The 288358-nt window shown below is 43.8% G+C and overlaps 1 protein-coding gene across 1 annotated transcript; it reads right to left on the reverse strand.

Annotated features, from left to right (window-relative positions):
• Window positions 1-8047: 8047 nt before the first annotated feature.
• LOC126199137 (uncharacterized) lies at window positions 8048-188954 on the reverse strand. The gene is made up of 6 exons (XM_049935893.1): window positions 188839-188954; window positions 186231-186392; window positions 163066-163372; window positions 41223-41308; window positions 31458-31582; window positions 8048-12850 (listed from the first exon to the last, which is right to left on the reverse strand). Exons 2-6 carry the CDS (start codon window positions 186334-186336, stop codon window positions 12632-12634), a joined length of 843 nt encoding a protein of 280 aa, XP_049791850.1. The 5' UTR covers window positions 186337-186392; window positions 188839-188954; the 3' UTR covers window positions 8048-12631.
• Between the last annotated feature and the right edge of the window lie 99404 nt (window positions 188955-288358).

Below are 288358 nucleotides of genomic sequence, written 5' to 3' on the forward strand. Positions count from 1 at the left end.
CAGCTGGGTTAGTTTTTGCTAATTTGGATGGTCTGTATGTTATGTCAGTAATCAGGTTTGCAAAATATGTAGTGGTTTAGGAAAATGAAAAAGAGCATAGAACTATTTTGTACATTCATGCTGGGAATAACCTTTTTACAAGTGCAGGCACTGCCTTTAGATCTATAATCATCAACACAAATTTATGCATCCCTTAATTAATGGCACAGTTGAGTAGTGAAAAGTGTCATCTGATTTGGAAAAAAAATAGGACAACAAAAATACAGCAGTAAACTGTGGAATCAAGTAAGTATAATGGCCCAATCTGCTTTGGAAAATGCAGGTGCTCTTGAGCTTTAACATTAATTATCCAGTATGTTAATCAGTTTCACAGATATTGGAAGATGTTACTTCAACTTTGCTTCATTGCCAGAAGGCAGAGGTTACCATATTCCCCTCCACTATCATAGGTCCATGCAAAATAGAACTATTCCTTTGGGGAACAGACTTAGGGAGGAGCCCACAGGACATCCCCCTCCCCCCCCACACCAACCCATATTTTCAGAAAGATCATACTGGGTGTACACAGTGTACAATTAGTCATAGTTAACATAGTTACAATGTTAAACATAATTCTATGTAACATCTGTGGACTAACTTTTCAACTACCACTGGTAATAATAGGGACTAAGACACTGAAACTAATGTGCAAGCTACTGTATCTACTCAGTAATCCTTTTGAAATACTGCCAGCCAAGAACTTGTCCTGCCTAAATGCTATCTTGATCACTGCATACTTAATATTGAAAAACAAATAACAGGACAGAATGAGAGCTTTAGTGCAGAATAGTTATTTCAGCATATCGAGTAATACTGCTGTGAGTATCAGCACGATGTCACGATAGTGGAAACTTCGAAATTATGATCGTTGCTTGTGTGGCTTTTGTTTGCCATCAGCTGAGAGTCATCTGCCCACCCAGTCTTCCAGTCCATTATCTAGTAACCCAAAGCCCCAAAAACAAAGGGTAAGTGATGGAACATCTAGGTGTACCAGTTGCCATGTGTATAGTAATGTATTATACAGTGAAGACTGAATAAAGTGTAAAAAATGTTAATAGTTGTGTGGGAGAGAGGGCAAGGAAACCTGTAGACACAGTGGTACCGCATCGTTTTAACCAGTGCAATCTGGAATTCAGATAATTGAATTCTCCAAGGCACCAGTAGTGATTTGGTCTAAGCTGCAAGTGGAAGTGGGCCTTCACGACCTACTGAATAATATGCAGGTCATCCGCAGACTGCTTAGTGCTGGCACAAGCAGCCATCGAACCAACCAAACCAGAAACACTGTGTTCTGACCTTATTGCTACATGGTAGCACAAACTGGCATTCCACACTCATGTATGTGATGGCAGCCTGCTTCCTGTGACAACACAACCAGCTAGAGGGAGTACAAATACTCCTGGCTTAGCCGATAAAGTCATCCTGCATTCAACAAGTGCAGTCTCGTGGCTGTTGTCCATCAAATGACAGGGGAGAGGCCACTCTGTGGCTATCATCACCACCAAGCAACTGCACTGCCTCCCAGCAGAGTGCATGACCTTCAGAGATGACCATCTCCACTGCACCACTACAAAGACTCACGGACTGACATCGTGCTGTGCCTATCAGATGAGGATGTGCACCTCTATTTCCTCCAGCCTGATTAATAATAATAATAAAGAATTTTCATACGTTCCAAATACGAACTACCTTTATGCAGCAATTCTCACTTCCAACAGACTCCTGTCTCCCTTGCCAACCTATCAAGCTCATAACACTTGGGTGGGAGAACATTTACACCATCCTGAATGATGAGAAAAATGGCACCCCACCTTTCTGTAATGGTCGTACTATAATGCGACCACTGCACAGCTGATGTATTTGTCTGCTTCTTGTAAGACTTGATAGTGTCCCCTAAAACAAAAACTGGGATATATAAATAAATTTTAAATTTGACAAAAGCTTACAGTCCCAGCATAACCACTGTTTTAACATTTATCAAGTTTATACAGGTTCTGGGATAAAAAATAAAGAAGTCACCTATCTCAAGTTGTGTTTCCTTAGAATCATCCAGAGACAATACCTTCCCGTAACAACAACATTGACAGTAAACAGTTCAAACAGACAAGAGAACCAGCCCACCCATCCCCATAACCTTAAATAATTTGAAGTATTGTGCAAAATGTATTTTTCAATATAATTTTTTTATACATGTTTGGAAATTTAGTAACTGAAATGAAACTTCCTGGCGGATTAAAACTGGGTGCCCGACCGAGACTCAAACTCGGGACCTTTGCCTTTCGCGGGCAAGTGCTCTACCATCTGAGCTACCGAAGAAAGACTCACGCCCGGTACTCACAGCTTTACTTCTGCCAGTATCTCATCTCCTACCTTCCAAACTTTACAGAAGCTCTCCTGCGAACCTTGCAGAACTAGCACTCCTGAAAGAAAGGATATTGCAGAGACATGGCTTAGCCACAGCCTGGGGGATGTTTCCAGAATGAGATTTCCACTCTGCAGCAGAGTGTGCGCTGATATGAAACTTCCTGGCAGATTAAAACTGGGTGCCCGACCGAGACTCGAACTCGGGACCTTTGCCTTTCGCGGGCAAGCACTTGCCCGCGAAAGGCAAAGGTCCCGAGTTCGAGTCTCGGTCGGGCACCCAGTTTTAATCTGCCAGGAAGTTTCATATCAGCGCACACTCTGCTGCAGAGTGGAAATCTCATTCTAGTAACTGAAATCTCTATTAGTAACAGATATCCAAATGAAGATGTTTGTGTGTGAGAGGTACCCCTCTGACTTGTGGAACAACATGAAATTTGCTATGTGTGATCGTGGCACAAATTATCTTCTTTGTCAACATATTTGTCCCCTCTTAAAAAAGTGTCATCTATGCTTTGTGTATTTCAACTTCCAAAAAACAATAACATGAGCCAAAGCTACAAGCTGAAAAATTTTAAATTGTGTTTTTAAAGCCATAATACTGTTAACTTGTCACAACTGTTTCAAAAACATGAAAAGGTTTTTCACAGACTTAGCAGTGTCTGAAAAACATTTCCATATTAAAATAGTGTGCCGGAGCACAGCTTGAAACTGGAACCCCAACACGTTTTGCATGCAGTATGCTACTAAGTACACTATCCATGCAAGTCTTAGGCACCAACTCAAAGTTTCTATGTGCTTCTTCTTTTCCTCCATATTTTCTGAGCTCTACAGAAGATCTTGCTGTAGTGCTGGTCTATCAGCACTCTTTCCTTCCAGTGGAGTTGAGTCTTGGCCCAGGACACTATTTTAATCTGTCATTGATTGTTAATCACAACATAGACTCTGTTAAGGATAGAGGAATACTGGCCCAGGCACCAAAATTTTTGGTTCCTAATTAATTTACTTTATACTACTGTTAAACTATGGCTTATGCACAACATGAAACAATGTCCACATTTGCGTGCACAGTTGCTGCTTTTAATGTGTTAAAATTACTCCTGATACTTTATGTTGAATTTTTGACACAAATATTACTTGCTCCTCCAGTGAACTGCATCAAGCTCTCATTACTGAAATGAGCTCCAATACTTCAATTTTAAAAGTGTTATATTCAGGTATAAAATAGTATGTCAATACAGACAGAGATTTATGGTAAATACAACTGCTGTGGTGCATATTCACTACTTATCCAATGATAATGTTTCACTGGGACATTTTCCATTCTACTTAAGCAACTGCAATTATCTTACAACAGTGTCCCTCCCATTAGACAAACTGCACTGGCCACAAATACATGATATATTTAACTTCTCCACCAAGGCTATGATTACCTTATGGCATGGCATACTTTGAATATATATCAGGTTCATGTATAGATTTGTTTTATGTGCTTTTATGTTCAATAATCTAATAGAACATGTTTTTGATGCCAGCTGAATTGCAAAAATAGAAAGACTAAATAAAATTTTAAAAAGACTGTAGCTTCACTGGTGAGCTCTGTGCAGTCAGAAGCAATTTTTGGAAATGCTAAAAAAGAAAAGAAAAAACTATCATGCAACACATAAGATATGCTTGTCAAAAAATAATCATCACAGTATGATACAGTGGACTAAGAACGATCTGGAAGAGCACATATTCAACTTCAAAACAAGGAGCAAATTCAAAAACCCAAATGTGCGACTGAATGTATGCGAATAGAAGTAGATGAGCCAAGGATCTATTCTGAAAAATTAACAGTTGGAAATCAGCAATGGAAAAGGAAATGCACTGTTGGAGAAAGAATTTTGTTTGACTTTAACAAAATTATCACCAGGGTGCAAGGCAGTCTCTAAATCATTGTGTTTTTTGTGTCACATTAGATGCTAATGGGGAAATTTATCATTAAAAGGGCTATAGTCAATATGAAGGCATTGACTACCATGAAATATTCAGTCCAGTAGTTCAGTATGTTAGTTAGTATGTTAGTTTTTACCAGTAAAAAGGCTTATGCAGATGGTACGCACGATCAGTTTAATACACCAGAAGCCAATTTTGTCTCAACACCAACTGAAAAATATCTGCAGCTGGAAGAATTTGCAGGTATCTCCGCATTGAGAAATAGTGGATTGTTTGATGTATTTGGCAGTAGCAACACAATCAGACATCAGTCTTCCTGTAAATTATCTATTAATTTCTGGAGAAGTCAAAAGGTAGTCACTGATCATTGGTAAAACGTATTTTAAAATATATGTAAGGGATGTTGTCACTTGGACTTAGGCACAGAGCTTTTCAACTATCCAGAGAGTGTGAAACATTTAGTAACAGTGATTATGCCACTGAAACAACCTCTCATTGTCCCATAACTGGACTTTCTTCAACTACAGCAATGGAACAGTAAGAAGGGGTAATGAGTGTGAAGTCTCTATGTCCCTGTTGATGACTGAAGCTAAGTTTGTAGCTGCCAGTGAAGCTGGAAAAGATGCTGTATGGTTGGCTTGTCTCTTCAGTGAAGTAGCACCGTTCAAAGGTGTAGCAAATCAAATGTAGTCTTAGAAAGATCAGCCAATAAAATATTTGTGGACATTAATCACTGGTTCCTAGCCAATTCTTTGTCACTAAACTTTGAAAAAACACACTACATGCAGTTCAGAACAAGAGTATATGTCTAACATACGATGACAAGAAGATAGAAGAAGTGGACAGTGTTAAATTCTTGGGATTACAGCTTGATAATAAATTCAACTGGGAGGAGCACACCACAGAACTGCTGAAGCGTCTTAACAAATCTCTGTTTGCAATGCGAATTTTGTCAGACATAGGCGATATAAAAATGAAAAAGCTGGCATACTATGCCTACTTTCATTCCATAATGTCATATGGAATTATTTTTTGGGGTAACTCATCAAGCCAAGCTAAAGTTTTCCGGGCACAAAAACGTGCAGTAAACGTGTGGTGTGAACTCAAGAACATCCTGCAGAAGCCTGTTTAGGGAACTAGGGATACTAACTACTGCTTCCCAATATATTTGTTCCTTAATGAAATTTGTCATTAAAATATATCACTTTTTCAAACCAACAGCTCAATTCATGGAATCAATACTAGGAATAAGAATAATCTTCACAAGGATTTAAAGTCACTTAGTCTAGTACAAAAAGGTGTGTATTATTCAGGAACACACATTTTCAATAACTTGCCAGCAGCCATAAAAAGCTTAACAACCAATGAAATTCAGTTTAAGAGAAGCCTAAAGGATTTATTGGTGACCAACTCCTTCTACTCCATTGATGAATTTCTTAGTAAAACCAACTGATTTGTATATAAGTACAACATAACTTCTGCATAATTTCAGTGCAGTAATGTGTTCATTGAAAATTTGTGTGTGTGTGTGTGTGTGTGTGTGTGTGTGTAAGTATAATCTAACTTCTGCACCATTTCAGTGCAGTAATGTGTTCATTGTAAATAAGTATTACAGTAGTTGTATTACATGTTTATTACCTTATAAATAAATAAAAAACTTTTTTTATTTTAAATTCAGTGCATTAGTATTTGTAAAATGACTCTTAGTGTTCATTAAAAAATGACGATCATTCCACTTGGGACCTGTGGAATGGTACATTAGCTTATTTGTTCTAGTTGTAAATATTTGTCATGTATTGTTGTTTTTCTGACATGTTCCACATCCTGGAGGACCTCCTCACTACGGATCAATTGGAATGAAAGTAAATCTAATCTAATCTAATCTAATCCATTATATGAGTGGACACTTACAAGCACAGTGCAGTTGCCAAGGGAATGTGAATATCGCAAATGCTCAAATCATATTGGTGCGCATTTCTGCTGTGTGAAAGACTTAGTTCGAGAAGATAAAGTGCACATTGAACATGTATCAAGTGAATGTCAAGTGGCAGACATTTCTGCAAAGCCATTCATGCATGTAAACACCTGTGTAACACTATTATGAAAAGGAAAGTTGCTACTCACCATATAGCAGAGGTGCTGAGTTGCAGATAGGTAGTCTCAGGCAACTGAAACCACACTGCAAGCAGCAGCACCAGTGCATGATGGGAGTGGTGACTGGGTGGAGGTAATGAGAAGGCTGGGATGGGCAGGAGGAGCAATAGTATGGTAGGGGTGGTGGACAGTGAAGTGCTGCAGGTTAGGCAGAGGGTAGCGGAGAGACGGGGGGGGGGGGGGGGGGGCGAAGTAGCAGCATAGGGGAGAAGTAAAAAGACTGGGTGAGTGAAGACAATGACTAACAAAGGTTGAGGCCAGGAGGGTTACAGGAACATAGGATGTATTGCAGGGAAATTTCCCACCTGCGCAATCCAAAAAAGCTCGTATTGGTTGGAAGGATCTGTATGGCACAGGCTGTGAAGCAGTCATTGAAATGAAGGATATCATGTTAGGCAGCACACTCAGCAACAGGGTGGTGCACTTGTTTCTTGGCCACAGTTTGTTGGTGACCATTCATTCAGACAGACAGCTTGTCGGTTGTCATGCCTACATAGAATGCAGCACAGTGGTTGCAGCTTAGCTTGTAAATCACATGACTGGTTTCACAGGTAGCCTTGCCTTTGATGGGATAGGTGATGTTTGTGACCGGACTGGAGTAGGTAGTGGTGGTGGAGGCTTGTATGGGCCAGGTCTTGCATCTAGGTCTATTACAGGGGTATGAGCCATGACGTAAGGGGTTGGAAGCAGGAGTTGTGTAAGGATGGAGAAGTATATTGTGTATGTTCGGTGAATGGGGAAATACACTGTGTGAGGGTTGGGACATTAGTGTCATTTATCTGGCATGATGTAGGGTAGACATTCTTAATGTCAGTAATCAGAAGTTTTAGAGGCAGTGATAGATAAAGCTTTTATTACTGGTTATTAGTGACAACCTTTTCTTGAAATTGCTAATTCAATAATAATTACAATAAGGGTGTGTGTTAGCTCTTTGTTTTCCGTCGGTGAGAACTTGTTTTACCTTGTTGCTGTTCTCTAAAGTTCCATTGTGTATAAGCTTGTGCATTCCATAAACTTGTCACATCCTAACTAAAGCATGTTAATTCAGCAGTGTGTGTCATGGATCATGAACAATAGGTACATAAACAAAAAGTTGAAAATTGTGTGTTTTCTTTGGACTTTTCTGTCTCCTTTCTTTCTTCCTTCTCTAATGTGTTAGTATCTCCACTCCAAGGCAATCTGCTCTCAATTATCATATGTTTCAGTCTCTAAAACAGCCATGAGAATGAAGGGAAATTACATTAAAATAAATTGTTTATTTTTATTTATGCCCACTCAAGTGAGTTTGAACTGAATGTTGTGGAATTGGGTACAGAATTGCTGTAATTATGTGATTTTGCCTTTATCCTCACAATTTTGAGTAGACAGAAATCTCTAAGATTGCTGTTAAAAGATTTCTACCAGACAATAAAAAATAATATTAATGGCAAACAAAAACATTAGTTCTCGAGTGACCACCATGAAGATGTACTGGCAACATAGCCAGGAGAAGAATTAGTGCTGAAGATATTTCATTACTACTCAGTTTTTTAATGTATAAAATGAAAAACAAATAGTAGTTTAAAATTGTGTAACATTTTTTATTTCCATCTGCAAGCTATGATAATAAATAAATCATAATACAGTCCATAATCATCAGGTTGTTCAGTGACTCCTCTTCATACATTTGTATTATTGTATCTGACTATATATTTACATCAGAACTCAAAGAATAAATGAAATTTGTTGATGTTTACATTCATTTGGGATATAACACTTTTGTAAATGACAGTTTATAATATGTCAACAACAAAAACACAAAAATTCACATTTTTCATTATACAAGTTGTAAAACTTTGTTCCACTAGAATTTTATTCACATAACAGTATCAAAATATAGGGTGTACAAAAAGATTGTATCACAGAGGACAGTTGTCAAGAAGAAGATGTCATCAAAGTATTTTCTGCTCAGTATACGACAAAAATTAATTTTATGCAAACTGAACTGATGGTCATTAACTGTGAAGATATAAACAAAACATGACTAAAATCTGTTTCATGTAAACTGAACTCTGAGTTGTTAACTGTGTTCCGGGCAATATAATATACTGTAAAAAATTTTAAGAAAGGAATTGTTTTTAAATAACCAGACATTTTAAATAAATTCCCTAGACAGTATAGCATAAACATAATTTCTCAATTTTCTCACAGGAATCTTGGCAAACTTACTACCAGACAAAAATCTCTACTGTTTCTCACTTTCTTAATGAAATCATTATAGCATTCTCAAACAGGTTGCAGAAAAACAATAATAGGATCCTCTGTAACTGTCACCAGAATATAGTGGAAATACTGTATTATAGTGAAGCCATGACTCCAAAATCTTTCAAACTGTGACATATGAAACACAATGTAGATATGAATTATGTAGGATATAAGTAACACAAGATTGGTAACAGTTTTCTATAAATAATTTGCAGATTGAAAATACAGACAGATGTATGATTTATCCATGTGCATTTGAAGAAATGAAAAGAGAGGAATGTTTCTGATACAGAATTTTATCTACTATATAATGTACTTTATTACATTGGAAGTATTGATAATGTAATAATGTGAAAGCAGAGCAAGCAATAGTGAATGTAGTTATGGACTGTAGTTCATTCATTTTTTTATGGATACCATGTTATTAAAGATGAATTTCTTTGCTCTTACTTTGTCCATGTAGTTTCAGAATGAATGAGGATGCAGTCTGTGGGCAGCTAGGGATCAGCTGTGGAAACATAACTAGTGCATTACTGCAGGACTTACAACTCATCCCAAAATGCCATATGGCAGTGTCAATAGGTAACTGTATGTCTTCTATGGTGGAATTATATGCTACACAAATATAATCTGTTACAGATTAATTGAAATTTGTACTTGTATAGAGAGTCTTGGAACTGTTATGATATCACTTTTCTATATTAAAATGTGTCAAAGATATTTTACAACAGTAAAAGCAACATAGATTAATTCACTCTTTGCTTGCAGCTATGTACAAGAACTCTGTTTTAGTGAAAGATGATAAAACTCAAAACAAAAGCATTTGGAAAGAAGAAGTAATTTCATTGTGTTTAAGAAGACCAGTAGTCAGACTAAATAAGAGTACATAAACATACTGAAAGCCAATAAACGATCATTTTCCACAATAAACGATCATTTTTCATTATTTAGTTCTGTTCTGAAGTAAAATTAACTGAATTTTATATGTGGCAAAATTGCTGACAAGTGAAAGGGCACTGATAGGCAGTGGCAACTCTATCTATCAGGTTTGCAAACGTGGCCAATTTTGAGTTGTGTACTGCTGCAGCTCTGAATACAAAACATAAATGACAGACCATGTTGCATAGTCATCTACAAGGGATTCAAGGGATTTTTTTTTTTTTTGGGGGGGGGGTTGAAGAGGGAGTGCTTGCCTGGCCCTTCCCCCCCAGAACGAGAATATGAAGTACAGAGTTTTTATTCATTACGAAATCCATCTGTAACATATATTGAGTGTATAACCATTAGCTCCATAGGATATGAAGTTCTTTATGTCATCTATAAAATTTACTTCTTGTGGTATGTCGTCTTTAACTGATCAGCTTGTTTATCACAGAATGGAAGTTTCGGAGGCTGCCTGCCTCCCATCTCCCTCCCTAAAATGTCTGGAGATGATGGTGCTTGAATGACTTCTTTTGTACAACAAAACCAAGAGAGATGGACACATGTTAATTCATCATGGTCCAAACTGATGTGAATGTAAAGCAAAAACTGGCTTTTTCTACTTCTTAATGCAATTTAGTACCAGAAAAAAATTTGACTCATTAGGCATTCAGCTTCAATATAAATAATGTATCTCACTGGAGACCAATCTTTCCTAGGTTCTTTGGGAAGAAGATAGGTGTCTGATGACTGGAACTGCTGCAGTAAAATAACATGAGTAATCTAGTTACCTTTAGCATTACACAAGAAATAGATACAATACGATGTATGCTACCCCATATTTTGTTCCTCTTTCAGTTATTTTTACATTTACTTACATTTACTAAAGGATATTTATACAAATAGGTTATATTACACAAGTATTTTTAAGAGCTCTTGTCTGTAATAGAGTCTTCACTATTATGTTCATATTTACTTTGTACAATAAGATTACATACCATTTTGTATCGCTTTCTTTGGAAAGAGAAAAAGGTATACTGGAAAATGTCCCCATGGTACCTCATATTCCTAATATTTACGTTCAATAGAGTCCTGTGATCTAATATTCATAACAACTATCTTTTTTCTTGGGGGCTTATTTTGTAAGTGATGTGTCATATACTTATAGCTACTCTGCTCCCTCATAATACACAACTATTATGGAAAAATGACTAGCATCTCTTGTTGTTGCTCTCCATGCAAATGAGAACATACAACTTATATCACTTTGTTATATTTCACTTGCTTTAAGTGGCACATTTCAAATAAATAGAGATTTATTTATTGCCATATAAAGATGTGCAACTTTTTCATTTTGAAAAAACAAAGCTATCAAGTTATCCTTCAGAGCATCTGATATGTAACTGGTTGTGGCATAGAACTTTATCAGTTCTAAATATTCCACAACATTAAAGGACCCAACAATCATTTCATATAAAATTAATTAATTCATTCATTTCATTGTTTCTTTAAAATACTTCTTACAGTTTCCACATCACATTCAGTTCTCAGATCTTTTTAATCTGCCACGTGATCTCATTCAACAAGTGTTTCACAATAACTGTTATACAGACTGTCTGGAACAACAACATAACTGAATAAACACAAAAGTAACAGAACAGAGAAGAGCACAAATTATTTGTAATTATTTTAACTTTGATTTTGCTAATACTTAATAGTTTTTACTGGGTGAGTAATTAATATTGTGATAGGTACCTGGATTTTATGGCAGTGTTATGTATACTGTCACAAAGCTGCTAAAATCATTGTTGTACTGCAACAAGTTTCAACAGTTTACATCGTCATCTGTCCAAATAGTTTACATCATCATCTGTTCAAACTAGATGCAGTATAATAACGGTCCTGAAAGATTTGTGTTGGTATAATCCAAGTGTCTTTTATAAAAGCTGTGGAGCATCATTTAAAGAAGATTGTATTCATCTTATGGATGAAATGAAATGAAATGATCGTATGGCATTGTTGGCCGGGAGGCCCCTTGCGGGGAAGTTCGGCCGCCGTATTGCAAGTCCTTTTTAGTTGACGCCACTTCGGCGACTTGCGAGTCAATGATGATGAAATGATGATGAACACACAACACCCAGTCATCACAAGGCAGAGAAAAACCCTGACCCCGCCGGGAATCGAACCCGGGACCCCGTGCGCGGGAAGCGAGTACGCTACCGCAAGACCACGAGCTGCGGACATCTTATGGATGTAGGAATAGAATGACATTTTTTGGAGATTTACTACAACCTGCTTCAAGATGATAAATTATACATCCGTTTTTATCTTTGTGATGAATTTCTGCCTATGTGAGGTATAAATGTTGAGCACAATACTGACAGTGAGTTAATTTTCCAGAAAAAAAAAAATTCCTTTGTCTGGTTTGCAATATGAATGGAATGCTATAACTCTCACACAGAATATATTATGTCTTTTTATATTTAGTTAATATGTATCATAAATGCAACAAAATGTTCGGAATAGTGCATGTGTAAGGTCAAAGTGTTGTTTCATACTTTTGAAGGACCACGAAGGGTATATGTGTGTTCAAAATGCCAAAAGCAAACACAAAGGTGGACTCTGAACTTGTACGACACAAGCCCCAGGTACATCAGACATCACTAGGTACCATCTAGTGGACTTCAGAATTGCCCTCAAATATCAGAGACTACCCACGTTTAGTCTCTCAGCAGCCTGCCTCTCACTGCACGACCACACGAGCGGGGGCAGCTTACATTGCACAGGAACCCCAAGTGCAAGCAAATCAGTTCGTTGATTCATTTTCCTTGGATTTAATTTTCACCTTGTAAATAACACTGGCACTGACACATTTCATCCTGTGATATCTATTTGTAAAACATGTTTGTGAGCAGGCCAAAAAAAAAAAATCACCAAACACCAGTTACACAAGTAAATTTATGAAACTGACATTTCACACAAGTGTCGATAATTCGTGCGGTGACACAGCTGTGCTGAGGTCTAGAGTAGCCACAGGAACACCCGGACTCACACTACCACTTGCTTCACGAGGCAGGCCAGAGGCAACCTTGGAAAGATCCACTGACGGTGTGGGGGACGTCGGCTGGCGAAGCGATGGTTGGTGTTGGTGCTGTTGCTGTTGCGCCAAGGCACGAACTGCATTTGTCTTCTCCTATAAACATGAATAGAAATGAAATGTTACACTAACAGGTGGAATTTTCAAAACAGAATTTTTATTTCTTACATTTCAACTTACAAACGTGCAACTGTGATATTCATATCTTGCTACCTTTTATTTAGACTAGTTTAAAACAATGTTTAAAAAATAAATTGTACAACCCGTTTCAAGTGAAATGGGTAACAATTTTAATTAACATGCATTAAACAGTATTCCAGTCTCTGAATGTGAAAGACTTTTGGGTAAAATCACACTCAAAGTGAATGTTCACTTTGTCTTTGATGGTACTTTTTTTTTTTTTTTCATAATTACATAAATTTGGATCAGTTCATTTGACAGAATTTTATGTGAAAAAATTGTGGCATAAGAGCGTATTATATCTTGTAGGCATCAGGAAAAGTGGGTTTTGAATTATGCCAAAATACTGCTTCTTGCATGAAGAAAATGTTCAACAAACTGACAAAAAACTGAAAGTGACAAGTGAGGAAATGGGTAAAAATCTATGACACTGTGTTGGAAAATGGCTGAGTACAGATTAGAAAGTGACCAGATCTGAGTATACATTTGAAGTAAATGGGTATATGAAACCCTCCATAAATATTTGGGTTTGAGGAAGCTGTTGGCAAGGTAAGTACCATTACCAATCAGAATGATCAAAAGTGCAATCACGTCACTGAGTCATTCAATCACTGTGTCATTCATATGTGACTTTCCACGTCATAAATGAACACACTCAGGCATAAAGAATGACTTAAAATACAATATACAATAACAGTGCACCTTTAATGGCCTGATTCTAATGGTTTATTATAACATCTTTTAATCATTTACACTAAGTGGGATGTGTTACTTATTGAGGGCACCTTACCCCACATCAAGAAAGACTACAAATCAGCGTTTTACATAATTAACAAGTACATCAGCATCTTATAGAATTGTTGCTTTACTAATGCTGTCCACCTTATTTTCACCAGATACTTCATGTTTGGCAAAAATTATGCAAACCTGCGAAGTATTATTGGAAAGTAACAATCATTATTGAATAATCAAGAAATTATTTACAGAAGTAAAGGGTGGATAGACTCCATCTTGGACCCTATGCAGGGAGCCAGAACTTATTTAAATATTACTCTTGCATCTTGTATTGTAGTCGTGTACAGAGTGGCGATAATATCAGTGGCTTGAAACATGTTTATTAATTTGATGTGAAGTGTGAAACTAATTAATAACAGGAAAACTGTTCTTCACAGAATTATCACACTTAATCATGTCTGTCATAATTCTGATTATCTCTTTGTCATTTAGATTACAGTATCACAAAATGATGAAAACACTTTTCAGACTATTTAATCATTCGTGATGTGGTGGATGACAGGAATAGCTGTCCTGATGGAAGATGGTTATGAGTTGAACCCAATATTGCGCTGACATTTTTGTAACCATACTGGTTCCATGTCAACTTCGCTGCCCTGAGTTGTTACTTTACAGTAGGAACTGTAGCAATTTGTATCTCTTACAATTTGTCTCTTTTCATTTATGAGTATGTAGACACACTGAACTCGGTGTTGTCTGCTAGATAAGATTGACAAGTTGCCTGCACAGAGAAAGCTGTCAGCACCAACTGAGACCATCCGATGCCTGCTGAAAAAGCTACTCCCATTAGCCACCATGCAGTGATTCGACAATCAGTAGTTTTATTTTGTTTCCCCTACACATCACATTTTATTTGCAACTAACTTTTATCATTTCCCATAATAACATTAAAGTATAACTCTACTGTCATGTAAATACAGGTGTCCCGTGGTCCTTGAAGGAACCTTTGCAAGGTACACAATTATTTACTTTTGTGACATTTTTGTTGTTTGTGTGCAATAAATACCTTTGACTGCTCGTAACGAGTATCCCATTATATGGCATGGAGAGAAAGTATGTGAAAATCATTGTCAGCCGATTATGACAAGAGATACATCAAATGCAAATGATGCTGATCAGCATAATTGTGTGTTGATTTCATTTCTATTCACTGTCCGTCTGGGCTCTATACAATTATACACTGAGTTTTTATCCAGTAAGTGGGCAAATTCCTGTAAATCATTTTATTAATTCCAATACGATGGATTTATGTGTGTTCAAACTTTCAACTGTTTGCTGTGAACAAAGGTTTTTCAAACATAATAAATGTCTGTGAGACAGTGAGGTACCACGTCAGATTGCATCACTGGAATCACAGTCCTTCAACAACAGTTTGTCATCTTTGGACAGAGATTTTGGCTGTTGACGGTGGGCCCCCAGCAGCATATACATTGCCATGGAAAAGCATGGGGGCACAAGGTACGCTGTTCTCTTGGTTCAAGAGCTCCAAACTGTTTCTTGGTTGAATGGTCAATTATTTTCTCATCACAATAAATGTTGCCTTGCTGAAACATTGTAGAGAAGTAAGTGCAAAGACATAATAGTGAGATGAGATGTATGAATTATTGTCTCAGGTACATGAAATTTGCGGTTTTCTAGATTTCATGTCAATATAAATCCCTCTATTGTCTCAAACTGCTGCAAAAAGTGCTGTCTTTGGACAAGCTGACATACAGATTGAGAAATTACTGCCAACATGCAGATAAAGCTGGCAAAAAACTACAGTAATAACACTCATTGTACTTAATTAAATATTTTAATATGATTCACTTGTTGTAATCAATTCCTATTGCCGTCATTGGATAAGTATGTCTCTTTAAATTTGTAATGTGTTTTCCATTTTTGTAGCACTGGTAAGCTATTCAATGTGCTGTTGAAGGTTACTTGTAATTAATTGAAAATTAGCATTCTGAATAATATGCAACTAGAAAGAGGACTGAATAATGTACTGAGAACTGAAGAGATGGAAGATAACTTATGTTTTGATGTTGTCTTAGTCAATGGGAATAAACTGATGAGCCAAAACTTGATGACCACGGCCCACCAGAGACTGTGTCACGCCTGTTGGCACTGTGGACATGTGGCACAGTAAGGGAATTATAAGAGCGGTGCTGAGGCGAATGGGGAGGCATTCTTGTGATAGCACTAGCCACAAATGGAGAAATCCACTGACAAAGGGCAGATTGTTATGGTCCTGCACCTGGGGACGAACAACTCGGTAATGGCACAGTCGGCTGGCCGTTCGCACGGTACAGTTGCGAGAGTCTACAGGAAGTGGGTGAAGGATGGCAAAACTGTTAGTAGCTGTCAAGTTGCTGGACACCCGTGCCTCATCACTGCATGTGGAGGGCAGAGGCTCGCCCGTCCTGTAAAGCAGATTTTATGACAGTGTAACACTAGTGCAGGCACAAGTGTTTCAGAGGACACTGTTCACCAGGAGCTCCACAGCAGGTGATCGCTACATTTCCCATTTTGACCCAACGACACATCATTATCACCATCATCAGTAATGATTGCACTAGGAGTCATATCATCAAGTTTCAAACGTGGATCAGTGGAAATGTGTCACTAGGTCGGATGAAACACATTTCTTGTAATACCAGGTCAGTGGTTGTATCTGGGTACACCATAATCCGAGCAAATGGCTGCTTGAATAATGCACCTTGTTTTTCACACCAGCCAGTGGGGGAGTCACACGGTTTTCTGTGGGACTTGGGGTAGTAATTGGAGGCACAATGACAGCTGTGGACTGCACAAACATTACTGCGCATCCCTTCACGCTCGATGTTTTCGCTGATGGTGATGCCGTTTTTCAGAAGGATAACTGTCCATGTCACAAAGCAAGAAACATGCTACAGAGCTTTGCAGAGCATGATAGCAAACTCATGTTGATGTTTGACCACCAGATTCAACTGATTTGATTTCCTTTGCACCAAAAGTTTGTGTACATTGACAGGCCACCATTAGTTGCAGTAGTTCAATATCCAAATATTCAACAACTCTGTAATAGTCACCTTCTGCTCCAGTCAACCACTGCTCATAGATATATCAAACATCTGGTTTCACTTCTTCTGTAAAGAATGATAAAAGGTTGAACTTGGTTTTATAACTTAAACACTTTCTATAACGAAAGGTGTGTTACTGTCAGCACTAATATCCTTTTTGTGTGATAATCCGAGGCCCTTATTTTCAGCCTCAGATTCTATTTTAGGGGGTCATTGATTGCTCTCCAGAATAAAGAAGGCCTCAGTGTGAACACTACGGAAGAAAGGAAAGATGAAAAAGAATGGGAAGTTAGTGAAGAAGACCTGAAAACCACAATCAAAGGACTCAGAAACAACAAAGCCCCAGGGGAGTATGGAATAACATCAGAATTAATCAAGGAGGGAGGTGAGAGCTTACAAATAGAGATATATAAACTGATCCAGTTGATATGGGAGAAGGAGACACAGCCAGAAGAATGGAAATTGGCTGTAATATGCCCAATACACAAGAAGGGAAGCAAAATGGAATGTGGTAACTACAGAGGAATCAGCTTGTTGAATGTAATGTATAAGGTACTGTCCATCATTATCCTCAGAAAATTGCAACCATTCATAAAGAACAACATACAAGAGTACCACACTGGCTTTCGACCAAACTGATCGACGACAGATCACATTTTCACACTAAGACAATTGTTTGAAAAACATTGGGAATACGATAAAGATATCTACAGCCTGTGTGTTGATTTTCAATGTGCATATGACAGCATCCGCAGGAATAGCCTATACAATGCAGTGCGGGACTTCAGAATCCCTGAGAAGCTAGTGAAAACGGTGCAAGCTTGCACGGAAGGGTCAAAGGCAGCGGTACGTTTCCGAGGAGCCACATCAGAAACATTCAAGATTGAGACAGGCCTCAGACAAGGGGATGCTCTGTCATGTGTTCTGTTCAATGTCATCTTAGAGAAAGTAATAAAGGAGTGTAGGCAATAGGAGTGGGCCGGAGTAGAGATGGACGGTAACTTCAATTGTCTCACATATGCAGATGACATAGTACTGTTAAGTGAATCAAAGCACGAGTTAAAAGAAATGTAGCAGAAAATGGACAATAATGCATAGAAGGTAGGGCTCAAAGTGAATCGAGACAAAACAGAGTTCATGCAATTAGGAAGAAGACAAGAGCAGGTAGAACTTCTTGAGACAGATGGCAAGAGGTTCAAGAGAGTACACCAGTTCAAATACTTGGGATCTTTGTTTACCACAGACAACATAAAAATGGGCATCAAGGAAAGAATAGCAGTGGGAACAAAATGCACACATTCCCTCAGAGAGATGCTTGGTTCTAAATCGATCTCAGTGGACAGTAAGATGAAAATCTACTACACAGTGATATGCCAAGCAGTAATGTATGGTTCAGAAACATGGAGCATGACTAAGCGAGAAAGGGAAAAACTATTAATATTTGAAAGAAGAGTAATGAGGAAGATATGGGGACCAGTTTTAGATAAGGGAGAATGGAGGAGGAGGAAAAACGAGGAAATCTACCTTCTGATGCAACAACCAACTATCCTACAGAAGATACAGAGCAAAAGAATACAATGGGTGGGCCATGTAGCCAGATGGCAGACAGACAAAGATGGCACTTGCCGGTAAATCAAACACCAAACGCCCCGTCGGACAAGCAAGGCAGAGCTGCATGGACGACCTGGTGAAGGACCTAGCAGCCCTGGGAACTGCAGACACCTGGAGGAACCGGGCACAAAACAGGAAGGAGTGGAGGCAGTTTGTGGAAGCAGTGCGTGGCCTGCAGAGCCTGTGATCGCTGAATATCTATCTATCTTATTACATCATAATAAATGAAAAGCACCAGCTTGCTTTTGTTCTACAATATTACTCTTATTGTAAACCGGTTTTCGGCTTACAAGGCCATCTTCAGACAAATGTTTGAAGATGGCCTTGTAGGCTGAAAACTGGTTTACAATAAAAGTAATATTGTAGAACAAAAGCAAACTGGTGCTTTTCATTTCTTATAATGTTGTTCTACCAAGAACCGATGGAAGATTCTGTTAATATTATTACATCATCTTGGAAAACAGAACAGTGTCCACTAGCTTGTCCTTTATATGGATGTTTTAGAAACTTTGGGATGCCCTACTAACATCCTTTTTGTGTGATAATCCAAGGCCCTTATTTTCACTTTCAGACTGTATTTTATGGGGTAATTGATTGCTCTCCAGAATAAAAGAGGCCTTATTACATAATTTTGGAAAACAGAACAGTGTCCATTAGCTTGTCCTTTATATGGAACTTTTAAAAACTTTAGGGTGCCCTCCCAATGCCTTGTAACATAATATTTTCACTGTCACAGTTTATACCAGATGATGGAACTTTTTTAAGTGTTCCAAAAGTGGCCATGTATGCAATAAAGTATTGTTGATTCACCAGTTGTGGTGTAGTTTCTTTGTTAAGCATAGTGATTATAATGTTTTTGCACATCAGTGTAAGTAGACATTGAAATATCTACTGACTCAAATGATTATGTATACAGGAAATGGAACACAATCTTGAAAAAGGTATAATTGTCTTAAATATCAATAAAAAGTAAATACAAAACAAGAAAGGTGGCCACACTATGATATAGAAAGTCACTCTCTTACAAGGAGTGAATTGAGAATAAAAGTATTGGAATGCAGCACTGCTGATAGGACAACAGGGTTCAAATATTCTGTCAGCTACTTCCATTTTTGTGTTCAGTGTTTACCTGGCCATTGCCAGGTTGGGTCCTTCAAAAATTTATCCAAATCCTTATTCCCTATTTTCATCAGATAAGCTGGTACAGTGTGTGCAGAAATTGCTTAAGTAGCATTTAGTGCTCTCATGATACTCATTTGAAACAACTGACTAAATATTACTTTAATCCCAGATCTGCATCATTTTCCAGTCACAACTGGATGGACTGTGTCAAGATTACGCACACACATATGAGTTTTTTTGTTTTTTATAAGATGTTGAAAGAAAATTGTTCACCATAAGGACATATAACAGATAAAAGAACTTTATTTTTGTTAGTCATTTTGCTCACTGTTGAAAAATTCTCCAATAGAGTAGATTAGACGCTGTTTCAAGTCATATGCAATTTTCCTTTTGAATAATTCTGGTGGCAGACGTTGCACTTCCCGAGGCAGCCTGCTGAACATTTTTGTGAGCAACCATTGGAAAACAACACATACTGGCTGAAAATGGTCATTATTTGTATCCGCGTGAATACAGGCTTGCAATACTCCAATCTTTTGCTTGAAGTGATGATCCTTACAGCATTTTTTTTTTAGCATTAACACGCCCTTGCAACATGAGGAGTGTCCCTGTAACAGCAGGCCACAATTAATGTGGCTGTGAAATAGTGCATAATACAATGATGTAAGGTACTGGTCAGTTAATACAACCATTGGTCTCCCCATTGGGACAGCTTGCAGCACACATAATCTTTTTGCTCATTCATTGATAGTTTGTTGTCAATCATGGAGCCCAGCAGTTTGGCAGCCTCCACATTATCCTGGCATGCAACAATGCTGAGGCTGCATACCAGATGGTGCATTTTTTTCTTCATTCATTTTTATTTTATTTTTCACAAACCACTCTTTGACGTTTTTAAAAAGCACATCTGTTACTTCTAGAACCTGTGCAGCAGTTTTTCCTGTGGCAAAGAGGGTGGTGTCATCAGGAAACCAACATGTGGTTGTTAAGGCCTATGTCGTTGACATGAATAAGAAGCACGAAAGATCCCTAGTGTATGCCAAGCTCCAATTTTTGTTCTTGGGAGATTGCTCCATGGACTGATACTACTTGCCTTCAATTTGCAAGGTAAGATTGAAGAGTTGCCAGAACAACATCTTTCACTTATTAAGCTGCATCTTGTACGAGATGCAGTCAAATGCCTTGCTAAGGTCACAGAGTGTCAGCACCACATTTTCTCTGACCTCAAAACCCTACTTTTCTTTGTAATTAAATCCAATGCTGCTGTAACTGTTGACTTTATGTTGTGTGTCCTGGAAGAGTCTATTGTCTTGAAAGTAACTTAGTGTATGGTATTTCATCACAGATTCCATAACTTTAGCTAAATTTGGGATTGTTGAAATCGGACTAAGAGTGTTTACTTCACATGGCTCACCTTTGTTGTAGACTGGTACAGTCTGTACCAGTTTCGGAAATTCATGCAAGACGCCAAACAGTAAACATTTGTCGATTTATATGGTTGGTGGCTGAGCAAGCTGCAGCATAATTTTCTTTAGGACTGAGCAAGGCATGCCACAGCTATTTGCACTCTCTTAATGCTCATATGAATTCAGTATCTTTACAATGTCCATCGGATGCATTAAAGTCCAGTTTTGAATAGTGCAACAACTGGAATTTTGTATATGAGCTATACAATCTAAGCCCGAGTCTGGAATTCCACTGACAGTATTTTTCACTATCCTAACGAAGTACTGATTGAAGATATCAGGAATATAGAAATTTAAGGCACATTCCAAGATGGCCTACAAGTGAGATCACAAGTATTTTCTTCGTCCGCTAAAATAACTTATTTAAGAGGAAATAGTGTAAATTTTAAATTTTCTTTGTTTTGTATACTTGCTGTAGTGTCCGTTCTTGCCGCACAACTGAGTATTAATGTCGAAGCAGAGCTTGTTCTTGAAAAAACGTAGGGTTATCTGAAGTCCTGATAATCGCGACATAAATAAACACAAAATATTCTATTCAAGTTTTCTGGATAGTGCAACTTTCGCTAAAAAAAAAAAAAAAAGACAGCTGCTAGTTTCATCAGTGTCTATCGTCGCAATAAAAGTGTAATTAAACATTTCTAAATCACATTTAACTAACTCATTTTGTACTGTTTACTAGTTAGATAGATGCGATCTAGACCTAAATGTTTCAAGTTATAAACGTTTAAAAACCTAACCATACACACTTGATATGTAAATTCTCGAAACGCAAAGGTAATTACTAATTCATTCTTCTGTCATTGTACCTCTAAATCAGTACAAAAACAACAACCGCCGCACATAAGACCTTTGTGTCGTTTTTTGTTTACATACATCCAATCTTGCATCCTTGACAAATTTAAAACATTCTTTAAACTTAAATTTAAAACATTCTTTAAACTTAATTATTCTTTCGAAACTGACCATGAGTGAGAAATGTGGGAGCTTTTATAGATTAGTGAGTAGAAGGATTTGTTGCTAGTCTCGTAGGAAATATTTTCACTGGGGGTGGGGGAGGGGGGTGGGGGGTGGAGGGGTGGTTCAGTGGGGAGAATGTTGGGAGAACAGAAGAGGTTCTCTTCTGGAACTGCATCTAAGTTGGGAATAAGAAGCAAGGAAGGAACTCATAGCAGAAAATGTGCTGCACACTTCAACCGAGGCCAAGAAGCCTAGGCGTGTACAAAGTGTTAGGAAGAAGAAAGTGCTGCTGGTAGATAGTAGCTGTGGGTGAGGTGAAGGCCCTCAGTTACAGGAAAGTTTAGGGGCAGTGTACCTGGCCACCAGTATCTCCAAACCAAATGCAGGGCTAAGTCATGTGATAGAGGACTTACGGTGTTTATGTAGGGACTTTATAAAAGTGGGTGATAGCGATGGTGGGTTGGGTGGGAAACAGTTTGGACAAGGATGGGGCATATGACATAGGTGGTGACCTGAACAAGATAGCTTCCCTGACTCACTGCACCAACACACACTTTCTTGAGCTGTTCCAGCATCATAATCAACCACACCATGATGGAGCTGTGAGGCAAATCAGTGTGGGGTTAGGGATGGCTCTGAGGGCAGCCAACTTTGCTCAAGTTTCTCTGGTGCCCGTCGGAACTATCAACAGGTGAGGTTTCACTAGGCATGGCCTACACCTAAACAGGGCTGGGAAGGGAAGATTGGTACAGTTGATGCACACAGGTATAGGAGGTGGATCTCGGGCCACACAGGGCCAAATACCTATTGTCATGGAGTGTGCTCCCTGCCGCCGTTGGATAAGCAGCTGCAGCAGCAAGTCGTATACTCCTAGCTCACTCATTTGTTACATAGTTTAATTCTTAATTTCTTTGCGTGTTTTTGGTACTTGCATTGTTTAATTCATAAATTTCGGGCGTATTATAGTATTTGAGAGTTGTAGCATCGCGTTTTAGTACCTGAATAGTGTAAAATCGCGTAGTCTCCTTCCGCCACCGAGCAGTGTGTCAGCAGTGCGCAAGTAGCAGCATTACTGCATTTACTAGGCAATCTTGTATTTTAATAACCGTTTAAATTTTGTCAATTTGTTTGCGCTCTCTGTAGATTAGTTCAGATGTTCTTTGCACAACAGTTTTTAGCATGGATAGGGACTGCAACTGCTGTGTTCGGATGCAGGCTGAGTTGGCATCCCTTCGCTCCCAGCTTCAGGCAGTGTTGGCTTCGGTCACACAGCTTCAGGCTGTTGCCAATGGGCATCACTGTGCGGGTCCGGATGGGGGTTTGTCGGGGATGGCCAGCTCGTCCCACGCATCCCCCGATCGGACTACGACTGTGGTTGCCCAGGATACTGCCCGCATTGAGGCTGATCCCTCACCTGTGGTAGAGTGGGAGGTCGTCTCAAGGTGTGGCAGGGGGCGAAAGACATTCCGGAGGGCTGAACGGAAGGCCTCTCCAGTTTGTCTGACGAACCGATTTCAGGCTCTGTCTCAGGCTGATACTGATCTTCAGCCTGACATGGCTGCTTCTCCTGTTCCAGAGGTTGCCCCTCAGTCTGCAAGATCTGGGTGGTCGCAGAGGGTGGGCTTACTGGTAGTTGGGAGCTCCAACGTCAGGCGCGTAATGGGGCCCCTTAGGGAAATGGCAGCAAGAGAGGGGAAGAAAACCAATGTGCACTCCGTGTGCATACCGGGGGGAGTCATTCCAGATGTTGAAAGGGTCCTTCCGGATGCCATGACGGGTACAGGGTGAACCCATCTACAGGTGGTCGCTCATGTCGGCACCAATGATGTGTGTCGCTATGGATCGGAGGAAATCCTCTCTGGCTTCCGGCGGCTATCTGATTTGGTGAAGACTGCCAGTCACGCTAGCGGGATGAAAGCAGAGCTCACCATCCGCAGCATCATCGACAGGACTTACTGCGGACCTTTGGTACAGAGCCGAGTGGAGGGTCTGAATCAGAGGCTGAGACGGTTCTGCGACCATGTGGGCTGCAGATTCCTCGACTTGTGCCATAGGGTGGTGGGGTTTCGGGTTCCGCTGGATAGGTCAGGAGTCCACTACACGCAACAAGCGGCTACACAGGTAGCAGGTGTTGTGTGGCGTGGGCTGGGCGCTTTTTTAGGTTAGATGGCCTTGGGCAAGTACAGAAAGGGCAACAGCCTCAATGGGTGCGGGGCAAAGTCAGGACATGCGGTTACCAAGCAGCAATCGGTATTGTAATTGTCAACTGTCGAAGCTGCGTTGGTAAAGTACCGGAACTTCAAGCGCTGATAGAAAGCACCGAAGCTGAAATCGTTATAGGTACAGTAAGCTGGCTGAAGCCAGAGATAAATTCTGCCGAAATTTTTACAAAGGTAGAGACGGTGTTTAGAAACGATACATTGCATGCAACCAGTGGTGGAGTGTTCATTGCTGTTAGTAGTAGTTTATCCTGTAGTGAAGTAGAAGTGGATAGTTCCTGTGAATTATTATGGGTGGAGGTTAAACTCAACAACCGAGCTAGGTTCATAATTGGCTCCTTTTAGCGACCTTCCAACTCAGCAGCATTAGTGGCAGAACAACTGAGAGAAAATTTGGAATACATTTCACATACATTTTCTCAGCATGTTATAGTCTTAGGTGGAGATTTCAATATACCAGATATAGACTGGGACACTCAGATGTTTAGGACGGGTGGTAGGGACAGAGCATCGAGTGACATTATACTGAGTGCACTATCCGAAAATTACCTCGAGCAATTAAACAGAGAACCGACTCGTGGAGATAACATCTTGGAACTACTGATAACAAACAGACCCGAACTTTTCGACTCTGTATGTGCAGAACAGGGAATCAGTGATCATAAGGCTGTTGCAGCATCCCTGAATATGGAAGTTAATAGGAATATAAAAAAAGGGAGGGAGGTTTACCTGTTTAGCAAGAGTAATAGAAGGCAGATTTCAGACTACCTAACAGATCAAAACGAAAATTTCTGTTCCGACACTGACAATGTTGAGTGTTTATGGAAAAAGTTCAAGGCAATCGTAAAATGCGTTTTAGACAGGTACGTGCCGAGTAAAACTGTGAGGGACGGGAAAAACCCACCGTGGTACAACAACAAAGTTAGGAAACTACTGCGAAAGCAAAGAGAGCTTCACTCCAAGTTTAAACGCAGCCAAAACCTCTCAGACAAACAGAAGCTAAATGATGTCAAAGTTAGCGTAAGGAGGGCTATGCGTGAAGCGTTCAGTGAATTCGAAAGTAAAATTCTATGTACCGACTTGACAGAAAATCCTAGGAAGTTCTGGTCTTGCGTTAAATCAGTAAGTGGCTTGAAACAGCATATCCAGACACTCCGGGATGATGATGGCATTGAAACAGAGGATGACACGCGTAAAGCTAAAATACTAAACACCTTTTTCCAAAGCTGTTTCACAGAGGAAGACCGAACTGCAGTTCCTTCTCTAAATCCTCGCACAAACAAAAAAATGGCTGACATCGAAATAAGTGTCCAAGGAATAGAAAAGCAACTGGAATCACTCAACAGAGGAAAGTCCACTGGACCTGACGGGATACCAATTCAATTCTACACAGAGTATGCGAAAGAACTTGCCCCCCTTCTAACAGCCGTGTACCGCAAGTCTCTAGAGGAATGGAGGGTTCCAAATGATTGGAAAAGAGCACAGGTAGTCCCAGTCTTCAAGAAGGGTCGTCGAGCAGATGCGCAAAACTATAGACCTATATCTCTGACGTCGATCTGTTGTAGAATTTTAGAACATGTTTTTAGCTCAAGTATCATGTCGTTTTTGGAAACCCAGAATCTACTATGTAGGAATCAACATGGATTCCGGAAACAGTGATCGTGTGAGACCCAACTAGCTTTATTTGTTCATGAGACCCAGAAAATATTAGATACAGGCTCCCAGGTAGATGCTATTTTTCTTGACTTCCGGAAGGCGTTCGATACAGTTCCGCACTGTTGCCTGATAAACAAAGTAAGAGCCTACGGAATATCAGACCAGCTGTGTGGCTGGATTGAAGAGTTTTTAGCAAACAGAACACAGCATGTTGTTATCAATGGAGAGACGTCTACAGACATTAAAGTAACCTCTGGTGTGCCTAGGGAAGTGTTATGGGACCATTGCTTTTCAAAATATATATAAATGACCTAGTAGATAGTGTCGGAAGTTCCATGCGGCTTTTTGCGGATGATGCTGTAGTATACAGAGAAGTTGCAGCATTAGAAAATTGTAGCGAAATGCAGGAAGATCTGCAGCGGATAGGCACTTGGTGCAGGGAGTGGCAACTGTCCCTTAACATAGACAATTGTAATGTATTGCGAATACATAGAAAGAAGGATCCTTTACTGTATGATTATATGATAGCATAACAAACACTGGTAGCAGTTACTTCTGTAAAATATCTGGGAGTATGCGTGCGGAATGATTTGAAGTGGAATGATCATATAAAATTAATTGTTGGTAAGGCGGGTACCAGGTTGAGATTCATTGGGAGAGTCCTTAGAAAATGTAGTCCATCAACAAAAGAGGTGGCTTACAAAACACTCGTTCGACCTATACTTGAGTATTGCTCATCAGTGTGGGATCCGTACCAGATCGGGTTGATGGAGGAGATAGAGAAGATCCAAAGAAGAGGGGCGCGTTTCGTCACAGGGTTATTTGGTAACCGTGATAGTGTTACGGAGATGTTTAATAAACTCAAATGGCAGACTCTGCAAGAGAGGCGCTCTGCATTGCGGTGTAGCTTGCTCGCCAGGTTTCGAGAGGGTGCATTTCTGGATGAGGTATGGAATATATTGCTTCCCCCTACTTATACCTCCCGGGGAGATCACGAATGTAAAATTAGAGAGATTAGAGCGCGCACGGAGGCTTTCAGACAGTCGTTCTTCCCGCGAACCGTACACGACTGGAACAGGAAAGGGAGGTAATGACAGTGGCACGTAAAGTGCCCTCCGCCACACACCGTTGGGTGGCTTGCGGAGTATAAATGTAGATGTAGATGTAGATGGATAGGAAAAGTAAGTCTTTTTTAGGATAAATCCTGACAATAGGTTCCCCCACCTAAAGAGTATCTCCAGTAGTTTAAAAAATACTGAAACAATCACTCACAAAGACAGATTTTATAACTCCAAATATCACACATACCAGATGTCACAAAGATCAACAAACAATTGGAAAGAGTAAAATGGGGCATTTCACCGACTTAACAATCATCCATTAAAACATCATGCAATCAATAAAAAATAAAATACAACCATTAGAAGTTGAGCTCCAGTCTAGTAGTTTGTGTTACTGAGCACTGCTGCAGAGAGACAGAAATCCAGAATGTAGTGTTATGATCATATGAAAGGGCAAACTCTTACTTCAGAACTGGTTCAAGGGGTGGAAGATTATGCATTTATATCAGAAAAGGAACACAGTTCAAATCAAGACATGACCACAGTAAAGCAAGTGAAGACAAACACTTTCAAATATCAGCTATTAAATTCACAGGGCTTGATATCACCAAGAAATTATTCATTTTATGTGTGTAAAGATCTTCCTGTGATAGTGTGGACACTTCTTTCAATAAATTAATAAAGTTCTAGATAAAGTCCCAAGTACAAAGGTCAACATAATTCTGTGTGGGGACATTAACATCAACACTAATATCATAAATGAATCCAGCAGCACCCTCATAAATATTCTTCAAAGTTTTGGCATGTCATTGGTCAATAGTGCAACAAGGGTTACTACAGTGACTGCATCAGTAATTGACCATGTGGCCACAAATATGGACAGGTAAAAATATGATGTAGCTGTAAAAGATCTCGGACTATCAGACCATTTCTGTCAAATAAGAACAGTAAAACCAGGCATCGAATCATTCCCTAAACTACAAGCCTACAAACAACATCTGTCAGAAATAAAAATAAAAGATTTTTCAAAGGAACTAGCAAAACAATGCTGGGATGAAGTGTATAAGGAAACCAACGTGAATATGAAATTCTCTAAATTCTCCACATTATTTAAATTGAACTTTGAAAAGGCATTTCCAAAAGTATGCATGTCTGTATCAACAACTCACAAAAACAGATGGATAACAGCAGGTATTAAGAAGTCCTCCCAAACACTTAAATACCTCAGTTCTATGAAAAAGAGTCGCAATGATCCAGAATTCTTAAATTTCTGTCATAGATACAAAAAGATCTGTAGGAAGGTGCTGATTGCTGCAAAAAAAAGTCATTTAATGACAAAATAATATATAATTCAGAGAATAAACGCAAAACAGTCTGGGAAGTTATAAAAAAAGGAAATGGGGAGAGTCAAAGAAATGCAGAATAACATACTGCTACGGGAGGGGGATAAGGTAATAAATGATCCACAACACTTAGCAAACTATGTAAATGAGCATTTTTCAAGTATTACAGAGAAGTTACAGCAAAAATTCCCCAAAACAAATATAACACCAGCACATAATGTTGCACTAAATACAATGATGTTACTTCCGACCACAGAGAATGAAGTCAATAAAACTGTTTAAAAAATAAAAAAGTCAGTAGGCTTAGATGAAGTACCAATGTGTGTACTGAAACAATGCATAGAGATTATGCAAGGCCCCTTAACAAATATAATAAATGAATCCTTCACATCAGGGACATTTCCAGAGCAGTTAAAACAGGTAAGAGTTGTGTCTTTGCTTAAGAAAGGTAATACATAAGACAGAAAGTTACTGGCCCATTTCCCTGCTGTCACCATTCTCAAAAATAACAGAAGCAGTAATGAAAGACAGATTAATAAATTACCTGAATAAATACAAACTTTTAAGTGAATCACAGTTTGGTTTCCGAAGTGGCAAAAAATACAGAGCCACCCATAGTAGAACTCACAAAGGTTGTATTTGTTGTTCTTGGCAAAGATTAGTGTGTCGCAGGCATATTTTTGGATCTTTCTAAGGCCTTTGATACAGTGACCACAAGATTCTATTGAATAAATTAGAATCATTAGGAATAAGAGGGATGGCCAATGACTGGTTTTGGTCATATCTAGCAGATAGGGTACAAAGAGTAGAGATAACACATACTTCAAATAGATCTCAGCATTAGGAAAACACTTATCAGAACCAAAATACATTAATATAGGAGTTCCACAATGTAGCATATTAGAACCAATACTATTCCTGATATACATCAATGACTTTTCCAGTAGTGTTACACATGGTGAGAAAATTCTCTTCGCTGATGACAGCAATACTATAGTCACTGAGAAAACAAAAGAACTCCTTGCAGAGAAAGCAAATGAAGCTCGCAGGGAAGTTTATGATTGGTCAATAAGCAATAAAGTGACATTGAACATAAAGAAAACTAATGCCATGAATTTCAGTTTGAAGAGGGAAAATGACAATGTTAAATTAAACGTAGATGGCACCTCTATAGACTGTGTAACAATTGCAAAATTTCTAGGAATGAATATTGATTCTCAATAGAAGTGGTGTGAACACACAAAGGTACTTGCAAACACAATATCATCAGCATGTTATGCCTTTAGAATCCTCTTATCAGTGTGTAACATGCAGTGTCTTTTAGTTACATTCTATTCATATGTACACTCAATTCTTAGCTATGGCATTACTTTTTTGGGGAACAAATACACAAAATATGAACACAATTTTCAAACTCCAGAAAAGAGCCATAAGAATCATAACCAAAACTGGTAGTTAAGCTCATTGTAAAGATGTGTTCAAAACACTGGGTATTTTAACAGCTCCGTGTGAAAAGATTTACCAGTCAGTTGTACACATCAAAAATAACGTTGGTAATTACTGTTCTGTCCATGGCCATGGAACAAGACTCAACTTACATTTGCCAAGAAAAAATAAACATAAAACTCAAAACAGCATTTTTTACCGAGAAATAAAACTGTACAAAAAATTTCCAAAAGAGATAAAAAATTGCAAAAATACACTTATTTAAACAGGCAGATAAAAAGTACCTGTTGTGCAATACATTTTATAGATTGAAGGATTACTTAGATAAAACAGAGTAGGGGTTTGGTAAAATAGTGTTGTACAAATAAATAATAATAATGATTATAAAACATCCAATGTTCCACATAACACCTTCACACTATGTTTTTTGCCTTCTTTCTTCCTTTTCTAAAAAAGCTTGTCCCCAAGCTATGCATTGCACAATACTAACACCTCTTCCTCTTTCTGAGTGCAACATACCACTTATTATAGAGGGATGCTGACTCAGTTTTTCAGGATAGCAAATGAGAAGTTGTGGTACAGAAAATGGCCCAGAGATTACCAGTGTGTGTGTGTGTGTGTGTAGTGACATAGTGAGATATGAGTGAACAGTGTAGCATTACATTATTTAATAATTTATTTGTTAAAAAAGTATTGTATACCAGGAGTAAATCTAATGATTGTCTCCAACTAGAAGTCTGTAAATGTATATGGTTTAACTTATTTTAATTTGGTCTAAACTTGTAATTTCTTTGACATGTCCTATATCCTAGTAAAAAGAGATCTATGGATGAATAAAGCTACTACTACTACTACTACTACTACTACTTAGCTTCACATGCATCACAGCAGAACTTAATTCATTCTTTTGAACAATTTACCAAGTGAACTTTGCTGTTAGTAAGGTTAACACAAACACTGTGAAAGAAGTTCCTACACCACAGTCCACAAATCACACTTACGTCCGTGTGTTTTACAAGCTTGTTACACATTTCACATAACCTGTCACTTCCAGCCTTGTTTCTCATTCTGGTCAGTTCAGTTGTGGAGGAAATCCACCATTTATCATCATGAATACAGGTTATATATTGTCCAGATTGGAGACTGAAAATCTGTTCCCCAAAACAGCTCAATTTAGCTATAAAAAAGCTGTATCATTTTAAACTTTGCTGATCTGAATTTGGTTTCCATCAATTGGCACAGTTTGGTGAATATCTCTCGTTTCACAAGTGATTTAGTCATTTCCAAAACTTGATCCCATGCACATTCTCATCATAAAATGTGAACGAGTCAAACAGTATCAAAATTTGTTTTTCCTTAGGCTGCCAAAGCCTGCACGCGCTATAAGTCGTTTTGCTTTTCCAGTAACTCCATCATGTGGTGATTTACCATGGCTCATCACGAAGAAGTTCCATTCAGCTTTGCTTCCAGAATCATTCTCATGATTACATAAATTTATGAATTTCCTGAATTTTTTGTACTGGTAGATGTATGCACCACAGATTTCACATCGAACCGCAAACTCAGTATTACTGAATGTGTATCACATTTAGAGGGATATTTAATTGCTAGTTTTGTTTCAAATAAACGTTGGAGCCATAAAGAATCAATGTTGCAGCTCTAAGCTTACTGATCTACTGCATGATTGTAGCAGCTGTTCTGTACCCCCACATTACTTCCTATGCTACAAGAAAATGGAGGATTACTTTATGGATATCTTTTGTATTTGAGTCAATCAATGATGAAATACCTTGTAAAACTTACCCTTTGCCACACGAAAACATTGTGAACCATGGCACAACCACAGAACACAATACCAACACCAATAAATACGCTGGTTATTATGGCTGGAGTTGAATGGAATTGGATGAATGTGTACAAGATGATTCCTGGAAAGAGAGAAATTTGCTTAGTAATTAGCATACAGTGAAATAACATTAATTATTGATTATTAATTATGAATTACTGCTGCTAGACTTAAGAATAAAACTGATTGAATATCAATTGGAGCCACCAGCAAATATATATCAAGAATTACAGAGACAAAAATGTGTGTAACTATAGAAGTGCAGATAAAGAAAACATTTTGGTAAAAAAAGAATTCATGTTCCTAGGATATAAGGCCAACTGATCTGTTATTTCAAATATCCAGCCACTCCAACTATGTGGACACAGACTTGAGGAGTGGTCGCAATATTATTTGTGTGGCAGATAATTCTGCTTCTGGCTCCTGCAACTCAAAGGGTTGCAGGACACACATCACATGGGGATGGCTGTTGGCTAACTACAGGAAATAAATACCTGGATGGAAGAGTGCAACAATGATCCTATACATGCTAATTAAATAGATCAACCAAAACATTGAAGTTTCCTTAAAAAAATTTAGTTACAAGAACCATATAAACTGTTATTCAATCTCTGAATTCAGATCTAATTTCAGATTTTCTGCACTAGCCATAGCTTTTAGGTAATAATAGTTTTTGTAAATGTTTATGGCAGCCTGTATATTATACGTATCTGACAAAATGACTCAGTCTTTCAACAAGATTTCTATATGCGAACAGCAAATAATCTGTCAGTATGCAAAGGCATGAAATAAAATCTACAGTAAGAATAAAGAAACATAAAGAATCATATCTAAGACTATTTCTTGTGATAATTTGCCTCAGGAGTGTCACTTTATAAGGACCAGTACTAGATGGACAACATAGTGGTTCTCCATTTGCCTTGATAATGCTTTTTCATTTGAGGAAAGCCCTGGTGGTACTTTTCTCCATGTTTGTCACTAATGGCACCACGATTATCTGGGAAGTAGTCAAAATGATCACTCAAAAAATGTATTTTAATTGACAAATCACATCATATAAGGTGGCATAATCTCAGTAGTTCTCACCAGTATTGCGTCAGTTCTGCACCCTATGGTTGTCTAAAATGGTCTTGAGGACACTTGTGAAAGACATTCATGCCATTCATTTAAAATAACTCAACAAATCAATGTTCATCAGATGTCCTTTATTTAATATGTGGTCCTACAAACATTCCTCCATTTATTTTTGCTCCATTGATTCTTGGAACCTTCTCTCACCAGTATGTCAATCCAAGTGAAGTTTTTTTTCATGGCTTCACAAAGTCTTTACGAGTGCCAATTTAATGTTGTGTGGAAGTAGATACAACAAGAGAAGTATATACTACATTGATCTGTCCAGGCAGTAGTTTGTTCCTAGTAGGCCATTTTTCCATAATTGTGTGTGTGTGTGTTTTTTTTCCCTCTCTCTCTACCGCACTACTCGCATAGAAAGCATCCATGTTTTGTGTTCCGATGTGCATGCCGAAAAGAGTTATAACTACCTTGAGTTTTCCACATACACACTGTTTGTATTTTTCATATTTGGTAAGGATAAGTGTAAGTGTGTTGAGTTGTGGTCTTCAGACCCAAGATTGGTTTGATGCAGCCCTCCATGCTACTCTATCCTGCACAAGCTTCTTCATCTCCGAGTAATTATTGCAACCTAAATCCTTCTGAATCTGCTTAGTGTATTCATCTCTTGGTCTCCCTGAATGATTTTTACCCTCCACACTTCCCTCCAATAGTAAATTGGTGATCCCTTGATGCCTCAGAACATGTCCTACCAACCGATCCCTTCTTGTAGTTAAGTTGTGCCACAAACTCCTCTTCTTCCCAATTCTATTCAGTACCTTCTCATTAGTTATGTCATCTACCCATCTAATCTTCAGTATTCTTCTGCAGCACTACATTTCGAAAGCTTCTATTCTCTTCTTGTGTAAACTATTTATCGTCAATGTTTCACTTCCACACATGGCCACACTCCATACAAATACTTTCAGAAAAGACTTCCTAACACTTAAATCTATACTCTATGTTAACAAATTTCTCTTCTTCAAAAACGCTTTCCTTGCCATTGCCAGTCTCCATTTTACATCCTCTCTGCTTTGACCATCATCAGTTATTTTTCTGCCCAAATAGCAAAAGCCATCTACTACTTTAAGTGTCTCATTTCCTAATCTAATTCTCTAAGCATCGCCTGATTTAATTAGACTACATTCCATTATCCTCATTTTGCTTTTCATCTTATATTCTCCTTTCAAGACACTGTCCATTCCATGCAACTGCTCTTCCGGATCCTTTGCTGTCTCTGACAGAATTACAATGCCATCGGCAAACCTCAAAGTTTTTATTGCTTCCTCCCTGGATTTTAATTCTTAGTCCAAATTTTTCTTTTGTTTCCTTTACTGCTTGCTCAGTATACAGATCGAATAACTTCAGGGATATGCTACAACCCTGTCTCACTCCCTTCCCAACCACTGCTTCCCTTTCATACCCCTTTACTCTTATAACTGCCATATGGTTTCTATAAAAATTGTAAATAACCTTTCGCTCCCTGTATTTTACCCCTGCCACCTTCAGAATTTGAAAGAGAATATTCTAATCAACATTGTCAAAAGCCTTCTCTAAATCTACAGATGCTATAAATGTAGGTTTGCCTTTCCTCAACCTATTTTCTATGAGATGTCGTAGGGTCAGCATTGCCTCGCATTACATTTCTCCTGAATCCAAACTGATCTTCCCCAAGGTCGGCTTCAACCATTTTATCCATTCTTCTGTAAAGGATTCGTGTTAGTATTTTGCACCTGTGACTTATTAAACTGATACTTCAGTAATTTTCACCTGTCGACACCTTCATTCTTTGGGAATTATTTTATTCTTCTTGAAGTGTGATGGTATTATGAGGGTATTTCACCTGGCTGATAGTTCTCACCAGATAGTAGAATTTTGTCAGGGGTGGCTCTCCCGAGGCTATCGGTAGCTCTAATGGAACGTTGTCTACTCCTGAGGTATTGTTTCGACTTAGGTCTTTCAGTGCTCTGTCAAATTCTTCACGCAGTATCATGTCTTCCATTTCATCTTCATCTACGTTCTGAGCTCTTGATATTCATACAGGTGGTTCTGTTTTCTCCAAAGGTCTCTTTAATTTTCCTGTAGGCAGTATCTATATATGCCTCTACATCTTTGGATTTATCCTCTAACCATCCCTGTTTAGCCAGTTTGCACTTCCTGTCAATCTCATTTTTGAGATGTTTGTATTCCTTTCTGCCTACTTCATTTACTACATTTTTATATTTTCTCCTTTCATCAATTAAGTTCAATATCTCTTTCGGTACCCAAGGATTTCTACTAGCCCTCGTCTTTTTACCTACTTGATCCTCTGCTGCCTTCACTATTTCATCTCTCAAAGCTACCCATTCTTCTTCTGCTGTATTTCTTTCCACCACTCTTGTAAATCGTTCCCTAATGCTCTCTCTGAAACTCTCTACAACCTCTGGTTCTTTCAGTTTATCCAGATCCCATCTCCTTAAATTCCCACCTTTTCGCAGTTTCTTCAATTTTAATCTACAGTTCATAACCAATAGATTGTGGTCAGAGTCCACATCTGCCCCTGAAATGTCTTACAATTTAAAACCTGGTTTCTAAATTTCTGTCTTACCATTATATAATCTATCTGAAACCTTCCAGTGTCTCCAGGCCTCTTCCAGGTATACAACCTGCTTTCGTGATTTTTAAACCAAGTGTTAGCTATGATTAAGTTATGCCCTGTACAAAATTCTACCAGGTGGCTTCCTCTTTCATTTCTTACCCCCAATCCATATTCACTTACTACGTTTCCTTCTCTTCCTTTTCCTACTATCGAATTCCAGTCACCCATGACTATCAAATTTTCGTCTCCCTTCACTATCTGAATAATTTATTTTATCTCATCATAAATTTCTTCAATTTATTCGTCATCTGCAGAGCTAGTTGGCATATAAACTTGTACTATTGTGGTAGGCGTGGGCTTATTGTCTATCTTGGCTACAATAATGCCTTCACTACGCTGTTTGTAGTAGCTTACCCACACTGCTACTTTTTATTCATTACTAAACCTACTGCTGCATTACCCCTATTCGATTTTGTATTTATATAACCCTGTATTCACCTGACCAGAAGTCTTGTTCCTCCTGCCACCAAACTTTACTAATTCCCACTATATCTAACTTTAACCTGTCCATTTCCCTTTTTAAATTTTCCAACCTACCTAACCGATTAAGGGATCTGATATTCTACGCTCCGATCCACAGAACGCCAGTTTTCTTTCTCCTGATAACGATGTCCTCCTGAGTTGTTCCCGCCTGGAGATCTGAATGGGGGGACTATTTTACGTCCGGAATGTTTTACCCAAGAGGATGCCATTATCGTTTAACCATACAATATAGCTGCATGCCCTTGGGAAAAAATTACAGCTGTAGTTTCCCCTTGCTTTGAGCCGTTCACAGTAGCAGCACAGCAAGGCTGTTTTGGTTAATGTTACAAGGCCAGATCAGTCAATCATCCAGACTGTTGCTCCTGCAACTACTGAAAAGGCTGCTGCCCCTCTTCAGGAACCACATGTTTGTCTGGCCTCTCAACAGATACCCCACCCTTGTGGTTGCACCTACGGTACGGCTATCTGTATCAGTGAGGCACGCAAGCCTCCCCACCAGTGGCAATTTAAATTTCTCTTTTGTATTCATCAGATTAACTTCATAAGTAATTCGGAAAGAAGAAAACTTGTTCTCATTGTGGAGAATTATTGTTTTCAGACAAACTTTGCTGGAATCTATGAACAAACACAACTCATTTACACAGAAATCATGATGAAGAGTCGGATGATGGACTTAATATCATTATGAAAAACCATGGCACCTTCATTGGAGAAATGTTCAGAAAAAAACAGCACGACTGTCATGATAAAAACTCACTTTTATAAAACAAAGAAGATTCCATCCTTTTAATCACGAAGATAGAAGCTCAGCCTGTTGCGTTGACATATTTAAATCAAGAATAATATCACTGAAATCCCTTCAGACAAAAAGGTGTTGCTCATATGATGCACAGTGGCCTCGAACTGTTGGCTCAGCATTCATATCTCTATCTCTGACTTCTGCAGAGGACACTGGTATTGGCAGTTCTTCACAGTGAGACATAGACTTTATAGCAAATGGTTAATTAGAATATTGTACAATTTTCCTTGTTTTTGAGGGGATGCCATCTATTTCTGTCAGACAAATGTGAGTATTTTGTTTGGTCTGTTAAACTTTGACAAAGCACGGAATATACAGTTCCACACAGTAAATGGAATGACACCATTAATAAATATAGACTTCGATCAGAAATCGGTAGCTAAGGTAGAATATTCAAAATTTCTAGGTTTATGCATTGATGAGGGATTGAACTGGAAAAAACACACTGAAGATCTGCTGTTTCGTTTGAGTTCAGCTATTAGGATCATTGCAAATTTTGGCCATATACATCTCAGTAAATTAGCTTACCACGCCTGTTTTCATTCTCTGCTTTCGTATGGCATCATATTCTGGGGTAACTCATCATTGAGTAAAAGAGTGTTCATTGCACAAAAGCATGTTATCAGAATAATTGCTGGAGCTCATCCAAGATCATCCTGCAGACACTTATTTAAAGCGCTAGGGATCTTCACTATAGTCTCACAATATATATATATTCACTTATGAAATTTGTTATTAACAATCCGAACGAATTCAAAAGTAATAGCAGTGTACATGGCTACAGCACTAGGAGAAAGGATGATCTTCATTACTCAAGGATAAATGTAACTGTGGCTCAGAAGGGGGTAAATTATGCTGCCACAAAAGTCTTTGGTCACTTACTTAATAGCATCAAAAGTCTAACAGATAGCCATATAGCATTTAAAAGGAAATTTAAAGAATTTCTGAATGGTAACTCCTTCTACTCATTTGATGAATTTTTGGATATAGTAAGTGGGTAATTTCCCCATCCCCCACAAAAAAAATTAAATGTCATGTAATATTTTGTGTAATGTAATATCTTGGATTGGCATCTTTTATTAACCTGACACGTTCCACATCATTATGAAGTGTCGTATTCATGATCTATGGAACAAGTACTTATCTAATCTAATCTCTTCGAAATGATGGGAACAGCAAAGATCATGTGACATTACCTTTTTACCCAGCTTGTCAGTAGTGTATAACATGACTAAAAGCATATGAGGTGGGAAAGGGGGGGGGGGGGCGGCAGCAGGATGACAGTTCTTGTCCTGAGCACCAACCTTCCACCTGAAATAAAATTCACAGCAATTCTTAACAAGAAGATTAAGATTCTTCTTTTGCAATTTCAAAGTTAACTCCGTACAGATGTAACATAAAGAATTTGTATCATTTACTCTGATACAAAGCATTTCTTCCTATCAGATGAACACAACCTTCATGTACTTACAATAGCAAGCATTCACTTCCAGCAATTGTCAGAATTCGAAATGCTGAAATGAAAATGCTAACAAATGCAACATGATTCTACATGTTCACGCATGACTCAGTGGCAGTGCTGCCAAACCACCCAATTTCCTGAAGGTTGACTTCTGAACTGAGGGTCATGTGTGGAAATCCCTTGTACATATTTTTATTATTTTGCAACAGTTAAATTAGTGGAATATTTACGTTATGCCACAGAAGAACAACCATTGTGTAGTGTTATCAAGGATGTTAATACATAGAGGGTAGGTCGCCAAGAGAAAATTAAGTCCACAAAACCTGATTTCATTTTTGAATTCAGCACCCACAACTTGAAATCCTATCATTGACACGTGTCCGCTATCACCTCCAGGTGCAATGGTATTCCTTCATTTTTGCTTCAGACTTCTAAAACATACCCAAATATCCCAGAACCTCTTCTTTTCTTGTTTAAAAATTTATTATTTTCTCAGTAGATTAAGTTTTCTCATTCTTAATCCTCTTTCTAGTTTGGACATTGTTGTTTTTGTTGTTGTGGTCTTCAGTTCTGAGACTGGTTTGATGCAGCTCTCCATGCTACTCTATCCTGTGCAAGCTTCTTCATCTCCCAGTACCTACCGCAACCTACATCCTTCTGAATCTGCTTGGTATATTCATCTCTTGGTCTCCCTCTACGATTTTTACCCTCCACGCTGCCCTCCAATACTAAATTGGTGATCCCTTGATGTCATATGTCATTCGCAGATGCATTCATAAAGAATTATGAATTACACTTCTTTGTCTAGTGGCTAGTTTATCACTTTTTTGCACACAAATGTTAACCCCAGCTATTTTTATATCCCCCCCCCCCCCCAAAAAAAAATTTGTGTTCACAATGCCTTTATTTGTGTATCATTTATTTTTTTATTTAATGCTGCTAGTATAAATTCAGAATACAACTCCATGTAATTGTTTTACCTAGGCAGTGTACATATACATGTCCTCAACTCTAATGATTTATTTTTCAATGAAACGCTAAGCCTTTATCATCCTTCCAGCATATGTTGTTTTAATCCACATACACAAGTGCATGCATACACATTTACACACATACATACAGACATACATATGTATGTAATTTGGCAGTTCCTCATATAAATGGGCAGGAGCCCTTGTATCTGTTGATTTTTATTGCCCTTCAAACCATAATGGTAAGCTCTTCAAATGTGAACGTTTTGTAGTTACTTCTGCTTAAGCTTGTATGAAGATAATTTCTATTACTGTCTTCTAAAGGCACAGTACATAAAGTGCTGTTGTGTGGCTCGGGCTATGACTAACATGCCACAAAGATACACTGTAAAAGTTCATGGCAAAAATTAGATACAAGGTGGAATCTAAATTTTCATGACTGGTGCTGCCATCTGGAAAGTATGAGTAGTAGATATTTGCACCACTAGGTGGTGAGAGCTGCGTATCTGATGAGTCAGTGTGCAGAGTGGCATTCAGCTGGGAGGACATGTTGTGTGTCCACAATGATTTCCATAGTACTCTGTGTTTGGTGGTTGGCGATTTTATGATGGATCCGCGAAAAGAACAGTGCATGTGTATCAAATTCTGTGCGAATCTCGGGAAAAGTGATATGGAGACCCTTTCAATCATTCAACAAGTGTTTGGAGGACAGAGACTGAGTCGTACGCATGTGTTTGAGTGGCATGCTCGGTTCAGTGCCGGCTGTACAGACGTCAAAGGTGATGCTCAGACTGGAAGGACTGTTACCCACACAATGCCAGACATTGTTGCCAAACTTCAACAATTGGTTCGTGCGGATCGGCTTCAAACCATTCAAGACCTTGAGGATGAAGTGGGTATTGGTTATGAAACATATCAACGAATGTTGACTGATGAATTGGGCATGCATCGTGTCGCCGCAATGCATGCATCGTGTCGCATGACGCTCTTGCATGGATTAAAAAAATATGTGGAAGTTTGTGATGACCCTATGTGTATGTATTTTCAATATCCCATTAGTACTACCTGATACAGGTCTCATACACTTGAGCAATGTTCTAGGATGGGTCACATGAGTATTTTGTAAGCAATTTACTGTGTAGATAACATTTTCTTAATACCTTACCAGTGAACCAAAGTCTGCCACCTGCTTTACCTATGACTGAGCCTATGTGACCATTTGATTTCATAACCCTTCAAAATGTTACACCTCGCTATTTGTGTGAGTTTGCCAATTCCAGATGTGACATACTCACATCGCAGTCATAGAACATTACTTTTCTCATTTTGTGCAATGTACAATTTTAGATTTGTGAACATTTTAAACAAGTTGTCAAAATTGGCAGCACTTTGAAACCTTATGAACAGTGATGGAATATTTATGAAGTTTTCTCAGACAGTGCTTTATTACAGATAACTGCATCATCTACTAAAAGTTATCACAAAGATGATTAATACACCATGTAATGATAACAGCAAGTGTCACAACATACTTCCCAGGGCATTTATGAAATTACTTCCACATTTGTCAATGACTCTCCATCTCAGATAATGTGCTGCACCTATCCTGCCAAGAATCCTTAATCTAGACACAAATTTACTTCTGTTCAGAAGTGAAGGAAAGCTGCATCCACCCAACTACCTGGATTCTTTCAGGATTGATCCATAACTTTGTGGATATCATGTGAAAAAGTGCAAATTATGTTTGCAGACATTATTTTCAGAATCTAAGCTGATTGCCTACATTTAAAGTAGAGTACACCAGAAGAGATGTTGTGTAGTAGTGGCATATTTTGGCATGAAAGATTATGAAAAGAAATAACAGACAAGAAAAAGATGCTACCACAAGTTATTGGGCTACAATTAAAAAAGAGCAACTCGTCATTATGTAATAAATAGTCATTAATATGATGCTGGGCAGTCCTGAGTGGGGCGTAAATAATGGAAGGTGTAAGGGCAACCACTCACTGTAAAGCTGAGGCACCGAACAGTCATCTGACACATAAACACCACCGAAAATATTGCTGAGCTTAGAGACAAAGTCATCCTTCAGAGTTAACTATTGCAAGACATACACAGATGTACCGAGGCTTAGCTGGGACAGTGTGTATGGTGAAGAAACACATTATCAGAAAGATAAACAATAAGGTGAGTTAAAATGCTTCCATTACAAAAATAGTACGGTCAAGATCAGAAGATATATATAATTGACTCCCTTACCTGTGAGGAAAACAGGAATGGAAATGAAGAATCCGCTTACTGCGCACATTCTTGTTATTGATGATTTTTGCAGGTACTTGTTAGTTCTGGAACAAAAATTACATCTTCTGTTAATAAGAGAAATTAACACGACATAACATACACACCAAGACAAAAAAAGAAATGATGTATCACGAAGGTTTTAAGTAAATTGGCCACAAATTAATATTCATACAGGCATCGACAGAAAATGCAAAACTGCATGTTTCTGCGGCTGACAGACGAATGTGTGATGCTGCAATGCAATTTCACTGCACAGCTGGCAAGAATAGTTAACAGGGGACATCTCAATATCAGGGCACAAAGTCATTATAAATTTTGTTCCATGTACTCAGCTGGACAGCAACTATGCCTCACATACAGTTGTGTGAGCAATATATGCAGATTTGAGAGAGGATCTGTAGTTGGGCTAAAAGGAGTAGTAATCAGCACAATCTGAATAGGAGCGATGCCACTATTCAACCGTGTTGGCAGGAATGGGTGAACCGTGCCGAACACAGCAGTCGACGTAGAATGTGAAGACGGGAATTGTCAGAGAGGCATTCGGAGCCCTGGTCATCGTTATCGTCGATCCGACGTGCAACTGGTGTTTCAGTCACCGCAAGGACCATTAACGGGCAGCTCACAGAGAGGGGGTTGAGCTCACAGCGCCCCTGGCACTGACCACATTGACCTCTGAACACCAACAAGCCCGTTTGCAGTAGTGCCGCCATGTTCGGCCTGGAATCTCACTGACTGGAGTGGAATTATCTTCAGTGATGAGTCCAGCTCCAAAGACCAGCAAAGACGTGTCGTCTCGAGATTCTCCGAGCAGCGGTTGGATACCAACCAGACTGTAGCCCGCCATATGGCCTGACAACCAAGAGTGATTGGTCTGGGGCGCCATCTCATTTCATAGTAAGACCCCTGTGGTTGTCATCCGCGGCACCCTTACAGCATAGTGATGCATCAACGATATTCTACTCCCCGTTTTGTTGCTCTAGATGGCAAGCCATCCTGAGATTACATATCAGCAAAACAATGTCCGCCTGCATATAGTGTGAGTTTCTACTGCGTGGCCTCGTGCCTGTCAAACCCTACCTTGGCAAGCAAAGTCGCCGGATCTCTCCCCAATTGAGAGCGTTTGGAGTGTTACAGACAGGGCTCTTCAACCGGCTCGGGATTTTGACAAAGTAACGCCCCAATTGGGCAGAATTTGGCTCGATTTCCCCCAGGAGGCCATTCAACAACTCGATCACTCAGTGCCAAGCCAAGTAGCTGCTTGAATACCAATGCGGTATTGACTTGGTCAATTTGTGAAGCACTTTCTGTTGAATAAATAATTAATTCTTTCTGATATTGAAATCATTTATCTGTACAAGTATACCACATCTACCGATTTCTGCCCCATTCGGATAACGTTCGTGGTGCATCGTTGCTTTTTTTGTGTTAGAGTGTAAAGTCATCCAATATGTTTACAAAATGGACATACATTTTCGATGTTTCACTAAAACAAAGTTAACGGGAATTATCGCCGAAAGGAAAGAAAAACATAAAAGATAGTTTCTATGTCACCTGCATTACGTGATGTCATGTCTCATGTCTGTGCAGTTAATATTGCACCGTTTACTGTTCTTCATACAATTTTTGAATACATGCCGGGAGCAATGACTGCTAATATATGAGGGTCACTCCAAAAGAAATGCACACTATTTTTGTAAAAATACAGTGTTCATTCTGCATGTGTGAAGGTTTTAGTGTGTAGATACATCCTTCCCGCTTGTTTTCAAACTTAGTTCAACCTGTTCCCGTGAGTGGCGCCGTCACAGCACGTCTTCAAGATGGCTGCTACACTTGACGTTCGTCAGAAGCAACGTGCTGTCATAGAATTCCTGTGCTGTGAAAACGAGACAGTGGGAAACATCCTCAAGAGGTCGAAAAAGGTGTATGGAAATTCTGCTATCGATCGCAGTACAGTTAGTCGGTGGACAAGCAGGTTACGTGATGAAAGCGGGCACGGCAATATTGAGGATTGCCCTCGCAGCAGCAGGCCTGGTACTACACACACTCCAGACAATCTGCAGAGAGTTAACGAATTGGTGACTGCTGACAGATGCATCACAGTGAACGATTTGTCACGCTACGTTGGGATAGGGGAAGGAAGTGTATGCAGAATATTGAAAGTGTTGGCGTTAAAAAAGGTTTGTGCCAGGTGGGTTCCCAGGATGTTGACAGTGGCTCACAAAGGAACAAGAAAAACGATATGCAGCGAACTTTTGGAACAGTACGAGAATGGTGGAGATGAATTTCTTGGAAGAATTGTGACAGGTGATGAAACATGGCTCCATCATTTTTCACCAGAGACGAAGAGGCAATCAGTGGAGTGGCATCATGCAAATTCACCCACGAAAAAAAAAAAAAAAAATTCAAAACCACACCTTCTACTGGAAAAGTTATGGCTATGGTGTTTTTCGATTCTGAAGGACTCTTGCTTGTGGACATCATGCCAAGTGGAACCACCATAAATTCTGATGCATATGTGACGACACTGAAGAAAATTCACGCTCAACTGAGTCGTGTTCAACCACATCGGCAAAAGCAGGATGTTTTGCTGTTGCACGACAATGCACGGCCACTTGTCAGTCAAAAAACCATGGAAGCGATCACAAAACTCGGATGGACAACACTGAAATACCCGCCTTACTGTCCTGACCTGGCTCCATGTGACTATCTTTGGGAAACTGAAAGAGACTCTTTGTGGAACAAGGTTTGCAGACGATGACTCCCTTGTGCACGCTGCCAAACAGTGGTTCCAACAGGTTGGTCCAGAACTTTACCATGCGGGTATTCAGGAGCTGGTTCCAAGATGGCGTAAGGCAATTAAGAAGGATGGAAATTATGTGGAGAAATGAAAATATTGTTCCTAAATGATGTATCTACACACTGTAAAACTTTCAAACATGTAGAATAAAAGATGGATTAAAAAAAAAAAATAGTGTGCATTTCTTTTGGAGTGACCCTCGTATGTTTGCATGAAATCCTACCAGACAGCATCTGAAGAAGTCTAGAGAAACAAATACGTAGCAAATAACGTGACTCATCAGGAATTTGTCTCTTACAAGCCCTTCCTAACGGTGTCTGTCATACAATCTATACAACCCTATGTGTAGTTCAGAATGATGATTTGTGTTTTGTTGAAAATATAATAGATTGCCGATGGGCATCAGGCGGGAAATTAATAATCGCCTTACGTTCAACTACAAAGTAACGACTCCCATAATTTATCAGAAGAACTGGGCTCAGGGATGTAAATTCTGCTTAACTCCAATGTTTGTATCATCAAATCTTGACTTGGTCAATATACAGACAGCAGATAGTAATCTGTATAAAGTTTTATAAATGATTAATTTGAAATTATTAGTAAATCAACAGTACAATTTAACATTTCAACTGTAACAATCGCAATTCCAAAGAACACGTGCGAATGTTATCAAACGATTGGTTTGATAGTCATGATTGTAAAATATTAACAAGAATTATTTTGCAAAAGATCGGAAGTCTGGTAGAAGCTGACCACAGGGAAGATCATTGTAGGTTCCAGAGAAATGTAACACGTAAGGCTGTACTGACACTACCAGTTATCTTGTAAGATGGATTAAATAAAGGCAAACCTACACTTACAGCATTTGTGAGTTCAGAGAACAGGCCTACTTACGACCATGTCGACTGCAACATACCCTTTCGAATTCTGAAGGTAAGCAAGGATGAAACACTGGGAACGAAAGATTATTTACAACTTGTGCAGAAACCAAATTGCAGATAAGTAAAAAGATATGAAAGGGAACTAGCAGCTGAGAAAGGAGTGAGACAAGTTATCTCCCATGCTGTTCAATCCGCAGGTTGAACCAGGGCTTACTTTCGGCTGGCAACGTCCAGGAACCTTTTTTTGAACTAACTGGAACAAGTCGGCTCCGCAGATTTGAAATAGTGCACGTAACTATAATTTGCAGCAGTGAATGTGACAGTGGGCGGCCCAGCGTGATGCGATGGGCAGGGGTGTAAGGCGAGGTGCTGTGTGTGTACAGCATACACAAGATAAGTTGAGCTTAGTTCCGAAGTTGTGATCGGAACGTACCGGTAATCTTCGTGTCGACTGTCTTTTGTTTACGACTGCCAGCAGCCTCAGAGATCTATAGTACAGGGTGATTCAAAAAGAATACCACAACTTTAGGAATTTAAAACTCTGCGACGACAAAAGGCAGAGCTAAGCACTATCTGTCGGCGAATTAAGGGAGCTATAAAGTTTCATTTAGTTCTACATTTGTTCGCTTGAGGCGCTGTTGACTAGGCGCAAGCGTCAGTTGATGCTAAGATGGCGACCGCTCAACAGAAAGCTTTTTGTGTTATTGAGTACGGCAGAAGTGAATCGACGACAGTTGTTCAGCGTGCATTTCGAACGAAGTATGGTGTTAAACCTCCTGATAGGTGGTGTATTAAACGTTGGTATAAAAAGTTTACAGAGAATGGGTGTTTGTGCAAAGGGAAAAGTTCTGGACGGCCGAGAACGAGTGATGAAAATGTAGCACGCATCCAGCAAGCATTTGTTCGCAGCCCAGGAAAATCGACTCGCCGAGCTAGCAGAGAGCTGCAAATTCCACAATCAACTGTATGGAGAGTCCTATGAAAAAGGTTAGTTATGAAACCTGAATGTCAACTACCCGATGCGATGGATCGGCCGCCAGGCAGCCCGTGACAGAGCACTTCATCACTGGCCTCCAAGAAGCCCTGATCTTACCCCCTGCGATTTTTTCTTATGGGGGTATGTTAAGGATATGGTGTTTCGGCCACCTCTCCCAGCCACCATTCATGATTTGAAACGAGAAATAACAACAGTTATCCAAACTGTTACGCCTCATATGCTACAGAGAGTGTGGAACGAGTTGGAGTATCGGGTTGATATTGCTCGTGTGTCTGGAGGGGGCCATATTGAACATCTCTGAACTTGTTTTTGAGTGAAAAAAAAACCTTTTTAAATACTCTTTGTAATGATGTATAACAGAAGGTTATATTATGTTTCTTTCATTAAATACACATTTTTAAAGTTGTGGTATTCTTTTTGAATCACCCTGTATAACCAAGATCTACATTTACAACAATACCTGCAAACCACCGCGAGGTGTGTGACAAAGGGTACGTCCCTTTGTACCAGATATTAGGGTTTCTTTCCGTTCCATTCACATGTGGACTGCGGAAAGAAAGATTGTGTGAATGCCTCTGTACCTGCAGTAATTAATCTAATCTTATCTTTTCAATCTCTATGTGAGCGATACATATGGGACTGTAATATATTCCGAAAATCATCATTTAAAGTCGGTTGTTGAAACTTTGTTAATAAACTTTCTCGGGATAATTTACGTCTGTCGTCAAGAGTCTTCTAGTTCAGTACCATCAGTATCTCTGTGACGCTCTGCCACAGATCAAACAAACGTGTGACCATTTGTGCTCTTTTACGTTCAGTATCTCCTGTTGTCCTATTTGGTACGGGTTCGACACACTTGAGCAATATTCTAGAACCGGTCGCACGAGTGATTTGTAAGTAATCTCCTTTGTAGACTGTTTGCACTTCCCCAGATCCACCAATATACCGAAGTCTACCACGTGCTTTATTCACAACTGGGCCTATGTGACCACTCCATTTCATGTCCCTACAATGTATTACAACCAGGTATTTGTATGAGTTGGCCGACACCAATAGTGACTCATTGATATTATAGTCATACGATACTACGTTTTTACGTTTCCTGAAGTCCATAATTTTACATTTCTGAACATGTAAAGCAGTTGCCAATCTTTGCACCACTTTGAAATCTTGTCAAGATCAGGCTGAATATTTATGCAGCTTCTTTCAAACGGTATTTCATCATATATAACTGCATCATCTGCATAAAAGTCTGAGGTTAGTATTAATATTGTCTTGCAAGGTCATTGATATACAGCGTGAACAGCAACGGTCCCAACACATTCCCCTGGGACACACCTGAAATTACTTCTGCAGCTGACGATCACTCTCCATCCAAGACAACACGCTGCGTCCCCCCTACCAAAAAGTCCTCAATCCAGTCAGAAGTTTCACTTGATACCCCATATGATCGTGCTTTTGAATATAAGCGTAGGTGTGGGACTGAGTCAAATGCTTTTCGGAAATCAAGCAATACTGCATCTACCTGACTGCCTTGATCCAAAGCTTTCGGTATGTCACGCGAGAAAAATGCGAGTAGGGTTTCACATCATCGACGTTCTCGGAATCCATGCTGGATGGCATTAAGGAGGCCATTCTGTTCAAAATACCTCATTATGTTTTATCTCAGAATATGTTCTAAGATTCTATAATAAATCGATGTCAAGGATATAGGACGGTAGTTTTGTGGATCACTTCTACTACTCTTCTTGTAGATGGGTGTGACTTGTACTGTTTCCCGAGAAATGGGCACGGTTTTTTGCTCGAGGGATCTAGGATAGATTATAGTTAGAAGAGGGGCTAACTCAGCCGCCAATTCAGTATAGAATCTGACAGGGATTCCATCGGGCCCTAGAGCTTTGTTAAGTTTTAACTATTTCAGCTGTTTCTCAACACCACTAACGCTAACACTTATTTCATTCATCTTCTCAGTGGTACGAGGATTAAATTGGGGCAATGCTCCTGCGTTTCCCTTTGTACAAGAACATTTGGGAACGCAGTTAAGGATTTCAGCATTTGCTTTGCTACCCTTAGTTTCAGTTCCTGTCTCATTCGCTAGGAACTGGGCGCCAACTTTGGTACCACTATTAACCTTTCCGTTCGTCCAGAATTTCTTTGGGTAAAGTGGGGTAATGTGGAAGATCATTTGACAATATTCTGCTACCATTATCACAGAAGGCGTCATTCATTGCTTTCGTGACAGCCAAACGCGTTTCATTCAGCATGTCTGTATCTGTAGCCCTAGACTTTGTATTATGCAGTACTCTCCGTTTCTTTAGAAGTTTCTTTGCAGTGAATGTATACCATGGGGAAGGTCCCTCCCCTTATGAAGATGGTATCGAGCATAACCAAGGAGCAAAGTGACACTGTCGTGAGAACAGATGGTAGCACCTGTTGTTTATATCAATTATTATGGTTTTATTGTTTTGATTATAAGAAAACTGAATTTCAGAACAGCATTTTGTAAAAAAAAAAAAAAGGATTTCTCATTTTACGTTTTATCACTAGTTTCCAAAAATCTTAACGATGATTTTTATGGCTGGAGATTGTATGGTTGAAGAGGTGTGTTCCTGCAGCAAAAATTTTGGAAATTAAACACTGGGTTGAACAAAAGAGGGGGGGGGGGGGGTGCTAAAAGAATTGTGTTCCGGCAGGGTTGCCAAGTTAGAGGAAATTTTGCTTTAATGGGCAACTGATTTGTGGATTGTTGTCTGCAACAATGTTTTTCTGTTTAATTCAGTGTTTCCATTATAGAATTAGAAACTGTATATGATGTGAAAAATCCTAAACTGTCAACGATGTTGCTGCAGACAATTCTAATGATTTATTTAAGATGGGACTGCAATTTAACCTTCCATCCTCCCACACATCCATTTCAATGGATCATGCACATTACACTATACCAAATAAACATGATGTCATTTATACATACTAACTTGCCATACGAGGAATGCGTTTATATTCGTGATTATCATAAAAAACGAATCGGCCAAAGTTATATTGCTATTGAGAAATAGTATTATTACGCCTTCCCCTACATACATAAATACATACATATATTTATGCATGTTCCATAGATCATGAATACGACGTTTCGTTCAAAAAATGTTCAAATGTGTGTCAAATCTTATGGGACTTAACTGCTAAGGCCATCAGTCCCTAAGCTTACACACTACTTAACCTAAATTACCCTAAGGACAAACACACGCACCCATGCCCGAGGGAGGAGTCGAGCCTCCGCCGGAACCAGCCGCACTGTCAATGACTGCAGCGCCTAAGACCGCTCGGCTAATTCCGCGCGGCCGACGTTTCATAATGATGTGGAACATGTCGCTATAAACATAAGTTTTCTGTGCACAAAACAGTTTTTCTCAAGTTACTACTTTATATTTAAAAATTCATCTATCGTGTTGAAGGAGTTGTCATTCAGGAATTCTTTTAACTTGTTTTAAATGTTGGTTGGCTCTCTGTCACACTTTTAATGCTATTTGGCGAATGACCAAAGATTTTTGTGGCAGCATAATTCAACCCTTTCTGTGCCTAAGTCAGATTTAACCCAGAATAGTGAAATCACCCTTTCTGCTAGTGTTATAGCTATGCACTTCTCTATTATTTTTGAATTGGGATGGGTTATTAATAACAAATTTCGTAAGTGAATATATGTATTGAAAAGCTACTGCGAATATCCCGAGTTTCTTAAATAAATGTCTGCAAACTGATCTTGTGTGGGCTCCAGCTATTATTCTGATTACACGCTTTTGTGCAATGAATACTTTTTCTCTTAATGATGAATTACCCCAAAATATGATGCGATACAAAAGCAGTGAATGAAAATAGACACAGAAGGCTGATTTATTGATATGTTTATGACCAAAATTTGTTATGACCCTAATTGCATAACTAACTGAACCTAAAGATTTCAGCAGATCGTTGATGTGTTTCTTCCAATTCAATTTCTCATCAACGCACACACCCAGAAGTTGTGTATATTCTGTCTTAGCAGCAGACTTCTGTTCATAGTCATTTATCAATGGTGTTATGCCATTCACTGTACAGAATTGTATATACTGCGTTTTCTCAAAATTTAGTGTGAGTCCATTTGCAACGAACCAATTAATAATTTTCTGAAAGATATTATTTAAAATTTCCTCAGCTGATTCTTGTTTGTTAGGCGTGATTGCTGTACTTGTATCATCTGCAAAAAGAACTAGCTTTGCTTATTCATGAATATAAAGTGGCAAGTCATTAACATATATTAAGAACAATAAGGGACCAAAACAACCCTGTGGGACACTGTTCTTGACATTTCCCCAGTTAGAGGACTCTGTTGATTTTTGCAGACTATCTGTACTGTTAATTTCAACCTTCTGCATTCTTCCAGTTAAATATGAATTAAACCATTTGTGCACTGTCACACTCATATCACAAAACTTAAGCTTATCTAGAAGAATTTCATGATTCACACAATCAAAAGTCTTTGAGAGATCACAAAATATTCCAATGAGTGATGTTAGGTTATCCAATGCATTTAATATTTGATCAGTGAAATCATATATATTATTTTCTATTGAAAAGCCTTGCTGAACAACCAATTTGACATTTTGTTAGTACTTCATTTTTACAAATGTGTGATGCTACACTTGAATACATTACTTTTTCGGAATTTTGGATAAAGCTGTTAGAAGTGAGCTTGGGCAGTAGTTGTTAGCATCTGAGCTATTCCCTTTTTTGTGCAATGGTTTAATAATAACATATATCTGTCCATCTGGAAAAATGCCCTGTTTCAGTGAGCTACTACATATGTGGCTGAGAATCGTTATTATCTGTAGGGAACAAGCTTTTAGTACTTTGTTGGAAATGCCATCAATTCCATGTGAGCTTTTACCTTTGAGTGAATTTATTATTTTCCTAATTTCAGTAGGAGAAGTGTGTTGAATTTCACTTTAATCAAATTGGATAGGTATTGGCTCTTCCATATACTGCCTCGCAGTTTCTAATGAATAACTGGATCCTATTTTCTCTACAACACTTAAAAATGATTATAAAATGTTTTCTACTTCTGAGTTCTTGTTAACAAACTTTTCATTGGGTTTGATAGAAATACAGCTTCCTGTGCTCTAGGTTGCCCCATTTCTCTTTCATCTATATTCCAAATTGTTTTAATTTTACAGATGTACTAATCTCAGACATAATACACATACTTCTGGACTTTTAATAACTTTTATTAATACAGTGCAGTAGTTTTTATAATGTTTCACTGCATCTGGATTTACTCCTCTTAATTTCAGTATATCCATTGTGGATGATGAACTGTGACTGTGATTTAAATTGGCGTTTATCTGTTAATAAATATGCAACCAGTTTCTTTTTTTACGATTTATTCATGTTTTCGAGCCACTGCAGGCTCATCTTCAGATGGGGGTGTTAGGAAACATTGTCTAGTGGACCAAGTGTAGCTAGATGCGGTGCTGGTGTGGACTGCACTGCCTTGTGGTATTCACATCAGATTGCTTCTTATAACGTGCATTTGTACGCTATGTACACAAATAAACACAGTATGTAGCTACACTTGATTTTACACTGGCTCACAGGATGTAAAAGTGTCCGTGTCTCGGAAGCACAACTGTGCTACAGTGGTTTGACAAGCATCACAGTGAACTCACGCTGCTGTCTCGGCGACCAAATTTGCCTGATGTAAATCCTATGGAACCCATCTGGGTAGCTATAGGGCGCCATCACCGCGTACGCAAATCAGCGGTACGTTTTTCCCGCGAATTATATGACCTGTATGTATACATCTAATGCTACGTACCTCCACAAATCTACCAACAAACTGTCGGATCGCTGATAAGCAGAATCAATTATGTATTTCGTTCCAAAGAGCTATTAAGCTATTAAGCAGGAGGTCATAATGTTTTGGTTCATCAGTATAGTACCCCTACAATAACAAGGTACAAATTCCGGGACATGAATAACAAAATGTGATAAAAATTTAACCCATGATTTTCTAAATTACTTCTGTTAAAAAAAAGGTTCTGGAGTGAAATAAAGTCATAAACGAGCAGTATGCAACAATTATTACAAGGTATTGTTAATTTTTACAGTATGACAAAGCCAATAATAATTATAATGTCAATGTGTTTTATTATAGCATTGTTACAATCTTTGGAGCTATGAGATAGTACTTATCTTTTGCAATAAATTAATCGTTTTATTATAGCATTACAAAACACGGGAGAATATATCATAAAACACAAGGAGAGTCACTGAATCAAAAAAAGTATTATTTAGCACAGTAATTTGTATATCGGCAGAAACAAATAAAGCTAACAACTTCGAATGCAAATAAATTAATTTCAAAATTTGATGAAATTTTATATATTCAAAATATTTTCAACCAAACTGTTACAACATTTTTGACAAAAATTTGCACACTGGTTTCGAACAGACACAGTATTTATTTTTTTTAATTGGTTCTCGTGTTGCTGATCCTGGAATGTTGTTGGGGTCTTCAGTTTCCGAAGACTGGTTTGATGCAGCTCTCCATGCTACTCTATCCTGTGCACGCCTCATCATCTCCGAATAACTTCTGCAACCTACACCCTTCTGAATCTGCTTATTGTATTCTTATTATACACTGGAGAGCCAAAGAAACTGGTGCACCTGCCTAATGTCGTGTTTGGCCTCCGCGATCACGCAGAAGTGCCGCAGCACGACGTGGCATGGACTCGACTAATGTCTGAAGTAGTGCTGGAGGGAACTGACACCATGAATCCTACAGGGCTGTCCATAAATCCGTAAGTTGCAAGGCATCCCAGATATGCTCAATAATGTTCATCTCTGGCGAGTTGTGTGGTCAGTGGAAGTGTTTAAATTCAGAAGAGTGTTGCTGGAGCCACTCTGTAGCAATTCTGGACGTGTGGGTTGTCGCACTGTCCTCCTGGAATTGCCTAAGTCCGTCAGAATGCACAATGGACATGAATAAATGCAGGTGGCGTGTCACCTGGCAGTCTTATCTAGACGTATCAGGGGTCCTACATCACTCCAACTGCACACGCCCAGCACCATTACAGAGTCTCCACTAGCTTGAACAGTCCCCTGCTTCCATGCAGGGTCCTTGGATTCATGAGGTTGTCTCCATATCCTAACACGTCCATTCGCTCGATACCATTTGAAACGAGACTCGTCCGACCAGGCAACATGTTTCCTGTCATCAACGGTCCAATGTCGGCGTTGACGGGCCCAGGCGAGGCGTAAAGCTTTGTATCGTGCAGTCATCAAGGGTACACGAGTGGGCTTTCGGCTCCGAAATCCCATATCGATGATGTTTCGTTGAATGGTTCGTACGCTGACACTTGTTGATGACCCAGAATTGAAATCTGCAGCAATTTGCGGAAAGGTTGTACATCTGTCACTTTGAACGATCTTCTTCAGTCGTCATTGGTCCCGTTCGTGCAGGATCTTTTTCCGGCCTGAGCGATGTCGGAGATTGGTGTTTTACCGGATTCCTGATATTCACGATACACTCGTGAAATGGTCGAATGGGAAAATTTCCGCTTCATCGCTAGCTCGGAGATGCTGTGCCCCATCGACTATAACACCACGTTCAAACTCACTTAAATCTTGATAAGCTGCCAATGTAGTGGTAGTAACCGATCTTACAACTGCGCCAGACACTTGTTGTCTTATATAGGCGTTGCAGACCGCAGCGCGATATTCTGCCTGTTGAACATATCTCTGTATTTGAATACGCATGCCTATACCAGTTTCTTTGGTGCTTCAGTGCATCTTTCCCCTAGTGAAATATGGTTCTAAATCCATGTATTTGTCCTCTAGCCATTCCTGCTTAGCCATTTTGTACTTCCCATCAGTCTCATTTTTTAGACGTTTGTAATCCCTTTTTTCTGCTTCATTTGCTGCTTTTTGATATTTTCTCCTTTCAGAAGTTAAATTCAGCATCTCTGGTTTTATCTAAGGATTCCTATCAGACCTTGTTTTTTTATCTTTTGATTCTCTGCTGCTTTCATTATTTCATGTCTCAAAGCTACCCGTTCGTCTTCTGCTGAATTTCTTTCCGCTGTTCCCAATTTCTTTAGTTTTAATCTAACGAATAAATTGTGATCAGAATCCAAATCTGCCCCTGGAAATGTCTTGTATTTTAAAATCTGATTCCGAAATCTCTGTCTTATCATCATATAATCAATCTGAAATCTTCCATTGTCTCCAGGTCTCTTACACATATTCAGCTTTCTTTCATGATTCTTAAAACAAATCTTAGCGATGATTAAATTATGCTCTGTGGAAAACTCTACCAGGCGCCGTCCTCTTTCATTTCTTTCTCCCAGGCCATATTCACCTGCTATTTTTCTTTCTCTTGTTTTACGTACTATCGAATTTCAGTCCCCAATCAATTGAATTTTCATCTCCGTTAACTATCTAATAATTTCTTTTATCTCGTCATACATTCCTTCAATATCATCATCACCTGCAGTGCTAGGTGGCATGTGAACTTATTATATACCACTGTGTTGGGCGTGGGCTTCGTGTCTACATTGACCACAATAATGCGTTCACTATGCTGGAATAGCGCTCGCAAAATCGTCAAAATCTGTTCCAACGGTATGCGAAGCTCTTTAGTCATTTTTGCTTCTTCTTTTTTCATGAGTCTGTCTTTCATTTCTCCTTCGACCAGACCAACCGCTAAGGACTTGGAGAAAATTGCTTCGGTTGTTTGTGCCGCCGTTCCCCTTATACAACACACAGGCGATTATCCCTACCGTATCTAAAAGCCCACACATATATAGCACAGGCAGCGCCTGGTTTTTCGTGGCGTGGTCTTATTGTGGCATAGTTATCATTGTAGAAAAGTACTATGTTCGATTTCTGTGCCTCCTCATCTACTTACCTATCTCATGCAACGTTGACAGTAGAATAACATTCTGTTCTTAACTTATGACTGTAGCATTTCCTCTTTCCTGCATATGAATGAAGACGAAGAAACAGACCTACTCTTGCTTTGAAGCATGCTGGGATTCGGGTTTTTTTTTGCTCAAGGTACCACAAGGTACCACCACTGTCAAATTTTTGTCGCCTGCTTTACAAGAAGCAAACTAATTGTCCATCGCAATGTTCCGGCTGATTCCATTGTTCCGGCTGATTCCATAAATATGATCACATAATATGCAGGAATCGAAACATCTTTATCCCTAATTTCTTTTCCCCAATATGGGGCGGCCCCTTAAAAATAATACGCCTTCACATCACATAAATAAATTATCTTTAGTCCATATTTGTTTGGTTTGCTTCCCAGATATATTTTGAATGGGCATTTACTTCGGAAGCTAAGGAGTGCCTCGTCAGTGGTTAGCAGAGCTGAAGGGAGTGTGCAGTTCTTGACTGCGCTTCACAAACATACGCCATAAATTACGGAATGCGGTGAATTTGTCTGCTGTTCTTCATTGCAATCGTGGCTCTTGGTCATCAAATCTTAGATTATTGATCAAAAATTCGAATTGGTTTTTCGTCATAACACCTCGGAAAAATGGGGACCCGTATACCACAGACCACGCATCAACACAGCTGCCATGGGCATTCCTTAGAGCCTCATTCGTAAAAAGTATGCCAAATTGCCAAATAATGCTTTTATTTCTTTTTGGCTGGTATCTACAGTATATCATTAGGACGATGTAAATTTTGTCCTTGCATCACTAATTTTGTTGAATACGTAACTAACGGTGAAACCATGTCATCAGTAAACAACAATTCAAATAATTTCGAGGAGATGTTTACAAACTTTCTGCCTTTACCATGAGGTATTCGTACCACTATATTCCTTGCTAGCACTTTGGACGCATTTTTATGGAAAGAGTGTGTGTTACACAGCACCCATTTACGATTACCTGCTGATCATCTTCATCTGATTAATCAGTCTCAAAAGGTGTTAGACCGAATTCATCATCCTCCATGTCGTCGGTGATATGACCATCTTCAGGTTCGTTCACATCTTCCTTGAGTCACTATAATATTCATTTGAGACCTCCTGACGTTTAAATTCTCGTATCATTTCCTCCGTGGTTCAAAATGGTTCAAATGGCTCTGAGCACTATGGGACTCAACTGCTGTGGTGATAAGTCCCCTAGAACTTAGAAATACTTAAACCTAACTAACCTAAGGACAGCACACAACACCCAGCCATCACGAGGCAGAGAAAATCCCTGACCCCGCCGGGAATCGAACCCGGGAACCCGGGCGTGGGAAGCGAGAACGCTACCGGACGACCATGAGATGCGGGCCTCCTCCGTGGTACTTATTAGTTTGACAGAAGAGATTTTCTACGTCTTCAAAGAAAAGTACCGGCTACTTTGTATTATATATATATATATATATATATATATATATATATATATATATATATATATATATATGTGTAAGTGACAATGCAGGGTGATTTTTTTACCCCGACGGAAAATTTCCTAATTCCCCTGTTAAAGGATAACGGAGAATGAAGCCTGAGAGATTGTAACATCCCGAACGTGAACTATAATACTGAATGGGAAGGTAAACAAACACTCCCGCCCAAGAAGCCAATAGTACCAAAATATGATAACAAATTACTTGGACTGTGGTAATTGTTTACCCCACCTTGTTATTCTGTTTTCTTAAGAAATGCAAAGTATACAATTCTTTATTTTGCTCTCGTTTCTTCATATTAAACTCCTAGTTTTTTGTATTAAGATATTTTATAGACGAGCTTGTGGATCATAGATGTCAGAAAGACAAAACATTTTTTTATTGCGAACCTAAAGTTGGCGTTTCTGATGAACGGAACAGTAATTTTGAGCGCAGCTGTAGTTGCACCTTCTTATGGCGCGTGCAGAGACCTCAAGCAACTAGTGTTTTTTCTTAGACCAAATGCGTAAATTCATCTATCCAACAATATCAAACTAAAACATAGGCAGGTCCGGGGGAGGAGGGGGCAAAAGGGTCATTCGTCGTCTGCCCCCTCCCAAGTCCTTACTGCATTCGCCCCTGGACCTATAGCAAACATCGAAATCTTCCTTCCCCATCTGGGCTTTACAGAGAAGTGAAACACTGACAGAAAGCTGCACGTCTTATATTGATTTAGGGCAACAATACAGTAACAGCACGAATTCTTTGTGATGCGTTCTGTGCACTATGAACGAAAAGTGCAAACTGGCTGGATAGGCGACTTCGTTGGAGTCTCAGGCATGCCTCTTACACGTCGATTACCTTTTCTGGTGTCAGCACTTTCAATCGACCACTTTTGGCCGCGTCTGACACATTTCCTGTCTCCTGGAACTTGTAGACTTGTTTTGGTGCATTCTCAGCTGTCTTTTAGTAAAAGTAATGCGAGTCTCGGCATAAATGGCTGTCCCGTTCCGTTTGTGTACATCTGATACTGTTGCGTGGCCGTGTATTATCCGACATTCGAAAAAGTAAACTTACCGTATATAAGAGTACAGAGACGACCGTAAATCCAGTTGTAGTAAAGACAGACGCATACAGTACCAGGGCACGTGCCTCGAGTATTATCATGGGAGAGGCGTGTTTTAACATACGGAGATCGGGAACTTATTCAATTCAGGGATTTTCCATCGCGTGTTACCCACCGTCGACGTCATTACGGTAACGCTCGCGCGGAGTAATTAATCTTGATTTAATACTCCATCTTTCTAGTAGACTGTTCGATGATCTGTTGAAAAATCTGTAACGCCCTCCCGCTTGGGTATTATACGCAATTATCCGGCAAGATATACGATCATAGGCGTATCATTACGGCAATCGACCGGCCGTTGTTCGCTAAACGGCCTCACTGTAATATATAGATAGAGGCATCGCTGAAAATGTTGCTTTATTGCACAGCTATTAACTGACCTCGAAAAACGCTATATCTGGAAGGTACGGTTCTTCGTTAAAGAAGCACGAATCACTTCACCGGCAGTATTTTACATCTCGTTTTGCTCTCTTATCTCGAATCGGATCTCCTTGGCGTAGAAGCGATTCAAGATGGTCTGCATTCCTTCCGGCAGAGAAGAAAAATTTGTGCGCGACTGCGAAAGATCGGGGCAGGCTTCATACCTGCAAAAACAGACGAGCTCTCGTGGCTAGTTACAAGTTGGTGGTAAGGATGGGGGGAGGGGGGCAGCTGGGTGCGGAAGGTATTAGCGATAAACGTCGTCCAAGTTAATAATACATGGGTCTTGCATATTTACGAACACGAACCGTTAGGTTCCTGTTATATCAACCAGAAAAGGGAGAAAAATTGCCTCACCGGTAATGGCAACCGACGAGTACGTGAAAGGACTTAATGAAACTGTCCGTACTAGCTTCGTCTGGAGCCCGGCTGGAGAGTGAATTTGTGTTCAGTCAGAGTCATACAGCACGGCTAAAATACGTCGCGTCGGCTCTTTTAAAAAAGGCAAAGCGTACATAAACACGCGTAAATAATAATACACGTCTCTCCAAGTCAATGGAGTTCGCGGAATACAGAGGACCATGCCAGCAGGTAATATTGTAAGCGTTTCGACGAAGCCCCTGCGCCCATGTCAACAATTTGGATGAATGGATGAATTTCATTTTTTGGTTTCGGGAAAATCCCATTCGACTAGATACGGCGTTAAATTACATGCTGAGCTTAATTGGATGTTGTATACAGTTGTACTGTATACAACTCCGTACCTAAACGCAACATTTGTCGGACTTCACCAGTAGAATACAAGGCACTATACGCAATAAAAAACCCAGTTTTGAACATATAAGTTTACAGTTGCGTTAAAAAAAAAGTAATATACTGTTACTGGATAATCCATTCAGTTGTTTTATTGATGATATGTTGAGTGGTACTTAAGTAAATAAATCAGTGAAATCAAAGTGAACTAGAAATTAGGATATAAATGAAAAACTTGGTTTAGTTTAGAGAGTTACATACTGGCATTCAGCGGGCAAAACAGCAGAACAGAAGAGACAATGACCATGAAGTCAGCAAGTTCCACATAAGCGGGCGCTGTCGATTCAGCCGTCAGGGCATCGCCCGACCGGCTCACGTGTTTCTCAGTTGTCGTATGTGAGCAAAGGCCCTCGCCTACATCCCAAGAGCCAATGACCGACGTTAAGAAGATTCTTCGAGAAGCTTTTCAACGTGACAGAAGAGGCAATGACCGGCTCACGTGTTTCTCAGTCGTCACATGTGATCAAAGGCCCTCACCTACAATCCAAGAGCCAACGACCGACGTTAAGAAGATTCTTCGAGAAGCTTTTCAACGTGACAGACGAGGCAATGACCGTGAAGTCGTTCACCTCCAGTAAACTGAAGTGAATAAATACGCGAGACGCAGTGGGCCAGAGAGATGAAGTCAGATGAAGACGGAGACGGAGACGAAGACGAAGACGGAGACGGAGAGAAGAGACGAAGAAGACGAAGAAGTTTTCAGTCAGTTTCGGTGCTGAAGACCGTCATGCAAGAAGAGACTGCATCATGCACAGACGCACCAAGTCCGCCGCTGTAATGGAATAGCAAGCAGCAGCCGCGGCGCCAGAAGACAGAAGTTAAAAGGTATTTGAAGTCTGATTTTTACATACCCGGGTGACTCGTGAGGACGGGAAGGAGACGGCCTCACATCAGTAGTCACCTGTGAGCTGGGATGAAGACCTGACAGCCGAAGACTGGCAAGCGGGAGTCCGTGGTTCGAGTCCGCCACACTGGCCTTCCCCCGCCGCGCCGCTCCGCTGGCCGACGCAGAACACACGCGGCCGCTTAGAGAAGAGAAACACTGGGACGCGACACCCAAGGTATCATCCGATGCACGACTTCGCTCGCAATAATTAAACCGGCCACCTCGCGCTGCGCGTCTCCCGTCAGCTGGGCGAGACGGCGACACGAGATACACACCGCTACGCGTAATCAGACGCCGCCGCCGCCGCCGCTGCCGCTGCCGCTGCCGCAGCAGAAGACTTCACAAACGACACAGCTGCCGCTCTCCGAACCAGAATATTCCGTAAGATACAGTTGTACAAATCTTCAATAAAAGTTATTCTTATGTAAAAATGATGTTTCATTCGACCTCATACCCGAGCCAAGGAAGAACCCACCCTGCCCACATGTTGTTAAGAGAGAAAAGTTAATTTATTTAATATTTTCACCCTGACAGAATGCTTTAGAATGCTCATCCTGACAATTGACAGCATCAAAAGAGAAAACCCAGTTACATTTAGTGACAGAAGTGTCACATTTAGTAACACAACTGTTACATTTGGTATCAGAAGCCGTTTTAGTTGTTACAGATATTTAATTCACATGATCGATTTCAAAATTATACAGTTTCATCTTCAGGAGTGCTTGTGGCAGTCTAATTCAATCGAAACATTGAAATACATAACGAAACCACGTCGAAAAGTAGTAAAGCCAAAGTGAACATTAATTATGCAAGTTCCTGCGTGTGGCCAGTATGAAAGCCAAACATACTGCGCACTAACTGAAGTTACATTGCCCGCCAAACGAAAACTTTGTTGATTTGTAAATCGGCTGGATAAAAGAACAAATTGATGAATGGGGAAAAAAACTCATCGGTTAATACGTGTGTTTCTCTAAGTATCAAGAAACATTGCCCGCATCCCGTTTAATCATTAAAAAACAGACCCTTACAGAGTCACACGGGATTCAACATGGCAGAGGCTGCCAAGTCACTCGGGGATACGGATCCTTAGTTGTAATTTGGCTACGCTGAGAAGATTTTTCGAAGGTGCCGCTGGTAGTTGAAGAAAGTTGGCACCAGTTGGCTGACACATACCGTGGTCGTTCGGAAGGGGCAGAGGGATTGGCGGTTCAGCGGTAGAGCCTCAGGCATTCTAAGCGACATTACCGCAGCTGTCTGTTTCGGCCTTCGCACGGTATCGGCACGTTGCATCTCTGGGTCCGACGTGTTTTCACACTTAGTGTATTTGTCAGAGTGCCTAACGCATTCCTAATACAAAAGCCGGTCAGGTTGTTAATCTAACGACAAGTATCTCATGTGATTCTTGCGCTCATCAGCAATAAGGTCACGGACGACATAACAGCACTTTCCCATCACGTCCTTTCCTCAACCTACTTTTTATTTAACAACGAATATTTTGAGCAGACTGGCGGTGTTGCCATGGGCAGTCCTCTCTCGCCTTTTTCATGGAAGACTTTGAGGAAAGGGCACTAGATTCGGCACAACTTAAACCGAGAGTTTTCTGGCGACATGTAGATGACACTTTTGTAGTGTGGCCCCTTGGTAAAGAAGAACTGTCACAGTTCTTGCAACATATGAATGCAATCCACAAGAACATCCAGTTTACGATGGAAATAGAGAAGGATGGTTGCTTGCCGTTTTTGGACATCTTGGTTACTAAGAGAGTGGATGGTTCATTAGGGCATTCTGTCTACCGTTAGCCAACACATACGGACCTTTACCTGCAAGCGTCGAGTTGCCATCATCCTTCGCAAACTGTCAGCGTCCTTAGAACGTTGGTGCACAGGGCTCATACTGTTTCTGATGGAGACAGCCTTACAAAGTAGCTGGAACATTTAGAGCCGGTGTTCAGAGGTAATGGTTACCCTCCACATCATATTATAACAGCGCTAAGAAGGAAGAAGCGAGACCACCCACAACATCAAGAAGATAAGGAGCTATTCAAGTCCAGGGCGTTCCTTCCACACGCCGGCAACCTTTCATCTAAAATAGGCAGGATCCTAAGGAAACATCAAGTTAAAGTAGTCTTCTGGCCACCGGCGAAGATTAGTGCCCTTATCGGTTCAGTAAAGGACGATCTGGGTATGCGGAAGGCCGGGATCTATAAAATTCCTTGCCAGTGTGGCAAATCTTACATCGGTCAGACGACACGTACAGTACGTGACAGGTGCGTTGAACACGAACGCCACACTCGCCTCTCGCAGCCCAGTAAGTTGCCGTAGCTGAGCACTGTATTACCACAGGACACGCTATGGATTTTTCTGCCACGAAAATCCCGGCCCCAGCGAAAACTTTCTGGGATTCAGTAATTAAAGTATCTGTGGATATACGCCTAGCGCAAAATCTTATAAATCGTGATGGCGGTTTTCAACTGGACAAGGTTTGGGACCCGGTGATCTCTCTAATTTCCTCTGAGAGAAGACAGTTTATTCATAATGACACGCCTGGCGACATCTGACGTCCGTTTTTAGCGACGTGGGCGCGCATTTCGACAGTGGGCGGACATGTAGTTTTCACCTTTAGGCATGCGCCTGCGCTTCACTGAGAGAACAGTAGCTCCAGAGAGCGCGGTTATCGCGCGAATTTTTTGCTATAAACTTGACTCCAGGAACTTGCAATCTCCCGTGACGGGCACTCGCATGAAGATGGCTGGACCATTGCTAGCCGAAATATCGTAGCAAGAAGTCGACGTGATCCGGTTGCAATCCCGAAATCTCATTGAACGACAAGTATCTCCCTTGTGGCCAGCATTGCTACTCATCATATCCTATAGTTTGGAGATCTGTGTTGTAACGAAAAGACACTCAAGTCAACTACAAGCTTACAAATGAGATTCCTTAGGTGTGCTCCTCAAAAGACAGGGGGAGGCAAGAGCAGAAACAGGAGAGATCTTCATGTGGAAGTGACCGTGAGACTGAAGTGGTCTGGTCATGTGGAATGGATGCAGCCCAGCTGAAGCGCAGTTAGACGTCCAAGAAAGATGTGGCTGGACACGATTCGAGAAGAGACACATTATGTGGGGGCGCAACATCATTAGAGTACGGAACAAAACGTCATCGCGCAACTAAAGCTCAATCACTACTCGCGAGCAGCGAGTGCAAATCTCGCCAGCTTCCAGAACATACAGCCGTTCTCCTCCCTGATTGGCTGGAATGTAATATAGCTAATCCACTTAATAATTTAATACTTTTTCACTCGCAGCACGGTAATTTCCTTCCTTGGTCAGTCACCAACTCTGAATTTCATCTAATTATTTCCCAAACTCTGTATCTCTCTAAAGCTAAAAAAAACTCCAGGCAACGTCATCTTTATTTGTATTTAAAGACAGAAGTAAAGGTTTCCTTTTTATAATTCTTGAACTGCTTATTCTACAATAAGCGTTTCATGCCACTTAACTCACGCCATGTTTACACAATGTGATTGGCACGCTCATTCGTTACTACACTACTGGCCGTTAAAATTGCTACAGACGCGAAATTTAACCGACAGGAAGAAGATGCTGTGATATGCAAATGATTAACTTTTCAGAGCATTCACACCTACAACGTGCTGATATAGGGAACTTTCCAACCGATTTCTCATACACAAACAGCAGTTGACCGGCGTTGGCTGGTGAAACGTTGTTGTGATGCCCCGTGTAACGAGGAGAAATGCGTACCATCACGTTTCCGACTTTGATAAAGGTCGGATTGTAGCCTATCGCGATTTCCGTTTATCGTATCGCGACATTGCTGCTCGCGTTGGTCGAGATCCAATGACTGTTAGCAGAATATGGAATCGGTGGGTTCAGGAGGGCCGGCCGCGGTGGTCTAGCAGTTCTCGGCGCTCAGTCCGGAACCGCGCGACTGCTACGGTCGCAGGTTCGAATCCTGCCTCGGGCATGGATGTGTGTGATGTCCTTAGGTTAGTTAGGTTTAAGTAGTTCTAAGTTCTAGGGGGACTGATGACCACAGATGTTAAGTCCCATAGTGCTCAGAGCCATTTGAACCATTTTGGTTCAGGAGGGTAATACGGAATGCCGTGCTGGATCCCAACGGCCTCGTATCATTAGCAGTCGAGATGACAGGCATCTTATCCACGTGGCTGTAATGGATCGTGCAGCCACGCCTCGATCCCTGAGTCAACACATGGGGACGTTTGCAAGACAACAGCCATCCGCATGAACAGTTCGACGACGTTTGCAGCAGCATGGACTATCAGCACGGAGACCATGGCTGCCGTTAACCTTGACGCTGCATCACAGACAGGAGCGCCTGCGATGGTGTACTCGACGACGAACCTGGGTGCACGAATGGCAAAACGTCATTTTTTCGGATGAATCCAGGTTCTGTTTACAGCATCATGATGGTCGCATCCGTGTTTGGCGACATCGCGGTGCACGCACATTGGAAGCGTCTATTTGTCATCGCCATGCTGGCGTATCACCCGGCGTGATGGTATGGGGTGCCATTGGTTACACGTCTCGGTCACCTCTTGTTCGCATTGACGGCACTTTGAACAGTGGACCTTACATTTCAGATGTGTTACGACCCGCGGCTCTACCCTTCATTCGAACCCTGCGAAACCCTACATTTGAGCAGGATAATGCACGACCGCATTTTGCAGGTCCTGTACGGGCCTTTCTGGATACACAAAATGTTCGACTGCTGCCCTGGCCAGCACATTCTCCAGATCTCTCACCAACTGAAAACGTCTGGTCAATGGTGGCCGAGCAACTGGCTCGTCACAATACGCCAGTCACTGCTTTTGAAGAACTGTGGTATCGTGTTGAAGCTCTGTTTGACTCAATGCCCAGGCGTATCAAGGCCGTTATTACAGTCAGAGCCGGTTGTTCTGGGTACTGATTTCTCAGGATCTATGCACCCAAATTGCGAGAAAATGTAATCACATGTCAGTTCTAGTATAATATATTTGTCCAATGAATACCCGTTTATGATCTGCATTTCTTCTTGGTGTAGCAATTTTAATGGCCAGTAGTGTAATTATGAAAAATTTTAGGTTTTAGGTAATTTTGAATCTCTCTGAAATTACTTCAGCTATAGGACTGAAACGTATAGGAGTTAACTACTGTTATTCTGGAAGGCTACATTAAATTTCACAGCGTTTGTTATCGGGAAATGACTTGCAGTGTGCGTGCATGTGGACGACTGGGGACACCTTCCCACCGTGGGCCACCAACACGAATCTTACAGCTTCCTAATCGTCAATGCATATACCTACGTCACACACAGCATTGCCTAGGTAGATGTGTGTAACGGTTCATCCTATTAACACTGGGTGGCGCGGAAGAAAGATAGTGCGCTTCCTGTATACGTATGTGTCGGATTTCCGCAAGTGTTGCAAGTTCAACTTTTGGATGTGACCAACCAACGCGTTTAATGCAATGAGTTCAGTGAAGGGGATGGGAGACAAGCATTACTTGTATTGGATTTCGTAGCCAAAAACGAACATTCTGAAGTAGTTGCATACCGCAAATTCTGTTGATAGCAGCAGCCTCCAAATTAATTCTGACGCGTTACAGAGAACACAGTAATTAGCTGTAGTAAACCAGATATCGGACGAAATGTGAAGGAAGCTCATATTGATGGCACCTGTAAAGAACAGTTGTTGAAATATCAGGCAGGAACAGGATTATTGTGCCAAACACGATTCTGGAAATTTAATGTCACATGACAATGAGTTAAATGATTGGGATTTCGATCTCGCCTGAAGTTCCGAACTGAAGCTAGCGATTTACTTCCGCAAAGGCATTTTCAAAATGGTCCTAAGAAAACCAGGTAATAGAAATTTGTGGTGCTATTAGAAAAAAGCAAATTGTCCACAGAGTGAACAGTTCTAAGCGCTTCGCCGTTCTTGCTGACTAAACGACAACCCTGCAAGAACTGAACATCTGTCTTTGTGCGCTCGGTATGAAATTTTAGAGTGAAATGTCGTTCGTGAAGCTACCTTGATGTTTATACCTGTTACAAACTTAAGTAGGCATGGGCTGGCGAACTTAACATTATACAATTTGAAACAAATCGGTGATAAGTGTGAATTTTCGATGGATCAGAGAGACCACAGAGTAGCCGCAATGAACGGCCATTTACGGAGCACACTATCCTTCGTTAGAAAAAAAAATGCCCAATGGCTGTTAGTGTACATTGCTACGGCCACCCTTTAAGCCTAGCCCTATCTGATCTGATTCGGCCGGCCGAAGTGGCCGAGCGGTTCTAGGCGCTTCAGTCTGGAACCGCGAGACCGCTACGGTCGCAGGTTCGAATCCTGCCTCGGGCATGGATGTGTGTGATGTCCTTAGGTTAGTTAGGTTTAAGTAGTTCTAAGCTCTAGGGGACTGATGACCTCAGATGTTAAGTCCATAGTGCTCAGAGTCATTTGAACCATTTGATCTGATTCGTGTTCTCTGAATGCTATCAGAAATTGCATAGAGACAGTACAATCCATCTGAAGTTTCTTTAGCAGTTCCGATAAACATATTGATGTTCTGAAGCAATCTATCAAAGCTTTGTTACCAGCAACCAGGCACTCGAAACTTTTGGCAATGTGCGAAACTCTGTTGGTGAGCTGGTGCTCATGTTTTGCTTCATCAGTGTACTGTTAATGTTCCTTATAATACTTCTCAGTTTTTTGTCTTCAGCTACTGCCCACGTTCGTACATTTTTGTGATTCTCTCTGTCAGACTTCCTCTCGTCGAACATTTTTGAGCCCGCTCCATGTTCATAGCTTCCTGTATGAGGTAGACAAGGGGAAATTTTTTTTTTTAAAGATTATACTTACGAACAGGCATGAACGCGTCACAAATAGGAACTGTTCACACAACCCAAGCAGAAGCAAGATGAAATGGCTGCAGTGAGCGAAGTTACGGGTTCCAGTGAACACCTTTCTCAAGCTTTCCGCCATAACACAATGCTGGGAAATGGCCGAGAGAGGGCGAGGCGTTCCGCCACCGCTGTGCGGTCCATTGTGGAGTACAATGCAGGAGATACACACAATGAGTTTCCCAAAGAGAGTGGGCTCTGGCCGCTGACAAGGATCTGCGTACGTCGGCTGCCTTCGCTGTAGCCTTATTGCTCAGGACTACTGTTTTCACACTTTGGGGATAGTGCAATAACGCAGATAAAAGTCGATATTCTGCCAAAAACATCTGGGAAATGCAGCACTCTCTAGCTTAAAAACATTTGATGGCTACCTAGACCTTTGTCAGTCAAAATAAAAATATCTAAATCGTTCGGCCACGTCGTTTTTCGTTTTCAACCATTGTTTTCGAACATTCCAAAAGCAGCGCTCTCGGGCTTCTTGCCGAGTCAGTTCAGGGTAAAACCTCCAGCTTTCGACGATTACCTCCATCGTCTTGGTCAGGAGCAACTGATAGCCATAAGTGCAGCTGTGGTGACCTTCATAGCCCAAAGACGGCTTCTGATTGATCGGTAATTACGTCATGCTGTCGCAGAGAGTGTCAACGTCTGCGCCACCGCTTCCACCGCAGCGTAAATATTGCGACGAATATCTTTGGTCCTCTCTGCATCCAGAGCTCGCTTCCACGCACCGCTAAGATTACGTCCGCTGTCACGGTTGAAGATTTTCTCATGCTTTTTTATTTCGAGAGCCTGGAGCAAAACTTTTGTTTCGCCAAACAGTATTTTATGTTTGTTTGTGAGGCTGTGCTCCGTAACAGCACATTTCTCCCGTTATCTGTTTTCAATATGCCGCTGACGTGGTGCACAGCGGTTGTAAGCGGTACGGATGGACTGACCGATTTAATTGCTTCCACAATCACAAGATACGTCGAAAATTCCAGGAATCCTGCGGCCGAGACTGATCTAAACAGGGCGTAGCATCTACTTTATCGTCTTCGGAGGTCGGGAATGCAACCGGTGACTCGTTACGTAAATTTTCAACATTTTCACATTTCCTTTTTGTGGAGAATGCTAACTTCATGTCACCTGACCCATAGCCGTTATTTCGGAACACATACCTTTTTGCTCGCGTATCATGTCATTTCTGGAAACCCAGAATCTACTCTGTAGGAATCAACATGGATTCCGGAAACAGCGATCGTGTGAGACCCAACTCTCTTTATTTGTTCATGAGACCCAGAAAATATTGGATACAGGCTCCCAGGTAGATGCCATTTTCCTTGACTTCCGGAAGGCGTTCGATACAGTTCCGCACTGTCGCCTGATAAACAAAGTAAGAGCCTACGGAATATCAGACCAGCTGTGTGGATGGATTGAAGAGTTTTTAGCAAACAGAACACAGTATGTTGTTCTCAATGGAGAGACGTCTACAGACGTTAAAGTAACCTCTGGCGTGCCACAGGGGAGTATTATGGGACCATTGCTTTTCATAATGTATATAAATGATCTAGTAGATAGTGTCGGAAATTCCATGCGGCTTTTCGTGGATGATGCTGCCGTATACAGAGATGTTGCAGCATTAGAGAATTGCAGCGAAATGCAGGAAGATCTGCAGCGAATAGGCACTTGGTGCAGGGAGTGGCAACTGACCCTTAACATAGACAAATGTAATGTATTGCGAATACATAGAAAGAAGGATCCTTTATTGTATGATTATAAGATAGCGGAACAAACATTGGTAGCAGTTACTTCTGTAAAATATCTGGGAGTACGCGTACGGAACGATTTGAAGTGGAATGATCATATAAAATTAATTGTTGATAAGGCGGGTGCCAGGTTGAGATTCATTGGGAGAGTCCTTAGAAAATGTAGTCCATCAACAAAGGAGCTGGCTTACAAAACACTCGTTCGACCTATACTTGAGTATTGCCCATCAGTGTGGGATCCGTATCAGGTTGGGTTGACAGAGGAGATAGAGAAGATCCAAAGAAGAGTGGCGCGTTTCGTCACAGGGCTATTTGGTAACCGTGATAGCGTTACGGAGATGTTTAGCAAACTCAAGTGGCAGACTCTGCAAGAGAGGCGCTCTGCATCGCGGTGTAGCTTGCTGTCCCGGTTTCGAGAGTCTGCGTTTCTGGATGAGGTATCGAATATATTTCTTCCCCCTACTTATACCTCCAGAGTGGATCACGAATGTAAAATCTGAGAGATTCGAGCGCGCACGGAGGCTTTCCGGCAGTCGTTCTTCCCGCGAACCATAGGCGACTGGAACAGGAAAGGGAGGTAATGACAGTGGCACGTAAAGTGCCCTCCGCCACATATCGTTGGATGGCTTGCGAAGTATAAATGTAGATGTAGATGGAGATGATTAATTTCGGAATCCATGTGGTCCTCGCCAGAAACGGTTTTTTCTCTGTGTACCAGCGCATTTAAAGCTGCTCTCTTATGGTCTGGATAGTGAAAACTGCGGGCGCTAAGATAAAAATCAATGTGCGTCGGCTTGCGGTACACTGAGTGTCCGAGACATCCAGCTAACTTTCGTTGTACTAAAACATCTAAAAATGGCAGTCTTACCTCTTTCTCTGTCACGACGGTGAACTGGATGTTGGGGTCGATGCTGTTCACATGTTACAGAAAGTGCTCAAGAGCTTCTACGCCGTGTGGCCAAGCTATATACGTGTCGACAGCATAACGATAAAATGAAGATGGACGAAGGGCAGCCAAATTTACTGCAAGTTCTTCAAAATGTTCTATAAAAAAATTGGCCACTGCTGGAGACTACGACTTCTCCGTTGTCCCTAGGTCTAAACTCTACTGTTCCATTTGCGAGTACATCGTGCGGGACGGTACGGTCTCGCCTAGATTGCTTAGAATAGAACTGAATGCGAAACACAGTTCTAATTTCATCACTTCCGAGAGCTGTGGTAGGGTTGATAACGGATGCTTTGTGTGGAGGTGTGTCGTTGCACAACATACCAAAGAATTTGCCTCTCGCTGTAACCGTCGGCAAACATCATTGCCCCTGCACTGAAACGACTGCGCTCCGAAAGTTACCAAGTTGCCGGTTGTCGGTCATCCAGCGGCAAATAAAAGAAAAGCGCCCGTTTTTGTCTTCCGAGAAGGAAAATTTGCGACCATTAACCCAATATCCAATAGGAATACTCTCCATTAAACGAGCTCCTCTTCAAGACGGTGAAGGTCCAGTGGACGTCGACGGGCTGCCGTGTCATTCTCTGCCTTGCGCCGTCACGCGACTGCGGTATGGTGTCGCGCGGTCAGCAGACAGCCACCCTCGGTCGGTTTCTGTCTCTGCAGGCCATGGGGCCGCTACTACTCGGCCAGCTAGCTCCTCAGGAAAAATCTTTGGCGGTACCGGGAATCGAGCCCGAGTCCTCCGTATGTCAGCCAACTACGGCGACCACTCACCAATAGTCTCCGTTATTGAGGTTAAATCCATCTAGATTATTTAACACAGCCAGATTTGACTGGAAATGCCCGAAATCAGGTTGGATCTAAAATTATTCAAATATTATCACAAACATACAGTACTGGCCATTAAAATTGCTACACCACGAAGAAGACGTGCTACAGACGCGAAATTTAACCGACAGTAAGAAGATGCTGTGATATGCAAATGATTAGCTTTTCAGAGCATTCACAGAACGTTGGCGCCGGTCGCGACACCTACAACGTGCTGACATGAGGAAAGTTTCCAACCGATTTCTCATACACAAACAGCAGTTGACCGGTGTTGCCTGGTGAAACGCTGTTGTGATGCCTCGTGTAAGGAGGAGAAATGCGTACCATCACGTTTCCGACTTTGATAAAGGTCGGATTGTAGCCTATCGCGATTGCCGTTTATCGTATCGCAACATTGCTGCTCGCGTTGGTCGAGATCCAATGACTGTTAGCAGAATATGGAATCGGTGGGTTCAGGAGGGTAATACGGAACGCCGTGCTGCATCCCAACGGCCTCGTATCACTAGCAGTCGAGATGACAGGCATCTTATCCGCATGGCTGTAACGGATTGCGCATACACGTCTCGATCCCTGAGTCAACACATGGGGACGTTTGCAAGACAACAACCATCTGCACCAACAGTTCGACGACGTTTGCAGCAGCATCGACTATCAGCTCCGAGACCATGGCTGCGGTTACCCTTGACGCTGCATCACAGACAGGAGCGCCTGCGATGGTGAACTCAACGACGAACTTGGGTGCACGAATGGCAAAACGTCATTTTTTCGGAAGAATCCAGGTTGTGTTTACAGCATCATGATGGTCGCATCCGTGTTTGGCGACATCGCTGTGAACGCAGATTGGAAGCGTGTATTCGTCGTCGTCATACTGGCGTATCACCCGGCGTGACGGTATGGGGTGTCATTGGTTACACTTCTCGGTCACCTCTTGTTCGCATTGACGGTACTTTGAACAGTGGACGTTACATCTGAGATGTGTTATGACCCGTGGCTCTACCCTTCATTCAATCCCTGCGAAACCCTACATTTCAGCAGGATAATGCACGACCGGATGTTGTAGGTCCTGTACGGGCCTTTCTGGATATAGAAAATGTTCGACTGCTGCCCTGGCCAGCACTTTCTCCAGATCTGTCACCAATTGAAAACGTCTGGTCAGTAGTGGCCGAACAACTGGCTCGTCACAATACGCCAGTCACTATTCGTGATGAACTGTGGTATCGTGTTGAAGCTGCGTGGGCAGCTGTAGCTGTACACGCCATCCAAGCTCTGTTTGACTCAATGGGCGGGCGTATCAAGGCCGTTATTACGGCCAGAGGTCGTTGTTCTGGGTACTGATTTCGCAGGATCTATGAACCCAAATTGCGTAAAAATGTAATCACATGTCAGTTCTAGTGTAATATATTTGTCCAATGAATACCCTTTTATCGTCTGCATTTCTTCTTGGTGTAGCAATTTTAATGGCCAGTAGTGTAGTTTTGCTAAACTGTGGCAAAGCGACCTACTTATTAATTAGACCTACTACTGACGCAGTGAAAGATCTGGAGATGGCTCCAAAAGTAAATCGGAACCCGTAATGAGTATTTGCATTAACTGAATGTTTCGTTCGTTCTTCGTAAAATATTTTATACATTATGGATAAAAAACACGCGACACTGGTGTAATATGCTACAGTATTGTATAATATTCTACCAGTGTAGTGAGTTTTACCATTCATAATCAATAACGGGTATGTAATAACAATTTAAAACATGTGCCATCAGTGGTAAAGGAAGTATGAGCTTGTAAACTAGCTCAGACGGCATAATGGTTAAAAATGGTTCAAATGGCTCTGAGCACTATGGGACTCAACTGCTGAGGTCATTAGTCCCCTAGAACTTAGAACTAGTTAACCCTAACTAACCTAAGGACATCACAAACATCCATGCCCGAGGCAGGATTCGAACCTGCGACCGTAGCGGTCTTGCGGTTCCAGACTGCAGCGCCTTTAACCGCACGGCCACTTCGGCCGGCCATAATGGTTAAGGCATGTGCTCTGCGATACAACAAATCCGCGTTCTAGCCCCAGTGAACAACAGAATTTCATTAGCCACAGTGTATTCAAGTTGTTCCTCTTCAAGCACCTACATACTTACCAAATTTCTCAGTCTCCAGCACTGCTAGAAGTAGTTTTCATGTCTCAGTACACGCCAGTAGGTGTTCAAACACTGAAAATACCTATATGAACATTTGAATGTTCGAAACATCAACGTTTTCACAGTAGAATGTTATAATGCCTTTATCCTAAATCGACCAATGAAAAATTCGAGAATGACGCATACTATCTAACACTCTATTTTTTCAGCATCAGTGTGAAGTAAAAAAGTGAGTAGTGAGATAGAACGAGTACTTATTCTCTACGAGACTGTCCCGGCTCTAGTAATTTTCTTCCCTAGATGTCCCAATGCCGGATCGGGGCGGCAGTAAGGGGAATCCAGGTCACGGATCATCACATGTGCAGTGTCTTCTTCCTCTGTGTGTCTTCGGTGTTTCCTGGTGGCTAGTAGAGCTACAGGGTTGTTGCCAGTCTCGACAAGAATTCCGTCATCCTCATCAGAAGTTCAAAGCTCCTCTGTAAGTGATTTGTAAACAGGAACTTCCGCCAGGTGAGTCAGTTCCACGCAGCTCGCTGCCGAGCTACTCCAGTACTTGCAGTTCTTCTACGATTTAACTGTGCTTGCATGGGAGTCTGCAAATCTTAGCAACAATAAGAAGTTCTTTCGTCACAAACTGCTGCACCTAACGTTCATGTGTGGCCAGATATTCCTTCATTATTTTCTCACTGAAGTGCACAAAAACCGAGAGGATCTAGTCTACCAAAGGCACCCAATCTGGAACGCTTCCTTTAGTATTACTGGCGTAGTAAGTCGCCAAAGAGCGGTCGGAGCAAAAGCCTTGCACCAGACCGCTGAGCTCCTCGCAATCATCGTTATTATTATTATTATTATTATTATTATTATATCCCCTATTTCCTGTTCAAAGTGCGATTGGTGGATGACTGTGGGCAAGGCTTCGTATAACATACACCCATCCTCGTCATGTAAGGAGGGAGGAAGTATGAGTCGCGACTCTACTTGGAACATAAACTCACCGAATTTCGACAGTAATCATCTCCATGATTCCATTCAACAAAATGCATTGGATCCTATGGAGATGTTTTTAGTGATTACAGCCGCTAGAGAATCATATTCGTGGCACTCTCAGTCACCTTTTTCGAACCTATCGGCTAAGGATCCCATAGAGCAGAACTCCTACATGGGTTTTAGACAGTCCCTCTGCATCTCGGAACTGTCCCTCAGTCTCTGCCCCGCCCTCGGCGCAGCTTTGTGCATTTGATCATCCCAATATAAGTCTGAAATGAGCAGAAGTTGGAGAGTGCTATATCTACCTCCTGCAAACTGTGGAGAAACAGGGTGAGCTAATACAACAGGACCATGTTTTGAGCACTCTGTGGAAATGAGAACATGTAGCCCCACCAACCTCGTATAGAGTGTAAGGCCAGTGCCAAACAAAGCTTTCTCATGCAACATGAGGTACTATTAAAGACGGTATGAGCAGTTATGGGAACTGGGAGGACAAGGATTTTGCTGCTGCAGTGCAGTGTGTTTCCAAATACACTCCCGGAAATTGAAATAAGAACACCGTGAATTCATTGTCCCAGGAAGGGGAAACTTTATTGACACATTCCTGGGGTCAGATACATCACATGATCACACTGACAGAACCACAGGCACATAGACACAGGCAACAGAGCATGCACAATGTCGGCACTAGTACAGTGTATATCCACCTTTCGCAGCAATGCAGGCTGCTATTCTCCCATGGAGACGATCGTAGAGATGTTGGATGTAGTCCTGTGGAACGGCTTGCCATGCCATTTCCACCTGGCGCCTCAGTTGGACCAGCGTTCGTGCTGGACGTGCAGACCGCGTGAGACGACGCTTCATCCAGTCCCAAACATGCTCAATGGGGGACAGATCCGGAGATCTTGCTGGCCATGGTAGTTGACTTACACCTTCTAGAGCACGTTGGGTGGCACGGGATACATGCGGACGTGCATTGTCCTGTTGGAACAGCAAGTTCCCTTGCCGGTCTAGGAATGGTAGAACGATGGGTTCGATGACGGTTTTGATGTACCGTGCACTATTCAGTGTCCCCTCGACGATCACCAGTGGTGTACGGCCAGTGTAGGAGATCGCTCCCCACACCATGATGCCGGGTGTTGGCCCTGTGTGCCTCGGTCGTATGCAGTCCTGATTGTGGCGCTCACCTGCACGGCGCCAAACACGCATACGACCATCATTGGCACCAAGGCAGAAGCGACTCTCATCGCTGAAGACGACACGTCTCCATTCGTCCCTCCATTCACGCCTGTCGCGACACCACTGGAGGCGGGCTGCACGATGTTGGGGCGTGAGCGGAAGACGGCCTAACGGTGTGCGGGACCGTAGCCCAGCTTCATGGAGACGGTTGCGAATGGTCCTCGCCGATACCCCAGGAGCAACAGTGTCCCTAATTTGCTGGGAAGTGGCGGTGCGGTCCCCTACGGCACTGCGTAGGATCCTACGGTCTTGGCGTGCATCCGTGCGTCGCTGCGGTCCGGTCCCAGGTCGACGGGCACGTGCACTTTCGGCCGACCACTGGCGACAACATCGATGTACTGTGGAGACCTCACGCCCCACGTGTTGAGCAATTCGGCGGTACGTCCACCCGGCCTCCCGCATGCCCACTATACGCCCTCGCTCAAAGTCCGTCAACTGCACATACGGTTCACGTCCACGCTGTCGCGGCATGCTACCAGTGTTAAAGACTGCGATGGAGCTCCGTATGCCACGGCAAACTGGCTGACACTGACGGCGGCGGTGCACAAATGCTGCGCAGCTAGCGCCATTCGACGGCCAACACCGCGGTTCCTGGTGTGTCCGCTGTGCCGTGCGTGTGATCATTGCTTGTACAGCCCTCTCGCAGTGTCCGGAGCAAGTATGGTGGGTGTGACACACCGGTGTCAATGTGTTCTTTTTTCCATTTCCAGGAGTGTACATAAAGGTACTGCAGTCCAAAGGAGATCATCTGCATCCCTCAGGATGCATTCATGTCTGTCACCAAACATTCTATCATCGTTATGAAATGTAAAAACTGTTGATGTCATCCGACAGAGAACTCAATAAGTTTTTTACAGCATCTTTCTCTTACAATATATACATATCAAAAGCAAATACCATGTGTGCGCTAGCATCGTGTATATGTGGTGATCCTATTAAATATACGTGTATTGATCGACTCAGTCACCTGCACAAACTGGAGTAAAGTTTCATCACCTGTACTGTAGGAGGACCATATCCCACAGACTCTCAGTGGCAACACAGGCTCCCTGTTTTGTTGTTTTTTCTGCTGTAACACATCCAAGCACTGTATGACTACAGCTTTGTCAACCACCATACATTTTGGTTTTTCCACCATTACTTTGCGGTCTGTGTCATGTTATAAACTTACATTAACACATTTAGATCCATTACCTCTCACAGAAAACTGGACATTGCACAGTGCAAATTATGCTGCTGCTGTCATAACACACACACAGAATGATTGAAATAAAAGAGAGTCACAACATTAGGAAACTGGAAGAGAGTTTTTCAGCATTGTGGAGCATTTCCTAACATCTGTCCGAAGGTGATTGAAGACCTCTATATTTAAACTCATCCTTCACAATGATGGGGTAGCAGATAGCTCAATGCTTCATTTTGGTTGATTTTTCATTTTGCGGTCATGTACGTGATCACTGTTGTGGTACTAGCCGTCACCCCAGGTGTTGCCCCTCCACTAAGACTCTTTCTCCATCTCAAACAAGTGATGTCAGTCAATCATTACGTGGTAATCAATATTGTACCAGTGCACAGATGGGATGGAAAAGAAACCATTGATGTACCGTAATAAACATCACAGTTGATATTGTGACCAATTTTTGCAATTTTGCCTATTTTTGCATAATTTCAACACCAACCAATGACACATCAGCATGCTTCTCAGTTTCTGTATCATCGCTAAACCACCCCTCCACTGCTTTACGAGTATCATTGCGAATGTAGCTAGGTGACTGTGCAGTACGTCATTTCATTGTTAACTCTCAAACACTGGTACACACACACACACACACACACACACACACACACACACACACACACACACACGACAGCATCCTACACTTATCTACATATTTCAAGCACCTCGACCATAGCGTGTTTTACGATTATGATTACCCGTCTTTTCCTATACACATCAGACCCGCAGAGCATTCTCGCATTCTTAGAATAAAGTTAGAGATTGAAAGGTCTGCACACATTGTCTTTGACCAACCCTCCCTGAAACACTGTTACTGATTTAATTTGTGCTGACCAGAATTAGACCGCTACATTCCAGGTCTCATAAACGAGCACAGCGAGGCAAGTCTATACTTGATGTTCAACGCAGACTGTTCCACACCAATCTTATGCATGGCACCCATCCAGGTGCACAAAATCTCTCCAGATGCGAGCATGTCAAGGAGGTAATCACCCCTTATCGGTGAATAGTAGATATGAAAGTGTTGTGATGATATAGCAGACGGTTAAGAAGAAGAAGCGTGTGGTTTTTATGCATGATGGAGTTCCAGATGGGCAGAATTTGAACATTTAACGTATATCAACTGCGCTATCAATTCTAAAGCATTGTTCTAGTTTCTGGAGTCAGTACCAAGAAGGTATTGTTAAGAGAGAAATTATCGTAGAACATAAACACACGCGCTCTAATGCAGGTCATACATGTCCATTACCTGACTTACATCAACCTGCAAGTTTTCTATCCCACTCACTATAGTGACAAACTTCAAGAAGATAGCTTCTACAACAAAGAAAAAAAAGTAGAGGTTTTGTGATACATGCTCAATATAACTTTCCAGAGGTGATACCGTCCACCATTCATATGCAATCATGACTGACAAATAATACTGTTCTCGCATCAGTACAATAAAACAAATGATTGTTAGTAATGGAGAATGCCTCTCACAAGGAAACAAACGCGTAGCAGCGGTATTTGACATGTGAAATTACGAGGGCAGTTCAATAAGTAATGCAACAAATTTTTTTTCTCGGCCAATTTTGGTTGAAAAAACCGGAAATTTCTTGTGGAATATTTTCAAACATTCCCGCTTCGTCTCGTATAGTTTCATTGACTTCCGACAGGTGGCAGCGCTGTACGGAGCTGTTAAAATGGCGTCTGTAATTGATGTGCGTTTGCAAACAACGGGCAGTGATCGAGTTTCTTTTGACGGAAAACCAGGGCATCTCAGATATTCATAGGCGCTTGCAGAATGTCTAGGGTGATCTGGCAGTGGACAAAAGCACGGTGAGTCGTTGGGCAAAGCGTGTGTCATTATCGCCGCAAGGTCAAGCAAGACTGTCTGATTCCCGCGTGCGGGCCGTCCGAGCACAGCTGTGACTCCTGCAATGGCGGAGCGTGCGAACACACTCGTTCGAGATGATCGACGGATCACCATCAAACAACTCAGTGCTCAACTTGACATCTCTGTTGGTAGTGCTGTCACAATTGTTCACCAGTTGGGATATTCAAAGGTTTGTTCCCGCTGGGTCCCTCGTTGTCTAACCGAACACCATAAAGAGCAAAGGAGAACCATCTGTGCGGAATTGCTAGATCGTCATGTGGCTGAGGGTGACAATTTCTTGTGAAAGATTGTTACAGGCGATGAAACATGGGTTCATCACTTCGAACCTGAAACAAAACGGCAATCAATGGAGTGGCGCCACACCCACTCCCCTACCAAGAATAAGTTTAAAGCCATACCCTCAGCCGGTAAAGTCATGGTTACAGTCTTCTGGGAAGCTGAAGGCGTTATTCTGTTCGATGTCCTTCCCCATGGTCAAACGATCAACTCTGAAGTGTATTGTGCTACTCTTCAGAAATTGAAGAAACGACTTCAGCGTGTTCGTAGGCACAAAAATCAGAACGAACTTCTCCTTCTTCATGACAACGCAAGACCTCACACAAGTCTTCGCACCCGAGAGGAGCTTACAAAACTTCAGTGGACTGTTCTTCCTCATGCACCCTACAGCCCCGATCTCGTACCGTCGGATTTCCATATGTTTGGCCCAATGAAGGACACAATCCGTGGGACGCACTACGCGGATGATGAAGAAGTTATTGATGCAATACGACGTTGGCTTCGACATCGACCAGTGGAATGGTACCGTGCAGGCATACAGGCCCTCATTTCAAGGTGGCGTAAGGCCGTAGCATTGAATGGAGATTACGTTGAAAAATAGTGTTGTGTAGCTAAAAGATTGGGGAATAACCTGGTGTATTTCAATGCTGAATAAAACAACCCCTGTTTCAGAAAAAAAATGTGTTGCATTACTTATTGAACTGCCCTCGTACAAGTCACAACTCCCACTAACCCCATAAACAGGACATCTGGCAAGCAGATGTATACACAAGAATTGCAGTATCTCAGAAACACGTGTCACTAACTTAAAATCACCATAGTTATGAAACCGATGACTCGATTTTATGGCCATGACGCAACAACAGAATGGAATACACTGCACTAATATTTGTTCATCTACAGGACGGTGCTGAAACAGAATAGACGTGTTTCATCATCATTACACATAAGTTGAAAGTTCTCTGATGACTGAGACGTTTGCTGTCAGCAATTACAGGTAGATAGTGCTCCAAGTTACATACAGAACGTGCAGTTGTATATAATTGGAACGCAATGTATGTCACACAACTGATGCAGCCTGACAGAACAATGGAAAACAGTGGTCAAATGACCTGCAGCAACATCCCTCTCTCTCTCTCTCTCTAAAATGCATCATCAGTCTACCATTAAATCGTACCTTGCTACAACTCCTTCTCAACTGATCACCCCATCCACTCTCTGTCATCCTTTATCGCAGATGCGAGTCAGTTTAGAGGCAGACGGTTCCCTCTTTTCCAGGAAAGCATCTAAAACAGTGGTCAACTCCCTGTTACCTCACCATTACCTCAGTAGACGTAAAGTAGAACGTTGTCATACAGCAACTGTTTAGGTGATACCGCAAGGTTGCGATTGGTGGAGAATACAGAGAAGCACATTGTAAATACTGTTTCTTAGGACTTAAAACACACAATCAGTCTTGTACAGGATCAAACAAGTGATTCATTCTGTAGTAATGTAATGCAGTCTCAGAGCTGGTAATCCAGCGCTCTTTAGCTAAGGGCACTTTATCAAAATCTATAAGATGGTTGCCTATAACTTTAGGGTCACACCTGGGCTTGTGATCCGACATATAGATAAATTTCTTACTATCCCTTTTGTGGTCAACCACGTTAAACATTGTATCTGTCGCAGATGGTTCAGAGAGGAAGGCAGTGTGGATTCTCGTCTGCTGCCGGCTTCATGTGGTCGCAAAGAAAGAAGACTGAGGTACTTCCTGCGCTACAGGAAGTGTGCTTTTATTTGGGGAGGGGATTAATGCTCCGCTGAGACCCAGCCGGTGTGGCGGCTGTAACACGGCCCGGCAGCCAACGCATATTACCAGACGGGCGATGAACTGCGGGACACTGTTGTATTACCAGCTGTTGGACTGCAATATACAACTACAGAATGGATCGCTTTATTGACCCTCTGCGAAACTGATTAGGTGTTTGAAACCCTGTTGTTGTTGTGGTCTTCAGTCCTGAGACTGGTTTGATGCAGCTCTCCATGCTACTCTATCCTGTGCAAGCTTCTTCATCTCCCAGTACCTACTGCAACCTACATCCTTCTGAATCTGCTTAGTGTATTCATCTCTTGGTCTCCCTCTACGATTTTTACCCTCCACGCTGCCCTCCAATGCTAAATTTGTGATCACTTGACGCCTCAGGACATGTCCTACCAACCGATCCCTTCTTCTAGTCAAGTTGTGCCACAAACTTCTCTTCTCCCCAATCCTATTCAGTACCTCCTCATTAGTTACGTGATCTACCCACCTTATCTTCAGCATTCTTCTGCAGCACCACATTTCGAAAGCTTCTATTCTCTTCTTGTCCAAACTAGTTATTGTCCATGTTTCACTTCCATACATGGCTACACTCCATACAAATACTTTCAGAAACGACTTCCTGACACTTAAATCCATACTCGATGTTAACAAGTTTCTCTTCTTCAGAAACGATTTCGTTGCCATTGCCAGTCTACATTTTATATCCTCTCTACTTCGACCATCATCAGTTATTTTACTCCCTAAATAGCAAAACTCCTTTACTACTTTAAGTGTCACATTTCCTAATCTAATAACCTCAGCATCACCAGATTTAATTTGACTACATTCGATTATCCTCGTTTTGCTTTTGTTGATGTTCATCTTATATCCTCCTTTCAAGACACTGTCCATTCCGTTCAACTGCTCTTCCAAGTCCTTTGCTGTCTCTGACAGAATTACAATGTCATCGGCGAACCTCAAAGTTTTTACTTCTTCTCCATGAATTTTAATACCTACTCCGAATTTTTCTTTTGTTCCTTTACTGCTTGCTCAATATACAGATTGAATAACATCGGGGAGAGGCTACAACCCTGTCTCACTCCTTTCTCAACCACTGCTTCCCTTTCATGCCCCTCTACTCTTATAACTGCCATCTGGTTTCTGTACAAATTGTAAATAGCCTTCCGCTCCCTGTATTTTACCCCTGCCACCTTCAGAATTTGAAAGAGAGTATTCCAGTTAACATTGTCAAAAGCTTTCTCTAAGCCTACGAATGCTAGAAACGTAGGTTTGCCTTTTTTTAATCTAGCTTCTAAGATAAGTCGTAAGGTTAGTATTGCCTCACGTGTTCCAACATTTCTACGGAATCCAAACTGATCTTCCCCGAGGTCCGCTTCTACCAGTTTCTCCATTCGTCTGTAAAGAATTCGTGTTAGTATTTTGCAACTGTGACTTATTAAACTGATAGTTCGGTAATTTTCACATCTGTCAACACCTGCTTTCTTTGGGATTGGAATTATTATATTCTTCTTGAAGTCTGAGGGTATTTCGCCTGTCTCATACATCTTGCTCACCAGATGGTAGAGTTTTGTCGTGACTAGCTCTCCCAAGGCCATCAGTAGTTCTAATGGAATTTTGTCTACTCCCGGGGCCTTGTTTCGACTCAGGTCTTTCAGTGCTCTGTCAAATTCTTCACGCAGTATCTTATCTCCCATTTCGTCTTCATCTACATCCTCTTCCGTTTCCATAATATTGTCCTCAAGTACATCGCCCTTGTATAAACCCTCTATATACTCCTTGCACCTTTCTGCCTTCCCTTCTTTGCTTAGAACTGGGTTGCCATATGAGCTCTTGATATTCATACAAGTGGTTCTCTTCTCTCCAAAGGTCTCTTTAATTTTCCTGTAGGCAGTATCTATCTTACCCCTAGTGAGATAAGCCTCTACATCCTTACATTTGTCCTCTAGCCATCCCTGCTTAGCCACTTTGCACTTCCTGTCGATCTCATTTTTGAGACGTTTGTATTCCTTTTTGCCTGCCTCATTTACTGCATTTTTATATTTTCACCTTTCATCAATTAAATTCAATATTTCTTCTGTTACCCAAGGATTTCTATTAGCCCTCGTCTTTTTACCTACTTGATCGTCTGCTGCCTTCACTACTTCATCCCTCAGAGCTACCCATTCTTCTTCTACTGTATTTCTTTCCCCCATTCCTCTCAATTGTTCCCTTATGCTCTCCCTGACACTCTCTACAACTTCTGGTTCTTTCAGTTTATCCAGGTCCCATCTCCTTAAATTCTCACCTTTTTGCAGTTTCTTCAGTTTCAATCTGCAGTTCATAACCAATAGATTGTGGTCAGAATCCACATCTGCCCCTGGAAATGTCTTACAATTTAAAACCTTGTTCCTAAATCTCTGTCTTACCATTATATAATCTATCTGATACCTTTTAGTATCTCCAGGATTCTTCCAGGTATGCAACCTTCTTTTATGATTCTTGAAAAGATTGATTAAGTTATGCTCTGTGCAAAATTCTACAAGGCGGCTTCCTCTTTCATTTCTTCCCCCCAATCCATATTCACCTACTATGTTTCCTTCTCTCCCTTTTCCTACTGACGAATTCCAGTCACCCATGACTATTAAATTTTCGTCTCCCTTCACTACCTGAATAATTTCTTTTATCTCGTCATACATTTCATCTATTTCTTCATCATCTGCAGAGCTAGTTGGCATATAAACTTGTACTACTGTAGTAGGCATGGGCTTTGTGTCTATCTTGGCCACAATAATGCGTTCACTATGCTGTTTGTAGTAACTAACCTGCACTCCTATTTTTTCATTCATTATTAAACCCAGTCCTGCATTACCCCTATTTGATTTTGTATTTATAACCCGGTAATCACCAGACCAAAAGTCTTGTTCCTCCTGCCACCGAACTTCACTAATTCCCACTATATCTAACTTTAACCTATCCATTTCCCTTTTTAGATTTTCTAATCTACCTGCCCGATTAAGGGGTCTGACATTCCACGCTCCGATCCTTAGAACGCCAGTTTTCTTTCTCCTGATAACGACGTCCTCTTGAGTAGTCCCCGCCTGGAGATCCGAATGGGGGACTATTTTACCTCTGGAATATTTTACCCAAGAGGATGCCATCATCATTTAATCATACAGTAAAGCTGCATGCCCTCGGGAAAAATTACGGCTGTAGTTTCCCCTTGCTTTCAGCCGTTCACAGTACCAGCACAGCAAGGCCGTTTTGGTTAATGTTACAAGGCCAGATCAGTCAATCATCGAGACTGTTGCCCCTGCAACTACTGAAAAGGCTGCTGCCCTTCTTCAGGAACCACATGTTTGTCTGGCCTCTCAACAGATACCCCTCCGTTGTGGTTGCACCTACGGTACGGTCATCTGTATCGCTGAGGCACGCAAGCCTCCCCACCAACGGCAAGGTCCATGGTTCATGGGGGGGTTTGAAACCCTAACAAACTGTATTTACAATTGGGGGGGGGGTTAGGTTAGTGGAGATAACCCAATTGCCCTATTCTCTGACTAAAAGTTGAACTTCTCACAGTGACATCACTGCGATATTGCCACATGTATTGCCACCATCTTGAATAAATTTGACAACAATGCAGAGTGGGGCCACAGCGCCGTTGCCCTACTACTAGCAATTCGTGAATGGAAGAGATTTCTGCAATCTGCCAGTAACACTGTTAATGCTGAGAGAAGTGTAGTAATCCTCTGGCCATTCATTAATTCTCTACCATGTGATTATGATCAATTTTATGACTTTACAATATGCTGTCAGTGATAGCAGAAAGGTGCCACATTTACCAATGCAGTCCCTTTCCCACCAACATTACAAGGTCACTGACAACGGCACACAGTTATCCACCTCTCAGTCACTGTTTATAGAAACGTATTTTACATAAAAGATCTTAACAGCTGCAAGTTGAGTCCTAACTTAATAAAGTGCAAACAACTTCACAATATAAACACCAGCTTAGCGGAGTTATTTTGTCTACTGACATAAGAGAACTGGACAAGAAATGCTGGGGAGGTACAGTCAGTGCACAGGCGAGCAGGCTCGTATGTTCTCCATCTACATCTACATCCATAATCCGCAAGCCACCTGATGGTGTGTGGCGGACAGTACTTTGAGTACCTCTATCGGTTCTCCCTTCTGTTCCAGTCTCGTATTGTTCGTGGAAAGCAAGATTGTCGGTATGCCTCTGTTTGGGCTCTAATTTCTCTGATTTTATCCTCATGGTCTCTTTGCGAGATATACGTAGGAGGAAGCAATACACTGCTTGACTCCTCGGTGAAGGTATGTTCTCGAAACTTCGAGAAAAGCCCGTACCGAGCTACTGAGCGTCTCTCTTGCGAAGTCTTCCACTGGAGATTATCTATCATCTCCGTAACGCTTTCGCGATTACTAAATGATCCTGTAACGAAGTGCGCTGCTCTCCGTTGGATCTTCTCTATCTCTTGTATCAACCCTATCATGTACGGATCCCACATCAGTGAGCAATATTCAAGCAGTGGGCGAACAAGTGTACTGTAAGGATTCTTCCAATGAATCTCAGTCTGGCATCTGCTTTACCGACGATCAACTTTATATGGTCATTCCATTTTAAATCACTCCTGATGCCTGTCCGCAGCTCGTGGTCGTGCGGTAGCGTTCTCGCTTCCCACGCCCGGGTTCCCGGGTTCGATTCCCGGCGGGGTCAGGGATTTTCTCTGCCTCGTGATGACTGGGTGTTGTGTGCTGTCCTTAGGTTAGTTAGGTTTAAGTAGTTCTACGTTCTAGGGGACGGATGACCATAGATGTTAAGTCCCAGCCGGTTTTTTTTTTTTTTTTTTGAACTCCTGATGCCTACTCCCAGATAATTTATGGAATTAACTGCTTCCAGTTGGTGACCTGCTATATTGTAGCTAAATGATAAAGGCTCTTTCTTTCTATGTATTCGCAGCACATTACACTTGTCTACATTGAGATTCAATTGCCATTCCCTGCACCATGCGTCAATTCGTTGCCGATCCTCCTGCATTTCAGTACAATTTTCCATTGTTACAACCTCTCGATATAATACAGCATCCGCAAAAAGCCGCAGTGAACTTCCGATGTTATCCACAAGGTCATTTATGTATATTCTGAATAGCAACGGTCCTACGGCACTCCCCTGCGGCACAACTGTAATCAGTCTTACATCGGAAGACTTCTCTCCATTGAGAATGACATGCTTCGTTCTGTTATCTAGGAACTCTTCAATCCAATCAGCCAATTGGTCTGATAGTCCATATGCTCTTACTTTGTTTATTAAACGATTTTGGGGAACTGTATCAAACGCCTTGCGGAAGTCAAGAAACACGGTATCTACCTGGGAACTCGTGTCTATGGCCCTCTGAGTCTCGTGGATGAATAGAGCAGACTGGGTTTCACACGATCGTCTTTTTCGGAACCCATGCTGATTCCTACAGAGCAGATTTCTAGTGTCCAGAAAAGTCATTATACTCGAACATAATATGTATTCCAAAATTCTACAACTGATCGACGTTACAGATATAGGTCTATAGTTCTGCACATCTGTTCGACGTCCCTTCTTGAAAACGGGTATGACATGTGCCCTTTTCCAATCTTTTGGAACGCTACGCTCTTCTAGAGAACCGCTGCAAGAAGGGGGTCAAGTTTCTTCGCTTACTCTGTACAAAATCGAACTGGTATCCCGTCAGGTCCAGCGGCCTTTCCTCATTTGAGCGATAATTTGCCAAGGTTGTTTCGAATCGACCGCAGAAGTTCCGCTGGAGCTCTCATTTTTTAAGTCACACCCCAGCAGTTGAAGTGGGGCTTCGAACTACCGTTCGCCAGGTGAACCTGTCCAGATTCGTGAAAAGCACGAATAATGTCGGTCTCTGCTCTATTTGAGGGCACTTTCTCCCACTACCCTGTACCCTTCATGTTCTTGATATCTCGCACGCAAGTTTTCTGTAGCATATACAGCGTGTCACTTCAGCTAGCAAACGTTCCAAATTTCAGTAACAAATTCGTACACGATTTCCATTCAAAGCAGTGAGCGAAGAGCATGCCACAGGATTCAGGCTGGCGCAACGGCGGGCGTAGTCTCTCGCGTTCATTTCACACGCCGCTGGGCACACAGCTCGCTGTTCACGGTAGAGCGCCAAGCAGAACGACCCTAATGAGTTGCAGCTGGCGAGCGGAAAAAATATATCTCTCGGTGCAGTGTCGAAGGTACAACTGCCAGTGCCGTTTAAGCGTGAAATTCTCCGTTGTTAACGAACTGGGTGAGCTCAAATGTGATGCTTTCGTTTTTTTTTAAATTAAGAATTAAGGTGATAGATAAAATACAGAAATACAGGAGTACTAATGGAGTACTAAAAAGAATCGGTGAGGAAGAGGGGCTGTGGAAGACACTGGTTGGGACGAGGGACAACTGTATGAGACATCCAAGCAGACTCTGGAACATGCGGAACAGACTACAGGCCATGCTGCGGGACATTAGTTACATAGCAGCCAAAAGATTAACGCAGATGGGAAAAGGTGAGAGGACAGTGCGGAACCAGTCAAAAGTCGTCTTTTGTTCCGACGAATACACATCGCGGCACTCCTATGGCAATAAATCTCCGAGGCTCTGTGCGTGCCATTTGGTCTCGTATTGGCGGAGATTACCCAAGGGACTGAACAAGAAGTTCTTGGGCCAGTGTAGCTGAACGTTTGGTACTCAGTGTTCCTAATCCCAAGCAGCTAGCCCGCTGGACACGACTTCCAGATGACAACACAGCGAAGTCTGGTTCTCCGGCAACAGCAGCTCACGAGAACATGGCAACTGCCATAACCTGATTTCCCGGAAACTCTGCTCGGTGGAAGAGGAGTTCGTGTCTCGGTTTACCCGTAGATACTACACCGTTTCTGAGAAAACAATTTACTTCGGGTGCCTTTAGGAGCGTTATAATATCAGCCGAGATGGTGGCATAGTGACTAGCGTCGCTGTCTTTCACGTTTGCACCTCGTGTTCAAAAAACGATTATTGTTTTTATTTATTTTATTTTTTCGTTTACGTACTTACTTAACGATTGTTTCTTATCACGTTAGAGGTACAAGAGCGCTGTATTAATTGTAAAACTGCAACTGGGTTTCACAATAAGTGTCATACATTTGTTATATAATATAGGTGTGTACGATATTCTCAGAGGTTACGATCTTTTTAAATTCTCATATTCTTATATTCCTCTTTTCTATCAATTCTTATGTGTTGTTGTTGTTGTGGTCTTCAGTCCTGAGACTGGTTTGATGCAGCTCTCCATGCTAATCCTGTGCAAGTTTCTTCATCTCCCAGTACCTACTGCAACCTACATCCATCTGAATCTGCTTGGTGTATTCATCTCTTGGTCTCCCTCTACGATTTTTACCCTCCACGCTGCCCTCCAATACTAAACTGGTGATCCCTTCACGCCTCAGAACATGTCCTACCAACCAATCCCTTTTTCTAGTCAAGTTGTGCCACAAACTTCTCTTCTCCCCAATCCTATTCAATACTTCCTCATTAGTTATGTGATCTACCCATCTAATCTTCAGCATTCTTCTGTAGCACCACATTTCGAAAGCTTCTATTCTCTTCTTGTCTAAACTATTTATCGTCCACGATTCACTTCCATACATGGCTATACTCCATACAAATACTTTCAGAAACGACTTCCCGACATTTAAACCTATACTCGATGTTAACGAATTTCTCTTCTTCAGAAATGCTTTCCTTGCCATTGCCAGTCTACATTTTATATCCTCTCTACTTCGACCATCATCAGTTATTTTGCTCCCCAAATAGCAAAACTCCTTTACTACTTTAAGTGTCTCATTTCCTAATCTAATTACCTCAGCATCACCCGACTTAATTCGACTACATTCCATTATCCTTGTTTTGCTTTTGTTGATGTTCATCTTATATCCTCCTTTCAAGACACTATCCATTCCGTTCAACTGCTCTTCCAAGTCCTTTGCTGTCTCTGGCAGAATTACAATGTCATCGGCGAACCTCAAAGTTTTTATTTTTTCTCCATGGATTTTAATACCTACTCCGAATTTTTCTTTTGTTCTCTTCACTGCTTGTTCAATATAGAGATTGAATAACATCGGGGAGAGGCTACAACCCTTTCTCACTCCCTTCCCAACCAGTGCTTCTCTTTCATGTCCCTCGACTCTTATAACTGCCATCTGGTTTCTGTACAAATTGTAAGTAGCCTTTCGCTCCCTGTATTTTACCCCTGCCACCTTTAGAATTTGAAAGAGAGTATTCCAGTCAACATTGTCAAAAGCTTTCTCTAAGTCTACAAATGCTAGGAACGTAGGTTTGCCTTTCCTTAATCTGGCTTCTAAGATAAGTCGTAGGGTCAGTGTTGCCTCACGTGTTACGATATTTCTACGGAATCCAAACTGATCTTCCCCGAGGTCAGCTTCTACTAGTTTTTCCATTCGTCTGAAAGAATTCGCGTTAGTATTTTGCAGCTGTGACTTATTAAACTGATAGTTCGGTAATTTTCACATCTGTCTACACCTGCTTTCTTTGGGATTGGAATTATTATATTCTTCTTGAAGTCTGTGGGTATTTCGCCTGTCTCATACATCTTGCTCACCAGATGGTAGAGTTTTGTCAGGACTGACTCTCCCAAGGCTGTCAGTAGTTCTAATGGAATGTTGTCTACTCCCGTAGCTTTGTTGCGACTCCGGTCTTTCAGTGCTCTGTCAAACTCTTCACGCAGTATCATATCTCCCATTTTATCTTCATCTACATCCTCTTCCATTTCCATAATATGGTGCTCAAGTACATCGCCCTTGTATAGACCCTCTATATACTCCTTCCACCTTTCTTCTTTCCCTTCTTTGCTCAGAACTGGGTTTCCATCTGAGCTCTTGATATTCATACAAGTGGTTCTCTTTTCTCCAAAGGTCTCTCTAGTTTTCCTGTAGGCAGTATCTATCTTACCCCTAGTGAGATAAGCCTCTACATCCTTACATTTATCCTCTAGCCATCCCTGCTTAGCCATTTTGCCCTTCCTGTCGATCTCATTTTTGAGACGTTTGTATTCCTTTTTGCCTGCTTCATTTACTGCATTTTTATATTTTCTCCTTTCATGAATTAAATTCAATATTTCTTCTGTTACCCAAGGATTTCTACTAGCCCACGTCTTTTTACCTACTTGATCCTGTGCTGCCTTCACCACTTCATCCCTCAAAGTTACCCATTCTTCTTGTACTGTATTTCTTTCCCCCATTCTTGCCAATTGTTCCCTTATGCTCTCCCTGAAACTCTGTACAACCTCTGGTTTAGTCAGTTTATCCAGGTCCCATCTCCTTAAATTCCCACCTTTTTGCAGTTTCTTCAGTTTTAATCTACAGTTCATAACCAATAGATTGTGGTCTGAGTCTACGTCTGCCCCTGGAAAAGTCTTACAAGTTAAAACCTGGTTCCTAAATCTCTGTCTTACCATTATATAATCTATCTGAAACCTGTCAGTATCTCCAGGTTTCTTCCATGTATACAATCTTCTTTTATGATTCTTGAACCAAGTGTTAGCTATGATTAGGTTGCGCTCTGTGCAAAATTACATCAGGTGGCTTCCTCTTTCGTTTCTTCCCCCCAATCCATATTCACCTACTATGTTTCCTTCTCTCCCTTTTCCTACTGACGAATTCCAGTCACCCATGACTATTAAATTTTCATCTCCCTTCACTATCTGAATAATTTCTTTTATTTCATCATACATTTCTTCAATTTCTTCGTCATCTGCAGAGCTAGTTGGCATATAAACTTGTAATACTGTAGTAGGTGTGGGCTTCGTATCTATCTTGGCCACAATAATGCGTTCACTATGCTGTTTGTAGTAGCTTACCCGCATTCCTATTTTCCTATTCATTATTAAGCCTACTCCTGCATTACCCCTATTTGACTTTGTGTTTATAACCCTGTAGTCACCTGACCAGAAGTCTTGTTCCTCCTGCCACCGAACTTCACTAATTCCCACTATATCTAACTTTAACCTATCGATTTCCCTTTTTAAATATTCTAACCTACCTGCCCGATTAAGGGATCTGACATTCCACGCTCCGATCCGTAGAACGCCAGTTTACTTTCTCCTGATAACGACATCCTCTTGAGTAGTCCCCGCCAGGAGATCCGAATGGGGGACTATTTTACCTCCGGAATGTTTTACCCAAGAGGACGCCATCATCATTTAACCATACAGTAAAGCTGCATGCCCTCGGGAAAAGTTACGGCTGTAGTTTCCCCTTGCTTTCAGCCGTTCACAGTACCAGCACAGCAAGGCTGTTTTGGTTAGTGTTACAAAGCCAGATCAGTCAATCATCGAGACTGTTGCCCCTGCAACTACTGAAAAGGCTGCTGCCCCTCTTCAGGAACCACATGTTTGTCTGGCCTCTCAACAGATACCCCTCCGTTGTGGTTGCACCTACGGTGCGGCTATCTGTATCGCTGAGGCATGCAAGCCTTTCCACCAACGGCAAGGTCCATGGTTCATGGGGCGGGGGTTCTTATATAAATAATTTTATTCTTACGTTTATTCTTCAGGAAGAATAGGTGCATTTTCTTGGACTATACCGATCATAGAAATTCCGAACACCACGAGCATCGCACGAAGGCTGATTTGCCACAGAGACAATTCTTCGTATGAATCTGATTCGGCAAAGAAAGATTGTTAACATTGCTAAAGATTCCACGCATTGGCAATAACTTCGCGGCAAACCACGCATGACGGATTACTTTACCGAAAAATGGAGCTTGCAATTGGTTATGTATCAAGATACACCGCAGGAATTCCACCGAAGACAATATCAAATAATTTTCCCATTCATTTATTGTTCTTTACTTTTTTAAATTCATTCACTAGACATACAATTAGTAGATGAATAAGGACAACTTGTTTCAATGTACATTGGAAAACATTCGTTTAGTAATCTTCTACGGATATTTGTAGATAAATGAAAGATAAAAACAAAAAAGATAATCGGGGTTCGAAGAGTGTGAAACCGCAACGCTAGCTATTGTGCCATCGCTTCGGTTGAATTATTTCCTCACTGGAATGCATATAAAAGTGCCTCTAAAACTTGGACGGTTGTTTGCTCAAAAACGGTCGAGACACGTGTTCGCTTATTCCACTGAGCGAAATATCTGGGAAATCAGGTTATGGCACTTGGTTGTGTTCACCTCGTCAGTGAACGAAATAATCACCGTGCATTAAAGGTTTTCCCGACGCCTCACACTGCTCAGATTTTTAGTACGGAATTCTGTCGCACTGCACCTCACAAAACTAAAATTACTATCCGGGTTAAAATGCGAACTCAATTCTCTTACGTGAGTAGACAAAATAACTCCACTAAGCTGCTGTTTATGTGGTGGAGTTGTTTGCACTTTATTAGGAGAAATGATGATAATTTCAGCTCCAACATCTCGTTCCTACAGGCCTGTAAAAGATACGTCACGAAGTAAGAAACAGTTTTTTGGACGTAGCTTTGCTTTAATTCTTCTAATAGTACACAGTTTTCGTTCGCAAACGATCCTGCTAAAATGTGCTAAAATGTCTGTCTAGTGGATCTTTGCTAAAATGACTGTCTAGTGGATCTCCACGTTGCAGTCGCGACAGGGAACACGTACGGCGACCCCAGTTTCTCATGATCATTATTTGGCAATGACCCCCATCAACCGTGACGCATGTCCTGTTGATAAACGGTACACACAGACATACCAACTATTACGAATCAACCGTAATAATTACGAATTTACTACAGAGAAGAAATGTGTGGCTTACGCGTGATGGGGATCCACATGGACGGAGATTGACACACTTTATGTAAATCACTTATCTTATCAATTCACGAGTATTGTTCTAGTGCCTGGAGTCTTTACTAAAAAGTTATTGGAAAGAGAGAAATGATGTTAAAATATAAAAACACAGTCCAAGGCCTACACGGTTTTGCACTTAAACACACTATAATGCTATATCTGCCCGGTTTCCGACCTATCTGCCAAGTGGAATGCAATGCTGTTAATATTCCAAAAGAAATATATTTCCAGTACATGACATACATACTCGCTGCAACCTTGTCTCCGATAAGCTATGGCGACAAACAGTAAGGTGATAAAAGGGGGCTGATTATCCCCTGGGGTAGGCCGCGGTGGTCTAGCGGTTCTAGGCGCTCAGTCCGGAACCGCGCGACTGCTACGGTCGCAGGTTCGAATCCTGCCTCGGGCATGGATGTGTGTGATGTCCTTAGGTTAGTTAGGTTTAAGTAGTTCTAAGTTCTAGGGGACTGATGACCACAGATGTTAAGTCCCATAGTGCTCAGAGCCATTTGTACAATTTTATCCCCTGGGGATCATAAATCAACCTTAAAGTGATGATAAATCAATGAACAAAACAATATGTTTAGGTCATAAATCAATCAAGTTTGCCCCTGAATGTATGCAACCACACCAACAAATTGTTTCAGCACGCGACTTGCCTCATCACTAAAGTGACAATATCTGCTGGTCCATCTTCCATTAACTGTTAGGTTAGACCGTGTGCCTTACGACGACTAGAATATGCAGGGGTCCAATCATGCTGCAAAAATATACTCGTCCCTGTAGCCAAACGAGCTGGAAGTTAGACCGAGCGAGGTGGCGCAGTGGTTAGACACTGGACTCGTATTCGGGAGGACGACGGTTCAATCCCGCGTCCGGCCATCCTGATTTAGGTTTTCCGTGATTTCCCTAAATCGCTCCAGGCAAATGCCGGGATGGTTCCTATCAAAGGGCACGGCCGACTTCCTTCCCCGTCCTTCCCTAATCCGATGAGACCGATGACCTCGCTGTCTGGTCTCCTTCCCCGAAACAACCAACCAACCAACCGAGCTGGAAGTTAGTTTTCCTAAAAGTCTACATAATAAGCCCTGTAAGACGAAGCAGTTTTACAACTGGCCCAATCGACAGCTTGTCCGTCCCAGTACACCACTTGTTTGTAGAGAAGCTTACTTGAAAATATGTCTGCATCAAGAGTGTTAATGGGGATAGCTGGCGATTTGCAAATAGTCAACAGCAAAATTTCAGTCACGTAACACCGATACGTATGGAAATTGTGTGTGTTTTTGTCAAAGGCCAACGTTCCGCCAACTGAGTAATGTCTTCCACATCATCCAGACACTGTTGGCTCGCACGTTCAGAAGAGATACGATCGCTGGACACTGCAGCAGTCTCACGCAGTATACTGGAAAAACGGGTAAGCACACTTGAATATGGTACTCTGTGGTTAGCAAATGGTTTATTGTATACTAAACAAGAAGAATTCGCGTTTTCAGTACAAAACCCGTAAACAAATACCACATCGGCGTAGTCAGCATTTGAAATACACTGATAGGTCAAACATTATGACCACTGTCCACTGCAAGGTTGCATGTCCCCCGATGGCGTTGCAGGCACATGACGCAGTCAGAAAAGTGAGTAAGCTGACCAGAGACAGATAGGGGCATTATCCTGGTGTAGATATGCGCTTCAAATGGAGAAATCCACTGAGATAAGCGACTTTGCCAAAGAGCAGATTATTATGGCGGAGAGCATAAGAACGAGTATCTCGAAAATGGCGAAGCTGGTCGAATGCATACGTGAGTACTAGGGCAAAGCAGTTCTGGGACACTTTTGGTGTCAAATTTATATCAAATTAATTATGCAAATGAACTAATTGGTCAATTAATTACCTCATTCCTTGATGACATCATGGCTTTTCAGTGGCAGGTACGTGTCACCTTCCGCCACCATCCCACTGGGAAATCCCTGCCCATCCCTCCCATCACCCCCTCCCCCTTCTCCTGGAAAGGACAGGAAATGTGCTTACTCTGTGTTGAGCTACCAGACTGGTAGGATCAATATAGTATTTATTTAAACAATTTCACTCTGTTTATTAATTAATTTATTTAAACAAATAGGAATGGCACCACCAGAGGATGTCCCACATATCGCCCCATCCCTACCGGCCGGGCAGGGTGGCCGAGTGGTTCTAAGCGCTACAGTCTGGAACAGCGCGACCGTTACGGTCGCAGGTTCGAATCCTGCCTCTGGCATGGATGTGTGTGATGTCCTTAGGTTAGTTAGGTTTAAGTAGTTCTAAGTTCTAGGGGACTGATGACCTCAGATGTTAAGTCCTATAGTGCTCAGAGCCATTTTTTTGAACCCATCCCTGCCCACCCCTCCCAGAACAAAATGATGGGAAAAATCACTCAGTCTCTGGGAGGATCTTATGATAGTAGGTTAATATATCATCAAACACACTGCACTGAACTATTTAAGACATTGTAATATTGTTTAAACAATTTGCAGAAGACAAGGCAGTGCAGATACTGTTTATTTCAAAAAATTGCAGAGATGGGTTTCACACAGTTTATATATTTGTTTCTAAAGATCACAATACAACTTGAAATTGACAATGTCACACAACTGGTGTTAAAAAAAAAGTCACATTATCACTAGAAACTAGTAGCAGGCAGACTCAATCTCTACATAGAGCGCTTCCCTTCACCTACAACTCGAAGTAAATAAATAAATATTTAATATGTAATTCTAAATAGAATGTTCACCACTTTTCGAGTTTTAGCTGCTTGTTTGAAAGCACTATCAGAGAGAAAAATACTTGTGAGTCCTACAGCCGATGTTGTGTTCATTACTTTTCTAAAATGATGAGTGGTCTAAGTTTATATTTTGAGCTGGAGTTGGGGTTGTTAAGGCGCTAATCTTTTAGTTTCCTTACTTTTTGAAGCACACCGGTGTCTCAACACAGACGGGAAAATCAGAACAATTACATGTCAATAAGTTCATGACATACTTCGAATCCCACAAAAGATAGTGAAAAAAAAACCAGCACATCACAGATGCGATGTCTAAAGGATTTTCCTATAATTCGAAGTGTGGTGTCACCGTCAGACACCACACTTGCTAGGTGGTAGCTTAAATCGGCCGCGGTCCTCTAGTACATGTTGGACCCGCGTGTCGCCACTGTGTTATCGCAGACCGAGCGCCACCACATGGCAGGTCTCGAGAGACTGACTAGAACTCGGCCCAGTAGTACGAACGACCTAGCAAGGCGCAGTTATCCATATCTGGAGAGAGTCTCACTTGTGTTCACCATAGAGATGTACAAGAAGAAATTAAAGATAAGTATATGAGAAGCTCCGTTCTTTTCTTTATAGCTTTTACCACATATCCTGTTTCAGATTTAACGCAAGACGGCGTGAGTTGACGCGTGCCCTATCGGCTACTTCATTGTGGACTGGCTGCTCTTGTCAGTCCACAAACCGAAGCACTGTCCTACAGATGAGAAAAATGGCAGGAATTTTCGGTGAATTTTCTATGTACTACAACTGCTTGTCTGGAGATGTTCTAAAGCCACAATGGCAGTGGGTGGGGCAGAGGGGGGGGGGGGGGAAGTATCCAACCTGTCTGAATCAGCGGGGGCTGGTCTGCCTAGACTTGTCTCTGAACACTCGAAGTCCGCAGCTCGTGGTCGTGCGGTAGCGTTCTCGCTTCCCGCGCCCGGGTTCCCGAGTTCGATTCCCGGCGGGGTCAGGGATTTTCTGTGCCTCGTGATGACTGGGTGTTGTGTGATGTCCTTAGGTTAGTTAGGTATAAGTAGTTCTAAGTTCTAGAGGACTGATGACCATAGCTGTTAAGTCCCATAGTGCTCAGAGCCATTTTTTATTTGAACACTCGAAGAAAGAAGAGATGTGATTCAATGACATCAACGAACATTCCGTGGGCACCTTGTTCTGCCCCTGTCTTGTTCGAACCAGTCTCCAGAAACTCCTATGCCCCCCACCCCCCCCCCTCTCCCCCCAAGCAGAATGTTTTCTGACGCTCCGACGTGGAACTTCCTGTGGTTTCAGGATTCTGATTGGTTCTTACTGAGTTTACCCGCCAAACTGCTGTTGCTGCTGTGGAGCACTCTCCGCCACTTTCTGCAGATGGACAAATTACGAGAATTTCAGTGGCAAACTATTTTGTACGGAGCGAAAAACCCAGCAGTCATATTGCACTGACAGTAAACCATGCAAAAGTGGTCTACAGATCATAAAATAAAGAAACTATCGCCAAAGACATTTCGTCAGTTACACTGCTGTGCTACTGTCAAGGAGAGCTTGAATTTTTCGGCGCGAAACCGATAACCAAACAGGCAACATCACCACAAACGATTGTACCCCGTACCATATTATTGCCGCAAACACGTTTCGTATCCTGCACCGTAGAAAATCATCACCTCTGCATCCTTCACATAGTTGTCGACCACGACACACTCATACGTATACCGCAAAGACACACAGATCCGAAAAACATAAGCACAGGCACCATATATAGTCGCAGTACTACACTCCTGGAAATTGAAATAAGAACACCGTGAATTCATTGTCCCAGGAAGGGGAAACTTTATTGACACATTCCTGGGGTCAGATACATCACATGATCACACTGACAGAACCACAGGCACATAGACACAGGCAACAGAGCATGCACAATGTCGGCACTAGTACAGTGTATATCCACCTTTCGCAGCAATGCAGGCTGCTATTCTCCCATGGAGACGATCGTAGAGATGCTGGATGTAGTCCTGTGGAACGGCTTGCCATGCCATTTCCACCTGGCGCCTCAGTTGGACCAGCGTTCGTGCTGGACGTGCAGACCGCGTGAGACGACGCTTCATCCAGTCCCAAACATGCTCAATGGGGGACAGATCCGGAGATCTTGCTGGCCAGGGTAGTTGACTTACACCTTCTAGAGCACGTTGGGTGGCACGGGATACATGCGGACGTGCATTGTCCTGTTGGAACTGCAAGTTCCCTTGCCGGTCTAGGAATGGTAGAACGATGGGTTCGATGACGGTTTGGATGTACCGTGCACTATTCAGTGTCCCCTCGACGATCACCAGTGGTGTACGGCCAGTGTAGAAGATCGCTCCCCACAACATGATGCCGGGTGTTGGCCCTGTGTGCCTCGGTCGTATGCAGTCCTGATTGTGGCGCTCACCTGCACGGCGCCAAACACGCATACGACCATCATTGGCACCAAGGCAGAAGCGACTCTCATCGCTGAAGACGACACGTCTCCATTCGTCCCTCCATTCACGCCTGTCGCGACACCACTGGAGGCGGGCTACACGATGTTGGGGCGTGAGCGGAAGACGGCCTAACGGTGTGCGGGACCGTAGCCCAGCTTCATGGAGACGGTTGCGAATGGTCCTCGCCGATACCCCAGGAGCAACAGTGTCCCTAATTTGCTGGGAAGTGGCGGTGCGGTCCCCTACGGCACTGCGTAGGATCCTACGGTCTTGGCGTGCATCCGTGCGTCGCTGCGGTCCGATCCCAGGTCGACGGGCACGTGCACCTTCCACCGACCACTGGCGACAACATCGATGTACTGTGGAGACCTCACGCCCCACGTGTTGAGCAATTCGGCGGTACGTCCACCCGGCCTCCCGCATGCCCACTATACGCCCTCGCTCAAAGTCGGTCAACTGCACATACGGTTCACGTCCACGCTGTCGCGGCATGCCACCAGTGTTAAAGACTGCGATGGAGCTCCGTATGCCACGGCAAACTGGCTGACACTGACGGCGGCGGTGCACAAATGCTGCGCAGCTAGCGCCATTCGACGGCCAACACCGCGGTTCCTGGTGTGTCCGCTGTGCCGTGCGTGTGATCATTGCTTGTATAGCCCTCTCGCAGTGTCCGGAGCAAGTATGGTGGGTCTGACACACCGGTGTCAATGTGTTCTTTTTTCCATTTCCAGGAGTGTAGATACCCCCTATTAGGTAGGTCGGTTAGCCATTGCGGCCCATGGTCACTTCCCCGCGCACATGCTGGCCTGATATGCGATCAGAGCACGCTTCGCGGACAGCGATCACTCACCAAATTGTTGTACTATGGCTGGGCTGGTCCCCCCCCCCCTCACCGCACAAAGGCATCCGCCAACAGCACTGTTCGCGTGGTCTAGCCCGCTTGCTCCCATGGTTTCTGCGACGATCTGCGACCATCTCCAGAGTCTGGGATTACAACAACTTTTACTTTATGATCTCTCTCAATGAGATATGCTTCGCCAATTGCGTATTAATTTACCGATCTCGAAACTGATATCAGCTGTAATATCCGATTTTACACGCCAGAAAACCACAAATCTGTGATACATTTATGCTGAAATCATCAAGTAGCACATGAAAATGTCCACACTTTCATGTGTTTTCACATGATTTTCCAGAATATCATATCAATTTCGTGACTGTTCTCTATGTCAACGACACGGCAGTATGCAACCGATCGCTTGCACAGCATAATTCCGAAGATATAGAGTGGAAATTATACCTCTAGAAAGCCCAAACTTTAGCGAGGTCATTATGTGGGACCTGCAAACCACTGAGTAACTAGAAATTTATCTTGTCTGTGTAGAGTTTTACGTGAAAACTCGAAAATAGGGGAAAGTGGAGGTTCCACTGCCTTTTTTTGTTTTTTCTTACAAATATTGATGCCAATGATATAACGGATTCCAGATTATCCTCGTACTTTACAAAGTCAACTAAGCATTTAATGCTCGTAATCGTATGTGTTTCTCATGTCTAGAGAATCAGTAAATGTCTCTTCCATCTATGTTCCACCATCTCAATGGAAACAACACATTACATTCTATGTTCTCTCAACCAAATAAAGATGGGAAATGTGTAGAATGGTAGTACAAACAGTCAACTGATCAATTTACATACGTGGGGAATAATTATCGAGCGTAAACATTCGCCGCATTGAATCTTCTCAAATTTCCACACAGAAGTCGGAGAATACTTGCTACACACACAATCAGCTATTCACCCACCCATAGTGCGACACGGTTAGGTTAAACGCACCCAGTTCTCCAACGACCAGTTCGGGTAGCTCAGTTGCGGCCTTCGCCTTAAGGACACAGGGTACTTTTCCGGCTCAATGTTATGTAAAAATCAACAACTATTTCTTTCAGGCACTGTTTATAATGTATATTATCTTCAGCCATAATGGCTATGTTTGGAAACCGTGACTGTGTGGGAAAATTATTTATTTCAAGTTTCTGCTACCAGTCACTTTATGTTTTACAGATTTTTTGTTGATATCAGGTAATGCAGCACACTTTCTGAACAAATCAGAAGTATTTTGAATATTTTTGGACCTGCTCAGGGTTCTTAATAAATTACAAAGAAATTAATGCCATTTTTTTCCAAAATACTTCCTCAAATTGAGGTACCATTTAATCCAGTGTTATACATTTGAAGGAGACCAAATTTTTACCAGATATGCATGACATGATGGCTGAGGTACTAGACCTATTTAATTCCACCTATTATGAATATTACAATAATAAAAAATATCACAACGTACATTTTAATTTTTATATTTTTTTTGCTAATAAATATGTTATTTTTTATAATTTAGTTGTTTCTGCAATAAAGCTTAAGTCTACTACATAAGTATGGACTATTGCAAGTTACAGAAAAAAATTAGAGCAATGCTTAAACCAGAGGAAATATTTATACGTGTGAATTCTGAAAAATACAACTTGCGGGAAATTGCGAATGAAGATATGAGTCAAATTACACTGTGCCTCAGAACATTCCTGCAGCATTTCTTCATCTTCAAGCTTCCTCTTGGCATTCCTTTTAGCACTTCTTGCTTCTTTTGTAACTTGAAGAGCGAATCTTTCAGCTTCAGGCACCCGCTGTCTGTCACACGCAAGGAACTGATCTTCCATATTAGAGCCACATTTTATGCCTACATTTCTCAGGACTTCCAACCTTCCTATCACTCCATCATTGAAACAAATTACTGCATCTAGTACACCACCTTTAATGTATTTAGTCCTACAAAAAGATTCTTGGGTAATCATTCCCATATCGATGATTGAAAGTTCCATTTGTATTCTGAGTGCCCCCATGAAGACATTTACTAAGCAAAACAGGGTCACTCAGGTCTCTAAAAATTGGTTTTCTTTCATTCATAACAGGCTCAGGAAGAGAATTCTTATGATGGTATATTTGACAACTTTCTTTTGCCTTTTGGTAACCACACCAAGAATCTCCTCCTTTAGGGCAAAGTCTGTGAACGGGGTGGTCATCTGTGCACAACTTGTGAAAGTAGGTGACCCATACAGCTTTTCTCATTGCTGTAACATCATTCAGAGGTGCAGTTCGTCTAATGGCTACTCCATAATAACTCTGAAGAAGGTCTATTTCAGTTTCTGTCAATCTGCCTCGGCCAGACAGAGATTTTCCCTCATATAGTAACTTTCCTTTCATTTCTCTTCGTTGCTTCCTCAGTCCGGCACCCATCGTCTTTTGCACATGTCCACAACATGCACCGTTCGCCGATCTTGCCACTATTTTGCAGGACGAATGGTATAAGATTTCCTTGATAACTGTACAGGACCTGTGTTTATCTGTTCCAAGACTGGAAGCTGTTTTGAATGCTAACATGTTTCCTACACATTATTACGCACGGTAATGTGTTGTGTTGTTGATGTTTGCACACTTTTGTCCAACCGAGCGGATACGTCCGTCGCAAACTGTGAGTCCTCTGAAGAGACGTGATGCCGCCCTTGCGCGTGCAGTGTCGTTGGTACCCCTGTCGGTGCTGACGTGTCAAGGGAAGCCGCAACAATTTTTGCCGTGTTGACAGCTCGTGGCTCTCCACTCGTCGCCACACTGCCCCTTTGGATACATAATTGTCTCGCTGCAGACAAGCCCATTTCCGTCTCAATTTTCGTGACGTTGGTGTACGAACCTGCGCCGACGAGCGAGGATTACGTCTTTGGATCCCTGAAGCCATCGATTCCATATTCGCGTAACAGTCGTGGGATCCCGAACAACGCGAGGAACAATAACGCAGAACGGTGAATCTCATTCTCGATGGGGTACGAACTGAAGGCGTTCCACCTCCTTACACGAGGCATATGCAGAGTGTAGACACCTATTGTCTGCCGTCTAGCTAATATCGTAATCGTTTCACATCTGAGCATGTACTACATTTCGTGTCAGTTTGGCGTTTGTTGGAAGCTAAATTCTTATGTTGCCGTTTCATTGGTCATTTGTGTGTTTGACGGAAGCGATGTCTGTATATACACTACTGGCCATTAAAATTGCTACACCACGAAGATGACGTGCTGCAGACGCGAAATTTAACCGACAGAAAGAAGATGCTGTGATATGCAAATGATTAGCATTCCAGAGCATTCACACAAGGTTGGCGTCGGTGGCGAAACCTACAACGTGCTGACATGAGGAAAGCGTCCAACCGATTTCTCATACACGAACAGCAGTTGACCGGCGTTGCCTGGAGAAACGTTGTGTGATGCCTCGTGTAAGGAGGAGAAATGCGTACCATCACGTTTAGGACTTTGATAAAGGTCGGATTGTAGCCTATCGCGATTGCGGTTTATCGTATCGCAACATTGCTGCTCGCGTTGGTCGAGATCCGATGACTGTTAGCAGAATATGTAATCGGTGGGTTCAGGAGGGTAATACGGAACGCCGTGCTGGATCCCAACGGCCTCGTATCACTAGCAGTCGAGATGACAGGCATCTTATCCGCGTGGCTGTAACGGATCGTGCAGCCACGTCTCGATCCCTGATTCAACACATGGGGACGTTTGCAAGACAACAACCATCTGCACGAACAGTTCGACGACGTTTGTAGCAGCATGGACTATCAGCTCGGAGACCACGGCTGCGGTTACCCTTGACGCTGCATCACTGACAGGAGCGCCTGCGATGGTGTACTCAACGACGAACCTGGGTGCACGAATGGAAAAACGACACTTTTTCGGATGAATCCAGGTTCTGTTTACAGCATCATGATGGTCGCATCCGTGTATGGCGACATCGCGGTGAACGCACATTTTAAACGTGTATTCGTCATCGCCATGCTGGCGTATCACCCGGCGTGATGGTATGGGGTGCCATTGGTTACACGTCTCGGTCACCTCTTGTTCACATTCACGGCACTTTGAACAGAGGACGTTACATTTCAGATGTGTTACGACGTGTGGCTCTACCCTTCATTCGATCCTTACGATACCCTACATTTCAGCAGGATAATGCACGACCGCATGTTGCAGGTCCTGCACGGGCCTTTCTGGATACAGAAAACGTCCGACTGCTGCCCTGGCCAGCATATTCTCCAGATCTCTCACCAATTGAAAACGTCTGGTCAATGGTGGTCGATCAACTGGCTCGTCACAATACGCCAGTCGCTACTCTTGACGAACCGTGGTATCGTGTTGAAGGGGCATGGGCAGCTGTACCTGTACACGCCATCCAAGCTCTGTTTGACTCAATGCCCAGGCGTATCAACGCCGTTACAACGGCCAGGGGTGGCTGTTCTGTGTACTGATTTTTCAGGATCTATGCACCCAAACTGCGTGAAAATGTAATCACATGTGAGTTCTAGTATAATATATTTGTCCAATGAATACCCGATTATCATCTGCATTTCATCTTGGTGCAGCAATTTTAATGGCCAGTAGTGTATTTCGGCGAAATGTTTATTTAAAAATCGGTTGCGTTCTGAGAGAAGCTGGTTAATTAGCATGACTATAAGGTCAGCAAAATAAATATATTACGGCGAAATGTTTATTTATACCGAAATTGCGTTCTGAGAGAAGGTGGCTAATCCTTACGTACGGTCCGACGAGTTGGGCAAAAGTGCTGAAGATGCCTTTACTGAGGGGCAAGGCACAGCAGCGGCCTGGAGCTGGCTCGTGTTTTGTGGCGTTTGAACTCTGTGGCGGGGCGCACACGGGAGGCAGGCGTCGGAGGCGGCTCGGTGGCTGCGCGGCGCGGATTAGCCGCTCTGCTGCGCCGCACGTGTGTGTGTGTGTGTGTGTGTGTGTGTGTGTGTGTGTGTGTGTCAGAGGGCGCGCCACAGCACAGGGCACGGCAAACCGCAGCGGGCCGCGGCGAGGCTTTGTGGCGCCGCCCCCGCAGGGACCAGCCAGACACACGGGGCTTTCTGCCCCTGCCTCGCCACCGGCAATTGGGGTCTCGCGCTCTGTGGTCTCGGCTCAAAGTCCTTTCTCGAGACCAGAACTACAATAAAACGAGTTGTTGTTGTTATTGTGGTCTTCAGTCCTGAGACTGGTTTGATGCAGCTCTCCATGCTACTGTATCCTGTGCAAGCTTCTTCATCTCCCAGTAACTACTGTAACCTACATCCTTTTTCATCTGCTTAGTGTATTCATCTCTTGGTCTCCCTCTACGATTTTTACCCTCCACGCTGCCCCCCAATGCTAAATTTGCGATCCCTCGATGTCTCATAACATGTCCTACCAACCGGTCCCTTCTTTTTGTCAAGTTGTGCCTCAAACTCCTCTTCTCCCCAATTCTACTCTATACCTCCTCATTAGTTATGTGATCTACCCATCTAATCTTCAGCATTCTTCTGTAGTACCACATTTCGAAAGCTTCTATTCTCTTCTTGTCCAAACTATTTATCGTCCATGTTTCACTTCCGTACATGGCTACACTCCATACAAATACTGAAATCTATACTCGATGTTGACAAATTTCTCTTCTTCAGAAACGCTTTCCTTGCCATTCCCAGTTTACATTTTATATCCTCTCTACTTCGACCATCATCAGTTATTTTACTCCTTAAATAGCAAAACCCCTTTACTACTTTAAGTGTCTCATTTCCTAATCTAATTCACTCAGCATCACCCGATTTAATTCGACTACATTCCATTATCCTCGTTTTGCTTTTGTTTATGTTCATCTTATATCCTCCTTTCAAGACACTTATATCCTCCTTTCAAGACACTGTCCATTCTGTTCAACTGCTCTTCCAAGTCCTTTGCTGTCTCTGACAGAATTACAATGTCATCGGCGAACCTCAAAGTTTTTATTTCTTCTCCATGGATTTTAATACCTACTCCAAATTTTTCTTTTGTTTCCTTTACTGCTTGCTCAATATACAGATTGAATAGCATCGGGGAGAAGCTACAACCCTGTCTCACTCCCTTCCCAACCACTGCTTCCCTTTCATGCCCCTCGACTATTATAACTGCCATCTGGTTTCTGTACAAATTGTAAATATCCTTTCGCTCCCTGTATTTTTATGTTTGGTAAAAGTATCGTTGGAAATAAAAATGAAACAAGTAGCCTGCTTTCCACACTATTATTTTTACTAAAATGCAGATGTTCACGGCCGGAAATGTCATGTCCATTATAATTACCCGCGCTGTTATGCCGTGGTCAGTTGATGAATTCTGTGACAATTCTCAATGTTTCGTCCCCGTCCGCGGGGGACATCTTCAAGGGGGTCTGTAGTGACGTACAAGGTGCTGCAAAATCTAAGGTTTTCCTGCCGTTCGTTAAAAATGTAACGGAAAGAGTAGGGAGGGTCTTGACGAAGCGGAATATTACCGTAATTTACAAGCCCAACAGGAAGATACAGGAATACCTTAAACCTGCCAAGGACGCTCGCAAACCATTGGAAAAAGCTGGAGTGTATAGGATCCCATGCACCTGTGGAGATGTTTATGTGGGTACCACTAAAACAACTGTTTCAAAACGTTTGGAGGAGCACAAGGGCAACTGTAGAAGGGGGGAAACGGAACGATCAGCTGTTGCGGAGCATGCTTTCCAGCCACGTAACCACCATATTCGTTTCGAGGAGACGCAAGTACTAGCTGCCACGAGCGGATATTACGAAAGGCTCTACAGGGAGGCAATCGAAATCGCCAAACACCCTAATAATTTCAATCGAAAAGAGGAGGGCGTGAAATTAGACGGTATATGGATGCCGGTTTTGAAGATGTGTACCACCCGTCCATCACTGGGTGATGCCAACGGCGATCGACGGCAGCGGACAGCGGCCAATCGCACAGACGTTTTCAAAACACGTGACGTCACGCCTCGGCGCGGGAGCGCGCGGACACGGAATTTAGCGGCAGTCAGTAGCGGGCCAGTGGGTGTCTTGGACCTTCCATTGAGCTACAGACCCCCTTGAAGATGTCCCCCGCAGACGGGGACGAAACGTTGGGAATCGACACAGAATTCATCAACCGACCACGGCATAACAGCCCGTATAATTATAATGGACATAGTATTATTTTTACATGAAAACCTGTACTTTAACCCACTTTTCCACATAATTCCCACCGATATTAAGGCATTTATCACTGTGCAGGTACGGCCGAGTTGGGATTGAGGCCGGACGTGCGGTCATCCGGGTTTTTCAGTTGCTTTTTAAAACGAAGACCGTGACCAGACGAAAGCCTGTCACAAGAGGGGTTTTGCCTCCAGACCTTACTGGTAAGGGATAAAAATTACGCGTCCTGTGGCGTAAGGAGGCTACTGCAGCAGACAGGGCGCACGATCTACATCTACATCTACATTTATACTCCGCAAGCCACCCAACGGTGTGTGGCGGAGGGCACTTCACGTGCCACTGTCATTACCTCTCTTTCCTGTTCCATCGCGTGTGGTTCGCGAGAAGAACGACTGCCGGAAAGCCTCCGTGCGCGCTCGAATCTCTCTAAGTTTACATTCGTGATCCACTCGGGAGGTATAAGTAGGGGGAAGCAATATATTCGATACCTCACCCAGAAACGCACCCTCTCGAAACCTGGACAGCAAGCTACACCGCGATGCAGAGCGCGTCTTTTGCAGAGTCTGCCACTTGAGTTTGCTAAACATCTCCGTAACGCTATCACGCTTACCAAATAACCCTGTGACGAAACGCGCCGCTCTTCTTTGGATCTTCTCTATCTCCTCTGTCAACCCGACCTAGTACGGATCCCACACTGATGAGCAATACTCGAGTATAGGTCGAACGAGTGTCTTGTAAGCCACCTCCTTTGTTGATGGACTACATTTTCTAAGGACTCTCCCAATGAATCTCAACCTGGCACCCGCCTTACCAACAACTAATTTTATATGATCATTCCACTTCAAATCGTTCCGTACACATACTCCCAGACATTTTACAGAAGCAACTGCTACCAGTGTTTGTTCCGCTATCATATAATCATACATTAAAGGATCCTTCTTTCCATGTACTCGCAATACATTACATTTGTCTATGTTAAGGGGCAGTTGCCACTCCCTGCACCAAGTGCCTATCCGCTGCAGATCTTCCTGCATTTCGCTACAATTTTCTAATGCTGCAACTGCTCTGTATACTACAGCATTATCCGCGAAAATCCGCATGGAACTTCGGTGCCCTGCAAGGCGAGCTCGGAAACACGTCCCCTACGTGACCGTTTCTGGTCAGCCGATTGGCTGGCAGTGGGGCACCGCGACGCTCCCCTCTGTTAGCAGTGCTTTCGCAATAGCTTCCCCCTTCCCAGCAGTCCCCGATCTGGAACGCTGTCCACGCGAACTGAGCGTAGGCGGGTGTGTGTCTGGCAGCACCCGCTGCTGCGCCGACCCGGACACGGCCACTGTTTCTCATAAGGCGTACCGTCGGGGTCGCGACAATATAACCGAACTGAAAAAAATAAAAATGAAAAAAGTCCCATAACCCTGTCAATAATCCATTCACTCTAACTACTCACGACAAACACAGTATCGTACAATCAACTTTTGAATACCACCTGACGCCTCAGCATAACTTACGATAATTTAAGCGTTCTGTAACAATTGAATAAAGCACACTTCATGACACTTGTGAAGGGATCGATGGTACTGAAACTGGTAAATTTAAAGGTGGCCGTACGAACGCGCATAATGGGGAACGAAGTGGACGCCCTACGCCCTTCAGTCATGACTGACGATTTGGTGCAGAAAGTAGATGAAAAACTGAGAGATAACATACGCTTTATGATTTCAACGTTAGGCAACGGCCTTGCCGCAGTAGATACACCGGTTCCCGTGAGATCCGGGCCGCCATGCGCCGTTGCCATTTTTCGGGGTGCAGCTCAGCCTCGTGATGCCAATTGAGGAGCTACTCGACCGAATAGTAGCGGCTTCAGTCAAGAATACCATCTTACGACCGGAAGAGGGGTGTGCTGACCCCACGCCCCTCCTATCCGCATCCTCCACTGAGGATGACACGGCGGTCGGACTGTCCCGGTAGGCCACTCGTGGCCTCACGACGGAGTGCTCTATGATTTCAACGTTATGTCATGAGTTTCCTCAAGTGTCAAGAAGTGTGCTCTATGCAACTGTTGCGTAATGACGCTGCAAATTTGTACGAAGATGGTATTCGAAAGCTGATTTTACGATGCGGCAAGTGCCGTAATATTGATGGGAATTACATAGAAAAGTAATTTAATGGACAGACTTTCATGTAAAAAATAAAACTGTCTAGAAAAGTCTTACTTATTTTACTTTTATCAGTTACTTAAAAACACGCCTCATGATACCCTTCTTCTATTGGCAAGTACTGCAGCTATTAATTCCCTGGTAATGGGCAGGTTCTTGAAAAGAGATTATAGCATGAAATCAGCATCGTAAAACAAAAATAATGGAAAGCAGTGGAAGCAAGTCAGAAGGTGCTTAACGACTTAGATTAGCAAATGAGAGCCTAAAGCGCGGGCCGGGGTGACCGAGCGGTTCTAGGCGCTACAGTCTGGAACCGCGCGATCGCTACGGTCGCAGGTTCGAATTCTGCCTCGGGCATGGATGTGTGTGATGTCCTTAGGTTCGTAAGGTTTAAGTAGTTCTAAGTTCTAGGGGACTGATGACCTCAGAAATTAAGTCCCATAGTGCTCAGAGCCATTTGAACATTTTTTTGAGAGCCTAAAGCAGTACATGAGTCTCACAATTTGGACAGCAAACCAACTCACTATGTCCCTAGCAGAAATGACGCAAATTACACAATGACATCAGCTAGACAAGTGTTTCTGGAAGGGAGAAATTATCCTAACGTTCAATATAAATTGAAATATGAGGAAGTTATTTCAGAAGTTACTCGCGTGGAATGTTGGCTTCTACAGAAGCGAAGCGTGGGCAGTAAGCAGTTCAGAAAGGAAGGGGATAGAAGCTTTTGAAACCGGGTGCTACAGGAGAGTGTTGACTAACAGATTCGTGCATACGATTTACCAGTGGACAGGAAGAGAATGAGATTGGGGTGAGAGGAATAAACGAGACAGCTGGTGGGTGGGGCCAGGCCTCCCACCCCTGTCCTTTATAATCGAGGTGTCAAGTTGCGAAAACCACCCGCTGTTCATCGGGGTGCTCCCGCTGAAACGGAAAACAGAGCAACTGCATCTAAAAGCGATTAAAACAGAGTAAAAAAGGGCAAAGGAGGTGGGGCCGTATGCAGCTGGATACGCCCCAACGATAACCACCCTGTCCCCGTAGTTCAAAACCTTTTATCTGACCCCGCCCAGTCAGAAGGCGGGTTTGGTATAACTGCCCACGCTAGTGTATGGTGTGCAGCCTACATTCACTTGAGCCGTGGTAAAATTTGCTGTTTTGAGGAGCGCGCCGCAGCGCGTAGTGTGAAACAGTCACTCTCCGTTTCTGGCGGTGGCGCCACTGTGGTAATCGCAGCTTTGGTGTCTCCCTCTGGTGGGAAAGGGGAAAAGTTGCCTGTTCACGTGCATTTAAGGGGTGCTATGAGCTCGGCCGTCACCAGTGGCTCCTGAAACTCAACCCTTCCAAGACCCAGGCAATCCTCGTAGGTCGTACCACTAGCTCCTTCCGGCTCCTGGATTTCTCCCTTACTGTCTGCGCCCGTCCTGTCCGCCACACCTACCTTGGCCTCACCATTGACCGTCACCTCACCTGGATCCCTCATCTCCGCTCCATCGAATCCAAAGCCCACAACCGCCTCCGACTCCTCAAACTCCTCTCCGGCCGGACATGGGGGTTGCACCCCTCTACCATCCTCCACACCTACAAATCCTTAATCCGTCCCATCCTCTGTTATGCCAGTCCTGCCTGGATATCTGCCCCCCCCCCCAAATTCTATCAGTCCCTCCAGATCCTTGAGCATCATGCACTCCGCCTCGCCTTCCGTATACGCCTCCCGTCCCCCATGCGGATCCTCTGTGATCTCATTCCTTTCCCCCATCTGCTCCTATTCCTCGAACATATCCGCATCCTCTACACCTCCCGCCGTCTTGAACCCCCTCACCCCCTGGTTGCTCCTCTCCTCTCCGATTCCCGCCCCCTGCCGCGTCTTCACCGTTGTGTCCCCCCTACCCTCCATCTCTACACCCTACATCTCCTTTCCCAAGGTGGCTTCCATCAACTCCCCCTCCCGGATGAAGCCCTCTCTCCCTCCATTTATCCCTCCTATCAACTCCGATCCTCCCTACCCCTCCTTTCCTCTGTCCTTTTCCCGGGCTCCCTCTCCCCCCCTCCCTTCCATCCTCTTTCTTCCCCACCTCCCCTCTCTTTGCTCCCTTCTCTCCCCCGCGTCCTTTTACATTTCCCTCCTCTGCCTCCTCTCATTCCCTCACGCGTCTGTCCTTCTCCCCCTTTATTAGTCCTCTCCCTCCTTGGTCCCCCCCCCCCTTTTTCGTTTTTTCCTCTCCTCCCTCCTTGTTTTTCCCCCTCCTGCAGGTCCCCCCCCCCCCCCCCCCCCCATCTGCCTTTGGCTCGGGAGTGTCGTCTTTGTGCTGCCACTTTCGTGCAGTGTTCTACAGTGAGTGTTCTACAGTGCGTGTTTTACAGTGAGTGTTCCGTGTTGTGTTTTTTTTTGGGACTCGTTGTGAACGGCCATCATACTGTCGCTGGGTGTGCCTGTTATCTCTTGCGAACAGAAACCAGACTGTCGCCATGTTTTTTTTTAATTGTGTGTCTTCTATGTTACTTGTCTGATTCCTGTGTATTTTATCCACATTGCCAACCCCTTTTGCTTTCTGTTTTAACTTTCCGCAATTTTACGCCATTTTACACTTTAAATCACCATTTTATCGCCTGTTTTTCCTTGTTTCTTTCTTCTTCCTTTATTTAAAAAAAAGTCTGTAGGCTGTAGAGCAGCGTAGTAAGCTGCTGCCAGCCCGCCCCCTTCGGGGGGAATTGAAAATCAATAAACAAAAAAAAAAAAAACTCGGCCGTCAGTCAGTGTGTCAGTCTCGGCGAGTCTGGTGAGTTGGTCAGCCGGGTCAGTGTGGGGCAGTCAGTGTCCGTCTGTCGTCCGGAGTGCTAGCATGTGTTAGGCCGCCAGTCTGCTCGAGTTTACTCAGGCAATGGTCATTGGCGGTTGGACCGATCGGTTGGTCGGTCGCGCACTGGGACACAAGGTGACTTGTCCGTCTTGAGCGTCGGCGCATGTGAGGTCGCCACGTCAGCCCAGTGGACCGCGCCGTATAGCGAGGGGTAGTGACTTCGCGGCCGACACGAGAGCAACAGGAGCCAACCCACGACATCGGTCTGACCGGTGCGAGCTGCGACGCCGTGAGACGGGAGATCGGCGCGCCTTCCTGCGTCCGTTAAAGCGGCTGGCAGCGGACGGTTCGGGAGAGCGTTTTGGGGGTGCTGCGCCAGGTCTTCGCCAGACATCGCAGTTTATTAGAAGTTAAGTGATTCGTGATAGGTTGTTTCATTTACTTGTTAAATTCTACGTGTTTTCTTGGTCAGTCTCTCGTCCCCGGCTTGCTCATCTGTCTCTCGTCCGCATTTGTTAGGCAGTTAGTGTCTGTCTGTCTGTCGGTCTGTCGTACGTTAATAGCTGCCTGCCTCTGTCATGTTTGTCGGATTCGGTGTTAACGAATTTATTGCTTGAAGTGTAACGGCCGAATTCCTGAAATATGCTTTTATTTTGCCTATCATCTTGAGAGGCGGTATATGTGTAATGTAGAGCATGTTTGTATATTTTATGTAAGACTTCATTTCATGGGTTTTTATTTAAATGTTCATTTTAGTATATAAAGTTGCCACCCTTCCACCGTAAGAGTTCTGTTTTTTAATCAAGTTGCACCTTCGGTGGCAAGTTAATTTTTTTAATGTTAGTGTTTTGTACCATTTTCATCCCTCCTACGGGGTGCATAGTTTATGTGCTTGTGTGAGTTGTTAATTTTTTTTAGTTTAAAGTAATCTGGTGTGTTGCAGATTTGCACCAGTGTATTCAGTCTTTCAGAGGTTGTTGTGAGCGGTCGTAACTACGGCCGTGTCAAAGGCAGCGGCAAGGTTCTCAGCCCGAAAGCTCATACTGTCAATATTTGTTCTTTCTGCCTCTGAATAAAAAAAAATAGGGGGCGGGGGGGCTTTTAGGAATAAAATTTCCATTTTTCGAAAGAAATTTAATTTATTTTCATCTGTTAGCCACTGGCAACTACTTCCACGCTCACATAATGTGATTAAATGTGTTAATGTTCTCGATGAATCGCTAGTAAATAAAGTAAATTCTTAAGAAATAGTTTTGAAAATAAATTCACGGTTCATTACGGTATTCGAGGCTCCCCGTCACCCTACAGTAAATTGACGATTCCTTAATGCGTCATGATGTGCACTACTGAAGGATGCACCAGGCCACACTACTGTAAACGAAACTGTTAATGTCTGAATTCTTAAAGGATCGCCACGCAAAAAAAAAAAAAAAAAAAAAAAAAAAAAAAAAAAAAAAAAAAAGGCTCAGTGCGTATAACTTTTTTCCGGGAATGTATTTAAAACTGTGTTACAACAGCAGGCTCCGTTCTTATTAGTAGCTTGAAGAGGCCCGAGTAGAGTACTGTTGTGTAATTATAGATGTGATGTTTAACCCTCTGTTGCTCGCGCGATAATTTCTGACACGGTCACTCACCCAGATGATAGGTGTCATCCACAACATGAATGGTGTATTTGGACCCTTTGAACGGTGTAAATGAATGATTCTAGGAGTACTTTATTTAAATCTAAATGTAATACACTTAACAAATACAGTAAGGTATACACTGGGTGATAAATATTTTTGCCGATTGTTTGTAAATAACTCCAGTATCTCTCTGATAGGAGCCAACTTGTCATTGTCTCTGCAAACACGTCCATCAAGGATACTATAAAACCTCAGACATTTCAAGTGCAAGCTGAATCGGTTTTTACTCATGCATAAGTAGCATGGTTCGAGTCCGTTGCCCTTTGAGTTATTCCACAACTTTGATAAACTCTTTCCAGAACATCTCAGAGGTCCACACTGATATTACAGACCAACGAAAGCTGTGACATCCATAACGCCTGTTTCTTTAGCATTACTTTCCCTAGAAAAGATATCACAAACTTCATTGATGTAAATAATAGCACACTTTTCAGTAAGGGCTATTATAGTTCCATCCAAAAATAACTTAATAATATCGATTTCGTACAGGGTGACACCTATTGAACTATATGAAAAAAACGTAAAATAGTTACCAACTATGGCGTGCACACACTTTATTCAACATGTAAACGTCACTACAGATATTCGCATTTGGGTTACGACATGTTCGGTATGCCTGCCATCACTGGCGATGATATGATCCAGACGAATAGCGAAATTTTGAATGACCCGCTAAAGTGTCGGAACATCGATGCTGTCGATGACTTCCTGAATGGCTCTTTTCAACTCATTAATGGTTTTGGCGTTATTGCTGTACACCTTGTGTTTAATATAGCCCCATAAAAAAGAGACGCATGTGTTCAGACACGGAGAAGATGGTGGCCAATCGAGGCCCATAACAGTGGCCTCTGGGTACCGCAGACATAGAATGCCGTCCCCAAAGTAGTCCTCCAGGACATAAAAGACTCACCTGCTTCGAAGGGGTCGAGCCCCGTCATGCATGAACCACATCTTGTCGAAATCAGGGTCACTTTGGATAATCGGCATGAAATCTTCCAAAACCTACACGTACCGTTCAGTAGTCACCGTGCCATCAAGGAATATCGCACCGATTATTTCTTGGCTGCACGCTGCACACCACACAGTCGCCCGCTGTGGGTGAAGACACTTATCGATCGCGAAATGCGGATTCTCAGTCCCCCAAATGCGCCAGTCTCGTTTATTGACGAACCTATCCAAATGAATGTGGGTTTCGTTGCTATACCAAACCGTACAGTGCATACTAATTCCCATCATGCCCTGCGGCCAACCGTGCAGATTGAATGTCCTAAATTAAACCGTTCAGAAGTTACGACGATTTTTTTTCATATAGTTCAATAATTGTCACCCTGTCTACGAGCTTTATTTTTGGACCCAGTTAAATGCGTAATAATGTTAGAAGATCTTGTTCTAACGTTGGTGGGACATTTACTTTTCCTCCATTTAGCTTTCCATTTTTTCGTAAAAGAAATACGTCCTCTTGAATTACTTCTACCTGTGATTCATTTCTGACACTTTTTGATCTGTTCCTGAACCATGACCAATTTCCTGTACACGATTCTCGTTCTCTAAGTCAGCAATACCACTGTCAAGACCTTCATCTACCGGCTATGGAACGATTGCAGCCATACATCAAAATTTCTCCTACAATTTGCCCAAGGTTTTTTTACCTTTAACGTTTATTCCTGAAACTAAAGGCGGAAAGAATATTTATTCTTCGTAGGTAAGTAGTCTACGTAAAAACATACTGACTGTAATCAGTTTCGATAACCTAAAACCACGCACATGAAAGTTGGATTCAGTCTAGAAAACCAGTAAAGTGACATACACTTTCTCTCACATTGTAGCATTAGAGCTCACGCGGATGACCAATGTCCTCCAAGCTACAATAATGTTTCACAAACCAAACAACCCTGCTTAACCGAAGCCAATGATGGCTGAAGCTGACGAATGGAGAATTAACGGAAAGGTACTGAAAATGGCGCGAACTCAATCCAAGTCAGTCAGACAAAATAGAGCGGGAAAATCATGTGGATGACGAGTGTGATCCCACGCGAGCAAAGGAGCATCATACGCGAAACAGATTCATTTAATGTGGGAAAATAATGACGAGTAGAGAAAAACATCTGTTTCTAGACTAGAGCTACACTACTGGCCATTAAAATTGCTACACCACGAAGATGACGTGCTGCAGACGCGAAATTTAACTGACAGGAAGAACATGCTGTGATATGCAAATGATTAGCTTTTCAGAGCATTCACACAAGGTTGGCGCCGGTGACGACACCTACAACGTGCTGACATGAGGACAGTTTCCAACCGATTTCTCATACACAAACAGCAGTTGACCGGCGTTGCCTGGTGAAACGTTGTTATGATGCCTCCTGTAAGGAAGAGAAATGCGTATCATCACGTTTCCGACTTTGATAAAGGTCGGATTGTAGCCTATCGCGATTGCGGTTTATCGTATCGCGACATTGCTGCTCGCGTTGGTCGAGATCCAATGACTGTTAGCAGAATATGGAATCGGTGGGTTCAGGAGGTTAATACGGAACGCCGTGCTGGATCCCAACGGCCTCGTATCACTAGCAGTTGGGGTGACAGGCATCTTATCCGCATGGCTGTAACGGATCGTGCAGACACGTCTCGATCCCTGAGTCAACAGATGGGGACGTTTGCGAGACAACAACCTTCTGCACGAACAGTTGGACGATGTTTCCAGCAGCACGGACTATCGGCTCGGAGACCATGGCTGCGGTTACCCTTGACGCTGCATCACAGACAGGAGTACATGCGATGGTGTACTCGACGACGAACCTGGGTGCATGAATGGAAAAACGTCATTTTTTCGGATAAATCCAGGTTCTGTTTACAGCATCATGATGATCGCATCCGTGTTAGACGACATCGCGGTGAACGCACATTGGAAGTGTGTATTCGTCATCGTCATACTGGCGTATCACCCGGCGTGATAGTATGGGGTGCCATTGGTTACACGTCTCGGTCACCTCTTGTTGGCATTGACGGCACTTTGAATAGTGGACGTTACATTTCAGATGTGTTACGACCCGTCGCTCTACCCTTCATTCGATCCCTGCGAAACCCTACATTTCAGCAGGATAATGCACGACCGGATGTTGTAGGTCCTGTACGGGCCTTTCTGTATATAGAAAATGTTCGACTGCTGCCCTGGCCTGCACATTCTCCAGATCTCTCACCAATTGAAAACGTCTGGCCAATGGTGGCCGAGCAACTGGCTCGTCACAATACGCCAGTCACTACTCTTGATGTAGTGTGGTATCGTGTTGAAGCTGCATGGGCAGCTGTACCTGTACACGCCATCCAAGCTCTGTTTGACTCAATGTCCAGGCGTATCAAGGCCGTTATTATGGCCAGAGGGGGTTGTTCTGGGTACTGATTTCTCAGGATCTATGCACCCAAATTGCGTGAAAATGTAATCACATGTCAGTTCTAGTATAATATATTTGTCCAATGAATACCTGTTTATCACCTGCATTTGTTCTTGGTGCAGCAATTTTAATGGCCAGTAGTGTATAATGTTGACGGACTTGAATTTCAAATTCGCGTACGGAAAAAGTGATTTTGGCACGGCGTCAAATGCAGGTACCAGGCACAGTGACTGATAATCTCAAATTAATAATATGTTGGTCGTAGTGCGGGATTTTAAACTTTAGGCCCGTGTTGATGGTAGTTTTAGCTCTGTCGGAGTGTAGAAGTCTTTGGCGGTCAGGATTTGGAGTGCGTGAACAGATAGAGACCGATATTGAATATATCTCTGCCCACCTTCCCAGAAAAGAAAAGCCACAGCGGTAAACAAAAATAGATCGCGTATCTGCAACGCTACGAGTAGGCGACGTGACGTCAATGAGCCCGATAGGAGCCGTAGGAGGGGACGCGCCCCGTCCCATCTCGTGCAGGGCGGGCGGCAAGCGTGTGGGAGCGGCGCCGCTGGCGGCAAAAGGGCCTGTAATAAGTTTGTTTAGTAATTCCATTCATTAGGCTGGGACGCGCCGTGCGGGCCGCAACGGTACACGGAATTATCCTCGTCCAGAAGTGGACGAGGCAGGGAGAGAGAGAAAGAGAGAGAGAGAGAGAGAGAGAGAGAGGGAGAGGAACAGGAAGAGGAAGGGGCAGGGCAGGGCAGCGTCCTGTGGGAGCGGCGCGGCGTGGCGCATTCCACAGAGAGGGGCGGCCAGGGCCCACACCACACGCCCGACACTTGGCGGAGGGACACATGCGGCGCGGCGGCGTTGGCGGGGGCGTCCCGACACTCTCTGCTGTTGCGGTACTGTCTAGAGAGGGGCAAACTCGTTCATCCTTGGGAACTAGTTCACTGCTGATCGTTCTCTTTTGGGAACCGTTCATTTTTACTCGTTCACCGTTCATTTGTGCTTGGTACATGGTTCTTATGAAAAACTGAAAACTAGTAGTGTAGGTGACTGAAGGATGGAGGGCACCAAGAGGGGGCACCTGCCTCCCCCGTGGAGTATAGAGTTTTTATTCATTACAGAATTCTTACACACTTTTAGAAGTAATTTCCGTGATTCTGCAGAACTTTTCCTTTAGGCAACTGTAGCGTTGTGTGGCTGATCGCAGGGAAATAATATAGGGTTGTGAACGGAAAACCGGGCCCGAGTACAGACCGCTCGCCAATTACGGACGATGTCTTTCCCGTTACGAGCAGATACAACAAACAGACAAACATGTATTAATTAGGCAGTGAAAAAATAACAAGCTAATGCAAGCAACAATTGCGTACCAATCGACGACGATGTGTAGAGAGCTGGAGAAGAGAACATTAAAATCTCACGCGACGCGCGTGGGCTATAGCTCATGTAGTCTTGTAAACCTTTTGGTGGCTGTTTCACAAGTTAATAGACCACAAGTGTCTTGCATAAAATCTTCGTTTCGACTTCCACCACATAGCTACGCTACGTTGTAAACAATAATCGTTTAACCCTATATATACTTCACGTTGTCTCTGAGTTCGTAGGCGAAATAGAGACTTTATGGAAGCATAAAATAAAATTGTGGTTTTCTCATCATACTTGCGTCACACGCTTAGTAAAATTATGTTTTTATGTTGCATAATTAAAGTTAATGCAGCAATAATAATAATAATAAAGTTCGCAGTAATAAAGTTTTTAGTTTGGAAGCTCCTTCTGAACAAATGTTTTTGAGATAATAAGTAAATACGATTTTATGGCAATCTATGTCTTTTCGAAAGAAGAGGCACCGCTTTTCCTACTGAGCCAAAATGACCCACAACCCACTTTTTTTTTCTTTTTCTTAAGAAACCTATCTAGCAAATAATGCAAATTGGAAACAACCAAACTTAAAAATAATTAGAGCCTTCCTAAATGTAATGTTTTGTATATGAAAGATACACGAAAAGCGTTTTATATGAATTTTCTTACACTAAAAATAAAGCAAATCATTGAAAGTTAGTTGCTACGTCAAGTCGATGAAACCAAAGAATATATGAATAACAAAAAAAAAACTTGCCTTATTATAAGTATGTATTCTGCTGTTCATCGATATAATGAAGTGAGCTGATATGCCCTTTTGTTACCTGAAAAGACGTACCTATTACATACAACGTAATTTTTATGTAATTTACGTAACTATAAAATACTTTTTGATTACCGGTCGTGGACGCTGAATAGCCAGACCCAAGTGCAAGAACAGTTTGGAACACATGTAATTTACGTAACTATAAAATACTTTTTGATTACCGGTCGTGGACGCTGAATAGCCAGACCCAAGTGCAAGAACAGTTTGGAACACATGTAAAATGGGCGAGCGCAGTGAACGAAGCGAACAACTGGATACTTAACTAACTAGGAGCAGTCGGCAGTGGTACTGAGACAGGTGGTCATGCGAAGAACGAAGAGTGCGGCCGAGGGAGACCGAGACTGAGACGAGCACGCGACCGATGCTGGAACGAGAACTGCCGAAGTGACCGCCGTGACCGAAGTGAACTAGTGAACTAGTGAACTATGAACCGATCGTTCCTCGTTCCCGGGACCTGTAAGTAGACCGCCGCGACGGAAGTGAACTATGAACCGATCGTTCATCGTTCCCGGGAAATATTAGTAGACCGCCGCGACCGAAGTGAACTATGAACCGATCGTTCCTTGGAATTCGTTCCTCGGTCCTTTCCTTCATCTTGGTGAACCGTTCCTTTGCACCCGATCGTTCGCGAACTACCCATCTCTAGTACCGTCATCCAACGAGCCAGTAGCCACTGTAGCGGGAGAATTAAAGCGGCAGCTCGTTACGTCTTGAAGCGAAGATCACTTAACGAAATTTGCTGCAAACAGTCCACCTGAGTTTGAAACTAACAGAGACGTTGACAAGTTCATCACTGTGCCACAACCTGATTAGCAGCCAACTTTTACAAAGTTAATAAAAGAGTGATGTGATTCTTCAGTTTCTCCTGGCGTATTTGTTGCTCGAACAGTCCACGGGTATACTGCCGGTTCATAATGTCCAACGGGCACAATATTTCGGCGATCAGACATGTCGCCATCGTCACAGCATGTACCTTACGGGGAGGAGACGTATCGCAGTATGAAGAAACTTGGCTAGCTGCGCCACCGACGCACCTGACGATGGCGACATGTCTGATCGCCGAAATATTGTGCCCGTTGGACACTATGAACTGGCAGTAGACCCGTGGACTGTTCGAGTTTAATAAAAGAGTGTTCATGTGAGCTTGGTCATATCTTATTTGTATAATCATTCACTTGTCACAGTAACATTCCCAGACTGGCTTAAATATGCTGAAGTTATACCTTCTCACAAGAAAGGGGACAAAGAAAAGCCGTCAAATTACCGACCGATCTCACTTTTGCCAGCTTTTTCAAAAATCTTTGAAAAGGTTATGTTCAAGCGTCTACTTAAGCACCTTAGTGAAAATAACATACTGTCAAAGTCTCAGTTTGGGTTTCTTAAAGGTTCTGATATTGAGAAATCTATTTACACTTACAGCGAAAATGTCCTTAATTTATTGGACAACAAATTAGAGGCAACTGGCATATTCTGTGACGTGTCAAAGGCGTCTGACTGTGTGAATCACAGCATTCTTTTAAGTAAATTAAAATATTATGGCGTCACTGGTAGTGCTGCAAAGTGGTTTCAGTCATATCTTACTAACAGAAAACAAAGGGTGTCATTACGTAACACTTCAGCAGTAGGCAATCAGACATCATCTGACTGGGAAGAAATTACATGTGGTGTTCCCCAAGGTTCCATACTAGCTCCACTACTGTTTCTTGTGTATATTAATGACCTGTCATCTGTTACATTACCAGATGCCAAGTTTGTCTTATTTGAAGATGATACAAACATTGCAATAAATAGTAAATCAAATATAAATTTAGAAAGGACAGCTAGTCAAATTTTTACTGACATTAATAAGTGGTTCATAGTCAATTCACTGTCATTAAACTTTGAAAAGACCCACTATATGCAGTTCAGAACTTCCAAGAAATTTCCTTCTGGTGTGTGTATAAAATATGATGACATGGAAACAGGAGGAGTTGAGAGTGTAAAATTTTTGGGATTACAACTTGATAATAAATTCATTTGGGAGCAACATACTAACGAACTGCTAAAGCGCCTAAAGAAGTCTGTGGTTGCAATGCGAATGATGTCCGACATAGGAGATATAAATATTAAAAAACTGGCATATTCTGCTTATTTTCACTCCATTGTGTCATATGGTATCATATTTTGGGGTAACTCCATAAACAGAGAAAATATATTTAGAGTACAGAATCGTATAATAAGAGTAATGAGTAGTGTAAATCCAAGAACATCATGTCGAAACCTATTCAAAGAATTGGGCATATTAACCTCAGCTTCTCAGTATATTTACCGAGCGAGGTGGCGCAGTGGTTAGACACTGGACTCGCATTCGGGAGGACGACGGTTCAATCCCGCGTCCGGCCATCCTGATTTAGGTTTTCCGTGATTTCCCTAAATCGCTCCAGGCAAATGCCGAGATGGTTCCTTTCAAAGGGCACGGCCGACTTCCTTCCCCGTCCTTCCCTAATCCGATGAGACCGATGACCTCGCTGTTTGGTCTCCTTCCCCAAAACCAACCAATCTCAGTATATTTATTCCTTAATGAAGTTTGTTGTAAATAATACATCTCTTTTTCCAACTAACTGCTTAGCACACAGTATTAATACTAGGAATAAGAACAATATACATAAAGATTCAAAATCACTTACTCTTGCCCAGAAAGGAGTCCAGTATTCAGCAACGCATATTTTCAATAAGTTACCAGCAACCATTAAGAGTTTAGTTTCAGACAAGGCACAATTTAAACATAATTTAAAAGAATTTTTGGTGGCCGACTCCTATTCCATCCATGAGTTTCTCAACAAGTGCAGTAGACCATTTTAATGAAAATTTATTATACTTTAATTTTTGACAATACTTGATTGTAACAGCCAAGTAACTACCTACTGTGTAAATGATGGATTTATTATACTTTAATTTTTGACAATACTTGGTTGTAACAGCCAAGTAACTACCTACTGTGTAAATGATGGATGTATTAGGATGATGATGTGTAATGATGGAAAGCAGATGAGTCTCAAGTCTGTAAATAGTGGAAGTTTAATTTTAAATCTTGTACATAATCTGACTGTTCTTAACTGAGGATCACTGAAATGAATAATCTACTTTAATTTTTGACAATACTTGGTTGTAATAGCCAAGAAACTAGCAAATGTCTGAATGACGTATTTAATGAAAGTAGATGAGAGTATTACACCTGTAAATATTAGAAGTTTAAATTGAATTTATGTACATAATTTTACTGTTTATTGACTGAGGAACATTAAAATTAATGAAACTCAAGTGTTTCTAATTACATTTTTGTAATTTGTTTATCTGACATGTTCCACACCCAGGAGGATTCCCTCTTTTATGGGTCTATGGAATGAATGATAAATCTAATCTAATCTAATCTTACTGTAGCATCCAGTGCGTTGTACTGGACTATGATGTCGCACAGAAACAAAAGTTAACATTGCGCGTCACAGCAGTTGTAGTTTTATGAGTACGCGTAGACAGTTTGTCGCGCTGACTTAGGAGCACTGTCCCACCGATCGCTCTGGTGGTGTTACCTGCAGGAAAGTATCGTCGACAGACGCACGGAGGCATCCACAAGGTGCCCACTACATGTACTTAATGGCCGCTCTCTTTGAACGTAAGATGATGTGTATAACTAACAGGAAGAATCCGGGACTGTCAGATTACAAGATCACTTGTCGACACCTGGAGCACGTATTGTTGAAATACGGGGCGTGTTTTTTTAAGCAAGTACCGTTTTGAAATTAAAAAAAAAAGTCGTGCTAAGATATCTCAATAATTTTATTTTTACATGAAAGCCTGTACTTTAATCTACGCACTGACGCTGTTACAGTCTGATTCTTCCTTGTTTAAGTTGTGTTCAAACGGTTCAAATGGCTCTGAGCACTATGGGACTTAACTTCTGAGGTCATCAGTCACGTAGAACTCAGAACTACTTAAAGCTAACTAACCTAAGGACATCACACACATCCATGCCCGAGGCAGGATTCGAACCTGCGACCGTAGCTGTCGCGCGGTTCCGGACTGTAGCGCCTAGAACCGCTCGGCCACCGCGGCCGGCTTACGTTGTGTACTGAGTGTTTAAGATGCCTCCGATAATCGTGAGTCCCGCCGACTGTGAAGTACGGGCAGTTATAAGATTTGTTAGTGCTAAAGGCCTAAAGGCGATCAAATTTCATCGTGAGATCTGTCCAGTTTTCGGAGAAAACATCGTGAGTGATGGAATGGTAAGAAAGTGGTTGAGAGCATTTAAAGATGGCCGCACAAATGTGCATGATGAACAACGGAGTGGGCGTCCTTCGGTCGTTAATGAAAGTTTGGTGCAGGAAGTGGACAATAAGGCGTGAGAAAACAGACGCTTTACGATTTCCTCCTTGCGAGATGACGTTCCTAATGTTTCTCATAGTGTTTTGTATGACATTGTGACCGAGCACTTGAATTACCGAAAATTGTGCGCACGTTGGGTACCGAAAATGTTGACGGATGTGCAAAAAACCAAGCGTTTAGTCAGTGCATTGACTTTCCTTGAGCGGTACCAAAACGACGGTGATGATTTCTTAAGCCAAATTGTTACGGGCGATGAAACATGTGTGGCCTACGTCACACCAGAATCAAAGCAACCGTCCATGGAAGTTGAGCAAGGGCATCGTTTTGCTGCAAGACAATACCCGTCCGCATGTGTCGAATCGGACCAAAGATCTCATCACATCTTTTCGGTGGGAAACTCTAGATCGTCTTCCGTACAGCCCCGATCTTGCGCCCAGTGACTACCACCTGTTCAACACCTGGGCGGTCAGCGTCTTCAAGACGATGACGAAGTCAAAACAGTGGTAATGCAGTGGTTAAAAAGTCAGGCGGCAGACTTCTATGAGGAGGGTATTCAAAAACTGGTACAACGTTATGACAAGTGCCTCAATATTGACGGAAATTATGTAGAAAAGTAGATTAGGGTACAGGCTTTCATGTAAAAATAAAATTATTGAGATACCTTACCACGTCTTTTTTTAAATTTCAAAACGGTACTTACTTTAAAAAAACACGCCTCGTATTAAGAGGATAACAAAGAGGAGCAGCCTCTAACAGGACCTACACGCAACATCAGTTTCAGGGACTCTTAGTGGAAGAGCTGATTTATCGGAAGGATGGAGGATCAGAGGTTAACGACACGTCGACAGCGAGGTCGTTAAGATACGGAGGACCAACTCCACCCCGGCATTTGCCTGTAGCGCTTTAGGGTAATCACGGCAAACCTAGATCTGGATGCCGGACGGGGATTTGAACTGTCGGCCTTCCGAGTGCGAGTCCAGTGTGGTAACTACTGCGCCACCTCGCTCGTTTGGATTTGTTGGAAGAGCTCTGTGAGAGTCCACTGCACGTGCAGAAGAGATCACCTACACTGTCTCACAAACCATAGAAAACTTGCAAGGCATCAACACAGTTATAACACAAAAAGAACTTTTCTTCAATTTTCTCAAGTATATTCTATCTGTAAATAATGTTTTTATACAAATGTTGTAATTTTGATTATCTAATACATCTACATGGACACTTTGCAAATCACATTTAAGTGCCTGCCAGAGGGTTCATCGAACCACCTTCACAATTCTCTATTATTCCAATCTCGTATAGCGTGCGGAAAGAATGAACACCTATATCTTTCCGTACGAGTTCTGATTTCCCTTATTTTATCGTGGTGATCGTTGCTCCTTAAGTAGGTCGGTGTCAACAAAATATTTTCGCATTCGGAGGAGAAACTTGGTGATTGGAATTTCGTGAGAAGATTCCGTCGCAACGAAAAACGCCTTTATTTCAATGATTTCCAGCCCAAATCCTGTATCATTTCTGTGACACTCTCTCCCATATATCGCGATAATACAAAACGTGCTGCCTTTCTTTGAACTTTTTCGATGTACTCTGTCAGTCCTAACTGGTAAGGTTCCCACACCGCGCAGCAGCATTCTAAAAAAGGACGGACAAGCGTAGTGTAGGCAGTCTCCTTAGTAGGTCTGCTACATTTTCTAAGTGTCCTGCCAATAATACGCAGTCTTTGGTTAGCCTTCCCCACAACATTTTCTGTGTGTTCTTTCCAATTTAAGTTGTTCGTAATTGTAATACCTAGGTATTTAGTTGAATTTACGGCTTTTAGATTAGACTGATTTATCGTGTAACCGAAGTTTAACGAGTTCCTTTCAGCACTCATGTGGATGACCTCACACTTTTCGTTATTTAGGTCAACTGCCACTTTTCGCACCATTCAGATGTTTTTTCTAAATCGTTTTGCAGTTTGTTTTGATCTTCTGATGACTTTACTAGTCGATAAAAGACAGCGTCATCTGCAAATAACCTAACACGGCTGCTCAGATTGTCTCCCACATCGTTTATACAGATGAGGAACAGCAAATGGCCTATAACACTACCTTGGGGAACGCCAGAAATCACTTCTGTTTTACTCGATGACTTTCCGTCAATTACTACGAACTGTGACCTCTCTGACAGGAAATCGCATATCTAGTCACATAACTGAGACGATATTCCATAAGCACGCAATTTCACCACGAGCCGCTTGTGTGGTACAGTGTCAAAAGACTCCCGGAACTCCAGGAATACGGAATCGATCTGAAATCCCTTGTCAATAGCACTCAGCACTTCATGTGAATTGTGTTGTGTTGTGTTTCACAGGAACGATGTTTTCCAAACCCATGTTGCCTGTGTGTCAATAGACCGTTTCCTTCGAGGTAATTCATAATGTTCGAACACAATATATGTTTTAAAACCCTACTGCATATCGACGTTAACGATGTGGGCCTGTAATTTAGTGGATTACTCCTACTACCTTTCTTGAATATTGGTGTGACCTGTGCAACTTTCCAGTCTGTTTTCAAATTTGTAAAATGTGTACAAACATGTGAATCCTGGAACCTGTCAAGGCATAAAGTAGTAAAAGAAGATAAAACTACGAGGACGACATATCATATTTTGGCCGGCCCTGTGTCCCGTGTGCAAGTCCTGTTCCTTTTCGTGATTGAAAGACACAGTATCTGTTTACAGGGCGATGGGCTCTGTTGCTCGACCTCCAAATGACGGGATCGCGTTTCCCTGATCCTCCTAAACAGATCCCGGTAGGAGCCGAAGAGGCTGAACCTCCGGTGCTACTGCCGTTTGTGTCGCCCTGGGACTCTGTCCTATCTCCTTCATACCGATCGGTGCAGTGGGTTAGTCTCGGTAGTGACGTCATTTTCGGTTCTTTATCCGAATATCCTGTTCAGTAAGCTTCGGAGACCTGTTACCGAATATTACTCCCGCCGATTTTTCCACAACTGTACCGAGAAATGGCTCTGAGCACTATGGGACTAAACATCTATGGTCATCAGTCCCCTAGAACTTAGAACTACTTAAACCTAACTAACCTAAGGACATCACACAACACCCAGCCATCACGAGGCAGAGAAAATCCCTGACCCCGCCGGGAATCGAACCCGAGCGTGGGAAGCGAGAACGCTACCGCACGACCACGAGTTGCGGGCAACTGTACCGAGAGGTTTTGGATTTCGGTATGGCGCTGTCGTTCGGTTACCTTTGGTTTATTTACACCAATAATTTGTTATTTTAAACATACTGAGCGATTGTAGCTTTGGATTCAGTGATTGTGTTACTAAAGAATCACCATAGGACGCGTCGGTTGGAAATTGATTTCAATCACCATAGGACGCGTCGGTTGGAAATTGATTTCATATAGACTATTTTCCTTTGTTAGAAATATGGTTAGGTTAGGTTGTTACTGTGAATGATTACAACATAAAAAAGTTTTCGATCAGTATTAACTCAAAATACCTGTTATTTTATGCAGTTATGAGAGGTATGAGTTTAAAGATTATTAAATATCAAATGATCACGTATATTATTACATGACTGTCACCTGAAATTACTAGTGACTTCGTCTTTCTCGACTCGAAATACAAACAGTAAAGAGGCAGTAGCACGAGAGCTGTTATAGTGAAGTTGTTAAAGCGACGAAATGACGTGGCAAACAAAGAACGTAGGTTCGTATACTGCTCGATGGGAAAATATTTTATTTCCTCTTCGTGTTTGCAACGCATTCTGAGGCTTAGTTAATCTGCAAAGTTAAGCATTTTTCTGAAATATTCGTTGTAATTTACACTTAAGAGAGCGCTTTCTCAGTAAAGAGTATCTCCGATTTCGTGACTTCCATACGTTCAAGAATTGAAAGATGAAATTATTGTGCGTGAAACAACTGACAGTGACATTTATACTTCTTCTTGTCACTAATAAATCACCATTTTTTTTCGGAATACGTAGCGATTTCCGAGAGTGGTCAGACAGGGATCTAAGAGCACCCTTTGGACACGCACGTGTTTACCTTTGCTGGCACAATGCCTCTTTACCTGTGGTTCTGCGAAGACGTAATCGCCGATTGACTGACCCTCGCAGCCAAAGCTAAGAGGTTCTCAATACTGTACTGACGTCACGGGTCGCACTATAGAAATCTGTTGCAATGTTTACCAGAATAGCAGAGGGTACAATGTTCCTAGCGATCCCAACGGGACATGTGAGACGCCGCCGGCTGCGCACATGTTTACTGTGACTGACGTCTACCTGCAAGTCCAGTGTCAAGCGAGAGATGTCTGCATAGCAGCTCATCCATGCAGGAGCAGCTAAAAGGTTCTCAGTGCTATACTGATGTCACACTACTGGCCATTAAAATTGCTACACCACGAAGATGACGTGTTGCAGACGCGAAAATTAACCGACAGGAAGAAGATGCTGTGATATGCAAATATTACCTTTTCAGAGCATTCACACAAGGCTGGCGCCGGTGACGACAACTACAACGTGTTAACATGAGGCAAGTTTCCAACCGATTTCTCATACACAAACAGCAGTTGTCCGGCGTTGCCTGGTGAGACGTTGTTGTGATGCCTCTTGCAAGGAGGAAAAATGCGTACCTTCACGTTTCCGACTTTGATAAAGGTCGGATTGTAGCCTATCGCGATTGCGGTTTATCGTATCGCGACATTGCTGCTCGCGTTGGTCGAGATCCAATGACTGTTAGCAGAATATGCAATCGGTGCGTTCAGGAGTGTAATACGGAACGCCGTGCTGGATCCCAACGGCCTCGTATCACTAGCAGTCGAGATGACAGGCATCTTATCCGCACGGCTGTAACGGATCGTGCAACCACGTCTCGATCCCTGAGTCAACAGATGAGGACGTTTGCAAGACAACAACCATCTCCACCAACAGTTCGACGACATTTACAGCAGCATGAGCTATCAGCTCGGAGACCATGGCTGCGGTTACCCTTGACGCTGCATCACAGACGGGAGTGCCTGCGATGGTGTACTCAACGACGGACCTGGTTGCACGAATGGCAAAAGTCATTTTTTCGGATAAATCCAGGTTCTGTTTACAGCATCATGATGGTCGCATCCGTGTTTGGCGAGATCGCGGTGAACGCACATTGGAAGCGTACATTCGGCACCGCCATACTGGCATCACCCGGCGTGATGGCATGGGGTGCCATTGGTTACACGTCTCGGTCACCTCTTGTTCGCATTGACGGCATTTTGAACATTGGACGTTACATTTCAGATGTGTTACGACCCGTGGCTCTACCCTTCATTCGATCCCTGCGAAATCCTACATTTCAGCAGGATAGTGCACGACCGCATGTTGCTGGTCCTGTACAGGCCTTTCTGGATACAGAAAATGTTCGACTGCTGCCCTGGCCAGCACATTCTCCAGATCTCTCAGCAATTGAAAACGTGTGGTCAATGGTGGCCGAGCAACAGGCTCGTCACAATACGCCAGTCACTACTCTTGATGAACTTGAAGCTGCATGGGTAGCTGTACATGTACACATTCAAGCTGTGTTTGGCTCAATGCCCAGGCGTATCAAGGCCGTTATTACGGCCAAAGGTGGTTGCTCTGGATACTGATTTCTCATGATCTATGCACCGAAATTGCGTGAAAATGTAACCACATGTCACTTCTAGTATAATATATTTGTCCAATGAATACCCGATTATCATTTGCATTTCTTCTTGGTGTACCAATTTTAATGGCCAGTAGTGTAAATAAAAGCCAAGAGTTGCTTTAGTAGGAGCTTTTGTGATGTCTCATTCTGTCTGTATGGCAATTCTCGTCCTAATAGGAGCTGTTTAGGAAAATAGCCCAGAATATCACCGATTGCATTCTTCCTGATGGATTTAACGAGGCACCCTGTCCGTCATGTGTTAACCCTCCTGGAAATCGCGATGTTCTTCTTTCGACATACGTCTCAGAAATGGTAAACGTTCTCGCCGTTATGTAGGGGCTCCTACATCCGAGCAGATATTCTTCAAGAGCTGAGAAATCCAATCGCCGAAGCTGTCGGCCCAATAAACAGGGATCTCAAGATTCGTGTGTGGAATAAAATGGTCTACCGTTTCGACGCTTCTCGAGCAACGCATGATAGTCATAATGAGTGTATGAAATAGTATCAGTGCAAACATAAAACTGTGAACTCTCCTCTACCCAGTGACATGCGCAGTGTGTTTCTTTTTCTCACAATTTGTAATAAACAATTGAAAGCAATTCTTCCTTTTTCAATCATCCTGTAATAACGATAACCTCTGCCGGGAAAACAAAGTAGTTCATTGTTGATCATGAATCGGCGACCATATTATTGTACAATAAATATTTTCTTCTTTTCTATTTTTGTAGTTAGACAACACTTTTGGGCTTGGAAGTCATAGTGATGTGCATTACGCTTATCAAAATCGGCTTGTATATTTATTTCAAGCTGAGAAAATGAGGCGTACATGTGCTTTTTCCAATCTCATTAAGGTTGTGTTTCTGAATCGATTGCCTTATTTTCGAACTGTTTGCCTCAGGATCATGCGGATATTGTAATTTAAAGACTGTGCTTTGGGGGTGTCACAATTTGTTCCAGCGTTTGGAATCTTTATTAATTACGCAAGGCAGTGGGCATTGAAGAAGTTCGGAAACGCACTGCTAGGATCGTGGGAACAATCCATACCAAAGCGTCACAGTGATATACGTGGATCACATACGGGGCTTTTTGAAAGGTAGGTGCAGGTATAGGAAGCATACTGTATGTTGAAAGAAATGCGAACAGGTGCCCCAGAGTTCTGAACACATTCAGACTGCTGAGCGACTGGCCCCACCCACTCTGCGAGTGACGCCCCCCCCCCCCCCCCCCAGTAGCGTCGGTGTGTGTGTGTGTGTGTGTGTGTCTGCACCGGTGCGCCGTAGGACTGAACACAGTGTGGGCCTGTGTGCGCCTGGAGAACTGCAAATGGTTACACAGCATACGGGACTAAACGTCACGACGGGTTGAAGCACGTCGTTAGTTATTTTGTTGCTCAGATAGCAAAACACGTCTACTGCTTTCATCTTACAACCTCCTTTCAAAACACTAATCCATTCCGTTCAGCGTGTCACACAAGTCCTTGCTGGCTCTGTCAGAATCACGATGTCAATGGCAAACCTTAAAGCTTCCTTGATTTTTAACTGCATTTCCAGATTTCTTTCCCCGTTTCCAATGTTGCTTGCTAAATCTATATGTTATTTTGGCCTATAGTTCCATTACCATACAGCAATGTACAGTTTATACACATTAACAGGGGTCAGATGTGAGTGTTATCAATGGTCAATACTCAGGGATGTGACAGAAACGCTGATTTGAAGCAAAAATCTTCATATCTGTACTCACCCTAATCGCTGGTTTTATCGCGGTAGTACAATCAACTGATCTCCAAGGTCGCCAGACCTTACGCCTTAGATTTTTGTTCGTGGGGTTGGATGAAGTCTGAGGAGTAAAAAGAAAAGGTGAATGCGCGAGATGAACTGCTTGGACACATCATGGGGGCTGCTGCCCTCATTAGGGAACGTGCAGAGGCATTCAGACAAGCAACGCAACGTATTCTCCCAAGACCGCACAACTGCACTGAATCTGGCAGTGGGACACTCCAACATTTATTGTGAACTGTACAGCGCCGGTCATATGACGTGTACGTTAATGTTTAGAGGTGAATGTGTTAAAAATGTGCATTTTTCAACTGACGATTCTAAAACGGATGTTGTATTGTTTATTAACTGTGGTACATGTAGTAAACCAGCCAGTCTATACATTAATACAGAAAATAAATAACAATGTACAGTGAAATTGTTCTGACTCGGAGAAATAGGGGTGAAAGTGCCACGGATATGATACGCGAATTGGACTGGAATCATTACAACAAAGTGTTTGTTGTGGCAGGATCTCCTCATGAAATTTCACTCACCAACTTATGCTCCGAATGGGAAGATACTGTGTCGGCGCCCATCTACACAGAGAGGAATGGTTGTCACAATAAAATAAATCAGAGCTTGCACGGAAAGATTTAAGGGTTCGTTTCTCTCGCGCGCTGTTTGAGAGTGGAACGTTAGAGAAATAGCTTGAAGGCGGTTCGACGAGCCGTCTGCCAGGAGGCAGTTAGGTCCGTATCGCAGAGTACTCACGTAGATGTGGGATGGGGCATGGCCCCATATGAAATGTTTCCTTCAAATGGTCGTTCCTGTCATATCCCTGAATGCTGACAATTCCTCCTGGAACACCCTGTATACACACACTGATAACGAAGTTATCAGTTAATGTAGAGGAAGGTAGCAGTGAGCCCGCATCTCGTGGTCGCGCGGTAGCGTTCTCGCTTCCCACGCCCGGGTTCCCGGGTTCGATTCCCGGCGGGGTCAGGGATTTTCTCTGCCTCGTGATGGCTGGGTGTTGTGTGATGTCCTTAGGTTAGTTAGGTTTAAGTAGTTCTAAGTTCTAGGGGACTGATGACCATAGATGTTAAGTCCCATAGTGCTCAGAGCCATTTGAACCATTTTGAAGGTAGCAGTGAATCTAAGGCTGTGACAGCAACTACGACTACAGTTTTACAAGGAAAGTTGAAACAAGTCGGAAAATATTTCTGCTTAAGAAGAGTGACATGATACATACTGCAAAGTATCTGAGTAGCCAGTATAAAATATTCAGTGCTGAAGGCGAAGATGTGGAGCGCATATAGAAAAAAAAATTCAGACGCATCGTTCAGTATGCCTTAGACAAGTATGTTCCGAGCAACGTTTAAGGGATGGTAAAGACCACCGTAGTTTAACGGCCGTGTTAGGAAACTGCTATGTACACAAAGAGAGCTGCATCACAGATTCAACAGAAGCAGACATCTACGAGGGCAGTTCAATAAGTAATGCAACACATTTTTTTTCTCGGCCAATTTTGGTTGAAAAAACCGGAAATTTCTTGTGGAATATTTTCAAACATTCCCGCTTCGTCTCGTATAGTTTCATTGACTTCCGACAGGTGGCAGCGCTGTACGGAGCTGTTAAAATGGCGTCTGTAACGGATGTGCGTTGCAAACAACGGGCAGTGATCGAGTTTCTTTTGGCGGAAAACCAGGGCATCTCAGATATTCATAGGCGCTTGCAGAATGTCTACGGTGATCTGGCAGTGGACAAAAGCACGGTGAGTCGTTGGGCAAAGCGTGTGTCATCATCGCCGCAAGGTCAAGCAAGACTGTCTGATCTCCCGCGTGCGGGCCGGCCGTGCACAGCTGTGACTCCTGCAATGGCGGAGCGTGCGAACACACTCGTTCGAGATGATCGACGGATCACCATCAAACAACTCAGTGCTCAACTTGACATCTCTGTTGGTAGTGCTGTCACAATTGTTCACCAGTTGGGATATTCAAAGGTCTGTTCCCGCTGGGTCCCTCGTTGTCTAACCGAACACCATAAACAGCAAAGGAGAACCATCTGTGCGGAATTGCTTGCTCGTCATGTGGCTGAGGGTGACAATTTCTGGTCAAAGATTGTTACAGGCGATAAAACATGGGTTCATCACTTCGAACCTGAAACAAAACGGCAATCAATGGAGTGGCGCCACACCCACTCCCCTACCAAGAAAAAGTTTAAAGCCATACCCTCAGCCGGTAAAGTCATGGTTACAGTCTTCTGGGACGCTGAAGGGGTTATTCTGTTCGATGTCCTTCCCCATGGTCAAACGATCAACTGTGAAGTGTATTGTGCTACTCTTCAGAAATTGAAGAAACGACTTCAGCGTGTTCGTAGGCACAAAAATCAGAACGAAATTCTCCTTCTTCATGACAACGCAAGGCCTCACACAAGTCTTCGCACCCGAGAGGAACTCACAAAACTTCAGTGGACTGTTCTTCCTCATGCACCCTACAGCCCCGATCTCGCACCGTCGGATTTCCATATGTTTGGCCCAATGAAGGACGCAATCCGTGGGAGGCACTACGCGGATGATGGTTCAAATGGCTCTGAGCACTATGGGACTCAACTGCTGAGGTCATTAGTCCCCTAGAACTTAGAACTAGTTAAACCTAACTAACCTAAGGACATCACAAACATCCATGCCCGAGGCAGGATTCGAACCTGCGACCGTAGCGGTCTTGCGGTTCCAGGCTGCAGCGCCTTTAACCGCACGGCCACTTCGGCCGGCCGCGGATGATGAAGAAGTTATTGATGCAGTACGACGTTGGCTCTGACATCGACCAGTGGAATGGTACCGTGCATGCATACAGGCCCTCATTTCAAGGTGGCGTAAGGCCGTAGCATTGAATGGAGATTACGTTGAAAAATAGTGTTGTGTAGCTAAAATATTGGGGAATAACCTGGTGTATTTCAATGCTGAATAAAACAACCCCTGTTTCAGAAAAAAAATGTGTTGCATTACTTATTGAACTGCCCTCGTAGCTAATAAAGAAAAGCTAATCGAAGCGAAAATGAGCGTAAAGAAAGCAATGAGAGCAGCATTCGATGACTTTGAAAGTAAATTATGTCAAGCTATGTGAGCGAGAATCCTTAGCCGTTTTGGCCTTACGTACAATGAATAAGCGGTTCGAAATACTCTATTCACTCACTCAGTGATCATACTGGCACCGAAACAGAAGACACCAGACAGAAGGCCGAAATATTGAATTCGGTCTTCCGAAGTTGTTTCACCACGGAAGATCGTAACACTGTCCTTCCTTTCAAGTATCGTACGGACATCGAAATTGCAGATATTAAGATAACCGACAATGGAATAGAAAAGCAACAACAATTGCTTAGTAGTGGAAAGGCATCAGGATCAAATGAGATACCTAGAAGATTCTTATATATATATATATATATATATATATATATATATATATATATGCGGAACAACTTTCTTCCCTTCTAGCAGCAGTTTATCGTAGATCGCTGGAGCAACAAGGGTAAGGTTTAAGCCGTGTTCTTTGACTTCAGGAAGGTCTTTGACAACGTGCCGTACTGCCTTCTAGTGAAAAAAAAAAATGTCTTTACCGAGTATCGTATCAGATTTGCTACTGGATTCAATACCACCTTGCAGACACAACTCAATACGTTGCTCTTACGTAACAAAATGGATAGATGTAAAGGTAATTTGCGGAGTCCCCCGAGGAAGTATGACAGGACCCCTGCTGCTTACAATGTATGTAAATGATCTAGCAGAAAGCGTCGGAAGCTCTTTAAGACTGTTCGCAGATGATGTGGTTATCTATGAGAAACTAGCTATGCGAGAAGACAGTATCGATGTGTAGCATAACGTGCAGAGGATTGATAAATGGTGCGGATTGTGGCTGTCGATCCTGAACGTAAGTAAATGTAACATAATGCGCGTACATAGGTAAATAAATCCACTACTGTACAACTACGCTATTGATGACAGATTACTGGAAACAGAATCCAGAGTAAAATATCTAGGAGTAACTATCCATTGCGAATGGGATGACCACATAAAACAAATAGCAGGAAAAGCGGATGCTAGACTGAGGTTCATAGAAAGAATCCTGTGACGCTGGAAATGTGTATCCTCCGATTCCCATCTATTGTACTATAAATTTTTTCCTTGTTTTGCTATCCGAAAATATGACATTTCTGTGTCTTTATATATTGTAATTGTTTTACAGTATATATATATATATATATATATATATATATATATATATATATATATATATCAATGTATAATTGGTTTGTTTTGTAAATATTATTTGTATTTTTACGCTGGGTCTTGCCTAGGGAAAACTATGCTACCGAACGGTTACATCGATAGGTCGTGTGGAGAACCAAAGTGTTTAGGATCTTTGGTAGTGTTAACTCTGCCGCGTGGAGCGCGGGCAGAGCAGAGTCTGGCTGGAGTAGGGCGGTGGAGCAGGTGTGTTGAGTGACGCTCCCGGGAGTTGCCGCGCTTTCGGGGTTTGGCAGCATGTCATTGCGCTCGACTTGCTATGATAGTTTCTGGCACGGTGTCGCGGACGGGAAGCATTAGCTGGCACACATCAAGAGCCCGTTTCGCCTGGTGACCGTGTCGAGAAGAAGGCGCGCCAACATCCAGCTTCCGTAACAGCGACGGCCGACAATAAGTGACTGTCGCCACCTCCTCGATCGACGACTTCAAACCTTGAATCAATCAACAAGGAAGACTGAAAAAACGTAAAGTTTTAGAACTATATGGCAGATCTCAGCTTTTCAAACTGTTCCATTTGCATCCCTAAAACACAGCAACTTAGCATGAATCTTTGTTGCTCATTGTCCCAATTGCATTACCAAGCAGGGTCCCTTCCTTTTCCGAAATGAGCCCGAGTGTCGTTGAAATTCAAACGCCAGCATTAAAGTAATGTCATTCAATTTCACTGCTTTAATTTCAAAGTTCAGTTAAGGTGTTCATAGCTGGCTACAATAACCAAACTAAACTACATTTAGATTACACAAGCACAAATTAAGAGTGCGAGTTTTGTTATCATATTTTAGCTTACCTATGACTACAGCTCAGCTTGGTACGTACTAAATTTTACTATTGTTTATTGTTCAAAATCATTTAATTCAAGTTCAAAGTTAAATCTCTTATTTCTAAATTGCGTAGATTTACGTTGCTTTTGAGATGATTGTTGAGGTAGCCCAAGACTAACCTTATTTTATTTAATTTCATAGTGCTTCAGAAACAAAGTTCACTATTAATTTCAGTCACTAAATTAACTTTCAATTTTTCGGTTTTAATAATTATTTTGCTAAATGAAGTCAGAGTGTAGCGAAATTTATTACTTCTGACAAACTTTCAGTTTTCACACTACACGTGTCAACCTTCAGTTGCCACGCTTCTAGTGCTAATTATATGTGTAATAACCTTTCTTTTTCAGTTACTATAGTAATTGTCCTTAGGACAGGCGACCGTGATTTCCCCCAAATCTCAAATATCTAATTACCGCTAGTTAATTGTTGACGTAACGGCAGCACATTTACTTTCTTTATTAACTTTACCCTTTTTCAAACATAATTTCCACCAATTTCATTTGCATTTTTCCTTTCATTTAGATGTAACCCTTTCCTCCCTCTTTGCCAACAGATTAACTTCGGTGACGATTTCTTTTCCCAAATTTCCATTAGGTACACGCGGTTTAATTTTTCACTGTCATTAAGGTCGATAAGTGACGGGGAGGTTACAATCTGAAGGAAGTGTAATTTATCCACGAACGAAGTTGCTTACAAGGCGTTTGGTGGAACGATTATTGAGTGCTGTTCATCAATGTGGGGTCCTTAGCAGGTAGTCCTGATACAAGAGATAAGATCCAACGAAGAGAGGCGCGTTTCGTCTCGGGTCCGTTTAGGCGGCGCGAGAGCCGTACCGAGGCGTTCAACAACATTCACTGGCAGGCGTTAGCAGGAGCGTTGCGCATCAAGGAGAGATTTACTGTTCAGTACATTCCGGTGAAAGTCGGACAATAGATTACTTCGTCCCACATGCATCTCACGAAATGACCACGACGAGAAAATTGGAGTAATTCGAACCAATACAGAGGCTTGCCGACATTCATTCTTGGCAGGCTCCATTTCTGAGGGGGTCGAACAGGGAAGGGGGATCAGTTGGTGTTAGCAGACGTTTTCCCCGCCACATACCTTTAGATGGTATGCGTTATATAATGAAGTTTTAATTCCTGCAGTTAAAGAGGAAAGAAAATAATAAGTAGTACAATTTGATATAGTAACATTAGCTGCGTGTATGCCCTACTATTATGTGTACGGCCATTTGGTCTTGTGTCATTTAGGACAGTTGGAGTGCCGCTTGCAAGCGATGTCTTTCTCGTTTAAGTTGTTATCCCTCCTGATGTTGACAGCTCGGACTCCCCATATCCGCATTTACTGTAGCTACCGCTGAGCTTGTCCGGCTTTTTCTCGGTCCAAAGTACACTACTGGCCATTAAAATTGCTACACCATCAAGAAATGCAGATGATAAACGGGTATTCATTGGACAAATATATTATACTAGAACTGACATGTGATTACATTTTCGCACATTTTGGGTGGATAGATCCTGAGAAATGAGTACCCAGAACAACCACCTCTGGCCGTAATAACGGCCTTGATACGCCTGGCCATTGAGTCAAACAGAGCTTCGATGGCGTGTACAGGTACAGCTGCCCATGCAGCTTCAACACAATACCACAGTTCATCAAGAGTAGTGACTGGCGTATTGTGACGAGCCAGTTGCTCGGCCACCATTGACCAGACGTTTTCAATTGGTGAGAGATATGGAAAATATGCTGGCCAGGGCAGCAGTCGAACATTTTCTATATCCAGAAAGGCGTGACAGGACTTGCAACATGCGGTCGTGCATTACCGTGCTAAAATGTAGGGTTTCGCAGGGATCGAATGAAGGGTAGAGCGACGGGTCGTAACACATATGAAATGTAACGTCCAGTTTTCAAAGTGACCGAGACGTGTAATCAATGGCACCTCATACCATCACGCCGGGTGATACACCAGTATGGCAATGATGATTACACGCTTCCAATGTGCGTTCACCTCGATGTCGCCAAACACGGATGCCACCATCATGATGCTGTAAACAGAACCTGGATTCATCCGAAAAAATGACGTTTTTCCATTCGTGCACGCAGGTTCGTCGTTGAGTACACCATCGCAGGCGCTCATGTCTCTGATGCAGCGTCAAGGGTAACGGCAGCCACGGTCTCCGAGCTGATAGTCCATGCTGCTGCAAACGTCGTCCAACTGTTCGTGCAGATGGTTGTTGTCTTGCAAACGTCCCCATCTGCTGACTCAGGGATCGAGACGTGGCTGTACGATCCGTTACAGCCATGCGGATAAGATGCCTGTCATCTCGACTGCTAGTGATACGAGGCCGTTGGGATCCAGCACGGCGTTCCGTATTACCCTCCTGAACCCACCGATTCCATATTATGCTAACAGTCATTGGATCTCGACCAACGCGAGCAGCAATGTCGCGATACGATAAACCGCAATCGCGATAGGCTACAATCCGACCTTTATCAAAGTCGGAAACGTGATGGTACGCACTTCTCCTCCTTACACGAGGCATCACAACAACGTTTCACCAGGCAACGCCGGTCAACTGCTGTTTGTGTATGAGAAATAGGTTGGAAACTGTCCTCATGTCAGCACGTTGTAGGTGTCGTCACCGGCGCCAACCTTGTGGGAATGCTCTGAAAAGCTAATCATTTGCATATCACATCATCTTCTTCCCGTCGGTTAAATTTCGCGTCTGTAGCACGTCTTCTTCGTGGTGTAGCAATTTTAATGGCCAGTAGTGTATATTCCTAGCGATGTCTGCTGCAGAGAATAAATCTTTTGAGAATTCTGTACAGAAGCTTCTGAACTCCGATGTCTGTCGTGTCCAGCTGGCCGGTAACGCAATGGTGGCGGAACGGGGGGGAGGGGGGGGGGGGTTTGTACCGTATAGCGTTCGGTTGATTTAGTTTCCGTTTTCGGCTCGGGAAATCCTAGCATCATCTGGTTCATGTGTTCTTCTTCTCCAGCGTAGAAAAGTGCCTCAATAAATCCCAGCGGATGTAGACGTTTTTTACACGGTCGATGAATAAATTTGAATCATGTTACGGTTGTATTAAATTCTCTCGACGCCGTTTGCTTAGTATACTAAGTAGATTGCAGTGAGAGCTACTAACACAAGAGGCGCTCGCCCTTCTTCAAATACGCCGGCAGCCACGCATGCGCAAGGCCGGACCTGAACAAACCTGTGTTGACACACATTCCGAAGCGGTAGTTCAGAGTCCATAAAATCTGAATACGCCGTGATTATAAGCAGAAGGCGGACGCGACGAATACGGGACGGATGGCCCACACCGCGCTGGACACGCCTGCCGCACGAGCTCATGGGCAGCTGGGCTGGCGCGGCTAGAAGAGGACATGAATGGACGGCGGACGAGACGCTAGCGGCGGCGCCTAATCTGCCGCATTCCATCAGCACCCGCCGTGGCTTGCAGGTAACGACCAGCGTCCCGGAGCGCCTCGCGAAAGGTCACCGGTTCGAACTCCGCTGCTCCCGCTAACACCGCGGGAACGTAGAGTTCGTGACGCACACACTAGAGCTTCTAACAAGGGAACCTCCCCATCGCACCCCCCCTCAGATTTAGTTATAAGTTGGCACAGTGGATAGGCCTTGAAAAACTAAACACACATCAATCGAGAAAACAGGAAGAAGTTGGGTGGAACTATGAAAAAAATAAGCAAAATAAACAAACTGAGTAGTCCATGTGCAAGATACGCTACATCAAGGATAGTGCGAGCTCAGGAACGCCGTGGTCCCGTGGTTAGCGTGAGCAGCTGCTGAACGAGAGGTCCTTGGTTCAAGTCTTTCCTCGAGTGAAAAGTTTACTTTCTTTATTTTCGCAAAGTTATGATCGTTCGTTCACTGACGTCTCTGTTCACTGTAATAAGTTTAGTGTCTGTGTTTTGCTACCGCACCGCAAAACCGTGCGATTAGTAGACGAAAGGGCGTGCCTCTCCATTGGGAACCGAAAACATTATATCGCAAGGTCATAGGTCAACCGATTCCTCCACAGGTAAACACGTCTGATATATTCTAGACGACAATGGTGACGGCATGTGCGTCACATGACAGGAATATGTTGTCGACCCACCTAACTAGTACACTTGGCGAATGGGTAAAAAGATTCTTCTACCTTGCCCGATTTAGGTTTTCTTGTGGATGTGATAATCACTCCCAAAAAAGTGATGAAAACATAAGAGTTTGCCACATAAACTGCAACAAATGAATGCAACAGTTTCAGAGTCGCACACTTTTCCCTGTGCTCTGTCAAAACATATGTTTTTAACGTTTTCAAATTTTTCCGTGTGTAGACCGTCAAATCTAGCATATGTCCAAACAAATCTGAACATGGCCTGGAATTTTGGAGAGCGAAGTTGATTATGTGTGAGTGCCTGAACTTTGATAACTGACACACGATCACGTGAACAATGCTGCTCTGTGTACTTGTGCAGCTTCGCAAAATCAGAATCTTTTCACAAATTATTTCACTTGCCGTCCCCATACGACGGTGCAGTTACCTCGCATCGGACGGACGGACATTTAGTAATTGTCTGAAAATAAAATGTTAAACTTTTCACTAGAGGGAAGACTTGAACCCAGGACCTCTCGTTCCGCAGCTGCTCACGCTAACCACGGGACCACGGCGCTCCTGAGTTCACACGATCCTTGATGTTGCATATCTTGCGCAAGGACTACTCAGTTTGTATATTTTGCTTATTTTTTTCATAGTTCCACACAACTTCTTCCTGTTTTCTCGATTGATCTGTGTTCAGTTTTTCAAGGCCTATCCACTGTGCGAAATTATAACTAAATCTGAGGGGGGTGCGATGGGGAGGTTCCCTTGTAAGAAGAGGACAGTACTACTTGTGAGAAAATCTGTAGTCTATTGCAGTCAGTGTCATTCTTCAATACTGCCGAATTTAGTTGGATTCGCGTCGAGTAATGAATCACAATAGCCTCATTTGCGGTAGCTCGGGGTACCACCTCTATAATGCTATACTTGCCCAATAACGTCGTAGAGCTATAGTCAGCCGTACTCGCAACTTGTCTGCTGGACAAACGCTGCAGAGGAAAGACGTGCTTTACTACCTCTATCCTTGTATCTACATCCGTGCTTTGCAAAGCGCTATGGAGTGTACCTCCCGTAACACTATACATCAGAGTTTATCCCCGTTCCACTCGCGTGTGGGACGAGAGAAAAGCGACAGATTAAATGCGCCTCTCGCTCTTGCAGAGGTGTTATAAAGGCTCCTTTGAAAAAATTAAATTTGTTTACTACTACTAGGCTAATTACTGTTTAGCTCTTCAGGACCTTTATACTGAAATGTTTCCCACACCACCTTGTCTTGTCTTTTTATGTGTGTGAGTAACTGTATGTTCACTGTTGTGGGGAAATACATAGAGCGTACACAGGGCGATGTGTGAAACTGATAGCGATTACACGCTTCCGCTGTTGTAGAAATCTGCTCCAGTGCTGCAGATACCGTGTTGAGCTGAAAGTGGTAACCAAAGTACGGAGAAATATTCTTCGGGGCTCTGTTGCATAGCAATCAGATTGCTTTCAGTTCTGAGAAATGTCCAGGTACAATTGTGGATTTGAATGATCCATGAAGCGACTTGTTTTCCGAAGAAAGCATCGAACTATTTCACTAGAACTGAACGCTCCCATCGGAACTGTTCTCAAGCTGGTATTTATTATTAAATCACAATAGAAGTATACGCTGGTTGTAGAATAACACGTGTTGTTGTTGTTGTGGTCTTCAGTCCTGAGACTGGTTTGATGCAGCTCTCCATGCTACTCTATCCTGTACAAGCTTCTTCATCTCCCAGTACCTACTGCAACCTACATCCTTCTGAATCTGCTTAGTGTATTCATCTCTTGGTCTCCCCCTACGATTTTTACTCTCCACGCTGCCCTCCAATACTAAATTGGTGATCCCTTGATGCCTCAGAACATGTCCTACCAACCGATCCCTTCTTCTGGTCAAGTTGTGCCACAAACTCCTCTTCTCCCCAATCCTATTCAGTACCTCCTCATTAGTTATGTGATCTACCCATGTAATCTTCAGCATTCTTCTGTAGCACCACATTTCGAAAGCTTCTATTCTCTTCTTGTCCAAACTATTTACCGTCCATGTTTCACTTCCATACATGGCTACACTCCATACAAATACTTTCAGAAATGACTTCCTGACACTTAAAACTATATTCGATGTTACCAAATTTCTCTTCTTCAGAAACGCTTTCCTTGCGTACCTTCTTGAAATGAACGATATTTTATTGTTCTATTACCTGTTAGCCTTCCATATACACATATATTTTACAATGTGGATCAAAATCTCGCAATGGCGTCGATTTTTACATCACAAGAATGGCTCTCCTCTTGTAAAATTCCTCTTAACAAGAACAAAAGCACTATATCCTACGAATAATTATGTTAGCGCTGACCGCCACAGAATAATAAACAATATCTTTGTCTCTCTCTCGCACTGTCACAGCAAGTTACGCTGCATGATACATCATAGTACACGCAGGAAGCCGTAGTAAATTCCTAGATTGCTCACTAAGTACTGATTGTTCAGACTTGTAAGTAGTCCTTCCCTGGAAGTTGGCGTCTGTCTTCCAGTGTCTGCCAGTCCAGGTTATCCAGCTTTTCCGTGACGGCCCTCCTGCAAGCCAAGCACAACTGCGACCACTGGTGCTGTCCTCCTTTCTGTCATCCAGCACCCCTGCTAGTCCAGTTGGTACGAGTCCCACACACTTCAGCTGCATTCTAGGACGGGTCGCATGTATTTTATAAACTGTCTCTTAGGTAGACTCACTGCATTGTCCTACTGTATTACTCCTAAACCAAAGTCTGCCATCTGCTTCACCTGCGCCTGACCGTACGTCCCGTTGACGAAGGTGCACGGGAAATGGATAGTATTAAAAAAGCCCTTTTTTTTAAACAGTGTTTCCGCGAAATTTTTTTGTTGTTAAGACAAATACCCCGACTGAAAATCGCTGGCGTCTCGCGGCGAAGTTTAACGTAATAATTGGTTCGACATCACAGGCACATTGCCCTGAGTGAACTGGAAAAGAAAATCTTGGTTTATGGAGCTGTAGCCTGCTTTGAACCTGTGCTGCACCTCACACAACGACTCAGAATATAGTAGGTGTCAGTAGGGGGGCAAGGGGGGTGCCACTCCACATTCCATCCACTTGGAAGGAAATAGTTAAAAGTCTCCACAACGATCCTCAATCGACTGCCATGTCCCCTTACCAACCCATGTTGTCAGGCTAACGTACACTAACACACACTAATGTGTACTAACATGTACTAAAGCGTACCAACGTGCATAGCACATGACGTCATCCAAGATTAGATTAGAATAATACTTGTTCCATAGATCATGAATACGACACTTCGTAATGATGTGGAACGTGTCACGTTAATAAAAGATGTCTGTACAAGATATTACATTACACAAAATATTGCATGACACTAATGTTTAAGTCTTTTTTCCCCTTAATTTATATCTAAAAATTCAGCCAATGAGTAGAAGGAGTTGTCATCTAGAAATTCTTTTAATTTATTTTTAAATGTTAGTGGGCTATCTGTCAGGCTTTTGATGCTGTTTGGTAGGTGACCAAAGACTTTTGTGGCAGCATAATTTACCCCTTTCTGTGCCACAGTCAGATTTAACCCTGCATAGTGAAGATCATCCTTTCTCCTGGTGTTACAGCTATGCACAATGCTATTACTTTTGAACTGGGTTGGATTATTAACAACAAATTTCATAAGTGAATATATATACTGCGAGGTTACTGTGAGGATCCCTAGATCCTTAAATAGATATCTGCAGGATGACCGTGGGAGGCCCAAGAAATTATTCTGATTATACGTTTTTGAGCAATGAATACTTTTCTACTCAATGATGAATTACCCCAGAATATGATGCCATACGAAAGCAGTGAATGAAAGTAGGCATAGTAAGCTAATTTACTGAGATTCTTATCACCAAAATTTGCAATAACCCTAGTAGCATACGTAGCTGAACTCAGACGTTTCAGGTGGGGGAAATGGCGGGAAAACGACTCTGCCTATGATGGACATAAGTTTTTATTTTGCAGGCAATGACTCCATCACCAAATCTAGATTCCAACTGACCTGGTACACATTACTGCCACCAGAGGGTACTGTCATCCCTCCTGTGACCTAATCACAGATGGTGGTCTGTAGGGGGAAAATGAAAATGAATCAGGCTGCGCTGGGCTGCTGGGGAGAGTAAAGAAGGAGTGTACTCTCTTTTGGAACGTTTTATTTAGGGATGGAGTATATTTGTCACACTGATGCGCTTGGGGTCACAATACTCAGACACGCAGACAACTCCTAATTTACCAAAATGATTTCAGTACAGACATACAGACTCCTGCTAAATAATGCAGCACAGTGATGTGTAGACATGCTCAGTACTTGTAAACTGTCCAAATAATGCATAGCACAGCCTACAGACCCGCTCGCAAAATAATGCAATCAACACGCACAAGCTCCGTCCGCCATCCCTTGTCCACTAGAGCGCACAGGAGGTTGGTGGCAACCTGTGCCAAGCGATGCAGCCGTCTGCTGTCAAACCACACACAGGTGCCCTCAGGCATGAGGCGGTGACATCCCTTTCATACTTGGTTTCTGAGAAATTCCTATCCAAATACATGTTCACCTAGACACAGGTGGTGGCGCGACCAGCCAGGGACGTGCGTGCTGTCACAGTCGCGAGCCGCTGCCGAACGTAGGTGAAAGTTGCATCTATTTTCAGGTATACAGCCACTGTTATACTGACATCACACAACTCCAAGGCACAGCCCCCTTATGCGAGACACCTCCGGACAGCTCTTGTCTTTACTGTTGATGACAGAGTAGCTCCAAACCCATCTAACAATGAAACTTCCTGGCAGATTAAAACTGTGTGCCCGACCGAGACTCGAACTCGGGACCTTTGCCTTTCGCGGGCAAGTGCTCTACCATCTGAGCTACCCAAGCACGACTCACGCCCCGTCCTCACAGCTTTACTTCTGCCAGTACCTCGTCTCCTACCTTCCAAGCCTCACAAAAGATCCTCTGCAAACCTTGCAGAACTAGCACTCCTCATTCTGGAAACATCCCCCAGGCTGTGGCTAAGCCATGTCTCCGCAGTATCCTTTCTTTCAGGAGTGCTAGTTCTGCATGGTTCGCAGAAGAGCTTCTGTAAAGTTTGGAAGGTAGGAGACGAGGTACTGGCAGAAGTAAAGCTGTGAGGACCGGGCGTGAGTCGTGCTTCGGTAGCTCAGTTGGTAGAGCACTTGCCCGCGAAAGGCAAAGGTCCCGAGTTCGGGTCTCGGTCGGGCACACAGTTTTAATCTGCCAGGAAGTTTCATATCAGCGCACACTCCGCTGCAGAGTGAAATCTCATTCCATCTAACAATGTTCTCAATGTTATACTCATGTCATGTGACTATGTAAAAAAAACAAGAACTGCATCGACCTCGCGGAAATTCTATAGTGTCCACGAAATAGTTAACGCCAGCTTTCTTCGTGTCTCAGCTTGTATGCATGAAAATTCCTGCCCTAACAGAACCTGTTTACGAAAATAACGTAGAATAACGTCGAATGCTGTCTTCCTCGCAGACCTAACATGGTACCCACTTCATCACGTGCTACCACTCCTGCTCTTACCATATGCAAATGTTCTCACCACTATGTAGAGACTCCTATATCGAAGCACAAAGGATGTGAATGAATCGACCATTATGATTGGCTCTTATCGAATTTACCTGCAGAATTACTGTTGTCGTCGGTATCGAGGCACCGCCACCTTTTCATTCTTTCTACAGACGTGACATTCAGCGTCAATAAACTATTTTACAGTGATCGTCATATTGCACCGACAACTAAACCTCGCAAAGTGCCCTATATATCGTCAAATATGGAAAGACTCTTACTCAATTACACTGCTCTCCCACTGATGACAAGACCTTGAATACAAGAACACAAGTATTTTTGCATCGTTTACCATAATATTATATCATTTTCGCGGTACTTCTCGATATCAAGCACACAGAAGTATCCTCCCTATCGCTCACGCAACATGTGACTGAAAATTATTTCTCTACAGACCCGAAACATTAGCTAGGTGGAGCGTGCTCTAGACCACTGACTAACTAGAAACAAACAGATGAAAAATGATATTTCCACCTGCCAATACCGATCTCGCTGATGTAACAGATTCCAAATCATCCCTATAATTTACAAGCCAACTAATGTGTTTCTCATGTCTAGAGAACAAGCAAATGTCTCTTTCACCTGTTAGATGCACTCCCCGCAATCGATCTATTCTCAACTAAATAAAGGCGCGAAATGTGTAGAAGCACTCAACCAAACAATTTACATGGGAGCGTCAACCGAACAATTTGCATGGGAGCAAATAACAGTCCGACGCAAATGCATCTCCATATTCATTCTCAAATTTCCACTAGATCACAAAAGCTATCCAACACATACTATTCGGTCGTCTAGAGTATGGCAAGGTTAACTCAAGATACATTCCTACACTCCAACAGGCCTTTGCATTCGGACAGATGCTGCTGTTAATGGGAAACGTGAATCACTCACACCACAGGCAATGCATACACAGAATCATTCTATAAAACCGGTCACATATACGTTTTATCCTTATACTTACAATTAAATGTTACGATCGCGGTCTCAATTGAACGGCATTCGACAATGAGCGAACTATCGAAAATACATCATGCTGAAGGCTGTGGCTCTGGAAACGGAAATATATATACCTTCTTTACGACTAGGCATAGTCATTTCCTTTACACAAACACATACTTTATAAACCTGATGCTCAAATGCGAACATATCACAAATCCACTACTACTAAGAATAATGCTTCATCAATAGCTGATTGCCTACGATACGAAATAATACTGACCGAAAATCAACGATGGGTGTGCACGTCTCTTAGATTTCTTCCCGTGAGTGCTACCAATGTGTTTTAGAAAGAGAGACGTAATAGGCCAGATGTTAAAAAAAAAACCGATCGCAACAACTACTGCATGTTACTGTCACAAGCGATCTTGGTTCTACAAGTGCACACCAGTATCCATGTTAAAAACTATACCCACTTTACGAATTGAGGTACGACATTACCTCTGAATCAGGTGGTTTTTTCCAGACAAATACTGTGAAAGTGATCGTAGGAATGTGTATTATCAGACCACATTGCAACCTGGTGATAAAATTACCACATTTCGAAAGTGATTTGGCTCAGGAAGGTAGTATGTAAGCGATATGTGCACTGAGTTATAGGCGATGACTGACTGAGAAGGAACACAAACAGTAGTAGTAGATGATGTGCATATTGAGGTAATAAGAAAATGTACACTAGCTTCTCAGATCTCTAGTGTTACGCTATCCGCTAGAAATGATGTTCGTGATTTGGAATCGAGTCTTTCCATTCGAACACATACCTGCGTCAATACAAGATGGCGGTGATGACGTCATCAAAGATGGCGGCGTGTAGACTTGGCAACAGCATATGATGTCATCCAATATGTCGGCTGTGACGTCATTCAAGATGGCGGATTTTGGCTTGAAGATAGGTCAATTGGGCTACCTCCACTAACCTAACCCCCCCTCCCCCAGAAAAATGGCGGGAAGTTCAAATTCCAACAGGATAATGCAACACACCTAAGAAAATGGTGGGAAGATAGGTCACTTGGGCTATCTTCACTAACCTAAGTCATCCGACCGCCACTTCTTCCTAGGAACCGGCGCCAAGTTTGAGTTTTGGCAGTAAAGATAAGCCAATTCGCATATCTCTACTAAGCTAAGAAAATGGCGTGAAAGAAAGGACACTTGGCCTTACCTCAGTCACCCGACCGCCACCTCCTCCTAAGGATTCGTGAGAAAAGGACTCAGCCAATGCTGGATATAAACAATTTCATGCAGTATGGCCATCCAGTGTGTTCACCATAAGGTCCAGACTCCAACTGACTTAGTACACAGTACCACCACCAGAGGGCGCTGTCGTCCAAGATGGTGGTCATGGCGTCAGCTGATGATGCAAGTACCACTACCCAAGATGGATGCAAATAGTATGCTCGCCACATGGTCTAGGACACAGCCAGAGCACGCTCCCATTACATAATCCAAAATCGTTGCTCGCAGTATGTGAAACAAGCGTCACCCCTCGCCCCACCTGTAGTCACTTGCTGAGAGAGACAGATGCTGCAATGCTTTCTCTCTCCTGCGTTTCTAACAGGGCATGCGCCACATGTATAGCCCGTGAGCGCTCGACAGCTGACGTCATGGCCAATAGCCCGCACGCTCATACTGACACCACAGATTGTCGTCTAGAGATATGCTAACGATTCTAATGGAGCACATCTAACATATGAATTGCCTAAGTATTTAATTCCAATCAAATTTTAATCATATTCGATAACTGAATGTATTACTTGGACAATCAATGATCAAATTAGAGATTTTCCCACTACGAGCGCAGTCATCATTCATTCTTTCATGACGTAGCAGACCCCACCCCTAGAATGCTGAACTCCTGTTGGCTACTGCGTTAGTGACATGATTCGACATCATAGCAGCTATATAAGCCAAACCACTACCGAACTCGCCCTCAGTCTGCTTCCTTACTTCACCCAGAGGTCAATTTTTGTACTTCCGTCCTCATCATGAAGCATACCAACAGCACTAGCAGCGACAACAGCAGCAACAGCGGCAAGCGCCGCTGAGGAGATGAATACCAATTACCTGGTAAGTACTTTTTCGGTGCTCAAATATCTGTTTGAGCCATAGTCCACAGACTGCTGCGTCCTTTAACGGACTGTATGTGTGTTATATCTGTTTTGGACCACAGTCTACACAGACTGCTGCGACCTCTAACAGATTGTATGTGTGTTATATCTGTTTTGGACCATAGTCTACACAGACTGCTGCGTCCTGTAATGGACTGTGTGTGTTATATCTGTTTTGGACCATAGTATACACAGACTGCTGCACCCTTTAACAGATTGTGTGTATGTATGTGTATGTGTGGGCTACAGAGATTTTTTTTCCATACTGGATATTATACTCAGTCTTTTCCGTCTTTCTAGAATTCATCTCTCGCAAGTTGTCTGAGCTAAACCATCAGCTAGAGGTCGAGAGGGCTGGGGCACAGTGCGAATGTAAGTGCATTTGTAAAACGTAGTTCTTAGATAAAATAATTTCGTGTAATATGTATTGGTTTTCCAAGTGCCTAGATTGAGCTGAGACATATTCTTTTCTTTTCTTTCTAGATGATTCTGTGAATAGGTAGGGGGATGCCGAGGGTGCTGTGTAAGGCGGGGGTGAAATCCATGATTGGGTTCACAAGATGGCGGCCGCTGCAGATGAAAAAGAAGAATCCGAAAGGCGCAAGCTCATGGCCCTTTTAGATGAGGCGGCAGATATACCTGAGTGGTTGGGAGACTTCGCTGAATGTGCTGATGAGTTGCTCAAGCCATGGAGCCAGAGTGGAGAAGGTGAATAGTTTTGAACTTTATCATTACAGCAAATAATTACCATTATTTAGTCTTATTATTTATTGTTTTAAATCTAGATCATTAAACTTATTTATTGTTATTTATGTTACAGGCTTATCACACGAAGTACATCGTGTACCTAGAGCAGTGGTTGTGGGTGTGGGAATCAGCCGCACACCAAAGAGACACGTTGTGCCATGTATAGCGCCAATCACAGCTGCGTGAGAGGCAGGAACAGCACCTGCCCCCGCACCACCACTAGCCCTCTGGCACCCACGGGCAACTCAGTCGGCAGAAGAAGAAGAGCATGGGCATCTGCCTCCCACCTCAGTGGCTGGTAATGTGGACATCAGACCCTGGGGGCCATCGCCGCAGCCCGGCTGTTCCCAACGAGCATCACTGCCTCTGCTTCCTCAGACAGATCGCCCCCACAGTCAACGAAAGGTGTGTGTATCTAGATGCATACCCCTCCCTACAGCTGATGCACCCTCACCAGCCCTGTTATCGATGGGATGGACTCCTAGCTGTAGTAGTAGTAGTAGTAGTAGTAGTAGTATTGATTATCCTGTGGCTAGCGGTAGTGCTCTCCCCCGTCCTATTGATAGTGAAGGACATCAGAATAACGGTATAATGACCCCTCTGGAATACTCAGCAGCTGCTAGGGCTTTTGAGGGGCGCATCTCATTCACAAGGATTGAGAATCCAGGAGGGAGGTATTGCGATCCGGTCAGGCTTTTAGAGGCGTGCCTCCCTGTCTTGGAGGCCGAGCTCCTCAAAGTCCTAGACGATCCGAGATTTAACGCCATTAAATGCAGTGCAGTACTATGCTGCAAGTTGAATCACCTGCCTAAACATCTAGGTGATGCAGAGGCTACAACTCTGCACTATATATGGGGTGATAATGGCCTTATTTCCCGGAGCACATCCATTGCTGCGTGGTATCGTGAATCCACCTTGAGTGCTATTATGGACTGATTTTCCGAGATAGAAGTACGTGGGTCTGGTAAAGCGCTCAGCCATATACCACAGCTTGACGTCCTTATACATGTCTAAGATCCGGTAAATGGAGGGTCCAGTTATATTAAGCTCCCTGAGAATTTAGCTAACAAGAAGGAATGCATTAGTGTCCAAAATACAAAGGATCAAGCTTGTTTTGCATGGACAGTCCTGGCTTGTGAGAGAAATTACAAGAAAGATTCACAGCGTCCAAACAGTTACGAAGTCAGTGATATTAAGTCATATTATAAATTAAATGGTACAGAGTTCCCCGTAAAGATCCAGGAAACACCTAAATTCGAGGCAGAGAATACTGGACTATCATTTCATGTTTATGGCCTGGATAAGAATAACGACAAGTCAGGTCAGCAAGACAAGCACACCATCATTGGCCTCCTCCATTTCTCAAAATCTGCAGGTGAGTGAGAGCTGCATGTAAACATGATGCTGTTCTCAGAAAGTGATAATTATCACTATGTTTGGATCAAAGACATGTCCTGCCTCCTTTATTCCCAGTTAAGTAACAACTGGTGTAAAAACCATATTTGTTTAAGGTGTCTGAATTATTCTTCATCAGAAGAGTTATTAGTGATACATCTATTACATTGTGCTTCCAAGGACCTGGTATGTGTTATTATGCCCACAGAGGAAAATAACTTCATTAAATTTCAAAATGCTCACCACCAGCAGCAGTGTCCTTCAGATGTGTATGCCGACTTTGAATGCCTGCTGGCTCCTGTTACTCGTTGTGAAGGGAACCCCTTAGCCTCACATGCAACCTTCACACAAAAGCACGTACCTTATGCAGCAGTGTTCCAAGTTGTATGTGGACATGTTTCTAACCTTAACTGCTACAAGTCTTATGTCAGGGACGATCCTGCAGTTTGGCTCCTCACTGAGCTTGAAAAACTTTCATGGGTAGTTGATAAGCTCTACGGGACCAACATGCCCATGACAAAATCAAAGGAAGATGATGACTTGTATGAAAAGGTGGTTAATTGTCATATTTGTGGGCTACCGTTAGATAGAAAAGTGGAAATTCCCCATAGAGGTCATTGCCATCTTGCGGGAAAGTTCCGCTGAGCAGCTCATGACGCACATGCAATTTGAAGTATAAGTTACCATGGCACATACCTGTCTCTTTTCATAGTCTGAGTGGGTATGATGCTCATTTTCTCGGTAAGCACATGTCTAATTTCGGTATGAAGAATGATCAGGTCAGTGTCCTCCTTGAAAGTGTTGAGAAGTACATTTCTTTCTCAAATCGAATGACGCCAAAAATTATGCTCCGCTTCCTTGACTCTTTACACTTAATCCAGACTTCACTCCAGAAACGCGTTGAAACTTCACCTCAGAATGATATGCATATCGCTGAATCTGCATTTCCTGATGAGGAAAAGTTCCAACTTGCGGCTAGGAAAGGAGTTTTCCCATACGAGTATGTTGATAGTATGGCAAACCTCAATGAAACCAGGCTTCCCGACGTATCTGCATTTACTACTACTCTCACAGGTGATGCCGTAACTATATCAGATTATGAGCATGCTGTGAATATCTGGTGGGAATTCAACATCCTCAATTTGGGGGAATGTGCAAGACTATACATGGACACGGACGTGTGTTTGCTTGCAGATGTTTTCTAAAAGTTCCGGAGTGTATGTATGGCCACATACTCTCTGGACCCCGCCTTTTATTACACGGCACTTGGGTTGTCCTGGGACGCTATGCTCAAAAAATGGGGCGCAGCATCGAACTTCTGACTGATGCTGCAATGTTTCTATTTTTTGAGCACGGGATCCATGGCAGACTTTGTGAATGCGTCCACAGGCCTGCCAAGGCAAATAACCCATGGATGTATGTCAGGTTTAATGCATCCCTTGATTCGAGTTACATTATACAGGGTGATTCAAAAATAATACCACAACTTTAGGAATTTAAAACTCTGCAACGACAAAAGGCAGAGCTAAGCACTATCTGTCGGCGAATTAAGGGAGCTATAAAGTTTCATTTAGTTGTACATTTGTTCGCTTGAGGCGCTGTTGACTAGGCGTCAGCGTCAGTTGATGCTAAGATGGCGACCGCTCAACAGAAAAGTTTTTGTGTTATTGAGTACGGCAGAAGTGAATCGACGACAGTTGTTCAGCGTGCATTTCGAACGAAGTATGGTGTTAAACCTCCTGATAGGTGGTGTATTAAACGTTGGTATAAACAGTTTACAGAGGATGGGTGTTTGTGCAAAGGGAAAAGTTCTGGACGGCCGAGAACGAGTGATGAAAATGTAGCACGCATCCAGCAAGCATTTGTTGGCTGTTCCCTCAGCTCGAACAAGAAGCACAACAATTCATATTTCAGCAGGATGGAGCGCCACCACATTGGCAGTTATCTGTCCGTAACTACCTGAACGTCAACTACCCGAGGCGATGGATCGGCCGCCAGGCAGCCCTTGACAGAGCACTTCATCACTGGCCTCCAAGAAGCCCTGATCTTACCCCCTGCGATTTTTTCTTATGGGGTATGTTAAGGATATGGTGTTTCGGCCACCTCTCCCAGCCACCATTGATTATTTGAAACGAGAAATAACAGCAGCTATCCAAACTGTTACGCCTGATATGCTACAGAGAGTGTGGAACGAGTTAGAGTATCGGGTTGATATTGCTCGAGTGTCTGGAGGGGGCCATATTGAACATCTCTGAACTTGTTTTTGAGTGAAAAAAAACCTTTTTAAATACTCTTTGTAATGATGTATAACAGAAGGTTATATTATGTTTCTTTCATTAAATACACATTTTTATAGTTGTGGTATTCTTTTTGAATCACCCTGTATACTTAGACGTGAACAACTTATACAGGCACCCCACGATGCAGCCACTGCCGGTTGGTGGGTTTCGATGGGCACCTGAAAACGAATTGAAGGGATTAGGTGGAAAAATAATGGGTCTTGCCGCCGATTCTGATGTAGGATAGGTGCTCGAGGCAGACACCACATATCCTAATAATTTGCATGGAGAGACAAGCAACTTGCCGTTATGTCCAGAGCAACAAATTCCGTGAGGAAGCACCATCCCTAAACTGTTGGATATAAGCAGAGGTATATTATATTATTCATTGTCGTAAGGCTCCAGCAGTGCCTCAGCTTAGGGCTGAAGCTTGTTAGAGTCACCGAGGGCTATCTCCTTCAAGCAATGCCCCTGGTTGATGGAGTATATTGAACTAAATACCGAAAAGAGGGTGGTCGCCAGTAATGATTTCGATAAATATTTTAATAAATTAATGAACAATTCCATTTTCGGGAATAGAATGCAGAATATAACAAAAGAACACGATATTTTGATTAGAACCGCATGGGAAGGGCCTTATGAAGTGAGAAATTGTATTGCCAGGCCAAATTTTAAGCGTGCCACTATCTTCAATGAAAACTTTGTTGCTGTGGAGATGTCGAAGACCTGCATTAGAGTTTATGAAGCCTATCTATTTGGGGCTGTGCATACTGGATATCTCAAAATTCTACATGTACTGCTTCCAGTACGAGTTTTCAAAACCTCATTTCGTAGAACCAAAGTTGCTTTATCTGGATACAGACAGCTTTATCTACTGGATCAAGAGCTGCAATCCATATGAAGTAATTAGGTACCACGGTAAAGAATTCGACACATCTTCATATGAGGTCGATTATCCTTACGGTATTGTTCCTAAGAACAAGAAGGTTATCTGTCTCATGAAAGACGAAGCGAATGGTTCATCGATTGTAGAATTTGTGGGATTGAGGTCCAAAATGTATGCATATTGTACAATAGACGGGGGCACCCAGAGGCAGGCAAAGGGTGTTAGACGTGCGGCATCTCGAGTATTTATGCTTGAAGACTATTTGCAGTGCCTGTATGGTCGCAGCATTCCAGGTGCTCCTCCACACATCGTTCAGCAAACTATTATTCAATGGTGATGTCATGAAGTGTACAATGTACTACAATGTAAAGTCGGATTGTCTCCTCATGATGATGTGGAAAAGAGACATTTGTGAGGATAGGGTGGAAACCCTCCCACACTCAAAACTATTTACTTGAAGTGAAAGTAGGGGTGAGGGACTCTGATTGAGAGATAGTGAGAGAATGAGTGTGTGAATGTGGTGAGGGGGTTTATGCATCGAATAGTACGGCTCTTTTATCATAGTGTGATTATTGGTTGTGTGTGTGATGTGTGGTGTGTATCAGTCTGCATGCTTCTGTGTGTGTCTGAGTGTGCGAATGAGTTTGGAAGCCTGTGTGTAGGAAATAAGTGTGTGTCTGTGTAAATATATATCTTCATGATTAGTAGAAATTAATATGCCAAGGAAAAAATCATAAAACGAAAAAAAATTTAAAAACTAAAAAACTGTCAAGGAAAAAAGTCTGTATGTAAATATATTTCATGCTTATTTGTAACTAATATGTCAAGAAAAAGGAAAAAAAAATATTTAAAGAGTGTCATGAAAGTTTTCGCATTTCATATGTGCATGTGTGTTAGTGGTTATATATTAGATTTTAGTTTCTAAGTTTCAACTGCTGCTAGCCATCCAGTCAGAAATAGTTTTAAGTATGTGAGTTCCACATGGTTAATTGTTTATTTTTTATACATGTTCACTTGCTTGTGGTAGTGGAAAATGTTTAGAGCCACCCACTTCAGAAATATATGTTCACTTGCTTATGGTAGTGGAAAATGTCTAGAGCAACCAACTTTAAAGTATTTATTTAAAGTTCACCTGCTTGTTGTATTGGAAGAAAGAAATGTTCAGCTTTCCCTCAAAGTTTTTTCTGTTCCTGGTGGAATGTCACTATTGGTAGTATTTAGCATGTAAGATAGTGTAATTAGTTTGTAGTAGTACCTCTGCATTAGTTCTAAATTGATACAAAGTAAATCTGAATCACGTATCTGTAAACAGCAAAATGTTGATATTTCTCAAAAAATGTAAATCTGAATCACGTATCTGTATACAGCAGAATGTTGATATTTCTCAAAAAAATGTATATCTGAATCACATACCTGTATACAGCAGAATGTTGATATTTCTAAAAAAATGTAAATCTGAATCACATATCTGTAAAATGATATTTCTCAAAACATTGTTAAATCTGAATCATGTATCTATAAACTGATATTTCGCAAAACATTGTTAAGTCTGAATCATGTATTCACAAGTAAATCTGAGTTTAATAATAAATTCACTTATTTTTTTGTAAAAATGCAGAATCTTGTCATTTCAAGCCTCAATCATCATTTTTTAATTAAAATCGTAAATGTGTTTCTGTACAATGGACGGTTAGATCCGCATTGCACTGCACAGGTCTATAAGGTCTGTTGCTTTAAACACTATTTCAAAGAGAGAGAGAGACAGTTGTGACTTTATGATAAATGTGTTTCTGTACAATGGACGGTTAGATCCACATTGCACTGCACAGATCTCTAAGGTCTGTTGCTTTAAACACTATTTCAAAGAGAGAGAGCTGTGAATTTAATGGAAGGTTAAACAAAAACACAAATTATTTCAGTTAAATTTCATTTATTTGGACATCATCATCCAACTTAAAAGTAATTTTACATTTTCATATGCAGCCACAACGCCATTTTCTTCTTCACGCGTTCGCCGTCTAAGCTGATGGAGGGGTGGACATCCGTAGTATTCCAGGTTTCGAATAGCAGCGTACTTGTAGATTCTACGCAGCCAGGTAATCTTCTCATCACCTTTAACGTAGATGATTGTCTCCTTGTGATCAAATACTCAGAGCACTCGCACCAAATCTTTATAAGAGGTGCCTGGGTCATCCCAGTGAATTCCATGATAGAAGTGTGTTAACCACATTGCACTTCTACATGTTTTAATGCGCTTCACATCCTTGAATGGTTTCGGCGATGCAATGATTGATGCAAATGTTCCTATTATTCCATCACTTTGTGTGAATTCCATTAATGCACAGTCTTTAAACATGAATCGCCTGCGTTCATTGCAGTAAAATCCTTGAACGTCAGCTACGATCCTCACACCTTGGGGTAATAACATGATCTGCCTTAGAGCTATCAGAGCACCTATTAATTCATACAACTCGTTGCACTACACCAGTGAACGGGCAGTAGTTAACAACACAATCATGTGGAACTAGAGCATACGCTGCAGTGTGATCTGGGAATTTTGTTGAAGATTCAATTTCAAACAGCACATCTACAGGCCCTGATTTAACTATCTCATTCTGTTTTGAACAGTCAGTCACGATTATTGGTGCTAGCTTCTTGAAATTCCGTGGACTGAGTAGGCATCCTTCATTTTCAACACCTTCCTAGTAAGATGCTCGGAATCTCTCAAACATGTCACATGCCAGACTGTATACATTGCTGCCCCACTGTAGATGTGGATTCTCATATGGGTAGTATTCAGAATTCAAGCAGACTCTGGCATTAGTTAACTTGCAGTGGTCAAATTCAGTTGAGTCCTTTGATACATTCCCACACCTTTGAGTTTGAAATGCGAGTATGATAAATTGAGGTACTTCCAACTGCACTGATGTTTTAATAGCCCACACATGTTTGGATGCTGTAGGTAGGGTTGGGTATTCAAAAAGCTCTGATGAGCCGAAGGTTGGTGGTAGATAGGTGCCGGCATTCAGGACTGTTAAGAGCCTCGAGGCGTTCCTCGTCAGCGACACTTATCTGAGGTATATTCCATACTATACTATTAATCTTGATTTGAAAATTTTCTGCAGCTGTATGAAAGAATGAATTCGCATCATTTGCACTCTGCACCAAAATAGGTTCCTGTTTAGCGTTCATAATAATTCGCAGCATGTCCTCAAAGTACCCCATAAGCATTTTTAGTGGCACACAAGGGGTAAATCGGTTGTATCCTCCCTCGCCATCTGGCGTATCTATGACCCAACCCACATTTTCCAGACTGTTTGAATCAGAGGCTGAGGCTGAAACGTATGTCTTAAGGGTTGATGCTAGTCCGACATTACGTGTGTGGTCGATTTAGATACCATTAAGTTCATAACGTATCTCCTGAAACAGGAATGCTAGAGCATTATGCATCAGCTTCGAGAGTGTTACCACAGTGCCGTCAGCTTTCTTAAATATGCAGTCCAGGTACGGGAAGTTCTTGCAAGGCAGTTCTACAGCGTCCTGATGCTGGATAACAACCCTAATTTAATCATTTTTGTTCAATATGGTTGAAGTGTAGGGTTTGTATGAGTGGTATTCATGACATACAATTCGATCATCATACTCTACTGACTGAGTTACATTGAGCGACGTCGTTTTGCGGTTTGAAACCTGCTGAAATAAGGAATTCGTAATTAAGGTGTGTTATTACCCTCTGCTTCTGTGTTGCACTAGCGGGTTGTGAGCACAGTGTGCTAGCTTTATACTTCAGCCCCATCTTGCCTTAGACGCAAGCATACAATGATCTCTTCTACTCGAAAGTTAACAAGTTGATTATTCTGGTCCACAATATGCAGTTCTAGATAGTCCAATGTCTGAACTGTCACCGGGAGATATATAGCGCTTGTGGGGGCTTGAAATATTTTATACCCAGTACCGACTGTAGGGAAGAATCTTTAAATTGTGTGAATCAATTTATCGTTGAGGTATGAGTCTGTGGCAATGTTGCACTCAACGTGGATTGCGCTGACTGGAAGTATGTCCACAGCCTGATGTACTGGGGTCCCTCCCCAAACCATGACCTAGCAGTGGACCTATTGAATATCTCCGCCTAACGTCGATCATAGCACTCTCTGGACGTATTTCAGATTTAAGCGTATTGATGTTTGCCCATAGTTTAACACCTTTCACAGATTGTTTTAAGACTTCATTTAAATCATCAGTATTGTAGGCACCTGGTTGTATTTCTAGAATCTCCTTCCGACTGTCAATTTCCAGATGCAGTTTATTGTTGCTCTTTGTGATATTTGGAATGCTGTTATACGTCTCCAGACCAATCAGCACAATACTCCAGCCCCCTGCACTTAAATCAATTGGTGGAAAGTAATACTGATCCTCGCTCTTTTAAAGTCAGAGTGTACGACATTGCATCTCAACCTCAAATGATGGGTGTGCGTTCAGTGACGGCTCTTCTATATGTGTGGATGTTGGCACACCTGCTCTGAGGAGGAGAAAGTGTACATTCCAGACATCCATCTGCCCGGTCTAAATATAGCACTCATTCCAGAGGTCCGCTGCTGCAGGCGCACGCTAATTTGTCATGGATGTGAGGAGGAACACAGCACAGAGTTGCCCGCACAGGTATGTGTTAAAGTACCTATATCGCTGGAAACTGTAGAAGACACGTCTTTTGCTGGTGGAGTAGAGTTGTAATTCTCCGGGCGGCTGTAAATCTGCAAATGAATCGAAATACTGAACTGTATTTGCACTTTTCTTAACATATGCCACCCAAAGCGTCCCTGGACCCCCAGCAACATCTAAATTTACAATTACGCACTCATTAGTTCGCCACATGGTCTTCAGTAATATGTCCTACATAAAGACGCCATGGAATCCAGGAATGTGAAGTTTTTCTTTAACAAGCTTAACCACATCTTTATTCATGACGGCTCGATCAGGTAGGATAACTAATGGACTTTTTTTATTTATGAAGAGACCTAGTCCTTTCTTGTATGGTTTCAAGTAGAGATCCTTTCCGATAGCTGCTTCTTCCATAAGCTGATTATGTCTTCTTGCTTCCTCTAGTTGTGCCTGCGCATTCGCCGCGTTTTTTACCCTTTTGGCAACTGCTGCAGCCCCGCCTGTAAGTGAACCTATTGCTGACAGAACTGCAAGGTCTGGAACGAGGAATGGAATAATTCCACCTGATGTCTTTGGTAGTGGTAGGACCCTAGATGGTTTAATTGCAGTGTTCTTCTTCTTCTTCTTCTCGCTCTTCAACATGTATTTAGCTGCACACATGGAAGTGAGATTGCAGTTTTTCAAACAACTGTGTTTCTTCTTCTTCGCCTCCAAAACCGTCCGCGCTGCATTCATAATTCGATTAAAATTCATCACCCCCAAGCCTAACTTAATTTTTCCATGCATGCATGGTTTCATCAGCTACGCATGCAGCAACGCGTTGACCTATTCCGAGATCTTTTCTTCATCTTATTTTCTTGGCTTTATTGGCTAATATTCGGTTTTGCGACATGGCGTGCTTGGAGATCCTTATTTGCAGCATATGCGAGGTCGTGCTCTAGGCAGACTTCTTCTAGTAGGTAAATACCTTTATCACGGCATGCCAGGCGTTTCTGAAGAAGTTATATCCACCTCTTATTATGGTGTGCTTCCTAGCATGCATGGTATGCTACTGTTTTCTGATGATGGAAATCCCGACCATTTAACTATTGCTCTATTCCTACGATGCCTTATCATGCGTTCAATGAGAAATACATCTGGTTCAGAACTCTTCTGCAATTCCTCTGTGTAAAAGCATCCTGCAATTTCATCACTCTTGCCATCCTTCAAGATATATGTCCTATGGTTCGTTCTCTGCACTTTGGATACTGTGAATATCTCCACTGACCAGTTTGGTACGTACGATTTCTCGAACGCTGTCTTGTGTTTTGAAATACGTACTAAGTCGAATACATTGAAACTCTGTTTGCATGGGTCCAGCATTTTAATGCGGAAATATACTGTGTCCATGGGTGAATTATCTCGAACATCGATCGGTCTCATTTTTATTGTACTATGTTTGGTTCGATTATACCATGCAATTATCTGTGGGAGGATAATCTATTCACTTGTATGAACTGCAAAGATTAATCCGCATCCACATTTGAACTTTGACAGTTCTGTTCAAATACTCCACGGTGCTAGCTTTCAGGTGGGTAAACATAGAGTAATGGTGTATCCCGTATCACTCCATCTGTCTTGAAATGTTCATTGTAAAACTTGCGACCATGATTGGTTTGAAGATTGTCCAGGCATTGATTCGTTCCTGTCTGCAGCAAACGGTCAAACACCGCAGCAACATCTCTACCCATTTTAGTTTTCACTGGTAATGCCCATGCGAATTTAGAGTATGTATCAATTACCATTAAAATATACTTGAAACCTTTATTCTCACGGGAGTAGATACCCATATCCACAAAATCTGCCTGCCGTTAAGTCGTCTAGTCCTTTAATCATTACATGTCTGCGTGGGTATGTTCTGCCTGCTGGTTTGTGCAGCTCCTGAACCACTGTTTCCATACTCGCTATTATTATGATTCCTCTCTAAGTTCTGAAATTACTGAGGTAACCTCATTCGCATTTGCTGTATTGCCCGCAACAGCCGAAGCCATCAACAGTCGAAGTCTGTCTATTAGTTCATCCGGCTCGTCGTAATATACATACTGCGGGAGTTGATTGCTCACTCCTTTATGCTGAATGTCTACACACTCACCAATGCTTTTAGGTTGCTCATTCAGTAAAGATTGTATAATGGTTGTGTATTTAGAGTTTTGTGGGTTTCTCAGTGTTCTGTCAGGATTTTTATGCATCTCAGTCAACTGCAATATTTCACCATAGACTTTGTGGTCATTGGTAGAGTATTTTAAGTTTTTTGAGGTCCTTAGGAAGATTAGATTCATTAAGCCAGGTGTTCTTTTAAACTCTTTATCCTGAGTGCGTATTGTGCTATTGGTTAAACTTATAGTTTGAGAGCCAAGCATGTTCGGTCTCTCCCTGCTGCTGACACCAAATGTTCTATCTATCCTACCCACCGCATACTGGTTAGTGAATTCAGAGATTGGATCATTATCACACGAAGCCATCTTCCTGATAGATTCGGTAACAGGTTTAAAAGTTTCTCTTAGTGTTCGCTCCCGATCCATATGTCCAAGAAGCGTAATTTCTCTCGACCTGCTTTGCACACCTGAATGACTTTATGCTTTGTTAACGTCTCGGCACATACCAATCTGAGCTCTGTATATCACGTGGTTTTATATATGCTTTGTTCTTCTTCTTCTTTCCTGCACCCCCTTCTTCAATAACAACAACCTTGGCTTCTATCTTCCCCTCAATTGCACTAATTCCGTTCTCTAGCCGGTTTTGGTTAAACGCAAGAAGTTTATGAGTGTCCTTTAATTCCTTTACAGCCTTACTCATTCCTCCCTCCAGATTTTTAAACTTCATATTGGTCTACATGCGAGCATTCTGTCCATGCACACCCAACCTCTCAGACTGGGCATCTGTCATGCGTACGAATTTGTCCATGTTGTAGTGTCTACTGACACACTCATCTATTTTGTACGTTTATATATGAAGAAACTCCTAGAAGTTCTGGTTGTACCTACCGTCATTCAGTTTTCGAGTTTTATCGATAACGAGAAACCCGTATTGTGTCTGATTCCAGCAATCAGCACATATCTTTACAAATCCATTGTATGACATGTCGGTCCCTACATGAGCCTGGTAAATGTGTTTTTTGAGATTTTCTTGTTTGAAGGCTATAATGAGGTTGGCGTTATCCCTGAACTGTTTCGGGAACCTGGAATATGTCTGACTCAAATAAAATACGTCAACACCCATATGACGACCAAAGCAGAAATATCTACGATTTTTTGATCCTGCTTTTCAACAGCCACATCGTCAAATATGAAGACAGCGTTAGGCTTTACCTCTTCAGATGGAGTGATGTCGCTTTCACTGAATGTTCTGTACGTTACACCATCTACCCCATCTAACATTTTCTGCAGTAATTGGTACTTGGGTTGAAAGAGTGTTTTGGAGAAGATGAAAAGGTGCTTGAAGCGGACTCTGTCTATGTGTGTTAACAGAGCCATGAGGACATTTGTCTTACCATAGTTGGAAGAATCTACAATTATCGCTCGTATGCTGTCAGGAAGGAGTGCTCCATTCTTCTTATTGGTCTTCTGGTCTTCATCATCTTCACAGGACCAGTCACTGACAACAAAATTCCTTGTGGGGAGGGTGCTTCACCCAGCCTGCCATGGTACCTACTGTGTTAGCTACTGGCGCGCAATAGGCTTTTATATGATAAACAATGTGTGTGTAGCCACTAAAGCGCAGTCACCTTACCAGCTCAGCTGCAACGGCTACACGATAGAATGAACTCCAAGTGGTATATTTCAAGGGAAGAGTGTCACATACATTAACGTACATAAACGTGTACTAACATGCATTAACGTATGTGACATTTTGTCTAGAGAAATAAAAACACAATCACAAACTTAAAATTGTAAATATATTTATTTATTCACCATCTACAATTATCATCAACGTCGAAAAAAATCACTTGATTCTTTTTTAATCGGTGCAGCAGCAGTACAGTATTTGGAAAATAGCTGATTATTGTATCCCTCAAATTCAGCACGTATATCTCGTAATGTTATCGACGCATTGCTGTAGTCTGGTACTCCAAAATAAATATGAGTTCAACAATTTCAACACCTATTCGAGGAATAGCATAAGACTTCGGCACTGCACTTATACGGGTACTAAAACAACGATCTATACTGTGAAGCGTCCGTTGCAACGAGCACCCTTGTGAGAAAACTCACGATTGTTCAAAAAATTCCAGAACTTTATCCACAAAATTTTTCTACACTTATCTTTCAGTTATTGTGCATGGCCTACTTCGAAATACTCTCCTCCACAATTGGTACACCACTTTCAACGCCATTTCCACAGCCAGAAGCAATCTTGGTACGTCTCTTGCTGGATCGTGCAAAGTGCTGTTCTGCGAATTTTATCTCGTCTAGCATTGAAAATCTTCGTCCTTTCAACGCAGTTTTCAACATTCGAAATAAAAAAAATCCACAGGGGCCAGTTCCGGAGAGTATGGACGATGAGGAAGCACAGTGACGTCGTTTTCTGTGCAATAGTCACGCACCAACAGCGATGAATACGTGGGTGCATTATCGTGATGGATATTTGGATGCCAACACTGCAAAGTAAAACTGACGATCCATTACTTTCAATCAAGAATGTTGGCATCTCGTAGCCGACGTCATGTGATGGACTGTGGTGGCCTCTACCCTGCCCGTATATACGGCGCTCCGTCGAGGTCTGGTTGCAGTTCGCCATTTTACATCCGAAGGTGTCTCCCACAGTTGGAGAGGAAACGGTAGTAGAAAGTTTAATACACTACTGGCCATTAAAATTGCTACACCAAGAAGAAATGCAGATGATAAACGGGTATTCATTGGAAAAATATATTATACTAGAACTGACTTGTGATTACATTTTCATGCAATCTGGGTGCTTAGATCCTGAGAAATCAGTACCCAGAACAACCACCTCTGCCGTAATAACGGCCTTGATACACCTGGGCACTGAGTCAAACAGAGCTTGGATGGTGTGCACAGGTGCAGCTGCCCATGCATCTTCAACACGATACCACAGTTCATCAAGAATAGTGACTAGCGTATTGTGACGAGCCAGTTGCCTGGGCACCATTGAGCAGACGTTTTCAATTGGTGAGAGATCTGGAGAATGTGCTGGCCAGGGCAGCAGTCGAACATTTTCTGTATCCAGAAAGGCCCGCACAGGACCTGCAACATGTGGTCGTGTATTATCCTGCTGAAATGTAGTCTTTTACAGGGATCGAATGAAGGGTGGAGCCACGGGTCATAACACATCTGAAATGTAACATTCACTTTTCAAAGTGCTGTCAATGTGAACAAGAGGTGATCGAGACGTGTAACCAATGGCACCCCATACCAAGATGCCGGGTTATACACCGGTATGGCCATGACGAATACACGCTTCCAATATCCGTTCACCATGATGTTGCCAAACACAGTTGCGACCATCATGATGCTGTAAACAGAACCTGGAGTCATACCAAAAAATGACGTTTTGCCATTCGTGCACCCAGGTTCGTCGTCGAGTACTCCATCGCAGGCGCTCCTGTCTGTGATGCAGCGTCAAGGGTAACCGCAGCCATGGTCTCTGATCTGATAGTCCATGCTGCTGCAAACGTCGTCGAACTGTTCGTGCACATGGTTGTTGTCTTGCAAACGTCCCCATCTGTTGACTCAGGGATCGAGATGGGGCTGCACGATCCTTTACAGCCATGTGGATAAGATGCCTGTCATCTCGACTGCTAGTGATACGAGGCCGTTGGGATCCAGCACGGCGTTCCGCGTTACTCTCCTGAACCCACGGATTCCATATTCTGCTAGGAGTCATTGTATCTAGACCAACGCGAGCAGCAATGTCGCGATACGATAAACCGCAATCGCGATAGGCTACAATCTGACCTTTATCAAAGTGGGAAACGTGATGGTACGCATTTCTCCTCCTTACATGAGGCATCACAACAACATTTCACCAGGCAACGCCGGTCAGCTGCTGTTCGTGTTTGAGAAATCGGTTGGAAACTTTCCTCATGTCCAACATTGTGTGAACGCTCTGAAAAGCTAATCATTTGCATATCACAGCATCTTCTTCCTGTCTGTTAAATCTTGCGTCTGTAGCACGTCATCTTCGTGGTGTAACAATTGTAATGGCTAGTACTGTATATGGACCATGACCTAATAGCCCAGAAGTTTTAAGTGATTTCAGTACCAGCGTCGGAAGCTTATATTGTACGAACAAAACTACAACATTTTATTCGAGTAAAAGAGTGGTACGGTGCAGTGTGGTTACTCACCTCTCGGCGCCGTGTGGCGATCGCACGAGGCGGACGGCGAAGAGCACCTGCACGGCACAGACGAGCAGGCAGCACAGGTTCAGCGAGAGCGCGAGCGCACACAGCGCCAGCGTGGCGTCGTGCACCAGCACGTATTCGTCTGAGGGGGGCTCCCCCGCGGGCAGGGGCGCCAACCGCAGCAGGAAAATGAGCGACAGCAGCGCCAGCAGCAGGCTGGCCAGGCACAGCAGGCCCAGCGACCCCAGCGCCTCTCGCGGCGGGCCCAGCTGCCCGTGGTAGTAGCTGCGCCACGAGAACCGGCTGCCTCCTGCCACAAGACAACAGCACACGCCCATCTCAGGAACAACCACAGAAGTCGAGACGTGAGTCAGGGTTGGTCGGGAGACGCCTCGGGTGGGTCCATAAGCCATGTTGTAAAGGTTTTCTTCCTTCGAGCTCATTGTCATCTTCCAACTGAGATCAACACTTGCTGCACGTGTGGAGGTCCCCTGGCATCACTATCCACTTCAGTTTAATTAATAGCCCATGGTTCACTGAGTACTTTGAATTACTGCTCCTCTGTGGCACTCTGACATAAATGTATGACAAGCACTCTCCAGATGAAGTCTCATCTAACAACCTCTTGTGAAATAAGGAAAATTATTAAATCTTTGAAAAATAAATGTTCTGTTGGAGCAGATGACATCTCTAACAAGTTATTAAAACAATGTGGAGCAATTACAGCTGATGTTTTGAGTCCCATATGTAATGCATCACTGACTCAGGGTATTTTTTGCAGACAGGTTAAAATGTGCCATTGTCAGGCCTCTCTACAAAAAGGGGGAAACCACAGATGTCAATAATTACTGGCCAGTATCCTTGCTTACAGCATTTTCAAAAATCTTTGAGAAAGTAATGTACTCAAGAGTGGTTACCCATCTCAACAGTAATGGGATACTTAGTAAATCACAGTTCGGATCAGAAATGCTGTTCCACTGAGACAGCAATATACAATTTCACTGTCCACATAATAGAGTCTTTAAATAGTAAAATGTCACCAGTAGGAATATTCTGTGACTTATGCAAAGCATTTGATTGTGTGAACCATGACATTATGTTAGAGAAATTAAAATTCTATGGTATAAATGGAACAGCATATGAGTGGATTAAGTCATATCTACAGAATAGGAAGCAAAAAGTCTGTTTATATACTTCAGGTGATTCAAAGGAGTTTGCCACTTCATCTAACTGGGGTGAAATTGCATTACGTGTTCCACAAGGTTCGATCATGGGTCCCCTCCTGTTCTTGATATATGTTTATGACCTCCCTTCTTATGTGAAACAAGATGCTGAACTGACACTGTTTGCTGATGATACAAGCATAATTATTAATCTAGTAAAAGAAAGTGTGATAGAAAATGATACAAATAAGGTCTTTGAAAAAGTTATTAATTGGTTTTCTGCAAATGGGCTTGCTCTGAACTTTGAAAAAACACAGTACATCCAATTTTCTGCTGCAAAAAGTTTAATTCCTTCAGTAAACATAACACATCAAAAGAAGTCAGTAGCCAGGGTAGAGCATGCTAAGTTTTTCGGTGTACATATAGATGAGAATCTCAATTGGAAAATTCATATTTTGGATCTCCTAAAGCGACTAGGTTCAGCAAATTTTGCAATCAGAATAATTGCCAATTTTGAGGATGAACAAATTAGTAAGCTAACATACTTTGCATACTTCCACTCTCTGATGTTATACAGAATAATATTCTGGGGCAACTCAACACTTAGGCAAAAGGTATTGACCGCTCAAAGGAAAGTAGTTAGAATAATGTGTGGGGTTCATAGTCGCAAATCTTGTAGGCATCTGTTTAAAAGGTTAGGAATTCTTACAACTGCTTTACAGTACAGTTATTCAGTAATGAAATTTTTTCTCAAGAACACGGACCAGTTTAAAATCATCAGTGACATTCATGAATACAATACAAGAAAAAAAAAAGACCTACACTATCCTTTACTTAACCTATCTTTGGCACAGCCGGCCGCGGTGGTCTAGCGGTTCTAGGCGCTCAGTCCGGAACCGCGCGACTGCTACGGTCGCAGGTTCGAATCCTGCCTTGGGCATGGATGTGTGTGATGTCCTTAAGTTAGTTAGGTTTAAGTAGTTCTAAGTTCTAGGGGACTGATGACCACAGATGTTAAGTCCCATAGTACTCAGAGCCATTTGAACCATCTTTGGCACAGAAAGGGGTAAAATATGCTGCTATAAAACTTTCTGATAAATTACCAGATGAAATAAAATGTCTGACAGACAGCAGTAATAGTTTCAAAAATAAATTGAAATCATACCTCCTTGACAACTCCTTCTATACCATAGATGAATTCTTGAATTTGAGTAAATAAATATGGAGATATAATATACGCATTTTGGGCCATTTAAGGGAATGGGATAGATAATAGAAATATTTAGGTATAACACTATAATGTAAAGAAAAAAAAAGAACTTGTTTCCTGTGTGCATTTCATGTACATTTGACACGTTCCACATCATAACGATTTTCCTCAATGGAACACGAAACTAACTAAACTATCGTAAACTTACTCGTCGATTCCTCAGCAGGAATAACGTTCACGTTAGTCACAGTAAGTCCACTAGACAAAATGCAGTCAGTCAGTAGAACAGGTCGCTTTGGAACGCTATAGTTCGTGTACAGCTGGTATCAGACTGTCACGTGGCCCTCTAGCATGAACGCGGGCAATAAAGTGGCCCCTATCTGCCAGACATTTGACGGGACAAGCACAATCACATGGAACGACTTGGAGACTTGACAGACTGGCAGAAAGCAATGGACGTATTTTGATCTGCCTGTGACCACACCATGGATGAAATTGCCAGATTTGTTGCTGATTCAGACAGGACTGTTGGGCGTGTCTGTTAGGAATAGCGTACGAATCACATGTATGTAAGACAGTATAACAAAAGTGGTTGTAAAAAGATCCTAACTTACAGCAATCTGACAATTAGTTTCAAACGCAACACGAATTGCTGCTGTCAGTCTATGCACACCCACCTCAGCCTGTTTCCGAGTGAACATTATCGTGGGAGTTGCGTGCAGTGGACAGTTGGAATCATGTACCGCAGAAATTATAGTTGCTCGTGGCAGCACATTAAACTGCATGACTCCAATGGGCCAAATATCACAGAAACTGGGTAGTAGCTGCCTAAAAGTGTATGGTGTGATCCACCGAGTTGTGATTTTGCTTCTTGATGTAAGTCTTCGAATTCTATAATAGGCTCGCTCCTACCTCGCTTGTAACACTCGAATCACACAGAAATCCGTCACTGTTCGGTTGTTTAGTAAGATCAGTTTCTGCATGAGGCCTGTGAATGACACCAACTTTTGCCTTCTTGACTGACTTTGAAGTTAACGGCCTTGCATCTACTTCCCTTTACAAGGTAGCTACTCTATGAAATCGTCACAGCAGGCAATGAGAAAAAGTGTTGTCAGATATGCTCCCTCCTATAATTTCTTGCTCACACCTTGGTTGCTACAAATATAGCCTTAAATACGTAACCTTGCCTCATTATTGCATGTCCAGCTGAGTGGTGATTGCTATCACATTGTAGCGCACGGCCCGTATTTGGTCAGAAACGTGCGAAGTGGGAAATACGAGGTGCATTCAAGTTCTAAGGCCTCCGATTTTTTTTCTCCGGGCTGGAAAGAGATAGAAACATGCGCATTATTTTAAAATGAGGCCGCGTTCATTGTCAATACGTCCCAGAGATGGCAGCACCATACGGCAGATGGAATTTCACCGCCAGCGGCGAGAATGAGAACTGTTTTAAATACTTAAAATGGCGACATTTTCCTTACTTGAACAGTGTGCAATCATTCGTTTTCTGAATTTGCGTGGTGTGAAACCAATTGAAATTCATTGACAGTTGAAGCAGACATGTGGTGATGGAGTTATGGATGTGTCGAAAGTGAGTTTGTGGGTGCGACACTTTAATGAAGGCAGAGCATCGTGTGACAACAAACCGAAACAACCTCGGACTCGCACAAGCCGGTCTGACGACATGATCGAGAAAGTGGAGAGAATTGTTTTGGGGTATCGCCGAATGACTGTTGAACAGATCGCCTCCAGAGTTGGCATTTCTGTGGGTTCTGTGCACACAATCCTGCAAGACGACCTGAAAATGCGAAAAGTGTCATCCAGATGGGTGCCACGAATGCTGATGGACGACCATATGGCTGCCCGTGTGGCATGTTGCCAAGCAATGTTGACGCGCAACGACAGCATGAATGGGACTTTCTTTTCGTCGGTTGTGACAATGGATGAGACGTGGATGCCATTTTTCAATCCCGAAACAAAGCGCCAGTCAGCTCAATGGAAGCACACAGATTCACCGCCACCAAAAAAATTTCGGGTAACCGCCAGTGCTGAAAAAATGATGGTGTCCATGTTCTGGGACAGCGAGGGCGTAATCCTTACCCATTGCGTTCGAAAGGGCACTATGGTAACAGGTGCATCCTATTAAAATGTTTTGAAGAACAAATTCCTTCCTACACTGCAACAAAAACGTCCGGGAAGGACTGCGCGTGTGCTGTCTCACCAAGACAACGCACTCGCACATCGAGCTAACGTTATGCAACAGTTTCTTCGTGATAACAACTTTGAAGTGATTCCTCATGCTCCCTACTCACCTGACCTGGCTCCTAGTGACTTTTGGCTTTTTCCAACAATGAAAGACACTCTCCGTGGCCGTACATTCACCAGCCATGCTGCTATTGCCTCAGCGATTTTCCAATGGTCAAAACAGACTCCTAAAGAAGCCTTCGCCGCTGCCATGGAATCATGGCGTCAGCGTTGTGAAAAATGTGTACGTCTGCAGGGCGATTACGCCGAGAAGTAACGCCAGTTTCATCGATTTCGGGTGAGTAGTTAATTAGAAAAAAAAATCGGAGGCGTTAGAACTTGAATGCACCTCGTAGATTACACCAGATCCAACCGCAGGTGAGCACGGGTGTTACGCCTTACAAAACACGGCATAACCACTGCACTTTGCGAGGCGAACCGGCCAGGCGAGGTGTGAAATCTGTTGACACACCAGGACGTAATCGAAGAAGCCTTTCCACACCAGTATAAATATACAGCCACTTTTGTGCAGAAAACATCTTGTGTCAGTATCGCACCAATCCCACCAGCGGAACGCTGTACGGAGTCCTCAGTTTGACCTTGTGACACAAAACGCAACGTCGCCGCCGCAGGGCTGGGATGTAGGGCGCCACCCAGAGCCCTGGAAAAGTCAACCGCGCCTCGGCCGCTGTTGCCTCGTCTGTAGAGTCCGGGGACGTCGCCGACAGAAGCTCCCTGATCAGCCACACCACACACTGGCAGCATTGCGGTACGTCACGCACGTACACACACGGGAGGCAGCTGGATGCTTCAACAATACTACCGCTGCCTGTAACGAATCACAGCGGACAGCCATAACAAAAGAATTCGAAAAGCAAAGAACTAGTCTCCTGTCAGTGGTGCCAGTATACTGACGTCACCTCCTTCATCTGAACCTTCAGGCTGTGATATAGTGAGTCAGTATAGCTCCTCCCTCCCTCAGAACACAAAAAGCAGCTATCCGAGAATGGAAGAAAATTAATGACCCCTCTGTCTCTGAAGATATACCTATCCGAAAAATATTGGACCATCTACCAACTACCCGCCTAAAATCCAGAAAACATATATGGGAAGACGAAGTCCTCAGATTCCCAGAAAGGTACGACACGGCAAGGGAATGGAGGCAATACTGGTCGCTGAATAATCACCATCCTCTCATCACTGATTTTGATCCTTCGATGCCGGTGGAAGGAATGCAAATGCCCAGAAGAACTTGGTGCAGACTTAATCGTGTGAGGACTAACCACGGCAGGTGTAAAGCCATTCTCCACAAATGGAAACTCACTGAACGCCCACGATGCGACTGTGGTGCAGAAGAACAAACAATCCCTCACCTGATCTTCGAATGTCCTGCGAGGAGGTTTGAAGGAGAATGGAGGGATATCATGAATGCTACTCCACGTGCTGTTCAGTGGGTGACCTGCTTAGATGTGGACTTGTAATAGCTGCAGCAGCTGTCTCCCCAATCTTTCGCATATTGTTGTTTGCAATCAATCATTAATATTGTTGTTTGCAATCAATCATTAAATAATATATTTGTAATTCGTTTATTATATTAATTAATAGTTTGTGTGCAATTTTACTCTGTAGATGCTATACGCTAAATGAATAAATGAATTGTTATTGAGTGTTTTAGTCATGGAAAAGAAGCTTGACTACTGCGCTTTTTGTTACAAGTAAAGAGACAGTGCATTTGTCGCATATGAGAGGTAATGGGAGTCATGATTGGTTGGTACCCCATAGAAGTACGCCTTGTAACTTAGGTCAATCAGCACCGTTTACAGAATCAGTACCAGTGGTATGTTTCACATGCAACCGCTGCGAGCATGTGGCTAGGCAGTGCCAAAAGTCGAAATTGTTAATGACTGACGTAAGAACTAGGTTACTATACTGTGAGAAGAAGAAATGTTGCACTCGGCGGACGGCATGCAATTCCTCATCCAAATTCAAGACAAACGTGTATCTAGCACAACCCAGTCGTGCCAATAGGTTTAACAGAAATGTGATTTAAAAACGAGGCTCTGGCAACGCTGTAGCTGCGTGCAGCGTGGTCAGGAACAGGGAGCACGATGTCTGCGCTTTGTTGGAGATGTCCCCTTAGCTCAGCGAGACGAGGCAGTGCTGTGGGGAACGGGTATGCAGACTCGCCCAAGTTGTAGTCGCGTTCGCGCCACACTTTTTTTCAGTTAAAGCAGTAAATTGTAACCAATTTACTCCTCCATAACGCAGTATATTGCATATTTCCTTCTGTTACTGTTACCTTTAAACATTAAGACATGACATGAAGGCCGGCCGAAGTGGCCGTGCGGTTAAAGGCGCTGCAGTCTGGAACCGCAAGACCGCTACGGTCGCAGGTTCGAATCCTGCCTCGGGCATGGATGTTTGTGATGTCCTTAGGTTAGTTAGGTTTAACTAGTTCTAAGTTCTAGGGGACTAATGACCTCAGCAGTTGAGTCCCATAGTGCTCAGAGCCATTTGAACATGACATGAAGTGAAACTTCTTGGCAGATTAAAACTGTGTGCCGGACCGAGACTCGAACTCGGGACGTTTACCTTTCGCGGCCAAGTGGTATGTGTCACATGCAACTGCTGCGAGCATATGGCTAGACACCCAATTGAGCTACCCAAGCACGACTCACGCCCCGTCCTCACAGCTTTACTTCTGCCAGTACCTCATCTCCTACCTTCCAACCTTTACAGAAGCTCTCCTGCGAACCTTGCACTACTAGCACTCCTGAAAGAAAGGATATTGCGGACACATGGCTTAGCCACAGCCTAGGGGATCTTTCCAGAATGAGGAGTGCTAGTTCTGCAAGGTTCGCAGAGGATCTTTTGTGAGGCTTGGAAGGTAGGAGACGAGGTACTGGCAGAAGTAAAGCTGTGAGGACGGGGCGTGAGTCGTGCTTGGGTAGCTCAGATGGTAGAGCACTTGCCCGCGAAAGGCAAAGGTCCCGAGTTCGAGTCTCGGTCCGGCACACAGTTTTAATCTGCCAGGAAGTTTCGTATCAGCGCACACTCCGCTGTAGAGTGAAAATCTCAATCTGGATAACATGAACTTCTTACAGATGTAAACAACCACTTTATTTCACCCACAACATAAATAAAGATAACTGAAAATAATGGTGGATACAAGATCATCTATATCCGCTTGGGCCCAAAAAACACCAAAGGCAGACTGCACTAGCTTTCACATTATGCCACGCACAATAATTCAATTCTGTATATTTGACTTTCAGCCTTATCCTCACAGAGCCAGTTCGTACATATATGAGTAACATGCAGCTTAGGGTAGAAGTTGAAAGTGTCCACCTCGCCTTTGCAAACACTTCGCCTCTCGTTGGACCATACTCTGCTGGATCCTACACAGTATACTTGCGTCATCGATTGCCGAAGTCGCATGCATGCTAGCTATTAGATCGTGTACATCCGTTGGTGGAGTATCTACTATAAACTTGCTCCTTGGAGTGATTCCACAATTAAAAATCTAGTGAATTAAGGCCCAGGAACGTGGAGACCACAATATTTGACCACCATGACAAATCCATTTCTCTGGAAACACTTTAAATACTTACACACATTCATTCATGCTGAAACCACAGCTGGCACCGAACACCAAGTGAAACGGTGTCTAATGCGTCAGGCAAAGTATTGAAAGAAATGTATGATACAGTCGCACATTCACCTTGTCCGCCAATAGGTAAGGGCCCAAAAGCTCTCCTCCTACGATTCCAGCCCGTAGTTTTCTACCAAAGTGTGCCTGAAAGTCGCTTTCACGGGTGACGTGCGTTGTGTTCCAACCAATAATGGCTCTCGTGGAGGTTGAAAATACCTTCACGAGTGAAGGTAGATTCGTCAATCCGTATCACATTATTCATAAAATGTTCGTTATTTTCCACTTGATGTGAAACTGTACGCGTTGACTTAACGTGTAATGATATTGATACAGTTCTTCATCGTGCAACGCTTCAACAGCTAGTCTTTGAGACGTCTGGAACTGCCTTGCAGTGCCGTGCGTACTTCACCGAGGTGACTGATGATCGGTTTGTCGAGTTCATCTAGCCTTTGGACGACCCCTGTCAGTTACTTGTGGACGAGTAATACCGGTTTCGCGAAGGCATTGCTTCAAGTGACGGAAAGCATTCTTATCGGGTTGGCGGCTATTAGGGTGCTGTGCAGCATATGTATGTGCTGCAGCAGCAGCTTGGTTATTGGTTGTAGCCAGCACCAAAAGCATATCGATGTGTTCATGGTTGGTGAACTCCATCGGGAATGCCACTGTCGTATGATAAGAGTACTGACGTGTGACAAAATCATGCTCTGCTTATATGAGCAGGAGTCAGTGAGTAGGGTAGAATGCTCCAAACTTTTGGGTGCACACATTGATGAAAAGTTGAACAGGAAGAAGCGTATTACTGAGCTTCTCAAACAATTAAGTTCAGCTATTGTTGCTTTTCGTACAATTGCTAATATTGTGAACAAACGTATCAGCCTCCCGATATATTTTGCATATTTCCACATCGTAATCTCGTATGCAATAATGTTCTGGGGAAACTCATGACTTAGAAGGTACTGATTGCACAAAAGCGAGCAGTAAGAGTAATATGTTGTGTTCAACCGCAGACGTCATGTAGGTACCGCTTCAATTAATTAGTCATTTTAACGGCGCCGCTACAAAACATATTTTCGCTAATGAACTTCGTCATAAATAATCCATCTCCATTTCAGTACTTTGATATAAACACCTACAACACTAGAGGAAAAATGATCTTTATGATCCATTGTTGAAGCTGTCAGTGTCTCAGAAGAGGAGTTCAATATGCAGCCACAAAAATCTTTACAAAACTGTTAAGGCTTTCGTGGCCACTTGTTGACAAACTGCCTATTTGCTTCTGTCTCGGGTTCTTCGGCCGACGTTCGTCTCAATGCCAACCACTCGAGCTGGCGAAACGTCAGTAAAATCATCAGATGAACGTCGGCCGAAGAACCAGAGACAGGAGCAAATAGGCAGTTCGACAAAAATTTTTGATCGTTTGCCGAATAACATAAAATGTCTGACAGGTAGCGAAGAAAGATTTAAATCTAATTCAAAATTATTTCTCCTTGACAACTACTTCTATTCCACTGACGAATTTCTAGTTAAAACTGGTTGCCATTATAAAAAATATAGATTTTAAGTGTAGTTGCATCAGTAGGTATAAAATGGTAATGTTTTCATTAATGCCCACACTAATCATGTCTACACATTCTGTAAACTGACTTGTCCCACATCATTTCGATAAAAGAATCGTTCAAATTATGTATGGAACATGCAACTAACTGAGTAATGAGTACGGACGTTTAAAAAATAAAAAAGGAACCTGGCGAGGATCGAACCACAGCTCCTTGCAGAATAGGGGTTTCATGTCCCAGCAGTCTACACAGTGAGCTGCGACAACTGGTCCGCTGCTGTAGTGTGACACCCGTACCTCTGTACATTCAGATGCTCTGTGCGATGTGGCAGTGTTGCCAGCTCTTTGTTTTCATACATTTGTCATCAAAATGCATAGTATCTGATTTTGCTACATAAACTTTTGTCTTTAATCTGGATGAGGTATTGCATGTTTCAAAATGAGTTTCGGAAAGGACAAGGCTTCTGGAAAAGCCAGAGGACGCAAGGTGTGTCAGAACTGAACAGAGTACGTTAATGGAAAAGCTAGCACAGTTGACGACAGGCAATACAGAATTACATGATCTAGTGGAGTCACAGACACCACAGTGAGGTAGAGATTTGTTAACAACAAGTTCAGCTGCACCTTTCTCTGGGAAGTCAACTGAAAATGTGCAAGCATTTGTGGAAGATCATAAAACCTTGGCAGAGATGGAAGGAACTTTCGAGTTGAGATTAACAGGAGAAGTAAAAATCTTGGCGGGGTATATGGACTCTCTCAAGAGACCCAGAAAGTTTGAAGGAATTTATGAATGGTTTAGTCCCGTCATAGCAGAATATTGCCAGACACTTTAGCGAACAGTTGGGTACGGTAACGAAGAAGCACGCAGATTCGATGGAAGAATTTGCAGACAGAGTGAGGAAGATCGATGGGCGTATGTACTGGTTGGGATACAGTGCTATGGTGAATGAGGTGATATTATGAGAGGCTGAGCATATGGCGCTTGACACATTTCAGAGGCAGGGGACCAGCAGAACCACAGACCTTAAACGCCAAAGGGAACCTGAGGCCAACCTATGGACATTCCCAATAAGACTAGGTGCTATAGAATTGTATGCATAAGTGGACTGCACAGTCAGAGGAATAGTAGGAAAGGAATTGCACGATATTGTCTGACACAGGGGCGCATTTGTCGGTTGCCAGTAGGGGGATCTGAGTAGTAGGGCAAAGACAGCACCACTCCACAGTGCATTGTAATCAAATTTGTTCAAGATGGTGGATCCCAGAGGGCGGCGATAGATACGGCAATGTCACAATGACACCATGGTGGGAAGTTCAAATTTTAGCGGGAAAATAGGTCACTCGAGCTACCTCCACTAACCTAAGAAAATAGTGGGAAAATTTTGGCGGGAAAATAGGTCACTTGGGGTACCTCCAATAACCTAAGTCATCCAACCAACACCTCTTCCCTCGAATTGGCGGAAAAAGGACTCTGTGTTGGGCTGCTGAATAGGATGGACATAAGTCTTTATTCTGCATACATTGTTTATTTAAGCAATTTGAGTCATCATAGGCAGTAGCTTCAACCAGTGTGTTCACCATGAGGTCCGGAGTCCAAATTACCTAGTACACAGTACTCCCACCACAGGTCACTCTCGTCCCTCCCATCATCTAATCCAAGATAACGGTCTGGGAAAAAAATGGGGAAAATAAATCAGTCTGTGTCCAGCTGCTGGAGAGAGGAAGGAGTGTACATTATTTATTTCCAGTGGGAAACTAGAACAATTTATTTAGGGATGGATTTCACGTAGTCTATTTATTGGTTACACTGATACAAAACTCTCGCCCTGACTTGCTTGGGATCACAATAAATAGCCTACAGACTTGCAAACTGCTCGTAAATTACCAAAATAATGCAGTGCACTGATGCACACACACGCAAACAACTTGTAAATTGTCACAATAATGCACGTAAAATGCTCTCTAAAAACACACTCACTAACTGTAAAGCTGCGTGGGGTAGCCGTACAGTCTAAGGCGTCCTTCACGGATGGTTCACATGGCTCCCCCCGCCAGAGGTTCGAGTCCTCCCTCAGACATGGGTGCGTGTATTGCCTTTAGCGTAAGTTAGTTTAAGTTAGATTAAGTGTGTAAGCCTAGGCACCGATTTCCTCAGCAGTTTGGTACTATAGTCCTTACCACAAATTTCCATTTCCACTAACTGTAAACTGTCGAAATAACGTATTGCACAGCCTACAGACTTGAAAACTACTCGTAAAGCACTGAAATAATGCAGAATTCTGATGTATAGACACTCAAACAACTCGTACATTGTCAAAATATTGCATTTAAAAGGTTCTGCAACACACTCACTTACTGCAAACTGTCGAAACAATGCATAGCACAGCCAACAGATGTGTTCACAGAATAATACAGTACACTGATACACAGACACGTTCAATACACCAAAACTGTCAAAAAATAATGCATGTATAACGCTCTGCAAACAAGCTCACGACACTTAAAACAGCCGAAAATAAAGCAGTGCACAAACACTCATTGCATGTAAGAATCCTTTCGAACTATCATTAAGACATTAGACTGCAACATATCAGCGAACTGTCCCCTACAGAGGCCCCAAAGCGCGCACGACGTGCCAGAATGCGTGGGCTCTCCTCAGATATGTTTCATTGCTGGTCGCAGAACAGCATTTCTGTTCTGAAGGCGGGGATTGTGGGTGGGGGGAAAGGAATTCTGGACCAAGAACTAGATGGACACACAGTGCAGCGGTTCTCTGACACGCAGGACGTTCGTTATCCATCAGTTAACATCAGCCAGTATTCGCATGTTGAGGCAGCGGTGATTCTTCTCTGGGACTAGGCGTTTCATTTACGTGGAGAGTTCTGTTGTGGCGACATCTCCGAGCTACCTGGAGGCTTGCAGCAGTGGAGGCATCTGCAGGAATCGAGAAAAAATGACAGTGATTCTGCTGTTACCAGGTATTTGCCATTTTTTTCCAACAGTAATTCTGTGTATGTTGTTCACAATTTGAATATTGTTGGTGGTAGGTTAATTGTTCATCTTTGGAGAGTCGACTTATTATCAGGTGGTGCACGAACTCTGCAGTTCTCTCTCTCTATGGTTGTATTTTATCGTATAGCGAGAGTGGCATTGTGACCTCTGTGAGTCTATGACTGTGTTTGTGGAAGTAGTTTATTTTTGCTGCTCTGTGGATATTACTCACAGTACTTCTGATTATTTCTGTATCGATTTACGAGTCTTATAGCTACGTCGCACACTTATATTGCGAGAGTTACATGTCTTTTGCTTCTGCCTGGGAGTCCTGATGCATCTCGTCCATAGTTAATTTTCTTGCAGGATTACATTTACGAGTCTTATAGAATCGTCACGAACTAATAATATTGCAGGGTTTATTTGTACATATACTGTGTTGTGGCAGATTAGAGATTAGTAGTAAGCCTTGGCTTTGCACTAATATATGTTGTTGTTGTGGTCTTCAGTCCTGAGACTGGTTTCATGCAGCTCTCTATGCTACTCTATCCTGTGCAAGCCTCTTCATCTCCCAGTACCTACTGCGGCCTACAGCATTCTGAATCTGCTTAGTGTATTAATCTCTTGGTCTCCCTCTACGATTTTTACCCTCCACGCTGCCCTCCAGTACTTAATTGGTGATCCCTTGCTGCCTCAGAACATGTCCTACCAACCGATCCCTTCTTCTAGTCAAGTTGTGCCACAAACTCCTCTTCTCCCCAATTCTATTCAGTACCTCCTCATTAGTTATATGACCTACCCACCTAATCTTCAGCATTCTTCTGTAGCACCACATTTCGAAATCTTCTATTCTCTTCTTGTCTGAACTATTTATCGTCCATGTTTCACTTCCATACATGGCTACACTCCATATAAATACCTTAAGAAACGACTTCCTGACACTTAAACCAATACTCGATGTTAACAAATTTCTCTTCTTCAGAAACGCTTTCCTTGCCATTGCCAATCTACATTTTATATCCTCTCTACTTCGACCATCATCAGTTTATTTTGCTCCCCAAATAGTAAAACTCCTTTACTACTGTGTCTCATTTCGTAATCTGATTCCCTCAGCATCACTTCCATTATCCTCGTTTTGCTTTTGTTGATGTTCATCTTACACCGTCCTTTCAAGACACTGTCCATTCCGTTCAACTGCTCTTCCAAGTCCTTTGCTGTCTCTGACAGAATTACGTCATCGGCGAACCTCAAGGTTTTTATTTCTTCTCCATGGATTTTAATTCCTACTCCGAACTTTTCTTTCGTTTCCTTTACTGCTTGCCCAATATACAGATTGAATAGCATCGGGGAGAGGCTACAACCCTGTCTCACACCCTTCCCAACCACTGCTTCCCTTTCATGTCCCTCGACTCTTATAACTGCCATCTGGTTTCTGTACAAATTGTAAATAGCCTTTCGCTCGCGAAAGGCTATTTACATTTTGTACAGAAACCAGTGGCAGGGGTAAAATACAGGGAGCGAAAGGCTATTTACAATTTGTACAGAAACCAGATGGCAGTTATAAGAGTCGAGGGACATGAAAGGGAAGCAGTGGTTGGGAAGGGTGTGAGACAGGGTTGTAGCCTCTCCCCGATGCTATTCAATCTGTATATTGGGCAAGCAGTAAAGGAAATATATATATATATATATATATATATATATATATATATATATATATATATATGTGTGTGTGTGTGTGTGTGTGTGTGTGTATGTGTGTGTGCGTGCGCGCGAGCGTTGTCACTCAGTATTAATGCACATATTAAGTTTTAGTAGTATTCTCGTTTTTGTGCAGTGTGCTAGCTATCTGGCATCTGTCTTTGAAATTGTATGGATCAGTCGAAATTACGTTAATAGTGATGGGCATACTCCGATTTTCCTGTAGTTAATAAACGAGTAATATTGTATATACTACTAATACCATACAGTTTATTTTTTTAGATATAATTATAATTACATGTCTTCATTCCACCTGGGATTGCAGTCTGTCTGAAAATGGGGTCGTCCACGCGTAAGTGCCAGTTTTAAAAGCATGATGGCTGTGGAGGAGGGGGAGATTGTTTCTTATTGCTTCAGAGAGAAAGGGGAAGGGACGGAAGAGAGTGCTTGGCGCTTAACTTGTCAACAACGGTTATCCGCAATGTTGTCCACAGATTTCCACTGTTGAACATTTAGGCATCTGCTGTGGCGAGATGTCCCCTCCCTGTATGACTGATTCCGCCACAGTGCCTTTTGTGCCAGCCACCAGGCCGGAGACGATTACACATGCATCATGGAAATTTCTTGGTAACTGGTGGGTTGGAGCAGTGTTCATAACTATTTTCCAAACATAATCTTTAGAGAGGTGGGCTACTCAGCACACAACATACTTTTCACTGGGATGATTGCAGATACTGGTCAGCTCTCCTATAGGGACAGATTTTGTAGTGCTATCCTATTTCTTATACACATTGTAAGACGTCGTGGTCTCCTGACCTTCATTGCTTACATATTCTGCCCTCACAGTCATATTCCGCACATCAAAACACTTCATTCGAACCCAAACTCGATAAGATAGAGTCAATGTTGTATGAATTCATGTAAACGACATGCAAATAACAAGTAAATCGCAAGTGCACACCGAGATTGAAATACTCGAGGCTGGCGTACACACACACATTCGAGACATGACGACGGTCACAAAAGCTTTTAGTTCGGGAGAGGCAACCCACACGCCAGGAGGTCGGTCCCTTCAGAGGACGAGTCAACCTATCTACGTTCGCCGGCGACCGCCCATAGAGCAGACAGCGTTTGCCCGAGTGAAAGGGAGAACGACCCCGTGTTCGGCTTAAAAGCAAATTCAGCTACATTGTGTGGGGGCGCCCTGCCTACACATTCTTTACAAACATAGCACGCAGTTTCAGAGATTTTCACAGGCAGACAGCAAACGCCAAACGCCAATGCTACAGATTTCCGGATTGGTCGCCTTGAACGAAACATCATTCTCCCATTTTAGACGAGCAATGCTGATTGGCAGACGATATTCCTGACGCCTTGAGCTGAAGGAGTAATGGAAGAGACCGAAAGATATACCCCTTCATGTCTGGCGTGGAGAGGGGCCGTTCTGTTGTCGCTCTTTGAGCGAGAACACATAACGAGCGCGACTGCTACGGTCGCAGGTTCGAATCCTGCCTCGGGCATGGATGTGTGTGATGTCCTTAGGTTAGTTAGGTTTAAGTAGTTCTAAGTTCTAGGGGACTGATGACCACAGATGGTAAGTCCCATAGTGCTCAGCCATTTGAACCAACACGTAACGATAGCATGTGCGCTCGTACGTGTACTCAAAGAGCGAGGAACAAGTCTCTCCTCAGTACTTCACTGGGAGAGCACGTCTGACGAGAGCGAATCTGAGTGCGACTCTATATTGACTCCTTGTGATTAAGCGTTGTATACTGTGTTCACTGCCACACATATTGTGTGGTGTGAATGGACAGAGTTATAGTTAAACGCCTCTGAGCGAATTTTTGAGTGACATCGCGGTGGACTGCTTATCTGACCAGTGTACCACGCCAATAGTTAGACTAGGGGCAAATAGGAGTCCTTGACTTCATCAAGGCGTAGGGAGAGTTTGATTGGCGAAGGTCAATCCAGACAGAACGAGAGTTATCTTATTTGTCGGCAGCGAGCGGCGCAGACAGCAGTCATCGCAGCTTACGGTATTGTGTGCTACAGCTATTATGAGCCCCATATTTCCTCCACAACAGTACACTTCACTGCATTTCACACGCGACAGCCTCGACCGTACCTAGCAACATTCTAATGGATAATTATTCAAGTTGAGTAGGCGCAGCTCTCAGCCATTCTGCCAAGTCAATAACAATCTTAAACTTTGTATAGAAATTTCATTAGCGAATCCTATCCTTAAGAGGTAACTTCACATTCTGAAAAGAACCTGGAAATAACTTGTTCAGTTCATAACTAAAAGTGCCATTGTGATTTCTCAGAATCTTTGCAAAATAAATAATAATTTTCGTTAGTTTCATGTTTTTCTTACACTAACTAGCACTACTCCAGTACCCAAGTATCCCACTAATTACATAAGAAATTTTGTGAATTTTTGTGTCATTTCCTTACAGCGGACGACTCCAGAAGATATTTATTGCTGAAAGTTTTTCAAGCATTTCTCTTTAGAACGTTAGGAGCGTCTGTCTGACTTCTGTAGTAGTGTGGGGGTGGAAATTGCATCTTGCAGGAGCCACGGGGTAAAAGGTACATCTCAGATTAATCCGTTGCGCAGAATGACAGAATAGCACCCACACGCTCACAAGATAATATCTTCAGGTGGAAGCATCAGAATCATAAAATAGAGTAATGTAGCCAGCTCCATAGTGAATACCACCCACTCTGTGTTCCCAGGCTACAAGACGAAGGTGGAGCAAGGTGCTTCAGTCTTAATGGACCAGCGAGATGAAAGGGGATGGGGAGGGGATTGAGATCCCTCTCGGTGATATTGATCAGTTCCCAATGGTTCCCTGGGGGGGGGGGGAGGGGTGTTGAGAGTGGGAGCTTGTCCTCGATTTTAAGTCGCCCACTGGGTGTGCCATCTGATACCCCTGTCTTCTTTATTAGTTCCTGGAATCTTGGCCCAAACTGGAACTGATAACCTGCTGCTAGAATTCTCTCACAGTAAAGTGCTTCTGTATCATGTGGCGGGGGCAACAGAGGGTGCGTCGGTTTACAGCATGTGCTCTGAGTCACCCATTGCATTTGCACTGAATGAGACCATAGTGGTTGGACTTTGAACAGTCTCACCTCTATAATCATCCTAAACTCGATGATATAATTAAACAATCTAAAATACTGTGGAGTCCTGGAAGAAATAATGACTGACCATATGGAATACCATTATGCTCTACAACAAACTAAACATATTGCTGCTTTTCTTAATGAGACGCTGCTGTCTTTTTCAAGGTTTCATGTTTTGTCATAGCAGATGCAAAACTAACATGTTTTTAGAAATACGGGTAAATCTCCCAGAATGAGTTTTTCACTTTGTAGTGGTGGGCACTCTATTTTGACGCTTGCTGACATTGAAACTGAATGTTGGACCAGGACTCGAACTCTGAAGCTAATCCATAAGTACAGTGCCATATTTAGGCTCTATAGATATAGATTCCTAGGCTGAAGCTGCAATTCAGTCGCTACCATGAGAAATTTTACAGTTGTCATTTAATCTTCGGTTGGTTTCGACACTATAGCCCTTTACCATGTGTGATTCTGTTGAAGGTGGAGTGCTGTTGCCTTCTTCCAATCTTTGAACTGACTCACCCAGCCAGTTATAGGATTAACTACAGTTTAACATGGTCTCCAAACATGGTGCAGCTCAACATTTTTCAGCAAAAATTTCCAGAGGCTAAAGAATTGATAAATGTCAGATAAAAATCCGAAAACAGAGAAGGAATCGAAAGCAAGACGTTTGCATCTGTAGCCTGCCCCTTTACCACTGAGCTACAATGCAACATAGACAGCTTATAATTTAATTGTATAGAATTTTCCTATAACATTTATGATTAAATGAACTACTGCAATTAAAAAGAGATAACAAATGAAATCACTGAAGTACATGGTTTTTCGTAGGTACATAAGGGATTTTGGAACATAACTGCATGACAGCTACAGGACATAAGGAATGAATAGAGCAGCACTCCTTTAGCTGACATTACAGGTGCACAATATGGCACAACATGTGACACGGCACAGCCACAGGTCACTGACCGAATTGCCTGGGAAGGCGCGACAGCAGCACACTTTGGAGATTGCTCATTGGATTGTCTAACTGCAGGCACGAACTAATTCGATGCGGCAATACGGAGGGGATGATTCTGAAATGCCTGCCACTGGTGCAACTGCAGCACTACAGACATTACAAATCAAAACTTGGATAAACACTCTGCCCACTGATGTGTGTCAGTTTTTCGTATGTCTTGTAGCTTTCACGCAGTCTTGTGAAACCCCAGAGGTAACTGTGAATAAACCTGTGCTCAGCAACATTTATTAACACCAGTATGAACAACAACATTTTTTTAAAAAAAAGGCATACAATTGAGGTTTATATTTATAAGATTTCCAATTTTAAAAATAATGTTGTAAGGGCAATGTGAACTAATTTTTAGGGTTGTTTTCAGTTGGTATTAGTTACTTACCACAACCAAATAATATATTTTTTATAAAAATACTTTCGTAACTGTTAAAACTCATTTGTCCATTTGACTTTTGAATTTCGCACCAATACATTCACACTGTCATGCAACCTTTCTATAATATCAACAATCAGTAACCTATCTGTTGGATGCTATGCATCTTAAGATATCGTGTACATTTACTTCAAGGTGAAATCAAACTCACTGCAAAATTCCAAAAACTCCTTTAACAATTCTTTCAAAAGTCTCACTGCAGTCTTGCTTGAGTGTTAACCGTGTGCCTTCCATTCTTATCTTGCCCAGGGATGTGAGAGACAATTAACTCCACGTCTTGTGTCAGTAAAATTCGGTGAGGTGACGGTGGAACCTCTGGGACGAAGAAGTGACTTTGTTTGGTGTCCGCTATTCTCACTCGTGCCGTGATTTTATCTAGTGAATCACATCTACAAGTGACATTCTCTGACTGCTAATTTTGAGAACATTTCATGTGTTTTTTGTAGTAGTTTACTCATTTTATAAATGTTTTGATTCTTAATTATGTGTGGACATTGAATTTTTTGCAGTACCATCATGCCTTTGTTCTTGATTTCGTTATCAATTTAGCAAGTTAGGTAGGGAAACCTTCCTACAACAGTGACCCCGATCATAACTCAGTCAACTTAATTTTCTTTTTCGGCATGTTTGTGGCTGCCTCATCCTATTTGTGCACGTTTTGACTCCCGTGCACTTACACACCCCACCAGTAACTGCCATTTTTGTGCTACTGACACTAGTTCACATCATGAGCTTTTTCTCTTGTGTGTGTTACCCCACCCCACCAGCGACCACGGTTTCTACCATCAGCCCAACCAACACTTTGCCAAATGTGGCTGCCACTCCAGTTCCACACAACATCAACACCGAGCTGACCACAAGGCTCCTAGAACTGGAATGCTGCAATGCTGACCTGCGTGCACAACTTGTGGTGACGCTGCCCAATCTCTGGTACCAGACTCCACGCCGACATCTGCACCAGTGCTGCATTTGCCACCCCCCAATACCGCCATTTCTCCCATTCTCAACACCTGATCCCCTACATCCTGCCACCACTCCATCTGGCCTTGTTGTGGCTCACCTGCCACCCTTCAACCTGCGGGACCCCCACCCATCGTTTTCCTCAGCAGACACCAACTTCATCAGTTGTGCCATCACCCAAGATGCCACCAAGTTCCCTCTTGTGATCAGCCATCTCGATGGTACATGACAGCATATTGTCGCTCCCAGCCACAGACTGCTATGAGACCTTCCAGTGCCACCTCATGATGTAACTCACATTGTCCAAAATGCAGCACATCCAGGTCCCCCTTTCCCTCGAGCTGTGTTGGGACTGGCTATCGTCGCAATTGAAACAGTACTTCTGAAGCCTGAAGGAGCCACATGTGTTCTCCTACAGTTTCCAGTACAGCATCTGGCTGGCTTGCCTCCCACTGCCTGCAACTGTCACTACCGTGTGCCAACCTCATCTGTGTCCACCGCAGTCAGGTGGCCATCACCCCACTATGAGCTCCCCCTGGCCAGTAAATGTGCTGCTAATGACATCACTGCTGCCTGAGCAGCCCCAGGCGCCAGTGCAATGACAGCCACAAGTGCTGTAGCTGCAGCCACTTGCGAACACCTCTTGAGGCATGGCTGGCCTCTGCTGGTACCACGAGTGCTTTAATACTGGACACTGTGAACTGCAGGGAGCCTTGCTCTTGGCACCCAAACGTCACAGGCAATCAGGATTGGGCAAACACCTGTTGCTCGGTCTCCCAGCACCTATTCATCAGCCGGCCGGTGTGGCCGTGCGGTTCTAAGCGCTTCAGTTTGGAACCGCGTGACCGCTACAGTCGCACGTTCGAATCCTGCCTTGGGCACGGATGTGTGTGATGTCCTTAGGTTAGTTAGGTTTAAGTAGTTCTAAGTTCTAGGGGACTGATGACCTCCAATGTTAAGTCCCATAGCGCTCAGAGCCATTTCAACCTATTCATCTGTGGCCTTCATTCTGACATGCCATTCCTGATAGACACCAGCTCTGAGTTTTCTGTCTTTCCATAGCAGCTCATACAGTGCCTTAGCACCGCCTTTGCCATCCTACTGAGGCAGTTAATAACTCTACTATCGACACCATTGCCATACATCATCATGCCCTCGACCTCAGCCTTCAACATAACCCTCCTTGACCTTCACCATCGTCGGCGTCACTGACCCCTTCAACAGGGTGGACCATATCGGACATTACCAACTGCTATCTGATGTTGCTGGCTGGCGCCTTAATGACACCTGGAAATCAAAAAAGTACACCACTTGTTTAGCTCTGATGTGAAGTAGGTGGCATATTCTGGCCCATATGCAGACCTCATGGCGCAATTTTCTGCTCTCTCACTCCAGTCCTGCGAACTTCTGGATGTCTGCCATTCAACTGTGCACTATAGTGACACTAGCCCTGGATCACCAATCTTTTGTTGGCCAAATTTCTTACCACAGCACAAAGTCAAGATCACAAAGGCTGAGTTTGACGAGCTGCTCGATACTGGAATCCTACTTCATTTGAAGAGCCTTCACCTTCCTAATAAGAAGTTTGGCTCCTGGCGCCCATGCAATGATTACTGGAAGCTAAATGCCTGTACCATCCCTGAGTGTTACCCAGTGCCACTCCTATGTAGCTAAAACAACAGGTTGGCCGAGTCTACAACCTTCAGCATGAACGACTGCACCAGTGCTTTCATCCAGTTTCCAGTTGCACCTGAGTACATCCAGAAGACCACCATCATCTTGCTGTTTAGACTCTATGTGAGCTCCTCTATATCATGTCACTGGCTATTGTTCCTACACAGTATGGCACAGAAATGTCTGATTTTACACACCACGACACATTCAAGTATCTCTGCCGATTCCTCAGCATGCCTAAACTTCTTCCACCGTCAACTGAGGAATGCCACTGCTACGCAGGAGTCGCTCACTGCTGCCCTTCAGAGCGCCAAAATAAAGGGGAACAAGCCGTTGCCATGGATGCTGCAACACCCCATCCCACTGCCCCGTTCGCTGTCGTGGTTGATGCCAGCCAGACAGTCATTGGTGCTTTCCTGCAGCAGCACGCCACCAACTCCTGGCAGCCACTCACTTTCTTCTCCAGAAAACTCTCCGCCGCTCATGCTGCTGGAGCACATATGACAGAGTGTTCCTTGGCATCTACGAAGCAATAAAATACTTTTGGCTATCACAGGAAGCCCATCACGTACCAGTCTCAACCAATCATGAGCCTGTAAGATTTTCCCACTCGAAAGACACTGACCAGTGCTACCCATGTCAATTTTGGCAACTGTTGTTCGTGTCTGAATGTACTACTGACATATGTAACGTCGCCAGCATTGACAACGTTGTTGCTGACTATTCCAGCTGCACCTGCACCATCACTTCATTCCTGAACTATGAGGTGCTTAGCACCACCCAGAACTCGCCCTGGATGCCACTTTACGACTCCACCTTCATTGTACATGGGCTCCCAGCTGAGAAAGGAGTATCTGTGCCCAGGTATTCATAGGGTCTGCAGGACCTGAGCCCACACCTGCCTCGCCTGTCAGCAGGCCAGTGTTTGCCACCATGTACGCACCCTCATCACCACTTTCCCAGGTGTCACACAATGCTTTGCCCACCTTCACGAGGACATTATTGGTCCTCTATCTCCCTCTGACAGCTGCTGCTACCTCCTCAATTTTCTTTTGTCCTCTGCAAAGGAAATTAACCACCCATCTATTTCCCAAGCTATTTGCAGCTGTACAAAGAGAAGTTACTAAAACAAAAAGAAAATCAAATAATAATTGAATGTATGACATGATTTACACGCTATTGTAGCCTCAAAGATCGCTGTGCTAAGTCATTTCTGAAAGTTGTGAACACGCCAGTGCTTACACTAATGGCAGGCTGATTAAGAGAGCCCAGAAGCTCCATGGCTACTGCTTGCCATTTAGGTGGTACCGGCCAGCACCCTGTAGATGTGAAAGCCGCCATATGGTTTTCCATACAGCTGCTATGTACACGATAGGTACCATATAAACAACTGCTGGACAAGTGTGATCTGGGCATAAGAGAACAAGAGGTAGCAGGAAGTACGTACCAGTGGGTGAGGCATGTCCGGAGGTGTGGTGCCGGCCCGAGATAGTATGTGCTCCCTGTGTGTGGTGGGCCGAGGACCGTGAGATGTGGAGGCCACCATTTGCCATCTTTGGCAGCGCCGCTGTACTGCCCGGCCCGCCATTGGCCACCACGATGCCGCCACCTGCCAACATACGACACACCTACTGATACTAGCTGGCACACTGTGCATGCACACTACTGGTACATCAGGTCACTCATACCACAGTCACACAATGCACCTATACTACTGTCACACCAAACTACTCATAGCTCCCAGTGCACAGCAACCCAGGCACTCATACCTGCCTGCACACAGTGCACTCATTCTACTGGCACCACAAGCTACTCATACCTGCAGGCACACACTGCAGTCATACTGTTGGCAAACCAGTCTACTCATACCTGCCAGCAGACACCAACAGAGGCTACTCATCTGCTGGCACAAAGCACACCCATACTGCTAGCACACAATGCTACACATACCTGGTAGCACACAGCAACACACACTACTGGTACACCGGGCTACTCATACTTGATGGCACACAACACGCACATCATTGACACCCTAGTCTACTCAAACCTGCCAGCACACAGCAACCCAGTGTACTTGTACCTGTCAGCACATTGCGCACCCATACTACTGGCACCCCAAGCTACCCATTCCTGTAGGTACACTACATACCCATACAACTGACACTCCAGGCTACTCATACCTGTGGGCACACTCATTGCACCCATACAGAGGGAATACGAGGCTACTCGAACCTGCATGCACACTGTGCACCCATACTACCAGAACACGAGGCTACTCATACCTGCAGCCACGCAAAGCACTTGCACTACTGGTACACCCAGCTACTCTCACCTGCTGGCATACAACAGGTACACAACATTATCCACACCTGCTTACACACACCATACAACACAACCAATCTGTTGCCACATCAGGCAATTCGTCATTTTGCTTCTATGTCTGGCACCCAGACCCAAGTAAAGTGGACAAAAAATCAGTCACCTCTGGTAGATATCGCGCAAATGCTGCCACTGCCTTTACCCTCTAAATGGTCACATTGTTGTGAGAAGGGAAGTCAGCACGTTTCTTCAGGTGTGTGGTGTCTACAGTATATCCACTTTTTGATGAAAATAATTTATTGTGTGGCACAATAACAAGAATTTCAAAACAATTTTTAAAGACTCTGTTTACAAAAAAATTAAAATGGTTTCAATGTATTAGCATACTGTTTTACCATTTCTCATAATGTGCCTGTTTATTACAGATGTATCACATCTGAGTCATAAAACATAGAATTTATTTTGAAATCAGCTTTTATATACACGATCTTCCTCTTGTACAGTGTTATTCGTAAGTATATCTAATTTTACAGAAGATGGCTGCTTGAAAATTATGAAGTGTGCAGAAAATAGACAGGTACCAGTGTATATCGCATCTCACTAAGTTTGTAATTCACATTACAGGTGCTCTGTATGGGCAGCATTTGTGATGCAGAAAATATCAACACGTGTGTGCAATTCACTGAATTTGCTGAGACGTCAGCCCTGAAGGCACGACAATAGCCCCCTTCAGATCTGTTGTTTTGCCTATTGCAGGTGAAAATTAATTCGATGTGACAATATCGAGGGGATAATTTGTCTACCTGTTCTGACATGCCTACCCACTAGTGCAACTACTTCAAATATAAGTCTTATGAATGTAAATTCGGAGAGGTGCTCTGTCGACTAATATGTGTTACTATTCTGTACGTTTTGTAGTTTTCATGTAATCATCTTCTGAACTCCCATACACACTTGTCAAAACTGTAAAGTCGTTGACAATGTTATTTTCACATTGATGGGAGTGATTAAGACATCTGTTTCTTTGTATGACATCACTTTGTTTTCCTGTACTGTAATTGTGGTGTAACGTAGGAAGTGGCCCAAGCAGCATCTGAAACCTCAGGTTTGATGAAACCTTAGGTTTGTGTGCCTTCCTTTCTACCCAGAAAACAGGTGGGGAACTTTCACACGTCGTCCTGTGCAGGGGGACGGAGAATGGGTTCCGTCGAGCAAGGTATTATTGTCAAACACCAGTAGTGTCCCGGTCCTTACTGTCACTTCATGGAGAGTTGGGGGTTGGGTTCTTTGGGGGAAGAGAACAAACAGCGAGGTCATCGGTCTCATCGGATTAGGGAAGGACGGGGAAGGAAGTAGGCTGTGCCCTTTCAAGGGAACCATCCTGGCATTTGCCTGGAGCAATTTAGGGAAATCACGGAAAACCTAAATCAGGATGGCCGGACGCGGGATTGAACCGTCGTCCTCCCGTATGCGAGTCCAGTGTGCTATCCACTGCGCCACCTCGCTCGGTTCATGGAGAGTCTCAGGTAATATGCAACCTGGGGAATTGAGTGGCAGAGCGAAACTACCTCGCTTCTCCGTCTCTCCCCGCGATGACTTATTCTGCAAACGCGTGCCGAGGCTTACGCCGGGGGCATTGGGATAGGCGCTGACTGCCACTAGTCCTTCAGAAACGTTGGAACCGAGTGAATAGCAGGTTACAAGTAGAAGATGTGAGACAGTGTAGGTATACTGACCGCCTCCGGGGCTGACGCTGCTGGCATTGCCGAGGGAGTGCTTGGAGGTGCTGAGCGTGGAGAGGTGCGAGTGGTTGAGGCGCTGCGACAGGTTGAGGCTGAGGTTGGCGGCCGGGTGCGCGTGGTGGTGCTGGTGCTGGTGGTGGTGGTGGTGGTGGGCGGCGCGCAGAGCAGCGGCCGCCTGCTGCGGGGCCACGGCGGCGCCGGCGGCCGGGCCCACGGCGCGCGGCAGGTCGGCCAGCAGCAGCGACGCCGGCGTGCCCGAGCTGGTGGTGTTGGTGGCCGTGGGCGGGCCCTGCGCCTGCGCCGTGTGCTTCAGCATGGCCGGGGACACGACCGCCGGGGCCGGCGCTGCCGCATGGCGGCGGGCCGCCGCCGCTCACCTGCCGCTGCCCGCCTCGCCCGCTGCAATACCGCAAGCAGAGGGTGTCGTTTCCAGTCACGATCAGCATATCTCATTACCTTAAGCACTACTTTGTCAAAGTACAACTAATTTCTTGCACATAAACTCGAAATCTTCACCGGCAGTGAATATTGCGCACTACCGTGTTTTCTCACAGGTTAGGGACAACTCTCAATAATAAAGCCAAACCAATGAGGTTCTCTCTCCAGTGCTTATTGTAGTACGTGGCAGTGTGTGTGTTTCTGACATTCACTTTTGCCTCTCCCTGTAGCATTTACCAGTCAACTTTGCACACTGGACAGGGTAAATCGCCCAGTATAATCTGCTGCCTTTTCGAAATTGCAGTAACTGTGTGGGGTGCTTCAGCTGCTGACCCAATGTGGTAGCACAGTACTTTTTTCTCTCTTCCCTTGATCAACTCCCCATTGTCCAGGGGGGTCTTCTTGCTGGCCGCAGAGGAGCAAACGTGTTAGGTGGTTGTCTCCCTAGCAATTTTGTGTACTGCATACTCCGAGTGCTCCACACGTCATGCTGCAGTATGACTCATATAAAGGAGCTGGCGCAAAGTCACGTCCACTGGCCAGGAAATAATCGCAACTTTGAACATCAGATGTTGGCTTTCAGAGCCTGTGTGCAGAAACAGGATACGCTGCCATTACCAAGTTTCTCGCACAACTTCAAGCTGTCTGCACATCAGCTGTCACTATTTGCACACGATTGGTCAATTTTGTAGTCAAAGAATGCTCCAGGACCCTCAGTCCGATAACAGCTGGCAGTTTGTATTGTGGTAGTTTGACGACTTTTGCATTTGCAGTGGTACGCAGCAACTAACTACCATTATGTTTCAAACAGCTTCTAACTCAGAGGTGTACCAACTCATGTGTATGTTCCAGACCCAAATGAACCAGTAGTGTCTACCTCTTCCCATACCATATGCGGTCGAGTTCTCTGGTAGTTTACTGGGGAACGCCAGTCAGTGGATGCAGTGTGGTAAACGGTATGTATTGGCACCAGTTGGATGGTCTCTTGGACTTGTTGCATCTTGAGCCACCTGCGCTAGACCATAGTGGCCTGCTGCATTCCCCCCCCCCCCCCCCAACTTCTGTTTGGGCACAGTCTTTCGGCCAGCAGTAGCAGCGGCTGCTGGTAAAATGATATCAAAAAAGTACAGCAGTTGTTTGTGGTGGTTGTTGGTCTAGAGTAGCTGACCTGTCGTGCAAATCAGTTGTGCCCCTGCCACATTGTGTCATTCTCACTGTGGTCTTCCAGTCCAGCGATTTGTTTCCCTGTTGCTGCTGTCCCTTTGCCTGCAGGCTTGCACCCCAGCTGCTATCACACCCATTAATGTGGGGTTCATAGATTTTGACCCGTCCACTCCCCCTTTGCTGGTGGTTGTGGCCTCGCCTCTGCCAATGGACCGACCGTTGCCATAGCCCTTGGACCCTCCAGCAGAGCTAGCAGTGTCAGGCTGCCCAAGTCTCTGGTGCTCTGTTTGGCTTTGTGTTGGATGTCACGACCAGAGCTTGGCCATTTTTGGCCTACGTCGCCTTTTCAGGGGGAACAGACTTATAGCTCCACCAGCAGACATCATGATAGAGGCAGATGAACTGGTTGGGGGAGTCTAAAGGACAGCTGCCACAAGTAGTAGGGCAAAGATAGTCCTGGCGCTTTTATGAATCATAGATATGCTAATAATTTAAATTGATCCATTAAACCACCTCTCCCACATCCATTAACCTATTGTTCTAGTAAGTGGTTTATGCCTCTCTGGGGATACCTGCTGTTTTTGTTGTGGTCTTCAGTCCTGAGACTGGTTTGATGCAGCTCTCCATGCTACTCTATCCTGTGCAAGCTTCTTCATCTCCCGGTACCTGCCACAACCTACATTCTTCTTAATCTGCTTAGTGTATTCATCTCTTGGTCTCCCTCTACGATTTTTAACCTCCACGCTGCCCTCCAATACTAAATTGGTGATCTCCTGATGCCTCAGAATATGTCCTAACAACCAGTCCCTTGTTCTAGTCAAGTTGTGCCACAAACTCTTCTTCTCCCCAATTCTATTCAATACCTCCTCATTTGTTATGTGATCTACCCAGCTAATCTTCATCATTTTTCTGTAGCACCACATTTCGAAACCTTCTATTCTCATCTTGTCCAAACTATTTATCGTGCTTGTTTCACTTCAATACATGGCTACACTCCATACAAATACTTTCAGAAAAGACTTCCTGACACTTAAATCTATACTCTATCTTAACAAATTTCTCTTCTCCAGAAACGCTTTCCTTGCCACTGCCAGTCTACATTTTATATCCTCTCTACTTCGACCATCATCAGTCATTTTGCTCCCCAAATAGTAAAACTCCTTTACTACTTTAAGTGTCTCATTTCCTAATCTAATTCCCTCAGCATCACCCGACTTAATTCGACTACATTTCATTATCCTCGTTTTGCTTTTGTTGATGTTCATCTTATATCCTCCTTTCAACACACTGTCCATTCCATTCAACTGCTCTTCCAAGTCCTTTGTTGTATCTGACAGAATTACAATGTCATCGGCGAACCTCAAAGTTTTAATTTTTTCTCCATGGATTTTAATGGGTATACCTACCATTATGGTTATTGATTTATGACTCCTTGGGGACAATACTTCCTACTGAGAAGCCCCCCCCCCCCATCCTCTCTGATCCTCTGTCCCCACCAGCTGTACTGAATACTCAGAGGTTGGAGAGAGTGACTGCCAAGCAGTCAACCAATCAATTTACATGGGGAGGGGGGAATAATTGTCCAGTGCAAACACTCGTCATATTGAATCTTTTCATGCAACACACACATTCGTTTCAGTCACCGCTCACTCAACATACTGGTTACTTAGCTATTCACCCATCTATAGGGCGCTGCCACTGCGATTTGTCCTTATGTCTGTGGGCAAAAGCTGACAGCTCAGAGCATTCTTTGTAGCTACCTGATCATCACAGGCTAAGCTGCGGCCTCTGGTCGAACGAACCATTGTGCCCATGCCCTCTCCTGCAACTGACACAGCACATTGTGAGACCAGCAGTTGCGACTTGGAATTATAGTTTTACCCCCTGCCCCACAACATACTCACTGCAGTTTAAAAATTCCATTTTACCCAATCCGAAACAGGGATTTTGTTGTCCATACACCTCGAATTTCTCATGAAAAATGTGTATTCCTCCCTTTTATGCGAGTTGTTTTTGACTATGGAGGAAATCACGACATAGACATGTTTTTACATTGCTAAAGTATAGTTACTTGTGAAAATCCTATATAACAGTATGACTTAGACTATATTTCCTCTAAGTATTTTATCACCAGGTAAAAAAATCTCTTCTTATCAACTTAATATTTTTTATGTCTTCCATCACATGACTATAATGTTAAACTCAGTTTTGGATCTTGATTGAGTGCTAAGAACATGTTCTATCCCTGTCACATGAAACCTCCTCTCTTTCAAAGTCACTTGAAGTGATCCAATGCCTCATTACCTTGCAAAGTCTTAAGGTACCAGCACAGAGGAGTGGTAAATATCAGGTTAATACTATGTATCACTTTATAAATTCGGCAAGATGGCTGATTTCATTGTGATGGCCATCTCTCCCTGTGTAGGTGGCAGATTGAAACTTTGTTGAAACATCTTCCCACAGCGAGAAAACACCTGATTACTGCTCCAACTAGCAAATCATATCCATCGTACTCTTGCCCTCACTTCCACCCGCCCGGAAGCACGATATTGAAACCAAATTTATTGGCTAATCAGTTAAAGTGATTCTGAGAGTCTCTTTGCATTGTGAGTAATTTTTTTCCTGCAGTCCCCTCCCCCCAATGTATATTAATAGATTGGCTGCTTGGTGGTCGTGGTGACAATCTCTCCGTCCTCTGAATGTCTGATATGGCCGGCATGTGGATGCTGGGGAATAGGGTGTATTTGCCGGCCTGCTGGCACCGCTACGGATGTCTCCAGACGGTGAAAGCACTGCTAATCACAAATCAGCAGACAGCGTGTGCTGCCCGATCACTAGTGTGTGCAGTCAGGTTTGTTTTCCATCAGATATGTTTAGTGTAAGGTGGAGTCGTTGTGGGGGAAGAGGGTGTTTCTGTTATCAATTAGCAGTGAATACAAGATCTCAAATATATTTAGTGTTTCAACCTATAATTTGATGGAACTTTAATTACTTCATTTGCAAAATGTTTGCGTGTGATTCTCAAACGTCGAAAATATGTTTTATTAAGAAGAATCATAATGTGGTGGTGGGTACTTTAAAGAGATCTATTTCACTCCTATGCATTATGAAACAGTTAATTTGATAGGATACTGCAACTGGACTATTTACAGCGATTTTTGATATCGCAATTTCGCCAGCTGTCCCTTTGTCCCCAGCATTAGCTAATAGGAGTGCAGTATTCTGCGGAGGGACGAAAACCTATATATCTGTGTGTTTGAACACACTGATTCAAACATTAACAGGAAGTAGCAACTTCAGAGAGACAGGAAACGGGCCTGGAATTTCCTGATAAAGGAATGCCACCACCTGATGCTTCGTTCAGGGCCACAAAAACAAATGGAGTTTCATCGGGTAGGTAGGGTTGTCACCTTTGTCTTCAGGTTTAAGGTGTAAGTGTTACAACAGGAAGCAGCCACTTCAGACAAACAGAGAGAGAGAGAGAGGGAGGGAGGGAGAGAGTAAATATCAAAGGATGCCGACTTCTGGTCCACTGTCAGTGGTATTTAGTAGTTATTTTATCATGGGAATTGGGGGAGGGGAGAGGAGGAGCCCTGTTACCCAAAAACTGATTAAATAAAGAATATGCAAATTGATTTGAACTATATACACTCCTGGAAATTGAAATAAGAACACCGTGAATTCATTGTCCCAGGAAGGGGAAACTTTGACACATTCCTGGGGTCAGATACATCACATGATCACACTGACAGAACCACAGGCACATAGACACAGGCAACAGAGCATGCACAATGTCGGCACTAGTACAGTGTATATCCACCTGTCGCAGCAATGCAGGCTGCTATTCTCCTATGGAGACGATCGTAGAGATGCTGGATGTAGTCCTGTGGAACGGCTTGCCATGCCATTTCCACCTGGCGCCTCAGTTGGACCAGCGTTCGTGCTGGACGTGCAGACCGCGTGAGACGACGCTTCATCCAGTCCCAAACATGCTCAATGGGGGACAGATCCGGAGATCTTGCTGTCCAGGGTAGTTGACTTACACCTTCTAGAGCACGTTGGGTGGCACGGGATACATGCGGACGTGCATTGTCCTGTTGGAACAGCAAGTTCCCTTGCCGGTCTAGGAATGGTAGAACGATGGGTTCGATGACGGTTTGGATGTACCGTGCACTATTCAGTGTCCCCTCGACGATCACCAGTGGTGTACGGCCAGTGTAGGAGATCGCTCCCCACACCATGATGCCGGGTGTTGGCCCTGTGTGCCTCGGTCGTATGCAGTCCTGATTGTGGCGCTCACCTGCACGGCGCCAAACACGCATACGACCATCATTGGCACCAAGGCAGAAGCGACTCTCATCGCTGAAGACGACACGTCTCCATTCGTCCCTCCATTCACGCCTGTCGCGACACCACTGGAGGCGGGCTGCACGATGTTGGGGCGTGAGCGGAAGACGGCCTACCGGTGTGCGGGACCGTAGCCCAGCTTCATGGAGACGGTTGCGAATGGTCCTCGCCGATACCCCAGGAGCAACAGTGTCCCTAATTTGCTGGGAAGTGGCGGTGCGGTCCCCTACGGCACTGCGTAGGATCCTACGGTCTTGGCGTGCATCCGTGCGTCGCTGCGGTCCGGTCCCAGGTCGACGGGCACGTGCACCTTCCGCCGACCACTGGCGACAACATCGATGTACTGTGGAGACCTCACGCCCCACGTGTTGAGCAATTCGGCGGTACGTCCACCCGGCCTCCCGCATGCCCACTATACGCCCTCGCTCAAAGTCCGTCAACTGCACATACGGTTCACGTCCACGCTGTCGCGGCATTCTACCAGTGTTAAAGACTGCGATGGAGCTCCGTATGCCACGGCAAACTGGCTGACACTGACGGCGGCGGTGCACAAATGCTGCGCAGCTAGCGCCATTCGACGGCCAACACCGCGGTTCCTGGTGTGTCCGCTGTGCCGTGCGTGTGATCATTGCTTGTACAGCCCTCTCGCAGTGTCCGGAGCAAGTATGGTGGGTCTGACACACCGGTGTCAATGTGTTCTTTTTTCCATTTCCAGGAGTGTATTTTGCCAAAGTTATCTTTCATTGATTATTCCTCTCTTCTGGAATCTGATGGCGGCAGTGTACCGAAATATATTGCAACAGTTAATACGGGTGATCCAGGTCACCTTTAGTTGTAAATTATATGATAATCTTTCAAAAGACCACTTGTGTGCCTACATCGACAATGGAGCAGTACCATTGCCACAGAGTAGCAATGGCTATTATAAACAAAAAATAGAAAAACATGTTTTATCAATTTTCAGACACACAGTCAAATAATGAAGCTAGGGAAGCTATGCAAATATACTCCATAACTACCGCAGTGATATAGCAACCGTAATAGGTCTTTAGAACAGAAAAAACAGTCTTGGTTGCATAAGATAGGTTTATTTAATCTTTACATTTAACACGTTTCGGCTGTCATAGGCACCATCGATCGTCACATGTGAAGATTAAATAAACCTATCTTGTGCAACCAATAATGTTTTTTTCTGTTCTATGGAGGTACTGTCATAAGAAGACAGTGCCACCTTTGCTATAAACACTGAAAATATGTATATTATGAATTTTGATGAAAGTTTTTCGAAAACCACTTTTAAAAGTAAATAGTAATTGGTTTTATTTTTTTTAAATCACATTTACCATAAATAGTAACAATTTTATTTCTTAAAAAATTAAATATGCCAATCAATCAAGCACATCAAAAATATTATTAATAATTACTGCAAAAGCAGATTACTCCACAGCCATGGCCGGAACAACATCTCGACTGAAATTACATTTACCAAGAAAGAATAATCAAAAGCTCAAAATAGCATTCTCTACCAAAGAGTGAAGCTAAGCGATACTTCCTGTACAGTGAAGGATTGCTGAGACAACACAAAGTAGAGGTGTAACAAAAATGCAACACAAGTAAGTAATAATGAAACACTTATGTTGTTCGCAATACCCTTCTGCACATTGTCTTTCTGCTTGCGGAATATTCCAATAAACCACTGCAGTGGATAATACTAACATCTTATCTTCTTTCTGAGGTCAATATTCAACTCATTATGAAGAGATGCCGCTTCAGTTTTCCAGGCAAGTAGCTGCTAAGTCTGAATACACAAAATGGAAACCAAACATCACTGACATGGTCTGATGTCGGCTGAGAGTGTTATATTTGGGGTGTGTTGTGGCTGGTGATAAGTAGTAAATGAACAGTGTAGAATTAGCTCGTTACTAAAAGTAAACTCTGTCCGAACAGACCTCGGAAGGCCCAACGGCATCGACCGTCCGCCGTGTCACCCTCAACCGGTAGGCATCACTGCATTCACTTATGGAGGCCACGTGGTCAGCACACCGCTCTCCCCGGCTGTTCTCAGTTTTCGTGATCGGAGGCACTTCTTGTCAGTAAATCAGCTCCTCACTTGGCCTCACAAGGGCTGGATTCAGTCCACTCGGCAGACCCAGACAGTCACTCAGTGCGAGTGATAGCCGAGCCGGACACAGGAAACGTTAGCGACAGCCACGCCCATTTACCCCCCTGCACACCTACCCCCCGCCACACCAACCAAGAGCGCATCAATATGGTAGTCCTCGTCGCTGTCGTGTTTTTGTTCGTCGTTTTTTGTTTTACCGCGGTTGTTCATACTAGCAGTGTTGTGCTGTTAGTACTTCTTAGCAGTTTGTGTAATACTGTCAAAATGAAACATAGATATGCACTCTCAATAATGTTATTATACACATGGTAACTAATCTTGACTGTTGTGGCCAACTGCTGTCAAAACTGATATCTAACAGACATTAAAGTACGATAAGATGTGTTGGAATGACACTGACGAAATTATGTACATATGTTTAACAATAGGCAGCTCTAAAGCTATCAAACACTGAAGAAGAACTCAAAGTAATCTTGTGTCTGCTATAAGCAAGCAGTCATAAGAGTTCACAAGTAAAAATTCACCCATTACAAAGGCAAATATTAATGAAGAATGTCACTGTATAAATATCTGACTGCTTGCATTACGCATTTCTACATTATCCCACTCTTATATTCTTTAGTCTTAATGAGGTAATCAGAAACAAACCAAGAAATCGACTTTGCCTTGTTTATGCACAACATTGACTTTAGACAATCGAGATAATGGACAGCATCCTTGGCGATACTACCAATTAATATTTCCCAACAGAATTTCTTACACTACGCGACGTGACGGAAATTTGCGCTCACTGCAGTTAACAAATATCAGATTTTTTGATATAGTGCAGATGAAAGCTCATGAAATAAAAAAAGACAGGGTGGATACCATTTTCTTTCTTTCTTATTGATGATTTTTCAACTCGCATATTAATGAACATATTTCTATTTCTTTTCACAATGGTACCAGAAAAACTGTATTTCGTACTAACTACTGATTTTCTCCCTTGTTATGACTGGCATATCTGTGATACGAACAATTTTGATGTTGGAACACGCGGCAGACCATGGGCGGAGCTTAGGATATGGACTGGTGTGGATGGGGGTGATTGGGTGGGACTTGTGCACCGTCCGGGGCTGTCGCTAACGTTACGTGCCAGACATGCTTAACTTTGATGATTCTTTCTTTCTCGGGGCCTTTGTCTCGCTCCAACGCGGGGTCGGCTTTGTTATTTCGGATTTGGCAGTGTTAATTGCAGAGGGTGGCCGGATGCCCTACCTGACACCACCCCAAACCCCCCGGGATGGAATTAGAGCACCCCAGCGGTCTGCGTCTAGTGTAAGTCATGAAATAGTGCAAACGTTTTCAAATGCCTGTGAGACGTGTAACTGAGGTGGAACTTGAGGACCAGCCCGGTATTCACCTAGCGGGATGTGCTAAACCGCCTAAAAACCACATCCAGGCTGGCCAGCATACCGGCCCTCGTCGTTAATCCGCCGGGCGGATTCGATCCGGGGCAGCCGCGCCTACCCGAGTCCAGGAAGCAGTGCACTAGCGCTCTTTTTTTTTTTTTTTTTACAAAATAAACATAGTACGTCCTGCCACATGATAACTGTTCTGGAAGGATCCTCGCTGCCGTCCTACCATGCAGCATGAAATAACAACAAAATCGAAGTGGGGCCACCTCCGGCACCCTAAAGAAAAGTATGTTGGATATGAAAACAAAATTTGAAATACATCCATTTGATAACTGTTCAAGCGTGAGTTTTTCGTAGGTCGCATACTTGCATAGTGTTCTTAGTCGATCACTTTAACTTGGTCGGTTTCACAACGACAGCACCGCCGGTCATCTTTGCGCACCCGGCACACCCCAGGTATATGGCGGGTCCGCAAAAACCGTTACTAGGAAATTGGCATACCAATCCTTGTACTTTTGTAGCCGTAATAGTGTTGTGTGTCCATCTTGCAAGTATTGCCAATAATCCAGGACGTTCAGTAAGTTCGTACGTGAGTCTCTATAGATGTAATGGACCGTCATACCTGTGATCCACGCCACCGCGTTCGTCTTATGACGCGGAAAATACGTTTCCTCTGGAAAAAATACTATGTCAGAAGAGACTGCTGTATAGATAGTGCGCCGCATGAACGCTATTATCTTTCTTGCGAGAGTCCAGACAGCCAATGCCTCGCCGCAGACCAGCCGATGGTCGTCCGTATCCAGCACGCCGCATTGCTGACACAAGGGCGAATCCGCCAAATGTATTGCGTACTTTTTATCATTTGTAGGGTATTTTCGGTTGACGACAATGTACCATGTTGATCTGACTGATGTAGGTAGGTGGGGGTGGTGGACCGTGCGCCACACCACGTGCCAATTAACAGCTGGATGTTTGCGTTCCACCCTATTCCGGGCGATCTGTCGAAGAAGCAGATGGTACACGTCCTTCGATGTCGACTGTCGGGTCGTCGGTAAACGCTCTCCAACGTAACTGTGTTCCACGATGAACGTGCGCACATACGTTAAAGGGGGCGATATATGGCCGACACTGACTGGAGGAAGATGCGATGTTGGTACGAGTTCTTCGATGATCGTCCCCGTAAGCGAGTGGTTCCTGTTGCGCCACCGTTTGAGCATAGTATTAATAAACATGGCACGCGCCTTCTCGTGCCCGTTCACTAAACCAACGCCCCCCTCTCGCGCTGGGAGGGTAAGCGTGTTGTACTGCACCTTAAAGAGTTGTCCCAGGCACACATAGTACCCAAAAGCCGCCTGAATCCTCATAGCCATCGCACGCGTCAAGGGGAGAAGGTGTGTCAGGTGGCACATCATGGGCGCGAGATAAAGGTTGACGAGTAACACTCGCTGCAGCATATCCATCGACCGTAGGGCGTTTAGTCGTACTGCCGTGCGGACTCTGAGTAACAGTCTTCGGTAGTTGTCCGCAGCCGTTCCCGCTCTCTCGGCTACCCTGGCGAGTCACACGCTTAACTTTGATGATCTGACGAGAAACTGTGGTATCAGTGTTGCAAGGCCACTGGTGCCGAATAGGTTTTTGTATTGTAAAATAACTTCTTGACAAGAATGTGTAAACAAAACCTGTACGCTTGCTATAAACCAAACCCGATTGCTCATTTCCCAACAGACTAGCCCCATATACAGTGGGAAGAAAAAGCCTCTGCAGACGGCTTAACGTCATCGATGCCATGGACTGGAGATTTAAACAAAAACAAAAAAATTCCACCTCGAATGGAAAGATGTGTCAATCAGCCCTTTGGATCATTAAATATTAGAGCCAAAAGTTAGCAATAAAAGTGGTAAAGTGACATTGCAGTTTGTGTTTTATTTGCAATCCACAGAGATCTTCGAGGCGCTTGGGAAGCGCTCCACGCAAACATTGAGTTACAAGGACCTCAGAACATGCGAAATAAACACAGAATAGCTTCGAGTGTAAAGTGCCTCTTTGCACTCGCATAGTGTTGGTCTTGCTCTTCAGAGTTACATGTACACCGTGCTCTTTAAAGGTGAATATTACCGACCCTAAAAGAAAGGTGATTGAGCAAGAGACGCTAACAGGATTAGTTAAGATTCTAGACGAAATACGGAACCTACACGGAATTCAGCCATCAGTATCTTCATACAGTGCTAACCCTTTCATTTCATGCAGCTCGCAATCTTATAGGTGACTGTAGCTACGCACGAGATTTTCATATACTCTACTGCTCGCTTGGCGCGAACTGTTAGTCCTACAGAGAAAATGAGCAGGATCCTTTTGTAGGAAATTTAATGTACTTAAATTTGTACTGGAACAAGTTTTCACTGGAGGCCACGTTTTTCAAGTTACTGAAGAAAAACGTACAAAAGTGATCTTCAGACCTCAACAGTGAGAATATCTACTATCGCGGCACTCCTTCTTACTAGTCGACAAAAATTTTCGACTACACGAACTATTCCCGATATTCAACGTTTTTTGGTCTGTACTGATTGGGCTATTACACCACCAGCATAGTCGGCTAGTTCCTTAACATTATTTATTTAAACGTGCCTGTGAGGGTAACTATCGAAAAACGACTTTTGTAAACGTTACGCTAAAACTAATTACGTTGACAGTTCTATCCAAAATTAATCCCTACAAGCACAGTACTTTTGTCGTCAGAAGGCCTGCCGAGTAGAATGATGCAATTTTTTATTTTATGCTGTTAAAATTCACAAATTTGCTAAGTAAAATTTACACAAACGTCGATTTTACAATTTCTAAGTGCTCGAGTAAGAGAATGGCGTAAAAAGGCCACACAACGAAAACCAAAAAGGTCGAATAATTAGTGCAGTCAGAAATTTTTGTACAGTGGAAGTAGGGAGTACTACGAACAACATACTAAGGAACCTTGATTGGTGGGGGCTGAGTGTGGGAATAGCGATGCATCTGAAGGTCACGTTTGTACTTAAAAACTGGAAAACTACGGCCTGTAGCAAAAACGTATCCTAGTGCAAAACTTAACTTCATTAAATTTCTTACACCAGAGATCCTGTTCATTTCTTTCTGTCAGACTAATTGTTTGGGCGTAGCGAGCGAGGGAATATGAAAATCTCGCGCGTGGTTTATGAATGCCAGCTATAACACTTCGGGCTGCATAAAGTGACAGCGGTAGGGTCATTTGAATCACCCTGTGCAACGTTTGTTATTTTGGTAGCGCGTGTGCAATACGTTTATCTTCTCCTTTCTCTTTTTCTCCTCCTCCTCTCCTAAAGTCTGCGGCAATTGCTGTAAAGTCATCTTGCCCAGTGCCTCTGTCGTCTTTCGTTAGTTATTATTTGATCTCTACATATCTTTCTCGCTCTACTTGTTGATCTTCCTATCGGCCGATAATTCATTTCTAATTTAGGCATTCTGCTTTCATACATTCTTTTGACATCATCTTTCCGTTTATTTTTATATTCCTTCATCTGTTCTTTTGTGCTTTTCAGTTCTAGTTCTTGTCTGATTGTTGTACTTGATATCATATCAGATAGTCATTAGCCAGTTGTTGTCGTTCTTTTAATATGGCTCAGATTGAATGAATTGTATTTAACAAATACAATTTATTAGTAAAAAACTTCCTGGCAGATTAAAACTGTATGCCGGACCGAGACTCGAACTCGGGATCTTTGCCTTTCCCGGGCAAGTGCTCTACCATCTGAGCTACCCAAGCACGACTCACGGCCCGTCCTCACAACTTTACTTCTGCCAGTCCCTGTCTCCTACGTTCCAAACTTAACAGAAGCTCTCCTGCGAAACTTGCAGGAAGTTTCATATCAGCGCACACTCCGCTGCAGAGTGAAAATCTCGTTCTGGAAACATCCCGCAGGCTGTGGCTAAGCCATATCTCCGCAATATCCTTTCTTTCAGGAGTGCTAGTTCTGCAAGTTTCGCAGGAGAGCTTCTGGTAAGTTTGGAAGGTAGGAGACGAGGTACTGGCAGAAGTAGAGTTGTGAGGACGGGGCGTGAGTCGTGCTTGGGTAGCTCAGTTGGTAGAGCACTTGCCCGCGAAAGGCAAAGGTCCCGAGTTCGAGTCTCGGTCCGGCACACAGTTTTAATCTGCCAGGAAGTTTCATATCAGCGCACACTCCGCTGCAGAGTGAAAATCTCATTCTGGAAATTTATTAGTAGTTCATACTATTGCAGAACCACGGCAGAAGAATAAAATGCTCCAAGGTGCTTCAAATAAGTTTAGTTCGTACGGTTCTGTGTGTGTGTGTGTGAATTCCGTTTTTTTGGCCACAGTATCCGCGTTGATATTTGTCTGAAGCCTTGAAGTGAAAATTCGTGGCCGGCAGCGAGCAAGGTGGTTGTAACTCAGTCCGGATTTGCATTTGGGAGAACGGATGTCCAAATCCCCGCCTGTTGATCCAGCTTTGGATTTGCCGAATTTCTTCTCCACCTCTAAAGATCTCCTCTTCGACGGGACAGAAAAACTGGATTACTTAGTGCTTCCGTTTTGGATCTCCCGCTTTGCACTAGCAGTCGCATTACCATTAGACTGTCTGAGCACACCGTGACCGCTCCGTTGCCTTGCACTGGCGCTACTCCCTTGATGGGAGAGACTTTGCATGCTGCTGGGGCGGCCTCACGGTGAGGGAGTGGCTGCTCGCAAGACCAGAAAGTGTGCTGCCTCTGAGCAGGCGCCGCGCCAGAAATCTCCAGCTCTCTCTCTCTCTCTCTCTCGAGACGGGTCTTGTAGCAAGCAGCGAGCACTTCCCAATGGGTGACGTTTCAATTAATCCTAGTTTGTGCTGCTGTCGCCAGGTGATGAACAGTCGCAGTTTGTCGGATGAGGCTATCTACGGACCAATCTGTATGGTGCTGCTGCCCGTAAGGAGAAATACAGCACATTTAAACCGCGGCTCGCGTTTTAACTACAAGTAATATTCGATCGCTCTCTCTTATATTCTATTCAGGAAATACCCGAAGAAAGGACGATGAACTAAAAGTAGAAACTGCATTACCAGAAAGCTGTCTGGAACAAGCTGGGGAGCACAACAAACAACTTCCGTACGACACCACAATCGAATGAGTGTACTGTTGAGGCTTACTGAGCTCCCGTATGATCTAGAAGCACTCCTGTCGCTTCTGTAACTCCGCGTCATACCAAATACAACGCTAAATGTAAGATGATTATGGGCAGTAGTCAAAGAATAAAGCACGACGTCCAACAGATGAAACTTCCTGGCAGATTAAAACTGTCTGCCGGACCAACGTAATGGATTTCTTACCAAATGACCTGTGTAAGTATCGACCAATAGGACGCAGGGGGGGGGGGGGAAATCCAGTACCTTTTGAAAACCGGCAGGTTGGAGGATCAAATACCACCAGATATACCAGTCCTGGTACTCACCAATAGGAAGCAAAGAAAAATTGTTCCACACAAAGGATTTAATTAATTAGTCAGTCAATCTGATAGAGTGAGGGAATACTTCCAAGACATCAACAGCTGGAGTTTACCAGGTATACGTTCCTTTGCTTGTGGTTCAGTCCAATTGCAACTGATGGCAGATCTGGCTGTGGCTGACGACAGGACGTGCCCACGTGAAAGAGAGAGAGAGACAGACAGAGCATGTGAAACTTCCTGGCAGATTAAAACTGTGTGCCGGACCTAGACTCGAACTCGGGATCTTTGCCTTTCCCGGGCAAGTGCTCTACCATCTGAGCTATCCAAGCACAACTCACACCCCGTCCTCACAGCTTTAATTCCGCCAGTACCTCGTCGCCTACCTTCCAAGCTCTTCCGCGAACCTTGCAGAACTAGCACTCCTGGAAGAAAGGATATTGCGGAGATATGGCCTAGCCACAGCCTGGGGGATATTTTCAGAATGAGATTTTCACTCTGCAACGGAGTGTGCGCTGATAGTTTTGCAACGTTCGCAGAGGATCTTCTGTGAGGCTTGGAAGATAGGAGACGAGGTACTGGCAGAATGTAGAATTGAAGATGTGAGGATAAATCGTGAGTCGTGCTTGGGTAGCTCAGTTGGTAGAGCACTTGCCCGCGAAAGGTAAAGCTCCCGAGTTCGAGTCTCGGTCCGGCACACAGTTTTAATCTGCCAGGAAGTTTGATATCAGCGCACACTCTCAGGCTTCAATTCAGAAATCCTCAAATACTTCAACCAAGCAACTCCTTGCGATTTTGAAGGGCGCTAGAGAATTAACTGAGCATTTCTGGACAAGATCGAGAGAGTAAGATTCACGCAAACATGCTTATATTTAGTCCATTAAATTTCGGGCATGCAGCCGCGAAAATAAAATTCCCTCCACTGATATTTCGGCCGTGTATCGTCCGACTATCCTCAGAGTGAGTCACTCTGAGGATACACGACGATACACGGCCGAAATATCAGTGGAGGGAATTTTATTTGCGCGGCTGCATGCCAGAAATTTTATGGACTATTCATTACGCCGCGAGAAGTTGAAAATGCACATGCTTATATTTGCCTGCAAAAACTATGGACAGGTCGGAACATAAGAACGAGGCGGGTCGAACAACAATCTCAGTTGACGTGACAGTACTAAACTGGCTAAGTGTGCTCAGACGGTGCAGCTTATCTGATCATCGGTCACGACTTCATCAACAGGAAAAATTAACGTACACAGTACAGGATGAAGTTACGAGAAATAAGGGCGAGAGAGAGAGAGAGATTCAATCTAATGATGCTACGGCGACAATACAAAGTTCAGCATCATATATGCGGCAGCGCGTCTCCGAGGTTTGGTTGCGGCTGCACTTTCGAGCTGTCACCGTACATCGTAATATTTATGAATCAAGTTGTCGTTACGAAAGAGGAACAAGACGCTTAAGTCGTTTGCTTGGTGAGACCAGGCAACCGTCCTTAAACCAGCATTCAGGTTAGCTGGCTATTTTTGAAGGAGTTCTTTGCGGTGGGGGTGTGGCCGAAAAAAAAAAAAAGTATTTCGTTTGAGTCCGTAGACGTATCACGACACTGCATTGATCAGGTATTCGAATGTTGTGCAGGGGCAATTGCATTTAATGACACTAAATTTCTAATTGTTGTTATTTGTAGGACCCCTAACTCTGACGTCAGAGCATTTCTGCTCAAACTAGAGAGGGTTTGTGATTCACTTTATAGGAAGAACCAAAAATTAATTATATGTGGTGACTTCAGTATTCATTTTGTATGTGACTGCGCAAGAAAAAGGATGTTGAAAGATCTCGTAAATTCATATGATCTGTTTTTTCTAACCAGCGAGCAGGAGAATATTAGCACAACCATAGACAACATTTTTATCCATTCTTCATTACTAGACGGTTATTGTCTTAATAAAATGGTGAAGGGTCTTTCAGACCACGATGCAAGAATTTTATCACTGAAAGGTTTTTTTTATTCAAACAAATGTTATACAGGATGAGGCAGGTAAGTCATGACGCCACTTGTATCTCCCCAACCGTAATAGATACAAGGATGCCGTTTGGACAGTAAATCGCAGGGACAAGCGCTACGTGAATACATCACATTTCATGTTCGTGCTATTTTTTATTATAGAGATATGAGGCCGTCTTTGGTTTATTTAAATGGAACCCTATGTTCAATTTTAGCGTAACATGGCGGGCTTAAAAAGACGGTTTCAAATATGTGTATATCATAATATTTAGGCGAATAGTTTTTGAGACACAGATATGTTCTCGTATCGTGTTCGGCCTTCGGAGCGGCGTTGTCGAATGCGACCTCTCCTGTTGTGTAGAGTATAGAAGTATATAGAGGGTCTATACAAGGGCGATGTTCTTGAGGACAATATTATAGAAATGGGAAAGCATGTAGATGAAGATGAAATAGGAGATATGATACTGCGTGAAGAGTTTGACAGAGCACTGAAAGACCTTAGTCGAAACAAGGCCCCGAGAGTAGACAACATCCCATTAGAACAAATGACAGCCTTGGGAGAGCCAGGCCTAACAAAACTTTACCATCTAGTGAACAAGATGTACGAGACAGGCGAAATACCCTCAGACTTCAAGAAGAATAAAATAATTCCAATCCCAAAGAAAGCAGGTGTTGACAGAAGGTACTACGGAAACAAAGAAAGCTTCATCATAGGTTTAAGAGTAGTCGAATCATAGCTGATAAGGAAAAGCTGAACGAAGCGAAAAAGAGCGTAAAGAGAGCAATGAGAGAAGCATTCAACGAATTCGAACATAAAATATTGGCAAACAATCTAAACAAGAACCCTAAAAAGTTTTGGTCATATGTAAAATCGGTAAGCGGATCTAAATCCCCTATTCAGTCACTCGTTGACCACGATGGCACCGAAACAGAGGACGACCGAAGAAAGGCAGAAATACTGAATTCAGTGTTCCGAAACTGTTTCACTGCGGAAAATCGTAACACGGTCCCTGACTTCAGCCGTCGCACGGACGCCAAAATGGAAAATATTGAAATAAACGATATCGGAATTGAAAAACAACTGCTATCACTTAGTAGCGGAAAAGCATCCGGACCAGACGAGATACCCGTAAGATTCTACAGTGATTATGCTAAAGAACTTGCCCCCTTTCTATCAGCAATTTATCGTAGATCTCTGGAAGAACGTAAAGTACCTAGCGACTGGAAGAAAGCGCAGGTCGTTCCCATTTTCAAGAAGGGTCATAAATCAGATGCGAATAATTATAGGCCTATTTCGCTTACGTCAATCTGTTGTAGAATAATGGAACATGTTTTATGTTCTCGTATTATGACGTTCTTAGATAATACAAATCTCCTTCATCATAACCAACATGGATTCCGCAAACAGAGATCATGTCAAACTCAGCTCGCCCTATTTGTCCAAGAAATTCACAGTGCCGTAGACACTGGCGAGCAGATTGATGCCGTATTCCTGGACTTCAGGAAGGCATTTGATACGGTTCCGCACTTACGTTTAGTGAAAAAAATACGAGCTTACGGAATATCGGACCAGGTTTGTGATTGGATTCAGGATTTCCTAGAAGAAAGAACACAACATGTCATTCTTAACGGTTCAAAATCTGCAGATGTAGAGGTAATTTCGGGAGTACCGCAAGGAAGCGTGATAGGACCTTTATTGTTTACAATATACATAAATGACTTAGTTGACAACATCGGTAGCTCCGTGAGGCTATTTGCAGATGACACGGTTGTCTACAAGAAAGTAGCAACCTCAGAAGACTCGTACGTACTCCAGGAAGACCTGCAGAGGATTAATGAATGGTGCGACAGCTGGCAGCTTTCCCTAAACGTAGATAAATGTAATATAATGCGCATACATAGGGGCAGAAATCCATTCCAGTACGATTATGCCATAGGTGGTAAATCATTGGAAGCAGTAACGACCGTAAAATACTTAGGAGTTACTATCCGGAGCGATCTGAAGTGGAATGATCACATAAAACAAATAGTGGGAAAAGCAGGCGCCAGGTTGAGATTCATAGGAAGAATTCTAAGAAAATGTGACTCATCGACGAAAGAAGTAGCTTACAAAACGCTTGTTCGTCCGATTCTTGAGTATTGCTCATCAGTATGGGACCCTTACCAGGTTGGATTAATAGAAGAGATAGACATGATCCAGCGAAAAGCAGCGCGATTCGTCATGGGGACATTTAGTCAGCGCGAGAGCGTTACGGAGATGCTGAACAAGCTCCAGTGGCGGACACTTCAAGAAAGGCGTTACGCAATACGGAGAGGTTTATTATCGAAATTACGAGAGAGCACATTCCGGGAAGAGATGGGCAACATATTACTACCGCCCACATATATCTCGCGTAATGATCACAACGAAAAGATCCGAGAAATTAGAGCAAATACGGAGACTTACAAGCAGTCGTTCTTCCCACGCACAATTCGTGAATGGAACAGGGAAGGGGGGATCAGATAGTGGTACAATAAGTACCCTCCGCCACACACCGTAAGGTGGCTCGCGGAGTATAGATGTAGATGTAGATGTAGATGTAGACGGGAAAATTACCGAACGGTCAGTTTAATAAGCAACGGCTGCAAAATACTAACACGAATTCTTTACAGACGAATGGAAAAACTGGTAGAAGCCGACCTCAGGGAAGATCAGTTTGGATTCCGTAGAAATGTTGGAACATGTGAGGCAATACTGACCCTATGACTTATGTTAGAAAATAGATTAAGGAAAGGCAAAACATTTATAGACTTAGAGAGCTTTTGACAATGTTGACCGGAATACTCTTTCAAATTCTGAAGGTGGCAGGGGTAAAATACAGGGAGCGAAAGGCTATTTACAATTTGTACAGAAACCATATGGCAGTTATAAGACTTCCGGCATAAGAAGTCAGCCTAATTCTGCCAACGGCCTTTTCAAAGAGGGCGGAGGAGCGGATAGAGGTTCAGGGCACTCTCTTGTCCTAGGGGTGGGAAATTGCCCCTAAAGGCGGAAGAATCAGCAATGATCAACGACATGAGGATGCAGAAGGCAATGGAAACCACTGCATTAAAGACACGTAACGTGTATCCACAGGACATGTGGCCTGTATTTGAAGAAGTGTCATGATGATCTCTCCATTGGCAAAAGATACCGGAATAGTCCCCCATTCGGATCTCCGGGAGGGGACTGCCAAGGGGGAGGTTACCATGAGAAAAAAAATGAATAATCAACGAAATGATAACGTTCTACGAGTCGGGGCGTGGAATGTCAGAAGCTTGAACGTGGTAGGGAAACTAGAAAGTCTGAAAAGGGAAATGCAAAGGCTCAATCTAGATATAGTAGGGGTCAGTGAAGTGAAGTGGAAGGAAGATAAGGATTTCTGATCAGATGAGTATCGGGTAATTTCAACAGCAGCAGAAAATGGTATAACAGGTGTAGGATTCGTTATGAATAGGAAGGTAGGGCAGAGGGTGTGTTACTGTGAACAGTTCAGTGACCGGGTTGTTCTAATCAGAATCGACAGCAGACCAACACCGACAACGATAGTTCAGGTATACATGCCGACGTCGCAAGCTGAAGATGAACAGATAGAGAAAGTGTATGAGGATATTGAAAGGGTAATTCAGTATGTAAAGGGGGACGAAAATCTAATAGTCATGGGCGACTGGAATGCAGTTGTAGGGGAAGGAGTAGAAGAAAAGGTTACAGGAGAATGTGGGCTTGGGACAAGGAATGAAAGAGGAGAAAGACTAATTGAGTTCTGTAACAAGTTTCAGCTAGTAATAGCGAATACCCTGTTCAAGAATCACAAGAGGAGGAGGTATACTTGGAAAAGGCCAGGTGATACGGGAAGATTTCAATTAGATTACATCATGGTCAGACAGAGATTCCGAAATCAGATACTGGACTGTAAGGCGTACCCAGGAGCAGATATAGACTCAGATCACAATATAGTAGTGATGAAGAGTATGCTGAAGTTCAAGACATTAGTCAGGAAGTATCAATACGCAAAGAAGTGGGATACGGAAATACTAAGGAATGACGAGATACGTTTGAAGTTCTCTAACGCTATAGATACAGTAATAAGGAATAGCGCAGTAGGCAGTACAGTTGAAGAGGAATGGACATCTCTAAAAAGGGCCATCACAGAAGATGGGAAGGAAAACATAGGTACAAAGAAGGTAGCTGCGAAGAAACCATGGGTAACAGAAGAAATAATTCAGTTGATTGATGAAAGGAGGAAGTACAAACATGTTCCGGAAAAATCAGGAATACAGAAATACAAGTCGCTGAGGAATGAAATAAATAGGAAGTGCAGGGAAGCTAAGCCGAAATGGCTGCAGGAAAAATGTGAAGACATCGAAAAAGATATGATTGTCGGAAGGACAGACTCAGCATACAGGAAAGTCAAAACAACCTTTGGTGACATTAAAAGCAACGGTGGTAACATTAAGAGCGCTACGGGAATTCCACTGTTAAATGCAGAGGAGAGAGCAGATAGGTGGAAAGAATACAATGAAAGCCTCTATGAGGGTGAAGATTTGTCTGATGTGATAGAAGAAGAAACAGGAGTCGATTTAGAAGAGATAGGGGATCCAGTATTAGAATCGGAATTTAAAAGAGCTTTGGAGGACTTACGGTCAAATAAGGCAGAAGGGATAGATAACATTCCATCAGAATATCTAAAATCATTGGGGGAAGTGGCAACAAAACGACTATTCACGTTGGTGTGTAGAATATATGAGTCTGGCGATATACCATCTGACTTTCGGAAAAGCATCATCCACACAATTCCGAAGACGGCAAGAGCTGACAAGTGCGAGAATTATCGCACAATAAGCTTAACAGCTCATGCATCGAAGCTGCTTACAAGAATAATATACAGAAGAATGGAAAAGAAAATTGAAAATGCGCTAGGTGACGATCAGTTTGGCTTTAGGAAAAGTAAAGGGACGAGAGAGGCAATTCTGACGTTACGGCTAATAATGGAAGCAAGGCTAAAGAAAAATCAAGACACTTACATAGGATTTGTCGACCTGGAAAAAGCGTTCGACAATATAAAATGGTGCAAGCTGTTCGAGATTCTGAAAAAAGTAGGGGTAAGCTATAGGGAGAGACGGATCATATACAATATGTACAACAACCAAGAGGGAATAATAAGAGAGGACGATCAAGAACGAAGTGCTCGTATTAAGAAGGGTGTAAGACAAGGCTGTAACCTTTCGCCCCTACTCTTCAATCTGTACATCGAGGAAGCAATGATGGAAATAAAAGAAAGGTCCAGGAGTGGAATTAAAATACAAGGTGAAAGGATATCAATGATACGATTCGCTGATGACATTGCTATCCTGAGTGAAAGTGAAGAAGAATTAAATGATCTGCTGAACGGAATGAACAGTCTAATGAGTACACAGTATGGTTTGAGAGTAAATCGGAGAAAGACGAAGGTAATGAGAAATAGTAGAAATGAGAACAGCGAGAAACTTAACATCAGGATTGATGGTCACGAAGTCAATGAAATTAAGGAATTCTGCTACCTAGGCAGTAAAATAACCAATGACGGACGGAGCAAGGAGGACATCAAAAGCAGACTCGCTATGGCAAAAAAGGCATTTCTGGCCAAGAGAAGTCTACTAATATCAAATACCGGCCTTAATTTGAGGATGAAATTTCTGAGGATGTACGTCTGGAGTACAGCATTGTATGGTAGTGAAACATGGACTGTGGGAAAACCGAAACAGAAGAGAATCGAAGCATTTGAGATGTGGTGCTATAGACGAATGTTGAAAATTAGGTGGACTGATAAGGTAAGGAATGAGGAGGTTCTACGCAGAATCGGAGAGGAAAGGAATATGTGGAAAACACTGATAAGGAGAAGGGACAGGATGATAGGACATCTGCTAAGACATGAGGGAATGACTTCCATGGTACTAGAGGGAGCTGTAGAGGGCAAAAACTGTAGAGGAAGACAGAGATTGGAATACGTCAAGCAAATAATTGAGGACGTAGGTTGCAAGTGCTATTCTGAGATGAAGAGGTTAGCATAGGAAAGGAATTCGTGGCGGGCCGCATCAAACCAGTCAGTGGAAGGACTGGTTGGGAAGGGAGTGAGACAGGTTTGTAGCCTATCCCCGATGTTATTCAATCTGTATATTGAGCAAGCAGTAAAGGAAACAAAAGAAAAATTCGGAGTAGGTATTAAAACCCATGGAGAAGAAATAAAAACTTTGAGGTTCGCCGATGACATTGTAATTCTGTAATTCTGTCAGAAACAGCAAAGGACCTGGAAGAGCAGCCTGAAAGGAGGATATAAGATGAACATCAACAAAAGCAAAACGAGGATAATGGAATGTAGTCGAATTAAATCGGCTGATGATGCCGGAATTAGATTAGGAAATGAGACACTTAAAGTAGTAAATGTGGTTTGCTATTTGGGGAGCAAAATAACTGATGATGGTCGAAGTAGAGAGGATATAAAATGTGGACTGGCAATGGCAAGGAAAGCGTTTCTGAAGGAGAGAAATTTGTTAACATCGAGTATAGATTTAAGTGTCAGGAAGTCGTTTCTGAAATTATCTGTATGGAGTATAGCCATGTATGGAAGTGAAACATGGACGATAAATAGTTTGGACAAGAAGAGAATAGAAGCTTTCGAAATGTGGTGCTACAGAAGAATGCTGACGATTAGATGGGTAGATAATATAACTAATGAAGCGGTACTGGAGAGAAGAGAAATTTGTGGCACAAGTTGACTAGAAGAAGGGATCGGTTGGTAGGACATATTCTAAGGCATCAAGGGATCACCAGTTTAGTATTGGAGGGCAGCGTGGAGGGTAAAAATCGTAGAGGGAGACCAAGAGATGAATACACTAAACGGATTCAGAAGGATGTAGATTGCAGTAGGTACAGGGAGATGAAGAAGCTTGTACAGGATAGAGTAGCATGGAGAGCTGCATCAAACCAGTCTCAGGACTGAAGACCACAACAGCAACAACGTGGTAAAGGTCCGTCCTTACACAAACACGCCCATTTACACGACAACAGTAATACATACTGCGATATTTTGCGCAAAAATTAACTGATGATGACGCGCAAATATTATTCAGTTATTTGACAACTGTGATACCAAAATAGTAGACAACATACAGTATTAAAATACCACAAGATGTTAATACATTTTAAGTAACAGAAATACAAATGTAAATTAGGAGGCCCTTATTGGTCAGTTATTTACCGGTTTCGATCTTTAATGACCATCATCAGATCTGTTTTTTAAAAACAGTACATTAGGACTTTGTTTTTATGAAACAGACCTGATGATGGTCATTAAAGACCGAAACCGGTAATCTGTTAAACAAAAAAGATTGTGACGATAGACGTAAATTAAATGAAACCTATTTCGTACGCATTTATTTTTTATTTTTTTATTTGAAAATATTTACTATTGATCACACTACGAAGCAAATACACGCAAAGATGCAAAATACATAGCTGAACATGATACAAAATATTACTGAAGCATGTGCTCAAAATGCTTCCCCTCTGCTGCAAAGCACATTTATAGTCGCCGTTCGAATAATTTGTGAACGGCTGCGAGAGTTTCACGTGAGATACCAGCGCACGCTTCGATGATAGGTTGTTTCAGATCGTTTGGCGTAGTTCGTACTTGAGCATACAATTTATATTGGATTGGTCCCCACAGAAAAAGCCGGCCGGTGTGGCCGTGCGGTTCTAGGCGCTACAGTCTGGAGCCGAGCGACCGCTACGGTCGCAGGTTCGAATCCTGCCTCGGGCATGGATGTGTGTGATGTCCTTAAGTTAGTTAGGTTTAATTAGTTGTAAGTTCTAGGCGACTGATGACCTCGGAAGTTTAGTCGCGTCGTGCTCAGAGCCATTTGAACCATTTGAACCCACAGAAAAATATCAATAGGGGTCAGATTAGGAGACCCGGCTGGCCACTTCACTTCAGCGCGTCGTCCTACCCAACAATCCGGGATCTTTTCATTTAACAGCTCTGTGTAGCCACACGGGAAGGGTGAGCGGGACAGCCGTCGTGTTGGAACCACATGCACTGACGCATGCCGCACCACAAGTTAACACTCCACGGTTGCTGATGCTGTGCCTGTCGAAGCCAATGAGGGTTTCCATGGATATATCCAAATTCACATTACCGTGGTTGGTGAAAGTCGCTTCATCAGTAAAAAGCACCCGTTGAAAAAACGTTGGATCATCTTGTAGGCGCTGCAGAGCAAACCGGCAAAATTCCTGGCGCCGTTTGAAATCCACACCGGAGAGTGCTTGATGTAATAAGAGGTGAAACGGGTTAAATCTATGCCGGTGAAATATGCGTAGATCACTTCTCTGACTCATACCACATTCCGAGGTGTTACGTCGCGACGCAACAGTAGGGTCGTTATGGTCCTGGCTTTAAGCACTGTGGGACTTAACATCTGAGGTCATCAGTCCCCTAGACTTAGAACTACTTAAACCTAAGGACATCACACACATCCATGCCCGAGGCAGGATTCGAACCTGCGTCCGTTGCAGCAGCGCGGTTCCGGACTGAAGCGCCTAGAACCGCTCGGCCACGTGGGCCAGTGTAGCGTCGTTATGCGCCAACGCTAGGACGCCCTCTGCATGTACCTCGCCAGTTGCAGTTTTCTGCCTTGTCCTCTGTATGGCGTTCCATGATCCCGATTCAAACAGTTTGTTGCAAATACGTGCAAGAGGCTGGCGCGTAGGACGCTCACGATCAGGATACAGCTCTCCACATCGCTTTATTGCTCTGACAGCATTTCTTCTGCTTTCACCGTACACTAGAAGCATATCTAACTTTTCTTCGTTGGTGTACATGTCTGCCCCAAGAAACTGTGACGGACATACGATGTCTCATTACCCTAGAAGCACATTTATACCCTTCTCTACCTCGCGCGTCACCTTGCGGCGTTATCGAGAAGCAGGAAAACAACGCCTTCCCTGGTAAGTTCCTCATTAGTCAACAGGAAAGATCGCATTGGACAACGCAGCTTCGAAGTACAACACGATACGAGAACATATCTGTGTCTCAAAAACTATTCGCCTGAGTATTATGATATACACATATTTAAGCCAATCATCTTAGCTAAAATTTAACCTAGGATTCCACTCAAAAAAAACCAAAGATGGCCTCATATCTTTTCAATAAAAAATAGCACAAACTTGTGATGCATTCAAGTAGCCCCTGTCCTTGCAATTCACTGTCCAAACGGTGTCTTTGTATCTATTGCGGTTGGGGATATACAAGGGGTGTTATGACTTAGCTGCCTCACCCTGTATATGCACTCCTGGAAATTGAAATAAGAACACCGTGAATTCATTGTCCCAGGAAGGGGAAACTTTATTGACACATTCCTGGGGTCAGATACAACACATGATCACACTGACACAACCACAGGCACATAGACACAGGCAACAGAGCATGCACAATGTCGGCACTAGTACAGTGTATATCCACCTTTCGCAGCAATGCAGGCTGCTATTCTCCCATGGAGACGATCGTAGAGATGCTGGATGTAGTCCTGTGGAACGGCTTGCCATGCCATTTCCACCTGGCGCCTCAGTTGGACCAGCGTTCGTGCTGGACGTGCAGACCGCGTGAGACGACGCTTCATCCAGTCCCAAACATGCTCAATGGGGGACAGATCCGGAGATCTTGCTGGCCAGGGTAGTTGACTTACACCTTCTAGAGCACGTTGGGTGGCACGGGATACATGCGGACGTGCATTGTCCTGTTGGAACAGCAAGTTCCCTTGCCGGTCTAGGAATGGTAGACCGATGGGTTCGATGACGGTTTGGATGTACCGTGCACTATTCAGTGTCCCCTCGACGATCACCAGTGGTGTACGGCCAGTGTAGGAGATCGCTCCCCACACCATGATGCCGGGTGTTGGCCCTGTGTGCCTCGGTCGTATGCAGTCCTGATTGTGGCGCTCACCTGCACGGCGCCAAACACGCATACGACCATCATTGGCACCAAGGCAGAAGCGACTCTCATCGCTGAAGACGACACGTCTCCATTCGTCCCTCCATTCACGCCTGTCGCGACACCACTGGAGGCGGGCTGCACGATGTTGGGGCGTGAGCGGAAGATGGCCTAACGGTGTGCGCGACCGTAGCCCAGCTTCATGGAGACGGTTCCGAATGGTCCTCGCCGATACCCCAGGAGCAACAGTGTCCCTAATTTGCTGGGAAGTGGCGGTGCGGTCCCCTACGGCAAAATGGTTCAAATGGCTCTGAGCACTATGGGACTCAACTGCTGTGGTTATCAGTCCCCTAGAACTTAGAACTACTTAAACCTAACTAACCTAAGGACATCACACACATCCATGCCCGAGGCAGGATTCGAACCTGCGACCGCAGCAGTCGTACGGTTCCGGACTGCGCGCCTAGAACCGCGAGACCACCGCGGCCGGCCTGCGTAGGATCCTACGGTCTTGGCGTGCATCCGTGCGTCGCTGCGGTCGGGTCCCAGGTCGACGGGCACGTGCACCTTCCGCCGACCACTGGCGACAACATCGATGTACTGTGGAGACCTCACGCCCCACGTGTTGAGCAATTCGGCGGTACGTCCACCCGGCCTCCCGCATGCCCACTATACGCCCTCGCTCAAAGTCCGTCAACTGCACATACGGTTCACGTCCACGCTGTCGCGGCATGCTACCAGTGTTAAAGACTGCGATGGAGCTCCGTATGCCACGGCAAACTGGCTGACACTGACGGCGGCGGTGCACAAATGCTGCGCAGCTAGCGCCATTCGACGGCCAACACCGCGGTTCCTGGTGTGTCCGCTGTGCCGTGCGTGTGATCATTGCTTGTACAGCCCTCTCGCAGTGTCCGGAGCAAGTATGGTGGGTCTGACACACCGGTGTCAATGTGTTCTTTTTTCCATTTCCAGGAGTGTAATTGCAAACTATGTATAAAAGCTAATACAACAGCAATAGAGAATTTTTTAAATCTCGTTAAGGAACAAGAGAGTCATGATGTTTATAGTGCCGATAACGAAGATGACGAACATAATGCTTTCCTTAAACATTTCTCATGCTCTTTGAAAGCTGCTTTCCATCAAAATGTTACAAGTAGTCACAATCCACCTACAGTAGCCCATTACTAACAGTATCGTAAGGTGCATAAAAATGTTATTATAAAGGCAAAGAATATGTGGTACGCAAATAGAATTGCTAATTCACAGGATAAAATTAAAACTATATGGTCAGTCGTGAAGGAAGTGTCTGGTCAGCAGCACAAGGTCGACGATATAAAGTCAGTTTGAAGTAAGAATGTTTCTTTTACTGATAGGTCAGGTACGTGTGCATTGTTTAACAATCATTTTCTGAGCATTGCTGGTGAATTAAATAAAAGCTTAGTTTCTACAGAGATTCATATAACTCTCTTGGAAAAAAGTCTTTCCGAGACTGATGTCTAGATACTCCTCTGTGATACTAACAAGGGAGAGATTGAGTCAATGAAAGTACTCAGTAATAAGCCGCTTTATAAGAAGGAAGAAAGGGATAATTTAGACAATTTAGACCTATTTCTATACCATCAGTGTTTGCTAACGTTATTGAAAAGGCTGTGTACGTAAAGATAATTGATCATTTGATATCACACGATTTGCTATCAAATGTACAGTTCGGCTTTAGAAGTCGTTTAACAACTGAAAATGCTATTTTCCCTTTTCCCTGTTTGGTACTGGGTGGCGTAAACAAAAGGTTTCGAACGCTAGGCATATTTTTTATTTAACTAAGGCGTTTGATTGTGCTGATCACAAAATATTGCTCCAGAAGTTGGACTATTACGGAATACGGGGAGTAGCTCACAATTTGTTCACCTCTTACTTTAATAACAGCAAAAGGTCATTCTCTACAGCGTTGAGAATGGCTATGGTATGGGGTCTGAGTGGGGAGCAGTTAAATGGGTGTTGGCCAAAGGATCGTTGCTGGGGCCACTCCTGTTCCTTATTTATATGAATCGTATGCCCTCTAGTATTATAGGTGATTCTAAAATATTTCTGTCTGCTGATGCGAAACTAGTTTGATAGTAAAGAATGTCGTGTTCAACGTTGGCAGTGTTTCAAATAGTGCAGTTGAATATGTAAGCTCATGGGTTGTAGGAAATACACTATCGCTATATCATAGAAAGACACAGTTTTTACAGTTTCTAACACACAATTGAACAAAATTCGACGTTTTAATTTCACAGAATGGGTTTATGATTAGTAAAACTGAACAGTTCAAGTTTCTAGGTGTCCAGAGAGATAGTAAACTGTCATGGGAAGCCCACGTTCAGGATACTGTTCAAAGATATAATGCTGCCATTTTTTCTATTCGGACGGTATCCGAAGTAAGTGGTAGTTCGACACGAAAAGTAGCCTACTTTGCTTATTTTCATTCGTTTATGACGTATGTTATTACATTTTGGAGTAACTCTTCCCATTCTCAAAGGATATTTTTTTGGCTAAGAAACGGGCGGTTCGGGCAATAAGCGGTGTAAGTTCGCGATCCTCTTGTCGACTCTTTTTCGTTAGTCTGGGTATTCTGGCACAGTCTCTCAATATACATATTCTTTACTGTCGTTTCTGTCAAAACTATCAGCTTATTCTCAAGAGTTAGCAGCTTTCACTCAGTTACTAGGCAGAAAACCGATCTGCGTTTTGATCGCACTTCCTTGACCCTTGTGCAGAAAGGCGTGCAGTATATTATTGTATCCATTTTCAATAAGCTACCACAGGAATTCTTACAAGGGAACACGTGTTGACCCAGAAACTGATAAATGACACCCACTGCTCGCTCTGCGCACTGGCTCCCAAGCAAAACAGTAGACAAAGTGCCACTACTTTTTATGGGCAACCTAACTGTGTCTTTTGCATCGCTTGGACCACTCTGAGACGTTAAGTTGTCATGCAGGAGCGTCCCCGTGACAGCCAATTTCATCTTACAGGTGGGGAAGAGTAAAAGTTGCTTTTTTTTATGGATATCGTCATCTTGCCGATAATTAGTAACTTTTTAATGTAACTAGGTTATGAGACTCACGAAACTGGGAAAAGACGTCTATATGTATCTATCATCATTAACCATTTACATTTGTCGGCTGCCCTCGCACCACATATAAAAACCGATACGAAGATTCGTCTGCTCATTAATTAGTGATGTTTCTCAACTAGATTTTAGCTTCAAGTGATTTATTTTCTTTGATTACCTCTAAAGTTTTATGATCATCCTTTGAGGGTATGACTTCACAATATGAGTGATTTTGCGTAGTTCGGCAACGCTTACTAGAGGCTTTCCGCTCTGACAATACACTGCGGTTGCATCGGCTTTCGAAGCGAAGTTTATGCTATTCGTGTTCGTTTACGAGCCAAGAGAAACTCTAGCCAGCGTCACGTCCCAGAGAGGAAGCGTTCCGAGTTTTCACCGCCCACTCATAAGTGCTCGGCAATCGAAGGAAACATTTACATAAGAGAAACCGCACCTTTTGGCACGCTTCACGTAACCACAGCTAGTGGGCTGGGGAAACCGGAGAGGTGCGTCGGAATTTGTCACAAACGGCCCAGCGGGAACTTTCCCCCTGGCCGTCTACTGTGCAAAATAATAGTCACAGTATGTTTCTGGACCCATTTATTATTCATGACACGTTTCGGGCTCTACCCGTCTTCAGATGAGCTGGTGACAAATTAGTAACAGATTTTTTTTTTCACTTTTGCAAATTTACACAAGTGTCTTAAAAGAGGACCTGTTGTAAAACGGGACTGAATAACAGACATTTAAAGCAAAATGCATACCATTTAGTACAGAATCAAAATGCAACTTGAATAAGAATATCAATTAACATCGAAAGAAACATAAAAGTTTCTCAGTCCACTCAGCAAATAAGTGTTTGGCCTAACATGTGCACATGTGGGCTGCTAACAGCGTAAGGGTGTGTCTGGCTGACAGTCCCGCTTGAAAATAGCTTGTCAACGCTGGATGGCTGGGGTTCTGTGGCGCCGCCGTAAATGACCAGTTGGTTGATTCTGGGAGAGAGCACCGAACAGCGAGGTGATGGGTCCCATTGGGTTGTGGAAGGATGGGGAAGTCGGCCGTGCCCTTTCAAAGGAACCCGGCATTTGCCTGCAGGGTGGCCAGATGTGGGTTGAGCCGTCGTCCACCCGAATGTGAGTCCAGCGTGCCGACCACTGCATCTGCGTAAATGCAAGTCGTAGTAACGTTATATATTATCAAAAAACTTAAACATGTTTTTCTTACTCTGTAGATAAAAGTTAATGCCAACCTTAGGCAAAGACAAATTTAAAAGACATACCGAGTTTTAGTTGTTCAGCAACACCTCGTCAAAAAATAGTAAAGAACATTGTCTGCTGCTGGTGATCTGTTCATTAATTATTAGATTTGGGGTTGAACGGCAGTTGGTGTAAATTTCAGTCTCTTCCAGGGTATCTGGGGCAACGGCCTTGCCGCAGACGCCGGTTCCCGAGAGATCACCGAAGTTAAGCACTGCCGGGCGTGGTCGCCACTTGGATGGGTGACCATCCAGGCCGCCATGCGCTGTTGCCATTTTTCGGGGTGCACTCAGCCTCGTGATGCCAATCGAGAAGCCACTCGACCGAATAGAAGCCGCTTCGGTCAAGAATACCATATTAACGACCGGGAGAGCGGTGTGCTGACCTCACGCCCCTCCTACCGCATCCTCCACTGAGGATGACACGGCGGTCGGATGGTCCCGGTAGGCCATTCGTGGCCTGAAGACGGAGTGCTTTTTTTTTCAGGATATCTAGTGTTCTACCTTTTGGTTTCGAATGTAAAATACTTAGGATATCTTCGATTAACTGTAAACAATGATTTTGTTCTCTCAGGTGACAACCAATGGCGTTGTCGTTGCTGGCGTATGTATGGTCCCTAAATCTTACGTTAAACTCTCTAACCCTCTGGCGAATATACACTACTGTCCATTAAAATTGCTACACCAAGAAGAAATGCAGATGATAAACGGGTATTCATTGGACAAATATATTATACTAGAGCTGACATGTGATTACATCTTCACGCAATTTGAGTGCATAGACCCTGAGAAATGAGTACCCAGAACAACCACCTCTGGCCTTAATAACGGCCCTGATACGCCTGGACACTGAGTCAAACAGAGCTTGGATGGCGTGTACAGGTACAGCTACCCATGCAGCTTCAACACGATATCGCGCTCCTGTCTGTGATGCAGCGTCAAGGGTAACCGCAGCCATGGTCTCCGTGCTGATAGCCCATGCTGCTGCAAACGTCGTCGAACTGTTCGTGCAAACGTCCCCATCTGTTGACTCAGGGATCGAGACGTGGCTGCACGATCCGTTACAGCCATGCGCATAAGATGCCTGTCATCTCGACTGCTAGTGATACGAGGCCGTTGGGATCCAGCACGGCGTTCCGTGTTACCGTCCTGAACCCACCGATTCCATATTCTGCTAACAGTCATTGGATCTCGACCAATGCGAGCAGCAATGTAGCGATACGATAAACCGCAATCGCGATAGGCTACAGTCCGACCTTTATCAAAGTCTGAAACGTGGTGGTACGCATATCTCCTCCTCACACGAGGCATCACAACAACGTTTCACCAGGCAACGCCGGTCAACTGCTGTTCGTGTATGAGAAATCGGTTGGAAACTTTCCTCATGTCAGCACGTTGTAGGTGTCGCCACCGGCGCCAGCCTTGTGTGAATGCTCTGTAAAGCTAATCATTTGCATATCACAGCATCTTCTTCCTGTCGGTTAAATTTCGCGTCTGTAGCACGTCATCTTCGTGGTGTACCAATTTTAATGACCAGTAGTGTAGAAACTATCACAAGACTCGCTCGTTATTTTATAAGCACCTGTGTTGTTGTATTTGCCTGTACCATCATCTAGACTATGGCCCAAAAACAGCCCTACTCTGAAATTCGTTCGGAAGCTGGTGCAGGTCCTTTTTGACAACGTTTCGACACGAAGAGCTCTTCACTCCCACCCGTGCAGATTAACGGCGCTGACATTTTGTCGTACTTTGTTCCACGCGTTCCTTCGCTCGAGCGTTATTTTCTGGTGTTACAACTCTTTTGGGTTTTATTGGCTCCAGAGGCCGTTTAGTGCCAATTTGTGCTACGTTTTGCACACCTGACTCTAGTGGAGGCTTCACCAAAATACTTCCAGTGTTCAAATCTGGTGCAACCAGTTACGCACACGTCTCCCACGATCTTTGTTTGCGTAACACTCGGCAATGAACACGCAATTTTATCGTAACCGCCATTGTGTTCGATTCGACTGGTCGCTGAAGAGCTTGGTCCCTCGCCCACTCAGAGAGCAATCGGCAGAGGTAAGCTTGTGCAGGCACGTGGCACCAACCGACTGGTGCCTCGAAGTCATGCCATCCAGCATTTTCCGTGATGGACAGTTCTCCTGCTCACTACCGATGGAAAATTTTGCGTCAGTGTTATCAGTAATATACGAGCCAGTTTTATTTTTCGCACCGTGTTTAAATGACAAATTGTTAACGTCAGAAGCTCCAAGACGCTGTTGCCGACTGACGCTGTTTGTAGAGAAATCTCAACGCTGGGGAACTGTAGCGAAATGCAGGAAGACCTGTACAGGATCGACGTTTCTTGCATGGGTTGGCAGTCGAACCTGAACATACGAAAGAACAACGCAAGAGTAGAGCTTCACGTAAAAAGTGACTAAAAGAAGGGATAGGCTGCTAGAAAAGACTTTCAGGTAGACATTTAATTTGGTAATGAAGGGAAGTGTGTGGTTCAAAAATTGTAGAGGGACACCAAGTCTTGAATACGGAAAGCAGAACCAAATGAACACGAGTTGAAGGCTGATGACTGCATAAACGTCAGTTGAACATTTTCCAGGCTACCTGCTTCTACTGAACAAAGAGCAAGACTCCTAGAAGTTGGCGGTGGCAATATCGTTTCTTCAGTAGCGTTTCTAGGGCACGTCGCAGCACAAAGACCGTCCTCCAAGCGTCACACGTCTCCTCTTATCGTTGCGCACACAGAGTTTATCGCTGTGTAAAGTGTGGAGGCTCTGTTGACTTCCCTGTTAAGCTACTTCGTACTATAGGAAGGAGATTCGTTGTCCTACAGAGTGCTGCAGTTTGGACAGCAAGGTGCTAGGAGTTCAAAGAGTACTGTCTAGGGCCGGCACGTTTATGGCTACAGTACGTGAGCAATTTGGATACTTATTACGATGGTATATGCTACACCTCCCTGAATTAAACAACCAGTTTGAAGCAGCTGTTGCTACAGTCACTGAACATACACTTGTCAACGTTTGGGAAGAACTCGGCTATAGACTTGATGAGTGACAAATGGTGCTCACATTGAACATTTATAAGGTTCTTGCTAAAACTGTTTGAGTTGCTCTTTCATTTGACATATAATTTATAACTGAAAGTTTAATATAATAAACATTATAAATCGTTAACACCCCGATATTCATTTATAAACACCCTGTAAAATTATATTTAAAAATGACATTAACTTTTTCTGTGGTATTAAAATGACCCGTGAAAATGATGTTAGCTTTTTCTGTGTGCTTTCATAGTTCAGTTCTTAAATTCTTTGCATGATTTGTATTTAAGAAGGGTAGTCTTACATTTCAATAACTTTAAAGTATAGATTCATGTAGTTATCACTTCTTTTGAATGGTCAGCTGCACAGTTCAGGAAGGCATCATCCACTGGACACACAAGGGCAGTAACAAGTTACATATTTAGCTTTTTCAGTGTGTTTTTATTGTTAATTCTTAATGTACAAGTGTCCGCCCCCCGGTAGCTGAATGGTCAGCGTGACGGATTGTCAATCCTCTGGGCCTGGGTTCGATTCCCGGCTGGGTCGGGGAATTTTCTCCGCCCAGGGACTGGGTGTTGTGCTGTCCTCATCGTCATCCTATCATCCTTATCGACTGCAGGTCGCCGAAGTGGCGTCAAATTGAAAGACCGGCACCCGGCGGACGGTCTGCCCGAAGGGGGGCCCTAGCCATAAGATTAAAAAAAAAAAAAAAAAAAAAATACAACGGTAGATACTGTGTGTGCTTGCTGTGTGTGGACACAGGAGCTGGACACAGTTCCCCAGCCGAAGATTTTGGCCGTTTTCAGCTATCTTCAGGGTGCTGCTTGAGAATGTAGCGGTGTGGGAAAATCTGATACGTTACATGACACACCTCAGACGTCGTTTGTTTCGGCTACAGGCCCTTCTTCCAAAGCACCTTGCAGCGAACCCAATGCAGGTGGTCTGTCCTCACCGCACGGTGAGTGGTGAGTGGTAATGCGTTCATGTCACTCGAGTTGGAGATTCAAAATCGAGGCTGGACGTCTGGCCTCTCCCATTCATCCTGTGAGTGGACAGATGGCCACTGCTTCAGCAGGGTCTGATGAGGCACTGGGAGGGGTTTAAGAGATATTGGGAACTTCAACGTTAGGCATATTATGGAACCCCTTAGGTCGGTATTACACTATCAAATTTCTTTGTCAAAGATGTGATCAAATATTCCGTCAAATATATTTGACAAAGATCTTTGACGTAGCGCTAGAAGGGGTATTACACTATCATCATATTTTTCGTCAAAGTTCAAGATGGCTGGCAACAACAACTTGTTATTAACCGCAGCAGTTGCATCTACCACCATTGCACTGTGTGCACATGCGGATCAGAAGCGAGGGAAAAAAAGGAAACATACCTGGGTGAAGCCGTGGGTTTTACGACGAGACGATAAAAGCATTCAACAAAACTTGTTGCGTGAGCTTAGAGTGGAGGACGTCAAGTCGTACATCAATTACTTAAGAATGGATGAGCATACATTTCTGTATGTGGTCAGTGAAGTGTATCCCCATATCACAAAGCACAATATTCACTTAAGAACTGCTACATCTGCAGAAGACAGGCTCACTGTAACACTCCGATTCCTTGCTACAGCAGAGGGTTATGTTAGCTTAGGTTGGTCAGGTCTCCAATCTTCTTAATCTATTTTTGTATTCAGGATGCCTCACGTTGTAAAGCGCCCCATCAGCTTCATACATCTCTATTAATTTTTTAGTTGTCGGCACACACCAATTGTATTTACTGGCACTGTTTATAAAAACACTACACACGACAGAACGCTGCAGCGATGCTAGCGCTCCATGTGGTAACACGTCACATTGCAGTGAACAGAAGACAAGCTACTTCTTCGATCAAATCTACACCGAGGCCCTAGATTTGATCAAATATTGGACGACATTTGACAAAGTTCCCTATTACACCATCAAATATCTTTGACAAAGATTTTTGACAAAGAAATTTGATAGTGTAATACCGGCCTTAGGGAAGTAGCGTCCAGGAGTGAGAACAAATTCAGTGTGTGCTCGATGTGTCTGCTGGGATGCCTCATCCAAGATGTGAAAGTGGTTTTGCCTGTAGCTGTCAAGTGTGCATGGTGCAGTCGTCTGCAAACTGTGGCCCACATCGGCCCCAGTGACGTCTGTTGCCTGGTTTCTGAGGCCATCCTCAGTTTGTACAGGAAACTGCCGGAAGTAGTGAGGGGTGCTAGTCTCACAAACAGGGTGCAAACAGAGTTCACAGTTTGCAGCAACATTCACAGAACTGACTGGGGTCGCTGAGTTTGGAGCTGAATGGAGGGTCTCAGCCAAAGGATTCACCGATTCTGTGATGGTCTTGGCTGCAGATTTCTAGAGTTCCTTTGTTGGCGTGAAGAATTATAAAACTCACCTTAGTAGGTCATAGGTGCACTACACAAAGGAAGCAGATGCTTGAGTATCAGTGTACTTGTGAAGTACACAAGTTGTTTTTTGTTTTTTTTTTGTTTTTGTTTTTTTAAAGGCTAGGCAGTGGTTTGAGATCCTGTAATGCACACTCTCCAGTCATTATATGGAGAGTGAAATCAGACCGTGTACAAAATAGACACACTTCGACTCTCAAAATTTTAACAGTTAACTGTCAAGACATTTTTAACAAACAAAGTTCTGAATTTTCTACCCTCTTGGAAATTACTCGCACTCATATTGTTGTCAGAACTGAGAGCCGGCTGAAATTTAAAGCAGAAAGCTCTGAAATATTCATGAGGCATGGAATGTATGTCGAACAGACAGAAAAGATACTATAGGAGAGGGAGTGCTCATTGGAGTCGACAAAAATATTGTCTTTGTGGAGATTATAATTCAGTAGAACTACGAAGTTATCTGCAAGTGAGCAACAGGCCTAGGTGTAGTTACGTTAATTATCGCATATTTTTAGCGGCCACCTGATTCTGCATTGACAGTTTTAGAATCAGTCAACCAAAGTGTATTCTGATTAACATAGAAATACCCAGTGCATGCAATATTATATGGAGGGGATATTAATGCACGTCTATGGATTGACTGCACTTGATACGCACAGACCGTCTTGTGAAGTAGTTTTAAACACATTTTTAGAGAACTACACTACTGGCCATTAAAATTGCTACACCACGAAAATGACGTGCTACAGACGCGAAATTTAACCGACAGGAAGAAGATGCTGTGATATGCAAATGATTAGCTTTTCAGAGCATTGACACAAGCTAGGCCCCGGTGACGACACCTACAACGTGCTGACATGAGCAAAGTTTCCAATTGATTTGTCATAGACAAACAGCAGCTGACCGACGTGTAAGGAGGAGAAACGCGTACCATCACGTTTCCGACTTTGATATAGGTCGGATTGTAGCCTATCGCGATTGCGGTTTATCGTATCGCGACATTGCTGCTCGCGTTGGTCGAGATCCAATGACTGTTAGCAGAATACGGAATCGGTAGGTTCAGGAGGGTAATACGGAACGCCGTGCTGGATCCCAACGGCTTCGTATCACTAGCAGTCGAGATGACAGGCATCTTATCCGCATGGGTGTAACGGATCGTGCAGCCACGTCTCGATCCCTGAGTCAACAGATGGGGACGTTTGCAAGACAACAACCATCTGCACCAACAGTTCGACGACGTTTGCAGCAGCACGGACTATCAGCTCGGAGACCGTGGCTACGGTTACCCTCGATGCTGCATGACAGACAGGAGCGGCTGCGATGGTGTACTCAACGACGAACCTGGTTGCACGAATGGCAAAACGTCATTTTCTTCGGATGAATCCAGGTTCCGTTTACAGCATCATGATGTTCGCATCCGTGTTTGGCGTTATCGCGGTGAACCCACATTGGAAGCGTGTATTCGGCATCGCCATACTGGCGTACCACCCGGCGTGATGGGATCGGGTGTCATTACACGTCTCGGTCACCTCTTGTTCGCACTTTGAGCAGTGTACGTTACATTTCAGATGTGTTACGACCCGTGGCTCTACCCTTCATTCGATCCCTGCGAAACCCTACATTTCAGCAGGATAATGCACGACCGCATGTTGCAGGTCCTGTACGGGGCTTTCTGGATACAGAAAATGTTCGACTGCTGCCCTGGCCAGCACATTCTCCAGATCTCTCACCAATTGAAAACGTCTGGTCAATGGTCGCCGAGCAAATGGCTCGTCACAGTACGCCAGTCACTACTCTTGATGAACTGTGGTATCGTGTTGAAGCTGCACGGGCAGCTGTACCTGTACACGCCATCCAAGCTCTGTTTGACTCAATGCCCAGGCGTATCAAGGCCGTTATTACGGCCAGAGGTAGTTGTTCTGGGTACTGATTTTCTCAGGATCTATGCACCCAAATTGCGTGAAAATGCAATCACATGTCACTTCTAGTATAATATATTTGTCCAATGAATACCCGTTTATCATCTGCATTTTTATTGGTGTAGCAATTTTAATGGCCAGTAGTGTAGTTTTAAACGCATTTCCCGAGAACTAGTTTGGCAGCCCACACGAGCAGAGTAGCTGTGCCAGTTCAGAGCAAGATAACGCTAGTCAGCGCATCACTTGCAGTGATAAGGTAACAGTGGTGTCGAGTTACATTCGACGCAATGGAGCCTGTTACCGCCAGCGTCACTCCCACCCCCTCCCATCGAGGAACCCCCTGCCCTGTCCTCGCACTGGAGACAAGAGCGTGATGTTAAAATGCTGGGAAACCCACCGCCTCCCCGTGTACCAGTAAGAATCAAGCTCCTCCTCCTCCTCTTTCTATTACTAGAGCAATACCACGGAACTAATCATTTCAGGTCTGTGCACTATAGTGAGAGAATAAGCAGGAGTAGAATTATACTACTGAAAAATAGCGGCAAATATTACCACAATTTGCGAGGTAAGGCACTTTCACGTAACAGTGTGTGGCTAAATTACTACAAATTAATGACATTACAGCATATTCTCCAAAAATGACGGAAAATATAAGTCCATCTGGCGAATTGTCTGACAGGCGTTATACTACTTAAAATGGTAGATAATGTTAGTATAATGAACGGTCCACAGCGACTGCCTTCAAGTATTGTATCTTAATTAATACAATTAGCAGCAAAGTGATGCACACTTTCGGCATATTCTGTAAAAGGTCTTTAATATTAACGTAATTTAAGAGGTAAGATCTTTTGACGACAGTGTGTGTTCGAATTACTCTAATTTAATGACCTCATGAGATAATCTGCAAAAATTGGCGGAAAATATTAACCTGAATGTGCATACTATTATTCCACAGCTTTTAAAAAAATGATGTTATGCACTGAATAGATTCAGTTTCGTCCCTACAACAAGTGTATCAGATGATTTGTGCTTTGTCATCATTGACGATGTCATGCATGGACATTATCCTAAAGCCTTCCTTACTTCTTTTTTTACTTACCCCTCCAAACAGCACCTAATGTCAGTCTTCATACAATGATTGCGACATTTTTTTCTTCCCTCTCTGTGATTTAATAAAATGCTGAATTTTATAAAATGGAATGTTACTTCAGACATATATGACTAAGTTCTAGCACTGTCGTATTAATATGAAGGAGTCTATTCGTTTGTCACGCAAAACGATATGAAAATACATAGTGACACTGAATAAGAAACCATTCTTATCTACCTATAACATTCGATACTTTTTATTTTCTTGTCCATAGGCCACCACCGATACATAAAAATCTCAAATTTAATGGCCACTTCACGGTAAACAGCCTTTCACCATGAAATACCTCACTGTGTAATTGCCCTTGCTCAAGTCCCAGAAGATTTTTAATATAGTTGAATTAAATAATAATATTGTTACTGAACAGGTGAAATTTGCCAATACACGGAATGTTAATAACTATTCATTCCTGGAAAATATTCTCAAGAATTAGAGAGAAATGTAATAAAACATTTTAGAGCGTTTAATAGAGCTTGCATTCTCTTCCTCTAGCGGACATTTAACTTCTGTGTTATCAAGCCAAGCGATGGAGGGGAGTCCCATGACATTGTGGATAAATTTAGAGATATCATCTGGCTGTGCTAAAATGTGGTGGGAGCAAGATATCACATCTGCATACATGAGACAGTAGTAATATGCCATGAGGCAGCACACGTGAACCCATCTCATCGTACACTCGGTAAGTAACAATATTGTGTGAGAAGTGTAAAAACTTTTTTTACAGGCATAGTTTGTGTGGACAATTCGCATACAACCCTCTGAGGGTTGATTCATGACGCCCTGGGGGCAATAAATCCTTCTGAGAACCCCCCCCCCCCCCTCTTCATCACCCGCCTCCCTGGGAAAAGTGACACTTCTTTTCTGCCACCCCTCCCCAGTTCAATTCTAGGTAAGAAAAGGGGGTCGATACCTTAGAATTTTTGGCTGGTTAACGAATAAGATTAGTAGATACTCCCGTACGAAATCTAGAGCAATTTCAACATATACATTTACACACGGAAGACAACCCTTTCCTTAAGTCTCTTGGTTGTAGCCTTATTAAAATCTAGCTTAATTTTTGACTTACAACTAATATCCACATCTGAATCAGGTATTTATTCCCCCAGCCATTAATTTGACAGGTACAAGGAATGTTTGTTCTCGACTTCTAATACATACCTATTTTGGTTCCTGTAAAATATTTCTTTTGTGGCTTTAATAGTTACCTCTGTTCCTTTTGCAGTTGTTCTAGACGAAAGAATGTAGGGATTTTACCTTTACTTCTTATTTCCTTCATGACACTATTGTTAAAGCAGTCTACATCTTCCTATGTGTACATGAACAGCTATTCTCCTACTCATTATTGCTGAGTTTCTATATGCAACTTAAAGTTTATAACTTTTGCAAACGTGTGTTCATTAAATGTAAATATTCCATCGGTCTTAAGATCCGTAAGTGGCTGTTATCTTGATAGATGCACAACATACAGTCTGCCACATTTAGCTATAACATGACGCCAGCGTCCACGTATCGTCTCATGCGCCAGAGTTTACACCTCTATCCAAACAAAATTCAAACGCGGCAACCCCTCAGCGCCGCTACCATTGCTGCACGAGAGACATTCGCTAACGATATAGTGCACAGGATTGATGACGGCGATATGCATGTGGGCAGCATTTGGTTTACTGACGAAGCTTATTTTTACCTGGACGGCTTCGTCAATAAACAGAACTGGCGCATATGGGGAACCGAAAAGCCCCATGTTGCAGTCCCATCGTCCCTGCATCCTCAAAAACTACTGGTCTGGGCCGCCATTTCTTCCAAAGGAATCATTGGCCCATTTTTCAGATCCGAAACGATTACTGCATCACGCTATCTGGACATTCTTCGTGAATTTGTGGCGGTACAAACTGCCTTAGACGACACTGCGAACACCTCGTGGTTTATGCAAGATGGTGCCCGGCCACATCGCACGGCCGACGTCTTTAATTTCCTGAATGAATATTTCGATGATCGTGTGATTGCTTTGGGCTATCCGAAATATACAGGAGGCGGCGTGGATTGGCCTCCCTATTCGCCAGACATGAACCCCTGTGACTTCTTTCTGTGGGGACACTTGAAAGACCAGGTGTACCGCCAGAATCCAGAAACAATTGAACAGCTGAAGCAGTACATCTCATCTGCATGTGAAGCCATTCCGCCAAACACGTTGTCAAAGGTTTCGGGTAATTGCATTCCGAGACTACGCCATATTATTGCTACGCATGGTGGATATGTGGAAAATATCGTACTATAGAGTTTCCCGGACCGCAGCGCCATCTGTTGTTGAAAATTGTAACTACTGTAATTTCGAAAGTTTGTCTGCCTGAAAATGTACTGTTGTCCCAAGCATATTGCAACAAACGGTGTATTTCTATCGCTGCTCGTTTAGTTTTTATTGCCGTTTCAAATATACCGGTCATTTTTGAAACACCCTGTAGTTAAAAGACACGTTACAAAAAACGTGCACAATTGGCCTCAGCTGTGGCACGTATTTCCACAGCCAACATAGAGAAAGCAATTCTGCACTGAACTCTTTAAATACGAGAACTCAGTAATCAGATGAATAGCCTACGAAGAAACATACTTCTATGTGAGAAAAAGCACCCGAAGCTAAAACAGGAAAAACCTAACCTCAAAGAATAATTTGCCTGGAGAAAGAGGAGCCACAGTATACTTGACACTTGAGTTTCAGAACTCAGACAGTATATGTGAAACAAGCACCAATGTTCACTATACTGCCAGAGGGCATCAAAATTAGTTTGTTGTTGCTAGATCGATCCAAGCTGTTTTTGCGTGTTATTCACTGAATAGTTTTGCTGAAAAGTTTTAGGGGTGGAAGAAGAACTAGCACATCATGAAGGACGTTTTACAGCCGTGAATCACTGCAGCATTTATTTCCTCCATAACTGCTGTGTACCAAACGTACACATCATCATCATTATATTTAAAAAATGGTTTGAATGACATTTAGGAAATTAATAGATCTTTTGGTTAAAAATAAACAGGACAAAGAATAACGACAGATTATTTTCCCGAGACGTTTGCAACGGCAGATAGGACACTAATCACACAGAAACAGCCACAATTCTTTATAACCTCGTTTATAATGCGCATGTATGGTATTGGAAGAATTTACAAGTTAAAATTCACCAATTACCCATGCAAATACTAACGAAATATGTCATATAAGCAAATACCTTACTGCTTTCATTAGGCATTTCTACTTTATGGCATTCTCATGTTCTTTGATTTTCTTGAGCTACTATGAGGGCCTACATAAACCAAAAAGAGTTTGACTTATTTCTATATAACGTTGATTTTAGACTGCAGAGTTATTCGACTGGATCCGTGGCTTTACTACCGACATGACAGATTCAAGAACATTGTTTTCGCATTGTATGTTTGTTCTGCTGTTTCCCGCAAATAAACGTATTATACTAAGTCAATTAGTTAATGAAAATTTGTCCTAATTGCCCTTAAAGAACATCACGTTATTTTTTCTTTTCTATTGCTTGCGATGCTTTCAATTCTCTATAAATATTTTTATTTCTTTAATAATGCACATTCATATTATATTACTATGCAGAAAAACTAAAATTTCTGATCATTAATGAATTTCAACACAGTGTAACATGTGTTGGTCTGTGACGATAACAACTTTGATGTATCCAGAATGAGATTTTCACTCTGCAGCCGAGTGTGCGCTGATATGAAACTTCCTGGCAGATCAAAACTGTGTACCGGACCGAGACTCGAACTCGGGACCTTTGCCTTTCGCGAGCAAGTGCTCTACCAACTGAGCTACCCAAGCACGACTCACGCCCCGTCCTCACAGCTTCACTTCTGCCAGTACCTCGTCTCCTACTTTCCAAACTTTACAGAAGGTCCCGAGTTCGAGTCTCGGTCCGGCACACAGTTTTAATCTGCCAGAAAGTTTCATATCAGCGCACACTCCGGTGCAGAGTGAAAATCTCATTCTGGAAACATCCCCCAGGATGTGGCTAAGCCATGTCTCCGCAATATCCTTTCTTTCAGGAGTGCTAGTTCTGCAAGGTTCGCAGGAGAGCTTCTGTAAAGTTTGCAAGGTAGGAGGCGAGGTACTGGCAGAAGTAACACTGTGAGGACGGGGCGGCAGTCGTGCTCGGATAACTCAGATGGTAGAGCACTTGCCCCCGAAAGGCAAAGGTCCCGTGTTCGAGTCTCGGTCCGGCACAGAGTTTTAATTTGCCAGGAAGTTTCAACTTTGATGTAGATTCCAGTTTGCGGAACTGGCGGCTGTTTATGGGAGGGCCTTACACTATGGATAGGCATGGTGGGGGGTGAATGGGCGGGACTTCTTCCGGGTGAAATCCTAGCGCTAAGGGCACGTCCAAGCAGCGGGCCGCTGGAGGGCGCTGAGCGGTGCGTGCGAGTCTGCCGTTCCAGTGGGCGGTGGCGGCGCTCTCGCTCCGACAAACAGTTACGCTGCCGCTGCGTGCTGCGGACGGAGAAAGAGAGCCTCAAGGTCGGCTGGTGGCCCGGGCCCGCGCCGCGGTGGGCGGACCGCTGCCGCGTGAGGGGCACAGTGGCCTCCTCCGCCCACGCACCGGCTTTGGGCAGGCGCGGCCGCCTCCCGCCTCCGCCTCCGCCTCCATGCCGCTCACCACGGCCACCGCCAGTGGAGGAGTTCTCCCAAAGTGTACAGCCACCGACGCGCCGCAGTGGACGGCGCAACCACCGCAACCACTCTACACGGAGAGCGAAATGAAACTTACACAACTGGCCATTAAAATTGCTACATCAAGAAGAAATGCAGATGATAAACGGGTATTCATTGGACAAATATAGTATACTAGAACTGACATGTGATTACAATTTCACGCAATTTGAGTGCATAGACGCTGACAAATCAGTACTCAGAACAACCACCTCTGGCCGTAATAACGGCCTTGATATGCCGGGGCATTGAGTCAAACAGAGCTTGGATGGCGTGTACAGGTACAGCTGCCCATGCAGCTTCAACACGATATCACAGCTCATCAAGATTAGTGACTGGCGTATTGTGACAAGCCAGTTGCTCGGTCACCATTGACCACACGTTTTCAATTGGTGAGAGATCTGGAGAATGTGCTGGCCAGGGCAGCAGTCGAACATTTTCTGTATCCAGAAAGGCCCGTACAGGACCTGCAACATGCGGTCGTGCATTACCCTACTGAAATGTAGGGTTTCGCAGCGATCGAATGAAGGGTAGAGCCACAGGTCGTAACACATCTGAAATGTAACGTCCACTGTTCAAAGTGCCGTCAATGCGAACAAGAGGTGACCGAGACGTGTAACCAATGGCACTCCATACCATCACGCCGGGTGATGCGCCAGTATGGCGATGACGAATACACGCTTCCAATGTGCGTTCACCGCGATATCGCCAAACACGGATGCGACCATCATGAAGCTGTAAACAGAACCTGGATTCATCCGAAAAAATGACGTTTTGCTATTCGTGCACCCAGGTTCGTCGTTGAGTACACCATCGCAGGCGCTCCTGTCTGTGATGCAGCGTCAAGGGTAACCGCAGCCACGGTCTCCTAGCTGCTAGTCTGTGCTGCTGCAAACGTCGTCGAACTGTTCGTGCAGATGGTTGTTCTCTTGCAAACGTCCCCATCTGTTGACTCAGGGATCGAGACGTGGCTGCACGATCCGTTACAGCCGTGCGGATAACATGCCTGTCATCTCGACTGATAATGATACGAGGTCGTTGGGATCCAGCACGGCGTTCCGTATTACCCGCCTGAACCCACAGTTTCCATATTCTGCAAACAGTCATTGGATCTCGACCAACGCGAGCAGCAATGTCGCTATACTATAAACCGCAATCGCGATAGGCTACAATCCGACCTTTATCAAAGTCGGAAACGTGGTGGTACGCATTTCTCCTCGTTACACGAGGCATCACAACAACGTGTCACCAGGCAACGCCGGTCAACTGCTGTCTGAGTATGAGAAATCTGTTGGAAACTTTCCTCACGTCAGCACGTTGTAGGTGTCGCCACTGGCGCCAACCTTGTGTAAATGCTCTGAAAAGCTAATCATTTGCATATCACAGCATCTTCTTTCTGTCGGTTAAATTTCGCGTCTGTAGCACTTCATCTTCGTGGTGTAGCATTCCAAATGGTGTGACTTCAGTGGAAGATGCTCCTAGTCCGGGTCAGGCACAACGAGTTGTGACTCCAGAGAACATTGTAGCAGTTAGTTGAAGCCATAGTGAAGGAAAACTGTCGAGTGACACTGAATGACATTGCAGCATGTTTACAGATTAGTCATGGGTCAGCACACCACATTGTGAATGATGTGCTCCAGTTTTACAAAGCATCTGCAAGATGAGTGCCACGGCAACCGACTCCTGAAATGAGAGAACAACGTGTTGATGCTTTTGAAGAACTTCTTCAGCAAGCGAGGTTATGCTGACTCTTTTGGGACGAAAAAGGCGTCATTTTGGAGCATTACGTGCCTAGAGGGACCACTGTCACCAGTGCATCATACACAGATCTCGTAAACAATCATCTGCGGCCTGCAATCAAATCAAAGCGACGTGGATTGCTGTCAGCAGGTGTCCTTTTGCAACATGACAATGCAAGGCCCCACACTGCCCGTACAACAGTTGCAACAACCACAGACCTGCATTTTGAATGTCTTCCTCATCCACCATACTCACCAGACCTTGCCCCAAGTGATTTCCATATGTTTGGACCACTCAGAGACGCAGTGGGAGGAAAGTCCCGTTCTGATGAAGAGGTACGCCATGCGGTGCATGAGTGGTTGCGCGGCCTACCAAAAGAATTTTTTTCTAAAGGAATTGATGCACTTTGTAAGCGCTGGAAGACTTGCATTGAGCATGGGGGAGATCATGTTGAAAAGTGATGCAGTTCTGTACCACTTCTGCACAATAAATAATATTTTTAAAAAATATTTAAGGTTTGGTTTAACTCACCCTGGTAAAAATACTCTGTTACCGGCATACAGTTAATGTTTATTGTTCTGCAGAAAAAATGAATAGCTACTTCTTTGTACTGAAGTAGCTTAATGTTACACTGGAAAACCGCGGTTTTCGACGGTACTGAAGAAAAACTAATAAGTGACATTGTAAACGCCCCCCATCTACACGCTCATATCCCACCAGTCAGGATTTTTAGTATGCTGTTCCTGGCCTACATACCGCTGGAGAAACCTTTGCCACTACTTGAATTTTCCCCCTAATTTGCCTTTGTTGACTGGACGAACATTCTCGTGCCATCACACGTGTGGACCACGTGAACATTACCGTAGAAACCCTTATCCTCGATGTCTTCCCCGACGCAGATAGCATCTTCCAACAGCATAGATGTCCGCCTATCAAAACTAGAATCATGCTGCAGTGTTTTGAGAAGCACGATAGTGAACGCACGTTGATGTTTCGGCCGCCAAATTCGCCTGACCTGAAAGCGAAAGGGCGCACCCACAAGGCTACGGAGCGGCAGCCCTGCGACCACGAGCCTTCGGCCCATAATTTACGAGCACTGCGCGGAGACATCTGGTGCCACATGCCTCCGGAAGCCTTCCAGGAGACTGTCCAATGCGTACCACGCAGAATCGCTGCTGCATCGCGTTCCATATGTATAATAAAATGCTGTTAACCAGTCGGGGGGAGTGTTTGAGATAACCAGTGTAAGTTTATAAAGCTCGCTCCGCGTCGTACTCATAAGGGAACCTCCCCATCGCACCCCCCTCAGATTTATTTATAAGTTGGCACAGTGGATAGGCCTTGAAAAATTGAACACAGATCAATCGAGAAAACAGGAAGAAGTTGTGTGGAACTATGAAAAAAATAAGCAAAATATACAAACTGAGTAGTCCATGCGCAAGATAGGCAACATCAAGGATAGAGCATACGGACTATCAGACCAATTGTGTGATTGGATTCGAGAGTTCCTAGATAACAGAATGCAGAATGTCATTCTCGATTCGTGGTCCCGTGGTCAGCGTGAGCAGCTGCAGAACGAGAGGTCCTTGGTTCTAGTCTTCCCTCGAGTCAGAAGTTCATTTTCTTTATTTTCGCAAAGATATGATCTGTCCGTTCGTTCATTGACGTCTCTGTTCACTGTAATAAGTTAGTGTCTGTGTTTTGGGACCGCACCGCAAAACCGCGCGATTAGTAGGCGAGAGGACGTGCCTTTCCAATGGGAACCGAAAACATTTCATCGCAAGTTCATAGGTCAACCGATTCCTCCACAGGAAAACATGTCTGATACTGGTGACGGCATGCGCGTCACAGGACAGGAATATGTTGTCGACCCACCTAACTTGTACACTTGGCGAATGGGTAAAAAGATTCTTCTACCTTGCCCAATTTAGGTTTTCTTGTGGATGTGATAATCACTCCCAAAAAAGTGATGAAAACATAAGAGTTTGTCACGTAAACTGCAACAAATGAATGCAACAGTTTCACAGTCGCAGAGTTTTCCCTGTGCTCTGTCAAAACAAATGTTTTTAACGTTTTCAAATTTTTCCGTGTGTAGACCGTCAAATCCTGCATATGTCCAAGAAAATCTGAACATGTCCTGGAATTTTGGAGAGCGAAGTTGATTATGTGTGAGTGCCTGACCTTTGATAATTCTCTGAAAATAAAAAATTGAACTTTTCACTCGAGGGAAGACTTGAAGCAAGGACCTCTCGTTCGCAGCTGCTCACGCTAACCACGGGACCACGGCGCTCCTGAGCTCACACTGTCCTTGATGTTGCCTATCTTGCGCATGGACTACTGTTTGTATATTTTGCTTATTTTTTCATTGTTCCTCACAACTTCTTCCTGTTTTCTCGATTGATCTGTGTACAGTTTTTCAAGGCCTATCCACTGTGCCAACTTATTACTAAATCTGAGGGGGATGCGATGGGGAGGTTCCCTTGTCAGCTACTACGTGTACGAATTGCTTCATGAGACTACAGACGTCATCTAACATGTTGCTCGAGCATGATGGCCTTTTTGGTAACAAAACTCTGCTCTGAAAAAATATAAACGCATTCCAAAAAAGATATCTTGTGAACTTACTGTTCGTCCAACAGACGCAGACCGCCACCACAGTCATCGGTGACGGCCATCATACGCCGTTCCTTGACTTCCGGGAGGCATTCGATGTAGTTAAATGAACAAAATACGAGTTTAGCAGGGATCGGACCGTAGGCCTACCTGTGATTATACTCAGGACTTTCCCGCAGACAGAATTCAAGTCATCCGTCGAAGGAGCGAAATCAACATCGACAGATGTAACAATAACGTCGGGGACTCTCTAACACAGTGTGACGGGAGCGTTACTAGTTACAAAATTATCTACTGGATAATCACCGTGATTCAGTTCGCAGATTATGAGAAAAGTAACAAGGTTGGAACGCCAGAACATGTCAACGAACTGCACAGGATCGGTGATCGTAGCAGGTGCAGATACACCACAGGCGGTAAGTCACAACCCAAAAAACCTAGAACTAACCGTCCTGAGCGACCAACGTAAAACAGCAGGTGTCAGGCTAAGATCCATTGGATGAGTCTTAAGGAAATGTAATTCATGCACGAAAGACGTGGCGTAAATACCATATATTGGACCTATTTTTTATTATTCCTCATTAATCTCGGATCCTTATTGCTTCTATTAATAGCTGAGATACAGAAGATCCAGAGAAGATTGATACGACCGTTTCATAAGCGAGAGATCCTTTCAAAGATGCTGAACAAACTCTACAGCCGTTTGGCATGTCGGTGTGGCGAGAGCCTAAGCTCCAACAAGAGTAGGGCAACATGTTAATTCTTCCCAAGTGTCTCTCACGAAACGGCCGTGGCGAGAAAATCAGAGAAATTACAGCTTAGAGGGTAGTTACTCACTGCTGTTCTAGCAACGAACCATCACCTGAATGGATTAGGTGAAGGGGACGATGGAACCGGGACCAGAAGTCCCCACCGCCACACACCGGGAGCTGACCTTCGGAGTTCAGGGCCAGTCATTTATACTAAATGCATGTCGACACAGGCGTGAGGTGCACAGTCCTGCTGACGCCTCGCCATCACCAAAAACAAATACCGAGGTCTTTCTGTTATGAAGCTTTCCGTCCAGTCGCATATCTGTTCGAATGTGCGGTATGAACGTCTTTTGTTTAGTAGGCAATGGTGTGGAACTGCAGCGAAGGTCATCAGAAAGTCAACAGACACGGCATTAACCCGACCACCGCTGTCTATCGCCTTTTGGGTTCATGAGCGAACGGAGCAGCCTGGCTTTGACGCCACTGGTGTTTGCGGAACACACGTTGATCGCTACACAGGAATTGTTCGGTCTCTAGGACAGTCGTCTTGACGGACATAAGAAGAACTGGCTTCCATGAGACAGGAACGGCTTCCGCCATTCTCCAGTCGCGAGGAACGCACACTCCGTCGGTCCAGAGACATACGATACGCTGATAGAAGTGGCGTCAGTTCCTACAGGTAAGAAGTTCAGAACCTTACGGGCCCCGCGTCAGATTGCGTGCCCTATCCTCCGTCGAGCGATTTGAGCTGTTTTTCATTTTTATATATCTGTCACTTTCGCATGCATGCGATGATCGAACGCAGAAACTGCGTTGCGTCTTCTTCGCTGAAGCAGTTGCAGTAGACGAAATTTGGCATTTTTGCCTCTATTTCAACATTTACGATTTCGGTACCATCGTGGTCAACGTACATTTGGGGAAGCGACTTCCTTCAAATAGTTCAAATGGCTCTGAGCACTATGGGACTTAACTGCTGAGGTCATCAGTCCCCTACAAATTAGAACTAACTAAACCTAACTAACCTAAGGGCATCACACACATCCATGCCCGAGGCAGGATCGAACCTGCGACCGTAGCGGTCGCGCGGTTCCAGACTGTAGCGCCTAGAACAGCTCGGCCACTCCGGACGGCGATGGTGGATCCAAGATGGCAGCGATAGATATAACAACGTCGCAATGACGTCATGACGGAAAGTTCAAATTTTGGCAGGAAAATAGGTCAATTGGGCTACCTCCAAGCCGGCCGAAGTGGCCGTGCGGTTAAAGGCGCTGCAGTCTGGAACCGCAAGACCGCTACGGTCGCAGGTTCGAATCCTGCCTCGGGCATGGATGTTTGTGATGTCCTTAGGTTAGTTAGGTTTAACTAGTTCTAAGTTCTAGGGGACTAATGACCTCAGCAGTTGAGTCCCATAGTGCTCAGAGCCATTTGAACCATTTGGCTACCTCCACTAACCTAACCCCCTCCCCTCCCCCAGAAAATGGCGGGAAGTTCAAATTCCAGCAGGACAATGCAAGACACCATGGCTACCTCCACTAACCTACGAAAATGCCGGGAGAATACGTCACTTGGGCTACCTCCACTAACCTAGGCCATCCCATTGCCACCTCTTCCTTGGAATTGGCGGGAAAAAGACTCAGCCTGTGCTGAGCTGCTGGATAGGGTGGATAAAAAGCACTCCATCTTCAGGCCACGATGGCCTACCGGGACCATCCGACCGTCGTGTCATCCTCAGTGGAGGATGCGGATAGGAGGGGCTTGGGGTGAGCACACCACTCTCCCGGTCGTTATGATGGTATTCCTGAGCGAAGCTGTTAGTATTCGGTCGAGTAGCTCCTCAATTGGCATCACAAGGCTGAGTGCACCCCGAAAAATGGCAACAGCACATGGCGGCCTGAATGGTCACCCATCCACGTGCCAACCACGCCCGACAGCGCTTAACTTCGGTGATCCCATGGGAACCAGTATATCCACTACGGCAAGGTTGTTGCCAGATAGTGTGGATGAAGTCTATTTTGCATACAGTATTTATTAACACAATTTAAGGCAGTAGCTCCATCTAGTGTATTCACCATGAGGTCTGGAGTCCAACTGACCTAGTACACAGTACTGCCACAAGAGTGCACTTTCATCCCATGGCGGCCTGGGAAAAAATGGTGGGCAAAGGCCTCAGCCTGTTTGGTGCCGGTGGAGAGAGGAAGGAGTGTACCTTATTTATTTTGGAACAATTTATTTAGAGATGGATTTCAAGTACTTAATTTATTACACTGATACAAAACACTCACTGTGACATGCTTGGGGTCACAATACTCAGCCTGCAGAGCTACAAACTACACATAGATCACCGAAATAATGCAGGACACTGATGTGCAGACACGAGAACAACTCGTAAATTACCGAAATAATGCAGTACACAGCATACAGACCTGCAAATTACTCGTAGATCACCGAAATAATGCAGTACACAGCATACAGACCTGCAAAATACTCATAAACTGTCGAAATAATGCAGTACACTGACGTGCAAACACGAAAACAACTCGTAAATTGTCATAAGATAATGCATGTGTAATGCTATGTAAATACACAATGCTTAAACAGCTGAAAATAATGCAGTGCACAAACACTCATTGCATATAAAGAAAAACGCTTTCAAACTATCATCATCAGCGACATATCAGCGAACTGCCCCCCTACAGAAGTCCAAGGCGCCCACACCAGGCAGAGTGCATGCCAGACCCACACGCGAGACGCCTCTGGGCCGTGCACTTGTTTACCATAGCTGGTGCGATACCTCTCTACCTGTGGATACTGACGTCACAGGCTGTGCTATAGAAATCTGTTCCAGTGCTCTCCAGAATAGCAAAGGGTGCATTGTTCCTAGAAATCCTAACGGGACATGTGAGCTGCATTTAGCCGTGCGTGCATTTACCAGCCAAGTGTGGTTGCGCATCACTGCAAAATGCTCACGTAGCTCCTCACCATCGCAAGTGCATCTAAAAGGTTCTCGGTGTTATACTGATGTCACACAGCTATGTAAATAAGAGCCAAGTCAACCTCTTGTAAATTGTATAGTGTCCGTTAGGTTAGGTTAGGTTAGGTAGTTAACAGTCACTTTTGTAGCAGCTTTCGTGATGTCTCAGCTTGTCTGCATGGAAATTCTTGTCCCAACAGAACCTGTTTACAAAAAAAGCACAGAGTAATGCCAAATGCATTCCTCCTGATGGTCCTAACATGGCACCATGTCCATCACATGTTACCCTCTGTGGAAATCGTCAAGTCCTGCTTTCAACAAACACCTCCAAAAGGCAAACGTTCTCGTCAGTATGTAGGGGCTCCTATGTCCTGGCACTAAGGATGTCTTGTGAATAAATTCAGCATTCACATTGGCTCTTACTGAATTTACTTGCCAAATTACTGATTCTGCCTGTGTGTAAGCACTGTCCACCTTTCAGTGGCAAAAAAACTATTTTGTACAGATCGCCATATTGCACCGACAATTAAACCCTGAAAAGTGACCTACAGCTCATTAAATACGGAAAAACTCTTACTCAACTACACTGCTCTTCCACTGAGGACGGAAGTTTGAACATTAGAGCGTGAAACTGATCTCCAACCTGACAATATTTCACTGCCTACCATGTCAATGTAGTAAACATACAAGTCATATCCTGTGACATACAAAATGGCTCCGTTTTCATCATTCATATAGGTATCGACCACCAGACACTCTCACATATACTGTGAAGACAGACAGCATCTTATAAACTCTTTGCAGCACTTGATATTTCCCACAAGGTCGAGTGGTCCCAGATCATACACTCCTGATGTGTGACTAGAGCACCCTTAGCAGACCGAAGTCACTCTCTGAACTGTTGTGCAAAGACAGGCTCATTTCCCCTTGGCACAAAAGCGTTACTGTTTCTGGTCCCGACCTGCATGCTTGCTTGCTTTCTACACCATCTCCAGACTCTGGGTTTACAAGAACATGTGTAATTTCACATATATGGTTTCCTGGAATATCCTCCCATTTACGCGAGACTTCTCGATATCAAGCACACAGCAATATTGCTTGCATAGCAGTAGTATCATTCGCACAGTATAATTCTGAAGATATAGACTGGAAATTATTTCTCTAGAAACCCAAAACTTTAGTGAGGTGTAGCATGCTTAAACCACTGAATAATTAGAAACTTATCCCGTCTGCGAAGACCTTTACGAGAAATCTCGAAAAAAAATAGAGGAAACTGATATTTTCACTTGCGAATACTGATGTCAGTCAACTAAGGTGTTTCTCACGTCTCCAGTCAACCGGACGATTTACATGGTAGGGAATAATGGTCCAGCGCAAACACACATCCATATTGAATCTTCTCAAATTTCCATGTGATCACGAAAGCTATCCAACACATACTAAGTATTAGTTCGCTATTCGGGCGTCTAGAGGACGACAAGGTTAAGTCGCCTACATTCCTGCACCCCAACAGGACTCTCCATTCAGACAGCTCGCACCGTTAGCAAGAAACTTGTGCCATTTCCTCCACAGGTCACCAGCGCTGCACGCCAAACATACATAGGCAGAAGCATCCTAGAATACCGGCTACATATATATTTTATCACTGTACTTACAATTAAATATTACGATCGTGGACTCAACTGGGCGAATTCGACAATGAGTGAAGTATCGGAAATACACCCTGCTGACGGCTGTGGCTCTGGAAATAGAAATATCTGTAGCATTCTTATGATTTGACCTACTCTTCCCTTTGCTGTCACAGTATTCCTCGTCAAATCCAGACCTTCCTTATGACTGGACATAGTCATTTCTTTTGCACATATCGGCACACACACACACACACACACACACACACACACACACACACACACACTTTTTAAGCCTGCTGCTCAAGGCGAACCTATCAAGCATCCCCTACTACTAAGTATAACACATGGACAATAACTGATTGCCGGCAATACGAAATAATACTGACCGAAAGTCAGTGATGGGTGAACATGTCTCATAAGTTTTTTCTCGCGAGTGGTACCACTATGTCTTACAAAGAGAGATGTAATCGTCTTACAAACCACCAGATGTTAAAAAACACGACCATATTACTGTCACAGCAGTCTTGGTTCTATAGTTGCAGACAAATATCCATGTTAAAAGATATACTGCCTTTATAAATCGAGGTATGGCATTACCTACGAATGAAGTGGTTTTTCCAGACAAATACTGTGACGCTGAATATATACGGCGATCGCCGGAGTGTGTACTACCAGGCCAACAGCGACGTTACACGTCGCTGACAGTGCAACCTCGTAATAAAATAACCGAATTTAGAAAATGATTCGGCTAAGGAACATGGAATGAATGGGTATTTGCCAGTTCCTGATGCCACCACTAGATATTTCTCCAGCATTTGTAACGTATTTTGTCTGGATGCCATATCAGAGGTTCGGCGATACGTCCACTGGGTTATAAGTGAAGATTGACTGAGAAGGATCACAAACAGTAGATGGTGTGCTGATTGAGGTCGTAAGAAATGAACAAGAGGTTTTCAGATCTCTAGTGTTACGCTATCCGCTAGAAATTCTGTCTAGGATTTGAAATCAAGTCTTCCATTCAATCATATAACTGCCTTGGATCCTATGGAGAAGCCCTTTAATGATTACAGCCACTAGTGAATCATATTTCTGGAACTCCCATACCTCGAAACGAGTCATCTTTCTCGAAAATATCTCCTACAGTAAAATTTCAGATAGTCCCCATACCTTTTGCAACTGTCGCCATTTCTGCGGCTTTGCGCATGTGATCGTTCCAATTTAAGTCTGAAGTGAGCAGAGGTCGGAGAGAACTATATCCACCACCTTCTGCAACCCATGTAGAAACAGAATGACATGGGTTAGTGCAACAGGACCGTGTTTTGACCATTCGGTGGAAACGGGAATATGTTATCATAGCTCTGCCAACAGTGTACTATGTGTAAGGTCAGCGCCAAACGCGAGGTAGTATAAAAGACAGTACGGGAACTGGGGGGAGGATGAAGATTTTGCTAGTGCATTGTGGTGCATCCCCAAACTACATACTAGTACTGCTGTCCAAAGCAGATCCGAGTCCCTCAAGGCTCATACATGACTATCAGCCCAACATCTTTGTTATTCTGTAGCATCAAGTTCCACTAACTTCATCTGTTAGTGAACTCGATAAGATTTTTACCGCATCTCTCTACTCCCATATATCGAAAACAAATACTGTCTGCGTGCCGGCATCGAGCACATGTGACGATCCTATTAAATATACAGCTATTGATCCACTCAACGCACCAGTGTAAAGCTGCATCGCCTGTACTGTAGGAGGATCACCGTATCCCACAAACTGTGCCATATGCCGAAGAGACCCTCCCTGTGACCCTGTGCTTTTTTCTGCTGTAACACACTTTTTGCACTGCCATACATTTTGTTTTTTCCACCACGACTTCGAGGTCTGTGTCAGGTTCTAAACTGACATTAATATGTTTTGATAAATTGCTTCTCACAAAAAACTAAATGTCACACAGTATGTCATGTTATTACTGCTGCTACTATAACACACCACACACACTGGATGATTTTAAATAAAAGACAGTTACAACATAAGGAAACTGGAAGAGTTTGGTGGTGTTGTGCAGGGTTTCCAAACTGCTGTCCGAAGGTGATTGATGACCTCTACATTTAAACTCATCTGTCTGATGGCTCTGCATTCCCTTTCGACAAATTCCCCACATTGCAGTCATGTACCCAATCACTGTTTCGGTGCTAGCCATCACCAGAAGGTGTTGCCCCTCCACCAAAATCCTTTCTGCATCTCAAACAAGCGGTGTCAGTCAATCATTATGTGGTAACCAACATCGTACCAGTGGACGGATAGGACAGAAAACTCACTGTCAATGTACTGCAATAATAAGCATCACAATTGATAGTGTCAGCAAATTTATCAACCTTACAGTAATTTCAACATGCTAAACTATCCATTCTCTTCTTTGTATCATTGCGAATGTAGATAGATGACCATGGTGTACGTCCATTAACTGTTAATTCTCGAACATATATGTCATCAAAGTATACCAGACAGCACTCTACATACTTCTAGCACCTCTAGTATAGTGCTTCCGTGATTTCCCTAAATCGCTTCAGGCAAATGCCGGGATGGTTCCTTTGAAATGGCACGCCCGATTTCCTTCCCCATCCTTCCCTCACCCGAGCTTGCGCTCCGTCTCTAATGACCTCGTTGTCGACGGGACGTTAAACACTAATCTCCTCCTCCTCTAGCATAGTGCATAATTTACGATCTATCTCTATGCGGATGGGAGTCACAGAGCATTCTCGCAGTCTTAGGATAAAATGAGAGAGTGAAAGACTCCCTCGCACTGTCTTTGGCCAACCTACTCCGCAGTACCATTACCGATTTAATCTGCAGCTGACCGGAAGTAGACCATTACATTCTATGTCTCGTGAACGAATGGACCTTGCCGAGTCCTCACACATCCAAGTGCACAAAATTTCTCCAGATGTGCCCATGTGGAGGAGGTTAGCACTGCTTATCCGTGTATAACAACAGATTCGAAGTGTAATAGTAGACGATTAAGAACAACAAAAAACGGGTGGTTTTTATGCATGATGGAGCTCCAGATAGATGGTGTTCGAAGCATTTTACATAAATCAACTACGCTATCAATTTTAAAGTATCTTACTAGTGTCTGGCCGGCCGAAGTGGCCGCGCGGTTCTGGCGCTGCAGTCTGGAACCGCGAGACCGCTACGGTCGCAGGTTCGAATCCTGCCTCGGGCATGGATGTGTGTGATGTCCTTAGGTTAGTTAGGTTTAACTAGTTCTAAGTTCTAGGGGACTAATGACCTCAGCAGTTGAGTCCCATAGTGCTCAGAGCCATTTGAACTAGTGTCTGGGATCAGTACCAGTAGGGTATTGGTAAGAAAGAACATAAGCACACACACTCCTAAGGCTACGCAGTTCTGCACTTAAACAGGCTGTAATGTTAGATCGCATCAGATTACGACCTATCAATTGTGTGGAATGCAGCGCTGTTCATATCCCACTGTAAGAAATATATTTGCAGTGCACGATATACATCTTTCTTGCAGGTTTCTTTACAATAAACTAATATAAGAAACAGAAAAATGAAGAAACTACTTCGTTAAAACAGCGGCTCTGTTGAAACATGCAGAATATAACTTTCCAGAAATGTATAGCGTCCACTGCTCACATCCGATTACAGTTCAGAAATTATACTATGCTCGGTTCAGTCCTATATGCAATGATCGTTAGTAATGAAGAACACCTCTTACAAGGAAATGGATAAATACAAAAATGGTTCAAATGGCTCTGAGCACTATGGGACTCAACTGCTGAGGTCATTAGTCCCCTAGAACTTAGAACTAGTTAAACCTAACTAACCTAAGGACATCACAAACATCCATGCCCGAGGCAGGATTCGAACCTGCGACCGTAGCGGTCTTGCGGTTCCAAACTGCAGCGCCTTTAACCGCACGGCCACTTCGGCCGGCTGCATAAACACATAGCAGTGGCGTCCTACATGGAAAATTACATCTCATGCCACCACTAACTCAGTAAACTTAATGTTAATGATCTGTCAATCAAAGAAGAACAATAGGTTTGCCCCTGTGTGCATATCTGCCCCTGATGTAAGCAATCTGCACTAACATAATGCACCAAAACCAGCTTTGGTGCACTACTCTCATTGTGACTCACAAGACAGAGTTAAACTTCACACAAGTGTTAAGTCAATAATAGAGGTCCTGTAGCTCTCTAATTACTGTCAGGAAAAATTTCGGTACCTAATAAGTGAAGTGGAACACGTTCAGTGCTAACTGTTCAACTCGCTGCCTCCAACTCGCTGCTACTAGCAGCTCCCCTCAATAATCACCATATCAAAACAGGAGCATAGTTCACAGTCAAAAGGGAAAGAGTCACATAAAAACATTAGTCTCGAGGCAGGACGGAAACAATTATAGTGTACTGGTTTCTAATAAATCTCGCCAAGTACGCCTCGTCCACTAAAACGTCACCGTGCAGCTAGCTGCCGGTTAAGCGATCGTCTAGGAAGCAGGCTGGAAGAAGAGCTCGGGTTGAACACTCAGGATGAGCAACTGCACTTCAGTACATCGTCTCAGTCCCCGAGTGCACGTCACACCGCCTAGCTACGTCCCCAAGTGCTGCCCGCCGACAAAATTCCACGAGCTCCAGGCCGCTCCGTGGAATTATTTAACATTTATGCCTTCCGGGCGATCCGAATGAAGGGAAGAATGTGCGCACTTTCATTGGTGATTGCCTGTTGCCACTTATAGCACTGCTGTAAAGTGCTGCTTCCTTAAAATCAGCCCCATCGGCTCCGACCACAATCCATTTCGGAGGGTTAGGGGAAGAGCGGACGAACAAAAACTCTCTTCACCCTTCGGCCGAGGCTACTACAGCAGCGAGCACGGGGGCCGGCGGTGAGTTATACGCTACAGCACTCCTGCAGAGAAAGCTGCAAAGACTGCGTTTCAGAGCGGGCGGCTGGATGCAGGAAACGACACTTACCATATCGAAGAGTAAAGTTATTTAAAGGGCTCCGGAACGCCCTATACTTGCAATGTTAAAATAACGCTTATAAATTACATCTTTCCTCACAAAGTATTTGAGGTAGGAAGTTGAACTTTTTACAGATTATTTATTGGAATATGGGCTACAACTTAACACAGGGATTTTACAAAATTTTAGTTCAGTTATTAAAGATGATTTTTTTTCAATTGTAATGCAAATTCACAAAATTTTTTTGCAATTTTTTATTTATATATTCAAAAATATACAGTTTTTTGGAAAAAGGCTGTGTTAAATTATGCAGAAGGTACTGTGTAACATTTACTGAAAGTTTGAAACAGATATGTTTGGAAGATCCTTAGAAAACATGTAATTAGTATGAGAAAATAAAAGTTTTGGGAATCGAGCGACAAAGATTGGATTAACTTTTTAGTGCATTCCAGGTCCATAGGATGGATTATCTTCATCCTCTGCAAACTCCTCCTCCAGCTTCCTCTTGTTCGTCCTCCTGTTTACTCTTGCTTGTATTTCTAGACTCTTTACAGCCCTGTCTGCAGCCCGAAGGCGTTCCTTGTCTAAAGCAAGCATCGCTCGTACCATGTTAGAATCTATCTTCATTCCCATATTTCTAAATACCTTTGGCTTTCCAACATTTCTCCTTTTCTTAAAAGCCTTCAGAGGATTTCTAATAACTTTACTTTTACTCATTATCATACTGCAACAAAACAGAGACTCAAGAAACGGAATTAATTACGAATATTTTCGAGATAACGACAGAGTAAATAAACATGAAACAATCGACAATCACACCAGCTATATATATTGAACCATCACAGGTTAGCCACAACACATACTTTATCTCACATCACTAAAATGTACCTGATGAACACGGACGTTAATAATAACACCATTTGACAGCAGTTTAACAGCGCCACAGTGGGTCACGCCCATGTAGAACACATTTCAAAAAAAAAATTAAAAATAATTGTAGTCTTCGGAATTGAATAAATTATATATCTATTAAAAGGTAATACTCTGCAGATTCAGAAAACGCAAAAAAGTAAAAATTGAACTTTTCATGATTTTGAGCCTTTCCGGAGCCCCTTAAGGTCCGTCTAGTTGGCCGTGCGGTCTAACGCACGGCTTTCCGGGCGGGAAGGAACGCCTGGTCCCCGACACGAATCCACCTGGCGGATTTTTGTGGGGGTCCGGTGAACCGGACAGTCTGTGGATGGCTTTTAGGCGGTTTTCCATTTGCCTCGGCGAATGCGGGCTGGTTCCCCTTATTCCGCCTCATTTACACTATGTCGGTGATTGCTGCGCAAGCAAGTTCTCCACATACGCGTACACCACCATTGCTCTACCACGCAAACATAGGGGTTACACTGGTCTGGTGTGAGGCGTTCCCTGGGGGGTCCACTGGGGGCCGAACCGCACAATAACCCTGGGTTCGGTGTGGGGCGGCGGAGGGATGAAGCGGACTGCGGTAGTCGTCGTGGGGTTGTGGACCACCGCCGCTACGGCGGGGACGGAGGCTCTCCGTCGTTTCTAGGTCCCCGGTTAACATACAATACAATGGAATACAATACAAAGTTATTTAGGTTTTCAAAAAACGAGGCCAAAATAAAGAGGTTCTCTTTCTTTAATGGTTGGTCATGGTTTATGTTCTTCTGGTTTATTTTGTTTATCTAATATTATTTATGAACGTTTAGGTAGACGAAGACTATTAATTAACAAGGGTATGATTACTTTGATACCAAGAATTGCTTTATGATGATTCCTTTTGAGATCACCAGTGCAAATATAAGAACAGAGAGAGACCAGAGTAGTTTTTTAATGAAAATTACTTCAACACTAAAATAGTTGTGGCGGGAGAGAGAAACAGAGCTATTCGTCGTTATTTGTCAGTTAGAATGAAAAATAAGACGGAAAGAATAAAGAAAAAGGCGACTTCACTGTAAATATTGTTTGTCGCGTTTGTAAGTATCTGAATATTGTTTTTGTGACTATGTATATATTCTTCTCGAGCAAATACGCGTTGTTGCTTCGAAATACTTGTACGGTACTATACTTGTACTGTTTGTGCAGTTTCCGTGAGTGTGAACGGTATACGATACAATGTTTGTCAAGAGCGCCGACTAGCAACTCTGCTTTCGCCACCAATACGCTCTACGACTGCAGCATGTTCTCTAACGCTGTTACTGGTAACAGTGAAGGTTTCTCGTAGCGCGGCTGTCACCGTTCTATGCTAGGCTGGACTATAGGAGGGTACTCGGAGCTGCCGCGTAGTGTGGCTGACACGTCCCTGTCTGGTGGCGCTCCTGTCACGCCCACTGTGAAGCAACGCAACGTAAGGCTGACGTCACTGGACAGGGCGTTCCATTTCCCGACGTAAAGTACTGCGTCCTTCCTCTGACGTCCGGCGCGCGTCGACTTTTAGGAAGTCCCAACCTAGTGTGGGGGCTCCCGCAGTGCGAAAACGAGCCGGTCCAAATGAACACTGACGGAGAGTGTGCTCGTGGTGGGAGGGAGGGAGGGAGGGAAGGAGGGAGGGAGGGAGGGAGGGAGGACAAACGAGAGGGTGACGCCTGCCGCCGCCCACGGCGCCCAGCAGTCAGCCGCATGCGCAACAGAGGTGGAGGCCGGCTGGATGACACAGCATGCATGCCTGTCTCTGGCTGTGGGGGGCACAGCTGCAGGTGGGACGAGGCGAGGCAGTGCACAGGGTGGGGGGGAGAGGCCTCGGAACACGTCAGGCTCATACTGGCTGTGTAACGACTCGTGTTACACGCTTCTACAGGATGTACGGGTGACTTAGTACACAAAGTTTTACACAGGAACCCAGAGGTCCGGAAACGTCATCTGACGACGCTACAGAGCCTCGAAGTTAAGGCCGCTGGCGCCTGCAAATGTATGTACACTACTGGCCATTAAAATCGCTAGACCACGAAGATGACGTGCTACAGACGCGAAATTTAACCAACAGGAAGAAGATGCTGTGATATGCAAATGATTAGCCATTCGGAGCATTCACACAAGCTTGGCGCCAGTGGCGACACCTACAACGTGCTGACGTGAGGAAAGTTTCCAACCGATTTCTCATACACAAACAGCAGTTGACCGGCGTTGCCTGGTGAAACGTTGTTGTGATACCTCGTGTAAGGAGGAGAAATGCGTACCATCACGTTTCCGACTTTGATAAAGGTCGGATTGTAGCCTATCCCGATTGCGGTATATCGTATCGCGACACTGCTGCTCGCGTTGGTCGAGATCCAATGACTGTTAGCAGAATATGGAATCGGTGGGTTCAGGAGGGTAATAAGGAACGCCGTGCTGGATCCCAACGGCCTCGTATCACTAGCAGTCGAGATGACAGCCATCTCATCCGCATGGCTGTAACGGATCGTGCAGCCACGATTCCTGAGTCAACAGATGGGGACGTTTGCAAGACAACAACCATCTGCACGAACAGTTCGACGACGTTTGCAGCAGCATGGACTATCAGCTCCGAGACCACCGCTGCGGTTACCCTTGACACTGCATCGCAGACAGGAGCGACTGCGATGGTGTACTCAACGACGAACCTGGGTGCACGAATGGCAAAACGTCATTTTTTCGGATGAATCCAGGTTCTGTTTACAGCATCATGATGGTCGCATCCGGGTTTGGCGACATCGTGGTGAACGCACATTGGAAGCGTGTATTCGTTATCGCCATACTGGCGTATCGCCCGGCGTGATGGTATGGGGTGACATTGGTTACACGTCTCAGTCACCTCTTGTTCGCATTGACGGCACTTTGAAGAGTGGACGTTACATTTCAGATGTGCTACGACCCGTGGCTGTACCCATCATTCGATCCCTGCGAAACCCTACATTTCAGCAGGATAATGCACGACCGCATGTTGCAGGTCCTGTACGGGCCTTTTTGGATACAGAAAATGTTCGACTGCTGCCCTGGCAAGCACATTCTCCAGATCTCTCACCAATTGAAAACGTCTGGTCAATGGTGACCGAGCAACTGGCTCGTCACAGTGCGCCAGTCACTACTCTTGATGAACTGTGGTATCGTGTTGAAGCTGCATGGGCAGCTGTACCTGTACACGCCATCCAAGCTCTGTTTGACTGAATGCGCAGGCGTATCAAGGCCGTTATTACGGCCAAAAAGTTCTAGGTACTGATTTCTCAGGATGTATACACCCAAACTGCGTGAAATTGTAATCACATGTCAGTTGTAGTATAATATATTTGTCCAATGAATACTCGTTTATCACCTGCATTATTATTTTTTTTTGTAGCAGTTTTAATGGCCAGTAGTGTATACAGGGTGTTACAAAAAGGTACGGCCAAACTTTCAGGAAACATTCCTCACACACAAATAAAGAAAAGATGTTATGTGCACACGTGTCCAGATACGCTTAATTTCCATGTTAGAGCTCATTTTAGTTTCGTCAGTATGTACTGTACTTCTTCGATTCACAATCAACATGTATGGGCTGACGAGAATCCGCACGCAATTGTGCAATCACGTCATCAACACGGATTTTCTGTGAACGTTTGCGCAGGCACTGTTGGTGATGTCTTGATTGGGCCCCATGTTCTTCCACCTACACTCAATGGAGCACGTTATCATGATTTCATACGGGATACTCTACCTGTGCTGCTAGAACATGTGCCTTTACTGTGGTGTCACCGCTAGACACCACACTTGCTAGGTGGTAACTTAAATCGGCCGCGGTCCTGTAGTACATGTCGGACCCGCGTGTCGCCACTGTGTAATCGCAAACCTAGCGCCACCACATGGCAGGTCACAAGACACGGACATGACCTCGCCCCAGTTGTACGGAAGACATAGCTTGCGACCAGACGTACGAAGCTTTCCTCTCATTTGCCGAGAGACAGATAGAATAGCCTTCAGCTTAGTCCATAGCTACTACCTAGCAAGGCGCCAATTGTATCAGTGCTAATAGCGTACTACTATTCAAGAGATGTATTCCAACAAGAGAATAAAAGTTAAGTAACATCTACGTACTTTTCTTCTAATTCATTAATAAGTCTCATGTTGCAGAACTTCAAGCCCGTCTGCGTTAGTTTAGCGTGCACCTAGCTACCTCATTGTGTCTAGGCTGTATGGTCTAGACACAACATTTACAAGTACGACACAACATGTGGTTCATGCACGATGGAGCTCCTGCACATTTCAGTCGAAGTGTTAGTACGCTTCTCAACAACAGATTCGGTGACCGATGGATTGGTAGAGGTGGACCAATTCCATGGCCTCCACGCTCTCCTGACCTCAACCCTCTTGCCTTTCATTTATGGGGGCATTTGAAAGCTTTGTCTACGCAACCCCGGTACCAAATGTAGAGAGTCTTCGTGATCGCATTGTGGACGACTGTGATACAATACGCTATTCTCCAGGGCTGCATCAGCGCATCAGGGATTCCATGCGACGGAGGGTGGATGCATGTATCCTCGCTAACGGAGGACATTTTGAACATTTCCTGTAACAAAATTTTTGAAGTCACGCTGGTACGTTCTGTTGCTGTGTGTTTCCATTCCATGATTAATGTGATTTGAAGAGAAGTAATAAAATGAGCTCTAACATGGAAAGTAAGCGTTTCCGGACCCATGTCCACATAACATATTTTCTTTCTTTGTGTGTGAGCAATGTTTCCTCAAAGTTTGGCCGTACCTTTTTGTAATACCTTGTATGCAGGGTGATTACGTGACCATGTTACAGACTTTCAAAGATGATGGAGAAGGATAAATGTATCTGTTCAAGTAAGAGTCCCTGCAGTGAAAGCGAGAGATTCGAAAGTTCTAAGCAAAACCGTTCTGATACCTCTGACTGTGGAATATATGTACCGGTACTGTTGTTTGCTAAGGTTATAAGTTAGGCAAATTTCAGAGGTCTTGGTATGGACCAAAACAAGAAACAAACGCCTAGTAAATATGGGCTCTAAAACGTATACCTTAAGAGCTATGAGGAATTGGTCAATAGAGATGTGTTTCACAGTAGTGAAGATGAAGAAGCGCCCATAGGTCCTCAGCTGTGTATTTTAGAACCCATGTGTATTGGATTTTTTTCCCTTGTTTTGGTCCATACTACCTCCTCTGCAAGTTGCCTACCCTACAATCGTGGCAACAACAATACCAGTATAGGTATTCCACTGTCAGAGGTATCGCAACGGTTTTCTCTTACTACTTTCCAATCGTTCGTTTCCTGTACACGGACCCTTACCGCAAATCGATACACTTATCCTTCTATATCATCCTGCAAACTTTGCAACATATCACGTAATCACCCTGTATATTCATTTACAGCCGCCGGCACCTGTAATTTCCATGCTCTGTTGCATCGCTGGATGACGTTTCCAGACAGGGGTTCCTTTGTAAAACTTGATCCACTAAGTCCCCTCCACGGCCTCTAGAAGTAACATAAATTGTCAAGCAATCGGTATTTGGAAGGCTGCTTGTGCACAATTTAAAATTAAAGACTCTAAGGGATTTTGACGCAAGAACCCCCTTCTTCGGAAAACTACCATAAAGTTAACGACGCACAGGCGACTCAAAATACACTCCTGGAAATGGAAAAAAGAACACATTGACACCGGTGTGTCAGACCCACCATACTTGCTCCGGACACTGCGAGAGGGCTGTACAAGCAATGATCACACGCACGGCACAGCGGACACACCAGGAACCGCGGTGTTGGCCGTCGAATGGCGCTAGCTGCGCAGCATTTGTGCACCGCCGCCGTCAGTGTCAGCCAGTTTGCCGTGGCATACGGAGCTCCATCGCAGTCTTTAACACTGGTAGCATGCCGCGACAGCGTGGACGTGAACCGTATGTGCAGTTGACGGACTTTGAGCGAGGGCGTATAGTGGGCATGCGGGAGGCCGGGTGGACGTACCGCCGAATTGCTCAACACGTGGGGCGTGAGGTCTCCACAGTACATCGATGTTGTCGCCAGTGGTCGGCGGAAGGTGCACGTGCCCGTCGACCTGGGACCGGACCGCAGCGACGCACGGATGCACGCCAAGACCGTAGGATCCTACGCAGTGCCGTAGGGGACCGCACCGCCACTTCCCAGCAAATTAGGGACACTGTTGCTCCTGGGGTATCGGCGAGGACCATTCGCAACCGTCTCCATGAAGCTGGGCTACGGTCCCGCACACCGTTAGGGCGTCTTCCGCTCACGCCCCAACATCGTGCAGCCCGCCTCCAGTGGTGTCGCGACAGGCGTGAATGGAGGGACGAGTGGAGACGTGTCGTCTTCAGCGAAGAGTCGCTTCTGCCTTGGTGCCAATGATGGTCGTATGCGTGTTTGGCGCCGTGCAGGTGAGCGCCACAATCAGGACTGCATACGACCGAGGCACACAGGGCCAACACCCGGCATCATGGTGTGGGGAGCGATCTCCTACACTGGCCGTACACCACTGGTGATCGTCGAGGGGACACTGAATAGTGCACGGTACATCCAAACCGTCATCGAACCCATCGTTCTACCATTCCTAGACCGGCAAGGGAACTTGCTGTTCCAACAGGACAATGCACGTCCGCATGTATCCCGTGCCACCCAACGTGCTCTAGAAGGTGTAAGTCAACTACCCTGGCCAGCAAGATCTCCGGATCTGTCCCCCATTGAGCATGTTTGGGACTGGATGAAGCGTCGTCTCACGCGGTCTGCACGTCCAGCACGAACGCTGGTCCAACTGAGGCGCCAGGTGGAAATGGCATGGCAAGCCGTTCCACAGGACTACATCCAGCATCTTTACGATCGTCTCCATGGGAGAATAGCAGCCTGCATTGCTGCGAAAGGTGGATATGCACTGTACTAGTGCCGACATTGTGCATGCTCTGTTGCCTGTGTCTATGTGCCTGTGGTTCTGTCAGTGTGATCATGTGATGTATCTGACCCCAGGAATGTGTCAATAAAGTTTCCCCTTCCTGGGACAATGAATTCACGGTGTTCTTATTTCAATTTCCAGGAGTGTAGTCGGGATCGACAGATAATTGAAAACTAAGCGTTTTTATCAAAATATATGGGATACGCAAACGCAGATTTTCCTAGGAATCTAGAAAAGAAACACTCTCGGCTGCGGCTTACCTACCCATAATGTAGGAAGTGTGCAGTGCTATTTTTAGCGGCCACGGCAACAGGCAACGGAGCCTGTGTCTGCTGACGGTATTACGGAGTTAATATGTGTTATATACATTATGGAGTTACTACAGCTTACTTACTTACTTAAGGTAATATGCAGGACATGGATTAGGTAAACTTTCAGTTTGTAGTAACTAACCATCGATTACTAAGGCAGACGCGTTGACCACTGGACTTTCGGAACACAACGGCCAACCGCCCTGGAGGACCTTCCTACAAACGCTCCGCCGGCCAGGGTGGCCGAGGGGTTCTAGGCGCTACAGTCTGGAGCCGAGCGACCGCTACTGTCGCAGGTTCGAACCCTGCCTCGGGCATGAATGTGCGTGATGTCCTTAGGTTAGTTAGGTTTAGTTAGTTCTAAGTTCTACGCGACTGATGACCTCAGAACTTAAGTCGCACAGTGCTCAGAGCCATTTGAACCATTTTACAAACGCTCCTCGTCAGACGCAAATCCCCATCTAAGACGCATATCACATAAGCGGTACCGCCCCGTCCATTATTCCACTTGCTCGCAGCCACACTGTATTCCTGCGAGGGTTCGGACGATGACGTGTGTCTAGCAAAGAAAACTTTCGATGGCGCGTCGAGACCTGAATAATTATACGGAATATTTCAGGAGGAATAGTAAATATTGTAGGAGGTGGTAGTACAGACAAATTACAGTAGAAACGCCACATAGCATGTGTCCAGTTTTGAGTACGTACAGCTGGATTCAATGCATTTTCGTTTAGTTTGTTGGTCCTTACAGAACCCCTCGTCTACACTTGCTTCAAAATGAGGTACCAGCATTATTGAAAGAAGGTACCTTTGGCTACAAGAATGCTTATGTTCCTTCAGCATGACGGGGCTTCTGGCACTTTCTAGTCGTCAGCTGACACATTATCAGAAACCTAACGTTCCCCGGAAGATGGATCAGTAGATATGGGCACTTTTCTTGGCCACCAAGGACCCCAGACCTTATCCCTTTGGATTTTCGCCTGTGGGCATGGTTGAAAGGTGAAATCTACGAAGAAAAAGTAAATCCAAGAGCCGATTTGTTCGTTCGGATTATGAATAACGCAGCCTTCATAAAAGAACGCAAAGACGACCTCAGAAGAGCTGCAAGTGGTGTTATCAAAAGAAGTCAAAAGTACATTAAAGCTGGTGGGGGAATTCTTGAAAATCAACTTTGAATGTCCTCATCCGCTTTTGCTTTGAGTTTGTTAGGTTTACAAACTAACAGCTGTATCTCTGTACTCAATAAAAAGTGGACGCATTTATTTGGAATTGTTTATGCAATTCGTCTATACTACCGCCTGCTACAACATATACTATTCCTCCTGAAACACCCTGTATATGCATATCTCTGAAAGTAAAGACTCCACGAATCCAGGTTCGAGACTGGTCGGGCACAAATTTTCATCTCCCTCCGTAGCTGTATTTTAACGCCCTGTGACAGCCTGTACATCTGTCCTTCGATATTTAATTGATTAACAAGGCAGTCTGTTTCGATTCGTTGTGTATGTATGTTCTTTCAGACATGTCCGAAAGAACATACCACACAGACACACATTTGTCTTAAGAGCTATTCGGGAAATGTTCGGCAACTCAGTGATAGTGAGGGACTGACGCTGCATTAACCTACTCATTTCATTAGACACAGTTGTAATTCATGTTTAGTAAGTGACAGCGATTTGGAAAATTACGTTTGCGAGATGGTTACTTTATGCATCAATTACAGCTTTTCTCATCGTTTACTTTGCGGGAAACCTGCTTCTTTTTGCCCTAGCCTATACTACAGCAATGACTGAATGCTCACGTTCTTGATACTTCACTGGATGTGCTACTGCAACTCTAACCAAAGATTGAAATCCCGCTGGAAAACCATATTTCAAGTGAGATGGTTTTGCTCCTCCTCTACCGTCTTTGAAAACCATCACAAACAAATTAAGTATAGGACTCCTATGAAACCCTTTGAGTTCATACTGCGGTGCTGTGCAGATGAAAAAGTCAAATGACAGATGGAGTTTGTCAGATTCCATAAATTGTTGTTGTTGTTGTGGTCTTCAGTCCTGAGACTGGTTTGATGCAGCTCTCCATGCTACTCTATCCTGTGCAAGCTTCTTCATCTCCCAGTACCTACTGCAACCTACATCCTTCTGAATCTGCTTAGTGTATTCATCTCTTGGTCTCCCCCTACGATTTTTACCCTCCACGCTGCCCTCCAATACTAAATTGGTGATCCCTTGATGCCTCAGAACATGTCCTACCAACCGATCCCTTCTTCTGGTCAAATTGTGCCACAAACTCCTCTTCTCCCCAATCCTATTCAGTACCTCCTCATTAGTTGTGTGATCTACCCATCTAATCTTCAGCATTCTTCTGTAGCACCACATTTCGAAAGCTTCTATTCTCTTCTTGTCCAAAGTATTTACCGTCCATGTTTCACTTCCATACATGGCTACACTCCATACAAATACTTTCAGAAATGACTTCCTGACACTTAAATCTATACTCGATGTTAACAAATTTCTCTTCTTCAGAAACGCTTTCCTTGCCATTGCCAGTCTACATTTTATATCCTCTCTACTTCGACCATCATCAGTTATTTTGCTCCCCAAATAGCAAAACTCCTTTACTACTTTAAGTGTCTCATTTCCTAATCTAATACCCTCAACATCACCCGACTTAATTCGACTACATTCCATTATCCTCGTTTTGCTTTTGTTGATGTTCATCTTATATCCTCCCTTCAAGACACCATCCATTCCGTTCAACTGCTCTTCCAAGTCCTTTGCTGTCTCTGACAGAATTACAATGTCATCGGCGAACCTCAAAGTTTTTATTTCTTCTCCATGGATTTTAATACCTACTCCGAATTTTTCTTTTGTTTCCTTTACTGCTTGCTCAATATATAGATTGAATAACATCGGGGAGAGGCTACAACCCTGTCTTACTCCCTTCCCAATCACTGCTTCCCTTTCATGTCCCTCGACTCTTATAACTGCCATCTGGTTTCTGTACAAATTGTAAATAGCCTTTCGCTCCCTGTATTTTACCCCTGCCACCTTTAGAATTTGAAAGAGAGTATTCCAGTCAACATTGTCAAAAGCTTTCTCTAAGTCTACAAATGCTAGAAACGTAGGTTTGCCTTTCCTTAATCTTTCTTCTAAGATAAGTCGTAAGGTCAGTATTGCCTCACGTGTTCCAGTGTTTCTACGGAATCCAAACTGATCTTCCCCGAGGTCGGCTTCTACTAGTTTTTCCATTCGTCTGTAAAGAATTCGTGTTAGTATTTTGCAGCTGTGGCTTATTAAACTGATTGTTCGATAATTCTCACATCTGTCAACACCTGCTTTCTTTGGGATTGGAATTATTATATTCTTCTTGAAGTCTGAGGGTATTTCGCCTGTTTCATACATCTTGCTTACCAGCTGGTAGAGTTTTGTCAGGACTGGCTCTCCCAAGGCCGTCAGTAGTTCCAATGGAATGTTGTCTACTCTGGGGGCCTTGTTTCGACTCAGGTCTTTCAGTGCTATGTCAAACTCTTCACGCAGTATCGTATCTCCCATTTCATCTTCATCTACATCCTCTTCCATTTCCATAATATTGTCCTCAAGTACATCGCCCTTGTATAAACCCTCTATATACTCCTTCCACCTTTCTGCCTTCCCTTCTTTGCTTAGAACTGGGTTGCCATCTGAGCTCTTGATATTCATACAAGTGATTCTCTTCTCTCCAAAGGTCTCTTTAATTTTCCTGTAGGCAGTATCTATCTTACCCCTAGTGAGACAAGCCTCTACATCCTTACATTTGTCCTCTAGCCATCCCTGCTTAGCCATTCCATAAATTATGACTACATTATTGATTACTGTTCACAAGCGCTTTTCTGCCGCTTACTGTATTTTTTGAATGTTAGAGCTGTAAGAATATAAACATCAGATTTGGGTCGTATGGAATATTCGAATTCACCTTAATTCTTCACGTTTCGAGCAACGGCAGAATATGCATCAGAAAAGCGGTCAACAAGAAGCCAGTTCATGCCTGTTTTCTGGGGGGGAGTGCCAATGACAGTGAACTCAATAACAGTATTATATAGCAAAGATACGTTGCCAACTCAACCACTGGAGAAGCTCCAAAATTGTGAATCGCGTCTGGTGAATACGCTTTCAAGGTTTCGGTCCAACTGAGGCAGTAAAACACAATTTTCACAGTTATTAATTTATGGCGCTTCGTTTGTACTCAGTGCATCGATGTATTACAAATAATTACACTCAAGCCCCTAAGCCTAGTTACACAAATGCGAGTAAGACTCATTGGCATATAATGAGGATATTCCGGTCCTTGGCACCCACAACTTTTACACGAAGCTATCTATAGTCACTTTCGAGGTCACTCAGAAAACACATCAGCTGCTATCCTTCCTGTTAGTATAACTGAAACTTCGCAACAACGCAGAATATGTTTGGGCATTCTGTGAGTGACGAATTACTTCTTTGATGGCACAGAACTATCCTGCTAAATTCACTTGATATTATCGTGTCATTCCAACTGAATAATGTGAATGATTTTTTATTCAAAAATGGTTCAAATGGCTCTGAGCACTATGCGACTTAACTTCTGAGGTCATCAGTCGCCTATAACTCAGAACTAATTAAACCTAACTAACCTAAGGACATCACACACATCCATGCCCGGGGCAGGATTCGAACCACCGACCGTAGCGGTCGCTCGGCTCCAGACGATTTTCTATTGAGATGTGATGTAAGGACATCAGTTAATGCTTTTGAGTCCACGAAAGTCGCTCCATACGGGAAGTACAACTGCTCTCGTGTATTATGTTGCGATTTTTCTGTCATAGTGGCTACTGGGCCAATAAGTAAGACACCCACGCCGCACCTCTTCGCTAGCTCCGAGGTAATATGCTTGCCTACCAGGAGCAACCTGCTTTCCTTCGCCTTTCGAGACTCGCTGAGAGCCAGATTTGTAATTCTTTTGTGGGAGAGCTACAAGCAGGCAGATAGAAACTCAGTAAGGGAATCGTAAGAGAACGCTCGAGCAAAATTCGTCTTGCTACTTTCAGTACCCCTCACTGTCAGAGCGAAAACCTTATGGTGCTGCAAAATTCGTAATACCACTTTTGTTTTTGTTGTGAATAAATAATTTTATCTATGAAGTGCCACATTTTCATAATACTTGAGTATGACACAGGACATGAAGTAAATACAGACCTTTTCGAAGTCAAAAGTCGGTAGTAACCTACCAATCTGTGTTAAGATATGCACTATCGTCCTACAAACACTTAATGCTTTATTAAGATACACTGTCGTCGTGATGTTTCTGTAGTAAGTTGAATTTAATTTGCATTAGTACAGTAAATATTTTAATTGCGTTTTCAGTTAGTTTATTGAACACAACAGTAATCATCAAAGATAAATTAATCAGCAACAGTATATTCTTTCACAACATCTGAAACTATCTGACAATGCTAAAGTAGTTTACAAATTCTACACCTGAAGAAACCTACTGGTTCTAACGATGTCATTAAACCAGTGTAGTTTGAAGAGCATTTTCGTTTAGAAATGAATTGCCTTGACGATTGACCGAACAAGAGCGGGAAAGGTGAAAGTTTACGAATATACGATCAGAGGGACAAGTGCCTGAGAGATGACTTCCCTATCAATCTCCTGGATAATTTTGTTTCTCAAATCAACAGAGTGCGTTATCATGCAGTAACACACATGATGTAGTATTTTTCGGTCGATTTTCTTGCACTGCGACATAAAGGTGTCTCAATAGTTGCCAACAAATTCCAGCTGTGATGGACACATCCTTGGGGAAGATTTCGTAGTGCAAAACATATTTTTGGAGCTATCACATGGAAAATATTGTGTTTTCACTACACTATGCTCGACTTTACGTCTTTTGGTAGGGCTCAACCTTTAATTTATTCTTATGAAGTTAACGATAAAGGCATCTTAACTCGTCACCAGTAACAGTATTGCATTGGAATGCTCAATCAGCGACCTGATGACGTTCAAGCAAAGCTGCAACAACAGTCACTCTGTTGATTTTTGTTGTTTAGAATTAGAGCATGCAGTACTCCTACACCAAACTTCTGAACCTTGCCTGTTGAATGCAAATGTCAAATGATGGTTAAATGGTAATCCATCACTTACATCAGTAGTCAATACTTCGTTAATGTGGAAAACCATCTCTGTTAAAACAAGAATATCTTTTTCTGGCGTATTTCCCCCAAAAAGCACTCGCTCCACACACACAGTGAAAATATTTCGAGCTGCCTCCTCTGCATTCACCCTTCTATTAATACCAAAAGTAAATATTGTGTTGCAGATGTTGCACCCTTTTCCACTTGTGACCCAATTTTACAACGCTTAACCGTTGTTTATGATTTTCAAGTATGCAAACTCCAGTGCTTAACTGCAAGATGATAACTAGAACTTCAGATTCGAAAATGACAGTTGATACATACACTGACAGCATCGCGCCGCGTTCACCTGGGGGGGGGGGGGGGGGGGGGCGGTGGCCGGTAACCTCTGCGGCGCGAAGAAACGCTCGAGCGTAAGCTGTTTTGATCGCGACGCAGCCACGAGTTGTCCTGCGTAATAGTTTCTGGAAGTATTTGTTATTACTGGTGGGTAGAATGTGAAGTAAATTATCTTCGATTTTCAATCATACTCGTAACTTTAGACGATGGCCGAAATGTGGTAAAAAAAAAAGTAAAAGATACAGTCGGACGCGAACACGGGACTACAAGCTTACAATGCCCGACGAGTACCAGTAGATCACGGGCTCACACAACACAACAACAGCCCGGAAGTAGATAACACTTCCTCATGACACGTCCGCATATTACAGTGTTGCCAGATTGTGCAGATGGCCGGCCTAGGAGTTGTCAGGGGCGGTCGGTTTTATTGGCCACCTTAAGTGAACGACTTGGACTTAGTCTCCGTGGCGGCCGGAGGCTAGTTTTTGCGTCTAAGACTGTACATAGACGTGCCTCGGTGGCTTAGTAGGTTATGTTCCAGATTACAGAGCCAACGTTTTGCGTTGGATCCGCTGTTGATTCTACAATGTTTTGTGACTCATCGCACCTTTCATCTATAACAATGAAGAAAATGCCAAGTCACATTGCAGCGTATTTTTGAGTGCTGAAACGTAGGTCCCTTTCTAAATTCCTGTATAAATTGGTTCAGAGGTGGGAGTAAGTCAGGGGCTGTCACCATTTCTGGTAAAGCACTGCAGTGTTCAAACCAACTTCCGGGTCACTGCGAGATGTGTACCCACTTTTCCGAACGGATCAAATATAACTGTGTGCCGGATCGAGACTCGAACTCGGGACCTTTGCCTTTCGCGGGCAAGTGCTCTACTTGCCCGCGAAAGGCAAAGGTCCCGAGTTCGAGCCTCGATCCGGCACAGAGTTTTAATCTGCCAGGACGTTTCAAATGAGCGCACACTCCGGTGCAGAGCGAGAATCTCATTCTGGATCAAATATAGGCTGCCATCTTGTCAATTAGGACGCAGCATGCTGTTCTGGGTGGAGCCATCTACGGACACATTAATGACTTAGCAGATGGTAGTACTTTCGCAGATGACGCAGATGCGAGAACATTCTGTCAGGGAAGAATATCAGTGATGCCCACTGAGACATCGACAAATTACCAGCCCGCCTCAAAAGCTAGCAACTGGCTCTCTATGTAGAGAAACGAAAAATGAGCACACGCTGCGAGGGAGTCACAACGAGGGTCAGTCACGTTACGCTACTATTTGTGTCACATTGTGTGGCGGTAAGTTGAATAAGCACATAGCCTCAGCTATAGCTACGATTCACTGGCGGGATATAATCCAAAACTGCAGCCTGTCTGCAAAAGAAGCTGCATGCAAAAAACTGGGGCAGCCTACACCTGAATGTCGTCAAGTGTAATGGTCATGTGTCACGTGATGCTTGCATGTGACATCAGGCGCATTCAGAGGGGAGAGGGGGGGGGGGACTCCGCAAGATTGTTTGATTGGCGAGAGAGTGTGACAGAAATGTTCAGAGGTCTTAACTGGCAAACACTGGAAGCAAATCGCTGCACACCTCTTGCGAATCTGCCTGGAAGAGATCAAGAGACATCTTCCAAGCGGAAAGTGCGGGTATTCCTGAGCCCTTCACCCATCTTACAGAGACCAAGCTGAAAAAATTGGGCACGTTACGATTCACACACCCCATACGTGAATGGAACGGATAACATTTATATGGTGCAATAAAAAGCACGAATTTCTCTGCACTTGATTGCGATTTGCAGAGCGTTGAAGAAACTGTACGAGACACATAAAACACGGATTTTATAGAAAACAACCGCACGATCATATTTAAAATAATTTTGTTGCTACGGGAAACTCTATACCTCAGTCGACTTTTCAACGTGATTTCCACCAGTATTAAAGTACTAATCATAACAAACGACAAGTTTCTGAGTTTCCTTTTCATAAACGTCTACCACTGCCTAACGGCCTTTCGACGTAATCATGTAACTGTTCTGCAAGTATTTCATGAAGAAAGCTTCTTTGAACATACGGAATGTTAATAAATGGGGACAAAATCGTAAAGCACCTGTTTCGTTAACTCTTTGCTATACATTTTGCATCAAGTCTACATAATGACAAATGATCGGTCACTTCGCGCTTTTTCAAGAACGTTGATGGCCACATTTAAACGCTACAATCCATTTTTTCTCATATTGTTGCTTATAACATTTTCTCTGTGAAGGTCACAAATTTGCCTATGTATTTCTTCCGCTGTCATTCCTTTAGCGTACACAAAACGAACACTGTGCCTACTTCACACTCGGTAGAATTCTCCAAAGAAAAAAAAAAAAAAAAAAGACGTATGGTTACGTTATGTTGTCTGTGGGTAGCCAATAGCGGCACACATTCAGCGCGCATGCACGGAACGACAATTGCAACCGGCAGATTTAAACATGGTTTTTATTTTAAAACGATCTTCCTATATATATACAGGGTGTTACAAAAAGGTACGGCCAAACTTTCAGGAAACATTCCTCACACACAAATAAAGAAAAGATGTGGACATGTTTCCGGAAACGATTAATTTCCATGTTAGAGTTCATTTTAGTTTCGTCAGTATGTACTGTACTTCCTCGATTCACCGCCAGTTGGCCCAATTGAAAGAAGGTAACGTTGACTTCGGTGCTTGTGTTGACATGCGTCTCATTGCTCTACAGTACTAGCCTCAAGCACATCAGTACGCAGCATCAACAGGTTAGTGTTCATCACGAACGTGGTTTTGCAGTCAGTGCAATGTTTACAAATGCGGAGTTGGCAGATGCCCATTTGATGTATTGATTAGCACGGGGCAATAGCCGTGGCGCGGTACGTTTGTATCGAGACAGATTTCCAGAACGAAGGTGTCCCGACAGGAAGACGTTCGAAGCAATTGATCGGCGTCTTAGGGAGCACGGAACATTCCAGCCTATGACTCGCGACGAGGACACCTGCAAAGGACGAGGCAATTCTTCGTGCAGTTGACGATAACCCTAATGTCAGCGTCAGAGACGTTGCTGCTGTACAAGGTAACGTTGACCACGTCACTGTATGGAGAGTGCTACGGGACGACCAGTTGTTTCCGTACCATGTACAGCGTGTGCAGGCACTATCAGCAGCTGATTGGCCTCCACGGGTACACTTCAGCGAATGGTTCATCCAACAATGTGGTACGCTCTGTTGCTGTGTGATTCCATTTCATAATTAATGTGATTTGAAGAGAAGTAATAAAATGAGCTCTAACATGGAAAGTAAGCGTTTCCGGACACATGTCCACATAACATATTTTCTTTCTTTGTGTGTGAGGAATGTTTCCTGAAAGTTTGGCCGTACCTTTTTGTAACACCCTGTATAGAACACGCAGATTTGTGCGCTATGATGTACGTCTGGGAAGTGTGTACTGTCTCAAACGATTTTGAAATAGACGAGGCTGTGTTCTGCCTGCCGTCCTATTGCATCTATATCCATGTCCTGTAAACCAAACGTGAAGTGAATGGCAGAGGGTACTATTTATTGTACTAGGTATTTGGGTTTCTTTCTTTCCATTGGGGTGTGGAGCGCTGTAATTAGCTTAACCTTGTCGTGACAGTGGAAGCACAGTAGGGGACTATTCTAAAATCCCAGACATCTGAATTGCGGCGTTCCAATCTTCGGCGGAATTCTTGGCGCGTGTCTTCAAGGAGCAGGCAGTTCAGGCTCTTCGGTACCTCCGTGACGCTCCTCTGCGAGTCTAACAAACCTGTGGCTATTCGTACTGACCTCCTTTGTACACGCTGAATGCCCCTGCTGCATGTCCTGTTTCATACGGGGCCCACATAAGCGAGCAGTATCGCAGCACGAATTTCCTGAGCGTTATGTGGGTGAGTGATCTCCTTTGTAGTCCGACAGCATTTCCCCAGTATCCTACTAATGAACTGAAAACTGCCACCTGCTTTACTTAAAACTGAAGTTGTGTTATTGTTACATTATGTATTCGCAGAAATTGTGACTAGTGATACTGAGGTCGTAGGCCACTACGATTTGTGTTTTGTGGCCTGTATAACGCTACATTTCTGGACACTGAAAGTAAGTAGCCATCTTTTAGCACTTGAAATCCTATCACAATCTGACTCGATATCTGCGCAGGTTTATCTAGACAGTACTTCATTAAAGATAACTGCGTGATTTGCGAAATATCTGAAGTTAATGCTGTCTGCCACCTCATTAATATACACTACTGGCCATTAAAGTTGCTACAGCAAGAAGAAATGCAGATGATAAACGGGTATTCATTGGACATATATATATTATACTAGAACGGACATATATCATTTTCACGCAATTTGGGTGCATAGATCCTGAGAAATCAGTACTCAGAACAACGACCTCTGGGCGTAATAACGGCCTTGATACGCCTGGCCATTGAGTCAAACAGAGCTTGGATGGCGTGTACAGGTACAGCTGCCCATGCAGCTTCAACACGATACCACACTTCATCAAGAGTAGTGACTGGCGTATTGTGACGAGCCAGTTGCTCGGCCACCATTGACCAGACGTTTTCAATTGGTGAGAGGTCTGGAGAATGTGTTGGCCAGGGCAGCAGTCGAACATTTTCTGTATCCAAAAAGGCCCGTACAGGACCTGCAACATGCGGTCGTGCATTATCCTGCTGAAATGTAGGGTTTCGCAGGGATCGAATGAAGGGTAGAGCCACGGGTCGTAGCACATCTGAAATGTAACGTCCACTGTTCAAAGTGCCGTCAAGGCGAACAAGAGGTGACTGAGACGTGTAACCAATGGCACCCCATACCATGACGCCGGGTGATGCGCCAGTATGGCGATGACGACACACGCTTCCAATGTGCGTTCAGCGCGATGTCGCCAAACACGGATGCGCGCCAGTCATGATGCTGTAAACAGAACCTGGATTCGTCCGAAAAAATGACGTTTTGCCATTCGTGCACCCAGGTTCGTCGTTCAGTTCACACTCACTGGTGCTCCTGTCTGTGATGCAGCGTCGAGGGTAACCGCAGCGGTGGTCTCGGAGCTGATAGTCCATGCTGCTGCAAACGTCGTCGAACTGTTCGTGGTGATGGCTGTTGTCTTGCAAACGTCCTCATCTGTTGACTCAGGGATCGAGACGTGGCTGCACGATCCGTTACAGCCATGCGGATAAGATGCCTGTCATCTCGACTGCTAGTCGGTTAAATTTCGCGTCTGTAGCACGTCATCTCCGTGGTGTAGCAATTTTAATGGCCAGTAGTGTACGACATGAACACCAAGGGTCGGAAAACACTTCCCCGGGGCAACTTTCACAGCTGTTGATGGCTTCCTTCCGAGAGAACTTACTGCGTCCTTCCTTCCAAGAAATACTCGACCCTGTCGTAAATTTCGCTCGATATCCCGCACAATCGTATTTTCGATCATGAGTGTTGTTGCGGCAACGAGTCGGATGCTATTCGGAAGTCGAGGAATGCTGTACTGATCCGAGGCTTTCAGGATGTTACGTGGGAAAGCCAGAGTTTTGTATGACCGGTGTTTCTGGAATCTGTACTGGCTGGTGTGGTTAAGGGGGTCACTGTGTTCGAGATACGTCAGTACATTGGAGTCAATAAAATGTTTTTAGATTAGAAGAAGCCTTCATGGCTAGTAAAAAAGTTTGCTTGTTAGCAGGAGAGGAACGGCAGAGGGACGCTACGTTGATAGACAATGACGTGTCTGCCTGCACTACCCGAGCGTGCCTGCTGTACGAGGAGAACGCGAGACGAGGAACCGCGCTGGGTGCCCCAGACGCAGCGCCCCGAGTAGCCTCCGATGTAAACGGCGGCGGCTGCCCAGCGGGTCATCGACTCTGGACTTCCGCGCCCGCGGCCGCCGCCGCCGCCGTGGTGTGCGCGAGCAGAGCGGCAACGGCATAGCGGCCGTCGCGATGTGCCGACTGCACGGCGATGGGAAGAGTGCTGCGACGCGCCCGCGCGGTTCCAGGCCACTGCAGGAACCCGCGACGCTGGTCCCGCGTCTTCTCATAGGCTGAAGGAACGTGAACCCTCGTTTACAGCGTTCCAACATTTAGAGGAAGTCATTCACAGTGCTGTCCGGACTCCACTCTAGCGGGGATAAAATCAGGGAGCCAAGGGTTCTACATCGACATCAATACTCCGCAGTCCATCTTAGGATGCATGCCGGAGGGTACCCCGTACCAGTACTAGTCACTTTCATTCCTATGTGCCGGCCGGTGTGGCCGTGAGGTTCTAGGCGCTGCAGTCTGGAACCGCGTGACCGCTACGGTCGCAGGTTCGAATCCTGCCTCGGGCATGGATGTGTGTAATGTCCTTAGGTTAGTTAGGTTTAAATAGTTCTAAGTTCTAGCAGACTGATGACCAGAGATGTTAAATCCCATAGTGCTCAGAGGCATCAGCCATTCCTATGTGATCGGAGGCTTTCCCGGAGTCGGTGTTATTTACAGGCTCTCGGGTGTCCAGCCGGATGCGGTTGTTGAAGTCCCACGATATTTCGGCGAATTACCTTTCCGCCATCATCAGGCGGTTGTCGGACGTAAATAACACCGACAATGAACAGATAGACCATTCACCTACATCTACATCTATACTCCGCAAGCCACCGGACGGTGTGTGGTGGAGACGTGCCTTGAGTACCTCTACCGGTTCTCTCTTCTATTGCAGTTTCGTATTGTCCGTGGAAAGAAAGATTGTCGCTGTGCCTCTGTGTGGGCTCTGACCACTCTATCATCACTTTATCTTCATGGTCTCTTCGCGAGATATACGTTGGAGGGAGCAATATACTGCTTGACTCCTCGGTGAGGGTATGTTTAAGAAACTTCAACAAAAGCCCGTACCGAGCTACTGAGCGTCTCTCTTCCAGAGTCTTCCACTCGAGTTTATCTACCATTTCCGTAACGCTTTCGCGATTACTAAATGATCCTGTAACGAAGCGCGCTGCTCTCCGTTGCATCTTCTCTGTCTCCTCTATCAACCCCATCTGCTACGGATCCCACACCTGTGAGCAATATTCAAGCGCTGGGCGAGCAAGTGTACTGTAACCTACTTCCTTTGTTTTCGGACAGCATTTCCTTAGGATTCTTCCAATGAATCTCAGTCTGGCATCTGCTTAACCGACGATTAATTTTATATGATCATTCCATTTTAAATCACTCCTAATGCCTATTCCCAGATAATTTATGGAATTAACTGTTTCCACTTGTTGACCTGCTATATTGTAGCTAAATGATAAAGGATCTATCTTTCTATGTATTCACAGCACGTTACACTTATCTACACTGAGATTCAGTTGCCATTCCCTGCACCATACGTCAATTCGTTGCAGATCGTCCTGCATTTCGGTACTATTTTCCATTGTTACAACCTCCCGATATACTACAGCATCATCAGCAAAAGGCCTCAGTGAACTTCCGATATTATCCACGAGGTCATTTATGTATATTGTGAATAGCAACGGTCCTACGACACTCCCCTGCGGCACACCTGAAATCACTCTTACTTCTGAAGACTTGTCTCCATTGAGAATGACATGCTGCGTTCTGCTATCTAGGAACTCTTCAATCCAATCACACAATTAGTCTGCTAGTTCATTTGCTCTTACTTTATTCATTAAACGACTGTATCAAACGACTTGCGAAAGTCAAGAAACACGGCATCTAGCTGGGAACCAGTGTCTATGGCCCTCTGAGTCTCGTGGACAAATAGCGAAAGCTGCGTTTCACACGACCGTCTTTTTCGAAACCCATGCTGATTCCTACAGAGTAGATTTCTAGTCTCCAGAAAAGTCATTATACTCGATCACAATAGGTGTTCCAAAATTCAACAACTGACCGACGTTAGAGATATAGGTCAATAGTTCTGCACATCTGTTCGACGTCCCTTCTTGAAAACGGGGATGACCTGTACCCTTTTCCAATCCTCTGGAACGCTACGCTCTTCTAGAGACCTACAGTACACCGCTGCAAGAAGGTGGGCAAGTTCCTTCGCGGACTCTGTGTAAAATCGATCTGGTATCCCATCAGGTCCAGCGGCCTTTCCTCTCTTGAGCGATTTTGTTTTTCTATCCCACTGTCATCTACACTCCTGGAAATTGAAATAAGAACACCGTGAATTCATTGTCCCAGGAAGGGGAAACTTTATTGACACATTCCTGGGGTCAGATACATCACATGATCACACTGACAGAACCACAGGCACATAGACACAGGCAACAGAGCATGCACAATGTCGGCACTAGTACAGTGTATATCCACCTTTCGCAGCAATGCAGGCTGCTATTCTCCCATGGAGACGATCGTAGAGATGCTGGATGTAGTCCTGTGGAACGGCTTGCCATGCCATTTCCACCTGGCGCCGCAGTTGGACCAGCGTTCGTGCCGGACGTGCAGACCGCGTGAGACGACGCTTCATCCAGTCCCAAACATGCTCAATGGGGGACAGATCCGGAGATCTTGCTGGCCAGGGTAGTTGACTTACACCTTCTAGAGCACGTTGGGTGGCACGGGATACATGCGGACGTGCATTGTCCTGTTGGAACAGCAAGTTCCCTTGCCGGTCTAGGAATGGTAGAACGATGGGTTCGATGACGGTTTGGATGTACCGTGCACTATTCAGTGTCCCCTCGACGATCACCAGTGGTGTACGGCCAGTGTAGGAGATCGCTCCCCACACCATGATGCCGGGTGTTGGCCCTGTGTGCCTCGGTCGTATGCAGTCCTGATTGTGGCGCTCACCTGCACGGCGCCAAACACGCATACGACCATCATTGGCGCCAAGGCAGAAGCGACTCTCATCGCTGAAGACGACACGTCTCCATTCGTCCCTCCATTCACGCCTGTCGCGACACCACTGGAGGCGGGCTGCACGATGTTGGGGCGTGAGCGGAAGACGGCCTAACGGTGTGAGGGACCGTAGCCCAGCTTCATGGAGACGGTTGCGAATGGTCCTCGCCGATACCCCAGGAGCAACAGTGTCCCTAATTTGCTGGGAAGTGGCGGTGCGGTCCCCTACGGCACTGCGTAGGAGCCTACGGTCTTGGCGTGCATCCGTGCGTCGCTGCGGTCCGGTCCCAGGTCGACGGGCACGTGCACCTTCCGCCGACCACTGGCGACAACATCGATGTACTGTGGAGACCTCACGCCCCACGTGTTGAGCAATTCGGCGGTACGTCCACCCGGCCTCCCGCATGCCCACTATACGCCCTCGCTCAAAGTCCGTCAACTGCACATACGGTTCACGTCCACGCTGTCGCGGCATGCTACCAGTGTTAAAGACTGCGATGGGGCTCCGTATGCCACGGCAAACTGGCTGACACTGACGGCGGCGGTGCACAAATGCTGCGCAGCTAGCGCCATTCGACGGCCAACACCGCGGTTCCTCGTGTGTCCGCTGTGCCGTGCGTGTGATCATTGCTTGTACAGCCCTCTCGCAGTGTCCGGAGCAAGTATGGTGGGTCTGACACACCGGTGTCAATGTGTTCTTTTTTCCATTTCCAGGAGTGTATTTTCGATATCTACCATTTTGTCATCTGTGTGACAATCTAGAGAAGGAACACATTCTATGTCTGAAAGCATGTTGGTTTTATTCAAGATTCCAGTACACCGTATTATTTCCCACTACAAAACCGTATTTTTCAACACAATCTCCGTTCAATAAAACGGCGTTTTGCCACCTACCTACGAAGGTCTGCGTGTCCGCTTGGTACCACCCTACTCGTCCGACGTGATTCGGTGGAGAGGTGACGTGGCGCCACTCCATAGATTGCCGTTTTGTTCCCGGGTCGAAGTGACGAACCCATGTTTCATCGCCTGTGACGATGTTCGACAAACAATTGTCACGACCAGCTCCGTAAGGCACAAGAAATTCCGTAGGGCCTTCTGTTGAACGGCCAGGAACCCGTCAGGCACACGCCTCTGAGTACCCCAGCCGCTGCACTGCTGTGTAGTCGCTACATGGTCCTGACGTTACACCAACTCGATTCTACACAGAGTACGCGAAAGCACTTGCCCCCCTTCTGACAGCCGTGTACCGCAAGTCTCAAGAGGAACGGAAGGTTCCAAATGATTGGAAAAGAGCACAGGTAGTTCCAGTCTTCAAGTAGGGTCGTCGAGCGGCTGAGCAAAACTATAGGCCTATATCTCTGACATCTATCTGTTGTAGAATTTTAGAACATGTTTTTTGCTCGCGTATCATGTCATTTCTGGAAACCCAGTATCTACTCTGTAGGAATCTACATGGATTCCGGAAACAGCGATCGTGTGAGACCCAACTCGCTTTATTTGTTCATGAGACCCAGAAAATATTAGATACAGGCTCCCAGGTAGATGCCATTTTCCTTGTCTTCCGGAAGGCGTTCGATACAGTTCCGCACTGTCGCCTGATAAACAAAGAAAGAGCCTACGGAATATCAGACCAGCTGTGTGGCTGGATTGGAGAGTTTTTAGTAAACAGAACACAACACGTTGTTCTCAATGGAGAGACGTCTGCAGACGTTAAAGTAATCTCTGGCGTGCTAAAGGGGAGTGTTATGGGACCATTGCTTTTCACAAAATATATATATATATATATATATATATATATATATATATATATATATATATATATATATATATGACCTAGTAGATAGTGTCGGAAGTTCCATGCGGCTTTTCGCGGATGATGCTCTAGTATACAGAGAAGTTGCAGCATTAGAAAATTGTAGCGAAATGCAGGAAGATCTGCAGCGGATAGGCATTTGGTGCAGGGAGTGGCAACTGACCCTTAACATAGACAAATGTAATGTATTGCGAATATACAGAAAGAAAGATCCTTTATTGTAAGATTATATGATAGCGGAACAAACGCTGGTAGCAGTTACTTCTGTAAAATATCTGGGAGTATGCGTACGGAATGATTTGAAGTGGAATGATCATATATAATTGTTGGTAAGTCGGGTGCCAGGTTGAGATTCATTGGGAGAGTCCTTAGAAAATGTAGTCCATCAACAAAGGAGGTGGCTTACAAAACACTCGTTTGAGCTATAGTTGAGTATTCCTCGTCAGTGTGGGATCCGTACCAGGTCGGGTTGACGGAGGAGATAGAGAAGATCCAAAGAAGAGCCGTGCGTTTCGTCACAGGGTTATTTATTAGCGTGATTGCGTTACGGAGATGTTTAGCAAACTCAAGTGGCGGACTCTGCAAGAGAGGCGCTCTGCATCGCGGTGTAGCTTGCTGTCCAGGTTTCGAGAGGGTGCGTTTCTGGATGAGGTATCGAATATATTGCTTCCCCCTACTTATACCTCCCGAAGAGATCACGAATGTAACATTAGAGAGATTCGAGCGCGCACGGAGGCTTTCCGGCAGTCGTTCTTCCCGCGAACCATACACAACTGGAACAGAAAAGAGAGGTAATGACAGTGGCACGTAAAGTGCCCTCCGCCACACACTGTTGGGTGGCTTGCGGAGTATAAATGTACATGTAGATGTAGATGTAGCAGCAAAGACGTCCAGTTGTACAGCGAGGTGTTAAGACTGCGATCCGTCGATCATCTCGAATAAGAGTCTCCGCGCGTTACAACACTGTGCGACTCACAACCCTGTGCCCGGCACGCAGGAGATCGAGCAGGCCTGTGCGACCTTCGCGCCTCGCTCAACGACTCACCGTGCTTTTGTTCACCGCCAGGTCTCCGTAGACATTCTGCAGGCACTTACAAATATCTGTGGTACTCTGGTTTTCCGCCAAAACAGACTCAGTGACAGCTCTGTGTTTGGAACGCGCCTCTGTCACAGACACCATTTTGAAGGCTGTGTATGGCGCTGCCACCTATCGGAACTTCATGAAAGTATAGGGGCTGAAGCGAGTACATTCCACGATGTCCCACAACGAATTCCTCATTTTTCAACCGAAACTGGCCGAGAAAAAAAGAGTGTTGCATTACTTATTGGACACCCCTCGTATAAAATTTCCTGTCAGATTAAAACTGTGTACCGGACCGAGACTCAAATTCGGGACCTTTGCCTTTCGCGGACAAGTGCTCTACCATCTCAGCTACCCAAGCACGACTCACGCCCCGTCCTCATAGCTTTACTTTAATCTGCCAGGAAGTTTTACTTCAGCGCACACTCCGTTGCAGAGTGTAAATCCAATTCTGGAAACATCCCCCAGGCTGTGGCTAAGCCATGTCTCCGCATATCCTTTTTTTCAGGAGTGCCAGTTCTGCAAGGTTCGTAGGAGAGCTTCTGTAAAGTTTGGAAGGTGGGAGACGAGGTACTGGCAGAAGTAAAGCTGTGAGGACGGCGCGTGAGTCGTGCTTGGGTAGCAATTGGCCGCGAAGGGCAAAGGTTCCGAGTTCGAGTCCCGGTCCGGCACAAAGTTTTAACCTGCCAGGAAGGTTCACATCAGCGCATACTCCGCTGCAGAGTGAAAATCTCATTCTGGAAACACCCCTCGTATAGTTGGTAATGGTAGAAAGCCGAAAGGAAAAATCAAAACACCTTCGTTGGATTTCTAGACCTAGAAAAGGAGGTCGGACAATGCAAAATGGTGCAACATGCCCGAAAAGCCGAGAAAATGGGCGCTAAATACTAGAAAGAACGTGTAACACACAATAAATGTTACGACAAAGAACGAGCAGTGAGGATCAAAGACAAAGAACTAAGTGCTCGGATTAAAAAGGGTGCAAGACAGGGACTCAGTCTTTATTCCGTGCTGTTCAATCTCCGTATCGAAGAAGCAGGATTGATCAAAATAAACGATAGCTTCAGGGGTGAGATTAAATTTCAAGGTCAAAGAATATCAGCGATAAAATTCGCTGATGACATTGCAATCCTCAGTCAAAGCTAGCAATTATGGCAGGGCATCCTGAATAGAATAAACGTTCTACTGAGCATAGAATATGGATTGAGAATGAACCGAAGAAAGACGGGACCAATAAGGAGTACCAGGTACGAGATTAGTGGGATGGTTGGTTGGGTTGTTTCGGGGAAGGAGACCAGACAGCGAGGTCATAGGTCTCATCGGGTTAGGGAAGGGCGGGGAAGGAAGTCGACCGAGCCCTTTGAAAGGAACCATGCCGGCATTTGCCTGGAGCGATTTAGGGAAATCACGGAAAACCTAAATCAGGATGGCCGGACGCGGGATTGAACCGTCATCCTCCCGAATGCGAGTCCAGTGTCTAACCACTGCGCCACCTCGCTCGGTGATTAGTGGGAAACTTATCTTCAAAAGTGGAGACCACGAAGTAAAAAAATTCTGATATCTTGGAAGTAAAATAAAGTATGACGGACAGGGCAAGAAAGACATAAAAAGCAGTCTATTGATATCAGACATATGCCTTATTTTTAGGAAGAAAATTGTGAGAATGAATGTCTGGAGCACAGGATTGTATGGTAGTGAAACATGGAGGGAGGAAAAACTGGAACAGAAGAAAATCCAGGAGTTTGAGATATGTGGTGTTGTGGAAGGATGTTGAAAATTACGTGGACTGATAAGGTAAGACGCTGCAGTCATTGACTGTGCGGCTGGTCCCGGCGGAGGTTCGAGTCCTCCCTCGGCATGGGTGTGTGCGTCCTTAGGATAATTTACGTTAAGTAGTGTGTAAGCTTAGGAACTGATGACGTTAGCAGTTAAGTCCCATAAGATTTCATACACCTTTTTTTTGATAAGGTAATAAATGAGGTGGTTTCTTGGAGAAACGGCGAGAGGTATAAAATATGTGGGAAACCCTGACGACAAGAAGGGGTAGGTTGATATGACATGCGTTGAGAAATCAGGGAATAACATCCGTGGTACCAGAGGGAGCTGTAGAGGATAAAAGTTGTAGGTGAAGATATTGGCGTACATCCGATAAATAATTGAGGTACTACGGTGCAAGTGCCACTCCGAGATAAAGAAGTTGGCATAGGATAGGAAATCGTGGCGGGAAGCATAAAAGATAAATAAATAACAATAGTTCAGAGGACTGATGACCACGTAACTGGACAGTTGGAAGTAAAAATTCCTATGGAGGGGGAAATATTTACTACGAGTTGTTCAATGGCACCCCAGAATGTGACATCCGCATCACCCGATAACGGAAATAGAACGGTATGGAGGCAAGACTTCCCCCAGAATCTAGCACCGTCGTGTAGAGACTGCTGCAAAGACAGTAGAAACGTCGATGGTATAGTTGTTACAATTTTGTAATGAAACGGCCTAACAAACAAAGCGATTTTATTCAAAGTGAAAGGCAAAACTACGTTTCTAGCGTTTGTATGGAATAGGGGTAAAATACAGGGAGCGAAAGGCTATTTACAACTTGTACAGAAACCAGATGGCAGTTATAAGAGTCGAGGGGCACGAAAGGGAAGCAGTGGTTGGGAGGGAGTGAGACAGGGTTGTAGCCTATCCCCGATGTTATTCAATCTGCATATTCAGCAAGCAGTAAAGGAAACAAAAGAAAAATTCGGAGTAGGTATTAAAATTCATGGAGAAGAAATAAAAATTTTGGGATTTACCGACGACATGGTAATGCTGTCAGAGACAGCAAAGGACCTGGAAGAGCAGCTGAACGGAATGGACAGTGTCTTGAAAGGAGGACATACGATGAACATCAACAAAAGCAAAACGAGCGTTATGGAATTACGAGGTGTGGCTAGAAAAAAACCGGACTAGTACTGATGAAACAATAAAACGAATGCAATAAGGCTGAAACTCGCGTGGCCTGTCACGTGACTCTCGCTCCGCCTACTGCTCGAGTTTCATCTGCCTCCTGCACTCAGTCTGCCCGTGGCGTCTGTTTTAAGTAGTTGACGTTTTGTCTGTGCGTCGGAAAATGTTGAGTGTACAGAAAGAACAGCGTGTTAACATCAAATTTTGTTTCAAACTAGGAAAATCTGCAAGTGAAACGTTTGTAATGTTACAACAAGTGTACGGCGATGATTGTTTATCGCGAACACAAGTGTTTGAGTGGTTTAAACGATTTAAAGATGGCCGCGAAGACACCAGTGCTGACACTCGCACTGGGAGACCATTGTCAGCAAAAACTGATGCAAACATTGAAAAAATCGGTAAACTTGTTCGACAAGATCGCCGTTTAACAATCAGAGCAGTGTCTAACAGGAGTTGACAAGGAAAGTGTCGAACAAGTTTACCGATTTTTTCAATGTTTGCATCAGTTTTTGCTGACAATGGTCTGCCAGTGCGAGTGTCATCACTGGTGTCTTCGCGGCCATCTTTAAATCGTTTAAACCACTCAAACACTTGTGTTCGCGATAAACAATCATCGCCGTACACTTGTTGTAACATTACAAACGTTTCACTTGCAGATTTTCCTAGTTTGAAACAAAATTTGATGTTAACACGCTGGTCTTTCTGTACACTCAACATTTTCCGACGCACAGACAAAACGTCAACTACTTAGACGCCACGGGCAGACTGAGTGCAGGAGGCAGATGAAACTCGAGCAGTAGGCGGAGCGAGAGTCACGTGACAGGCCACGCGACTTTCAGCCTTATTGCATTCGTTTTAGTGTTTCACCAGTACTAGTCCGGTTTTTTCTAGCCACACCTCGTATATTAGGAAATGATACACTTAAAAGTAGTAGATGAGTTAAGCTACTTGGGAAGCAAAATAATTGATAATGGTCGAAGTAGAGGGGATATAAAATGAAGACTAGCAATGACAAGAAAAGTGTTTCTTAAGAAGAGAAATTTGTTAACATCGAGTATAGATTTAAGTGTCACGAAGTCGTTTCTGAAAGTATTTGTATGGTGTGTGGCGATGTATGGAAGTGAAACGTGGACGAAAAATAGTTTGGACACGAAGAGAATAGAAGCTTTCGAAATGTGGTGCTACAGAAGAATGCTGAAGATTAGATGGGTAGATCACATAAGTAATGAGGAGAAGAGAAATTTGTGGCACAACTTGACTAGAAGAAGGGATCGGTTGGTAGGACATGTTCTGAGGCATCAAGGGATCAGCAATTTAGTATTGGAAGGCAGCGTGGAGGGTAAAAATCGTAGAGGGAGACCAAGAGATGAATACACTAAGCAGATTCACAAGGATGTAGGTTGCAGTAGGTACTGCACAGGATAGAGTAGCATGGAGAGCTGCATCAAACCAGTCTGTGGACTGAAGACCACAACAACAACAACATTTACAGTGAAAACTTACGAACTTTATACTGTAACAATACTACATAATTAGTGGCACTAGGATCCTGTACGCGACTGCCCCCAAATGCGTAGCATTTTGCGAGAACCCTTCCGACAAATCTGTCTTCCATAAATCGGGAGTGCCGGATATTTCTATGACATGCCTTTCCGAATACAGGTCCTTACTGCTGCCCCACTTAGCTCCTTCAAAGTCTGAGTTGAGGGGAGCGGAACTTTACAGAAAACCTGTGGTCGACAGAAGGGGTGTAACCCGCGTGATACGACGCTGAAATCTGGTCGCCAAAACATCCTCTGCGGCTGTAGCAGCCTTCAGCCACCCAGTGGTGCCCCGCGCGCATCGACATTCAGCCTGCAGCTGGAAGAGCCGGGCAGGGCGTCCGCGGTCAGCCCGTCCGTGAGGCGAATGCGCGCCAGCGGCTCGCCACCCGACACCGATGTCCTTTTAACTTAACAGACGCCGGCGCATCGCTGCGCGTCCAATGGGCTGTGACGGCGTGTCGTGGCTACAGAGTACCTCGCCGACCTCCAGCTCCTCTGATCAGGCCATGTTGATAGTCGGGACACTGTTTGGTTCAATAATGGTTCAAATGGCTCTGAGCACTAAGGGACTTAACTTCTTAGGTCAGCAGTCCCCTAGAACTTAGAACTACTTAAACCTAACCAACCAAAGGACATCACACACATCCATGCCCGAGGCAGGATTCGAACCTGCGACCGTAGCGGTCGCGCGGTTCCAGACTGTAGCGCCTAGAACCGATCGGGCACTCCGACACTGTTTGGATCAGACAACGAAGAGTGCGTAGCAAATTTTAAGAAACTGGTTCCACAATGGTAAAGAGACGTACACTAAAGTCACACTTTGGCAGAATTAAAAATTATTGAAAGGAACGTAAAGGAGAATCTCAAGAACAGCATTAGGTGAGGTAGCCTGTCAGTATTAACACTGATTCGAACCAGCAGGTATCAGTTTACGGGAGCGTTCTGGCTGTTTTGTTTAGCGATCTACGTGAAGAAACGATTTAGCGGAGATATATTTGCAATGTAAAGCCAATAAATAATACAGAGCGAGTCAAAAGTCCTTGGACACCTTCATAAGTTGGAAGATTAAAGGGAAAATTGGAATGTATGACGTGGGGCCGCAACTTTTGGTGTGAATGTCATTCATGGCCGCCATCTTGAAGTCTGTCATTTTGGATGCAATCTTCTTTTTTTAGAATGGGAAGGGGGGTGTGTGACACATCAAATAACACTCGCTTGACCTCTGGAATTGAGTGGTGTAATTTGTTTTTGTCTATTTTGTACAGTTTAGAAGTTATTAAAGTTCAAAGTTAACTTGATACCAATTCATGGTTCAAATGGTTCAAATGGCTCTGAGCACTATGGGACTCAACTGCTGTGGTCATTAGTCCCCTAGAACTTAGAACTACTTAAACCTAACTAACCTAAGGACATCACACACATCCATGGCCGAGGCAGGATTCGAACCTGCGACCGTAGCAGTCGCACGGTTCCGGACTGCGCGCCTAGAACCGCGAGACCACCGCGGCCGGCACCAATTCATGCTTCTCTTTGTTACAGGTGATCTAAAACGGGTCTGGCACGTGAACAGAAGATCGAAATCATCCTTATATGAGGGGAACGCAGGTACCGAACAATAGCAGCTGACTACAAGAGACGGCACCCAGACAGAGAACCAGTATCGCACAGCACGGCGGCTCAGGTGATCACCAAATTCCGGGAGACGCGCTCTGTTCACGATAGGGCACGTAGTGGGCGACCGAGGACTGCCACCAATGAGGAAACTGCAACTGCGGTTGTTGCGTCGTTTGTGAAAAGTCCTAAACGAAGTACCCGTCGTGTGGCCCTAGCATGTGCAATAAGCCAAACCTCCGTTGTCCGGATATTGCACACCTGTAAGTGGCATCCTTACAAGCTGCAGATGCAACATCGACTTAACGAGGATGACCCTGATCGGCGTTTGTTCTGCCTTTGGGCTACTGACACGAACTGGATCCTTCGTTTGCCAAGGGCATACTGTTCAGCGACGAGGCGTATTTCACTTTGAACGGGGAGGTTAATCGACATAATTGTCGATACTGGAGTGACGCAAATCCGAACCGCGTTGCCCCAATTCGAGATCATAGTCCAGCGAAGGTGGTGGTGTGGTGTGGCATATGGGACACCCGCATCATTGGGCCATTTTTCATTTACAACACCTTAAGTGCACCACAGTACCTGATGCTGCTGCAGGACCTCGTGTTCCCTTCCACACTGAACGCTGACGGCATTTTCCCATCTTATTTTCAGCACGATGGAGCCCCTCCACACTATGGCAATGGTGTCCGTGAATGGTTGGAGGAACAACTGCCAGGGAAGTGGATTGGTCGCCGTGGTGCCGTGGAGTGGCCGCCCAGATCCCCTTACTTAACGCCCCTTGATTTTTACCTATGGGGACATCTTAAGCAGATAGTGTATACTGAGAGCATCCGTGATTTGAGACACCTGGAGGAACGCATACAACACGCCTGTGACCAAATTGCAGGAGGCACTCTCCTCCGTGTGCAGTCAGAGTGGTTGCGGCGACTACTGTGGTGCATTGCACGGGACAGACAACACGTAGAACACGTGTTGTAGCAGTCGGTATGAAGGTCATTTCCCAACTTTGAACATTAATAACTTCTAAACTGTACAAGATACAAAAACAAATTACACCACTCAATTCCAGAGCTCAAGCGAGTGTTATCTGATGTGTCATACACTCCCCTTCCCATGTAAAAAAAAAAAAGACTTGAATCTAAAATGGCGGATTTAAAGATGGCGGCCATGAATGAAATTCACTCCAAAAGTTGCGGCCCCACATAAAACCTATGTTCCCTTTAATCTTCCAACTTATGAAGGTGTCCAAGGACTTTTGACTCGCCCTTTATTTGTTGACAATACTGTGGCCCAAGCTCCTGCTGAGAATGTCTAATTAATAACTCTCCACATTCTTCTAATATTCGTAAATACACAAAAAATTTATTACAACTGTCTATTATCTCTAGGTGTTCGAAAATACTGCACAATCAGCCTCCCGTCTATTGAGTTCGAGACTGCTAATGGCACTGGAGCTCCAACATGTCCAGGTCTATTAACACGTGCTACACGGATGGACCGTACCGGATTGGAAAGTTAGTGGCGAACATTTTCAGGAAACACATCATCTAGCTATCTGGGAGTAATACTTAAAGAAGCGACAGAGAATGGGACGATCGCGTAAAACATTAGGGAACAGTGAATGGAAGTCTCAGCTCCGTTGGAAAGGGAGTGCGGTGCAAGTGTAAATGTAATTGCTTACAAGCCACCGGTGCGACCATTTCTGGAGTACTGTTCCAGTGTTTGGCGTCCTCGTCAAGTGAGAGCAGACAAGGAACGAACTGAGGGGCGCCCCGACAGGACCTTAGTGACCCGGTAAAATGCTACCAGTCTGTAACATAAGCAATCGGGGATGTCGAGTAGGTCGCTTTCACGTAACGCTACGGGGTAAATTTAGAGAACCAGTATTGGAGGAAGACTGTGGCGACCTCTCTGCCGCCACCATGACACATCTCGCCCGTCGATGGGAGAGATTAGAGCGCGAGAGGGTGCTCTTGAAGAGGCTCCATGACACGCTTACAGCGCATGATGTTAGGTGACCCGAACAATTCGCTTTCAAGGACAAGTTATCTGCCGAACTTCAATTTCTACGGATCACTGAATGGATACAGGAAGCATACAACAAGCAGCACTTCACAACTGGTGTTTTCCTTGACGTCGAAAAAGCATACGATAAGGAGTGGCGAGCCAAACTTATCGTCAAACTGAATCGCACTACCCCTATTGCGGATTGTTACGTTGGACTCATAGACAACTTTCAGCTGGACAGGAAACTGTATGTCCGAGCAAACGATGTTGTTGTTGTGGTCTTCAGTCCTGAGACTGGTTTGATGCAGCTCTCCATGCTACTCTATCCTGTGCAAGCTTCTTCATCTCTGAGTAACTGCTGCAACCTACATCCTTCTGAATCTGCTTAGTGTATTCATCTCTTGGTCTCCCTCTACGATTTTTACCCTCCACGCTGCCCTCCAATACTAAATAGGTGATCCCTTGATGCCTCAGAACATGTCCTATCAACCGATCCCTTCTTCTTGTCAAGTTGTGCCACAAACTCCTCTTCTCCCCAATTCTATTCAATACCTCCTCATTAGTTATGTGATCTCCCCATCTAATCTTCAGCATTCTTCTGTAGCACCACATTTCGAAAGCTTCTATTCTCTTCTTGTCCAAACTATTTATCGTCCATGTTTCACTTCCACACATGGCTACCCCCCATACAAATACTTTCAGAAACGACTTCCTGACACTTAAATCTATACCCAATGTTAACAAATTTCTCTTCTTCAGAAACGCTTTTTTTGCCATTGCCAGTCTACATTTTATATCCTCTCTACTTCCACCATCAACAGTTATTTTTCTCCCCGAATAGCAAAACTCCTTTATTACTTTAAGTGTCTCATTCCCTAATCTAACTCCCTCAGCATCACCCGAGTTAACTCGACTACATTCCATTATCCTCGTTTTGCTTTTGTTGATGTTCATCTTATATCCTCCTTTCAAGACACTGTCCATTCCGTTCAATTGCTCTTCCAAGTCCTTTCCTGTCTCTGACAGAATTACAATGTCATCGGCGAACCTCAAACTTTTTATTTCTTCTCCATGGATTGTAATACCTATTCCGAATTTTTCTTTTGTTTCCTTTACTGTTTGCTCAATATACAGACTGAATAACACAGCGGAGAGGCTACAACCCTGTCTCACTCCCTTCCCAACCACTGCTTCCTTTTCGTGCCTCTCGACTCTTATAACTGCCATCTGGTTTCTCTACATAACTCCAAAATGAAACTAATCTCCGCAGGAATTCCGCAGGGCTCTGTCATTTCGCCTCTGCTTTTCAACTTATATATAAATGAGATCCCAACAGTCCCCCTTGTTACGGCGAGTTTTTATACGGACGATACGGCCTTTCTGACGACTGGACGATACTTGAACCAGCTCTTCGCTAGGATGCAACGGCAGCTTGACGTTATGGAACGCTGGGCGCTGCAAAATAAGATAACGATCAACCCGACGAAGACGGCAGCCGTTATGTTCACACGGAGGAAACCAGTTCTGAACGACAGACTCCAAATAGCTGATCAATTTATCCCATGCTCGCCGGGAGTGAAGTACCTCGGTGTCTACCTTGACAAAAAATTGCTCTTTATGCAGCATATTGACGACTAGAAGACGGCAGCCCAGAAGATTGCCAGGTCATTGATTCCGTTCGTGAAGAGTAAGGATCTCAACCCTAAGACTAAACTCCAATTGTACAAGGCAACGGTGGAACCTAAAATGTTATATGGCTCCACCTCGTGGGGAACTACGTGCGTCTCCAACTACAACAAACTGCAAGCGGTGCAAAACATTTGTTATCGATGGATCACAGGAGCTCCATGGTGGACAAGAAACGTTGACATCCGCACCGCACTCCACTATACAAGACAAGGTCCATGACAAGGCTCTACGAGTTTTTGACAAAATCGATACCCTTAGGGTCGAAGTTCGACAATTAGAATCGGTAGGAACGGTAAATCTTGCAGGATGGCATAAGTATCGAGTATCGAAGTCAATAACGTTTCACCCCACATAGGCGATCTGTCATAACACGAGGAAGCATAACAGCCTAGACACATCTCACCCTTCACAGCTGACTGACATCACCAAAGGCAGCAGGCTGAAGGACCCATTGAGTGCCCAAGACTAACGTAATGTGTAATAAATAAAGTGTTTTTCTTTTATCCTTACATCCTATCCTAGAAGAATAAGTCATCAAGGATGATCTCTTCAGCGCACACTACACAGACAAAAAAAAGAAAAAAGATCAGAGCGCAGACAGAGGCGTACAGACGGCCGCTTTCCCATCGCCCAATACGCGAATGGAATGGCACAGAAAATGGACAATATTGGTAGGAACTAGCCTCCACCACGCACCGTGCGATGCGTTTCGGGGTGTACATGTTTAAACGTGGGTATCGTTTGCGTTACGAAGGCAGATCGAGTGACGAATCGATGTCCCGAGGAGGCTCCGCTGGTCAGGAACAACGGGACTGCAGGCAGCGAATTCGAAGCGTTGCCTTTTTTTTTTGTTTATTTGGCCTTTGAGTGTGTACTCAATTTAGCCATCGGCAACACATAGGGACAATGTACACATAATTGAATAAACAAATACAGAAATGCATATTGACAAGAATAAAAAGCTTAACTGTTACAGTTTTGTACATAATGTTTTAAAAATTGAATTGAATTGAATTGGAAAATAATTAAAAGTGCCTTGGCTTACAATTCACACCAATTCTGAAATATCTTCATCAGCAAGACATATTTATAATTTACGTACACCATTAAAACCTACAGATTGTAACCAGTACTCTTGATGAAGTTAACTATCACTTTATATAGACGAACGTCTTTAGTACACAAAAGAGAAGAAGCTGATTGAGGAAGATGGTAGCCCATACTCAGCAGTGTCTTCAGAAAGACCAGCCGTTCACGGTCAAATTTGGGGCACATAAATAAGATGTGGTTGACATCAGCTTCCGACTCAGGATCACACTCACATGCTGGTGAACTGTAAACGTTGATCCGATGTAGATGTTGTGGGAAAGAGGCATGATTGAAGCGCAGTCTTATGATGGTAGAAATCGTGGATCGGTCCAGATGTGTCCTCATGAACCACGGCTGTGAAGGAATCCGAGGTTGTAGCACTGCCTAATAACCGCCTTTTGTCTGTTGAGAAACGTTCCACATTTCCTGCCATTGTTGTCTTGCGTGATCCTTGACTTCACGTAAGTAGTCTGTATAAGGAAGGTGCAGATCCAGGACGGTGCCTAAGGTTGCCGCTTGTTTGGCTAATGCATCAACTTCATCATTATAGAAGATACCAGAGTGGGAAAGTACCCACAACAAATGGATCGTCCTGCCAGTGCGTGTGCTGCGAACATATTCAGATATCACATCCAAGATATAACTGTTGGTTGTTTTGTTCCATCGACTGTACTGAATGTTTTTAAGAAGACTTTGCGAGTCAGATACTATCAATATCTTGGGGAAGGAAGTGCTAGAGACAAACTTAAGTGCTTCCAAAACTGCCACTGTCTCCGCCGTAAAAATAGAAGTGCTCGTAGGCAGTTTGAAGGTTTTGCGGATCTGGATCTGAGGGCAGAAAAAAGCGCATCCTGTACACTCTTCTTGCGGAATTTTGGAGCCATCGGTATATACACAGAGAAAACCCGGCCATCGTGCTTGAACGAGACGATTGAAGCCAACGTTGACATTAGTACTGTCCAGCCAGGTCGTACTTAAATAATGGACTGGGATCTGGGAGCAGAGCGTTTGAAGATCATATTAAAAAACAGGTAGATGCGCTGAACGCCGTATAGAATGTGTGACACGTGACCAAGTGTCAAAGCTGGCACAAACGGCTGGCACTTTATTCCTTCTGTGGGATGCAATCCACAGTCGATAAATGCAGTCTCTACTTTGATAGACGGAACTGTCCATAATGGCCACGCCTTGAATGTAGAATTTGTCCGATAACATTTGGCGCCTAATGCTCAAGGGCATCTCCCCTGCTTCTATTAAAAGGGCGTTGGTGGGCGTCGATCGCATGGCTCCAAGACAGGTACGAATGGCTCTATATTGAAGAGTATCTAATTTGGAGAGATGAATCTTTGACGCAATGTGGTAGAATGACAGCCATAGTCTAATCGAGATCGAATTATCCCTCGGTTCATGGTGAGTAAAACACTGTGGTGCGCTCCCCACCAGACACGAGCGAGTGATCTGATTACATTTAAACCTTCTTCACACTTGGTAACGGTGGATCGGATGTGGGGCGCCCAGCTTAACCGAGAGTCAAAAATCATCCCCAGAAATCGAACGTGAGATTTTATTTGGAAGGTGTACTTGCCACAGGTAATGTGATCTTCAGTGCGAGCTGTCGTCGACTTGGAGAAGGGAACGACTGCTGATTTCTCAGCCGAGATCTCCAGCCCATTGATAGAGAGCCACTCATCGATGTGTGCGATGGTTGTGGTTAATGCCGTTTTGGCCTGAAGGTATGAAGCAGCAGTAGAGTAAACACATATATCATCAGCATACTGTAGGATTTTTGTGGGGGGGGAGTAAGTATGCGTTCTAGGTCGTGCGTATATAGAGTATACAGGAGAGGACTTAAAATCGCACCTTGCGGCAAGCCCTGGGAGACATAAAAAGGTCCGATCATGGTACGTTTGAAACGGACGTAGATCGTTCTTTGAGTAATCAGGGTACTGATACCGTAGATCATCCGTGAAGGAATTCCGAATCCTGCCAGCTTGTCCAAGAGTATCGGTATTTGTACGTGATCATATGCACCCTTAACGTCAAGAAAAGCTGCCACTACTGTCTCTTTCGTTTGAAAGGCTGACGTGATATCCATATTAAGCAAAAACAGGTTATCCACGGTCCCTTTGCCTTTTCTGAAGGCAACAAATTACTTTTTTCAAGCCACCATTCTAGTCTCCTTTTTACCATTCGTTCCAGTGTTTTTGCAACACACGACGACAAGGCAATAGGTGTACCGACATTTGGATCTTTACCACTTTTGAGAATTGGAATTATTACTTGCGTCTTCCGTGTTGATATGAGGTCTTTCTTCATCCAGTACTGATTAAAAATGTTCAAGAGAAAGTCTTTCGCTTCTATAGGCAGGTGTGCAAGCATAGAGTAGTGTATATGATCAATGCCAGGGCAACTGTCGCTCGATACTTTAATAGCTTCGTTGAGTTCTTCTTTAGAGAAAGGACGAAGGACAACATGATAGCGGTCTTCTTCAGCAGGGAACCGATGGTTTAAAAATGGCACCGTGGGAGGAGCGAGAAACGTTGCCTTGAGTAGCTGCAAGTGCAAGGGGTGTGCAGCGCCTCTGGCGGGGAGCGGCCGCCGCCGCAGCCGCGTGTCGTAACCGGGAAGCGACGGGCGCGCGACCTGCACCGCGGGGCTTCGGGACGAGCTATGCGGCTTCTCCCCCGCTAAGCTGCCGACAGCTGGCGTGAACGAGCTGTCACAAGCTGTCTGCGCGCGGCACTTAGGCACTTGTCAGGCGCTAATGACACTCCTATTTCTGGCGGAAATGCGACACAGCGTAAAGCCGCCGAGGACCTCGGTGGCAACCACAGACAACAGAGGGACGGCGGCACGCGCCGTGTGTGCGGCCCGCTGTGACACCGCTGCTTCGGTCGCGGTACACCAGACCGACTGACAGAAATTCTGTGCGTTTCAGACCGCTGTCTACGGTCCACACATTGTAAGAGGACTGTTCTTAAGCCAGTTCTCGCTTTGCCTCAGTTCAAAGAGCTTCACCTTATTTCCACGACCACTT

The sequence above is a fragment of the Schistocerca nitens genome, chromosome 8 (assembly GCF_023898315.1).
Source record: "Schistocerca nitens isolate TAMUIC-IGC-003100 chromosome 8, iqSchNite1.1, whole genome shotgun sequence".
NCBI classification, from domain to species: Eukaryota; Metazoa; Arthropoda; class Insecta; order Orthoptera; family Acrididae; genus Schistocerca; species Schistocerca nitens.

Coding starts and splice junctions, on each gene's coding strand:
- LOC126199137 (XM_049935893.1), bottom strand. CDS start 186,336: ATGGCAAATGGTGGCCTCCACATCTCACGGTCCTCGGCCCACCACACA. Junction 163,373..186,230: donor CGGACATGCCTCACCCACTG/GTACGTACTTCC, acceptor GTCTTGTGGCAG/GAGGCAGCCGGTTCTCGTGG. Junction 12,851..31,457: donor ATGTTTTCGTGTGGCAAAGG/GTAAGTTTTACA, acceptor TCATGTTTATAG/GAGAAGACAAATGCAGTTCG.